The sequence below is a fragment of the Hyperolius riggenbachi genome, chromosome 10, assembly GCF_040937935.1.
Source record: "Hyperolius riggenbachi isolate aHypRig1 chromosome 10, aHypRig1.pri, whole genome shotgun sequence".
NCBI classification, from domain to species: domain Eukaryota; kingdom Metazoa; phylum Chordata; class Amphibia; order Anura; family Hyperoliidae; genus Hyperolius; species Hyperolius riggenbachi.
Genome location: NC_090655.1, coordinates 77,521,086 through 77,763,805, shown reverse-complemented (window position 1 = coordinate 77,763,805; position 242,720 = coordinate 77,521,086). Strand labels below are relative to the sequence as shown.

The 242,720-nt window shown below is 44.8% G+C and overlaps 2 protein-coding genes across 7 annotated transcripts; one reads left to right on the top strand and one right to left on the bottom strand.

Moving 5' to 3' along the window:
* Nucleotides 1-31,425: 31,425 nt before the first annotated feature.
* ATE1 (arginyltransferase 1) lies at nt 31,426-201,957 on the bottom strand. Of its 5 annotated transcripts, none has more exons than XM_068257584.1 (12): nt 201,189-201,957; nt 185,713-185,776; nt 179,105-179,167; nt 175,631-175,734; nt 175,130-175,366; nt 155,172-155,389; nt 144,239-144,367; nt 86,745-86,777; nt 67,703-67,884; nt 66,221-66,320; nt 40,092-40,212; nt 31,426-35,244 (listed from the first exon to the last, which is right to left on the bottom strand). In XM_068257584.1, exons 2-12 carry the CDS (start codon nt 185,772-185,774, stop codon nt 35,066-35,068), a joined length of 1,428 nt encoding a protein of 475 aa, XP_068113685.1. In that variant the 5' UTR covers nt 185,775-185,776; nt 201,189-201,957; the 3' UTR covers nt 31,426-35,065. The 5 variants fall into 5 exon arrangements, with proteins under 5 accessions (XP_068113685.1, XP_068113684.1, XP_068113682.1 ...); XM_068257583.1 differs by lacking the exon at nt 201,189-201,957 and adding an exon at nt 196,506-196,687; XM_068257581.1 differs by lacking the exon at nt 201,189-201,957 and adding an exon at nt 196,097-196,224.
* Nucleotides 201,958-203,267: 1,310 nt separating this feature from the next.
* Nucleotides 203,268-238,261, top strand: SHCBP1 (SHC binding and spindle associated 1). Of its 2 annotated transcripts, none has more exons than XM_068257579.1 (13): nt 203,268-203,496; nt 207,704-207,868; nt 211,130-211,245; nt 213,089-213,297; nt 214,385-214,477; nt 215,795-216,028; nt 219,927-220,104; nt 223,497-223,617; nt 226,805-226,936; nt 229,462-229,580; nt 234,943-235,029; nt 236,134-236,266; nt 237,776-238,261. In XM_068257579.1, the coding sequence occupies exons 1-13, from the start codon at nt 203,412-203,414 to the stop codon at nt 238,207-238,209; spliced, it is 2,106 nt and encodes a 701-aa protein (XP_068113680.1). In that variant the 5' UTR covers nt 203,268-203,411; the 3' UTR covers nt 238,210-238,261. The 2 variants fall into 2 exon arrangements, with proteins under 2 accessions (XP_068113680.1, XP_068113681.1); XM_068257580.1 differs by lacking the exon at nt 203,268-203,496 and adding an exon at nt 203,762-203,896.
* The last annotated feature ends 4,459 nt before the right edge of the window (nt 238,262-242,720 follow it).

Below are 242,720 nucleotides of genomic sequence, written 5' to 3'. Positions count from 1 at the left end.
CATAGAAGTAGGTCTTCCTAAAATATTCCTGCAAAAAATAAAGGGTGAGAGGGGCCAGGACCTTAGTCAGAACACCAAGTACCAGGGTGATAACCGGTTTAGCGCCGCAGTGCCGAAAATCTCATGCATCCGAGCAACGTTCACCTCCCATTCATTCGCCTATAACTTTATTGCTACTTATCACAATGAATTGATCTATATCTTGTTTTTTCCGCCACCAATTGGGCTTTCTTTGGGGGGTACATTTTGCTAAGAGCCACTTTACTGTAAATGCATTTTAACAGGAAGAATAAGAAAAAAACGGGAAAAAATCATTATTTCTCAGTTTTTGGCCATTATAGTTTGAAATTAATATACGCTACCGTAATTAAAACGCATGTATTTTATTTGCCCATATGTCCCGGTTCTTACACCGTTTAAACGATGTCCCTATCACAATTTATGGTGCCGATATTTCATTTAGAAATAAAGGTGCATTTTTTTTCAATTTGCGTCCATCCCTATTTATAAGCTTATAATTTTAAATAATATTATAACATATTCTCTTGACATGCATAATTAACCACTTTACCCCCGCGCGTACGTATTTCTCCGCCCCTTTTTCCATCCTTTAAAAACCAGGGACGGAGAAACACGTACTTTCCGCGTTCCCGACGCTGCCCGCGCTCCCGCTCGTAAACACGCCGCCCGCCGCTAGTAAACACGCCGCCGCCCGCTCGCCCAGAGATCAATGAACGGGAAAATCCATTCCCGTTCGTTGATCTAAGCCCCGCAATGATCAGCTGCTCTCCTATGGGCAGCGCGATCATTGTGAGAAAAAACTCACGTGTCCAGCCTCCTTATTCTTCCTCCAAGCTTCCGGAAGGAAGCTTGGAGGTCGCATTAAAACAAAAAGTTACTGTGGCCATCTTGTGGCCAAATAGTAAACTACACCCTACACATTTTTCACATACAAATAAATGACTTTTACACATAAAATTAACTCATTACCTCCCACACTCCCCATTTTTTTTTTTTTTGTAATTAAAAAAAAATTAAAAAATTTACAATTAAAAAAAATACATAAATAGTTACCTTAGGGACTGAACTTTTTAAATATTTATGTCAAGAGGGTATAACACTGTTACTTTATAAACTATGGGCTTGTAATTAGGGATGGACGCAAAACTGAAAAAAATGCACCTTTATTTCCAAATAAAATATTGGCGCCAAACATTGTGATAGGGACATAATTTAAATGGTTTTATAACCCGGGACAAAAGGGCAAATACGTTTCATGGGTTTTAATTACAGTAGCATGCATTATTTAAAAACTATAATGGCCGAAAACTGAAAAATAATTATTTTTTTCCCCACATTTTTCCTATTTTCCCATTAAAACACATTTAGAAAAAAATAATTCTTGGCATAATGTCCCACCTAAAGAAAGCCTAATTGGTGGCGAAAAAAACAAGATATAGTTCATTTCATTGCGATAAGTAATAATAAAGTTATAGACGAATGAATGGAAGGAGCGCTGAAAGGTGAAAATTGCTCTGGTGCTCAGGGGGTAAAACCCCTCAGTGGTGAAGTGGTTAAAAAGTTCAGACCCTTGGGTAACTATTTATGTTTGTTTTTTTTTTTTTTTATTGTATTTTTTTTTTTTAATAAAAAAAAGTGTATGTGGGTAATTTTTGGTGTGGGAGGGAAACTGCTAATTTTAAATGTAAAATTATATTTTTTTTAATCAAAAATGTATGTGGGTGCAGTTTACTATTTGGCCACAAGATGGCCACAGTGAAAAAAGTCCTGGATGCGAACGATCTCGCATCCAGGAACTAAAATGCTGGGGAAAAGTTTCCTGGGGGCAGAAATACCGCGCTCTCTGGAGAGAAAGCGTCGGTATTTCTGCGGGGAAGTTAGATCGGTGAATGGGAATTATATTCCCATTCACTAATCGGGGGGCTAGTGGCGGGTGCGCGCGTGATCGCGCGCACCACGCAGGTAAAACAGCAGTGCCTATTTAGACGAGGAAACTCGTCCAGATAGGCCGAACTGGTTAAAGGACTTAAATTCCCTGCTTCCATCTTCTGACTCTCAGTGGAACTGTCAAATAGAGATGGCTTGCACCTCCGATTTTCAGTTCGCGAACCTCGAACGCAAACTTCCGCAAAAAGTTTGGTTCGCGCAAACTTTTCGACCCGCAATAGACTTCAATGGGGAGGCGAACTTTGAAAACTAGAAGCATTTATGCTGGCCACAAAAGTGATGGAAAAGATGTTTCAAGGGGTCTAACATCTGAGTTTTTGCATGGGTGAGTGGGATACATGCCAAAAGTCCCGGGGGAAAATCTGGATTTGACGCACAGCAGCGTTTTAAGGGCAGAAATCACATTGCATGCTAAATTGCAGGCCTAAAGTGCTTTAAAACATCTTGCATATTTATACATCAATCAGGGAGTGTAATTAGTGTACTGGTTCACACTGACAGACCAAACTCACTGTGTAACACACCGCAAATAGCTGTTTGTGTAGTGACGGCCGTGCTGGACTGGTGCGCACCATGGCGAGATTGCTCTTCCTCTGTGATATCAGGTAATGTCTGACTGCCTTATCAACGTTTGATGGTTCTTTCTCTACCGTTGTTAAAGCTTACATCTATTTTTTAAAATTATTTTTTCTGCTGGCTGTTCAGTACCTTTAACGAGAATCTGTTATGGAGGGTAAGTCTGCCATTCATTCACCTGTGTGAAACTTTCGATTGTACTTTCTCAGTAACATGGTAACCACAGGTAATGGCCGGGGAATCCGGGTTCGATTCCGGTCCGGAGTGGGAGCCTGAGAGAACAGCTACCACCACACATGCAAGGAAGGACCCATTGTGCTGTATATGTAATGTACCTGCCCTGACCGTGCTTCGCAGACCAGGCATCTGTGGTCAGATGGACCCTTGACCCAACGCTGTGTGCCAGAGATGACACCACTTGCCTTTAACGAGAATCGGTTATGGAGGGCAAGTCTGCCATTTATTCAACTGTGTGACTGATAAACAAGTTCCCATATTACTTTCTCAGTACCATGGTAACCACGGGTAATGGCCGGGGAATCAGGGTTCGATTCCGGTCCGGAGTGGGAGCCTGAGAAACAGCTACCACCACACATCTAAGGAAGGCAGCAGGCACGCTGTGGGCAAAGGAGCAGGAACTGCTACCACCACACATCCAAGGAAGGCAGCAGGCATGGCATGCAAGTCCCGACTCAGGGAGGTAGTGACGAAAAAATAACAATACAGGAGGACTTTCAAGGCCCTGCTCTATATGAGACGAATCAACTTTAAATCCTTTAACGAGAATCTGTTATGGAGGGCAAGTCTGCCATTTATTCAAGTGAAAGGTATGCACTGACTGCCAGGTATAATACAATGTGCAGTCACAGATGCAGTAAAAGGTATGCAGTGATTAGTATAACAAATGTGCAGTTGTCACACACACAGGTACCGTGAACAGGTGCAGTGACTGGTGGTATATAACACTGCGTGCGCTCACGTAGGTAAGTGCACTGAACAGGTAGGTATGCAGTGATTGGTATTACAAATGTGCAGCTGTCACACACACAGGTAGTCACTTAATGTGATGTGCCTGGCAGTGGCACAGTAGGAATTACCAAGGGGCCAAGGTCCAGCAACTGCGACTGACTGACAAGGCTGTATATGCAACATAAGTGTCTGTGGGACACACACACACACACACACACACACACAAAAAAAAAATAGATCACAAGAACAACATTAGCTCTCAAAAGAGCTGTTGAGGAGGAGGAGTGCTATTTAGCAATAAGTATCAGCAAGGAGCAAGCTAACAAGCCTAACACAAGAGCCTAACTAAGCTTTCCCTATGTCAGCAGGTTCTCTCTCTTCTCTAATTACTGCAGCCACACAAGTGAGTGAAAAGGCTGACGCTGCCTGCGTTTTATAAGGGGGGGCTCCAGGAGGGAGTGCAGCCTGATTGGCTACCCTGTGTCTGCTGACTGTGATGTAGAGGGTCAAAGTTGACCCTAATGATGTAGTATAGGGGGCGGGTCGAACTCGCATATAGTTTGCGGTTCATCGCGAACCACCGAAGTTTGCGCGAATAAGTTTGCATGCGAACCATTCGGGCCATCTCTACTGTCAAAATGACCACAATGAATTTGTACTTAAAGAGGAACGGTCACGAAAATCTTCAAATTTAAAACACATACAAATAAGAAGTACATTTCTTCCAGAGTAAAATGAGCCATAAATTACTTTTCTCCCATGTTGCTGTCACTTACCATAGGTAGTAGAAATCTGACATTACCGACAGGTTTTGGGTTAGTCCATCTGTTCATGGGGGATTCTCAGCATGACCTTTATTCTTTATAAAGACATTCCCTGAAAAAGATTTATACCAAGATGCTGGCCAGCCTCCGCGCTCGCTGCACACTTATTTGGCAGTTGGGCGAAGCAACTGCCATTCACAAAGTGCTTTTAAAAATAAAGAAACCCCAGAGAACACCCTATGAGAAGATGGGCTAGTCCAAAATCTGTTGGTAATGTAAGATTTCTACTACTTACTGTGACAACAACATAGAAGAAAAGCAATTTATGGCTCATTTTACTCTGGAAGAAACATACTTTTTATTTGTATGTTTTTACATGTATTTTACATTTTAGGATTTTCGTGACAAAGGTCCTTTAAAGAGAAACTCCTACCAAGAATTTAACTTTATCCCAATAAGTAGCTGATACTCCCTTTTACATGAGAAATCTATTCTTTTTCACAAACCAACCATCAGGGGGCGCTGTATGACTGATATTGTGGTGAAACCCCTCCCACAAGAAGCTCTGAATACCGAGGTACTTCTGGCAGTTTCCTGTCTGTGAACCTTGTTACATTGTGGGAAATAGCCGTTTACAGCTGTTTCCAACTGCCAAAACAGCAAGCAGCAGCTACATCACTTGCCAGCAGTAACAATGTCACCGTGTAATAAATGTCAGAATATAAATCATGGATTTAAAATATTTTACAATGGACAAACACAAACTAAATCATCTATACATAATTATTTTAAAAATGAAGCACTTTTTTTATTACATTATTTTCACTGAAGTTCCTCTTTAGCCACTTCACCACATAACTTTATCATTACTTATCACAATGAAATGAACTATATCTTGTTTTTTCCGCCACCAATTAGGCTTTCTTTAGGTGGGACATTATGCCAAGAATTATTTTATTCTAAATGTGTTTTAATGGGAAAATAGGAAAAATGTGGGAAAAAAATTAAATTTTTTTTTCAGTTTTCGGCCATTATAGTTTTTAAATAATGCATGCTACTGTAATTAAAACCCATGAAATGTATTTGCCCTTTTGTCTCGGTTATAAAACCGTTTAAATTATGTCCCTATCACAATGTTTGGCGCCAATATTTTATTTGGCAATAAAGGTGCATTTTTTTCAGTTTTACAATACAATACAATACAATACAATAACATTTCTATAGCGCTTTTCTCCCATAGGACTCAAAGCGCTTAGACTCTCTCAGATTCAGTAATTAGTAGGATGAAGTATTCACACAACAAAAGTTATATTTCTGCAAATGCCAAACTGAACAGGTGGGTTTTCAGTCTGGATTTAAACACGTCCAGGGATGGAGCTGTCCTGATCTGTTGAGGTAAGGAGTTCCAAAACGTAGGGGCAGCATGACAGAAGGCTCTGGGACCAAAAGTTTCCAAGTGGACTCTGGGTATGACTAGATTATTAGAACCTGTTGATCTGAGAATGCGGGGATTGCTACGCAGCTGCAACATATCTTTCATGTATCCAGGGTCTAAATTATTCAGGGATTTAAATGTCAGTAGGCCGATCTTGAATAGGACCCTCCATTCTATAGGTAGCTAGTGAAGGGAGTGCAGGACTGGCGTTATGTGGCAGTGACGGGGTTGGTTGGTTAGCAGTCTGGCAGCAGTATTCTGTATCAGCTGTAGTCGGTACAAGACCTTTTTTGGAAGGCCAGTGTAGAGAGCATTGCAGTAGTCCAGTCGGGATGTGATGAAGGCGTGGACTAAGGTTGGCAGATCTTCTGGGGGTATGCGGTGCTTGATTTTTGCAATGTTCTTCAGGTGAAAATAGGATGATTTCACCACAGCAGAGATTTGAGTTCTGAACTTTAAATCCCAATCAATTAGAACTCCCAGGCTACGCACATGATCAGAGCTGCGCAGATCCGTGCCTCCTATTCCCAGTGGTGAAGACTGCAAGTTAAGTTGTTTTGTTATCATGCTCTGCCCTCCTACCAGGAGGACTTCAGTTTTGTCTGCATTTAGTTTCAGCCAGTTGTCATTCATCCATTGCTGTAGTTCACGTAAGCAGGCGTTTATAGTTAGAGTTGGGTCTGTCACACCAGGCTTGAAGGAAAGATATAGTTGAGTGTCGTCTGCATAGCAGTGGTATGTCAGGCCATGTTTTTGGATTAGTTTTCCCAGCGGTAACATGTAAATCGTGAAAAGCAGGGGAGAGAGGATTGAGCCCTGGGGCACCCCATACCTAAGTGATACAGGGGTGGACAGGAAGGGCCCCATAGACACTTTTTGGGTTCTGCCACTCAAGAAGGATTGGAACCACTGAAGAACTATGCCATCAATGCCGCAGTATTCCTGTAGCCTGTTTATCAAGATGTCATGGTCAACTGTATCAAAGGCTGCAGAAAGGTCTAGCAGTATGAGGATGGAGCACTCTCCTCTGTCTCTTGCCATGAGCAGGTGGTTGCATATTTGGATGAGGGCCGTTTCAGTGCTGTGGTGTTTCCTGAAGCCAGACTGGAATGGGTCATAACTGTTGTTTTGTAGGATTTTGGCTTCTAGCTGGATGTAAACAGCTTTTTCAATTAGCTTGCCCAGAAAGGGAAGGTTAGAGACAGGTCTGTAGCTGGTCATTGCATCTGGGTCCAGGGAGGGTTTTTTGAGGAGAGGCCTGATGATTGCTTCCTTCAGTAAAGCAGGAAATATCCCTGATTTTAAGGAACAGTTAACAATTTTTAGGAATACCGGTACGAACAGGTCGGGGCAGTTCAACATGAACTGTGTTGGGCCAGGATCTAGGTCACAGGTAGTTAGGCGGACGTGAAGGAGGATGCTTGATGTGACTTCTTCATCAATTTCTTTGAAGTTTGACCAAGGTGTTACATTGTCTCTGCTAATGGTCTTCGGCGCTATATTAGGCTCAGATGCTGTAAGTTGGATGTCGGACCTTATAGTGGAGACTTTGTCTGTGAAGAAATGGGCAAATTGGTCACAGAGGTCCTTTGAAGAATCGATGTTAAGTTTTTGACATGCCGGGTTGCAGAGTTTTTCCACTGTGCGGAACAGTTGGGCTGGTTTGTTAACTGCATTTGCAATCTCTTGTGATAGAAAGGATGATTTTTTTCCCGTGATTACCTTTTGGTAGCTCTTCAAGTGGAGGATTAAGGCATGTTTGTCTTCCGGGGACTGAGATTTGCGCCACAGTCTCTCAAGTTTTCGGCCTTGTCTTTTCAGCTCTTTTATAGCGTTATCAAACCACTGTGCATGATGGTGTGGAGTAAGATATTTGGTGCGCAGAGGAGCAATGGTCTCAAAGGTGGAGGACACACATTTGTTGTATTTAAACACCAGAGTATCAGGGTCCAAGCTGGAGTCAATTCATCAAAGCTAAGGTTATCTCGGATATGTTGAGGTGTTAGCCCTTTTAAGCGGCGATATTTTATTTGATTCTTGACCTGATTCTTGATTCTTTGCGTCCATCCCTAATTACAAGCCCATAGTTTATAAAGTAACAGTGTTGTACCCTCCTGACATAAATATTTAAAACATTCAGTCCCTAAGGTAACTATGTATTTTTTTTAATTGTACATTTTTTAATTTTTTTTTTAATTACAAAAAAAAAAAAAAATGGGGAGTGTGGGAAGTAATTAGTTAATTTTTTGTGTATAAGTAATTCATTTGTATGTGAAAAATGTTTAGGGTGTAGTTTTGCTATTTGGCCACAAGATGGCAACAGTAACTTTTTGTTTAATACGACCTCCAAGTGTCCTTCCGGAGGCTTGGAGGAAGTACAAGGAGGCTGGTAATGTGTTTTTTTTTTTCACAATGATCGCGCTGCTCATCGGAGAGCAGCGGATCATTTCGGGGCTTAGATCAACGAACGGGAATGGATTTTCCAATGTTGTACAAATTAGCTGCGCTCATAAAAGTCCCAACAGAAATTTCTTGTGTGCAGCTAGTATTCAGGTTTTGCTCTCCGCTTCCACTCAGGAATGGTAGCCGTGCCCACTTCGGTAAGAAACCACCACCACACCCCACGCAGTGGCCACTCACCGCTATGTTATGACCCTCAATCAAGTGGGTCTTCAGCGCCTATGGGGTCATCTGGCCGCCCCCTGCCTTTCACCGGAAACCTTCTCCCGAATTCCAAACTGCTGTCTGTTGGTCTTTTAATCACCTCAAAAGAAACATACCAGAGCTCCCATAGCGTAAAATTGTAAAAAACTTTTAATTATATAAAAAAAAATTGCACACTCACAAGCTAGGCTGAGGTTGTTCACATAGAGTTTTTTTGGGCTCCACCCCAAACGTTGGCCGCCGGGTTGGCTTGTTGCGCTATGTTGCCTCCCACCGCTTGCCACGTCCGTCCCCACGCCTGCTAGTTTGTAGGCCGCGTGCGCTTGACCGGTTTCGTCGCTAAATGAGACTCCTCAGAAGCATGCGCGGCCCTATATTAAAAATCTATTTTATACCCAATGCGGAAAATAATCCCTCCTCCCTAACCCGGAAGTGACTTTACCCATTATCCAATGCCTGCGCCGTCCCAGGGCGGAAATGACCTCTCCGTTCCCCCGGCAACCACCAGACACTCTTCAGAGCAGAGTCCACCCCTACCCGACGTCAGAGCGGCCTGCCCGCAGCCATCTCAGCTCCGCCCCCTGAAATCAGCGCGTGTACGGCGCTCGGTTTCCATGGGAACTTAGAGCATCGCGTCCCGAGCAATCCCCGCTTTCTCCTCCTACGTCCATACTAATCACCCCACACCAATTCAGCTCCGCCTCCAGTAACCAATCCGCTCAGCGCATTTGGTTGCCCTAGAAACTGGAGCGAAATTATGCGTGGAACCTTTTGGCAAACAGGAGTTTTTATCATATTTACTATGGGCTATTTGAAGTTAACTCAATTTGCAGAAAACATTGCGCATTTCATAAGCAGCCTCCCCGGATGCCAACCTGGGTGCAGCTCTCACATTACCAACCACTATGTTGTTACTACACATACATATATCATATCTTTACAATGTCATTCTTTTTATCACAGATACCAATTGTTATTCCCTTATCAAAGTGACAACCAGGTCCAAATTTAAACTCGTGAATTAACGAAGCCAACATTGGCTATATATAACATACCCTCTCAGACCCCCCCCACGCTCCCCACGCCCCTCCCTATAACTCTTAAAGTAACACACCCCAATAAACAACCACTACTAAAGTGCCTTAAACCATCTGGACCTACTTGTCTCTTATCTTTAGCCTCAATCATTAGTCAAAAAACACACAAGATCTATGTCTGCATTAAGTCCCCTTGGTTTCAATGTATTCAATAGATATATCCATTTGGTTTCTCTTTGTGATACTTCCTTGACCATATCCCCTCCCCTCCATGGTCTGCTCACCTTCTCCACTCCACAAAATGTAAGCAACGAGGGGTTTCTATTGTGTACCTCTTTGAAGTGGGCTGACAGCGTATGGCTCATCAGTCCCTTCTTTATATTTCTAAGGTGTTCTCCTATCCTTTCTTTCAGGGGTCTAGTAGTCCTTCCTACATATTGCAACCCACAGGGGCACCACGCCACATACACCACGTTTATCATTACAAGTAATAAAGTCCCTAATTTTGATATCTACCATTAGAGTGGTCCCTAATCTGTGTAACCCTCCCAGACCTTGCCTCCCGGCATCCTTTGCAATCCCTGCAGGGGTGGAAGCCCGGGCGTTGCCACCCTTGGAATCTAGAAGATTCCCTCTTTGGTTCCACACAACTGGGGGCCAAAATATTCCTCAGGTTTGGAGCCTTCCTATATATAAATCGGGGCCTAGATGGTAAGATTTTACTTAGTTCTGGATCCGATAACAATAGCTCCCAATGCTTATGTACAATATACTCCACTTCTTTATATTGACTATTGAATTCCGTTATGAATGCATAATTATATAATTGATTATCTCCTTCCCTTTTCCTTTCCCTTTTTAACAATTCCCTTCTATCCATCCTTCCAACCCTCTCAATTTCTTGGTCCAAGAATCCTCCTTCATATCCTTTTTCTATAAACCTCTCCCTAAGTATTCTCGATTGGGTTTCAAAATCCTCCATATTGCTACAGTTTCTTCTCATCCTTGTGAATTGTCCCCTAGGTACATTATTGGTCCACCTGGGATGGTGCCCACTGCCCACTGTGAGTTGCAATATATCCATTTCTATCCGTTAACTTGAAGTGTGTTTTCACCCTTAAAGTTTGTTCCACCACCATCATTTGAAGATCCAAGTAATTTATTTGTTGCTTATCGTGCTCAAATGTTAGCCTAATATTTAGTGAATTTACATTAAGGTGTTCCATAAAACTCCTCAGTTCCCCTTCAGCGACCCCCCACAAAATTATCAAATCATCGATATACCTTTTCCAGGTTATCACCCCTTTAGGTGCTTGTGCCAGTATCCCCTCCTCCCATCTACCCATGTAGAGGTTCGCTAGACTAGGTGCGAATCCCGCCCCATAGCGCATCCTCTATGCTGTCTGTAAAATGTATCCCCGTGCCAAAAATAATTCTTATTCAGTGCAAATTCCAACACCTCCACAAGGAATTCTATCTGTTCAGGAGGTAGTTCTCCTTCTTTCTCCATATAGTATTTGACTGCCTCAATCCCCTTATCCTGAGGAATGCTAGTATAAAGAGACGCTACGTCTGCTGTTACTAGCCATGTACCCTCATTAATTTTCATTCCTTCCATCTATTGAATTGCATGTTTTGTGTCCTTTATGACACAAGGAAACTTTTGGACCAAGGGCTGCAAGAATTGGTCAAGGTATTGCCCCAATCGATGGGTTACTGACCCTATCCCACTCAATATTGGTCTTCCCGGAGGATTGGTTGCATTCTTATGTACTTTAGGGACCTGGTAGATGACCGGGATTTTTGGGGCATTAGGGATCAAGAATCTAAACTCCGCATCTGTTAGGCATCCCATCTCCACTCCTCTTTTCAAGAGCTCTCTTAGTTGTCTCAAATAGTCCTGTGTGGGATCTCTCCTCAACTGCTCGTAGGTGTCTCGATCCTGGACTAATCTATCTAATTCCTTCCTATATTGCTCTTTGTTTAGAACCACCACTCCCCCCCCCTTTGTCTGCCGGCCTAATCACCAGACCTTTAGTTTCCAGCAAATTTCTGGCCACCTGTTTAACCCCAGGGTATTTTTTCTCTATGAGGTCCCTAATCTCATTACTTACCATTTTCTTAAATGCTCCGATCACCTAAAAACCCGTCTCCTGCGGATTGAATGTGGAATTGTTTTTGAGATTGGTATGTCTATACCTATTAGCTGTATTCTGAGTGGGTATACTATTAGCTCTTGTGGTGGGCCCCTTCCTCTTCAGAAAATATTTTTTAAGGTTAAGTTTTCTGGTGAATTTTTCTAGATCAATAAATGTAGCAAATTTGTTAATCCCCTTTTTTGGGGCGAACTTCAACCCTTGGTCCAATGTTACCAATTCTCTATTACTTAGGTGTACACCACTGAGATTAAATATTCCTTTTCCTTCTACTTTCTCCTTATTTTTTTGACACTCCCTTCTTCCTCCCCTTGTCCCCCTTCTGCTCCTCTTTTTCCGGGGAGGTAATTGCCATCCTCTTCCCAATCTGTTTGTTGGTACTTCCTCTTCTCCCCCAAAAAAGGCTCATAATGGCTTTCCTGGTTTAAAGGGTCATACCGATTACTTAAAGGTATATTGTACGTGGATCCTTGGTTCCCATTTGGATATTGATTGGGTACATTTGGATATTGATTTGGTACAGAATATGGTCTATTTGGTCCTCCCATGGGTCTTCCCCCCCGACCCCTACCATAAGCTCCTCCATGTGGTCTTCTGTTGGGACTTTTATGAACGCAGCTAATTTGTACAACATTGGACTTTTAGGAATTATATAGCAGCGCACCACCGAGTGTTTTACCACCCTGTAAATTTATAGCAGCGCAGTGTTTTGAGATGTTATACTTGTATTATTGTGAATGGATTTTCCAGTTCATTGATCTCCGGGCGAGCGGGCGGCGGCGTTTTTACGAGCGGGAGCGCTGGCAGCGGCGGGAGCGTGGAAAGTACGGATTTCTCCGCCCCTGGGGGTTAAAGGATGGAAAAAGGGACGGAGAAATTCGTACGGGCGGGGGTAAAGTGGTTAAAGGAATGTTGGATGTTGGATTATTGTGGCTCTGTACAATTAACAATTAAAGCTCACACATCATTGCATTCCAGCGGATCTGGAGGTGTGGCTGCCTTACAGGGACAACAACGGATAATTTGGATATTCAGCAGTGATGCATCGTGGGAGACAGCATATGCTTACTCCAACCTGAATTCTCGCAAGTACCTTCTGTTTTAAGAAGGCAAACTTTTGTACACAAGAAAATCCCGCTGCACCAATGAGTAAGGTGAAAAAATAGAAAATTCTTTATTCCAAATCCAGCATCTCAGAATACAGGTAAAAAGCTCACGCGTATCGGAGCAAGAACGGCTCCTTAATCATAGCTATGGTGCAGCGGGATTTTCTTGTGTACAATTTGATGCTGGTCTGGACTCCCTGTTCCCATTGCTGGGTGAGTGTATGTGTAGCAGCCCTTTTTCTACATTATTTTCCCAAGGCAAACTTTTGTTTTGCTTACATTTTAGTAAGAGGGCTTTTTGGTCCTTTGTAGCCCCCTACACTCTCCAATGAGTTCTGGTTCACCATGAGCTTGCTGGGTAGTCTAGGTCTGGGTAGTTGCCTTCAGCCCATTTCTGACATGTAATTTTAATTGCATGTTCTTTAATAAAGAGCTACTTTTCGCTTAAGCAGTGCTGCTGATACATGCTTTTTATTGCTGGTTAGTCTCTGACTCCAACAATCAGTAATCACTTGTTATAGGGAATATTCCACCTTTGCTGAGAAAAACTCAAAAATGTTCAGATTGCCTCTTCATATTGCAAGGATTAATGGCAAGCATACTTCTGCAATAGGTGCAAACAGGAGGGCGGTGACTGCTGGTGGTGGTGGCTAAAGGACACTTGCAATTGAGAGACTCAAGGAAAAGACTTAACAGCTTCATCGTTCCATTCTAGTAAGCAGTCTTCCAGTGAAGTGACGGTCAGAGCTCTGCCACCATAAGTGCTGACCGGGTCCAAAGGTGGCCGATTTGGAATCAACAGATGCTAAGAATGCCAGTACAACAATACAAGGAAATGTGATCATCATGCCACTCAGGGTCACCATAATGCTGTATGCCTGGCTAAGTCTGTCGGTGTTTCTTGCCTGCAGAATAGTACTCAATTTCTAGTGCTGCCATAATTTTCACAGCTGATTTCTGAAAACTGCAGGTCTCTGTTCTTCCTTCATGGAATGGAATCGATAGGCCACCACTAGGAACAGCGTAAGCCAACATCCTTCTGAATCTGATTGACCAATGACTGGACAATTTTACCACAGCCATGTGGTATGAGAGCTTACCTACATGATCTGTTGATAGTATTCAAAATCTGCTGGCCCTCATATTATATTAAAGTGGTAAAATCATTCAATATCAAAATTGGATGAGTGTACGAACCCTTAGTAGTTCAAATATAGTATAAAATTATTAGCAGTGTCCGAAGCTGGTGACCCCAATATCTTAATACTCTTATAGGTTTTCCTAATGGAGATTTTGTCAAATGCTGGATAAACCTGAGCTCACTGACCAGTTGTAGCATCAAAAGGGGTTTCTAACATTATCTACAAACTTGCTGTCACTGGCTAGTGGTGCTGGAGCCTTTCTATAGTTCTAGAGAAAACTTGAGATTAATGTCCAGCTATTGTGCTGGAGCCTTTCCAACATTATGAAAAAATCCAAGCTTTCCAATCAGGTGCACTTGACAAAGGTCTTTGTGACCGAAACACTGTGCTTCATACACTGATGAGATGAATTAACCTCCTTGGCGGTATGGACGAGCTCAGCTCGCCCATGACCGCCGGAGGGCGCCGCTCAGGCCCCGCTGGGCCGATTTTCATAATTTTTTTTTTTAAAACACTCAGTAAGCACTTTTCTTGCTGCGTATTACGGACGATTTCCGCCGCTCGCTGCGATGCGCCGCTACCCGCCACGTAACATGCCCATCCCCCCCCCCTGAGACCCCTGTGAAGCCTGGCCAATCAGTGCCACGCAGCGCTGAGGGGTGGATCAAAACTCCATCTGATGTCACGATGCCGATGACGTCATCGCGATCGTCATCATGGCGACGGGGGAAGCCTGAAGAAAATCCCGTTCAGAACGGGATTTCCGTACGAGGGTACGCGCCAGTGGCGATCGCAAGGTACGGGTGGACGTCGCAGGGAGGGGGGCATCATGTAGCTAGTGCTAGGCTAGCTACATGATTTAAAAATTAAATAAATAAATAAAAAACTGCTGCGCCGCCTCCCTGGCGTATGTAATAGAACGCCAGGGTGGTTAAAGCAGACTTGCTTCAAATGCAGGAGTTGTCCTTGGTCTTTTGTGCTTCATGTTGGACCCATTAAGAATCTGGGCTGATCTAGTTCGACTCTCTGGGACATGAATGAGAAAAATTGATTGGCCGAGTGAATGTTTGGTGAGTTTGCAGACACAATTCCATTAATAGTCATGGAAACCACAAACATCAAAAATGTTTTCATTTGCTTCGATTACCAACTTTATGTTAATTTCCTGGTGCCACCTCCCTCATGAGCAATATCCAGCTGAATAAAACAATTTATTCCTAACTTCTTGTAAATATATTTAAACAATAACTCTAATAACATGCTGTTGAAAACGCACATAAAAGTTTCATAGGACCACTGTGGGTCAGATTGTTTTTGTTAAGCCATAAACCATGCCAATTGAAATTCCTTGGATATTTCTAACAATCATGCTGATTCAGACATTAGAACTTGTTTAAATATTTGCAGAATATTTTTTTTTAAGAATAACCATCAGCTTCTTGGTAACTAAATGAATATCCCTAAAATTGGCCCTAGACAACAATGGACACATGATTATGGTGCAGATTAGATTGCGATCTCCTCTGATGGACAGTTCGTGACAAGACTATATATACTCTGTAAAGCATTGTAGAAGATGGCGCAAGAAAAATACTAAAACAATAATAATTGTTCAGATATATGATAATTTATATGCCCTTATACAGCTTATCTGCTGATCATTTGACAATGTTGTCTGTTAAAGAGGAACTCCAGTGAAAATAATGTAATAAAAAAGTGCTTCATTTTTACAATAATTATGTATAAATGATTTAGTCAGTGTTTGTCCATTGTAAAATATTTTAAATCCCTGATTTATAGTCTGACATTTATTACATGGTGACATTGTTACTGCTGGCAAGTGATGTAGCTGCTGCTTGCTGTTTTGGCAGTTGGAAACTGCTGTAGACAGCCATTTCCCACAATGTAACAGGGTTCACAGACAGGAAACTGCCAGAAGTACCTCGGTACTCAGAGCTTCTTGTGGGAGGGGTTTCACCCCAATATCAGTCATACAGCGCCCCCTGATGGTCTGTTTGTGAAAAGGAATAGATTTCTCATGTAAAAGGGGGTATCAGCTACTTATTGGGATAAAGTTCAATTCTTGGTCGGAGTTTCTCTTTAACTAGGAAGTGTTAAATAAAGTCAGAGGGTGGAGAAAAAAAAGAAGAGAGAACAGTGTGTGTGTTCCTGAGAGAAATTAAAGCATCGTAATTCACAAGATAAGAAAGCAGCATCAGGCCACCTGTGAGGAAACGCGGAAGAGCCGCCGTCTCTCACAATGAGGCAGCTGTTTCCGCGTTCAGCAGCGCGTCACAACGCGGAAAAACCGCCGCATGCCGCTTAGGCAGAGCGGCGGAATCCGCATTGGTAACGGCGGAATCCGCATCAGAGGCGGCCCCCGCACTAGATACATTGCATGACAGTACTGGTGTGGCTGGGACTGATAGTCCACCAAGATTCAGACTTACACGCGCGCGAGCACAGAGGCAGAGTTTAAATAGCAGTTAGAAGGGTGTCGGCTGACCAGCTGGGTCAGCTGACAAATTCCACTGCTCTCATTGGACCAGCAATTAGGGAGGTCCTGGAAAGGTCCTAGAGTATATATACTGCTGGTTGTTCACTTGCTCTTTGTCTGGCGTGCGATCACATATGTGGGAGCACCCAGATCCGTAGTCAGATCCGCAAGTGTGCCGGGACCAGCTGGAGCTGTAATCCTACACTTAGCTAGATTCTGTTGATAGCTAAAGTACTAGTTTGATTGTATTTATTTGTTATGACTTTTGCCTGCCTTGACTACCCTTTTGAACTCTGATCTTGTACCTCGATATTTCTAATACTCTGTTGCCGAACCCCGGCTCGTTCCTTGACTCTGCTTCTGCCTCCTGATTTTGTACCCCGATATTTCTGATACCCCGTTGCTGAACCCTGCCTGTACTTTGACTCCGCCTTTGCCTCCTGATCTTGTACTTTATCTGTCCGTGTGTGTACGACCTGGTTTGTCCGACCTCGAGAACCGACCTTACTGTTAGAGGCGGTTCCTCGTTCTGTTAAGTGACCCTTCCGCCAGAGGGTTCACTTTCAGTATATCCTTCCCGCTGGCAGCCTGACTCCTCCCGCCTTGGAGAGCTCAGGTTTGCGGAAGGAATCTGTACAGTACGCCTTACTGTACTGAGGCCCTGTCCTCTAAGTGTTACTGTTACACCAAAACACTACACTCTACTCAGGTGAACAGAGGTTAGCTAGTATATCGGATTATCAGTGATACTGCAGATCACGTATAATCTGGTATACATCTGTATTCCCAGTGGTTCTGCAGATCACTGGTAATCAGATCCTCTCTGTGCTTCACCGATCGTTACAGAACGCCAGACCAAAAAACAGATGGAATAACGCGCTGATCCTCTGACTGTGCTTGCCACTTCGGTGGACAGTATCCATCAAGCACTGGGCCAGCACAAAGCCTTAATCGATGCCCTATCAGGCTCAGTGCGAACCCTCCAGACGTCAGTTGATTCAGTGCGATCCCCTCCTAGTGACGACATTCGCATGCCTGTACCTGATAAATTTTCCGGCCACAAATCTGACTTTCGGAATTTCAGGAGTAGAGTGTTATCGTATTTCGAATTGAGACCCCGATCCTCGGGGACTGAGACCCAACGGGTCACCTTTATTAAAACTTTGCTGGCTGGTGACTCCCAGTCATGGGCGTACAGCCTGCCTTCTACCAATATTGCCCTGACCTCGGTGGAGGAATTCTTTAAGGCCATGGCCATAATTTATGATGACCCTGACCTTGCCGCGTCCTCTGAGCGGAAGCTCAAACTTTTGCGGCAAGGCAGAGGCTCGGTCGAGAATTATGCGGCAGAGTTCCGTAGGTGGTCAGTCACCGCTAGATTCGATAACTTTGCTCTGATAGATTACTTCCTGTCTGGGTTGTCGGAGGAAGTCTCTGATCTAATGTTAACTGTACCCGAGCCCAAGACAGTCGATGAGGCCATATCATCGGCCATTCGAGTTGATCGTAGGTTACGCCATCAGAAGCAGGTTAGGGGTAGTCACCGCGTCAGGGTGACATCTTACGCGGCACCATCCGCTACACCCCTAGTAACACCTTCTCCGCCTGTCTCACCCTCTCCGGCCTTGCCTCCGCCCGAACCAATGCAGATTGGTCGTTCGAAGTTGACCCAGGTGGAGCGACGGCGGAGAATGACGGAACAGCTGTGCCTGTATTGTGCAGCAGCAGGGCATAGGGTGCGAAACTGCCCTAACAAGTCGGGAAACGAGTTTGCCTAGGAATAGTGGGGGGTGACACCCTAGGCACACAATTTTCACCCCTTAAAGAGAAAAAATTGCTTCTCCCCTGTACTATCACATGGGAGAATAAGTCCGTAGCCACTGAAGCGTTTGTTGATTCTGGCTCAGCGGCTAATTTTATGGATCTTGAATTTGCTCAGGAGTTGGGTATTCCCCTCACTCCAGTGAGTCCCCCCATTCAGGTCACGGCAGTAGACGATTCCCCTCTGCAACGGGATCGCCCACTGTCACAGACCCCGGAGGTGAAGGTCGCCATAGGGGTACTGCATGGGGAACAGTTACGATTTTTTGTGTTACGCATGTCTACCTCCACTATTATCTTAGGCATGCCGTGGCTGCAAATCCATTCTCCGCACATAGACTGGGCTACGGGTCAGGTAACCAGATGGTCCGATCATTGTCACCAACGGTGTTTAGGGAAGGTGACATTGGGTCGGACCAAGATTCTTGTGGAGGGGGTTCCCGAAGAGTATGCAGAGTTCTCTGATGTATTTTGTCCTAAGTCTGCTGATCAGTTACCCCCTCATCGCCCGTTCGATTGCCCCATTGATCTCCGTGCTGGTTGTATGCCTCCTAGGGGTCACCTGTATAACTTGTCCGGTCCAGAGAAGATGGCTATGCAGGAATACATTCGTGATAACTTAGCCAAGGGGTTCATCCGGCCCTCCCGGTCGCCTGCTGGGGCCGGTTTCTTTTTCGTTAAAAAGAAAGACGGGGGTCTCCGACCTTGTATTGATTATCGGGGCCTCAATAAGATCACGATAAAAAAATCGCTATCCGTTACCCTTGATAGACGATTTATTTACGCAAGTCACAGCCGCAAAGATCTTCTCTAAATTGGATCTGAGGGGGGCATACAATCTAATCCGCATCAGAGAGGGTGATGAGTGGAAGACGGCCTTCAACACACCCGACGGGCATTACGAGTACCTAGTGATGCCCTTCGGGTTGTGCAATGCGCCAGCCGTCTTCCAAGAATTAATCAATGAGGTATTCCGGGAGGTTTTGGGTAGATTCGTGTTGGTATACCTCGATGACATACTAATTTATTCCAATAACCTCTCCGAACACAGGGTTCACGTAAAATTTGTCCTAAACAAATTAAGACAGAATAGGCTCTACGCGAAGGTGGAAAAGTGTATATTTGAAGTGACCACGGTCACGTTTCTGGGATATGTAATTTCCACCTCGGGCCTCTCAATGGTTCCTGCCAAGGTCACAGCCGTGTTGGAGTGGCCACAGCCAGTGGGGTTGAAGGCCCTGCAGAGATTTTTGGGGTTCGCGAACTATTACAGGAGGTTCATTAAGGGATACTCCACTTTAGTTGCCCCCCTTACCAGTCTCACGAAAAAAGGGGCGGATACCAACCACTGGTCTCCTGAAGCCGTGGCGGCATTTGCTTTATTGAAAAAATTATTTTGCTCAGCACCAATTTTGAGGCATGTTGACACGTCCTTTCCCTTCATTGTGGAGGTTGATGCCTCAGAAGTTGGGGTGGGGGCGGTGCTGTCGCAACGGTCTGGGTTGCAGGGCAGATTACACCCATGTGCTTATTTTTCCCGCAGGTTTTCACCTGCAGAAAAAAATTATGATATAGGCAACCGGGAACTTCTGGCTATAAAGATGGTATTTGAGGAGTGGCGCCACTGGTTAGAGGGGGCAGAACACACGATCACAGTTTACACCGACCATAAGAACTTGGAATACATCGAGGGGGCGAAGAGATTGAGTCCCCGTCAGGCCCGATGGTCTTTGTTTTTTACAAGGTTTAGGTTTATAATCACGTACACCCCAGGCAGCAAAAACGTCAAGGCAGATGCCCTCTCCAGGTGTTTTGAACCAGAAACGGCACAGCCACCCGCTCCTGAGTCTATCATCCCGCGGGAACTAGTGTTAGCCGCAACAGAGACTTGGGAAGATTGGACGGAGGTTTTGGGTCCATTTCAGCAGGACGTTCCTGAGGGAAAACCCGAAGGGGTTATGTTTATCCCTTTGCCCTTTCGTTTACAAATCCTGCACCTCTTTCACGCCCATAAGAATGCTGGTCATCCTGGAGCTGCTAGAACGCAGGATCTGATTGCCAGGTGTGCTTGGTGGCCTTCTTTGGCAACAGATTGCAAAGAGTATGTCAGGGAGTGTGCGGTCTGTGCCAAGAGTAAACCCTCCCGGCTGGCATCTGTAGGTAAGCTGCAGCCTTTGCCCACCCCGAGTGAGCCATGGACCCACTTGTCCATGGATTTTGTGGGAGAATTGCCCAGGTCTGAAGGAATGTCGGTCATTTGGGTGGTAGTCGACCGTTTTAGCAAGATGGCCCATTTTGTGCCCCTGAAAGGACTCCCCTCGGCTCAGGAACTGGCCGAGTTGTTCATCATTCACGTCTTCCGGCTGCATGGCATTCCGGAAGACATTGTGTCGGATAGGGGAGTCCAATTTGTCTCTGGTTTCTGGAGGGCATTTTGCCGCCAAATGGGCATGAAGTTGTCTTTTTCGTCAGGCTACCACCCACAGACTAATGGGCAGACGGAACGTATCAACCAGTCTTTGGAACAATTCCTAAGATGTTACGTTGCGGAAGCACAGACTGACTGGGTAAAATTTTTGCCCTTCGCGGAATTTGCACAAAATAATTTGAAGAATTCCTCATCTGGGTTCTCTCCATTCCAGATTGTGACAGGGAGATCACCCAAATTTTCCCCTTTTCCAGTCGTGTCATCCCCATTTCCAGCACTGGAGGATTGGCAGAGATCACTTAGGGACAATTGGGGAATTGTTAAGGGGAATTTGCAGAAGGCGTTTCAGAGTCAGAAGGGTCAAGCAGACAAAAGACGATCCGTGGAATGGAAGTTTCAGCCAGGGGAGTTAGTCTGGGTGTCCACACGTCACTTGACCCTGAAGCAGCCTTCTACCAAACTGGGTCCCAGGTTTGTGGGTCCATTCCCAGTGACTAAAAGAATCAATAACGTGACTTACGCCATTGATCTTCCTGCCAGCATGCGGGGCGTAAGGTCGTTTCATGTGTCCCTACTCAAACCTGCGGTCCAGGTGGGTTCCGCTCCTACTCCCCCTGTGTTGGTAGATGACCAACCTGAATATGAGGTGGAAAAGATTTTAGATTCACGTGTTGTGCAAAACTCAGTACAATATCTCGTACACTGGAAAGGGTACGGCATTGAGGAGAGGCAATGGGTACCGGGGACGCGCATGCATGCAGACGAATTAAGGAGAGAATTTCATGCCTCACATCCAGAGAAACCTGGTGGGAGTTGTCCGGAGTCCACTCCTCGGGGGGGGTTACTGTGAGGAAACGCAGAAGAGCCGCCGTCTCTCACAATGAGGCGGCTGTTTCCGCGTTCAGCAGCGCGTCACAACGCGGAAAAACCGCCGCATGCCGCTTAGGCAGAGCGGCGGAATCCGCATTGGTAATGGCGGAATCCGCATCAGAGGCGGCCCCCGCACTAGATACATTGCATGACAGTACTGGTGTGGCTGGGACTGATAGTCCACCAAGATTCAGACTTGCACGCGCGCGAGCACAGAGGCAGAGTTTAAATAGCAGTTAGAAGGGTGTCGGCTGACCAGCTGGGTCAGCTGACAAATTCCACTGCTCTCATTGGACCAGCAATTAGGGAGGTCCTGGAAAGGTCCTAGAGTATATATACTGCTGGTTGTTCACTTGCTCTTTGTCTGGCGTGCGATCACATATGTGGGAGCACCCAGATCCGTAGTCAGATCCGCAAGTGTGCCGGGACCAGCTGGAGCTGTAATCCTACACTTAGCTAGATTCTGTTGATAGCTAAAGTACTAGTTTGATTGTGATTATCTGTTATGACTTTTGCCTGCCTTGACTACCCTTTTGAACTCTGATCTTGTACCTCGATATTTCTAATACTCTGTTGCCGAACCCCGGCTCGTTCCTTGACTCTGCTTCTGCCTCCTGATTTTGTACCCCGATATTTCTGATACCCCGTTGCTGAACCCTGCCTGTACTTTGACTCCGCCTTTGCCTCCTGATCTTGTACTTTATCTGTCCGTGTGTGTACGACCTGGTTTGTCCGACCTCGAGAACCGACCTTACTGTTAGAGGCGGTTCCTCGTTCTGTTAAGTGACCCTTCCGCCAGAGGGTTACTTTCAGTATATCCTTCCCGCTGGCAGCCTGACTCCTCCCGCCTTGGAGAGCTCAGGTTTGCGGAAGGAATCTGTACAGTACGCCTTACTGTACTGAGGCCCTGTCCTCTAAGTGTTACTGTTACACCAAAACACTACACTCTACTCAGGTGAACAGAGGTTAGCTAGTATATCGGATTATCAGTGATACTGCAGATCACGTATAATCTGGTATACATCTGTATTCCCAGTGGTTCTGCAGATCACTGGTAATCAGATCCTCTCTGTGCTTCACCGATCGTTACACCACCTATCCCATTTCTTAAATCAAAATGGCAACAGGTTATGAGCCTGAAGAGAGGGAACAAACCGATGGGACAGGCTGCTTTTCGACTGAAATGAAAAGAATTATGAGCAGTGTGAGAAAAAACTCCTTGGCTATCTGCGCTTGATGAATCTTATATAGACCATCCTACATAAACCTAAAACACAGACACAGTTAAATACAGAAATAAGAAGCAGGGGCCTAACTAGAGGGGGGCCCAGAGCTACTTACTTTCCCTTCCTCGGATACAGGGAACTATACTTCAGATCAGGTGTTTTTGTGGCTACACTTGTTATGGGTGTGACGATCATGATGTCCACACTTGTTTTATGACGCTTGTGATATGGATCCCAAGGCCCTGAAGGGCACCACGGGGAGGCAAAAGAAGGGTGTGAACACTGTGGGACCCCATGAATTGTAGTTATGCCACTGCTTGGTTTATTCATCCAGCGAGCCTTCGGACATTGCTGTTTGGAATGTACTGGATTTGAACCTTGGCCTCTGGCATCAAAGGTGTTGCCCTTAACCAGTTCAAGATTCCATATTCCTCTCCATTCAAGTTTCCTTTAATTCTGTGAGAAGTGGAAACAAATGCGAGGAATCACGTCAGAAGAAACGGAGAAGGGTTTAAAAACAAAACAACGACCGTAGCTGGCTCCGCTGGCAGAGACGGCACGCACCAATGGCCCAGTCAGTAGCATGCCACACATTAGACACTGCAAATGTTCACTACGTATTAATAAGGCAATTATTTCTTTCTGGACTGAAAGAAACGGATAAAACAAAAAAAAGGCTAAATGGCTGAATGTGTCACGCCTGGCAAAAACTTAATAATCAAATCTGAATTCATGGAAACTTTTTGTAAGCCTTCAGGAGAATTTTCTTTTTTTTCTCGTAGGCCTTGTATATCAGCCTGTGTTTTAACAGTGACACCGCCATGGGGAGGACTACTCTGGTTCCTGAAGATTATACAAATACCACTGCACCCCGCCACTCCCCCGGGCAATCTGTCATCCGCATTTGATTGAAGTCAGACGCGGCCAACATTACATTTCGGTGGAATTAATGGCGAACCTGGGCTCTGCAGTCAGCGAGCATGACTGAAAACAAAGAATTACTGCTTCTTATGAGCTAACGTTTTTTTTTGTAAATGACATTCATACAAAATGGAGTGAAAAGTTGCTTTAGAGGAAAGGGGAAAACACATGCTGAACATTTGTTCTTGCTGCTAAGTATGTAAGAATAATGGTCTTCCATCATTCAAGCTGAACTTAAAGTGAACCTCCAGACTAAAAATTTACTCAGCAGCACTGAAAAGGCTTGGTGTTTCTTTAACAGTTTCACAGCATCAGAACTTTGATCGTCTTACCCAAGCCTCGTTTTTAGCTGCACCGAAGCTAAGATCCGTCCCATCAAAGAAATCTGCCCGGGCATTTTTTCTCATATGCTGTGCAAAGCATGATGGGATTTCTGATGTTCTTGTTTTGCTGTTTTGGCACAAATTTGTTTTTTTCAATTTTGAATTTGAGATTTGAAGCCTAGTACGCGCAGCTGGGAGGGGTGATCAGGACACAGGACAGTTGAAACTGCGTCTCATGCTCCCTGTCACCTTTCAACCAAAAAGATGGCTGCCCCCATAAAATCACAAACATTTGCCTGTTCTTTTAAAACAGGGTGGGTAAGAGATTATATTACCTATTTAATTTAATTACCATAACTAATGTAACTCAATGACAGTAGGTTTGTTTCGGCTGAAGTTCCCCTTTAAAGAGAACCAGAGACGAAGCACCCTCATGTATTTTATTACATTTATCAGTGGGAACATGAAAGTAAACACCTACCCTGCTTTTAGTTTTATTCTTCTCAGTCTAATCTATCTGTTATCAACTGTGATAAGAATCCACCGACTATTCAGTCGAGGTTTGACCTGGAATCATTATAGCTGAGTCACTCTTCTGTGGAGTCTTTTCAAGCCCAAGCCTTCCCCCTCCTGGCTCAAATTTCATGCTTTACATACTGAGAGCTGTGATGACATGGGAGGGGCTGCTGCTGCAGGAAAAATCTCTGTCTAACAGACAAGTGTGGCTGTGTGATCTGTGTGCTCTGTCTGTGCAGCCAGTCATCATTATTATCTACTGTATGCAGTTTCATTACTATGAGAGACACTTCCTACAGGCAGCCACAAAGCATACCAGAATATGAAGTTGAAAGCACACAGATGAAAGCCTACAGCAGCCCTGCTTGTCTTTAGTCTCGTATAGCCTAGACAGCACATCCAGAACACCTCATAACCTGGAAGCAGAAGGAATATGAGCCGGCGGCCATATTGGATATTTCCTGGAGCAATAATGGATAAAAAGCACTCAAAAAGGCACACCAGAGTGGCGAAATTATCGGGTAGAGCATTTATTCTTTACAAGCTATCAACTGATATGTTTATTTTGTGTGAATCGTTCATCTCTGGTTCCCTTTAAGGTTTGCAAATTAAAACAATGATGCTGTACCTCAACCCGTTTAGTTGCAAAAAAAAAAAAAAAAAAAAGGTACTCTCTCTGCTCTAAAGTACACCCGAAACAAACCCTGGGTACAATAAGAAATGCTAACCTTGGAAGAGGGAAGCCTCTGGATCCTATAGAGGCTTCCCACGCCATCCTGCAGTCCCCAGTTGCTGAGCGCAAACCCACAGAGATCACTGCCAGTTGCTTGTCTGTAGGAGCTTTGGGGTCGTGCTCCTCATTAGGCACAAGTACGGTCATGCCTGCGCAGTAAGCCAGGACCACTTGGATGGCTCCGTGCTACTATGCAGGCGCAGCTGGGTTTGTGCCAGAAGAGGAGCATGCCTTCATGTTAAAAGGAGGGTCCTTGGAATAATAGGGAACAGAGGACAGTGTGGGAAGCCTATGGAGGATCCAGAAGCTTCCCTCTCAAGTATTTACTCTGTCACAGGTTTGATGCATCGGGTTCTCTTTAAAGCGGTATTGTCACCATAAAAATCAAATTTCAACAGCAACTGGTCTGAGTGTATTAAGTGATAAAGATGCTAATCCTGCATTCAAAACTTTCAAAACTTTTTCTGCTGTTATGATTTGGAGTTCTCACATACTTAAGGAACACTGGCCCTTTAGTAGTCGTGCCAAAGAATTGCATGCTGGGGGTTCTTTTTATCTATAATCTACTCCTCCTCTTCCCTTTATTTCCCTGCCAGCTTCTTATCTGAAACCTAATCCCCTACTCACTTGTGTTTACAAGTAAGGCTGAGGCGATTTAGCGATTGGAGGAGACAAGAAAAAAAGTAAAGGGCAGAAATGACATCACGAGTTAGCCTTAACTGTGGGCAAAAGACATGGCCCCCACCAGGAACAGAATTCTCGTCATTTACTATATAACATTCACTGAAATCAAAACGTGGACAGTATAATACATTTGTTATGTAAGTAGATCAAGTATTTATCTACTTATATATGTGTTTTTTTCCCTGGCATAGTATGGCTGATCCTACTGCTTTAAAGATGTGAAGATTATTATTATTATTATTATTTTTTACGGTAGGTTGTGAGGCAGCAGCCTTAACTCTGGTACACACATCCAATCTTACCACTTGTATGTAATATGAGGGACTTCTTAAAGTATCTATTTCAAATTATATTCACTCAGTTTACACTTCTAATACAAAAGTATGGTAAGGTTGTACAATCAACATAAAGGGAAAGGGGAGAATGGGAGGCACATTCTTGTGTATGGGGCAGTGACATAAGAAGCCTTCACTTAATAAATTAAAAAGCCATATGTACCTTTCATCACCCTTTATTGTCTGCAATTGGTCATTTTATTTATTTATTTTAGCTTATAAAGACACTGGGGAGGATGTGGTAGCTGTATATACAGTACTTAATAAGAAATAAGAGGCGTTCAACAAGAATTGATAAGTCTCTGCAAAGCTATAGTTTTGCAGTGCTGGCCACAAAGAGTTAAAGGACCACTACCATGAAAAATTCCAAAATATAAATACATTATACACATACTTACAACTAGTAAATTTCTCCCAGATTTCAATGTACTATAAATTGTTTTCTCCTTTGTCTCTTACAGTAAGCAGTAAATATCTGATAGATTTTGGACTAGTCCATCTCCTCATGGGGATTCTAATTTATTCTTTACAAAACCACTGCCGTGAAAGGAACTATAAGGGCTTGCTCACACCTAGGGCGTTTTTTTTGAGCGCCGCCGATTTTTAACAACGCCCTGAAATCGCTAGTGCAATGAATCCTTATGGGACGGTTTATATTAGCATGTTTCGTCCGGTTTCCGCTCAGCAAAGCGCTGTATGTACCATTTTCAGGGCGATTTTGCTACAATGGAAAGTTTAGGAAAAATGCAAAGCGCTCACTTTATCTGGCGATTACGTTTGCGCTTTTAAGAATAAATACATTGTATGTATTCTTTTCCCGGGTCAAAGAGTTCACTTCCTGACTTGCGTCAGGAATTGAAAAAACAAATGCACTGCAAAAGCGCTTTGAAATAGAGGAGGAAAAAAAATTGCGCAAAAAAATAAATCAAAAATCGCTGGTGTTGAACAAAGCCTAAAAGGATGTTGGGCCAGCCTGGCCACTCACTCACACACTGAGTGATCGTTGGACTGAGTAATCACCATTCAGTATGATGGCTTTAAAAAAAGAAAAGTAAGAACGAAAGACCTGAGAATCTCCATGAGGAAATTACAGATTTTTACAATCTACTGTAAGTTACATAAACATAGGAAAAAAGTAATTTATAGTGCATTTTACTCTGGAATAAAGTAACATTTTATACATATGCATACACATAGGATCAGCTCTGAATCTACAGCAAAAAAAATGTCTGATGCCCCTTCACGTCTCTTGCCACACTACCTCATGAGGGTGGGATTGGGGCGGGGGCTGGGCCGGAAAGACAGGTCATAGACTTCTATTCCATCTAACCAAGTTACATATTACATACCACTGACTACTCCAGGAGGTGAAACTGATCAGGTTGAGATCGGGCAACTTCGGGCAACTACTTACCACGTACTTAGCTTTCAGTGGCATGCTTGAGTGGGAAGCGAGTGTACCATACATACGGGTCCTAGTTGGTTTTTACGAGGAACTTCAGCAAAAAGAGGGAAATATAAATAAATACTCTGCAAAGCGAGAATTTAAAAAATAGAAATTAGATTAAGAAATTATTGATATTCGCTATGTTCACATGGTTTGTGACACAATCAGCCTGCACATAATCATCTTTACTACTGGCAGACAGAAAAAAAACAGACAGCACCAACTGTCATTATCTATAACCACACCCCCTAACAACGGAATAGGCTTATAAGGTTTTTTTTTACATACATATGCACAGAGGGAGGTATTGGTTGCTTGGCAGTTTGAAACAGTCGTTATCTCTCACAAAGCAACAAGGCTCACAGATAGGAAACTTCCATGACCAAGGTCCTGACATCACACTGTGGGAGGGATTTCACCATAACGTGCCATACAGATCCCCGATGATCTATTTGAGAAAAGGTAAAGATTTCTCATGAGAAAAGGGGTATCGGCTACTGTTTACAGTTGCTTTTTAAAACCCCAGATGTGAGTAATACAACTGTATTTTGCTTGGAAGATTTTCTAAATAAATACAGTTTGCTTTTACTCCACTGAAGTGTCGTCCTCCCCTCAGGGTCTTCATGTGGCACCTTGAGCTCAAGAGCATATCTCATAGCAAGCTACTCTACTTCTCTCCCAGTTACTGACTAGCGATCGGAGGCAGGCATCTCAGCTGCCGCCAAAGCATGGACTCAATTACCTGAGAGGATTTAATATGGTTCCATACAGAGGCGCAACACATTAAGAGAATTTGAAGGATATGTGTGGCCTTACGCTGCTTTCAAGATGGAGAAACCTAAAGTGTGTCCTCTCTGAATAGTCTGCATGAGTTCATTTCTCTAATCTCAGTCTTAATAAAACCCATATGCCCAGAATTAGAGGGCTTAGCCTACATCTGAAACCTGTGGGCTCCTCTCTACTCCTTGTGTTCCTGTGCAGGCTCTAATCCTCTCTGGCGTTTGCTCTTGTTATTTCACCCTCTCCTTTGTGGTTCAGAAGGAAGGCTGAGCTTCCAAGCCAATCAGTGGTATGAAACGGGAAGCACGCAGAACTCTCCGTGACCCAGCCATGAGAATTACAACGGACCTCTGAAGATCTATGATATGTTAGTTCTAATTTTACTGGTATCCATGCGGCTTGCCACCTGAGACCGGGCTCAGTAATGCAGAAGCTGCAGCGCTATTTAGTTAGCTTTACGTTTTAATTAAGTTCTCTCTATGCAATCAAAACTCAAGTGCTTTATAGATCTGCTGGGGTGTAGATACCCTTCTGTAGATCCTAAATATCATCTTCTCGTGTCTTTTTGTGTGTGCATCGAGAGAATTACCACAAGCAGTCAATGCTAGTTACTATTACTACTCTTCAGTCAATGGAATGGATTTACTAAAGCTGGGGCACAGTGGAAAATGTTAGCAATCCTGAAAACCTGGGCTGGTTTTAACCACATAAAAACAAAAAAAATTGCATACTCACCTAAGAAAGAGTCTTCCTGGTCTTGTTCCACCACCGGGCTCTCGTTGCAGTGATCTGACTTTAAAGGGACACCGAGCAGTGCAGAAACTATGGAAAGATGCATATCATTTTAAAGCTCTCTTTCTCCTCTTTCCAATGATATATAAACCGCTGCCCTACGCCTTTTAGTTTTCGCTATTTTCGCGATTGAAATTGCAGCGGCCGCGATTTCCATCTTTCCATAGTTACATTGTATTACACAGGGCGACTTTTTCTCAAAGTCAGCAGCTCCATTCAGCAGAAAAAGTCGCCCTGTGTAATACAATGTAACTATGGAAAGATGGATATCATTTTAAAGCTCTTTCTCCTCTTTCTGGCGACACCTAAACCGCTGCCCTACGCCTTTTAGTTTTCTCTATTTTCGCGATTGAAATTGCGGCCGCGGAAATTTCAATCGCGAAAATAGCGAAAACTAAAAGGCGTAGGGCGGCGGTTTATATATCATTGGAAAGAGGAGATATAGAGCTTTAAAATGATATGCATCTTTCCATAGTTTCTGCACTGCTCGGTGTCCCTTTAATGTCAAGAAAGCCTTCGGGGTCTCCTTGGTAGGCTGCGGAAGTACTTAAGCATGCGCAGTATGAAGCCACTTGTCCTTCGAAGTACTTTGAGACCCGAGTACCTCTGCAACTTCCTAGGAGACCCAAAGGCCTACTTGACATTATAGGAAGCCTAAACCCAACCCCCCCAAAAATGAGTTTCACTTACCTGGGGCTTCTACCAGCCCCCCTGCAGCCATCCTGTGCCCTCGTAGTCACTCACTGCTGCTCTGCCCCCTTTCCCGCCAACAGGCAAGTTTCGTTTTTGCTGACCAAGTTGGTTGGCCGGCACGCGTACGTGAACACATTTTTGTACACGTACGTCTTCACGTCCGTGTACAAAGATACGTGTTTATGTCTGTGATGGTCTCCTGCATCAGCTGTAACGCGGGCAAAGGTAGGCGTGCCGGTCCACCAACTCTGATTTGGGAAAAACGAATACTAGCTGACAGTGAGGGACCAGAGCAGCAGTGAGTGACTACGAGGGCACAGGATGCAGGGGGCTGGAAGACGCCCCAGGTAAAACTAGCTGACAGTGAGGGACCAGAGCAGCAGTGAGTGACTACGAGGGCACAGGATGCAGGGGGCTGGAAGACGCCCCAGGTAAGTAAAACAAATTTATTTTGTTTGGGTTTAGGTTTCCTTTAAAATCGTATTGCTGCAATGGGGACCCAGGGGTACAGAGAGGTCCAGGAAAGTTCTAAGGATTTAGAGCCTTCTCTCTTTTTGAACAAGTAGATCATTTTTTTTGGGTGGCTACAGGTTATCCTTTAGTTTAAAGAGACTCCGTAACAAAAATTGCATCCTGTTTTTTATCATCCTACAAGTTCCAAAAGCTATTCTAATGTGTTCTGGCTTACTGCAGCACTTTCTGCTATCACAGTCTCTGTAATAAATCAATGTATCTTTCCCCTGTCAGACTTGTCGGCCTGTGTCTGGAAGGCTACCAAGTTCTTCAGTGTTGTGGTTCTGCTATGAACTCCCCCTTCCAGGCCCCTCTATGCACACTGCCTGTGTATTATTTAGATTAGGGCAGCTTCTCTCATCTTTTACAAGCTGGATAAATCGTCCTCTGAGCTGGCTGGGCTTTCACATACTGAGGAAATTCAGACAAGGACAAAGCTGTTTGCAGGAAGAAACGAGCAGCCTGAAACTTCAGTGCATGAGTGATGCAGGGGGAAAGAAACACACAATGATCTCTTGAGATTCAAAAGGAAAGGTGTATACAGCCTGCTTGTGTATGGATGTATTTTCTATGTGTGGACATACTGTACATCAACCTACTTCCTGTTTTGGTGGCAATTTTGTTTGTTTATAAACAAACTTTTTAAAACTGTTTTTAACCACTTTTAATGCGGCGGGGAGCGGCGAAATTGTGACAGAGGGTAAGAGGAGATGTCCCCTAACGCACTGGTATGTTTACTTTTGAGCGATTTTAACAATACAGATTCTCTTTAAAGTAAACCTGTAATAAAGAAAACTTTCCCTGGGGGAACTTACCTCGGGAGGGGGAAGACTGATTCCTAATGAGGCTTCCCCCATCCTCCTAAGCCTCGGCGGTCCAGCGCTGACCCCATGTCAATATTTACCATCTGCGCTCCTGCGAAAATGCCATTGCATGTGTTATCACCCATGACAATACTTAGCTTAAAAATGAATAAATATAAACATAACCAGTGTGTGCCACAATAACAAATAGACCAAAAACAAAATGTTTGCCTTGAGTTTAACAAGTTTTATTATAATAAAAAGTAAATTTCCAATGTTTTTTAATCACATAAAGAAGAATACTGAACATAAATTAAACTGACAGGAACAGTAAGAGAGTATTTATAGCTCCCCCTTCAAATGGTGACCTAGGACATCGAATCGCTAGGTTTATTCAGTAAACAGCAATCAGTTAGTCGCTTCATGGGGACGTCGAGTGAGAGATGAAAAAATAAAACTTGTGGAAAGTAAGTACATCTCTCTTTACTGCATACATATAATAAAACTATGCACTGGCATTGTTTGCCATGACAAACAACAGCTGTATAGGCACGTGGGTGAAAAGGAATTCCGTCATATTCAAGTTAGCATTGTCAGCGGTTATGGCTACTGTAAGACGAGGTTGAAACAAAACTCCCTGTAGATGGAACATTATGACATGATGATGTAAGTGCAACCACAGGCATGGACATGGCCCTCTAATGACCAATCAGAACTCTAAATAGTCTGAAAAATCCATGGCTTCCTAATAGCGCTCAGCAACAGCACTGAAGATGTAATCACCCCTTTCCCCCATGGAGTCACATCTGAGTGCAGCACATCCGGGTCATGTTGCTCTTTTTACCGTCGAGTAACACCACCGGTAACATGCGTAGGAAGCAGCCATATGGGTGCATGTAACTTCATGGTCGGCTGTCTGACCTGCCATGGCAAGCATGTGTGCAAAAGGGGTCTTTCCCTAAAACTTGATGCTTTCCAAGAATATTGCAGAGTCACTGCAGAACTCCTGCTGATGTCATCTGATTTCACAAAGTGGGTGCTGAGTCTATATTCTAATGTAAAAAAAAAAAAAGGGTTGGCAAGCGCTGCAAACAGTCCCGTAAGCGTTATAATGGAGATTGGATTGAACATGCACGACTCCTGGCATGGAATCATTTTCCTTCTTTCCACAAGTGTGGAAAGCCTCTAAGATGTTACCTCTTAAAGTGGACCTGAACTCTTGCACAGGACAGAAGGAAAATGTAGAGAAATGCACCCTGTATGTATTTAGAGAGTTTAGCCTGTCCGATTCCCTCTCATCTATGACTAATTACAAGTTGTAATTTGATCCCTCAGCTGTGTCAGCTGGCTGCCTTGGCAGAGCAGCTAATTTGTAAATACAGGATGTTAACCCTATGTCTGCTTCCATGAAATCAGGAAGTAAACACACTGCAGATTTATTGCAGGATTTGTATCAGCTGTAACAAAGAAATGTTTTTCTTTAAAGGGGTTCTGTGGCATGTTTAAAAAAAACCCCCAAAACTGACACTTACCTGTCATATCCCATGCTGTCCTCCTACGATCCTCCGTTCCCAGTCTAATTATTCCTCTAACTAGAGTGCAGCCGTGGCAGCGCGCGTGCTCGCTCCCGCACGCATCATTGAGAGCTTACTGCGCAGACACAGTACAAGAAAACTTAGTACTGCGCAGTAAGCTCCCGATGACGTGCGGGGGAGGGAGCATTACTCGTCTAGGTAGACGGATAATTAGACTGGGACTGGCAGCGGGGAACAGAGGATCGTAGGAGGACAGCGCAGGACATGACAGCTGCAGGGGGCCGATAGAAGTCCCACGTAAGTGTCAGTGATTGCTTTTTTTAAACATGCCACAGAACCCATTTAAAGTTTATTATGCTGTTTCTAATCATTTAGAGTTGAGATGAAGTTCTGAGTTCAGGTCCGCCCTATCTGTATATCCTAAATGACTTAGAAAAGCTAGATATATATGCAGGGCTGGGCCGAGGCAGAGGCGAGAGAAGCTCCAGCATCAGGGCTCAGTGTAGGAGGGGGCGCACAACTCGCTCAGCTATCATTCCCTTAATTTGTTTGAAGCAGAGAGAAATAAGAAAAGGGGATACATGACAGTGACTGCAAGCCGGATAACTAGAGATTAAGTAGTTGGGGGGGGGGGGGGGGAGGGGGGAGTTGGGGGCCCTGGGGCGCCTCTTACTCTATTAGCAATCAGTGTGTGACGGCTGGGGTGGGAGGAATTGGGGGGCGCACTTTGGTGTCTCAGCCTTGGGTGCTGGAGGACCTTATTCCGGCTCTGTATATATGCAGATATAGCTATCAGAGTATGCAGAGATAGTTTTGCGGATCGCTGTCTCTTCTCTTGGCACAAGTAATGTCAAATACAAGGGCTGCGCAGAATGATGGGCAATTAAAGGACCACTGTCGCAAAAATCTTAACATTTTAAATATATGTAAACGCATTCAAATAAGAAGTATGTTTCTACCAGAGTAAAATGAGCCATAAATTACTTTTCTCCTATGTTGCTGTCACAGTAAGTAGTAGAAATCTGACAGAACCAACAGGTTTTGGACTAGCCCATCTTCTCATGGGGGCTCTCAGGGTTTTCTTTATTTTCAAATGCACTTAGTAAATAGCAGTTGATCTGTTCAACTGCCCAAAAAATGTATGGTGAACAGGGTGGCTGGCCAGCATCTTTCTATAAGTCTTTTTCACGGAGTGTCTTTATATGTTGGCGTTTTATAAATACAATAAATAAATATATAAAGAAAGACAGAATAAAGGCCATGCTGAGAATCCCCTATGGAGAGATGGCCTAGCCCAAAAGCTGTCAGTAATGTCAGATTTCTGCTACCTACTGTAAGTGACAGCAACATAGGAGAAAAGTAATTTATAGCTCATTTTAATGTACTTCTTATTTGTATGCGTTTACACGTATTTTAAATTTTAAGATTTTCACGACAGTGGTCCTTTAAACTATGGAGACCACAAGCAAATTAAACATCAGCTGTTCCTAGCTGAGAGCATCTAAAAACTGGCTCAGATTCTAACATTAGAAAAAAAACCACAACACAAAGACTTAAATAATAAATATTCTGCATGCCTACCTATATACCCGTGTAGGATTCTTGATTTTGGGTGCAATTTTTGGTTTAAAATAACATTTAAAAAAAAATCCACGCTGGTTTTGACATGAAAGATGTGCCAAGCCATTTGCTGGCCCCTGCTTTTTCTGAGTATAGCTCGCCCTTACTGACTGGACCTCATGGATGAAAAGTGTTCTTATTGGGTGGGCTGACCGTGCAGCTCCTGTCATAACAGTACTGAATAGTGACATTATAACAGTGATGACCCTTTGTGGTGTCATCTTTGAAAAGTGGCAGCCATATAAGTCATGGTAGAACCAGATAGCGGAGGTATAACCAGGTCTTCCTGTGAGGTCATCCTCCAGGCTCTGATCCAATGCAGATACATAGTGATTTGGGGGTTATGGGGGGTCACAAAAACTCCCAAATCCCTCATCAGTGTGGGACACGTCAAGGTTCAGAGGAGGGCAGGTACTGAAAGGTGACACCACAGAGGGGTAGGTAAAACTGCTCTAAATGCAGCCTTCCATTTCAGATCTTTGAACTAGACATCTTTGAAAATAAGGGAGCACAGAAATGATGATCATTGCATATTTCTCCCATAAGCTACACTGAGAAGGGGACAAGACGGAGTGTTATGGAGAACTGACCAATCCTGCTCTCACCCAAGCCAAAGCTCTGGTCATATTATTTCCACGTTGCTCATAATATTGACATGCAGTCATCCTACAAGGTCACTGCCTAGAGAATCTTACTAAGTGCTCTGGGCTCTCAGCTGCGATACAGCAACATGCGTTCGGCGCAGGTCTGGCCCACTAAGCCTGCGTATTGTTTAACAGTGGTTTCATCGCTGGGTCCTTTGCGTTTCCTCTTATATATGCTGTAAGGCATCACTGTACGTTTGTGAAGGACTCGTACGCGGCCCAGATCGGTCAAGCGCTCTGGGTCCCCTGTGAAGCAGAAAAACAAAAAATTACAATTAATTCCAGATCCAGACCAATGATAATCAACCAATATGTCACATGCGCTCCTAAGCATTCTCTTATGTTGCTGCCAGTAACCACTCTGAAATACTCATTTTGTTTGAAAACTAATTAAACTACACGGCTCTTCGAGCCAGAGGAATGAATGCATTTTCTGCAGTAACTAGTAAACAATCTATGGAGTAGGCCAACAAGCAAGACCATTAGGATGACCATTGTTGAATGTTATGCTTTCAATTATTTCAAGTGGATGCAAATGTTATGCAAACTAATACAGCCTGGAAGCAGCTTCTTCTCTTCCTCCACTCAGGGCAGCGCTGCATGCTCTGGGCCCTGATCACATATCATATCATGTGATCGGAAGCCAGAAGACATGTCAGAAGTGCAGTGCTGCCCAGGGTGGAGGAAGAGAAGAAGCCAATCCAGCCATCTGGACAGATAATTATATCTGCTCCCTGCCGCTTGATCTTCATGGCTGCATCAGGCAGCCAAAAAGCAGGTTGCGATCAGGTTGCAGGTCTGGTTGGGTGCTGTAACAGATAACCCAGAGAGCAGGTCGCGTCTGAAGAAGTAGACCCGCACAAGCCTCTATTAGTAAGTCACTGGATTGGCGGTTCATGTGTGACAAGGCAGTGCAATGATTGAAAAGCAGATCACATTATCTTGAATTTGATTCTGAGGTGGAATGAAAGTCAGTGTAGAGATTTGCAGATACAAGAAGCAGGTGAGGAGCAATAAGGAGGATAGATACGTCTAGCTGCAGCATTCAGGGTGGACTGTGAAGGCAACACTGAACTCGGTGGGATGCCAGTTAAAGGGAACCTGAAGTGAAAGGAATACAGAGGCTACCATAGCCAACCTCTAGTAACAATGCCAGTTGCCTGATCTGTGTGCCGACACTTTTAGTCACTAGCCCAGAATAAGATCATGCAGATCAGATGCTATGACTCTGGTTTGACCCCACTGCATGCAGGTGTGTGGCTCAAAAACAATTAAAGCCAAAACTTCAGCATGACAACTGGCATGGATAACGAGTGAAAGAAGATAGCAGCCTTCCCATTCTTCTCACTTCAAGTTCCCTTTAAGAGTGTATTGCAGCAGAGGCAAGATATAGTGTGCATCAGGACTTTGGTGGACTTTAGGAGGTGTTATTTGGAAATGTTGTGCATGATGAAATGGCAGGACCCCAAAGCAGCCAGACATCCCTTCATTGTCAAAGTTAATGTTCTTGGGAAAAAAAGAGACTACAAAGAAAACCAAACTTGCAGTGCATAATTAAAATTAAACCACTAAGAGTCACAAATCAAGACTACACATCAAGACTTCAAGGTTTTGCAGGAATGCAGTTTAAGAACAATCAAGGGAAAGACCAGAAGAGATGAGATCAGGAATCAGAGGCTGCTGTGGCTGAATAGTGTACTGGTTAAAGAGAACCCAAGGTGGGTATTTTGAATAAAGAGCGCCAAGCTAGCAACAATCTGCTTGTCGTTAGCCTTGTATTTACCTGCAGCCTGTCAATTAGTCAGCGCTCTCCCGCCTCTGTCCCCGCCTCCATGAGCATCCTCCAAACGGAAGCTAAGCCGCGACCCAGGAAGTATCTCCCAGGTCGCAGCTTCCGACTGGAGGAAGCTCACGGAGGCGGGCAGAGGCAGGGGAGCACCTACTAATTGACAGGCTGCAGGTAAATACAAGGCTAACGACAAGGAGTTGTCAGCCTGGCGCTTTTTACAAGTGGGCACAGCAGACCCCAGGGGGGGGGGGGGGGGGGGACTAGAGGCGGCAATACAGAGACACAGAGGCATGTGATTATGCACAGAACATGCCTCTGTGTTCTCTTAAGATTCAAAATATCCGCCTCGGGTTCTCTTTAAGGGCACTGCTACTATATATAGAACGCATTCTAGTGGCTGTAGCTCTGGCACTTTGAGTCCCCAGGAGAAACGTGCGATATAAAAATGATTTGTCTTGTGTGGTATTAAATTGAACATATGCTCAGAGGCGTAGCTATGGGTGAGCATGGGGGCACACATGTCCCCGGTCACATCACTGTAAGGAGGCTCAGCACAGCCGCTGCACCCCCACATGTGTGAAAGGTGGCTCGCTGGCTGCCCGAAGTGCCCCTGCTTCTCCCCCTGCCACTGCAGAGGAGTGCAGAAGCATTAACAGCAGTAGAAAAAGGGGGCACATTGGGCTATCTATAGGGGGATGGGGGCACATCTGGCTACCTAAAAGGGGGACATTTGGCTATTTAAAAGGGGGCATATCTGGCTATCTGAACAAGTGAAGGGGGCACATTTGGCTATCTAAATGGTGGAAAGGGGGGCATGTATCTCTATTTTTAGGGGGGGGAAGGGGACACAGCTGGCTATCTAAACACAATTTGCATATCTGACTCCACCCATGGCCACGTCCACATTCTGATGTGTGGCCACCCACATTTTGTCACTGGTCATCCCACTCCTATGGCGTGAATCCACTAAGTGGCCAAAAAATTAGAAACACCCTCTAATAACGAGTTGGTCCACCTTTAGCTCTGATCGCAGCCAATACTCCTCTTGGCATGGACTAAACAAGATGCGGATACCGTTGCTGAGGAATGTTGGCCTATGTTGACATAATGGCCGCTCTAAGTTGGGTCAGATTGGATGGTAGGATATCCAAGCTTTGAAGTGATCTTTAGGCTTTGTCCCACAAATGCTCAATAGAAATGAGATTAGCGGACTGAGCTGGCTATGGAAGCGGGTTAAACTCTGACCGATGTTCCTCAAACCAATTTGAGATCGATCGGGCAAGGTGGCAAGCGCCCACAACAGGCGTCTTTTCCTATGGTTCTGTAATACCAAAGGCACGCTTGATGGTCTCCTGCTGCTAAAGTCCATCCTTAGCAAAGTCCGTCTTGTTGTGCATTGGGATATGCATAGTGATGTACTTGCATTGAATTCAACTGTAATCTGTCGTGTTTTTGGCTCAACTGCCCGAGATACTGCTGGGTGAGAAAGTCCTAAAAGAGTCGTAGTTTCAGAGATTCTAGCACCAGCTCTTCTTGCACCGATCATCCCTCAACTCACACTGAAATACTTTGTCTTAGCCATTTTGACATTAACTTCTGTGAGAACTACGCCGTCCAAAGTTGAGCGTTCTTTATATAACCAACTCTGTATTGTTTAGTCACTGGACTGGCTTACTTTCAAATAAGGGGTGTGTCTAATTTTTTTTTCTTCAGTTCTTACCTCTACCTCCCCCCCCCCAAATATCACTGCATGCGACCGTTTCCAACCACAGGTGAAAAACTTCTGAATGATGAGAGGCACCTGTGTGGCAAAAAGAGCAGCTGCTTTACTTGGTGTTTCAACCTTTCATGTGCATTAGTCCTAAAAGAAAGACATTTTTATATGATACAAATGCCATTTTGTGTATATTGCTAGCTGGCATTGTTATAGAGATATCCAGCATACAAGCAGAGAACACCTGCTGTAGTTCCAATCCTAATCATTCCCCTCTCTATAGAAAGCCATTAATGTGTCTACTCGCCAGTCCTCATATAGGAACGTGGCTCTTGAGATGAAACATGTTGGGAATCACAAGATGGTTACTGAGCAGTCACTGTTCTGGAACATCTGTGTAGAACAGGGACATAAATACAGGAGAGTTCTGTTAAGTCTCCGATGGACAGTGAAGAATTTGATTCTGATCTGTTTTGATCAAATGTGTATGCAAAAAACACATCTGGGGCGCAGCTGGCTTCTAGAGACCACCTCACTCTGAGCAGCGCTGACGGCCTCTGTGTGGAAAAAACAACATGGAGTCGTCTCACTGCTACCATGTGTGACATCGCTGGGAGTGTGAGATCCTACAGATGCACAACAATGACCTCAAAGGAGAAATACAAACGTAAAGCACGTTTCTTATGAGGATTCTAAGAAAACCTGATGCCAAAAAAAACAACTTATGATATAGTGAATTGTGTGTTTAGTATAGATAAGGATACAAAATAATAGTATAGATAAGGAATTGAACATTAGTAGAAAAGAAAAGTCTATATACACACACACACACACACACTATATATATATATATATATATATATATATATATATATATATATATATATATATATATACACATATATACATACATATATATATATATACATACATATATATATATATATATATATATATATATATATTTATATATATGCTCCTCCGCCAGTAACAAAACCTGCACCACTATCCGTTCTGATATACAGTGTATGTGTATATACATTATTATATATATATATATATATATATACATATACACACATATATATATATATATATATATATATATATATATATATATATATATATATATATATATATATATACACATATACACACATGTACATACATACATACATACACACACACACACAAACACACACACTGCATCATTCTGTCCCAGTTGCAGTTTTAAAACCACACGGTCTTAAACTATAAGAAAAAGCAGAAATAAGGACCCTTTGAAATTTCCCACTGTATAACCTTATCTCAAGCTGTATCTCACTGTTTTGTGGCTTTTTAAGTGCTTCAGAAAACTGGACTGTATCCCACCCAAGTTGGGTCGGAGAGCTCAGAGAAGCTCTTTTGCATAGATAACATCTGAAGTTTTTTTAACTCTTCCTGTACTGGAAAACAATATGAGACTTTGTTACAAATGTTCTATTTCTTAGCTGTACTACACATGAAATTAATGATCTCATAAGTTTATTTTCGCTTCAGGTTTGCTTTAAGTATGGGTGAAAAAAAAACAACAGGTTAAAATGTACTTACTTTCTTCAGGGTTGCTGTTGAAACGAGCATATTTATTGCACTCCAGTAAAGGTACACATGTCTCGATGGGCACCCACACATAACTCTCAGGGCAAAGGAGCTGCGATGGCCTATACTGACCCTAAAAAAAGAAGAGGAAAAAATAATACATTGTTGTAACAGGTTTCACATGCAGCTTGCTTACAGTTACCCATCTGAAATATCCACAGGCTCTAGACCGCAGCAAAAGAAAAGTGTGTACCGTATATACTCGCAAGCAAGCCGACCCGCATATAAGCCGACCCCCCAACTTTTAACTGAAAAAACAGGAAAAAATGATTGACCCTCATGTAAGCCGGGGGTAGGAAATGCTGGCCGTGTGATTCCCTCCAGTGTGTCCCAGTATAGCTAGTATAGTGTCCAGTATGGGTAGGTAGTGCCTCAGTATAGCTAGTATAGTGCCCTGTATAGCTAGTATAGTGCTCAGTATAGCTAGTAAAGTGCCCCAGTATAGCTAGTAAAGTGCCCCAGTATAGCTAGTAAAGTGCCCCAGTAAAGCTAGTAAAGTTCCCCAGTAAAGCTAGTAAAGTACCCCAGTAAAGCTAGTATAGTGCCCCAGTATAGCTAGTATAGTGCCCCAGTATAGCTAGTATAGTATCCCAGTATAGCTAGCATAGTGCCCCAGTATGGCTAGCATAGTGCTCAGTATAGCTAGCATAGTGCGCAGTATAGCTAGTATAGTGTTCAGTATAGCTAGTATAGTGCCCAGTATAGCTAATAAAGTGCCCAGTATAGCTAGAATAGTGCCCCAGTATGGCTATTATAGTGCCCCAGTATAGCTAGTATAGTGCCCCAGTATAATTAGATAGTGCCCAGTATAGCTAGTATAGTGCTCAGTATAGGTAGATCGTGCTCAGTATAGCTAGCATAGTGCTCAGTATAGCTAGTATAGTGCTCAGTATAGCTAGTATAGTGCTCAGTATAGCTAGTATAGTGCTCAGTATAGCTAGTATATTGCCCAGTATAGCTAATAAAGTGCCCAATATAGCTAGAATAGTGCCCCAGTATAGCTAGTATAGTGCCCCAGTATAAGTAGATAGTGCCTAGTATAGTGCTCAGTATAGGTAGATAGTGTGTGTGTGTGTGTGTGTGTCCACTCCCCCGCAGCCGCCGCTATTAGCTTACCCGGCGACTTCCCATATTCCTCCCTCCGTCTCCTGCACGGGCTTGTAAATAATTCACAGCAGCTCGCCCCACGGCGGCTGCTGTGTGATGACGGAGGAAGCTGTAGGCAGAGCGGTTCCCATAGCAACGGCGATACACATCGCCCGTACAGGAAGCTGCTCTGCCTACAGCTTCCTCCGTCATCACACAGCAGCCGCCGTGGGGCGAGCTGCTGTGAATTATTTACAAGCCCGTGCAGGAGACGGAGGGAGGAATATGGGAAGCTGCCAGGTAAGCGAATAGCAGCGGCAACCGCGGAGGGGGGGGGGGGGGGGGGGGATGGGGAAGGAGCCAACGGACCAACATGACTCGCATGCAAGCCGACCCCCCAACTTTTGGCCCACTTTTGGGGGGTCAAAAATTCGGCTTGCTTGCGAGTATATACGGTAGTTCTATTATGTTTGGTCAATAACATGTACAGTACTGTATAGCCAAGCATGTAAAAGACTGTGCCTCCTAATCTGACATCACACAAGGAAGGACAGTTTAGCTTTAAAGTGGATCCGAGATAAACGTTTCCTCATTGCATAATTGTGTTCCTTTCATATAGTTTATAGGGCATTCCTCAAGCCAAATACTTTTTTTGTTTTGTTTTAATAATCTAATTCCCTATAAATAAAACAAGCCTCGCCCACAGCTTCTCCAGAGAGCATTGGCACTCTCAGCCTTAGTAGCAAGGGCTTATGGGAGCTCAGTCTGGGCAGGAGGAGGTTACTAGCCAGACATTTCAAAGGCAGAGGGGAGGAGGGAGTAGGAGAGGGGAGTGAAGTTTTCACAGGTTGAGGGCTGGAGATACAGATCAGCTTGCCTGTGTGTAAAGTGACAAACAGAACATGGCTGCCCTCGTATCACAGGAATTATAATTGATTCATAAAGCGCCAACATATTCCGTGGCGCTGTACAAAGTAAGAAACAAACATGGGGTACATAATACAGACAATTGTGTACACCAATATAAAAGATACATAATTAGTGACAAAATACAAACAATGATACAAACTATAGAATTGGTAATGACAGTGATAAAAGTAACATGATGAATAAAATGTATGATTTCCAAGACACAAAAGGGGGAGAGAGCCCTGCCCTTGGGAGCTTACAATCTAAAGGGAATGGGTGGAAACAAGAGGAGGGGTAGTATACAACAAATATATAGAGGCAGTGTGTTTTAGGATACCTAGTAGGAGTGCAATTTGGTCTTAGGACAAAGGGAAGTGGCCTAGGGTAGCACATATGCTTGTCGGAACAATTGTGTTTTTAGAGAGCGTTTAAAGGTAAAGGTTGGCGAGTGACGGATGTGTTGTGGGAGGGCATTCCAGAGGAGGGGTGAAGCGCGTGCGAAATCTTGTAAACATGAGGAGGTGATTCTAGAGGAGGACAAGAGAAGATCATGTGCCGATCTGAGATTGCAATTGGGTTTGTATCTGGAAATTAGTGAGGATATGTACCGGGGAGAGAGATTGTGGAAAGCTTTGTAGGTTAGGGTTAGGAGTTTGAACTGGATCCTCTGGTTAATTGGCAGCCAGTGAAGAGCTTGACAAAGAGGGTCAGCAGAGGAAGATCAAGAAGAAAGATGAATGAGATGAGCAGCTGAGTTCAGTACAGACTGGAGTGAGGCCAGTCTGTTAGAAGGTAGTCCACAAAGTAGTATGTTGCAGTAGTCCAGACGAGAAATTATAAGAGCATGTATTAACATTTTAGTTGCGTCTTGAGTGAGAAAAGGACGGATGCGAGATATGTTTTTGAGTTGGAGATGGCAGGAGCTGGTTATGGAGTGAACATAAGGAATAAAAGAGATGAGTCGAATATTACCCCCAAGCACCATGCTTTGGGAACTGAAGTTACGGGAGTGTTATTAACATTTATTGTTACTTCAGGCAGAGAGGTGGACAGAGACAGTGGAAAAATTATTAGTTCTGTTTTACTCATATTAAGTTTTAGGAAGTGAGAGGACATGAAGGAGGATATAGCAGACAAGCAGTCAGGAACACGGTTGAGGAGGGAGTTAAGGTCTGGGGCAGAGAGGTACAGTTGTGTATCGTCTGCATACAGGTGGTATTGAAACCCGAATGAGTTGATTAAGTCACCAAGACCGTGCATGTAGATGGAAGAGAGGAGCGGACCAAGGACAGAGCCTTGGGGAGCCCCAACAGACAAAGCATGAGGAGAAGAGATCTGATCTGAGTAGGAGACTGTGAAGGACCTTCCAGAAAGGTAGGAAGATAACCATGTGAGAGCAAGGCCCTTTATTCCTACATTTGAAAGTATTTGTAAGAGTAAGGTGTGGTCGACAGTATCAAATGCTGATGACAGGTCAAGAAGGAGGAGTATGGAAAAATGACCTTTGGATTTGGTTATAAGAAGGTAATTGGCCACTTTGGTAAGGGCTGTTTCCGTTGGAGTGGTTAGAGCGAATAAATAATCATAAACCGTTGAAGCGGTTTGCAGATAGATATGCTGAGTAAACTATCTAAACTTTAGATAAGATATATAGACAAGTTATTTGTTATAGTTAGTTTTTCATTTTGGATCCGCTTTAAAGATTTCAAAGAATAAAGATAAGCCTTGGCTTGTTTACATTTTTTGTTGCGTATATGTTACGGCCAGAAGCCAAAATCCGGCCACCTCAGGTTCTGAACGGTCAATACGGGAAATGGCCGACTGCTGTGGCCAATTCATTTAATGCAGACCTTTTTGCAGACTTTGGCCGCCCAGAATGCAACAAGTCTAAATGTGACATGTCAACCCCTTTAGTGTCTTTCCTGCTGTCTTCTGCTCCCTGGACTCTGACTGATGAAGCTGCAGGCTCTGCAGGATAAAGGGAAGGCTTCAGCAGGCAGCTGTGAAAGCAGCTTCATGGGTCCTGTATGCAGAATGGAGAGGCAGCACAGGGAGCTGCAACCGACAGCTGTGAACTTAGGACCTGCTGTGTGTACAGAACGCAGGCAGAGATGGCGGCAGGTCCTCCGTGTGTATGAGGCGCGTGCCACGAACTGTCGCTACTCAGAGCTGTTGCCAGGCGATTGACTTGGCCAATCGCCTGCAACATCTGTCGCAGCAACCGTCGCTAGTCCGCCACGCGTACTGCGTGTTTATGTACGGACTAGCGACAGCTACCCACAGCTAGAAGGAAGCTTCCGGCAGGGGCCAAACCTTCAGCGACAGCTTCCGCCGCTTCGCTGCCTGTCGTGTAGACAGCTGTTGCTCAGGTGGAGATGTCGCTGAGCTGTCACGCACACGTCTCCTGTGTTCTAGCAACAGCTACAACGGTGCCTCCTGTGTATGAGGCTTAAGCAGCAGCGGGAAGTCACTTTGGGGCTTGGCTGGCCTCATGTAGTCAAGTGTTCTGGCAGGCCGAAATCCGAAAAAAACGTATTTTGTGTTCTCCCCGTGTGTGTGGGTTTCCTCCTGGCATTCCGGTTTTCTCCTACATCCCAAAAACATACAGATAAGTTAATTGCCTTTCCCCTAAATTGGCCCTAGACTATGATACAAACACTACACAATATATACATAGACATACGACTATGGTGGGGATTAGAATGTGAGGGACAGTTAAAGGGGCACTATGGCGAAAAATTTAAAAATGTAAAATATGTGCAAACAAACAAATAAGAAGTATGTTTTTCCAGATTAAAATGAGCCATAAATTACTTTTCTCCTATGCTGCTGTCACTTACAGTAGGTAGTAGAAATCTGACAGAAGCAACAGGTTTTGGACTAGTCCATCTCTTCATAGGGGATTCTCAGCAAGGCTTTTATTCTTATAAAGACATTACCTAAAAAGGATTTAAACAATGATGCTGGCCAGCTTCCCTGCTCTCTACACAGTATTTTGGCAGTTGGACAGAGCAACTGCCAGGGGCGTAGCTAGAAATGATTGGGCCCCATAGCAAAAAAAAGTATGGGCCCCCCCACGACCTTCCAACCCCACAGACCTCCCACCCAAACATTTTGTGGAGAAATCTGATTTCCCCGCAAAATGCACCCAGATTGTCGGCAGATTTCCCCACAAAATGCATCCAGATTGTCGGCAAATTTCCCCACAAAATGCATCCAGATTGTCGGCAGATTTCACCACAAAATGCACCCAGATTGTCGGCAGATTTCCCTAAAATATGCAACCAGATTGTCGGCAGATTTCCCTACAATATGCAACCAGATTGTCGGCAGATTTCTCTACAATATGCAACCCGATTGTCAGCAGATTTCCCCACAAAATGCACCCAGATTGTCAGCAGATTTCCCCACAATATGCAACCAGATTGTAGGCAGATTTCCCCACAATATGCAACCAGATTGTTGGCAGATTTCCCCACAAATTGCAACCAGATTGTGGGCAGATTTCCCAATAAAATGTAACCAGATTGTCAGCAGATTTCCCCACAGGGTAGGCAGATAGGTAGACGGGTGGGCAGGGTAGGCAGATAGGTAGACGGGTGGGAGGGAAGGCATATAGGTAGCCAGGTGGGCAGTTAGGTAGCCGGGTGGGCAGGTAGGCAGTTAGGTAGCTGGGTGGGCCGGTAGGTAGCCGGGTGGTCACTTAGGTAGCCGGGTGGGAGGGTAGGCAGTTAGGTAGCCGGGTAGGCAGTTAGGTAGCCAGGTGGGCAGTTAGGTAGCTGGGTGGGTGGGCAGTTAGGTAGCCGGGTGGGTGGGTGGACAGTTAGGTAGCCGGGTGGGTGGGTGGACAGTTAGGCAGCCGGGTGGGTGGGTGGGTGGACAGTTAGGCAGCCGGGTGGGTGGGTGGGTGGACAGTTAGGCAGCCGGGTGGGTGGGTGGGTGGACAGTTAGGCAGCCGGGTGGGTAGACAGTTAGGTAGCCGGGTGGGTGGGTGGACAGTTAAGTAGCCGGGTGGGTTGGTGGGCGGACAGTTAGGCAGCCAGGTGGGCGGGTAGGTAGCCGGGTGGGTGGGTGGACAGTTAGGCAGCCGGGTGGGTGGACAGTTAGGTAGCCGGGTGGGTGGACAGTTAGGTAGCCGGGTGGGTGGACAGTTAGGTAGCCGGGTGGGTGGACAGTTAGGTAGCCGGGTGGGTGGGCGGACAGTTAGGTAGCCGGGTGGGTTGGTGGGTGGACAGTTAGGCAGCCGGGTGGGTGGGTGGACAGTTAGGCAGCCGGGTGGGTAGACAGTTAGGTAGCCGGGTGGGTGGGTGGACAGTTAGGCAGCCAGGTATGTGGACAGTTAGGTAGCCGGGGTGTGTGGGTGGACAGTTAGGTAGCCGGGTGGGTGGACAGTTAGGTAGCCAGGTAGCCGGGTGGGCGGACAGTTAGGTAGCCGGGTGGGTTAGTGGGTGGACAGTTAGGCAGCCGGGTGGGTGGGTGGACAGTTAGGTAGCCGGGTGGGTGGACAGTTAGGTAGCCAGGTAGCTGGGTGGGTGGACAGTTAGGTAGCCGGGTGGGTTGGTGGGTAGACAGTTAGGTAGCCGGGTGGGTGGGTGGACAGTTAAGTAGCCGGGTGGGTTGGTGGGCGGACAGTTAGGTAGCCAGGTGGGTGGGTGGACAGTTAGGCAGCCAGGTATGTGGACAGTTAGGTAGCCGGGGGGTGTGGGTGGACAGTTAGGTAGCCGGGTGGGTGGACAGTTAGGTAGCCAGGTAGCCGGGTGGGCGGACAGTTAGGTAGCCGGGTGGGTTAGTGGGTGGACAGTTAGGCAGCCGGGTGGGTGGACAGTTAGGCAGCCGGGTGGGTGGACAGTTAGGCAGCCGGGTGGGTGGACAGTTAAGTAGCCGGGTAGCCGGGTGGGCGGACAGTTAGGTAACCAGGTGGGTGGGTGGACAGTTAGGCAGCCGGGTGGGTGTACAGTTAGGTAGCCAGGTAGCTGGGTGGACAGTTAGGTAGTCGGGTAGCCGGGTGGGTGGACAGTTAGGTAGCCAGGTAGGTGGACAGTTAGGCAGCCAGGTATGTGGACAGTTAGGTAGCCAGGGGGGGTGGACAGTTAGGTAGCCAGGTAGGCGGGTGGGTGGACAGTTAGGTAGCCGGGTGGGTGGACAGTTAGGTAGCCGGGTGGGTAAACAGTTAGGTAGCCGGGTGGACAGTTATGTAGCCAGGTAGCCGGGTGGTCAGGTGGGTGGACAGTTAGGTAGCCGGGTGGGTGGGTGGAGAGTTAGGTAGCCAGGTAGCCGGGTGGACAGTTAGGTAGCCAGGTATGTGGACAGTTAGGTAGCCGGGGCGGGTGGGTGGACAGTTAGGTGTCCGGGGTGGGTGGGTGAGTGGGCAGACGGGTGGCTTAGTGGGTCAGGGCCCCCCTCCCTCCCTGACTCACCTCGGGGACCCCCCTCCTCCTATTATGAGCGGTGCGGCATATAGAGCAGGCTCCGGCGGGGTAATCAGGCGCTAGAGGTCCAGCTGCCTCCGGGCTACGGTGTCTCATCTCTCTGTATGCTGCTCGAATGCGAGCAGCATACAGAGAGAGGAGACACCGTAGCCCGGGGGCAGCTGGACCTCTAGCGTCTGAGCCTGCTGGACCTCCCGCCGGAGCCTGCTCTATATGCCGCTCTCCCGCGCCGCTCATAATAGGAGGAGGGGGGCCCCCGAGGGGAGGCAGGGAGAGGGGGGGGGGCGGGCCGGAGTGCCGGCATTATTATAATTAAAAAAAAATCTCTCTTAGCTGATGGCGGCGGGCTCCCTGTGACGTAGGGCTGCCGCGGGCCCTATAGCAACGCTATGGTTGCTATAGCGATTTCTACGCCGCTGGCAACTGCCATTCAAGTGCTTTTGACAATAAATAAATCCCTGAGAATCCCCCCATGAAGAGATAGACTATTCCAAAACCTGTCGCTTCTGTCAGATTTCTACTACATACTGTAAGTGACAGCAACATAGGAGAAAAGTAATTTATGGCTCATTTTACTCTGGAAGAAAAACACACTTCTTATTTATGTTTGCACATATTTTAAATTTTTCGCCATAGTGCCCCTTTAAGTGACAAGACAATACACTCTGTACAGTGCTGAGTAAGATGTCAGCGCTATAAAAATACTAAATAATAATAAAATACATTTCCTGTCCTATCATTGGCCTTTCATAGAATCACTAAACTAAACGTTCTGTACTACTTTGATGTTAAGATTTCTCAAGCACTATCCTTTGGTGCAGCCGAAATCTAAACAAGCAAGTCTGTTTTTAGATAAAAAATTCCATCTAATTACTGCATGTAAACTGCCTTTTTTATTATAAAGCTGTGCCAGGTCCAGGAATAAATATATTCAGGGACAGCATTCGTTTATGGTTAATAACACTACAAAGGTACTCTTATCCTTCAAGTAAGTAAATGAGCAAAGACAGAAAGAGCTGTTGTACTCCCAACCCGAGCTTGGCTGTCCATTTTCTGTAAAGTTTGTTTAAGATGGTGAGAGGGATATGTGTTGTCAAGAATGGATGTAATAAAACTGAAAGCGCAGGTTTCTTTCCAACTGGCACATCTCTCCTGACATTCTGAGCTTAAAAAAAGAAATGAGAAAAATAAAACCTGGTACATTTCTCAGTGCCATCCAGTTCTATGTACTCACATCAAATTCACCACTCCTAATTTTCAGTTATCTACGAAACTTTCTTCCCCTAACAGGAAGTGGCTGTTTTTTGTCTGGCTCGCCAATATTTATCTGTAGGAGCCAATGCAGATAACACTTGCATGACACCTACCAACCTTCTGGCATTTGGAGGTTAAGGATTTTTGCCGGAAAATGCTAATTGTGATGCTGATAAAAAAAACAACACATCACATACCGAACGCTTGCTTTCTCACTTACAAATATAGCTCACCCTGAAGAACCCCGGCGATCAAACAGAACAAAAAAAAAAGTGATACACAGGAAGACGTGGCTAGATAAGGGATGTTCCTTAACAATGTTTACATGTGTTCTAAATATGGCAGATGAACTCAAGACATTAAAGTAAATGACTGTGAGGACACCCAAATGATGTTCCGAGCTAGAGTAAACAAAACTTAAAGCCAAGCATTAGAACATGCTTCACACTTAATGAATGTGGTCCTGTTTTTAGTCTAATATTAAGGAACAAGTGTTCTTAGTAAATATCGAATAAAACACTTCAGCGCAGGCTCACTTATGTCCACCACCGAGAACACCATAAAAACAGATGCGCTTACCAGATCCTTACAGACCTTAACTACAGGGTCTGTAATAAAGCTTTATGAGGTCAGCAGCAGGTGTCTTCACAGCCGGCCTCCTCTCCAGTTTGGACAGAATAACTCAAATCCTCATATGCAGTGTTTCACCAAAATTAGAGGCATGCAAAAAAACAATGCACATCTAAGCGTATCTGTAGCAATTTTTAATGTAGCGCAGTAAAAAACAGCATAAAAAGTTTTAAAAGGGGTCACTCACATCAGGGTCCTTGTTACAGGGACCCACAGAGAAGACAGCACATAAATCATGGGACGTCGTCCAGCCACACGTCCACCTCACTCGACCGGTTTCACTATTAAAGTTTCCTCAGGAGCTAAAAGACATGGTGGCTGGATATACCTATATATAGTTTTTTACCTTAATTAGGCAGAGTTGTGCAGAGATGGCCGCACGGGAGAACGCCGTCAGTGCTTCCGGGAAGATGGTGGTGCGCTCCACGCAACATCACTTCCCCTTCCGCCCTCATAGGGAGTCAGTTCAGGCATGTTTCCGGATATTATTCCGTATCAATATGTGGCAAAGCGTCTCCCTTACATTTATAATTATTTATTGAGACCCAATATAGTTAAATTGAATTAAAAAGTTATCAGATTATTGTGCAAAAAGAAAAGAAAATTACCTGCAGGCATAACGTGGGGATGAACGGCGTCCCATTTACAGAGATCACATCATTTTCTATCAAACACTACCATCTACATGCCTCTAATTTTGGTGAAACACTGCATATGAGGATTTGAGTTATTCTGTCCAAACTGGAGAGGAGGCCGGCTGTGAAGACACCTGCTGCTGACCTCATAAAGCTTTATTACAGACCCTGTAGTTAAGGTCTGTAAGGATCTGGTAAGCGCATCTGTTTTTATGGTGTTCTCGGTGGTGGACATAAGTGAGCCTGCGCTGAAGTGTTTTATTCGATATTGACTCAAACGCTGTACTGAAGTGTTGGACTTTGGCTGCGACACACACATATTGTTCCACAGATTCATGATTGTTTGGTTGCGCTGATAATGTGGTTTTGATTTTAGTGTTCTTAGTAAATAATTTGGACATCCCGTCTAGGATGTCGTGATACCAATACCTGACCACTGTTGCTTCGTGCCCCTCCAAGCCACCTTGGAATTTGTAAACTATCGTCACAATATCTTCTGACATTACCGGTGAAGCAGGAAAAGGGTGCAGGAGCCCTTACAGAAAAACCGGTGTCGCCATAGGTGCCTATGATAAAAGCTGCATTTAGCAGCAGTAGGGGGACATTTTGGCGCATGTCAGCAACCGTTAGCAGGAGCGTCAGGGCGCCCAAATTTAAATATTTTTTACTGCAAATCGTGGCTATATGCAGCTATAAAAGTAAATCTGGGTGCCCGATTAGCGGCAAAAGGGTAAGTTTTTACCACACAGGCTAGAGGAGAAAATGTCTTCTCTTGCTTCTAATTGGACACCTCCGGGTGCAAAAATTTACCTTCATAGCTGCATATCGTGGCTTTGTGGATAAGGGGGAGGGTTAAATTAAGGAGGGAGGGTACTGTGTGAGAGTAGGGTTAGGTTTAGCAATAGTAAAATATCGGTAAATAATACCAATATTATACTATGAAAATATAGTAGTAGAATATTGCTAATTTTAACGAGATACTACTACTGGCAAACCTGGTGCCCTCTTTTCATGTACGCCATTATCGGCCCATTTTATTTACTTCCCATGCTGCTGCTTCCAGACCACCCTGGTTCCTAAACGGTGTCTCTCTCGCCAATGAAATGTAGAGTTAGAGATTACCCAGCAAGCTCATGGTGAACCAGAACTCCTAGGAGTGTGTAAGGTACAAAGGTCAAAAAAGCCCTCTTACTAAAATGTCATGCAAAACATGAGTTTTCCTTCTTAAAAAAAAGAAGGTTTTTGCGGTTATTCAGGTTGGAGTGGGCATATGAGGTGTCCCACAATGCATCACTGCTGAATATGCAAATCATCCTTTGGTGTCCCTGCAACAGCGCATTGTCGGCTACACACAAGCGTGTCAGCTGTATAGCGGACAACGCACTGAGTTCTGTGTGTGTGTGTGTGTGTAAGGAAGGGGGGGGGGCGATGGAAGAACGACGAGCGGGGCATGTGTGACGTCACGTCACGCAGGGGAGCGGCGAGAACAATGGGATTGGCTTCACTGGGGTTTAGCAGATCTGCTCGGCGGATTGCTCGCAGGTCAGGGGTTGCCGTTCACACACCTGATTGTTAGCTAAGTCGGTCGTTAGCGGCTGCCTTAATTCAGGCGTGTGTACGAAGCTTAAAGAGAATCTGTATTGTTAAAATCGCACAAAAGTAAACATACCAGTGCGTTAGGGGACATCTCCTATTCCCCTCTGTCACAATTTCGCCGCTCCCCGCCGCATTAAAAGTGGTTAAAAACAGTTTTAAAAAGTTTGTTTATAAACAAACAAAATGGCCACCAAAACAGGAAGTAGGTTGATGTACAGTATGTCCACACATAGAAAATACATCCATACACAAGCAGGCTGTATACACCCTTCCTTTTGAATCTCAAGAGATCATTTGTGTGTTTCTTTCCCCCCTGAGGGGGGAGTGCATAGCAGAACCACAACACTGAAGAACTTGGCAGCCTTCCAGACACAGGCTGACAAGTCTGACAAGGGAAAGATACATTGATTTATTACAGAGACTGTGATAGTAGAAAGTGCTGCAGTAAGCCAGAACACATTAGAATAGCTTTTGGAACTTGTAGGATGATAAAAAACAGGATGCAATTTTTGTTACGGAGTCTCTTTAAGATAATATTAAAATCTATGTGTACCACAGTGTGCCAATCAGAGGCCAATAAATGAATGTCTAGGAACACTTTCACGATCTGTTATTGCAGACTATGTGTATGTTCACTGCATGACTTGCACTAGGCCATGTATTCGCCTTCTGGGAGCAGATCTCTGCAGTACTGAGAGGTGCCAGATTTCAACCACAGATGTTACAAATGATTCTGGGGACTCTAATACAAAGAGGAACATGAGTTCCAGGCCCGGGCAGCTACGTTGACACAGGAAACCACTGTCAACTAATTTCATTTGGTAACCGAAAAGCCTTTTTAAGTATTGCCATGTAGCCCAAATATTGGCACATATACAACAAGTCCCGGCACGACAACATCAGAGGCAGACAGCGCCTCTGACCCTCGCCCCTTCCCCCCACCCTGCCTTCTGGAGACATTTCAAAGTGAACTCTGGATGGGATTTGTTGTAGGGTCTGAAAACCTTGTTTGTTCTGTCATATCCCATCTAGGAAAGGGCTGCTCTGAGATCAGCCGGTAACAAAGGGGAGATTTAACACAGTGCTGTCCAGGCAGCTCCGTGCAGGGGTTAAACACACAGTCTGCTCTTGCACTGACATCTGCAGCACAATAACCCCTGGTGAGATTTTATTAAAAGGGTATTAGGGCGGCTTTGCAGTTTGAGAGAAGTCTCCGCTGCATAAACAAGAGTTCAACCTTCAACTGTCATCGGCGGCATTATAAGAGGCAGCAACACCTCCGGAGGGAGTGTGTCTATGGGTCATAAGAGAGACAAACTACTTCAGATTGTCCACATTTGATGAACCATACAGAGTGTGGAATGTGTGCCAAATTCTTTTATTAACCAAGATGCACGTCCTATTGCAGGCTGTACAGCATAGCCCCTTACATACGGTATGCTTGCATGTATATACGCGGTGTTCTCTTGTCAGCATACAGGAACTGAGTCTGAAGGCGGCTGTTAGCTGAAATCTTACGCTTTTTCTTTTAAAGTGAGTCTGAAGCAGTTTTTTTTTTAAGAAAACAAAATCTGATACTTGCCTAAGGAGAGGGAAGGTTCTGGGTCATATAGAGCCTTCTGTCTCCTCTCTCGGTGCTCTCTATCCTGTGCTGGCTCCCCCCGTTTCAATCCCCCACCGAAAGGGTATCTGGAAGTCTTATAGAGCCTTCCCGTTCCTCTCCTGGTCGCGTCCTTCCACTGCTGGCTGCCCTGTTAGCAGTCTCCGACTGATTGGACAGAGACTGCTCTCTGCCACTGCGGGAGGCTTCAGAAGCGCATGCGCTTATGCACATGCGCGGTAAGGAGCTACCAGTCTTTGGGAGCACTCAGGCTCACGAACACTGACAAAGCCTCCTGCGGTGGAAGATTTGAACTGAGAAACCTGCGGTGGAATGAGGGAACCAGGGGAGAAATGGGAGGCTCTATAGGAACCAGACTCAATTTGAAGAGGAACCATAGCGAAAGTAGCAATGAATAAAATTGATTATGGTTTACAATATTAATTTATTAATTATTTAGACAGTGTTTGCCCATTTCAAAATCTTTCCTCTCCGATTTACATTGTGACATTTATCGCTGGTGGTGACACCTTTAGTTCCGACAGTGATCCGTACGGAATGTTCGTTACTGACAGTTCTATGCACCGTGGAGATACTGGTTGCTTGGCAGATGGAAAAAGCCATTATTTCCCACAATGCAACGAGGCTCACAGGCAAAAAACTGCATGGTCATGACCTCACACTGTGGGAGGGGTTTCACCACAAAACTTGAAAGAGTAACTGTTAGGCAGAAAATACACAATAAGTTCTCTACTGCATGCTAATAGAGCAGTAGAAAGGATGCTAACCAGGCAATGTAAAAGTTTCAAATCATTCTTACTTTTGTAGATTTCTCTCCTCATGCCCCAGGCTCTAAAAGTGTACGCAAGCCGCAGAGAGAAGTGACAGGCATGCTGAATCAGCCTGATTGGCTGATGCCTCTGTCACTCATCTCTCTGCACTGCGATTGGCCGCCTGGTCTCCCCTTGTCTGCCTGGTCGCCGCTGCTGTTAGAGCGCACGGAGGGTGGCCAGAGGCTATCTCCTGTCACTGTCCTCTGCCCCCCACCTCCAGTGGCATGTCCGCGCCCCCCCCCCCCCCGCCGTTCTGCCGCCTGCCGCTTTCTCCTTTTTCCCCGCACTGAGCTTTGGGGAAGGATAAAGGTGGTGCACACACACAGACTCCCGGAATAATGGTTCCAGGCGCTGCAGTATCCTACACTTTGCACTAGTACAGAGAATAGATGGGAACCACAGCGCTTGGATCCATTATTAGGTGAGTCTGTGTGTGGCTGCTGCATTTATTCCTCCCCGCTGTGCTCAGAGTCAGTGCGGGGAGGAGGGGGATGCGGGGGGGGGAAGAAGATCTAGCCGGACACAAGATGGCCCCTACCAGCAACAGGAGCCTTCTAATATATAAACATGAAAATAACAGAAATCAAAACGTGGACACTACGATACATCTGTCATGTAAGTAGAGCATGTATTTATCTACTTACATATGTGTTTTTTTGAGGGGGCATTTTAGAGCTAACAGTTGCTCTTTAAGGGTAAATAGGAGGAGGAGGACACTCCAATTAATCAATAAGATAAGTTTTCATATAAAAATATATAAACTATATTAATATTATTATCAACATTAAAAAGTGTTGACCCGTAAGGCAACCCACCAACCTCCCATAGCATACCACCCCAGCACTCATACCCACATCCATCCAGGGACAGAGCTCTTTCTTATGGGTGATCACCAAAAAATAAAATGTCCATGTATGTTTAAATGCGCTCCGAAGAATAATAGTATGATGCGAAATAAAGATGTTAGTAGGCAAGGGCACATAACGGACTCTTGGCTGGCAAAGCGTACAGTAGAGCAAAGCACAGTTCATCATCAGCAAACTTTTGCATATATAGCATGAAGCAGCATCAAGCACGTGACTTGTAGACAAAATAGCAAAAGGTAGTGTGAAGCATGTCACATATAAGCACGTTTGTGGCTATATACTCTACCGATTCCACAGCGTCACCATGTGTCCAGGTCCCGAGTGTCCCATGAGGCAGAGTCTATAGATATCACCGATAGCTTAAGGCCATGCGGACATTTGTAGTCCAAAGTGTGCAGCGAAAAACTGCATGGTCATGACCTCACACTGTGGGAGGGGTTTCACCACAATATCAGCCACACAGACTTTGCTTGCTGTGTGTTGGCAACGATCGCCGCCGCTCGCCGCCACCCGACACATAACGCCCCCCCCCCCCCCCCCCCCCGGTGAGACCCCTGCGCAGCCTGGCCAATCAGTGCCAGGCAGCGCTTAGGGGCGGATCGGGACTCCGTCTGACGTCACGACGTCGATGACGTCATCGCAATCGTCGTCGTGGCGATGGGGGATGCCATCAAGGAAATCCCGTTCAGAACGGCATTTCCTTAGGAGGGTACGCGCCGGCGGCGATCGAACGTTATGGGCGGACGCCGCAGGGAGGGGGGCATCATGTAGCTAGTGCCAGGCTAGCTACATGATTTTAAAAAAAATATTAAAAAAAACCTGCTGCGCCGCCACCCTGGCGCAGTTAATAGAATGCCAGGGTGGGTGTACTTTAAGGGCAAATAGAAGATATATAAAATGATCAGTGGCTCAGCAGCACTTTAGGAAAGTAATTTTACCTCACTATGGCTGCCCTTGCCTGTGGTAGAAAAGCACCATGCTGTGGGCAGGAAAGGGGAGCAAAAGGATTCAGAAGAAAAATACAAGGTGAAGGTTTGTTGATACTCCTAAGCAGTAATATTTTCAGAGGTTTGAAGATACCTGGACATGCATGGGCTCCAAGGTCCACCAGGCAACTAGGCGGTCTCCTGGGGTGCTGTTCGGGGGAAGGCCAGATCACTCCCAGCAGCCTATGTGAGTCATCCGGCAGGCAGAGCAGGGCTACGGGAAGATGGCATCCAAAGCCCTGCACTGGAGACTATTTGTTCCCGTTCTGCTCTGCTTGTGTCAGCGTGGGAGTTGTGAAAGTGATCGGGAAGCAGCGCGCCGGGAGAGGAGTCTTCAGCAGGTGAGTAAATGAGATTTTATTTTTTACAGGTGCACATTATTTTCTGGTGAAAGGCTTCCCAAATTACAATGATTTACTAGTGAAAGATTGCCACATTACGATTATTTTCTGGTTCAACATTGCTGCGTTACAATTATTTGCTGGCGAAACGCTGCCCACATTACGATTATTTTCTGGTAAAACATTGCTGCGTTACAATTATTTTCTGGCAAAACACTGCCCACATTACGATTATTTTCTGGTGGAACATTGCTGCGTTACAATTATTTTCTGGCAAAACACTCCCCACATTACGATTATTTTCTGGTGGAACGTTGCTGCGTTACAATTATTTTCTGGTGAAACACTGCCCACATTACGATTATTTTCTGGTGGAACGTTGCTGCAATACGATTATTTTATGATGAAACATTTCCAAATTACGATTATTTTCATGGGGGGCAGTGGCCCACAGGTTTTCTGGAGTGACAAAATGGCTAGAGGCGCCCCTGTGGACATGTGACCATCGCCTGATCCAATCACTAATGATCAGGTCACACAACAATCTATGTAGATGCACACTGCACATGTACATTAGATGCACATGCAGGTTAAAGGAGAACTCCATGAAATGTCACTGCATTGGACAAGAAAAGATGTTGCAATTTTTACATATTAAAATGCAGCACACAATCAAATGCCCTTTCTGCCAATTTTGACTGGCCCAATTTCAAGCTGCATACAACATAAATTAGCTCTGCATGGAAGTCAGGTCTGCATCTCATTAGCTATCCCTATTTATTACATTATTTCTGAAAGCATCCTCACTTTACGTCACTTTAACAAATGCGCCTAAAGGTCCTTTTACTTAATGTCAGTTATAACTAAAAAGACAACTGATGTGCAAGGTAATGTCCATGTTTCCTTATGGCCTCTTTCACACTAGAAGCTAAAAAACTGAAGCCTTTTCACAATGCACTGCTATGGAAAGTTAAAACACATTAAAAGGAACCTGAGATAGGCATATAAAGACAAAATATACATACCCGAGGCTTCCTCCAGCCTGATCGCTCCCATACTGTCCTCTGCAGACTCCTCGTTCTCCCACAATTGGCCCCGGAAAGTCCTCCAGCCCGGGGGCCAACTGCGTTGACGTCGCTGGGATCTGCACCTGGGTGGTACTACTGTGCAGGCACAGAACACTCCCGTCGACGGGAGCGAGAAGGAGGAGAGAGCCTGGCCAGACTGGCCCCAACTGGAGGATTTTTCTGAGCCAGTTGCAGGGAACGGAGGGCGACGAAGGAGCGATCACGCCGGATGGGGCTGGAGGAAGACCCAGGTATGTATACATTTTTAAAAGGGCTCCTTCTATTTCCTTATGTAGGCTGTATTGATGTTTCACAAACAAGTGTCCTGGACTGATATGCTCTTCTAAAGACTTGGTTCGTTGCTGTAGTTTCGCTGGAGCACTCTAGGCCCTTATGGGACCCTCGCACTGGACTTATCATTCATTAATGAGTACAGTCCCCAACCTTTTATCCTATTGGAAGTTTCCTTCGGCCATATTGATTTGTGTACGACCCTAACTCTTGTTATCTATGTTGGTTTTGACTTTGTCATTGTTTATCTTTAAAAACTCAAAAACTGATTTGGAAAAAAAAGGGCTCCTTCTCAGGTACGCTTTAAGTGTAAAAGGGCCCTAAACCTTTTGCACGCCACTGTGTATTCATACAACTATTGCACAGCCCCGTGTATTCAAAGATTTATTGTAATGACCGTCAGTTTTATTTAGCAGAATCTGGAGTTCCTTTTAACTGACACAAGAAAGAACATCAGTTTAAAACACAGCCGTCGGATTTGTTTGGAGGTAAAGCAGGAGTCTGGTTGATTATTAGCATGAGATGTGCTTAGTATGCACACTCTTCTTGTAGAGACCCGTTCCCTGTATGTAGATATCCAGGCTGCTGCTGTTTCTTGTCTTCATGGCCGCCACACGTCTCACAAGAGGGAGTGAGCAGAGCAGCTAACTGGATCTCCAGTTCCATCAGATCGCTACAACATCAGAGGCGCTCGTAACCATATCACGGCAAATATTTGGTCTGATATTGGACCTAATGAATCAGTGATAAGGCAAATTGAGCGCATTTGGATGATGGAAAAATTTGGTGCTGCTATAGACTTTCATTGAAAATATCGGCAAGACAGCGCCAAAGGGGAAATACAGGCATCAGGCATGGGTTAGGCGAAGGGAAGGGAGTTTAGGGGGTTCTTGCTGACCAGGATGGGTGGGGTATTAGGGATAGGCAGGGGGACAGTTAGGCTTCAGAGTGGGTGTATGTGAGGGGTTGGCAGTTAGGGTTAGGTGCCAGGGAAGGTTTCTGTGTCAGAGTAGGATTAGGTTTAGCTATAGTAAAATATCGGCAAGGATTACTAATATTTTACGAGCGAAAATCAACATATAGTATTGGTAAATGCACAGATATTCTACTATCGGCAGTTTTCCTGCACCCGGTTATACGCAAAATGCACTGCTTGCTGTGCTAATAAAATTGTAGCCTTATCCTGGTGTGCATCATTTGTGAGAGGTAAGCCAACTCTTACCTCCTTTCTAAACAGTATAATAAACTTTTGTGCTCTGCTGGGTTTCTCCTTACCCCAGGGTGGCCAAAGCATTGGTTTTGATGAATAGCTGATGGTGTATCTGCAAGTTCTGCTTCTGCCGATGCTTGTGCCCTGATATCAATGTCTTTGTACTGTTGTTTTTTTATACTTTGACCCTTTGCGCTTCTAAAGGAATGTGGTATATTGTATTGTATACAACTAACCACAAGTTGTAATTGGATCTCTTCTGCTTTATCAGCTCAGAAATCTCCTCTGCCATGACAGAGTAGCTAATTGGTAAACACAGGATGTTAACAATATGTCTGCTTTCATGAAAGCAGGAAGTAGATACACGGCAGATTTATTACAGGATTTATATCCGCTGTAACAAAGAAATGTTAAAAAGTTATTATGCTGATGCATATCTTTTAGAAGAGGGCAGCCCCCTCCAACATCTTCAAGAAGGCCCTCAAAACTCACCTTTTCACTCTGGCCTACTACCCCTAACAAGTGCTCTAAGCCCACAGCTGAACTCTGGTCCCCTACCTTTCGTGTCCCTACCTCTCCCTCTAGATTGTGAGCAGGGCAGGGTCCTCCTCCTTTTGTGTCCTACCTGATCATGCACCTCCATTAGTGTGAACCCATGCTATGCATCTGAGTGAACCTAACTTGCCTAATTTCCATGCTCCCCTCCAGTGACTAAGCATTACCTTGTACTCCTACTGTGCTGTGTGATCTGGTTTTTCTTGTTTTTCTGTATGGTCATATTGCTGTATGTCACCCCTAAATATTGTCTGTAACCTAAACTAATGTCCAGCGCTGCGTAATGTGTTGGTGCTTTATAAATACAATAAATAAATAAGAGAGAGGAAGTTCTGCGTTCAGGTCTTCTTTAACATCTGGATATTGTCCATATTCTCACTGAACAAAGAAAATGGCTGTAAGTAGCAGACCAGGGGCAGTGAATGCCTTCTAAAGGGTCAGAGTTCGTCAGCTGTTTAGCATTGTCTGCATGCAGTTCCAAAACCACCAGAAAATTTGCTGGACCAGATGTATAAAGTGGTTGCAATGTGGAAAGAGGCTATGGTGGAACGATGATGTGAGCATCCATTGTGGTGTTAGTAAGAATGAGCCCCAAAAGGCCAACTTCAAAAAATCTAATCTTAGGATAGTTTTACTCTTGTTTCTGTGCTCCAATACATAAGAATCTCCCACACTTCCTGTTCTGACGTGGCTTCCCCATCGTCACTCCTGTCCCTCATTGTTGGTCTACAGGACCACAGAGGTTTACATGAAGGTCATGGAAGTCTGCTAAGGTCCCAGAAGAAAATGAAGAAAATTCCAAAAGTGAATACACACCTCAGTGAAAACCCAAGAGAGGATAGGATCCCTTTCCCCGATATGAAAAATATTATTCTCTCCTTGAGTTGGGATTTTATAGCAAAGGACTGATCTAACTTGCAGGGTCTCAGAGATACCTAGAATGACATTCAACAGACCTTGATGGTTTCATAAGGTCAGGCCATGATGGTTTCAGAATATCCATTCTAATCCAGACACTCGGGAAAGGCATTATTCTGCAGACTTGCTGGATCACCATAAGCTTGTTGTAACTGTCCATCTTTTATTAAAGATCTATGAAGACTACCATATGGCCTCCTTTTATAAATGATCCTTTTCTGTCTGTAATGCTGAATCCTTGACTAGAATACTTTTTGAATCACTCTGCTAAAGCAAGTATACAGATTATGTGTTCTGGCTTTCCGATCTACAGGTTTTTTTTCCAGGTTGTGGCTAGGATATTAGCACTGCAGCCATGGAACTGGCATTTTTGAGAAGTCAAGATGGCAGCATCCACAGCTTGCTAATGGGAAGTGTACTTTAAAATATTGAAAAAAAAACCTCTACTTCAAAAATGATTTAAAGACCGTGCCTAGATGGGATTACTGTCCAGTATGAATATATTTAAAAGGATATAGATATGGCAGCTTCCATAGGTCTCACACCTCCGGTTCCTTTTGAGTTTTGGATACAGTAGAGAAAATTTACATCCTCTGTCTACTGCTGTCTGTGTCCATATTGGGGAGAAATCTTGTCCCAATGTCAACAAACACTTGAACTTGATAACATGGTGTCACTAGGGAAAAAAGTAGATGACAAGCAAAAATCTGTCCTAACTACTCTATAGAAATAAATCTTCTTCAATAACATATCTTGGTCTGTGGACAGGGACTAAACTGCATACATGTAAAAAAAGGCACCTGGGGAAAAAAAAAAAAAAAAAAAAAAAAAAAAAGAGCATGGGAGATTGTGGCTAGTAGAATACCAGTAAAATTGCAAATGCCGTACATACTCGAATACAAGTCGACGTCGTGTATAAGTCGACTCCAATATTCAACCCTCTTAAGATGGATTTTTTTATTGACTCAAGTATAAATCTACCCAGCAAAGTTAATGTGTGCATTTGGGGCTCAGGAGGGGTTAATGACTGCACTGCATACAGTATTGCAGCCATTAACCCCCTCCTGTCTCTTAAGTGCAGCCAATACCTCCTCCAAGCCCCCCCCCGAGGTGCTGAAATTATTCACTCCCTTTTATGCAGCCCAGTATTTCCCCCGCCCCTTTCCTTGTTAATTGTTGCTGCCAGGACTTTCAGACCTGTGTTTTTCTTGGCATTTCCCTTCCTCAAAGTATCACTTATCACTGGGTAAATTGCTGAAAATGGGATATGTCATTATTAGTACTCACATAATTTAGTGTGCGCAGTGTTGCCCTTGACTAGTGTATAAGTTGACCCTTATACTTTTATGAAGTGAGTGTATATACTGTATTCTACTACTGAATTTCAATAGTAAAAAATTGGTTGTAATAATTTTATACTCAATCCAAAACAAAAATATATATGTTCCAGGTGCAGCTAGGCACATTATACCAAAATGTAACAGGGCATACAGTATGCTCAAAAGCAGTCCTGTTGATTACTGTAAAGTATATTTGAATAGAACTTTTCAAGTTCAAAAACGTATTGCTCTGCACCGATCCAAAAAACTTGAGACCTCTACAGCCTAAGAAGTCTGCTGAGAGCAGATTTCTTACCGCCTACTTCCTGTGAACTACACATTTGCATCATCCCAAAGCACGTTTTCTATTGTACTGAAGAATGGGAGGGAAATGTAGTCTGGCATCCTTCCTATGTTTAGTATCCCATGGCAACACCTGACTGACCTGCCCATCAACTGCATGTAAAGGGAACAGGAGAAGAGCTGCACTGGAGTTTGGCATGAATACTTTGCCTCTGAAAAAGGTATTTTGCTGATTACTTTGATTGTATACATGGCTTATATTTGTATATCAACCTAATTGATAATCCAATTTTCCTTTGTCATTTTGTATTAAGTTGGCACTAGCGCAATAAAGAGGCGCTTGGCTGAGTCATAGACGAATGTTGCTGTATACTCCATTCCTTATTGCCTGATGAAGCAGAGTTACACCTGCGAAATCCGTTGCTTTGAACCCTTGGAGTGTATAAATATAAATCTGTTTGTTGATATATCATCAACCTTTTTCTGTGTCTGCTTGGAGGAGGTATGTCCACTACTACCTCCCCGATTTGAAAAGTTTTAGCTACTTTCATTCATTTGGCGCCTCTGTTCCAGAGCCACAAAAGCAAATACCCGATGTCCACGCAATACCATCCCACACCAACCAATCCTCGTTCACTGGGCTGTCTCCATTGGATTGAACTTTGGTTGCCACGGGCCACATCGCTTTACACTGTTACAACAAATAAACCCGGTAATCTGTTATTAAGGCTGGGGACGGAAAACTGATTATTTCCTCGTCTGTTCAAATTCTCATCTGAAAAATAAAAACACCCCATAACTTTTTATGGCTGGCACACAAGCCGTGTTTTCGTCTAATATTTTCATACTTACGCTGTACCGGTGCCATCAGAAGCTGTGTGAGGTTTGGAGCATCCAGCCAACACACGCAGGCAGTCAGGAATACCAGTCCTCATGGAAGGTTCAGAAATCACATTCTGTACGACGCGGATTACACAGTGGCTCCAGCTTCCATTTATTACAAAAGGGCAAGAGACTTAGCAGGTCATTTCCATTAGCAGTGGGCACGAGGTGTATATATAGCGCTCTTCATGATTGTCTAATACCCACAATCTGAAGCCCAGAACACAATCGTAAGTTCGCCACGGTTCAATAAAAAATCAATAAAAGTGGCCTCTGGGACATTCATACCGATCTGGGCAATGGCAGCAGTCATAAAAGGGGCGTGCTGTGGAACGGGAGCCTCTGGCTGGCTGCTAACCAAAGCCCTGCAGGGCACTCTGCGCCAACTCAGCTCTTGTTCAGAATTCTTGGTATGCAACAATACCTCACCCTCTGTAAAAACAAACGGAGCCTCTGGATTTCCAAGGTCCCAGCAGACTTCCACGCTGAAAACTGCTAAACCAGCATGCGAGCTACAAGAAGTTAGGAACTGAGATGTACCCAACCACAACTCACAATGGCCCAGACCTGTGAGCAGACTCACATGTTACACGAAGGCTTCACGTATGTGACCTGTGTGCAGACAGGCTCACATGTTACATAAGGGCTTCATGTGTGTGACCAGTGTGCAGACAGACTCACATGTTACATGAAGGCTTCACGTGTGTGACCTGTGTGCAGACAGACTAACGTTATAGGAAGGCTTCACATGTGTGACCTGTGTGCAGACAGACTCACATGTTACATGAAGGCTTCACGTGTGTGACCTGTGTGCAGACAGGCTCACATGTTACATGAAGGCATAACGTGTGTGTGACCTGTGTGCAGACAGGCTCTCCTTACACGAAGGCTTCACACGTAAGATCTGCAACCCTTTTCACAATGGCAAATTTAATTTAAAAAAAACAAATACTGAGTAAATGCATTGACAGTAAGACATTTGTACACAATGCCCAGCACAGTGAGGGGGCATGGTGGCGCAGTTGGTAGCATTCTTGCTTTGCAGCGCTGGGGTCCTGGTTCAAATCCTAGCCAGGGCATTATATGCATGGAGTTTGGCCTAGACGGAGACAGACAGGACTATGGTAGGGATTATACTGCAAGGTCCTCTGAGGGACAGGACCATATATTTATATATTAAAAACACTTGCTTTCATTTGTGAAAAGTTTCCTTAATTAGGTAATATAAGATAAAACATTTTTAAAACTTTTTTCTTTTTTTACATAACCACTTAAGTACCAGCGGTCTCTGCCACCTTGAGGACCAGAGACCACTGGTACAATACCGCCGCATTTACTCGCTGCAATCACTGCACACCGGGATCCTCCTGACATCCACTCTGCCGTCTCTATGACGGCAGAGTCATGTGAGCCATTCAGGAGCCGCTTTCATTGGCTCCTGACCGTGACCATCAATGTAAGCCATTGGGAGTTGCTTACATTGATAGACACAGCCAGGAGCCAATGAAATCGGCTCCTGACCGGCTCACAGAGACAGGCAGAGCAAGTGAGCTGTGACGGGACACGGTGGGGATTCAGCAGCCAGATCGGCGGGGAGCAACGAAAATAGCGGACACGCGCTGCGGCAGTGATTGAAATCTACGCCCTGCCAGCCAAGTAAGCACCAAAACAAGGCGTTAAGAAGTTTAACTTATTAGGGGCTTCTTGTGGCCCCCTGCAGTCATCCTGTGCCTGCGCAATCCTTCGGACACCCACCAGCCAGCGGCGGCCGCCCCTCAAAGCTGGCCGGCCACACACCTCATCTTGTCACCGTGTACGCCAGCGTTCTGCGCATGCACTTTATGGGCAAATCACTACGGCTCATGTGCAGAACGCTCCTGATAACAGGAACACGATAAGGGTGCGCGAAGCTTGGGGCTGCCGCATGCACAGTAGCCTCTGAATGGCCACGACCGGCCAGCTTTGAGGGGGTCGCTGGCGCTGCTGCTGGCTGAGGGGTTACAGAAGGACAGTACAGGAAGAAATTGACTGCAGGGGGCTGCTAGAAACCCCGGGTAAGTTAAATTAACCCTTTAAGGCTAGGTGGGAGGAGCCATACAAGTAATCACTTCCTAAGATAGAGATCTCCAGAGATGCAGGCTGTGATCTTCACAGATAATGGAGGAGAATTACTGATGTGAGCACTTTAGTTTCTTTTGCTAACCAACAATCTATATAGAAATGGCCTGCCTTTCTCCACTGAGAAGTGGTGGATACTCTTGGATGATCGCTGACCTTTACAATCGTATACACCAGTTGAGCTAAAGGCTGACATAAACTATGCAATGTCTTAGATGAGATGTGCGCATGTCAGGAGTATTTGCTGTATTTCCCAGCGGAACTGAGATGGCCATGGCTATGTCTGTAAGAGTCTATGTGCGAACTACTAGTGCAAAGCGGCCCCTTAGTGTAGATGCTGCCACTTCCCCTATGCTTCATTGTGAGCTGTGGAAGACATCAAAATGTTCCAATGTATTTTTATTAACGTCACTTCCGCAGCCTCACAGGGAGAACCATTGCTCACTGGAAAATGGCTGTTTTTTTAACCCACCCTATCAGGAAATGTCATACTCCAAAAAACCATTGGGAACAGTGTTTTGCAAAAGTAATACATGGTGATTGCTTATTTTTCCCCCTTACTTTAGTTATGCTTTTATATATGGATTACATGTCTCATTTTGGAGTTTTTTTTTTTCTTTTCATTTTTACACATTTTGCTTTAGTGCATTGTATTCGGTTATTGCATCCTCCGGCAGTTAGGTGGCACCACACTGCAACTTACGTCTCCATTCATTTCATTGTGCAGAAGAATGCAGCAGCTAGCGGGAACAGCAGCACAGGAAGTGAACAAAGACTGCACCAGACCCTGCAAGCAGCTAGAAACCTTCAGAAGAAATAGGAGGGCTGAGGTGGTTCTGTTAAAACGGACCTAAACTCTTGCACAGGAAACAAACAAAACACAGAGAAATCCACCCTGTGTGTTTGCAGAGAACAGCCGGTTTAATTCTCTCTTATGAAGGAATCAGCAAGTGTAATTTGAACTGTCTGCTAAGTTCTGTGCTAATAGGTAAGCAAAGGAGGTTAACACTTTCTGTGCTCCCATGAAGTAGGATCTCTGTAGAAACTCTGTAAGCTATAACAAAGAAATGCTTTTCTTTAAAGGTTATTATACTGTTGCTTATGTTTTAGAGCAGAGAGGAAGTTCTGAGTTTACTTCTGCTTTAAGTAAGAGCAAATTAAAAGCAAACATATCCTTTAAAGACAAGTAACTTATTAGTGACTTTTTCTAGGTTCAGTACAATGAAAAAACAAGAGAGTGAAAGCCTGCTCACCTTGTATCTCATCTTAGGACAAGAATGGATATAGAATCCCATGTAGTAGTATCGCAGGTCTGCTGCCTTCGTCTGCAATTCCCGGGTAAACGCTATTTCTCTGTTGGCAGAATAAAAAGACATGGATCAGACATTACCGCATATGTACGGTTTACACCTACCTTCCTGTGATTGGAGTGATGACTGGTTGGTGGCCACATGCCACAGTAAAAAAACAAAACAAAGAACCAAATCCTGAATTACGGTACTTCTCAACTTTGTAGATTAATTCTTGTTTTGTAACAGACACTCAAAACCTTCACATAAGCTCCCATTTCAAAGAGCATTCCTGCATACAACCTCTGCTAATCTCCTTGCCCGTTAAAGCTGACCTACGACCTCCACACAAAAATACAATAAAAGTACTTCGTAACAGGCACAATATAAAACTAAACCAGAATGATGCGGTGTGCTACAGCTGTAGAGTTTCTGCTATACATTTCTCCATAAAACGGCATGAAGCTGCCAGAAGAGGGCTGGCCGCTGGTGTCCTGTAGGGCGAGCACAGCTGAGCTACTTATCATGCAGGAATATCAACTGCATGCTGGCTAGAGCAGAGCTTTATAGGGAAGAGTGCAGTTAGCAGCTATCAAGTTTAGCAGCTTTATTGGGTGACGGTCATCACATGTCTACAGGTACTGCATGTCTAGAGATTTGTGCTTTATTTATTCCTTGGGTTTCATTAGTAAAGAACACCATCTTCCTAGATAGATAGATAGATAGATAGATAGATAGATAGATAGATAGATAGATAGATAGATAGATAGATAGATAGATAGATAGAAATACAAATGAAAATCAAAAACATTTCTTAAGAACTGTTCATTTGATTGGGTAACCAAGCAGCTTGGGGTAACCGAAAACCACTAGAAAAGTATAGGGGACTAAAAGACAGAAAAGTTGTCCAACTAAAAAGCAACACGTAGTGTGTTTTGCCTTTTTAAAACAGAAGTTATTTGCAATAATTTAGCTTTAAGTGAACACCTGTGGTTACCCACAATGCACGGTTACTGAATATGCAAATTATCTCTTTATGCCCCTGAAGCCAGGCTTACATCCAGAACCGCTGGTGCATAGCAGCACACCTATAGCTTATACATTTTACAGTCATATCAACCCCACATGTAGACAGCCTGTTTCGGACTTTTGGCCCTCTTCAGTACATGGCAAGGATTGATATGGCTCTATGGGATAGGGCTTGGACCAGTACAATAGAGTAACCAAGCAGCTCAGGGTGACCCAAAACATTTGATTAAATGTAAGTCTTTTCTTGGAAATGTAGATATAGAGCACCAAACCTGCTCATTTCTCAGCAGTGGCAGCTTAACTTTAAAAAGCAACAGTGATTTCTACAAAGTTATAACCAAATCTTGCTTCACATGAAAGATTTACTAAAGCTTAGCGACTGCAATAGGGGAAGCGAGGCATTTCCATGTCACTTACCGTACAGCAGAGTAGACCCCGAGGGAGAGGAAGGAGAAGTCAGGGTCATAGTAGAGGTACACAGAAGACACACAATCCGGGAGGATGTCAATGACTCCCACTGCAATTATCTTCCCATCTAACCAGTACTGCTGGTGGAAGGAGCCATAACCACAAGCAAGACCATCTGACCGGGTCTCTGGCTATCAAGAAAAAGCAAGCACACACATAAATATTTGGAATAGGCATCAAAGCATTCATCCCAAACCACAATTAAAGCCCAACTAAAACCAAAATTGAAGGAGGAAAATTCTTACAGCTGTCAGGGTGATAAGTCAATATAAACAGTGTACAGAAGCAAAGTGATGGACAGAATACCTGTTCCGTGGGCCAAATGTTCTTGGCATAGCTAACACCCTCTCTGGATACAGCTGGAGGGAGGGGGGCGCATGCAGTTGTGACCCTTTGGATCTTGGTGCAATTGTGCTTCTTGGTGGAGAACAGCCCTTAAGCTGGCCATACACTGGCCCGATTTGCCGCCGTTTCGACAGCAGATTAGATCACTGGGATCGAATCTGCTGCCAATCGTTCGCGCTACACGCCGAATTTCGATCCATTTCGTCCGATCCCCGCCGATCGTTCCGTGCGGAAAATAACCGTCGATCACCCGCGGGTAGGGAGCGTGTCGCTAGCGGCGTTCAAGTGCCCGACGACCGACGCAATAGAGCGGCAATACATTACCTGCTCCGCCGGCGCGACTGCCCCCGGTCACCGCTGCTCTGTCTCCGCTCTGGTCTCCGGCATGCTTCAGTTCCTCCTGCCCGGCAGGAAGTTTAAACAGTAGAGGGCGCTCTACTGTTTAAACTTCCTGCCGGGCAGGAAGAAGTAAAGCATGCCGGACCTGGAGACCAGAGTGGAGACGGACCAGCCGTGACCGGGGGCAGTATGGCCGGCGGAGCAGGTAATGTATGCGGGTATGCGGGCATGTGGGCGGGGGGATAGGCGGCAGCAGCACCACCACCACCACAACAGATTGTGAACGGTTTGAGGCTGAAATCGGTTCACAATCTGTTTGCAGTAAAGGTAGCCATACAATCCCTCTCTGATCAGATTCGATCAGAGAGGGATCTATCTGTTGGTCGAATCTGATGGCAAATCGACCAGTGTATGGCTACCTTAAGTCCTTAAAGGATACCAGAGCTTAATCAATAAGTAAAAAAAACAGGGGGAGCAGGCATGTGTATGAAGTAGTCCTCAAGCCTACTGGTCTCCCCGTTCCACTCCATTGTTGCAAAAAATGCTTCCTGCAGCCACTGCCTGTTCAGCCATTAGTGAGAAGGCGCTTGCCTGGCTGCACGCGTCCTTAATCGGGCGCCTGGTGCCATGAGCGATCTGCTCATGTGCACGACGTAGTCCTTGATCAAGTGCAGGAAGTGGCTGCGTGGAGCATTTTCGCAATAAAGGAGGGGGGCGGAGGAGAATGGGAGAAGTGGTGGGCATGAGGACTTCTTCATATACATGCCTGCTCAGTCTTAACTTTTTGATTCAACTCTGGTATTCTTTAAGAGTATTACTAGATAACTAGAGAGCTCTGAAAAGCTCTTTTGAATAGATAACTGAAGTTTTTTTTAACTCTTCCTGTACTGGAAAACAATAAGAGACTTTTCTTTGCTACTAATTTTCAATTTCATAGCTGGGTATGGGACACACTAGGTACAGGTTGCAGAATAGGTGCTTAGCAGAGCAAGCTATGGCATTGACATAGAGCATCAGTGAGCATCAGTCAAGATGTAAAGAAAGAAAGAAACAGGTCCCAAAATGAGATTCAAAGGGAAAAATGGAGATCTCTCAACCCCAATATTTCTCAGTGGCAGATCTGTCTATCCACAGCTTAATTTGTAGTTTTCAGGGAACAGAGTTGACACTTTGACTGAAAACAGTACATTACTGCATCGCATTGCTCAGGACATCCTCTAGCAGTGATTAAAGGATGCATGCCACCATAATATACCTACTAATGCCACACACACAGCAGCAACATCCTAAGGAATGTCAAATTTCATGAAAGCATTCTGTACTTGCTGAAGCACTCGCTGTAATAACAAGATGGGAGGGACTTCCAGCCTAAACTCTCTCTCATCAAAGCAAATGCTGAAAAAGCATGGACCAGTAGCCACATCTGAAATATCCAAAGTGATGTGTTATAATGGTTCATCTAATAGCCACTGCTATACTTCCACAGCTCTTTGCAGATTAACTGTTCCTCAGAGGAACTCACAATTTAACCCTCACCATAGTCATATGTCCATTATAGTCTAAGGTTACCCATAAACTTGTTCAGTTTTCCAGCAGATTTGATCACCTGACGCTGTAATGTGGCCGCCGGATCGTAATTTTGATCGATTTCCATATGGATCCATCTGAAATCCTTCATTCTCCATCTATTGACTTGAGGGAGTCAACTGATTGAAAGAACGCCATGAACTGGAAGATCACGTTAAGGCTGCACTCCACAGAAATCCAGTTTTTTTTAGTGTACAGTACCCTCTGTGTGCTGCTTGGCTTGCTAGTTTGAGTTTGGCAATAGAAGATTTAGCTCCCTGCTGACACTACGGGGCAGAGGAGGAAAGCCGACACCATAATAAGCTGTTGAGGAGAGCTCTGCTGAAGACAGCGGGAGGGGAGGCCTCGTAGAATTTTGCAGTTATACTCCGATGTGATTTACGGACACAGATTGTGAAGCAGCATGAAATGCACTATGGGGGAAATGAAAGGGACGCGCACGTGGAGAGGATTAGCAGAGAATTTGCCATTTCAAACTGTCACAAGAGCCCCACTGGCCGTGAACACGCAAAACCGTCCGATCCGATTCTAGCACACAGATTGAGAGCTATGGACGCAATCTGCGTAGAATTGGCGGAGTTTGAGCGTCACGACGCAGTAGGGAGCCTGTGAGGTTACGAAAATACACTTTTACTCCAACCCAGGGGTAGATTTGCCACCATCTCTGTTTTCTATCAGCCCAGAGAAAACTGCTAACTGGCTATAGACCTGTGAAACAAACAACCGGTTAAAACTGTGCAATTCCTATCTATCTATCAAAACAGTAGCGTCCCTTCGGAAGTTTAGGTCTCGTCTGTGTATACTGAATAGAAGGTTTTACTGAGAGGTAAAGACCTTTTAAAAAGCCTTTATTTGTTACAATATAAATAATTAATATATACAGACAATCGTGAACAATTAAACGATGAGAGACAGTGATAACACAGTACATAAAAGAAAAAAGGGATAAAAAGAACGAATACTTATGATTCTGTGGAAAGTCCGTTCGGGAAAAGACAAAGTTCCTTTGTTGCAGTTAGTTCGCAATATGGTCGAACCACATGGCCGTTGCTCCGCCTGCAAGATGGCCACTGCTATTTCCCCAAGCAGTGGCAGTCTTTTCGGTATGATGGAAAGTGGGGGAATTGGCTGGGGGTCCTCATGCAATCAGTTTTGAGCACTGACATTTCTGGGCGGAGTCTCAAGCTCAGCCCAGGGGCGTGTCAGGCAGTGAGTTCTCAGGGGAGGAACTTCCAGCCATCCACAAAATATGTCCAATTTCATACCCCGCCGGGGTTTTGTCGCACATGCAAACCGATTTCATATTCAGATTGGGCTGAGAATACACGTTCATAGGACATCAAACTTGCAATATTTGGGGCGCACGGGGACCCCATTATTCATATCTCAGCCCCTGCTCGGGTTACCTGGCTATGTCTAGTATCACCATATTCTACAGAATTAGGGAAACAAAATTATGTAATTTTCATATTCCTCCCATGGATGGTATTTGCAAAATGTGACAAAGTTATCAACACCATGCATTCCATACTCAGTTTAGTCGGTGCCGTCAAGACTGGGAGGAATGTAGGTGTCAATAGACCTCATGCTGTGCTAGCTTCCCCTGTTGAATAGACTCTGTTGGTATTTCAGCTCTGCCCAATTAGCACATTAGTGTCACCAGAGCTTTTCCGGGAGCCTTAACAGGATTTCTTGCTAAACCAGGTTGCTTTAGCCATATGCTAACGCAGGCCCATTCAGCCCTCATGGCAAAAGGGGGGGGAAGGCAGGAAGGAAAAACTTCTATTTTAAAAATAAAGAATGTCAGTTTTCCGATCACGGTTGCGATCGGACAATCGGCCGCGAATCCTCGGACGACTGGGCGTCGCCCGGCGTCACACCTCCCCCTTCCCGAGCTCTGCTCAGGGAGGTGTCAACAGGACGCCTTCCGTAGCAGCTATTGGCGCTGTTGGGTCGGGTTCCCCCTGACACCGCGACAGCCCATCAGCGTTTTGGTGTCGGCTGCCTGCTTTGTGTTGGATCGTAAAGTCGTACTGCTGCAACGACAGGCTCCACCGTAGGAGCTTGCCGTTGGTTCCAGCAGTACGGTTTAGCCAACTCAGGGGATTGTGATCAGTGACGATCGTGAAGGAGCGGCCGTACAGATACGACTGCAGTTTCTGTAGGGCCCACACGATCGCCAGGCACTCCTTTTCAGTTGTGGAGTAGGCTACCTCTCGGGGCAGGAGCTTCCGGCTCAGGTAGAGGATAGGGTGTTCATCCCCCTTTCCATCCACCTGGCTGAGGACTGCGCCGAGACCGTAGTCAGAGGCATCGGTTTGCACCACAAACCGACGACTGAAGTCTGGGGCCTGAAGCACAGGGGCGCTTGCGAGGGCCTGCTTCAAGGCCTGGAAGGCATTCTCGCAAGCGGGGGTCCAGCTAACAACCTTGGGGTGCTTCTTGCTAGTGGCATCGGTCAGGGGCTTCGCCAGTGTACTATAGGCGGGAACAAATTTCCTATAGTAGCCGGCGGTCCCCAGGAACGCCTGGACCTGCTTTTTCGTGATAGGTCGAGGCCATGCCAGGATGGCGTCCACCTTTCCCGTGTCAGGTTTCAGGGTGTTACCCCCCACCCGGTGACCTAAGTACTGCACCTCGGTCATGCCAATCTGACACTTACTCGGTTTAACCGTCAGATTGGCCATGGCCAGCCTCTCTAGTACCTGGGACAGGTGTTTGAGGTGTTCTTCCCAGGTGGGGCTGAACACCGCAATGTCATCCAGATACGCTACAGCGAACCCTTGCATTCCCTCTAGCAGGTCGTTCACGGCCCGCTGAAACGTGGCGGGGGCGTTCTTCATCCCAAAGGGCATCATCGTGAACTCGAAGAGGCCGAAAGGGGTGATGAAGGCCGACTTTTGCCTCGCGTCAGGTGCAAGTGGTATCTGCCAATACCCCCGGCTCAGATCCATGATTGATAGGTACCTGGCTGATGCCAGTGTATCTAGCAGCTCATCAATGCGAGGCATGGGGTAGGCGTCTGTAGTGGTGATGGCGTTCAGTTTCCTGTAGTCTACGCAGAACCGAGTTGTCTGGTCCTTCTTGGGGACCAGGACAACAGGGGCTGCCCAGGCACTACTGGACTTTTGAACCACCCCTAACTCCAGCATCTCCCTCACCTCCTTCTGCATGTCCGCCTGTACCTCGGGAGAGACACGGTAAGCGGATTGCCTGATGGGGGGATGGGTACCTGTATCTACCCCATGCACCGCCATACTGGTCCGCCCCGGGATACCGGAGAAGGTGTGCTGGTACTGGCCCAGCACCTTCTGTAACTGCTCTTGCTGGGCTGAGGCGAGCTGTGGATTGACGTTTAGGTCGCCGTCCACATCTCGTACGTCAGCCAGCAGGTCTAACAGGGGGTCTGCCTCTCCCTGCTCTAACCGGCTGCACACTGGCAGCGCATACTGGGTCCTGTCATGGTGGGCCTTCAGCATGTTTACATGAAAGCTCTTCTGCTTCCTGCCCCCCATGTTCACTAGATACGTCAGAGGGTTTAACCGCTGCACTACAGTAAAAGGCCCCTCCCAGGCTGCTTGCAGCTTGTTCTGCCTCACGGGAAGAAGGGCATATACCTTGTCACCCACATCAAATGACCGCTCTCCAGCAGTGCGGTCGTACCATGCTTTTTGTTTGGCCTGAGCCTGGGCCAGGTTGTTGGTCACTACTGCGGACAGGGACTCCATTTTGTCCCTGAACTTGAGGACGTAATCGACCACGGAGACATCAGTGGGGTCGCCCTTGCCCTCCCATGTCTCCCGCATCAATTGTAAGGGTCCTCGGACATTCCTCCCATACAGGAGTTCAAACGGGGAAAACCCGGTTGACTCCTGCGGCACCTCCCTGTACGCAAACAACAGATGAGGCAGGTATCGTTCCCAGTCCCCACCTTGCGACTCAACAAACGTGGTCAGCATTTGCTTCAGCGTCCCGTTGAACCGTTCACACAGTCCATTGGTCTGCGGGTGGTAGGGACTGGAGACAATGTGCGTCATGTGTATCTTTTTGCACAGGGCCTCCATGAGTTCGGACATAAACTGGGATCCCTGATCGGAGAGCATCTCCGCAGGGAACCCGACTCGGGAGAAAATGTTAAGTAGCGCGTCTGCTACCTTGTCCGCCCTCAGGGAGGAAAGCGCCATGGCCTCAGGATAGCGGGTGGCGTAATCCACCACCGTCAGGATGTACCTTTTGCCACTGCTGCTGGGAGTGGGCAATTGTCCAATTATGTCGACTGCCACTCTGTGAAAGGGCTCACCTATGATTGGCAGTGGACACAAGGGAGCCTTGCGGGGGTTCCCAGCCCGTTTTACCTTTTGGCAAACAGTACATGAGCGGCAATAGTTGGTCACATCGATCCGCATCCTGGGCCAGTAGAAATGACCCTGGATACGGTCAAGTGTCTTGTGGATTCCCAAGTGCCCTGCCAGGGGAATGTCATGTGCGGACTTCAGCACATGCCCCCGGAAGGCACTGGGTACCACAAGCAACTTGGTACCCACACTTGTTTCACCTTCGGTGGGCTGTACAGGCTCGCTGTACAGCTTACCACCTTCCCAATATACCTTGAAGGTATCTTCATTCGTGAGGGGCTCCGAAGCCTGTCTTCTGAGTGCCTCGAGGCTAGGGTCAGTCTGGAGTGCTTGCACAAATGCAGCACTCTCGCTCTCAGCCAGCTGGCCCGTGGCATATGCAGTTAGTGGCTGAAGGCTACCATCCCTGTGGTCAGAGGAGGGGGAGGAGGCCGGAACCTCTTCCACCTGCTCTGAGCCCAGGTTCTGAGCAGCGCGGCTGCGTGTTACTGCCAGTACAGGTACACCTTCAGACTGGCACATACTGGCATTACTCACATCCTGGCTGCATGCATGAATTACAGTGACAGGTACAACAACATTTTCATCACAAACAATCGGTATATCAAACACAGGTACCTGTGACACAGGTACTATTGGACTCGGTACCCCTGGACTGGGCACATTCAACCCACCTCCCCCCTGTTCTTGCCCCTTGGTGCAAAGTACCTTAGTGTGGGCGGAGAGTCCGTCTCCCTCCTGGCAGTCTGAGGGGCTTGGGGCAGGTTCATAATAGGACACAAGCTTGCCCAGGTCGGTCCCCAACAAAACTGGGACCGGCAGTTGGTCCAGGACCCCAACAACCTTCTCTTGAACCCCCACCCCCCAATCGATGGACACCCGAGCCTGGGGAATGCGAGAAAGAGTGCCCCCCACTCCAGTGAGGGTAAGGTATTTGTCAGGGAGGATATTTTCCGTCGGGACCAGGTGCGCACGCACCAGGGTGACATCCGCTCCAGTGTCGCGGAAACCGGTAACAAGCTGGTCGTTCACTGTAACCAGCTGGTGGTTGCTCGTAGCGGAGTGGATCCCTCTCCCACCTGCGAACATGACGTTGTTGGGTGCTCCCGGCTGGGGTGCGCTGGCTGGCGGCAGTTGCCGTGGGCGAGGTGTAGGTGGTGCAGGAGCTGGCGCTGTCTGCCTCCGCTCCGGGCAGTTAAACTTCATGTGTCCGGGCTTGCGGCAAAAGTGACAGGTGATGCCCTCTGTTACTGCAGGCCTGGACGCAGCAGCTGCGCTGGATGGCCTCTGGGGCGCACGGCTCACAGAGGTAGGAGAGTCTGCAAAATTGTGGGACTGACCTCCTCTCCAGCTAGATGGGGCAGTCCTGCGGGTCTCCGGCACCCTGGTCGTTGCAAAGGTCTCAGCGAGGTCTGCAGCGACCGTCGCTGACGCCGGTCGGCGCTCCAGCACAAACTGGCGTACGTCAGCCGGGCAAATGTTCAGAAACTGCTCCAGGACGATTAAGTCCTCCAGGACACCGTAAGACCCTTTAGTGAGGCCTAGCGTCCACTGGCGGAGTGTGGTGAGCAGACTGCTGACCACATCTTGATAAGAATCAGTAGATTTTTTCTGCCAGGACCTGAACCTTTTCCGGTAGGCTTCTGGCGTCAGCTGGTACTTAGTGATTATAGCCTCCTTTATAGCGGTATAATCATTGTCCTTTTCCACAGGCAACTCTGAGAAAGCATCAAGCGCTTTGTAGCGCAGCAAGGGTGTCAGATGTCTGGCCCACTGGTCTTGGGACAGACGATACTGACGGCAGGCCTTTTCAAAAGACCTCAAAAACAAGTCAATGTCAGTGTCTTTTTCGATAATAGCAAATTTAAATTTTGCACTTACTGGAGCGGCAGTCCCTTCAGCAGGGAGGCTGGGCGTTGAACTCCGGCTGGCTTGCTGCACTTTCGCCATGTTCAGCTCATGCTGTCGTCTCTCCCGCGCCTCTGCAGATTGGCGTTCCTCTCGCTTTTGCTCCGCCATGTACTGCAGGTACTTGTCCACATCAGTTTCCATCAGCTTTTGCAATGCCTGCTGCATTACTGGATCAACATAACTGGACAGTCCAGTACTGGCCGGTTCCAGGCGAGTACTTTCAGGGGTTCTGGGGTCGGGGATCACACTGACAGCCTCCTGCGTATCTGTTGCTGCATTGCCCGCGGGTTGCTCAACCTCGGTACGCACAGGATCTTCAGTCTCTGGTTCCCCTCGACTTGCGTTAGATGAGCCGGTGTCCTCCACAGTGGACACCTCCAGCGTCCGCAGATTCTGGCTATCCCATCGGTACAAGTCCGTTATCAGGTCCTGCTGTTTCTTGCCGCGGATGTCCATGCCTCTCGCCTCGCACAGACTCTGCAGGTCGGATAGGACCATGACCTTGTAATTCCCGGACATTTCCATGCCAAATAAAAGAAAACTTAGGGGAGGGGTACTGGTTACACAGTCTCTCTGTATATATGAAAAATATATTGCACTCAGTCACTACCAACGAATTAGTTCGTTTCTCGATAGGGCTAATTCGATAGCCCTACCTGAGATACTATCAGCACACACAGATCCCAAACGCTGCCGACCACTGTCACAAGAGCCCCACTGGCCGTGAACACGCAAAACCGTCCGATCCGATTCTAGCACACAGATTGAGAGCTATGGACGCAATCTGCGTAGAATTGGCGGAGTTTGAGCGTCACGACGCAGTAGGGAGCCTGTGAGGTTACGAAAATACACTTTTACTCCAACCCAGGGGTAGATTTGCCACCATCTCTGTTTTCTATCAGCCCAGAGAAAACTGCTAACTGGCTATAGACCTGTGAAACAAACAACCGGTTAAAACTGTGCAATTCCTATCTATCTATCAAAACAGTAGCGTCCCTTCGGAAGTTTAGGTCTCGTCTGTGTATACTGAATAGAAGGTTTTACTGAGAGGTAAAGACCTTTTAAAAAGCCTTTATTTGTTACAATATAAATAATTAATATATACAGACAATCGTGAACAATTAAACGATGAGAGACAGTGATAACACAGTACATAAAAGAAAAAAGGGATAAAAAGAACGAATACTTATGATTCTGTGGAAAGTCCGTTCGGGAAAAGACAAAGTTCCTTTGTTGCAGTTAGTTCGCAATATGGCCGAACCACATGGCCGTTGCTCCGCCTGCAAGATGGCCACTGCTATTTCCCCAAGCAGTGGCAGTCTTTTCGGTATGATGGAAAGTGGGGGAATTGGCTGGGGGTCCTCATGCAATCAGTTTTGAGCACTGACATTTCTGGGCGGAGTCTCAAGCTCAGCCCAGGGGCGTGTCAGGCAGTGAGTTCTCAGGGGAGGAACTTCCAGCCATCCACAAAATATGTCCAATTTCATACCCCGCCGGGGTTTTGTCGCACATGCAAACCGATTTCATATTCAGATTGGGCTGAGAATACACGTTCATAGGACATCAAACTTGCAATATTTGGGGCGCACGGGGACCCCATTATTCATATCTCAGCCCCTGCTCGGGTTACCTGGCTATGTCTAGTATCACCATATTCTACAGAATTAGGGAAACAAAATTATGTAATTTTCATATTCCTCCCATGGATGGTATTTGCAAAATGTGACAAAGTTATCAACACCATGCATTCCATACTCAGTTTAGTCGGTGCCGTCAAGACTGGGAGGAATGTAGGTGTCAATAGACCTCATGCTGTGCTAGCTTCCCCTGTTGAATAGACTCTGTTGGTATTTCAGCTCTGCCCAATTAGCACATTAGTGTCACCAGAGCTTTTCCGGGAGCCTTAACAGGATTTCTTGCTAAACCAGGTTGCTTTAGCCATATGCTAACGCAGGCCCATTCAGCCCTCATGGCAAAAGGGGGGGGGAAGGCAGGAAGGAAAAACTTCTATTTTAAAAATAAAGAATGTCAGTTTTCCGATCACGGTTGCGATCGGACAATCGGCCGCGAATCCTCGGACGACTGGGCGTCGCCCGGCGTCACACAAACGTATATTGACAGGCCATTTTTTCTGGAAATCCTTACAATTTGGCATTGTGAAACTGAAGCCAAGAGAGTACAATGAAATAAAAAAAGACTGGTCTAATTCCAGAAAGTCGTCAATATCGCTGATACTGTGGTGAAACCCCTCCCACAGTGTGATATCATGACCATGGTCCTGACAATTTGCTGTCTTGTGCAGCTCTTTGCATTGTGGTGAATAACGGCTTTTTCCAACTGCCCAGCGAGCAATATCTCCCTCTATGCGTGGAACTCTCTGTAACAAACTTTCTGTACAGTTCACCTGGCAGGACTAAAGAGGTCGTCACCAGTGTTAAATTTCAGAATGTAAATCAGAGAGCGGAAAAGGTTTTACAATGGGCAAACTGAGTAAATCTATAGATTAATATTGTAAAAAATAAGCAATTTATTTCATTGTTATTTTCCCTTCAGTTCCTCTTTAGAGTGAGCGAGTTTTTTTTTTTTTAAACAGATACTCACCTAAGGAGAGAGAGAAGACTCTGGGTCCTATAGAGCTTTCCTGGTCCTCTTGTTCCACCGCTAGCTCCTTCATTCAAATCTCCAGCCACGGGAGGCTTCAGAAGTCTTCGTGAGCCCGAGTGCTCCCGAAGACGGACAGCTCCATACTGCGATTGCATGGGAGAGTGTGGTTGCACATGCGCAGTACGGAGTGGCTTGTCTTTGGGAGCAGGAAGACTTCTGAAGCCTACCGCAGGTTATTTTTTACTGCAGTTCCTCTTTAAAGCCACAATGAGTTAAAGGGTACCTAAACTGAATGGTCGGTTTTTAAATAAACATATTTCTGTGAAGCCTACCTTCAGTTATCTTGAATGTACTTATTTTTGCCACTCCGCAGTGGCTGCATCGGCTGTACCGCATTGCTTTTAGTTCAGCGACGTCATACAAGATGGGACCTGAACCGCTGCCCCTTCCCTGTCAAAGTGCCCAATATCCTCTTCGTGCTCTGAGCGTCGTAATATCTTGCATCGCGTGGCCGTGAGGAGAAATGTGGGCTCATGTGCAGATTACTGCAAGGAAGGAATCTGGACGCACGGAAAAAAGCCACATGTATGCGTCATTAGAGTGACACAATCTGTGCTGAGACCAGGGAACTGGGCAAAATCCCTGAGTCCATCTCATCGACTGGGCCCGTCGATGGGGGATGAAAGGAGGCAATTACAGAGGACGGGGCAAATTAAAAAGTGCAGACACTGCGATAAGTGCCTGCTTAGCACCAGGAAGACTGACATTTAATTTAAATAATATATTTACAATGGTTTAGGTTCATTTTAAGTAATTACTTGTTTACATGCAAGAAGTTTTAAATCAGGATGATACCATTTATTGGCTAACTAAAAATGAATAAAAATAAGCAAGCTTTCGGCCTTGCAGCCTTCGTCGGGCTTATATCCTGTTAGTTTGCAAACTGGTGGTACAGACAGCTTTATACATGCAACATCAGAAGGGAAAACTGATATTTTTTTCAAGCATAAATACATGTCATTAAGATGCCTTAATTCAAACAGACCATCTAAATGGGGGTTAGAGGTTATTAGCTAAGATAAGGATCCTTGTTGTAGCTTGCTTATTTTTATTCATTTTTAGTTAGCCAATAAATGGTATCATCCTGATTTAAAACTTCTTGCTTTTACTGATGGCTAACACGGTACAATACCCTACTGCTACTACTATGCTTGTTTACATGCATGACATGTTGTGTATGACCGTCACTAAAAGGTAATACAGATATTGCTCAGGGTAGTTGGGCAGAACTAAAAAATCTAACTTCGATATCACGAGAACTACTAAGATAAATAGAGATATTCCTTTTGAAAGTAATCAATTCAGAAGCAAAGTCAGATTTAAGTAGGAAGAGAATTATGGAAAATGTTTCAAATCCAAACACCCTCCCGTACAGCATGGCCCTCTTATAAAACATTCAAATATTTTCTGCTGACCTGCCATGACTTATTGCACATGACTGCACTTTAATCCAGACAGAAGAGATCTATTTAAGGGTCCAGTAGTCATTCACAATGTCTTGCATGCTGCACATTCTTCCCATTTTCCTTCAGGATGTTGCTCCCTTAGTAATAAATGGCTGTGGGATGGACGACTTCTGGCTGTTATATACAGAAGTGTTTCCATGAACCATATCCAACTCCTCTGGGGTTCTGCTTAACTAAGTCACTAGATAAATAAAACACCAGTCCACAGAGGGCCGCTCTCCTCTGATATTGTGTGCACAGTTTGAGATCAATTATTGCCTGGAGTCAAATCATCTGTGTCCACAGCACAAATTTCTGTCCGCGGAGTCTATTCTTCCCTATGGCCAGGCATGCAGATAGGAGTAACTAGAGCTATAATGATACATGTACGGATGCCTAATTAGTGGCTTGCTTTTTTTTTTTTTCTTTTTAACAGACAGGCATAAAGAAGATATATCATATAAAAAAATGGAGGATTTAGTACACACACAGAAGAGGACGACTGGCCCAGATATCGGCAGCTACCATAGGAGAATGGTGCATGTGGGGAGGACTGTGAGGGAGCCCACACAGCTCATGGGGCTGGAGGAAGCCCCAGGTAAGTATACATATTGCAGTTTGAGCAGTCTAAGGTGGTCATACACTCAATGGGCCTGATGCAATTCACTTTTTCTCCTAAGTTTTCTCCTAGGTGATTTTTTTACATCTTATCAATAAAATGCCTTTTAAGCCACCAGCAAGCAAGAAAATACTCAGAATAATTTTATCAGTATTTCTTCCCTACATTTGGTAATTGTTTAATTGCAAAGACTGCTGAGAAGTTATTGAAATTGAAGATTTAAAATCATCTCCTAGGAGAAATCTTAGGAGATAAAGTGAATTGCATCAGGCCCAATCACTCTTATTGAATCTGCTAGAAATCTATGTTGCCGGCGGCCTGGTCGATTGTCCAAACAATGTTCTGCCGAAATTGCACTGGATGGAATATATTGAGCGGCAATTTAATAAAAATACAGTTTGAGAGCTCCTCATGAGGAGATGGATTAGTCCAAAACCTGTCAGCAAGAGGTTCACAACTATCAGATAATAGCTACAGTATGTGAAAGCTACAGAGGAAGTCAAAATTTACAGTGCATTTACTTAGGGATAAGTATGTATATACGTGTACTGTACATAGGTTTTCATTTTACAGGTTGTTTTTTTTACCTTCGTGCCCCTGGTTATCCTGGTTTTATGTCAGAAACACATACACTCACCTAAAGGATTATTAGGAACACCTGTTCAATTTCTCATTAATGCAGTTATCTAATCAACCAATCACATGGCAGTTGCTGCAATGCATTTAGGGGTGTGGTTCTGGTCAAGACAATCTCCTGAACTCCAAACTGAATGTCAGAATGGCAAAAAAAGAAAGGCGATTTTAGGCAATTTTGAGCGTGGTATGGTTGTTGGTGCCAGATGGGCTGGTCTGAGTATTCCACAATCTGCTCAGTTACTGGGATTTTCACGCACAACCATTTCTAGGGGTTACAAAGAATGGTGCAAAAAGGGAAAAATGTCCAGTATGCAGCAGTCCTGTGGGCAAAAAAATGCCTTGTTGATGCTAGAGGTCAGAGGAGAATGGGCCAACTGATTCAAGCTGATAGAAGAGCAACATTGACTGAAATAACCACCTACAACCAAGGTATGAGCAAAGCATTTGTGAAACCACAACACGCACAACCTTGAGGCTGATGGGCTACAACAGCAGAAGACCCCACCAGGTACCACTCATCTCCACTACAAATGGGAAAAAGAGGCAACAATTTGCACAAGCTCACCAAAATTGGACAGTTGAAGACTGGAAAAATGTTGCCTGGTCTGATGAGTCTCGATAGAGTCAAAATCTGGCGTAAACAGAATGAGAACATGGATCCATCATGCCTTGTTACCACTGTGCAGGCTGGTGGTGGGGGTGTAATGGCGTGGGGGATGTTTTCTTGGCACAATTTAGGCCCATTAGTGCCAATTGGGCATTGTTTAAATGTTACGGGCTACCTGAGCATTGTTTCTGACCATGCCCATCCCTTCATGACCACCATGTACCCATCCTCTGATGGCTATTTCCAGCAAGATAATGCACCATGTCACAGAGCTCGAATCATTTCAAATTGGTTTCTTGAACATGACAATGAGTTCACTGTACTAAAATGGCCCCCACAATCACCAGATCTCAACCCAATAGAGCATCTTTGGGATGTGATGGAACAGGAGCTTCGTGCATCCCACAAATCTCCATCAACTGCAAGATGCTATAATATCAATATGGGACAACATTTCAAAAAAATCCATTCAGCACCTTGTTGAATCAATGCCACGTAGAATTAATGCAGTTCTGAAGGCGAAAGGGGGTCAAACACCATATTAGTATGGCGTTCCTAATAATACTTTAGGTGAGTATTTATCTATATATTGGTATGCCACCCTGCCCTGTCTGTGATGTTTGGCCTAAGCTATGAGGTCTTGCAGCCTTCTCCCCCAGAGCACGCTGGGAAATCACGTGAGGTTCCTGCTTACTTCAGAGAGCGGTAAAAAGACATTCTGCAGTTATGCTCCTTGCCAGCATTAAAGATGGCAGCATCTCTGATAAACTTAAAATGGGTGAGGTAAGATTTTCAATAGGCAAACATTGACTAAATAATTTACAAAGTAGTACACTAAATTATGTTATATATGGTAAAGTTCTCCTTTAAGCAAATTATGAAAATTTTAGCTACAAGCGTGCTTAAAAACTTTGAGTAACTTAAATATTAGGTAACATTTAGTTTCCTTTACTTAGGGGAGTACAAAACAGCTAGAAAGTGCATTGTATTAGCATAGAAGGACATCTCATCATATAAGGGAAACTAGGCTGAAAGTAGAAGCCCAAGACGTGGTCTCTTGGAGGGAACTATGGGATGCCTCTGCAGACCCCATACAGAGAGAGACGGGAAAGGCACGCCAGGCATTGACGAGGTGATAAAAAGTATTTCCTTTCTTTCTGTGAACACTAATGAGTTATGTAAGGCCGCTGCAGCCAGGAATGTGAGGACGGCTTAGCAGAGGGCGCATCTCAAGTGGGTCTCCTGGAGCCAGCTATCAGCAATCATTACTGCAAAGGTTTCTACTGCTGAATGCATTATGGAATACCTTCACACTGCACAGGAATAGGAAAGTCTCTAAAGCACCAACACCACAGTATATGCTTACCCAAGACATTCACAGGCTGGAAAAATAAAGCTAATACTCTTAAGAACTAGAGAATATGTACACAACTGGTGAGACTTTTTAATATTTTCATCCAAAATATTAAATATTTTCATGGAAAATAGGATCTCCTTCATTCACATCCTCACTATTCATAGCAGTATATGCAGAAGGCACCTAAAGGAAAAGCTCTCATTTCAAATAGATATGAACTACAACTCATCTTGAATCACCACAGGAAGATTTTGATTTCACCTCCTGTGTTTCAAAATTGTTACTTTTTTATTTTTACAGTATATGTTTTTTACTTGCTAGGTGACCTTTTCAGACTATCCAGTCAGCACACACTATGTAAGGCTCTATTTTAGGGTATGATTATAGCTAATAGCTTCTCCACTGATTGGCTGTAGTATTCTTTTGCAACGTATCACATCCTGACAAATCTTAAAGGATAAGGGTGGAGTCTACATACTCACCTAAGAAAAGGGTAGGCTCTGGATCCTTAGATCCAAATCCAAATCCAAATCCAAAAAAGCTTTATTGGCAGGACCAAATACCTTTAGCATTGCCAAAGCAAAACAAAACAAAACATTAACATGGGGGGGGGGGGGAATCGTGGGAATAAGGGAAGGATAAAGGGGGTTGGGGAATATAGTCCATAGGTGTGTGGAGGATGTAAGGGACAGCATGGGGGACTGGGATATACAGTCCATAGGGGGGTATTGGGGGGGAATACAGTCCATGTGGTATCATGTTCCTCTCAGTTGGTGGCAGGCTGTGACATATCGGGCAGCTATTTGCACGGTTGTTTCCTCCTCCCCCAGTAGGATGTAGAGTTTCCTCTCTTCATCTGTGGAGGTAAAATCCTGGATGTGGGCGGAGAGTCTCTGGAAGTGGGCGGTCCTCACAGGTGCATATTTGCTGCAGTGTAGCAGGAAGTGGGCCTCATCCTCCAAGACCTCCTGGTCGCATTGTCTGCATTGTTTCCAGGTCCTCTCTGCGTTCCCTTGTTCCACCACCAGGACCCCCATTCCAGCATCCTAATTTAATGTCAAACAAGACTTCGGGTCTCTTCGGAAGGTTATGGAAATACTCCGTTCTCTGTGTACTTCTAAACACGAGCAGCTTACGGAAAAACACATCTTCGGAAGTACTCTGAGTACTTCCATAGCCTTCCGGAGAGACCAGAAGATGCTGCTGGCGGGACATTTGAACGGCGGCCCGGCACCGTAAGGAGGGGATGCACAGAGGCCTGAGAAGTCTTTAAAGAGAAACTCCGACCAAGAATTGAATTTTATCCCAATCAGTAGCTGATACCCCCTTTTACAAGAGAAATCTATACCTTTTCACAAACAGACCATCAGGGGGCGATGCTGTATGACTGATATAGTGGTGAAACCCCTCCCACAAGAAACCCTGAGGATCGTGGTACTCCTGGCAGTTTCCTGTCTGTGAACCTTGTTGCATTGTGGGAAATAGCTGGTTACAGATCAGTGGCTGAATAGAATATCAGTGGCTGAATAGAATACTGGTTAAGGGTTCTGCCTTTGACATGGGAGACCAGGGTTCGAATCCTGGCTAGGTCAAGTACCTATTCAGTAAGGAGTTCAAGGCAATACTCCCTAACACTGCAGGGTGGCCTCCTGAGCGCGTCCCAGTGGCTGCAGCTCTTGAGCGCTTTGAGTCCGACAGGAGAAAAGCGCTATATAAATGTTCGGATTATTATTATTATTATTATTATTACAGCTGTTTCCAACTGCCAAAAAAGCAAGAAACCGCTGCATCACCTGCCAACAGTAAAAATGTCACCATGTAATAAATGTCAGAATGTAAATCAGGGATTTAAAAGATTTTACAATGGGTAAACACTGACTAAATCATTTATACATAATTATTGTAAAAATGAAGCACTTTTTTATTACATTATTCTCACTGGAGTTCCTCTTTAAAGGCCCATACCCACTTGGCAATTTTTGCAATCGTTTTTGCGCGACAAATGCTTTTTTTGCACAACATAGTTTAACAAAAATTCATCTAACAATGTTTAATGACGTACACCACCCACAGCGATCGTTCGTTTTTGAATGACCAACATGTCCAATTAAGCCGTAAAGGTTCTATCCAATCCTCATTGGCTTGCGAGGGTTCTACTGTGATCGTGTAAACGATCATTTTTTTAATGCCGCAAACGATACAGCCAGATGGATCGGGGAAATTATTATTCATGGGCGGAGTTCCCTGATCCATCTGGCCACATTTGCCGGCAGGTACGTAGCTTAAAAGAACACCATCAAACCACGTGTTCTAAAATTACAATGTACAAATAATGTCTAAGTAGCTGTGTAAACATTTTCCTACTTTTCATGTTAAATATCAGAGGCAAAAGCTGTAATTCATTGTGTGTAGATTTTAGTTCAGTTGGAATGTTTCATTTGCAAAGTTTTGCTTCAATATTACACTGTTCTTTGCATGTCAGACTGCATATGAAAAGGGGTGTCAGGTTTCACATACAATTACAAGCAGGTTACATTTCCTCTGCTCTCTGAGACAGGCAGCTGCTGAGAGCTTTCTCTCATGCACAGGATTAACAGATGCAGTGTGAGGGAACCCCCCTCCCTTCATGAATGAGCAGTCCTGTCAGATTTTGCCTCGGATGCCGTCAGTAAGTGTGAAAGGAATTTGATAACAGTAAACAGAGATAAGCATTGAAATGTATATACCCGTACTGAACAGCACTTTTCAAACTATTCGTATCTCAAATAAAACAAACAAACATGTTAATCAATAGTGCTCCTTTAAGGGATCCAGTGCCTCCCCCTCCCTCCCTTCCCCTGTCCTTTAACATGGCAGGTAATTCGCTTTACTACTTTGACAGAAAAGTATAAGATGTGACCCTTTTTGCAACAACCACGGCAAGATCAGAAGTTCTATGGTTCAATGTAAAAATAGCTGAATTTTGGTCCAGCAATAAAATAAAAAAGGTGGGGGGGGGGGGGGGGGGGAGTTGGGAAAAACTTGTAAATAATTATATCATTCAAAACAACAAGTTAATCCAGTGGGCCAAAAGATCCAGCTGCATAATCTATACAACAGCTTTCATTGGTCTATTGTGTCACTTACCTCTAGCGGAGAATCACAGAGGAACCTTGTGAACTGCAAGTCCCAGAATAGGTACACAGGAGGTGATAGAGGTAAAGAAAGAAAGAGAAAAAAGGTCAGTGTTGGTATTATCAGTAAAAGGTAACTTATATAGAAAAATAAATATAGATGTTATTCAACATGAGTCTTCAATGACCACTATATACACATTAAGTATGTACCTGGTAGCCCTGCTTCAATCTCAGCTTTTTATTGCCCCTTGCCTTACTACCCCCTTCCCAGTAGTCTAATATAGAGCATAGATTTTCTATGTTCTCTCCGTGTCCGCTTAGGTTTCCCCTGGCTCTTCAGTTTCCTCCTTTCAGTTTAATTGGTTTTCCCCTAAACTGGCTGTAGGCTATGATAAACATATGACTATGGTAGGGATTAGATTGTGAGCCCCTCTGAGGGACAGTTAGTGACGATATTCTGTATAGTCTGTAAAGCGATGTTGAAGAGATCAGCGCTACATTAATACTAATTATAGTCAAATGGCCCAGCTGCTTATTAGGAAAACAAATGTATTTATGCTGGTTTTTAAACTTTTTAACCTAGCACAATCCTGGGAGGGATAGCTAGGCAAGGGAGAAGAAAAAGTGTGAGCCCAGAGATAAGGTGTAAGAACAGTGTTTGCCTTTAGCTACGCAGGAAATACAGTACACTATGGAAGTGTTTCTACTCAACTAGATGTGCAGTAAAGAGCACTTAAAGCACACCTGAAGTGGGATAGAAGATAGACATACAATATTCATTACCTTTTATACAATGTATATTGCCTGGCAGTCCTGACTATCCTTTGCCTCCGATACGACCGCGTCAGACAACAATCAAGCGTGTTTACGGCAGCCCCCAAACCGTGCGTGATCTGCCTGGCGGATCGACTCACCCAACGTGCGTCCAACTTCGAGGACGCCGCTACCCCGCCCACTGGGTGATGTCACACGCGCTGTTCTGTCGGCCCTCCGCATAGCAACAGTACGTGTGTGTACAGGCTGCCACTTTTGTCGCCCAAAGGATTGGCTCCTGATCCCCGACTGGCGACACATCACAGGTGTGTACCGTGCGTACATTGACCCTTTACAAGAATGCAGATCAGTGGCACTGACTGGAGTCTGACTGGATGAGCTACATGCTTGTTTCAGGTGTGTGATTCTGACACTGCAGCCAAACAGATCAGCAGGATGCCAGGCAACTGGTATTGTTTAAAAGGAAAAAAAAAATATCTTTATATCCCTCTCACTTCAGGTTCCCTTTAAAGTGAACCCGAGGGGAAAATAAACTGATGAGATAAACAATTATATTTATCCTCCTACTCCTAAAAAGGACTTTTTTAGTCATCCCAGGATTTTATTTTATATTTAAACCTTTATAAAGTAGATTAAATGGTTTGTTGTCTCTGCTCAGTTGCAGTCTATTAAGTGTCCCTAAATGAAAATACATGAACTATATTGACCCCTTCTCTCTCCCTCTGCTCTCAGAAACATGTAGAAAAATGTATTCTGCCAGGAAAACTTTTATGGCTGTGATTTGCTTATCAGTGATGTTGACAATATTCCTGACAAGCTACTGACAAGACAAAAACTGCCACTTCCATCCTTAAAAATTAACTCTTTCAGTAAGCAAAATAAAATAAGTAACACACCCTGGTTATTAATTTGTTTAGTACTGTACATACACATGTTTATCTCATCATGTCACATGTCACCTCGGGTACACTTTAAGTTACACTGTGTTTATGACCATCTTAAAGATGATAAATTGGTTAAGACTTTAAAAACCAGTAATGTATCTTAACATGATCAGATGTTTTAACAGACAATAAAACTTCACTGCCTTTCAGGGGCTACTTGAAAAATTAATTATTACCCATATTGTAATTGGTATATAACTTAAAATTCAACCTACAGGAGCATCTCACATGACCACTGTGGAAATATATACACCCCAATTTATCACAAAACAGTACTCAAGCCCAACTTTTTTTTTAACAGAGAGGAAGGTCAGAACCTTTGTCAGGATTCTACTATTGTCAGTATTCCAACTGAGAAGATTTACTCTCACTTCCTGTCCCAGTGGCAATACGGCAACAAAAGCTACATGAGGTATGAAGGAGACCACTGCACCGCTCACGCCAGTTGCATATGGATGCCCCTCTGAGTCGGATGAATGAGATACTGTACCCCAGTTACCTTTTTCAAACAGACCCTCTTGGGGAATGGGGATAAGATCCTACAATTTTTTTATGCAAATACCACTTGTATGCCAGCAAACCCCCTCATACAGTGTAATGGTTAAGGGCGCCGCCTCTGACAGAGGAAACCAGGGTTAAAATCTCGGCTCTTCCTGTTCAGTAAGCCAGCACCTATTCAGCAAGGAGCCCTTGGGCTAGACTCCTTACTGAGCCTACTGCGTGCACCCCTAGTGGCTGCATTTCAAGGACTGAGTTTGCCAGGAGAAATAGCACAATGTAAGTGTTATGTCTTCCTGTATATTGCTCTACATGGGCCATGTACAGTGACCATTGATTAAAAAAAATCTGAAAAGCGGAGGAACAGCTTGAGGCTAGATTCCCACTTAGGCCAGACCTCAAACAGCCAGTGGAAATGGACAGTGTAATGTTCACTACGATGGCCCGCTGTGGTCCGTTTAGATGCGTTTCAAACTTAAACTATATGGGAAACTCATCTGCTCGCCGGGACAAAAAAAAAATTAGCAAACTGCACAAAAGTGTGGTCTGCTTACCCCAACAGATCCCTTGCAGACTGACAAGTGTGAATGGATTTGGTTTATAAAATACTAGTAGACCCAAGCCAATTTAAAAACGGGCTCTTGGTCTGTTTTTTTAAACTTCGCATGCGCGCGCACCTGCCGTGCCCGTGTGCGCACCTGCCGCTCGTGCGCGCTCGCACGCACCCGTCTGCCCGCTCACACGCCCGCCCGGCTCACTGGCCCCGCCCTCTAGTCCCAACTGCTGTCCGGGTCCGTGCTGCACACATGCGCAGTAGCAAAAAGCACGGACCCAGCTACACAGTGACAGCGCGACGCAGGGGCACAGGGGTTTTATAATAGAGGATGATCTGTTGTTGATTATCAGTTTTCCAATGCGGTATAACTGACAAAACAAAATGTCCGTTTTCTGCTATAGTGGAAACACAGCCTGAGATAAAGTCCTCTCAGATCCATTCTCAATCATTTTTAAACAGAAGAAGGGTCTCCACTGGGAAATTTACACCCAACTCCTGTTCTAATTGTAATGACAGCTGTAAAACCTGCAGCTTTACTGCCTTCAGTCTCACATATGAAGCGTTTGAATGAAGGACAGTTTCTAATGCTCTCCTACCAACCAGTAAGGTTCCCCCTTACCTGTTACTAGTACGAGTTAGAACATGTAAGGAGGACACTGGCTAGTTAGTTGCCTGGTGAGCAGAAAATGTTCTGCGGTCAGACACAGGGCCGTTCTTAGACAAAGGTATTCCAGGCAGATGCCTGGGGTGACTCCAAAAGGAAGGGGCACCACAGAGCTATTCTTAGTGCAGAGTTTTTATGAGACTCTGACAGACAGCTGCTGCTGGTCCATTAAGAAAGAGATGCATGAAAATCTTAAAGGGGCAATATCGCAAAAAAAAAAAAATGTAAATTTTAAAGATGTGCAAACATATACAAATAAGAAGTACATTTTTCTCCTATGTTGCTGTCAGTTACAGTAGGTAGTAGAAATCTGATAGAAACGACAGGTTTTGGACTAGTCCATCTCTTCATAGTCCATCTCTTTATAGGGGATTCTCAGGAATTCCCTTATTTTCAAAAGCACTTAGTGAATGGCAGCTGCTCTGTCCAACTGCCAAAAAACGGTGTAGTGAGCAGGGAAGCCGGCCAGCATCATTGTTTAAATCCTTTTTAGGGAATATCTTTATAAAGCATAAAAGCCTTGCTGAGAATCCCCTATGGAGATATGGACTAGTCCAAAACCTGTCACTTCTGTCAGATTTCTACTACCTACTGTAAGTGACAGCAACATAGGAGAAAAGTAATTTATGGCTCATTTTACTCTGGAAAAAAACGTACTTCTTATTTGTTTAGGTTAGCACATATTTTAAAGTTTAACATTTTTTGCCATAGTGCCCCTTTAACACCTAAATGGACACCGCTAATTAGCATACCAAAAGAGGCCCGATTGGTGGTTGCCGAGCTGGGGGCGGGCCATGGCCATGCAGGTGCTTAGGTAGTCTCCAGAAACATAACCATAACTACTCCTCTGCCAAGGAGGGAGCATCTCCTGCTCCCAGAAGACATCAGGAAATGTATGTATTTACCGTATTTTTCGGACTATAAGACGCTCCTGATCATAAGAGGCACCTAGGTTTAGAGCAGTGGTCCTCAAACTAAGGCCCGTGGGCCGAATGCGGCCCACGGAGACTTTTTCACTGGCCCCCCCAAAGACAAAATGTATAACATAGATGTGGTCCACTGTACCTGTAAATATTGGCACCCTCCATATAGAACAGAAGTGCTGGCACCACCCATCCACATACTGTAGAAGCCAGCGAACAGTCATTTGCTGGCTCACAATCCAATTCTGCATCAGGTGACGATGCTGTCCAATTGGACGGCAGGTTGTCACCTCGGTATGCTTCACTGTCTGGTGCGCAAAGATGTTCTTTGAGCGCTGCATGACTGAATGGCTGCTGCTGGGAGTTCTCCTCCGGGCATGATTGGGGGGAATCAATACCTAGATTCAATGTAATGTATTCAACAACATTTTATGTATGTTCCGGCCCCCGAGCAGTCTGAAGTATGTCGACCCGGCCCTTGACTGAAGAAGTTTGGGGACCTCTGGTTTAGAGGACATAAACCAATGGAAACATATATACTAAACCTGGTGCATACATGGTGAAGGGGCATCTTGTAGATTATGCCCCCTTTATACCGCATGCCCCCTTGTACCTCTTGTGTCTCCCTGTGTCCTCCTCCGTCCCCCTTGTGTCGTCCTCTGTCCTCTTCTGTCCCCCTTGTGTCATCCTCTATGTCCCTTTGCGTCCCCCGTTTACTCCTCTTTGCCCCTTTGTGTCCCCCTGTGCTCTCAGTTTGTCCCCGTGTCCTACTCTGCCCCCCTTGTGTCTTCCTCTGTCCTCTTTGTGTCCTCCTCTATGCCTCTTTGTGTCTCTCGTGTCCTCTTCTATGCCCCTATGCGTCCTGCTCAGCATGGGCAAAGTACAGGGAGTCCCCGACATTGCGGTGGGTTGGAGTTTTGTAATATCAGGCGTTAAAGTCAGGAACGCCTGCATTTAGACTATAAGACGCAGTGAATTTTTTTACCCCCACTTTTGGGGGAGAAAAAAATGAGCCTTATTGTCCAAAAAAGTAATCAGTAATCCCATGGCTCCCTCCATCCATCCTCATATAGGCAGATATAATTTTCACCTCAAGCAAATGGAAAAAAAATTGCCAACAGGCAAAACACGACAAAGCATAAAGTCTTGCCATTTCTGCATATGAAACACTAGCCAGAAGTTTCAGGACAGACAAATCAGCAACTCCCAAACAATTATAAGCCATTGTTCATCTTTCAGCAAAGGAGGAGTGTAGTCAGGAAACGGCTGATATTTTTCTGTGCTTCTGTCAAATAGCTCCAAATCTTTTGTCTGTCTGTGGTTTATCTAATTAGCAATTAATGCTGTAAGTTTTCTCGCTCGTGAGGGAATGACCTATGTGGCTGATTATGTGCAGGAAGCCAGCGCAAACGCTTCAAGAACTCCAGTAACAAGAAGAGATTAGTCATGTTCTGATAGAGGCTGTTCACACACAGCACTGCCTATATGTGGTAAAGGTTTGGTTAATTCTAAGTGTCACATCCCTCAGTGCGCTTCTGCTTTGTGTCTGTGTATGTTTATTTCTAGACAGCTCTCATGTAAATTCAGCCACTATGAGAGCTGGACTTGTACTTCTCAGATTAGAATGTCAGCCTTTTGGAAATTCCATTGAAAGTTCAATGAAGACCCTTGAGGTTGGAATATTAGCCTCCGCTTCCCAATCTGAATTCAGAGATGCAAATGCTTGGGGGTTCAAGTGAAATCATATCTAACCCCCCCACGCTTTTTGAAACTCGCTCAAACTTGTACATAATTAATTGGAGCCCAAAAACATGAAAAGACTGGGCTAGAGAATCCCGCAACAATCATTAGGCATAGCAAACACAGAAGAAAGGGAGCACCAATCCAAAAAAAGGTGTATGCAGCGTGCCAAAGTCGCACCCCAGTGCCTCCTGGGAAGCACAGCAAAGTCCACACACAGAGACTGGCACCGCTGTCTGGGAATTATAGCTCTTTTTTCCATAGGAAGGCAGCACTGCTGCTTCTGTGTGGACATCATTAGGCATATACATAAAATGATGTAAGGGCAGCACGCTGGCATAGTGGAAAGCACTCAACTTGCAAGCGCTGGGTCCCCGGTTCGAATCCCAGCCAGGTCAACATCTGGGCACTCCGGTTTCCTCCCACATCCCAAAAAACATACAGATAAGGTAATTGGCTACCCCCTAAATTGGCCCTAGACTATGATACATGCACTACACGATACATACATAGACATATGACTATAGCAGGGATTAGATTGTGAGCCCCTCTAAGGGACAGTTAGTGGCAAGACATTATACACTGTACAGCGCTGCGTAATATGTCAGCACTATACAAATACTTAAATAAATAAATGTAGTTAGACACCACGTCTATGGGCGTTTACAGCATACCTTCCAACTTTATGAGATAAAAATGAGGGTCAATTTCAGACATGCCCCCTGCCACACCTCTAACCACACCCCTAGTCATGCATATCACAAATAATTCAGAAAGATAAATATGTAGTTTTATCATTCAGACCACGCTGTTCCTTTCTTTAGTTTTTCTTAATTTTAACATCTGAAGTGTATGGAGGGGATGGCGGGCGAATGCAGCTGTGCGAGAATTTGCAGCATGCTGCAGATTCTCAGATCGATTCACATGCAATGCACGCAGTGGAAACTGTTCCATTGCCGTGCATTGTGATCAGGACATAGCGGTGCTATGCGGCTATATATGTGTATAATGGAAACGAGCCCTTAGGCTTTCCTGGGACAAAACAATTATTCAATATTGTCTCAGTTGAAAATGTAGAGTGTGTTGTCTTCTGAGTAAACTATAGAACCTGTTGTGCATGAGAATCCCAGAAAAAAATAACATCAAATCAGTTGATATGACACCCACAATCATGCCATAGTCAAAATCACACTATAGTAGAAGGCACTCCACAGACTCAAACGTGCATCTGTAAGTTTATTGAGCAAACATATTCACAACATGCTACAGATGCATAGACCTTTCCTCAGGAGTGCAGAAGGGGCAGTGCAACCGTTAAAAAGTAGTGTGCCTGGTTGCTCACTACACCTACAAACACACCTTTCAGCCTGTGGAGTGCCTTCTTCTACTATAGGGTGATATTGGCGGTTTGCAGGAGTGGTGTACCTTCAGGAGAAGTGCACCAGCCTGTGCTGACAGCTTAGGTCCAGCACTGAGGTTCAAGGGCATTTTTCTTGTTGGCATGTTCAAAATCACAGAGATCATATTTTTTCCCCCATTCTGTTTTTGATATGAACAATTGAGTCCAACTAAACCCAAACCCTAGCAAGGCAAATTAATCAGAGGGTGCTAAGTTAAAACCTACTCCAAGTATCTACTATTTATAGCAGTTGGTACCCCCCTCTCTCCACCCATCCAACCCAACCTGCAGTATGGATTGCGACCAGAGGAACACAAAGACCCGTGTGGAGATGGGTGTTCTTCCACAAGCGATTTAATGCAGTGGCAACTGGGCAACCACCCAACGTGAGTCATTTTCATTCTATGTACTCAAAGGAAATAAAAGATCTAATACTACACCGAGGGCTCCTGCTTCCCTGGCTCTTTCTTACCCTTCTCTTCTCTTTTTGAAGTTATCCGATTCCAATAACAATCAGGCTGATAAGTGAATATAAAAAGTGAGTAGAAGCTAAGTGGTAAAAGGTTTTCCTATGTTCTTTAGCTGAAAGAAGACCTACCTTATCCATATTCCATTCTCTGCACAAGAAATGGGTCATTCACCATGCTTGCACAGCCTTAACCTGTAGTTTACCGGAAGTATCATTTCAGACCTTTTTGAACAGGATGGACATATGTGCAGCTGCAGTTTAGCATGACTTTAAAACAGATTTCTAAATTTGAAAATGTAGAGCCAAAAGAAATATTTGTAGTAAACTGCACCCCTCAACCACTGTTTTTTTTTCTAAAATCTTCTGAAGCTCTGTAGTCACCCCTCTGTGTGTCGCCTTGGTCCGCCCCAGCTCGACAGCCACGGCTTGGCACCCCCACTGGGAGTGGACTGCAGCAACACAGGTGGTTTTGGCCACAGGGCTTCGGGAAACTTTGGATAAAAATGGATGTGGTGGGCGGTATTGGCGATTTGGGGGGCTAGGCAGAGTTTTAAAAGCAGAGTGAGTTACGGGGCGAGTGGGTGAGTATCTGCCGATTGTAGCAGAGATGTAAAAGAGGTTTATAAGAAAGGTTTCTTGTTTTAGTCTTGGTAGGTGTGATTGGTAGCTGTTGACGACATACCTACTTTTCCTCTCCCATAGAATGGCCATATTAAGACCCGTAGCCACTACACAATTACTATGATGAGACCAGCGATTTTTTTTGAGCGATAAGCAATCGTTCCCGTGATCTCGCGACATGGGTACAGACGCTCAATTACACAGACGTTTGGTGACTTGCGATGATAACGGTCGGACTGGATCTTTAAGATCCCCATAAACTATGTGCAAAGTACTGTGATGACTTCACTTCCCGATTGTGCCAGTCGTGTGCCATTGCATGTACCTTCCCGCAGGAAGATGGATCGGGGAACGCTAATGTCAGGGGACATCACTGGGATCCATCCGCCTGTGTCATCAGGTAACTATTCAAGCTTTATAGAAGAAGTGAGCACAGTTTAGGCAGCTGTATGATGAACTAAGCTCCTCGGTCTGGCAGCTCTAGAAAAAACAGCATCCTCTTTATCAGCAGAGCTGCTCAGGTTGTTGCAGTTCAGACATTCCATCGCACACCAGCAAGCAAATGAACTCCATGTGTTCTTCAACACTTTCATCACATATGATCAATGACCTTTTGATCACTTCAAAAGATCACTTGCAATGGCATCTGATTTATACAGCACCCTGTATAAGTGCTCTTATACACAAGCCCTTCATTTATAGCACTGCAATATCTCCACATACCGCAGCAATTACTTTCAATGTAAGCCAAGACTTCAAAAAACAAAAAATAAAGACAAGAAACTGGCTGCAACATAGCAAAATATTACTGCACTTAATACAGATAAATGGTTAAAAAAAATATATTAAGTGGCTCACAATGTGTTATGCACACCCTCAAGGCAACTTCTGACAAGTTCAAGGGGCAGCTCTGTTTGTTATGCTATATGCAGCCGGCTAGTATAAAATTTTAGTGAATACTATGCATTATGATAAAGAGGCAATACATTATTTTAACCAGTTCACCCCCAAGGGTTTTTACCCTAACGGACCAAAGCAATTTTCACCTCTCAGTGCTCTTCCCTTTTATTCCCTAATAACTTTATTACTACTTATCACAACAAAATTATCTATACCTCGTTTTTTTCTACACCAATTAGGATTTCTGTGGGTAGTACATTTTGCTAAGAATTTTTTTATTCTAAATGCGTTTTAATGGGAAAAATAAGAAAATAATGGAAACAATTTATTATTTCTCAGATTTCGGCCATTATAACTTTAAAATTAAACGTTCTCCTGTAAATAAAACCAAAACACTTTATTTGCCCAGTTGTCCCGATTAGTAAACCGTTTAAATTATTTCCCTATCACAATGTATGGTGACAATATATTATTTTGAAATATAGGTGTTATTTTTCTTTTTTTTCTGTCCGGTCCATAATTACAAGCACCTATGTAGTAAAGTATAAGTAATTTTCCTACATAAAATATAGATTAAAAAAAGCTGAGTCCTAAGGCAACAATGTATGTATTTTTTTTTACAAGTGTTTTTTTTTTTTTTGGGGGGGGGGGGGGGGGCTTTGGAAGTGTAAGTTATTACTTTTATTAATATTGTGAATGTATGTATGTGCCTGTATGCGTTATTTTACTTTTTGGCCAGATGGCGCTAGTGAACACACTCCCGTTATAGGAAGTGTTCACTTTTTTTTTTTTACATTTTATTATTATTATTTAGTATTTACATAGCGCTGACATCTTACGCAGAGCTGTACAGAGAATATAGTCAGGGCGTAGCAATAGGGGTTGCAGAGGTTGCGACCGTATTGGGCCCCGAAGGGCCCTCCCTCAACTACAGTATTAGCTCTCTATTGGTCCTGTGCTCATTATAATCATTTCTATAGATACCTTGAATAGTGGTAATCATTAAACTGCTCCCCATTCCCTTCTTTCACCTCTGACACTGTAGTTGCCATTGGCAATTGTTATGTATAGAGTGCTTGGGGGGCCCCATTGTAAAACTTGCATCGGGGCCTGCTTAGCTACGCCACTGAATATAGTCTTGTCACTAATTGTCCCTCAGATGAGCTTACACTCTAATCCCTACCATAGTCATATGTCTATATGTATGTGTCATGTAGTGCATGTATCATAGTCTAGGACCAACTTAGGGGGAAGCCAATTAACTTATCTGTATGTTTTTGGGATGTGGGAGGAAACCGGAGTGCCTGGAGGAAACCCACGCTGACATGGGGAGAACATAGAAACTCCTTGCAGATGTTGACTTGGCTGGGATAGGAACCGGGGACCCAGCGATGCAAGGCGAGAGCGCTGCCCACTACGCCACCGTGCTGCCCACTGTGACTGTTTCCTGTATTACGCGGAGCGGCGTCAGGAATGAGCAACGTATTAAAACGTCCTGTTGCCATTAAAAGGCTTAAACATGATGTTTTAATACGATCCATTGTCAAGCATTATACGATGCCGAAAGACATAGCATATTCCTACTTTAAGTTTTTGGATTGTGGAAGAAACAAGAGTAAATACGGTAGAGGCAGGGCCGGATTTCCTCCTTGTCCTGTGTACTCCCCCGTCCTGTGCTCTCCTGGTCTTATGCTCCCCAGTCCTGAGCGCCACTGCTCACCCGTGTTAAAGTGAACCTCCGGACTAAAAATCAACTCAGCAGCACTGAAAAGGCTTGGTGTTTCTTTAACAGTTTCACATCATCAGAACTTTGTTTCTCTTATACAAGACTCATTTTTAGCTGCACAGAAAAAAACTGCCCGGGCTTTTTTCCCCTGATGCTGTGCAAAGCATGATGGGATTTCTGATGTTGTTGTTGTTCTCTTCCTGCTGTTTTGGTGCAATTTTTTTTTTTTACATTTTGAATTTGACATGTGAAGCCTAGCGTGTGCAGCTGGGAGGGGTGATCAGGACACAGGACAGTTGGAACTGTGTCTCCTGCTCCTTGTCACCTCCTTTCAACCAAAAAGATGGCTGCCCCCATGACAAAAGCCCCCATGAATCACAAACATTTGCCTGTTCTTTTAAAACAGGGTGGGTAAGAGATTATATTACCTATCTTTCCTAATTAACATAACTAATGTAACTTGATGACAGTATGTTTGTTTAGGCTGAAGTTCCCCTTTAAGCAGGGTGGCCACAGAGCAGGTCTGCAGCTTACATGTTTGGTAGTGGCAGTCTGCTTCCCCACCCCTTGCTTCCTGGTGTCCTAGGCCAGGGCCTTTGTGGCCTTGCCTCAAAGCTGGCCATGGGTGGAGGGTACAGACACTTTATTGGTAGGTACCCATCACTACCTCAGGACTGCTAAGTGTGCAACTTTAAACAAACTTAATGCCTGCAGCAAGATTAAGAAGTGTCACATAACTAGCTGTGCAGACATTTAAAACATTCAGGGGGTAAAAGCTGGACCTTTACATCAGAGAGAAGAATTTGACTGGAAAGTAATTTGCATAATGGCATAATGCAGATTACTAATCCACAAGTATCTGGGCATGTACTGCTGATTATATATATATATATATATATATATATATATATATATATATATATATATATATATATATATATATATATATATATATGTGTTACGGTCAGAACCCGAAGTCTGGCCACTTCAGGTTCCGGCCGGTCAGAATGTGAAGTGGCCGGCTGATCCGGCCAGTGTGCAAAATGGGCACGCATTTCGGACTTTGGCCGGCTGGAACGCATTGTGACTTAATGTGGCCAGCCAAGTCCCGAAGTTTTGCTCACCGCTCCATGCCGCCAGGAAGCCACGCTCATCGCTCCTCCCCCGCTGACGCTACTCAGACCTCCGATCAGGGCGACCAGAGAGGCGGAGTGAGGCAGCTCACACGCGACCCGCAGGACGCAAACACTTCAATGCAGAAGAGACATTATTGAACACTTCCGCATATGAAACGTACAAGTCCGGGCAGGTAGCGTGCGCGCTGCCTCCCTCCGCCTCTCTGGTTGCCCTGATGAGAAGTCTGAGTAGCACAGGCAGCCTCTAGAAAAGCCCCCCAGCCCAGCAAAGCACCCCTAGCCTAAAAAGCACCCAGCAAAGCCCTTCCCCAACTATGCAAATCCCCCCCCCCTCCAGCCATGCAAAGCACCCATCAAAGACCCCCCCCCCCCCTCCAGCCATGCACAGCAAAGCATTTCCAGTCATGCAAAGCACCCAGCAAAGACCCCCCCCCCCTCCAGCCATGCAAAGCCCCCCAGCAAAGCACCCAGCAAAGACCCCCCCCCCTCCAGCCATGCAAAGCCCCCGCAAAGCACCCAGCAAAGACCCCCCAGCCACGCAAAGCCGCCCCCCTAGCCATGCAAAGTGCCCAGCAAAGCACACCCAGCTATGCAAAGCGCCCAGCAAAGACCCCCCCCCCAGCCAGGCATGTGCACAGGGGGTGTGCTCTGGGTACCCAGGCGCCCCCCTTTTTAAAATCTTCAAAAAAGGCCCCTCTCGCCGCGCAAAATAAGCTCCGCCCCGACCGTGATACGCCCCGCCAACCCGCCGGAAGCTCCGCCTCCGCCTGGGACACTCAAGTGAAGAGGCCCAGACAGGAATCCTAGTGTGGCATACTGACCTCTCCCTCCACCTGGGACCCATAGTGACCTCTCCCACCCCAGCACCCACAGTGACCTCTCCCTCCACCTAGCACCCACAGCACGCTGTATTGATTGCCGCTGTACCGGATTATAAAAAAAAAAAAAAAAAAAAAAAGCCCTTCTCCCTTCACTGCATGCCACATTGCAGTGCCAGCACTCTTGCCCTCTCCTGGTACTTATAATTCCTACTGTGAAACATGGTGGTTGGGGATGTGTGAGCTACAAAGGCACAGGAAATTTGGTCAGCATTGATGCCAATATGAATGCAGTAAGTTATCAAAAAATACTGGAGGAAAATTTGCACTCATCAGCCAGGAAGCTGGGCATGGGACGTACTTGGACATTCCAACAGGACAATGATCCAAGGTACAAGGCCATCGACCTGTCAATGGCCACTGCAACATAAAGTGAAGGTTCTGGAGTGGTCATCTCAGTCTCCTGACCTCAATATCATTGAGCCATTCTGGGGTGAACTCAAACGTGCAGTTCATGCAATACAGCCCAAAAATATATGGAAACTGGAGGCTTTATGCCAGGAAGAATGGGCAGCGTTACCATCTGAAAAGATAAAGAGCCTCATCCACATCTATCACAAAAGGCTTCAAGCTGTCATTGATGTTAAAGGGGGCAATACACGGTATTAAGAACTGGAGTTTATAAATTTTTGATCACGGTCATTTGGGTAATTAGTGTAGTGATAGGTCACTAGGAGACCCAGGGGTCATGGTCGGTGGCGCACACTATCAGTACTGCACCTGCTGCACAGAAATGTGGACAGAGGGAATAATTTCTGCTATAGTAAACTACTTTTCCCGATCCCTTGGAGTTTACTCTATAAGTTGTTCTCTATAAAAAATGTGATGTCTCCTGTGGTGGTTTTATGTAATAAACACAACTACAACAACTACATGCTCAGTAAAAAAAAAAGATATTAAAGAAGATGCAAATGATATGCTCAAAGATGCACTGAAAATAAAAAATTAGCCTTAGATGTGACCTTTCACAACTATGAGGGAAAAACAAGATCACATATTAGTGAAGTGCTGCCATGTGCTGGTACAAATGGCTTGGAGCCTGTAAGCTGTCATCTGTAGACAGTGCTGTGACTGGCGTGCCAGCTTTTCAAAGCCTGGCACTGTGTGTTCCTCCCAGAGCTGGCACTGCACAGATACAGCTTGGTCATTTACAGTTCCAGGAATAGACATCTTTAATTCCACAGCTGCATGAGCTGCCCCCAAGCAGGAGGGATAGGCCTTGCCCAACTCAGGCTTATTATTATGCTGCCCTACATTTTCCAGGTCTGTGGGGGGGACCAGAGGGCACAGCCTGCTTCACACCAGCACAGGAGAGCTTGTGCTTTGATGTCTGCAAAACCTTTCAGCGTGGGGCAAGATGTTCACAGCAAAGGATCCCCAAGAGGGCTGCATAACCTTATTCACTGCAACCCAGCAGAATACAAACATCTTACTATGATCACTGCCAAATGTACAACTGAACAAAGAGAAACATGCCTTGCTTAGAAGAAAGCAGCACCATCCAGCATAAAGCAGGACTCCTCAGTCCCCGGGTTAAGACTAAACATATCTATTTTTCTCAGTAAGATGTGAATCCTGAAAGTAAAGTAACAGACATAAAAAAATGCTCTGAAAAAAGAGCATCATGAAGAGCACCTGCTAAACTGCCCGATGGAAACAGAGGGCAATAATGTGCTTTAGTGGTACATTAGTTCACATCTAGAGTCCAGAAAACAGTTAATGGATGTCTGTTGACAATGGTCCAAGACTTGAGCCTTCAGCATGGATGGCAATGCCTAGGAGAACTCATGGAGAAGCATGTGATCAGTTTGATCAGCTGATAGATTTGTAAGATTCTGATTGGCTGGGCACCCGGAGACGGAGTCGTTGATTTCATAAATTGAGGAGTTGAAGTCGGATGATTTTTGTACAAAATCCACAGCCCTGTTAAGTATTAGACTAAGAAGTCGGAGTTGAGGAGTCTGAGCTATTTTGGGTACCCGGAGTCGGAGTTTCATAAACTGAGGAGTCGGAGTTGGAAGATTTTTGTACCGACTCCACAGCCCTGCATTTAAGCAATACCAGTTACCTGGCTATCCTGCTGATCCTCTGCCTCTAATACTTTCAGCCATAGACCCAGAACAAGCATGCAGCAGAACAGGTTTTTCTGACAATTTTGACAGATATGACAAGATTAGCTGCATGCTTGTTTTTGGTGAGATTCAGACACTTCTTCAGCCAAATAGACCAGCAGGACTGCCAGGCAACTGGTATTGCTTAAAAGGAAATATGTAAGCCTCCATATTCTTCTCACTACAGTTCTCCTTTAACACGTGATCATTACCAGCAAATCAGAGCCTTACAAATTTATCAGCTGATCAAACTTCTCCATGCCCTGAGCAGGCACAATACAATTGCCTATACTGTCTTATGGGTGATCTGGGCACCAAAGACAAAGTATCTATCTGGGCAATTGAATAAATATCATCAAATGTTGCAAAAATATCAAATGTTTATTAGGGAACGTATCCCAGAACCACCATAAAGACAATTAAAATCCATCAATTCACAAAAAGGCAGGTGATTCACACACTAATATATTGACAAACGTACACAAAAATAGTCTGCGACCAGGATATGGGATGACATCCAAAACGCATTGGCCAACAATGATAAATGATAACCTTCCAATGTAGCAATTGCCCTGCAATCAGATGAAGCGGTCACAGATAAAACGGCTGCTAAGCCAAAATAAATAGTCTCTTACCCAATCCTGCAAACTCCTAGTGTGAACCACAATCCCCTACGCGTTATGTAGGAGAAGTGTTTCTGCAGGCTTTCTAGAGTAGCCATTGGACAGCTCTCCCCCTCGCCGCTCCACCGCCTCCCTGCACACTGGGAGAGATCCCAGAAAGTGAAAGTGGGCCGTAGCAGGCCAAAGGAGTGGTGAGGATGGCGGCTACCTGATCCGCCCAGCCCCCTGGATCAGGTAGCCTAGGCTTTTTTAAATTATATGAGCCCATCTCAGGGGGAAACAATTAATATCCTGCTGTATTTGACACTGTTGGTATGCATCTTATTTGATATTCTTTACTTTTCTGTTAGTACTACTCAGGTTTTCTATTTACCCTGCCCCCCCCCCCCCCCCCCCCCCCCCTGTAAGCAGCATTTTTTGCAGTATTATTATCTTGACAACCTGTGATTATTAGATGTCCTGTTCGCTTTTACTTTGATTAAACTGGCATTTGAAGCCCCCGAAAAACCTAATATTTGTATCTTGAGTTCACCATTTTCTGTAAAAGCACAACGTAAATATAATGAAGGAATAGCGCTGTCACATTGCAGTATGGTTAAGCTACGTAAACTATAACATGAAATCTGCTCCAGCTACAATATCATTTCCTACTTGTACCTGAAACAAGTTACAAGCTGTTCCAATATAGCTAGAAAGTACTCATCAGGGAACGCGTACCTGCATCGCCCTGATCTCATTACAGCCCTTCTGTCAAGCGAGTTCTTCCAACAATGCCTTCACGCCCTCACACAATTGCCGGTGGTGTAACTACAGTGTTACAGTGCTGACAATTTCCAGCACGCCAAGAATAGGAGGTTATTTGAGTAGCCATTCTCTTTAAGTGGCTGTGAAATCTGGCGATTATAATTAGGAAATCACATGCAACTGGATACCCTTGTTAACCCCTCTATATGCAGTTCAGCACAGCCCCCAGTCATTCCCACTAGGCTGCTAATCCTCCTCCAGCTAGATAATCTCCAAAGTATTAGATGCATAAACGCGGCACGTAATGGGTTCAGTATGAGCTCAGAGATGGGGTCCCTATTAAGTGTTAAGATGGCATAACAAACACGATAACGGCTGGAAAGGAGTCTACTGGAGACTTGTGTGCCATTCATTGTTTCATCTGCCACTCGATGGTTTAAGGTAATCGTAAATAATGAGCAATAATGGATTAATGCTCAATATGACTCCCAAAAAGATAATTTTTCAGATCACCATTGCAAAAAAAATAATCGACTCCCAGTAGACACTATAAGAAACAACTCAAAATAAGTCACACAATATAGCAATGAATACTATATATCCTAAAGTATATAAACGGAAATGTCTCCAAAAGGATATTTAAAAGTAGACCTTGGATTATGCTTGGGTGCCACACTAAAAATCATAAGAGGCTGAGAGAGAGGCGGATGAGGTGGCGTTAGGCTGTCATTCAGAGGCTGTGTCCTCAGCGGATTCTGCCCAGACACAGAAATAGGAAGCAGCGCTGAAGTGTGTCTAAAACCTTGGCTGGCCCAAGCCTGTCGAGCACGTGAATTATAGCGCAGGAGGCACCACCATAGGCCATAATAGGAATTACAGCTGTAGCGGCGCACAGTGAGTAACTTCGCGCCATTAGAAGACAGAGCTGAAGTTACTTTTAAAACACTGTAATTCGGTCGCCAGCAATAGCTGGAAGCCAAATTATATCATTCCCCACTATCCTGTGGACCTGGAGGGGGGAATAGTAATTAACGCCACCAGGACTTGTGTAGTAGTAGGGTAAGCCATATAACGGCTGTATCCTGCGCCGAAGTCTCCCAGCTGCGATTTATCTCGTATGCAAGCCTGTCACTAGATTTGTGTGTACTATTCTGGAGTTGTGGTGGAATAGGGGAAGGGTCATACCAGATGCCTGGGTGTTGGAATTTTGTATTTATTTTGTGGTGGTACTTCGTATTTATTTTGAGATGGAATTTTGTATTTATAAATCACTCACTGCAGCATTTTATTGAATTTACAGTCATGTTTCCAACCAGGCTATGGAGTCAAGGAATCGGAACAATTTTTGTGGTTCCTGGGGTCGGAGATTTCATAAACTGAGGATTCTGTTGATTTTTGTACCGATTTCATAGCCCTGATAGGGCTGTGGAGTCGGAGTCGAGGACCAATTTTTGGGCACCTAGAGTCGGTCGTTTCATAAACTGTGGAGTCGGATGATTTTTGTACCGACTCCACAGCCCTGGTTTCTAATTGTCCCTTTGAGGAGCTTACAGTATAATACCTACTGTAGTCATAGTCAAATGTTACCATCTTAATGTATGGCCAATTTGGGCGGAACCAGCTTATCTGTATGTTTTGAGATGTGCAAGGAAACCAGTGCACTGAGAGGAGGCCTATGCAAACCCAAACTCTATGCAGATAATGTCCTGGTCCAGATCTGAACTTAGGATCATAGCTATCCACTACGTCACTGCGACACCCTATTTCTCTCACTCATTTCTTTCTTTTGGTCTCACGATGGTCTTCTACTATGACACACTGCAATGGTCCCCCACACACCACCTTATCCTTATCCACCTATGCAACCTACCCAGCTTTACACTATTATCCTAATCACTAACAAAACCTTGTGAGCTTCAAACACAGAGAACTGCACAATCTATATCTGCAGTCACTAACAGGTTCAAGGTCAACCTCCAATGACTTATCTCTCCACCAACCCAGATTTGGACACAACTCATGCCATAACACTTATATTGATCACCCACGGTACCAGCACCATTGTGCTAGCCAGCAACCCTAACCAGACTGCTGAAATGTCAGTATCAGGTATCAGTATCAGGTGGTTTAATGGAGTTGGTAAAGAAGCAAAGCAAGTGCTGATCTCCATAAGAGCAAACTTACTCTACATCTGCTCAGGAATTCTTCATCGATGGCCAATCATGCTTCTACTCTTATCTTCACAGTCCAATAAACCAATAATAAATAATGATGGCAGTGTGAGAGGTGTCCATATCCTATTCACCTTGCTGCAAGGCACTGTGTATTGAACTGAGGAAGCGGGCTAGTACCCGTGAAACGCGTTGTCTATTTTCGGTTTTGAATAAACACTTTTTCAGCACAACTGGGGTTTTTGCCATCAGGAGAACTAAGAGATTACCTTGCATTCTTATTTTAACCATTAGAGGTTTATATTTCACACTTGGGCACCTCCATCCCTAAGAGCATAATGATGATAATGTGGTGAAATGCCCTGACCCTGAGCAGAGATGGCTGTGCAGGATAAAACACTCCTATATATAGACGTCACTCTGTCATCCAGTCTGATGATACGTCTAATGTCTGCATGAAGCATTAGAGATTAGGTTTAGTTTATATCCATAAACAGATGACAAAGCAAAAAAAATGCTTACTGGCAAACCATCTGCGATATCCAATCCTTGCATGAGATCCCAACCATTTCTTTTAGAACAATTTAATCTGTTATTAACATTTGTGGCACAAAGTGAACTAACAGTATATTTTTCTTTCTTACTATGGGTGGGTGTGCAGAATGTATAAATGATTTTGTTTTCAAGGTGGTGGTTTGTCCACCTTTACCATGGGTGCTACAGAAAGGTCCTCTCAAGGCCGATCTGTTGTGTGTTGGAATTAGGCTGTGTCCGTTATAATGCCACCCTATTACTTTCAGTTGGGGCTGAGTAAGATGCTTTTATGAAGAGCCTGAGTGTAGAAGTATACATCTTACTAAAATTAGCTTACATAAACCACTGGCCAATACAAAGGCTGGCCTCTCCTCAGCAGTCATTGTGGAGCTGAACATCAAAAGGCTGCAGCAGCGAGGAAATCTAGTAACAGGTTTTTGGCAGATTATGGAACAAGGGGCTCAGCATGAGGCTGACACAGCATTTCACAGCTCCCTGCTTCTATCCGCCGCTCTCGCTGCCAAATCACTAACTTCATCAAAAAGGGGTTTGATGTGGTTTATAAACCGCATGTGCAACAACTTCTTCTAAACCAATCTACTGGTTCACCCAGAGGTAAAGTTGGGCACCTATCGCTATGTAATTGCTGTAGAGAAACATTTACAGAATTCATCATTCATTTTAATGGAATTAATGCTTTTTAAACGACAAACTCGGAGACAGAGTTAATGTTCCTTACATGATGCATATCTATCACCAGTTAAATATAGAGGTGACCATGGCCATTACAAAAAACAAAAAACACACTAATTGGCCAGGGTGCTCTGATTGGTCTGCATCTATACAGCCCATATACAAGCAGGATCATCCACCAGGCAACCTAAACAGGTGCCTGGAGCCTTGTGGTTGTCAAGGGAGTCCATGAGCCTCCTTCTGACCTTTCTCTGCCTCAGCTTGCCAAAAAGACCTGGGCCCTACTTTGCCTAGAGCCCCATTACATCTTAATCCATCTCTGGACCAGCTGCAATGCTCCTTATGTTCAGACACCTGTTTCTCATGGCCAAGTCTTTCATCAATTTCAGCTACTGTGACTCTTCTGTGGGATCGTACCGATAGCCTTCATCACTCATGCCTTTTAGTTTACCTTAGGTACCCATTGGCATGTCACTAGTTTACTGGTTGACTTTCTTTGGACCACTTTTGATAAGTAATAACCCCTGTCTATTGAGAACAACCCAGAAAACCTGGCATTTTGGATATGTCCTGAATCAAGCATCAAACCACCACAATTTGGCCCTTGGCAGAGCTTCTCAGATCCTTCTTGATCCTGACCCAAGCACACCACCCTAAAGAACAGACTGTTTATTTGCTGCCTAATACAATGGCATGGATGGGAGAAGAGTGTATTGTAGTCAGTCAGCCTAGTGGAGGCCACGTCACGTGCAACCTCTGGGTCCTGCACTTCTGTGCAGACTGGGTGTGCACCCCCACCTCTGACGTGCTAATTTCCTGGCAGTGCAATTAGTCAACTGACTGAAGATTCCCATTCAAGTCTATGGGTGAAAAACTAAAAGGACAAAAGCAAAATAATTAAAGTGTACCCAAGGCCAATGTAATTGCTTGGTTTATAATTACCCGTGGTTTTCTCCAACCCCAATGAGGACCATGGGTTCCATCGCCGTCTTCCCAAGCTGCTCCTTTCTCCCATTCTGAGCACTGTACTTTGGCCAGTTGAGCTCTTCTGTGCATATGAGGCCTGACCTTGTGGGCCCCCGTGGCTGGGAGGGCCTGGTGCTGAACACTCCTGGCCATGGGAGCGCGACAGGGGATGCGCGGATAGAACAGCACTACAGCACTGGGAAAACTTAAAGACCTCAGAATGGAAGAGCCAATCGGTTGGGGAGGACAGTGATGGAGCCCAGGTCCTCATGGGGCTGGAGGAAACCCCAGGTAAGTATAAAATAATGCAAATGCACTGGTCTCAGGTTTCCTTTAAAAGGGTAAAAATTTCAATATCTCTGCAAATGAAACCTCCAGATCATCCATCCTCTCCATGTGCATTTCCTGCTGATCCACTTGGTCTAACGACTTAAGATTAAGTAAAGGGTGTTGTCAAGGAACTACAAGGGCAAGCGGGAACCATGCAGCTTAGAAATGTGGGCGCACATCTAGAACACCAGGATGCTGAGACATCAGTAGCAGGGATTTTGAGATCCCCTGTACTAGGGTGAGTATGTTAAACACACACAGACACACCTCTACCCATGCCATAATTTTTTGCTGGGTAGAGATGTTCCCCAAAAATGTTTTCAAAAATACTTTACATGAATTTGGGTGGTAGCTCTTCCAGTAACAAATCATGGAGATCCTAAAATGCATCTACCAACATATTCATACTGGATAGTCATTTAGCTTTGTTGGCAATACTTAAAGAGACACTGAAGCGAAAAAAAATTATGATATTATGATTTGTATGTGTAGTACAGCTAAGAAATAAAACATTAAGATCAGATACATCAGTCTAATTGTTTCCAGTACAGGAAGAGTTGAGAAACTCCAGTTGTTATCTCTATGCAAACAAGCCATTAAGCTCTCCGACTAAAGGTAGCCATACACTGGTCGATTTGCCATCAGATTCGACCAACAGATAGATCCCTCTCTGATCGAATCTGATCAGAGAGGGATCGTATGGCTACCTTTACTGCAAACAGATTGTGAATCGATTTCAGCCTGAAACTGTTCACAATCTGTTGTGGTGGTGCTGGTGCTGCCGCCGCCGCTCCCCCCCCCGCATATATTACCTGCTCCGCCGGCGCGACTGCCCCCGGTCACCGCTGCTCTGTCTGCGCTCTGGTCTCCAGGTCCGGCATGCCTCACTTCTTCTAGCCCGGCAGGAAGTTTAAACAGTAGAGGGCGCTCTACTGTTTAAACTTCCTGGCGGGCTAGAAGAAGTGAGGCATGCCGGACCTGGAGACCAGAGCGCAGACAGAGCAGTGGTGACCGGGGGACTGGAGTCGCGCCGGCGGAGCAGGTAATGTATGCGGGCTCTATTGCGTCGGTCGTCGGGCACTCGACTACCGACGCGCTCCCTACCCACGGGCGAACGACGGTAATTTTCTGCACGGAGCGATCGACTGGATCGGACGAAATGGATCGAAATTCGGCGTGTAGCGCGAACGATTGGCAGCAGATTCGATCCCAGTGATCGAATCTGCTGTCGAAACGGCGGCAAATCGGGCCAGTGTATGGCCAGCTTAAGTTAGTCGTGGAGAGGGCTGTTATCGGACTTTTATTATCTCAACTGTAAGTGAACTGTTTACTTTTTCTCTGCTAGAGGAGAGGTCATTACTTCAAAGACTGCTCTGAAAGAATCATTTTGAATGCTGAGTGTTGTGTAATCTGCACATATTATAGAATAATGCAATGTTAGAAAAAACACTATATACCTGAAAATAAAAGTATGAGAATATTTTCTTTGCTGCTAATCTTCTAGAAATTATTCATAGTACACAACCAATTCATTACATCATATTTTTCTTTTCGCTTCAGTGTCTCTTTAACAGACTGTTGTGCTGTGTTGCAACACTACATTTCAATGACAGGTGGTAATCAAGCAAAACATGCAAGAAAAAAAAAAAAACCATTTTCCCAAAAATTGCCCTACCTATAAAAATATGTATATCTTACCAATATAGGTATATTTATTACTGAAACACACTACATGAAATATATACTTTCTAAAGACTCGTACCCACGTCCAACAAAATCGCATGACTAACCTGACAACATAACTGCCGACAAGGCCAAGCAATTGCATGACTTGTATTTTCCATGCACCAACCAACTGAACGACCAAATCATTTGCATACTGCGCACGCAAGCGGAATGACGGACTGCACGATATGGCTGCATTTAAAACAAGTACAAGTCGTTCAAACGACTTGTACACACATAGCCAAGTGCACTATGTCAGCCCAACAGTCATGTGAGTTGATCTGCCTGGTTGGATCAGGTAAACCGCCTGTCATCAGTCGCTTATCTAGTTGTTTATCACACATACACAAGCCCAACTATAATCCAACAGACGAAGTTTGGATGATAGTTGGGTGGAAAAGTTGCATGTGTGTAGGAGCCTTAAAGGACAGCTGTAGTGAATGCTTCATGGAGGCTGCCATATTTATTTCCTTTTAAACAGTACCAGTTGCCTGGCAGCCCTGCTGATCTACTTGCCTGTAGCATGGTTTGAATCACACCAGAAACAAGCATGCAGCTAATCTTGTTAGATCTGCCAATAAGGTCTATGGTAATAATTCAAGGTCTATGGCTAAAAATATTAGAGGCAGAGGATCATCAGGACACAGCCAGGCAACTGGTATTGCGTTTTCTTTTAGCAAAGGCAACTGGTATTGTTTAAAATAAATATGGCAGCCTCTGTACACCTCTCACTACAGTTGTCCTTTAAAGTGTACCGGAGATGAAAGGGGGGGGGGGGGGGGGTTGGGCGAGGTTATGCATACCTGAAGCTTTCTCCAGGCTTATCGCTTCCTCACTCTCCTCCTCCTCCTTCTGCAATTGGTCCCGAAGAGTCCTCCAGTCGTTCAAGTGGCCAAGAATGTTCGGTCCCCGAAGAACACTCCCGGCATGCGGCCGGGCATATGCAGTACGGCCCGGAAAGTTTCATAGCATAACAACCAGGAGGCGAGGAAACAATAAGCCTGGAAGGGCTGCAGGAAGCTCCAGGCTTGTACAAGTTTGCCCCCCCCTCCCCCCCCTTCATCTCAAGCTTACTTTAAAAGACTTTACAACTCTTTCTAGTCCAAGTCATGATCAGAGGTGATTAAACATTTTCCCAACATCCAAATTAGCTTCAACAGAGAGGTGTAAATTGGGGCCAGCAAATCACAAATTAAAAATGGTACTGGTTAACTGCCTGAGCTGCTAGAAGTGATGATTTGCCAATTCCTGTACTTCCCTGTAGGTGGGGCAAATATAATTTGATCAACACAGTGACTGACTGAGGCACCTCAGCCAGCGCACACAGCCACCCCTACTTGGGCGCTGCAGTGTTGTCTCACCTGTCTGTTGAACAGAAAAACAGTACTGTCAAATACTCATTGCCAGTGAGCAGGAAGGCATAAGGTTCAGTAGAGATTAAAAACACTCACAGCAGTGTTACCTGACTAGCCATAGACTGCAGTAATGGCAGCATCACAGCGCTGCTTGGACAGTTACATACTCTTTTGGCAGGTCAAAAAGTTCACACATACATAATTCAACTTTAAGTTTAGAGCGTATTTGAAGATGGTCATAAATTGGGTAGATATTTTCTATGACAACATAAGAAATGGTTATAAGCAGCTTGGATATTTTACTGGAAATGAGATGTACAACATTCTGACTTTTGGCCTGAAAAACTGAAAAGACTTTGGATAAGGCAGAATGCATCTTAGAAGGAGGTTTATGCAAGCATTTTCTCTAATCTGTGAGGCCGGTGCAATTATTATTTTGTACACTACCAACAAACCGGGACACACTTGATCCGTTAGGGTCCAATTTTTTTTCATGCCTATGCATCTGACCAGTGGCGGAGCTAAGGAGCTTTGTGTCCCAGTGTAAGATTTACATTAGGTCCCGCGTAGCACCATTGAGGAGCTAATACTGTGCTTGAGAGAGGGCCCTTAGTGGTCCCTGGTGTGATCACAGCCTTGGCATCCCCTTTCGCTATACCACTGCCTCTGACTTTTTAATTCATCATGTGACTATAGGGAGGTATTTCTAAAAAGTGCAAATCTACGGAGTCAGCCATCGGTTTTCAACTCCAGTGACAACTGATAGAGCACAGCACTGATCACAATAGAACAACATCTAACTGGCCTCTTACAAATTTTGCATCGTTAAGGTGGTGATCAAATGTGGGAACTGATAGCACAATACAAGTGTCAATGGCTGCACTTAATTTTTGTCTTATAAGCTTAAATCAATTGGTCTAAAAGGAGACCCGGGGTGAAGATGAGATGATGAGATAAACAAATTATTTATTCTCCAACTCCTAAAAATGACTTTTTTTATATAGAATCCCGCAGTTATATATTTTGTGTATCAGTTAAGAAAAGAATGTTTAATGTTGTATTGTCTTATATATTGACACAGTCTTTCAGTGTCCCAGAAGCTAAAATATATGAATGACTGACTATTTTTTTTTTTAACTTTACCCTGTATTTAGAAGCTGTTCTCATCAAGGAGTTTTATGGCTGTAATTCCTTATCGGTGATGGTTTCACTATAGTCCAAAAAAGCCCTAACTTGAGAAAAACTGCTACTTGCATATCGAAATGTTAACGCTTTCAGGCAGAAAAAAGGAACACAGCCTAGTTATTTGTATGTTATTGTACATACACACCTTGGGTATCCTTTAAAAAAATAAATAAATAAATCACTGGAAATGTACAGTAAATTATCCGGTCAAGAGCCAAGCCATTTTTAAAAGGAAAACATGCTACCTGTTTATTGCAGCTGTCAATTTTCCAAGGTGGGCACAGAATAAATAGAATACTGGGGTAGATTCGGGTGAGAAAAAAAAAAAAAAAAAACTGGACCAAATATGGAGCAGTTGCTGAGAGCAACCAATCCGGTTTCACCCATTAATAGATACAGGGATTCTGACTGGTAGCTTATGGGTAACCTCCACCTTTGCTTGAGTTTTCATTGAGCTGGTCTTGATCAATCAGGCCCAACCTCTGCTAGGAACATCAACACGTCATCTGTCTCTTTTAATTCTCTTTCACACATAAAGCTCTGAGTTTGCAGCAGGAAATGTTCTGCAGACCCCTTTTGCTTCCTCCGCTTCGAAAGGACCACCTTGCGCAATGGCCAATAACGCCATAAAGAGACTTCACAACCTGTCCGAGAGCCAAGGCAAACACTCACCAAACCAGCACTTTGCAGCCTGCGATTTACAGCAGCCAAAGAAAATGGAGGATTCTCACATTACAGAAAGTTCTGCTCATGGGTAGCTCTTCAAAAGACGTCGTAGTGAGAGGTGTATTAAAATACTCCATAGAAACTATAAGTGAGGTCTTATACAAACTTTAATTCTGTGTAGATTCCGAGTGAGAGAATTAAAAAGTTTTCATGGAACAAGGAGGTAATAATCTTAGCCGAGCAAAGTCATAAAAGGCTTGCCCAAAGAGCCAACCATAAAGCTTATTCACAGCTTGGTATGTTTACAGTCCTCAGTTACGAGGCTGGAGATAAGACCTGCCTCAGTGCATAAAAACAAAGGCTCAATTCCAGGAAAGAACAAGTTTATATTATAAAATGAATGAATAATGGTGTATGTGAAATTGTGCTTTCTAACCAGCTTGAAGTACATCTAACCAGAGATCTAAGCTGCAATCTTTAATCCCTTTTGAAAATGCCATCTGCCCGTTTGTAATTTTGTTCTCTTGGCTTCAGTAGTGTGGGCCTCTCTCCTACAGCAAGCATGCAGTGAGGTCTGAGCACCAGTCTGCATACTAATTCTAGCTCAGGGATTCGCAACGTATTAAATGCTGAGGAATGATATGACAGCTTGGTAAACTGAAGTGTTGGGAAGAAAGCTTTACAAATGGGGGTGGCAATGAAACCAGGAACTCAAAGAGCTACAAAGTCATAGAGCTCTTCCTTGAGCCAATTTGACATCTAATAAGCGTTTATGTAAAAAAGGCACATGTAAAAAAAAAAGGATATGGAGATTGCCGCTAGTAAAATATAGGTAAAATTACAGATATTCTCCTACTTAATTCTAATAGTAAAACATCGGTAATCTTTGCAGATGTTGTACTTTGTGTTAACCTAACTGTACTCTCACACAGAACCCTCCCTCTACTGATGCCTAACCCCAAGACCTTCCTCTACCGATGCCTAACCCCAAGACCTTCCTCTACCGATGCCTAACCCCAAGACCTCCCTCTACCGATGCCTAACCCCAAGACCTTCCTTTACTGATGCCTAACCCCAAGACCTCCCTCTACCGATGCCTACCACAGAACCCTCCCTCTACCGATGCCTAACCCCAAGACCTCCCTCTACCGATGCCTAACCCCAATACCTCCCTCTACCAATGTCTTACCCCAATACCTCCCTTTAACGATGCGTAACCCTAATACCTCCCTCTACTGATGCCCAACGCCAAGACCTCCCTCTACCAATGCCTAACCCCAATACCTCCCTCTACCGATGTCTAACCCTAATACCTCCCTCTACCGATGCCTAACCCCAATACCTCCCTCCACCAATGTCTTACCCTAATACCTCCCTCTACCGAGGCCTAACCCTAATACCTCCCCTCTACTGATGCCTAACCCCAAGACCTCTCTCTACCGATGTCTAACCCCAATACCTCCCTCTACCTATGTCTAACCCTAATACCTCCCTCTACCGATGTCTAACCCTAATACCTCCCTCTACCGATGTCTAACCCTAATACCTCCTTCTACCGATGCCAAACCCCAAGACCTCTCTCTCTACCGATGTCTAACCCCAATACCTCCCTCTACCGATGTCTAACCCTAAGACCTCCCTCTACCGATGACTAACCCTAATACCTCCCTCTAACGATGTGCAACCCTAATACCTCCCTCTAACGATGTGTAACCCTAATACCTCCCTCTACCGATTCCTAATGCCAAGACCTCCCTCTACCAATGCCTAACCCTAATACCTCCCTCTACCGATGCCTGACCCTAAGACCTCCCACTAATGACGCCTAACCCCAAGACCTCCAAAATGGATATAAAGTTTGGTATGACACAAGAACATTATTTATATATTTATATCTGTACATTAGAATTATAAATAAGAGGGGCAATTGTGCAGTAAACAAGGATTTGGTTCTAAATGAGGGAATATTGTGAGCGTAGCTATTGCAGCCCCAGCTGTTATTCCTAACAACATTTATCCATGATGTCTGTGTGGCTGACAGTAGCACTGGCTATACTGCAACTATCCTCTGCCGATAATTTATGCTTTAATTCTACAAAGGCGTTCGAAAGTCTTCAACAAGCCTCGGAATGGAATGAAATGTTGAGACACCGAAAATCTAGATGTGTTTTCCATTTAACAAATGCATACTTCTTCCTATAAAGGCCGGTGCCACTTGGCAGTACGAGCTGCAGCTGCAATAAAGTCAGAAAGGCTCAGTCGCACCTACTCTGCCATTTTTACTGTTTTAAAAGTTAATAAACTTGTTACCTTATGAAACAAAGCGAGCTTTGCTTGAAATAGAGCGCAACGACTATTACAGAACCTGCAGTTCTTGCGCTGCAGGAATGAGACTATAAAGGAGCTCAGTAGGAAACGTACGGAAATTGTTTAAAAATCAGCTTTACACAGAACGCTGTGCAGTCCAAACTGGAAAGCACATTAATACGTAGATAAATATTTACAAAGCACACACCAGGCGTTCCAAAATAATGTGAAACTGCCTTATATATATGAGATTCAGGAGGTTCGCTGCGAAGGGGGCTAGCAAAATCATGGAATACTAGAGGAATAACACGATCAATGCTCTTTGTGTAGCTTGGACGTCGTTCTGGTAGAAAATATTCTAAACTGTGAAAAGTTATTTCTACACTGACTGTAGGTGTGGCGAGCTGGAGAAACAAGTGAATGGTAATAAGGGAGGTTTCCAGAAGACGCCAATCAAGAACAGCTGCGGTACACAGGTCGCAAGTTCAATTGCCGAAAACCATAGGCGGGCACATGCTATAGTATTAAATGGGTAAATATGCTTTCCTAACAGAAGCTACAGAATATTACACAGGGATCCTCTACTGGATGTCTGTAATCTTCATAGTTGTTGAGGCAGAATAAGGCGCAAACTAATCACCCCAGCAGTGCTGCCTGTTGTCACCAGCAGGTCCCTTAAGTCGTATGAAAGTCCAGAGGTCCAACAACCTACCCAAGTGATCACTGTCTAGCTTCTACATTGGTGCAGTCTATAACCCCACTGAGGGAGTGAGTAGTAGTGACCACAGAGAGAGAATAGGTGGCTGGACTTATATATATGTTGGGAGGAGAGAGTCGTATGCCCCATACTCACGGGCAACATTTCTGGCCTGTCGCTAGCACATGGGAGCGTGTGCGCGACAGGCCGGCGACATCTCGCAGCCAGGTCCCTCCGCATACACACGGCGGAGGGACCTGGCAACTGACCCGATGGAAGCTGTCGCTGAAGTTCCTCCCCCCGCAGGAAGCTCAGGGTATTCCCTGCTGGTTGCTGTCGCTAGTCCGCATACTCATGCGGACTAGCGACAGTTGCGGCGGAAACTGTCGCCGGGCAATTGACCGCGCCAATCACCTGGCAACAGCAGCGACGAGCGACGGTTCGGGGTGCGCGCCCGTGCAACGCCTCATACTCACGGGCGACCTGTCGCCGCAACATGTGCGCGCCGCGTGTTGCGGCGACAATTGTAGCCAGTGAGTATGGGCCACCCCACGTGTGTTGATAAGATCATGAGAAACCACAGAAAATACACCAATATCAAACTTTATTATATAAAAAAATGCAAAAGTATGCAGATACAAAGATTTCTATATCCAAAAAGTTTCAGGCCTGAATTGCTATGCAAACAAAGCTTATAATTTACTCCTTGTATAAAATTGTCAAGATTGTTCGATTCCCTTCAGCAGGAGCAATCAAATATCTTGGAAACTTTTTGGATATAGCAATTTTTTATCTGAATACTTTTACATTTTTGATATAATAAAGTTAGACATTAGCATATTTTCTGTGGTTTCTCATAATCCTTATCCTCTTATTTATTATTTATTGTATTTATAAAGCGCCAACATATTACGCAGCGCTGGACATTAGTTTAGGTTACAGACAATATTTAGGGGTGACATACAGCAAAACGACAATACAGGAATACAAGAAAGACCAGATCATGCAGCACAGTATGAGTACAAGGTAATGCTTAGGCACTGGAGGGGAGCATGGAGATTAGGCAAGTTAGGTTCACTCAGATGCATAGCATGGGTTCACAGTAATGGAGGTGCATGATCAGGTAGGACACAAAAGGAGGAGGACCCTGCCCAAAGGCTTACAATCTAGAGGGAGAGGTAAGGACACGAAAGGTAGGGGACCAAAGTTCAGCTGTGGGTTTAGAGCACTTGTGAGGGGTAGTAGGCCAGAGTGAAAAGGTGAGTTTTGAGGGCCTTCTTGAAGATGTTGAAGGAGGGGGCTCCTATCAACACACATGAAATTCTATCAGCAAGAAGAGTCATAGCTACTGAGATTAGATGTTCCACAATCCAAGAGGATGGCGTTAAAACTGTCCCCTGGTCGATAGAGCAATATGTAAATTGATGCTTTAAAGAATCTTGAAACTATTATCAACATGGAAGGCACATGATCACTTTATGACAATTTGTCAGTCGAGCTACAAGTTAGTCAAGATACATATAATTTTGTACTGCGCAGAACGTGTTGTGCTTGCGACAGGACGACTGTTCCGTCAACTAGCAAATTTCAGCAAAAATCTGATCAAGGTCAAATGCTGACATGTGGTGAATCAATTACTTCTCAGCTTCTTTAATAGGGCAGAACTGATCTGTTGTATCACTGGGCTACAATGAACCTGTGCAAAGGTGGCCATAAAAGCATAGGATTTCTTCCCAATGCAGCAAACAGATCGATCCCTCTCTGATCTGAATCTGATCAGAGACGGAATGAATTCCCGCCCCCTCCCCAATACATTGCAAACAGATTTTCAATAGATTTCACCTTGGAATCTATAGAAAATCTATTAGACTGCAGCATTTATGGCCCACCAATCTACCGTTGCATCGATCAATGGAAATTTACAGTCCAGCCATCATTTCATTTTGCTGCAAATTGTTCAAAATGACAATCGATGCAGTTTGTTGCATTACAGATACCTGGCAAATTTGATCATAGTGGTTGAAACTGCTGGTAAAAACCGATGTGTATCTGGCCAGCTGAAGGCTACCTTCATAAGAGCCCTCAACATACTAGCGAGGGGGATCGAGCAGCCATGGATGACACAGAGAAACCTTGTCAACAATTTAACAGAAAACCCAACAACTGAGAAGAAGAAATAACCTATATCGATATAGGTTGAAAAAGATGCAAAAGGGCTGAAAAAGATGCCAATATGCACAAAGGAAGATGCTCCAAAAATGGGAAAAAAAATTCACACTCTATATACCCGGTAAATGTGCAATAATGTGCAATAATGAATGTCAGCTTTATTTAAACAAGTGGTTCTGTTTAAATAAAGTTGACATTCAGTATTGCACATTATATAGAGTAAGCAATTTTTTCCCCATTTTTTGGGTATCCTTCTTTGTGCAAATAAACGATTTAACAGAAGCTAAACTATGACAAACTCCCGAAAGTAAACCAACTATTTTACTACCAAAAATGGCAGCGCACTTAACTTACAAGATAAAAACATACGGCACTGTTACACTTCAAGCAAAAGTGATTGTACTGCGAGAGTAAACACAGCTTTGGTAAAAGGCTGTCTGTTCAGAAGACTTTAATAGCGAAGGGTGTTCAGTGAAGGGTTAAGTGTGTGTGTATATCAGGGCGGGGGAAGGGATGGAGAGAAGGCATTCCATCACTATGCTGGCCTGCTTCCTTGCACATGCTGTTACTGCACAATGTCAAAGCTGTGATTGTCCCTTGGAGCTGGAACTAGCCGAGCCCAGTGCGCTTGCCTCCTGCATTTCCGTTCCACTGGCGGGTGGCTGTGGTTTATAAGGCACGCAGAGTGTACCCCCTCCTTGTTCTGGAGGAGAAGGGGGGGGGGAGCTGAGCTAATGCAGTGCAGGAGAACAGAGGAGGGCTTGTTCACCTTCTCCCCAGCAAGATGCATACTACACTAAATCAAAGTAGAGGAACCAGTCTATATTTACCAGCCTCTCCTGTCCACAGATCTACTATGGAAGGCAAGAACGGGATTTAAGTGTGTCCTGGAATGGCTTGGGTGAGGCACATGACAAATAACGCTTGGTCTACAAGGTAAAAAAAAAAAAAAAAGATTCATAAATTTAACAGAAGCAAGGAGTTTTAGATCAAAATGATACCATTCACTGGCTAACTTAGAGGTAACCAAAAAGTGAGCTTTCGGCCAATAAGCCGCCTACAGACTCCTGTATATTAACAATATGTTCTAACACACAAATTATATACACTGGACATTCGGAGAAACACTCTTTGCAAATATAAATTAATTACTGTGTGTTTTAACATCTTGTTAATATACAGAAACAAAGTCTATAGAAGGCATATTAGCCGAAAGCTTACTTTTTATTTAACTCGGAGGCAGGGGTCACACTTGTCTTTCAGTTTCTACACTTTTCAGAAAACTGAAAGACAAATGTGACCTCTACCTTACAACAGCTAATGTAATTTATAGAGAAAACTGACAAATTGCGCAAGATGTCAGTTTTTTTTCTGCATGCGAAATCTGCATTGAAGTGTGACCTAGCTCATTGATTAACATGAGTTCTCAGTTGAAGTCAGTTTTTCTGTGCAGAAAACCCGTACGAAAGCCGGTAAGTGTGACCCCTGCCTAAAGCTGAATACTCACCACCTGATGGTCCCTTGACTACGAGCGTTCCACAATCCAACTTCCTGCCAGTGGGCACACGTGACATTACACAACGGGGGCGCAAATGGGAAGTCAAGCAATCGTGGTACTTTGTGAGGAGTCATAGATCCGAACCGCTGTGATGGTGGTTGTCGTTGCGCGATACTAAACATTCACGTAATCTCGCACTTGACCCCACGTTGCGAGATTGCTGATAAAAAAAAAAAAAATCGATCGTCGCTCAAAAAAAAAAACGTCAGTCCTCCGAAAAATTGCGTATGGGTACGGGCCCTAAAGAGAACCTGAATTGAAAATAAAAGTCAAAATAACCATATATAGGTCATACTTGCATGTTGTGTAGTCTACTCCTCAATCTTTCTCCTCTCCTGCTTCCCATTTGAAAGCCTTGCTGAAAATCCCCTATGAAGAGATGGACTAGTCCAAAACCTGTCGCTTCTGTCAGATTTCTACTACTTACTGTAAGTGACAGCAACATAGGAGAAAAGTAATTTATGGCTCATTTTACTCTGGAAAAACACACACTTCTTATTTGTCTTTGTACATTTTTTAAATTTTGCAATTTTTCACCATAGTGCCCCTGAGAATTTCAGTATATAGATGTATACATTACACTGGACTCCAAATCCAGATTCATCAATCCCTGCTACTGATGGCCATGTCTAGGAGAACTCATGTAGAAGCATGTGATTTGTTAGGCTGACAGATTTGCAAAGCTCTGATTCGCTGTGATGCCATCCTGCTTAGCACATAATTATGACTAGCAAATCAGAGACTTGCACATCACCTGACCAAACTGATCACATGCTTCTCCATGAGTTCTCTCAGAGGTGACCATCACTAATCCCTGCATCAAGGACTGGATGTGCTTAGAAAATACTGAATTCATAGAGGATGGATTCATTCATAGCCTTTAGCACAGGCTGCAGAGGTGTTGCTGCGTTTTTCCATGATGAATTATGATGATCAGGGTGGCGATGTGGTAATGTAAGTGACAAATAGCCATCTAGTAACTACTGACAGACAACTTGCATACGCCTGGAAAACCGGTACAGTAAATATCTGGTAGTTTGGAGAACCACCTGCATAAATGAGGCCCTAAAATCCACAATAATAATGTCCAAGATGAATGTAAGGTTCTTCCTCAGGGCACTTTCCAATGATTGTTTAGAACACAAAAGCAGCTTTCCCGTTACATGCACACTAGGTCAGTAGTACCTGCCTCCTGATATCTAATGTCATTGATGTTAAGTTGTCACAAGAGATCTCTGCAGCAAAGCAAAATCACAAGCATGGTGGGTGGCGGACAGTGATGCAGTATTGCACACATATGGGGGCGGGGCTATTTATTTAATGTGTTAAAAATAACTCAGAAATCCCACCGCTGGAGCGCTGCAGCTGGCAGTAAACCTACCACAATCACCTGTGTGACCCTGCCCTTAACTACGCTCGCTGCTGCCAGCAGGAAACATCCCACAATCGCCTGTGTGAACCTGCCCTTAACAAGTGAAGCAGCCAGCAGTAAGCGGCCCACAATCCCCTGTGTGAACCTGCCCTTAACTACGAGCGCTGCAGCCAGTAGGAAACGTCCCACAATTGCCCGTGTGAAACTGCCTTTAACGAAGAGCGCTGCGACAGGCAGTAAACCTTCCACAATCGCTTGTGTGAACCTGCCCTTACTTTTGCAATGTTATAAAGCATTTTTGCTAATTTCTTTAATGCACTTTTTTTTATTACATTTCAAAGAAAACAAAGATTAGGAGAGCTTTAAAATGTGTTATTACAGTGACTCTGCTGTATTAGGGACTGCTGTCTTTGTTCTGATGCAAGGGTCAGTCCACCACTCTCTTCTAATCACTTTCTCTGTGTACAGTGGAAGCTCCCCCTGACACTGATTGTAGGGAGGTGATAAGCTGTTCCTCTTGAAAAAACACAGTGTCATGACAAAGGACTTCAGCACTCTGCTATAATTACACGCCCACCAAGACTAAGCAAAGTCTGAAGACTGCAGGCCTGCATGCTGCAGAAAGTCACAAAGCTCCAGTGCTGGCCATACTAAGTACACAAACAGCATTCGCATCAACTAAATCATGAGACGATTCTTCCAGAAAAATAATCAAAGCTCCAGACACGTCAGATTTTCTTTCAAAGATTCATCCAGACTGACAGCATCACGGTGGCTATAATCCAGACTAAGCCTAGCAATCACCATCAGAATATAGACACATTATTAAAACACAACAAAGTACAATAATTCCTATATAAAAGAATACCTACCTGTACTTTCAAAGTAAATTAGTTATTGTATGCCGCCAGCTTGTTGCAAACCTTAAAGTGGTCTGAAACTTAGCATTCTTTTTTCTTTTAAAAGTAGATTTATTGTTTTGGCTCAGCTCAATAATAGTCTATCACACGAGAGCTACCGTATTTTTCGGACTATAAGACACACCTAGGTTTAGAGGGCAAAAACCAGGGGAAAAAACAAATATACTAAACCTGGTGCTGTAGGAAGAAATCAACGGCAGCCGCCATCACTCACCTCAGCCACAGAGTGCCTGCGGCGATCAGCTGCTGTTTCCTCCTTGTCACTGGTCTTCTCCGGGCCCCGAGGTCTTCATCACCACCACACGGTAATTAGAAATCCACGGCGGCAGCCGCAGGTATACTCACCTCATCCAGTGAGCCTGTGGCGATTGGCTGCTTCTGCCTTACTTACTCTAGCGTCAGCACTTCCTGGTCAGACGCGACTAGCCGCTAGGGAGAAGGAGTGAGTGAGGCAGAAGCAGCTACCGCCGCTGATTTCTAATTGCAGTGCGGTGGTGATGAAGACATCGGGGACCCGGAGAAGACCAGCGACAAGGAGGAAACAGCAGCTGATCGCCGCAGGCACTCTTTGGATGATGTGAGTGATGGCGGCTGCCGCTGATTCCTTCCAACAGGCTGACTGCAGGACACAGTGAATACAGGGAATCTCCGACGTTGCGGCGGTTCCAATCAGCGGGCGATGGTAGGTCGGGGATTCCCTGTATTTGGACTATAAGAAAAAGTGTGTCTTATAGTTCGGAAAATACGGTATATTATACAGTATGTGTTTTTTATCTATTCCCTGCTCTCAGAAGCCCAGTCCTCATCAGTGATACTATAGTCTGACTGGGTCCCGACTGGAGAAAAAAAACCTGTCCAATGCATAGCTTAGGAATACAGAAGCTACCATCTTCTCTCTGCTGATGCTCTACCTTACGCGGGGCCAGATTTACAACTGGGAGGCCTGTACACACAGGCCTTCTGGTGCCCTAAAATCCACCCCTGAACACAGGCCACACCCCCAAGTAAAATATTCTGTACTCTAATCCCTGCCTTATGTCACTAACTGTCCTTAGAATCTTACACTCTAAGCACGGTTTGATATCATCCTTACTGACATGAAACAAGGATTAGAGTGTAAGTGCTTGAGGACAGTGATATGAGGCATGGATTAGACTAAGCCCCTGAGGTCAGTGATCTGGGGAGGAGGGGCCGCCTCTCACATAAGGCGCATATAGGCACGTACCTACAGTGCCTTATGGTAAATCCGTCCTTGACCTTACGGCCGCTTTTCCACGGACAGTTAAACTGTGTGCTCAGCAAGCAGTTACCAGGCAGCAGTAAGCAGTCACCAGGCAGCAGTGAGCAGTTATGAGAGTTTGAGAGGCATTTCACTGCTTATCAACTGTCCGTGGAAGAGAGGCCTTATAGAAGCCCTGTAGTGACATATAGCAGAATGCAGTAGATTATGCAGGAAAATATTATCAATTTAGAAAGCACCAATATATAACACACTTTAATGGTAATTATCTTGGTTTCAGCACCAACAATACTTTCTATATCTATATAATGGAATGTAGCCCAGGCCCCTAAAAAAAAAAAGCACATTCTATTTTTAAAAAAAGAGAACACTAATATTAATTAAAAAAAAAAAATACAAATCGCAGCAGCAATCAGTCGCCACCAACAGAAAGCTGACGGCAAGAAAAGGAGCCAAAATTGATTTGTGTTGAAAGTTGTATGGCTATTCAGCGAACTGTTAAAGCTGCAGTGTGCTAAATTGTAAAAAATGGCCTGGTCACTGGGGGGGGGGGGGGGGGGGGGTGTAAGCCTATGGTCCTCAAGCAGTTAAGCAATACCAGTTGCAGGACTGCTCTGCTGGTCTATTTGGCTGCCATAGTGTGTGAATCACACCAGAAACAAGCATGCAGCTAATCTGGTCAGATTTGACAAAAATGTCAGAAATCCCTGATCTGCCGCATGCTTGATCAGGGTCTATGGCTTAAAGTACTAGAGGCAAAGGATCTGCAGGATAGCCAGACAACTGGTATTGCTTAAAGCGAAATATAACCCAGCATTTCAACTTTTCTCTAAAACATTATTTACAGCATATTATATGCAACCAGCATTTTTTTTTTTTTACTAGACCAGCATTGGAAGGGTTACACACAGAGCTTTAAAGTTTCGTGGATAGAAATGCAGACGTCTCCGAAGTTTAGATAGATACATTTAAGTAAACACAATGTAACAAGTAAGGAATGTGACTCACACTCTCTGACTGTGCAGGAGCTGGAGGATAGCCAGAGAGTGTGTAACATTCACCACTTGTTACATTGTGTTTACTTAAATGTATCTATCTAAACTTCGGATGCGTTTGCATTTCTATCCACGGAACTTTAAAGCTCTGTGTGTAACCCTTCCAATGCTGGTCTAGTACAAAAAAATTGCTGGTTGCATATAATATGCTGTAAATAATGCAGGGTTATATTCCGCTTTAAATGGAAATAAATATGCCAGCCTCCGTAGACCTCTCTCACTTCAGTTGTCCTTTAAGCCTCACACACAAGCCAGATGATTCTCAGACCTTCTGGGTTGTTTTGGCCAAGATTCTAGTGTGCAGACAGCCTCTCCAGTGTGTTGCAGAAAGTGTGTTGCATTATTCCCCTCCTTACATCCTGCTATATGTTGGCGCCATTCCATCATTCCTCCTCCCCTTGCAAAGCAACAAACCAGATTCTGAGGCTGTAGCCGCTCAACGAACCTCTCGAAAATCTTAGGAGTTTTCTACATCTTAGCCTGGAGATGAGCTGTACCACTCTGAGAAGATCGCAACTAATAACCATGAACGGATGTGCTTCAGGTAGGTGATCCAAGAGGCTACTACACTAAAACAACTCAACAAATTATGCCATGGACTGCTGTATCTAAAGAGGACTAGGAAAACATTTTACATGGAGTGGGCTTTATTTTGTCTACCCAGCTGCAATCTTTTTTGCCCCCAGCCATATTGTTCTAATTGAAAAGGTGTTATTGGCTGCTTTATAACCACCTGGGAAGTAAAGCTGTTAAAATTCCTGTCCTTTGTCCTCTAGTGATGAGTTACTGAATCACCTGTCAAAATACAGCGCAAACAATTCCATGTTATATCAGTACCATGAACACTGACCCTACTAGACCATCTGCTTCTGTTTCAAGAGCCAGCTTACCAATAAACAAGATTTATTAAACGGCAGGTCAGAGAAGCCCTTTAACATAGGTTTTGTGACGTACACATTGACAAAAGGCTACAATTATTTTCAAAATACAAGCATCTATACAGTATTTCTTGAAATTTTAAAGAGGAACTGAAAATTATGTAAGGAATAAAATGGCTTACGATTAGAGAGTCTGTCACTATGAGCCTAGAATATTGAACTTTACACAATATTCTAACTTTCTCAGATTTTGAGGTTTTCATAAGCTGTAAGCTTAAAGGACCACTGTCGCAAAAATCTTAAAACCTAAAATATATGTAAACATATACAGAAAAGTAGTACCGTAGGTTTCTTCCAGAGTAAAATGAGATAATTACTTTTCGCCTAGGTTGCTGTCACTTACAGTAAGTAGTAGTAGTAATCTGACAATTGACACATTTTTGACTAGCCCATCTCCTCATGGGGGATTCTGAGGGTTCTCTTTATTTTCAAAAGCACTTAGTGAATGGAAGTAACTTTGTCCAACTTCCAAAAAAGTTGCTCCATCCAACTGAGAAAAATTGTGCAGCGAGCAGGGAGGCTGGCCAGCATCCTTGTATAAATCTTTTTCAGGGAATATCTTTATAAAGAATAAAGGCCATGCTGAGAATCCCCTATAGAGAGATGGACTAGCCCAAAACCTGTCGGTTCTGTCAGATTTCTACTACCTACTGTAAGTGACAGCAACATAGGAGAAACGTAATTTATGGCTCATTTTACTCTAGAAGAAACGAGCTTCTTATTTGTGTTTGTTTACAGATACTTTAAATTATAAGATTTTCGCAATAGTGGTCCTTTAACATCTTGCTTTGCATGTAATGAGTATTTCATATATTAGTTTCACCATTAAAGGTAATGTCCGAGTAAATAATTTAAAAAAAATAAAATAAAAAAATCTACTTGCCCAGGGCTTCCTCCAGCGCCTTGCAGCAGTCACGTCCCACGCCATAGCTCCGCTCTCAGCCGCCGGCCCGGGATCAGCGCCGCTGCAGAGGCTGACCTCACAAAGTCGTTCTCTACTGCACCTGCATGAGTGCAGCTGTCAATCAAGTCCACGTTGTCCATAAAAAAAACCAAAAAAACACTGCGCCTGTAGTCCTACACTAGGGACAACGTGGACTTGATTGACAGCAGCGCAGACGAAGTAGAGGACGACCTCGAGGTTGGCCTCTGCAACAGCTGGGACCCCGGGGCAACGGCTGAGAGTGGAGCTGCAGCGTGGGACGCGACGGCTGCAAGGGGCTGGAGGAAGCCCCGGGTAAGTAGATTTTTTTTTTTTTTTATTTGCTCAGATGTTCCCTTTAACGGTGAATAAATTAAATTAAGCCACTTCACTTTGTCTTAATTGTTTTTAACATAGTTGTATTATACCCTCGGGTGCCTTTATTCCTCATGTGCTTTTCACCCTCCTATCGGAGGGGTGTACCTCTGGCCCTCTGTGGCTCCGCCATACCCAGGACCACTTGGTGATCCATACCCAGCTGGACACCCTAGTGGAGTCAGGTTTATGCATCCTCACCTGCTTCTAGTGGTTGGTTGCCCCTGTTGCAACTTCCTTTTGTGAGTATCATTTTTTCTTTGTATACCAATGGCTTACTATTGTGACATACTGCACCATCAGGGCTCCCATATAGTGTGTCTGATCACCCTCCACACTTGCAATGTCACTACGGTGCCTCTATGCACAAAGCAAGGGTGAACAATCTAGGAGTCAGAGGAACATTTGTGAAGACAAGTGGGGTTGTGAATCCATTTATACATAGAGAACCTGCTAATAAAAGTTTACCTGCAGTACGTTTTTAGACACCACCAGGATTAGGACTCACACACCAACAAGCAATGCTCTGTGCCAGCTAGCAGCTGTTGGCACTTGCTGTCCTGGCCGCAAGCACTTCGGTACAGGCAGAGTGTTTTCTTCCCGGGCCTGCACAGTCAGGCTCTATACTCATGTGGTTAAAGAGATCAGACAGGGCTGAAGCCATTAGATACTGTCTGATACTCCTGGGTTTAGGGATAAGGCATGCCTATATTCTAGGAAAGACAGAGACACTACAACAACTCACTGGTGGTTCTTGGGAAATAAAGATAGATCGATAAACATTGCTTCAAAACAAGTAAGTATAGTCTAGTTCTCATAATATTTTTGCTTCTGCCCACAGCCCATTAGATAGTTATAAAAAGGTACTGATGCATGTCACACTCCTCTTGGTATTACAGATCAGTCCACAATTCTCATATACACACTTTGCCACGTCTCTCTGTGTATAGGAACTTATGCAGTTTGCTCATTATAATGGTTAGCACCAATGCATGCAGATGGCAGATTTGCAGCGAAGTATCTGCCCTCTTACTGCAGTGTTTGCACTGCACCTGCTTAGTGATGTACTGCTTTATTCTAGTCTTTGCAAGAGGCTTCACTTAGTCTGTGTTCATTACATAATGAATGAACCAAATGCATACTTGCGTCAAACTGCAAGCCTTAACCACCCTGGCATTCAATTTCCCCAGGACTTCAGTGCAAAAAGTGTTTCAATTAATTTCCAATAATTTTCAACCATTTTTTATTTTTTGCAATCAATTTTTTTTTATATTGAATGCAATACAGGTTATTGTATTGAATTAAAAAAGAAATGTGTTTGCTGCAAGATGTTGACGCTGTGTGACCCTGGTGTCAGCAATGCCGATCGGTGGGGGACATGTCATTGCCGAGGGACATGTCATCGCCGAGAGAGAAGCAAAATCCGCCAAGGGACATGGAAGGCACTGGGTAAGCAATCAGAGGTACGTGACGAGGGATCAGCACGCCAATGGCGAGTATAAGACCCACATGTGTAGCCAGATGTGTAGCCAGGTATATAGGTAGCCAGATGTGTAAGTAGCCAGGTGTATAGCCAGATGTATAGGGAGCCAGATGTAAGGGTAGTCCGGTGTGTAGCCAGTTATAGGTAGCCAGATGTGTCCCCCCCCCCCTCCCAATTCCCTGCTCCCCCATCTGAAGCACCTCTATGGGGGGCTCCCCCCTCTATGCGTTGGGTGGGGGGGTCCCTTTCTGTATGGGAATTGTCCCACTGCTGTGCGGGCTGGTGGCCGGGCGGGGGAGTCCCCTTCTATGCAGACGGGCTGTGGGTGGCCTCTCTCCCTCCCTCGTACCATCTCCTCTCCCTCCCTCCACATCCCCCACCTCAAACCCCCCCCGATCTGAAGCCCTTTGAGGTCTACCCACCCGAGGGCTCTCTCCAGCGGCAGCAGCACTTCCTCCTCCATCGCCAAAGTCTCGTTCTCTGTGTAGTCACAGTACGAGGCTTGGTGACGTCATCAAGCCTCGTACTGTAACTACACAGACCGGGACTTCGGCGATGGAGGAGGAAGTGCTGCTGCCGCCGCTGGAGAGAGCCCTCGGGTGAGTAGACCTCAAAGGGCTTCAGATCGGGGGGGGGGGGGGGGGTTTAAAGAAGAGGGGATCGGGAGGGAGGGAGATGGTACGAGGGAGGGAGAGAGGCCACCCACAGCCCGCCCGCATAGAAGGGGACTCCCCCCATAGAGGGGGGAGTCCCCGCCTGGCCACCAGCCCGTACAGAAGGGACCCCCTGCCCAACACATAGAGAGGGAGCCCGCTTTCAGCATGTTTCTGCTGGACGAGCCAAGCTCGTCAATACCGCCAGGAAGGTTAATCACCTATGCTTGGGGTGTCCAAACTTTTTAGGCCAAGGGCCATATCGCTGTATGGTGCTAGGGGGCCAACCTAGATAAATTAAACACAATTACCATTAGGGTACACTATGCCTGTGACATTTTGTCAAATAAAATAGTTCCACGGGAAATAACCCATATACTGTGCGCAGGTAGCACAGTGGCAGCTGCTGATCAGTGGCTGTTACTGCTGTGCAGAGCTTTGGGGGCCCCCATAAATGACTTTGCGGGGGCCGCATTTGGCCCCCGTGCTAGACTTTAAAACCTGCCTGGACCTAGGTGGATGCTCTCACTCTGTTATGTTGTCAATATAGCCACAGTTGATCAGCACTTGTGTGTTGAAAGAACCACTTGTTAATCACATGGTTCAATCACGCATGTAAGGCAGCCCTAAAAAAAAGACAAAAAGGACAAAATAATTTTCACATGAGGTAGAAGTTCGGCAATTTACCGAACAAACACGCCTCAATTCACTATAGTGTCACTTACCATCCATGTAGCAGATCAACGATGAGGCAGGGAGCTGTGTGCATGAGGCAGGGTTTTACGTCCAGTGCATCTCGGACATCCCTTTAGATGTGCTCCAGCCACCAGGGGAGCTCTTTTGTATAACAGTATACAGATTTTCACATCTATAGAGAAGCAGAAAAGCCTCAAAAATGTCACTTTCCTTTGCTCTGTGAGAGTGAAGACCCACCTGATACCGTCACATCAAATGAATGTGAGAAACAGGGCTGTGTGGCTCTCCCTAAAGGCTGTCTGTCAAATCTACCGCACAGAGACAGCATGGAAGTGAGTTATCGGCTATGAGCTGAAGAACAGTGCCGAACAATTTTGCCCGATGTACCGACTGTTATAGCCTTTGTGAACTACAATTTCTTGACATTTCTTGAGGCAATTACCGCATAAGTTGGTAGTTCACCTCACTAGTCTGTAATTCTAATTTTCTGTGTGGTAATAGGTTTAGTGAATTAGAATTTGGGAAGATGATTGTTAAAATCAGCTGTTTTCAGCATTACCAAATGTGGTAATGCTTAGTGAATGCTGCCTATAGGAGGGATACTTGATGTTTAATTTACTATATTTTTGGGGAATAAAAGACACTTTTCCTTTCCTAAAAATGGGGGGAAAAGTGTGTGCATCTTATATTGTGAAGATACGGTAAAATGTGATACAGAGTGCGCAGGGAAGCCTTTACCGCATCCTGCCACCACAATTCTCCTCGATCTGGTCCTGCTTCTCCGCGTGTTCCTCTCATCTGCCATCTACATCATCTAATATCATGGTACACTGCAGCCGCCTCCCGCAATACAGCTCTAGACCTTCTTCCTGGTAAGCTCAGAACTTCTGCATAAGTGGTTACCCCCAGTAGCACACATGCGCCAGCATGATGTATGCAGATGCGGCACTGGAGTTATGCGCTATGGGGGACCCACTAATCCGGAAGTACAGAGCCGACCAGGAAGAACCGAAGCTGTATAGCAGCAGGCGGCAGTGTACCGAGATATCAGGAGATGCAGGAAGAGAAGAGGAATGCATGGAGAAGCAGGACCGGAGCGAGGGTGAGAGGAGCGTGGCGACAAGATCAGGTGAGAGATGAAGATAGGGTAGTGTAGCTCAGTTGGGAGGGCAGCAGTGAGTTAGTGCAGTGTAGTGTACAGTGTAACTGGTGGGGGCATCAAGGGTTAGTGTAGCTTAGTTAAGCAGTGTAGCCTAAAGGACATTGGGGGGGGGGGTCCATAAGATGCCCCTGCACCTTAGTCGCACCAGGTTTAATATTTTTTCTTTACCTCTAAACCTAGGTGCGTCTTATAGTCCAGAGTGTGTTATATTCCGAAAAATATGAAGTACCATTTGTGGATATCAACAAAAAACTTTTCTGGTGGAAGTTGAGAGCAGGATTAATTAATAACAAAGCTATGCATTAAAGTGCACCTAAACATACAGTAATATGGAAGCTGCCATCTTTTTTTTCCGCTTCAGCCACTTGAGGACTGCAGTGCTAAACCCCCCTAATGACCAGGCCATTTTTTTTTTTACAATACAGGGCTGTGCAGTCTGGTCAGGGTGCTGCACAGCCCTGTAACTCGGCACACAAATCATTTTTTCCTCCTTTTAGTGTCCTTAATAGGAAACTCTGCTGGAGGTATCTGATTTTTTTATTTTTTTTTGTGAGGAAAGGTAAGATTTTTCCTCCCTCCGTCCTCCTTCTCCCTCCCCTCTCATAGGCATCAGCTAGAGAGGCCACACAGATCAAGCCTCTCTGAGGGACACCCCAGTGTCCCTTGTACAGCGCTGCATGAGAATGCAGCGCTGTACAATTGTAAACAAAGGGGAGTTCCATGCCAAACTGCAGCTCCAGGACTTGACGCCAACTGCCGATAGGCGGTCCTGGAGCTGCCGCCGCGGTCACGCCCGTTGGCGTGACGCGATTGTTATGTAGTTGAAAAAAGCCTTCTGTCGTTGCACACCTGGAACAAACACAGCCAGCGAAGTCAGAAGAAGTTAGGACACCTGACCGGTATAACTTTTCTAAGTTGATAATACAGAGCATAATAAAGGCAGATACTTAGCAGAACCACCAGAAAGGAGATCCTGCAATTCTTCCTGACATTACGTTCTCAGTTCAGGTGTCCTCGAAGGTGTAAACGGTAAAGTTAAAGTGCGAAGGTAGATTGGACACTGTGCTTCAAAGAGTTTACAGAGGTCACAGATGCTATCGTCACACAAATTTTTTTTTTAATTTTTTTTTTTTTTTTTTACAAAATTTGAATTGTGCATGGCCACCTTTAGGGCATCTAAAATTCTCAGCGCTCCACTAGTACTTCCCCTTCCAAGTTGTAAAGCCGCCTCCCTAGATGTAAAGCCTTGTACACACTGATAACAACCGCCTCAGCCGACATTCAGGCATGTGCATGGCACTTGGTGAGCGATCCGCCAGACGTATATACTCAACCCAGTGATGCCAAACACCCCCACCCCCCCATCCCACTGCTCCCCCACCCACCACGTGACATCACGGATACCCTGCTCATGGTCCTCCCCCCACCCCCACAATGCAACACAGTGCGTTGCCAGCTACACAGCTGACACACGTGTGCAACCCAGGCCAGCGATGTCACCCAAGGGGATCAGCTCCTGATCTCTGACTGAGCCCTAAGATAAAGGAGTGATAAGGAATGGAGAGGGACATATGTTTTCAACACTTCTGCAAACACGAGGTGGGGCTGATTTATGTAATAAGTGAAATGCTTTTATTTATTTATTTTGTTAAACAGATCTACAATAAACTAATACACTGTATTATTGTTCAGCCTCATTTGAAGTCATATTAAGCATACATACATATGTATATGCTAAAACTAGAAATGTTTTTCTCATCTAAGACATTTGCCATGACCAGCAGCTTGCACAAAGGAGGACACCACAGACCAATGGAATTATGGGGCTTCGGTTCTCTTTAACAACCATATATGAGTCAGAAACAGGAGTGTGTAAAAACTGGTCTGGACATTTTCAGGAAAAAAAAAAAAGTGACTATAAAATGTACTGGAAAGGCAAGGCCACTGAGTCTTGTAAAACACACCGTACATGGAAAACTGTGACTCATCAGCTGTGCTACACAGGAGGCAAAGTGACGACTGCCACAATGTGTGAGGGAAGGTCGGTCATTTCACCATAAAGCCTGGTGACAATTCAGAGAGAGTGTGAAGAGGGAAATACGAGATAGGACACAGAACACAGGAGAGGAACAACAGGTGGTACCTCATCTGGGCCACATTCGTGAGGGAGGTCCTTGTGCACGCTCATCTGGTACTTGGCATAGAGAGCTGCAGAAGATTCGAAGGACGACACGAATTCTGGGTCTTCCATGGAGGCTGGAACTAACTTGACCTTCAGGGGTAAGGGAAAGCCAAGCAGACAAGGAATAAGCTATAGAACTAATAAACGCCAACATGACTAGGCCTGGCAAAAATACGACACTTCAGGTTTTTAGGATATCCATTATAAAAGGGAGGAGAAATATAAGCCAATCTCAAAACGCATTGGAATTACACACGGCCCAAACAATTGCATTGTGAGGTGAAGTCACAGAACATAAACAGAAGAATAACCTCTATTGTCAGGGGTGGACAAATTACTAAGGAGTGTTAGGAGCCAGTCAGTCCAATCCAGGAGCCTTGGGGCAACTGTAAGGATGCCATTAACTTGTACCTTACATAATACAACCAAGAGTACCAGTATTTGGTTTTACCTATTTAGGCACATCGAATTCTCAAACCTTAGTAAAGAGGTCACAGGATTCCAGGAGTTCCTCTCAATTCAATTTCCCTACTGTAGAATGGTTTCATATACATTGCATCCAATTGAGGGTGAAGACAATTAACTAGCTGGTATATTTTTAGACTGTGGAACAATGAAAAGAACTACATCACAAAGAAAACTAATAAAAGGAGCATTCCAACTTCAAGCACATTGTGTACTTGGTGGGAATAAAACCAAAGAGCTGCAGGAAGTCTACCCACTTGTGTGTATGACATTTTTAGGCAGATTCCTTTATTTTGATGTAGTTGTCATTGGTGCCAGGTCGCTGGGGTGCAGAATCGTTGGCATATTTTTAAGTTAAGTTATTCACTGTTTTAATTACAGTGCATACGAGTTCAAAGGTTTTGAAGAACAGAGGAGGTTAGAGAGGCTAAGTGAGGGGTATCTATCTCCTAAAGGTCGGTAAAGCTACATACTCACCAGAAGATGGATCGGGGAACCAACGATGAAGCAACCCAACGGACGAGTGTTCCCCTATCCATCTTCCTACCATGTGAACATGCAACGGCACACAACAGGCGCAAATGAGAGTTTAAACGAACGCGGCACTCAGGTGACAGCATATAGCTAATGCTGTAAAGATGCAATGCTAGCCTCCAGGCTACCAACCTGTCTGTTACTATGGAGAAAGTCGGAGGGACAATGAGCAACGCACGACAAAGCAGTTTACTGTGGGTGGGGTGACTGTGGAGAACAATGCAGCCACTGTACACACAAGATTCTTGGCCAAGGCAGTCTGTCATCCATCACGGCCAAGTTCAAGCCAGTATGTGTATGTAGCTTTAGGCTATGTTTATTGGTGAAAGTATCAGGTAATGATAGATCAAAAGATAGTTTAGGGATATACATTATTTAAAGGGAGGTTAGGACTAGGTGTAAGGAGAAGGGTTGCAGTTAGGATCCAGGCAAGGAAGGGTAAGGTTACACATTATTAAAAGTTAGCTTTATTAAGAAGGGGCAGTGGCCAAAAAAGGGAGGGTGTCAGTTAGAGTTGGGCACAAAGGATGCGAGGTGGTTAGGGAGAGACAGATGGGCTGGAGGTCCCAGATGCCAATGCTTATGCCAATGGTACACAGTGTAATATCGGCTTTGCTCATTTCAAAGCAGGATTCATGGAGTGGAATCTCTTTCAGATTCATTCTTGGACCTCACCAGGAGAGTGTATTCTGGTTCTGCTAGGCTTTGCAGGACTGGGAGTTGTGTTTGGCTAGATTTGGGGGACAGTATTTAGCACATGGAGTTATGGGTTATATTTTGGATAAGTGGTGGGGATGAGTTTTAGCACTGAAAAGAATGAATGGTCAGCTTTTATGGATAATTTTGCTGTAGAGACATTTGCTGATAACTTGCACTGAAGGAAAATATATGGTGTAGAGCTGTTAAAGTGGAATGCAAAATCTATAGTCTACTAAAACTTGCACTTATATTAGTTAATGTTTACTCTTAAAGTGGTATGAAACTCCATATCAATAGAACAAAAAAAAAAAAAATCAATAAGAAATTGCCTATTCAGCGTTCCCATCCAGTTTTTATTGTTCATTGCCAGATATAGGAGAAAACAATATTTCTGCTGGTCTCCATCTTTTACTGTTGTCTCTGTGATGTTAAAGTGCAACTGTCGGACATAAAATCAAAAATCAATTATTTATTTTTATCTGGTAAACAAGTAATAAGGATGCTAAACAGGTAATCCAAAAGTTAAAATCACTATTACTTTTCTTGTTGATAAATGATTGTTCCTCAGTTTACCTGACTTATTTGGTACACAGAAAAGGAAGTTGCAGGGCATGCTGGGTTGTCCTTCTTTGCTTCTCTACTTTCCCCTCATACTTAACTAATGCTGCCTGATTGGCTGAAGCCTCTTTCCCTCCCGTTTTCCCCTCCCACATCTCCGTTGCTCTCTGATTGGCCAATATTTCTCATGCTGAGACAATGCACTTTCTATAGTGGAGGGCAGGCAATGCATACACAATCAGGCAGAGGAGGAAAGGACATCAGAATTGGCTTCAAAATGGCCACAGTTAAAATGGGAAATGCTAAGATGGAATTTCTCTTTTTTTACTGTAGAAAATCACTAAAAATTAAACCGTGAACAGTGCAAAACATATGTTATGTAAGTAGAGCAAGTATTTATCTACTTTTTTTTCTGAGATAGAATGGCTGACAGCGCCTCTTTAAAGTAATTTCTGCCCTTTTTTTTTTTTCAACCCAGCTCAGTTAATTTCCCCTTCCTTTTGTCACAGCTTACTGCCCCCCCCCCCCCCCCCAGCAAACAACACCTAGACAACAGTATTACATCACTGTATTAATACTTCCAAAAGGAAGAGGGGGGTTTAAATTAACTTCTGATCATAGTATCCTTATCTTATCTGAAACAGGAAGCTGTTATTTGCTTATCTGAGAGAAGCTTGTTACTGTAAATAAAACAACAAAACAAACAAATAAAATTGGGGGACATATAAGGAACTATTTCAGAAAAAAGGGGGTTAAGATTTTTTTTTCAGCCGCCATTTAGCAATTTTTAATTTTTGGAAGTTACAACCCCATTAATCACCGTAGTTAAAATCTATGCCCTATTTTGATGGTCGTCTGGCTGCCAGGACGTAGATTCCGCCAGTTCGCGCATCCACCGTTTTCCTGCCTCCCGCAGATCCTGCAGTTAAATCCCTGCTGTCTCTCGTCGCAGCTCACTCGCACGGTCTGTCTCTATGACTGAATTTCCTGTGAGCGGGTCTGGATCCGATTTCATTGGCTCCTGATCCTGTCCTTTGATGTAAGCAACTCCCATTGGCTTACATTAAAAGACATGGCGAGTAGCCAATGAAAGCGGCTCCTGACCGGCTCACGGTAACTCTGCCGTCATTGAGGCGGCAGAGTGGGTGGCCCAAGTTTCTGACGTGTGGCTGAGACTGTGGTTGCAGCGGGTATGTGCGGTGATTTGTCGGGATTCCGCCGTTTCTGTACCAGATGTCTCTGGTCCTTAACCTCCTGAGCGTTCTGGATGAGGCCCTGCTGGGCCGATTTTCACGAAATAAAAAAGGAGCACACGCAGCCAGCACTTTGCCAGCCGCGTGTGGTACCTGATCGCCGCCGCAACGTGGCGATGCGCCGCGTGCGGCGTCAAAAGAGGGTCCCCCCAGCCGCCCAAGCCAAGCGCAGCCGGACCAAACAGTTCCGGCCAGCGCTAAGGGCTGGATCGGAGGCGGCTGACGTCAGGACGTATGCGGACGTCCATGACGTCACTCCGCTCGTCGCCATGGCGACGAGGAAAGCAAAACAAAGCTCATCGCGGCCCTTCTTGTTACTTCTGATCGCCGGATTAGGAGCGCGCTCTAGTGGGCTTTCATGCAGCCAACTTTCAGTTGGCTGCATGAAATAGTTTTTTTTTTATAAAAAAAAAAAACCGTCTGGTCGCCAGCCTGGCGATCTTAATAGAAAGCCAGGCAGGTTAATGGAGCAGAGACCGCTGGTATTTAAGTGGTTAAACAGACTTTATTTTTACTTTAGAAAGTAATTACTGAATATGCTACTAAAGCTATTTTCTCCAAAAGAAAGCGACTTAAATATAAATATAAGTTATAAAAGTCCATTCTCGGCTACTTAAAAGTTACACATGAGCAGCAAAAGGCGGGTGAAGGAACAGGAGTCAGGTGAGAGGTTATTTGTTATTAAAGGCATCTCTAGTGCAGTTGTGAGGTGGAACAGGAGTTGGATGACACAGAGAAAACAATGGTGACAGCGCAATCCAGCCTGACTCATTCATTCTTCTTCCAAAACAGATCAGCCAAGGATAACCGATGGAAGCCAGACAGCACTTGCAGACGTGAACTGTCTCCCGACTCAGTGAGACCAAGAGCCAATTGTGTTTATATTCAGCGCACTACACTGAGGAGATCTAGATTATTATATATCATAGCTGAGGCAGTCTGGGAAAATTAACATGTCCATATAAGGTACTGTACTTCATATCCAATTTAGTAGAAAAAGTGGGATCAGCGCATCACCAGGCCGCCTCTGGATGGCCTCAGCTCAGAGATGCGCTGAGCCCCCCCAGGAACTACAAAACGCACCTTGAACCCAAACAGAGGCTCTGCATATACACCAAAGAAAACTATCAAGTGGGAGCAGCTGACCAGAATTAAATCAAACATAGCAAAGAAATGAACAGCGCTACTTAAAAACAGATGAGTGCTTACCTGCAAAAAAAGTGCACACCCCACTCATGGGATTCAAATACACAATGAGCACACACATGACCTGTCTACCACTTGGAGGATGTTAGTTTCACTTACAATTTGCAATTTGCTAGGTACTTGTCCCTCCCACTGTCGAAGAAGTCTTTCCTCCATTTGCAGGTAAGCACTCATCTGTTTTTAAGTAGCGCTGTTCATTTCTTTGCTATATCCAATTTAGTATAACTGCAGGTATCATGCTTTATACATGTTTAACTGTCTGATACCATAATTTTCCCCTACTGATAGAAGAAAAGTTTCCATTTCTATACCTACAGACCTGTCAAGTAAAGTAAACCTGTGGAAACTTTATACGTGTTGCTATCAAATGGCTGTTCCATGTCTGGCTTCATCATTGTTATTCTATGCTCTGAAATTGTCTTTTTTTTTGTAAATATGTGTGTATAGATTGATACTTTGGCCTGAATTGCCTCATTAAAGAACAAGCGACACCCATGCTAAACTAGAAATAAAAAACACATATATAAGTAGATAAATACTACTTCTACTTACATAACAGATGTATTGTGCTATCCACATAATGAGTCCTGTGATATTTATAAAGTAAAAGTAGAAAATCCTATTCTAGGCAGTGGCCATTTTGCCAAGCTAATGCCGACATCATATCCTCCCTGACTCTTCTTTTCCCCGCTCCCATCTCTTACTCATTGTGTAGTCATTAGCTGCCCTCCTCCCAGAGTCTTCAGACACTCCCACTGAGGTGTATACTAGGAACTGCACTGTCTTTTTTTCCTTTTCTCCTCCAATCGCTGAGTCACCTGCGCCTTGCTTGTAAACACAAGTAAGCAGAGGTGTTTCAGATAAGCAGCTAGGCAGGGAAATAAATGGAAGGGGAGGAATATATTATAGATAAAAAGAACTCCCAGCATTCAACTGTTTGGCACTGACTACTAAAGGGCCAGTGCTCCTAAAGTATGTGATAACTCCAAACCATAACAGCAGAAAAAGTTTCGCAAGTTTTGAATGCAGGATTAGCATCTTTATCACTTAATACACTCAGACCAGTTGCTGTTGAAATTTGATTTTTATGGTGACAATACCGCTTTCAAGCAAACCTGCAGAAAAAATACACTTATGATATAATGGTTTGTATGAGTAGTACTGCTAATAGAACATTAGCAGCAAAGAAAAGAGTTTCAGTGTTTTCCAGTACGGGAAGAGTTAAAAAAAAAAATCTGTATACACGCCGCTGGCGTGGCATGTGTGTGATGTCACACACGGCGGCGTGTATAAGGCTAATGTTAGAGAGGCGGATGGGCACGGCGACTCACTTGTCAAAGGCGTGGTACGCCGAAACGCACCGTGAGGTCACTGGCACACGGATAGCGACAGGAGGCACCTTGTCCATATACCACCTGGGCCCCATAAGTGGCTCTCCCTACATGGGATATGGCAATAACTCACATTATTCCTAGCACGACTCTCCAATACGCAAACAAGACTTGATGCTTTACTCTGTATGCACAGATGCTGCAGTTCAACAAACAGGACTGCTTCTGCGGCGAGCACACAAGCAGCAGAGCAGGTGCATAAGTAATACTCAGCTGGCTCACGTATACATGCCAGAAAACTGAGCACAAAATCCCTGGGTCATTGGTGATTATTGTGAGTTATCAGCACATCCACAGAAGAACATGACAAGCCCGGTTTTATTGCATGTTTAGGGGGCACAGGGTAACAGATTTACAGTAGTGCAGCTATCCCTTTATTAAAATACATCTTACACTAAAATAAGTGTCTCCCCCACAGAAGATTTACTACATAATATGGACGTGCTTATTTTATTAGCAACAGCGAGAAGAAGTATTGTGGTATTCACAAAGAAAGGTTGCATGACGGGCAACCAACCACTAAGGGCAGGTGGGTGGAGAGCTATAAACCCGACTCCACTCGGGTCAACAACATGAGCTGGATGCAGTCACACTCTTGGAAAAACAACAAAGGTCCTACTGGTAGCACTCCACTAGGTACCAAGGTACACCCCTCCAAAAAAGAGGGGGAGGAGCACAATGGTAGATAAAATGGAGCTAAAGCGAACCCGGGGTGGTTTTTTGGGGGGCAGATTGGACACAGAGACATGTTCTCTGCCTCAGGACATGCCCCTGTGTGTCCACACCGCCGCAGTCTGCCCCCCACCGCCACACTAGACAAAGACAAGACAAATAACATTTATATCACGCTTTTCTCCTGGCGGACTCAAAGCACCAGAGCTGCAGCCAATAGGACGCGCTCTATAGGCAGTAGCAGTGTTAGAGAGACTTGCCTAAGGTCTCCTACTGAATAGGTGCTGGCTTACTGAACAGGCAGAGCCCTGGTCTCCTGTGTCAGAGGCAGAGCCCTTAACCATTAGACCTTCCAGCCACTATACCCCCCTCCCCCCCCCCCGAGATTAGCGACGATAGTTGTCGCTATCTCGGGGGTAAACATGGGGAGATGTGACAGTGGGCCATTGCGGGCCACAGGAGCGGCAGTTGTGGAGGTTACCTGATCTGCGCTCAGCCCACTGGATCAGGTAGCCTAGTTTTTTTCATTTTTTTCATTTCATGAGCCCACCTCGAGTTCTCTTTAAAAACCACTAAAACAGAAAAAAAAAGAAAAAAAAAAAAAAAAGAGAGAGAGAGAGAGAGAGAGAGAGAGAGAGAGGTGGCTTACCTCAATAATGACAAGTTTATATAAATGTATTTTTTTAATAAGCAAAGGCAATGTGTTTCGTAGGTCTGCGTCCCCTTTCTTCAGGCAATGAAAGGTAAAGGTCCGCAGCAGTGCTCCAAAAAACACGCTCTTTATTGTACAAAATAAATGTGAAAGCAAATGCTGTGAGGCAGCTACAGCCCACTGTTTTGGGTCTATCAGGCCTTTTACGAGCCTCCCAACAATTGGTTTATGAGTGCTGTTCCAAACCCCCTTTTTCCCACTTCTTCAGGCCAAATACAGTGCTAGCAGTGTGTATTGAGACAAGAATGGACAGCCTCTTTTTTTCTATTTTCAGGTTATCAACTCTGTTTTATTTACCACTGGGCGCTTCTTAAACCCTTTGTGTATTCAATCATCTAATACTTTCTAATGTAAATTTCCTATTTCCCCAATGGCTGCTCAGCTAGTCATGTGATCACTCAGAACTGCAGCAGCTATCAATCTTTCCTCATGGTACAATCTGCTGCCTGGCTATATTTCCGTCAGTCCCAGTTATTATCCAATATTTCTACCTATAAAAAACACAAGACAATACAACCATACTGTGAAAAAACTGCCCCAAACTGATAAAAAGCAAGACACGGGAAGTTTATGTCATCTACTGTACCTGCTTACAATGTGCAGGCGCCTTCTATTATCACACAAAACCGGTATTAGTGCACTGATAAAAGCAGAAGGCACTGGAACTAGACACACATTCTCTTTTTGCAGGTAAGCAGCTACTAATGCTGCTGGGTCGGTGCCCAGAGTAAAGAAACAGAACAGCGAAGGCCTTTTAGTTGGAATACAGAGATCCTGTTTAGATTCCTCGACGTTTTATCGTGAACACAGCCAATTCCTGCTGACACACAGCAAAAGCAAGCTTGTGTACTGCCCAGGATTTGTCAGATACACAATACAGTGATCTGAATGGCTGCGGATCACATGATGTCCCTGCAGTAGGTCAGAACACCTTAGCATCTCCAGCAGTGAATGTCTAGTGAATTTTAAACGCAAGAGTCGGAGCCAGAAAGCAGCCCAGCTTATAGCAAAATCTCTAATTTTTAAGTAAGAGCAGAGAAATCGTAGAGGTGGCACACCTTACCCAAGGGGTGGGTGCATAGCCTGTAGGTGCTAAGCCCAGGCACCAATTACGTAGGTTCAGGCTAGCACACCAGTTTCAGGGTGCAAACCATTCTGTTTATTGCTTCATCAGCGCATAAACGTTATACATGTGCTGATGAAGCAATAAACAGAATTGTTTGCATCCTGAAGATGGTATTTTAGCCTAAACCTACACTTGACTAGCTACAATTTACCATACACCAGGAGTTTCTAAAGCTCCTCCCATGCTAGTTGAAACTCGGCCAAGGCAGCCAATAACAACGCCTCTGCTGACAATCCAGTGTGTGTACAGCAGCCCCCAAACTCTCTTGGCCTGCGATCCGCCCACCACATGACACCACTCCTGCGCTGCTCTGCCCTCCTCGCATAGGAACAGAACATGAAACTAGCCTGCATGTTAGGGACACATCTGTACAGCCTCTGCCCTGCTATGTCGCCTGAGGGATCAGGTGCCAGTCTCCGTCTGGTGCCATGCCTGGTACAGGTGTACAAAGCTCGAGGGTGCATACACACATCCAATTTTGATTGGCGAGTCACTGGCCAGTTTTACCCCTCCATGTAGAATGTAGTATATTCGCCCATATACTACATGAAAGTGGTAAAATTGGCCAATCAAAATTGGATGTGTGTACTAGGCTTTAGGAAGTAATTGAGCACTGAGCTATTCCAGCAACAGGGCACTTTTCAGACACTTAGAGAGAACCCGAAGTGGGTTCTAGGAATCCTAATAGCACACAGAGGCTGGATCTGCATATAATGCCCAGCCTCTGTTGCTATACAGCGTCCCCCCCCCTCCCAGGTCCCACCTGCGCTCTGCTGTCCCCATATCAAACGCCCTGCTAGCGACATTGCTGGCAGGCTGTTTACCTCTTGATGCGTCAGTCTCGCCGCTCCAACGCCTCCTCTATGTTGCCGCTCCCCGCCTGTGTCCCCTCCCTCCCTGCTGATTTGAGGGAAGGGATGCAGGCAGGGAGCGGAAATATAGAGGCGGCGGTGGAGCGGCGAGACTGACACATCCAGAGGTAAACTGCCGGCTATCGACACGCTGTGTGTCGCTAGCACGGTGTTTGATTTATGGGAACAGCAGAGCGCAGGGGGGGGGGGGGGGCCTGGGGGAGACGCTGTATAGCAACAGAGGCTGGGCATTATATGAAGGCCCAGCCTCTGTGTGCTATTAGGATTCTTAGAACCCACCTCAGGTTCTCTTTAAGATGTGATGGATGTGATTTACTAAAATCTCCAAGCACCTCCTTTGCTGATCTACCAGACCTAGACTAAACTTAAAAGTATCTGCTGTTAAATAGCTGGAATGTTCCACCCTTGAGCTATGAACACAATCTGGACTATTGTTTAATTAAAATGAACAGGGAGCAATGGATTGGCAATGCATGATGACCTCTACAAATGATGGATGTATATCGAGACCAAAAGACAGCAACCAACATTTCCAGACAGGATAGTTAACAATGGATAACGTGAAATAGTGGGCAAACGATCCTAAGCAGAAATTAAGCAGTATAGCGGTTTGTCTACTGGATTGAGCACTCCATAGAGAGCATGCATGATTCAAAGCATAGTTTGCACATATCTAGTATACGGTACCCCTTTGCTACCCTTCCAATATAGGTGCACATGTTCCTCTCCATACGGACTATTGGTCATAGCAGACTCATAGTCCAGATGTATCGTTCATCATTATATATCTCTACAGCATAGATACCTGTACATTAGGGAACCTTGGCCACAATGCTGCAGGTGAGGCAAAGGTAGGCTTCTCCCCCACCCCTCTCAGTCTTCCTTCACTGAGAGGGGCGGGGAGAGGCAGAGATACGTGCTGATTGACGCGCATAGAGGCGGCAGCAAAATCCACGACCAAGAAAGTCGTGCATTTTGTCTGCCGTGTACCCAGTGAGTTTGGGGTGATCGAGGGGGTTTTCAGCCGTGGTTCTGTGGTGTTTTAAGAGAGACAATCATGTTAATGAGGTTTTTAAAATAAAAACCTCATTTTAGGGAGACTTCAGAGTCTCTGTAAGTGGTGCAAGAGCCCTCGACTTCCTAGGTTATCAACAAGTGGTGCAAGAGCCCTGTACTTCCTAGGTTATCAACCAGTGGTGCAAGAGCCCTGCACTTCCTAGGTTCTCAACAACTGGTGCAAGAGCCCTCTACTCCCTAAAGTTCTCAACAAGTGGTGCAAGAGCCTTCGACTACCTAGGTTATTTAAGGGTGCAAGAGCTCTCTATTTCCTAGGTTCTCAATAAGTGGTGCAAAAGCTCTCTACTCTCTAGGTTCTCAACAAGTGGTAAAACGCCCTCTACTTACTAGGTTCTCATCAAGTTGTACAAGTATCCCAAGGTACAGGAAATAATTAAACTTTTTAACCAAAACATGATTATATTAAGTTCTGGGGTGACAAAATGTTTAGATCAAATATTAAAGCCGAATAAAATCTAGTTAAACACAAAAGCTAATAAAAACATTTATACACAATTATGGAGTACTCCTAATTTATGTATCAAAGGATACTTGAGATGCTGTTACGAAAGAGGTTGCTCGGCAAACACTGTCCTTCGTAATGGAGTACATGAGATAGTAATGTTGGGGAATACCACTGAACTGGTCTAAACTACAGCTGGTCAATGAGATGCAAATTTCATGCAGGAAGTAACTCCGATTGGCTCAGTTCCAAGCTGGAAATTATTTGCATGAAATTTGTGAGTAAGAGTCTTTTGTATCTCACTGACCAGCTGTAGACTAAATCCTGTTCACCTTTACAAGATCTTGATTCGGTTAGCTGCTATGAGCCTGTACAGGAGCTCTGATGTCGGAAGAAGTTTGTGCAAGATTTGGCAAGACCTCCTCTTGCAGTCTGACCTGGCTTATGGATGGCTTGTCTGGTGGATCCTTGTGAATGATCGTCTGATAGCGCTTATACACCTGGTAGGACTCCTGAAAGGAAGCTTTGAACTGGGGGCTCGGAGGAGAAGACCTCACAAGTCTCACCTTCAAAAAGGAGTGAAAAAAGAAGGTTGGGGTTACAGCACCCATAACATCCCAACACCCAAACAGAACAGATTGCTAAAAAAAAAAAACAATGTTAAACTTCAAATTCATGCAGTTCAGCTATATTGCTTTTAGTTCAACTAGATTTTTTTTATTTTAATAAGAAAATGAATGAAGTATAGAATGCAATAAAAAAAAAAATCCAATTAAGGAGCCACAAAGCAATTTTACATTAAAAGGGAATGTATAGTGTTTAATGTTTTTTATTTACTATATTCAGTAGAAAAAGAAAAAAAAAAGTACCGGAAATATACATGTATGTGAAAAATAATAAAAAAATTACAACAGACCAACGATGCTCACATGTATGAGAATTCACAAATAAGGATGTGATTTATTTGATCAGCTGACAGATTAGAAAGGCTCTGATTTGCTGTGATCACTTCCTGCTTTGGCCTATAATACAGAACAGCAAATCTGTGTCTCAAGTGGAACCTTAACTAAAGGGGAAAAAAAGAGTTTCACTTACCTGGGGCTTCTACGAACACCCTGAAGCCGCCATGTGCCCAAGTTGCCCTTGAATGACTTCAGGGGGCTGGTAGAAGCCGCATGTAAGTGAAACTTTTTTTTCCCCTTTAGTTAAACGACAACTATCAAAAGTTAGCTTAAAGGGAACCAGAGACGAAGCACCCTTGTGTATTTTACCATGTATATCAGTAAGAACATTAGAGAAAACACTTACCATGCTCTCTGTTTCACCCTCACTGCTAAAAGTGTCTGTTAACAGCAGTCACAAGAATCCCAGACTGAGCAATTAAATCTGGCTTTGCTGGGAATGATTATTGCTGAGTCATTATAGCAAAGCCACAAGGGGGCAGGCTTGGGCTTGAAATAACACCACAGAAGACAAACTTGGCTATAATCTTTCTGTAGCAAAACTAGACAGAGCAGCCTGACTTCTCAGTCGGGGGTTCTTATCAGAGGTGATTACAGTCAGATTACACAGAGAACAATGAAACAAAGGGCAGATTAGGTGTTTACTGTCATGTTCCCACTGATTTATAAGGTAAAATACAAGAGGGTGCTTCATCTCTGGTTCTCTTTAAATTCGAAATGCCACATATATTTCCAGTAATTACTAGCAAATAACACTACAAAAACCTTTTTTCATTTGTGTGAAGAAAAAAAAAATGAGTTCTCACTGTGGGCATTACTATGGAGTGCCGTGTCCAGTACATCCAGCATACAGAAACAATCTTCACTGGCTGTAATACTGTGAGTAAAATGTGTTCAGAATGATAGAAAGCAGAAACATAGCTTCAAATAGTGTGTAAATAATCATCAGCTGCAGCTGTGTGCCAGATACTGGGATACACTCTCTCTCTGCCTTTCAGTGTAAACAGTGTACAGCCAGGGAGAAGTGCAACCTAGCTACACAGTACAGCTGTGCCTGCCCCCCCCCCCCCCATCATGCCAACACAGAATTGTTACAAACAGCTGGGTAAACAAGCCATTTTATTTCCCACAGGCTGTGCTGAGAGACCCCTGAAAAGGTTTCTAGTGTTGCTGGCTAAAATTTCTATAGGAATGTGGGATTTACAGAAAAACTGTTTCTTTGATAGTTCTTTAAAATCTATCACCTGAACAAACTAATCACATGCTACACCATGAGTTCTCATATACAGAAGCACACATTCAGAGAGGATAGCTTTGGTACTTCTCTGACAAAACATGGTGAGGTCTGGTTGATTAAAGGCTGGTTAACATGAGCTTCTGCTGGCTGAGTTAGTCGTTTACCGCAGGGATCAACTGATGCTTATATTGAAATGAATGGCAGAATTCATCTCAATGCATTTACCATCGGTTGTGCTTACTTCTCAGTTGATCTAAATTTCTGCAAGTTACATATAGTGTCCCTCGGCGGTTGCACAAGCAACTCACCAACTCTCTCATCTGCCATCTCAACACTGTTCTGTAAGGAGAATCAGGCAGACATGCAAGAAAAGGGCACAAGAAGCAGCAGAGAGTTGTGAGATTTGTCAATCAAGCTGTCCTGCTATAGTAAATCTGCACCACACTGATCTCATCTCCTGATGTGTGACAGAGGGGATGCATCATGAGGCATCTGGGGTACAGTGTGGTGCTCTCTGATGTCAGAGTGACAGCTGGGAAGAAAACCTTTAAAAAAAAAAATGGCGCTCCACCTGCTGTCTACAAATGGAACTGGTAAGTATTCACATGCAAAATTTCCTATTACATTAAACTGAGTGAAGTATCTTTAGTACTGAACATAATAAATAAAAGGTAATTAAAAACAAACACTATACTTTTTCCTTATAGAGCAACTCTAAAAGTATGGTGGTTTTTTTCTACTGCGCTAAAGTAAAAAAAACAAAAACACTACAGCCAAATAACCATTTTAGCTCCCACCATTTAAAATGTGACATCATCTAGTAAACACCAATAACAAAATGTGGTAACCTCCATCCATCACTATGCAAACTGACAACAGCTTATGAATAGGGATGGTTAAAAGGGTTTCTGCAAATGTATGCAGCTTGAAAATGGACCGGGTCTTCATTTATGTTATTTCGGATGTGCTTGTTATGTAGACATGGAATCCCCAAAGAGAGCATTTTATTTTTCTGACAGTGTATTGAGGTCACATCATACGGTTTGTTGAGACACAAGAACTCGTAAGCGGAGTCTCTCAAATAAAACAAGAGAGAATATGCCTCCATTGACAATTAGAGAACAGGCTCAGCTGTACCTTTAAGGAGTCAGGTAGGCTGGTGTGCGCAGGCTCTTCTGAGTTCCACCTCAAACAGACTCTGTGGGGCAGCTTTATCAACAAGTTCAAAGAAAACTGGAGCAAGAAGTAAAGCAGCTGCCCAGAGAACCTATCAAAGCCCTTGTTTCATTTAAAGCAGGATTGTCAGCCATAAAATCAAATTCCATTTACCCACTGCTCTGTGTTTACAATATAGACAACATGCAGTCTGCATTGCAAGCATTCCAACAAAATGATGTGTCTGCTGTAATGAATCTTATCTCAGTCAGCCTGGCTTTATTCTGGTACATTGGTGAGGAGAGGGAAGCTTGTTATCTCACCACCCACATTCCTGCTCCTCTCTGATTGGCTGGGGGCAGTTCAGTGTGACACAAGGCTGAGAAGGAAAATACACCTCACCCCTCTGTGGAAACTTCTGAAATACAATCTATGCTGTGCTCACGTGTTTACAAAGCAAGCTAGATAAAATAGTACAGTCTCTACAGAGTTCAGTGGGGAGAAGGGCTGGCAAAGAATACACAATTTCAGGCAGGAGAAAAAAAATGAGTTGGGGAGGAAATTACATCAGGATTGGCTTCAGTCACAGGCAGCAAAGATGGAAAATGCCTGGAACAGTTTTCTCTTTATTTACTATATAAAATTCTCTGAAATCTAAACGTGGACAGTACATTACATAAGTTATGAAAGTAGAAAATGTATTTATCTATTTACATGTGTTTTTTTTTTTTTTTTTTTTTTTTGCTGTCCCTGCTGTTTTAACAGACGAAACCAGGCAGTTTCCTTGATTCTCTACACAAATAATTGAATGTGTGCATTAAACACCAAGTAAACACCTGACATATCTTGCTAAGCAAATTTGGCCTAATTGGCTATTCATGAGGCAATGCTCCTGCAAATATGCATTCGCTTTCGCATGCCAACTTATGCAGGGTTAAAAACCAATGCCGCAAAGCGGTCGCCCTGCGGGAATTAGTTCATGCTGCAATAGCACTATCCAGGAGCGCCACGGGGACGCTTCCCAATGCCCCCATACAACCGGGGGACCGCGGGGTCCCAGGCACTCTAACTGCCTGGGAACCACAGCAGTACCCCGGAGGGGGAGGCTGGGTGGCGCAGGCGCTCCCCCCCCCCCCCCCCCCAAGCGTGGCCAGCGCCGGGGAGAGCCGCCCGCACCCACCTCCCAATATTTAAAAACAGGCACTTACCTTAACGTCCATTGCGTTCTGCTAATGAGCATAGCCGGGGTGCTGCTGTGGTTCCCAGGCAGTGAGAGCGCCTGGGACCCCGCGGTCCCCCGGTTGTATGGGGGCATTGGGAAGCCTCCCCATGGCGCTCCTGGATAGTGCTATTGCAGCATGAACTAATTCCTGCAGGGCGACCGCTTTGCGGCATTGGTTTTTGACCCTGCATGGGTTGGCATGCGAGGCCGGGTGCATATTTGCATGGGCATTGCCTCATGGATAGCCAATTGGGCCAAATTTGCCTGGCCAGATATGTCAGGTGTTCACTTGGTGTTTAATGCACACATTCAATTCTTTGTGTAGAGTTTCCTCGATTCCACTTCAGTTTTCTCTACGTCTGTCTTGATGAATTAGCTCCACTGTGAAGCGAGTAGAGTGGAAGATTCTGACTGGTGGGCAGCATAACAAACACGTATAAAACACCCAATAGAAAATGCCTGTGTATTTAACTTCATCAGGATCTTTAGGGCTGCATCACCAAGACAGCATAAAGCTGCAGCAGGTACTCAAGAGTAGCCACTACAGATTTGGCTGTTAAATAAAGGCCTCTGACTGGTTGTTGCAGACATCTGCTTTAGTGTTGCTTCAATTTTCTTTATGCTTGTACTGATTAATATGAATGCTGCAATTGACAGTAACAGAGTCCTGCTTTGGTGCATAGAAGGAGGAAGCAAGAACCTGCTGCCTACAGGAGATCTTAAAGTGGATTGGCTTCTTCTGGCTCCAGAGATTTGTCCAGCCCTTTTACCTTTTATTCAACAGTATCAAAATATGTTAGTCAAAACTGGTCCTCTATTGGCAACAGGGACGGATTTACTTATAGACACTTTTTTTTTTTTTATTGACGTGATCCTTAAACATAAATTTTACAATTGTATTGTACAGAAAACTGCACAGTGAGTGGCGAACATCAATTAAAACAATTCTATGGTTGATTGGATCAGAAAATTTCATCGATCCCAATGTTGGATTTTATGATTATATTGAAAGAGAGAAAATGCTTTAATTGACTTGCTTATGGGAACAAATCGATAATTACCTTCCGATTACTTTCGATCGTAAAAAATTGCGTTAATGGGCACCTCCACAAGGAAGTGTGCTAAATTTGTGGCTGAGCCAGCAATGGCCTTTGTGACACACGGTTACCTCTTCTTAAAGTTCATTTACTTCATCATAAATTTTCTGTGTTCATAAACATAAATTAGGTTTCACCAGGGTGTGGCACCTGCTGAAGAGCGGAGTCTAAGGCATCATGCTATTTTGCTCCAAAAGGCTCTTAAGATATAAATCCGACCCCAATTGACAATATCGGCCAACTCATAAAAATAACTTTAAATGAATTTTAAATGGACGATTGTGTTCTTGATGACATTTTGCTGCTACTGCAGGGTACCGCTTTAATTCAGCCGAACACCTTCTAGAACACAGAAAAAGTCCAGGATAACCAACTGCAACTTCCATTAGTATTATTGTTACCTTTGTGACATTTTTAGCATCAATAAAACAAATATTTTTCAAAGCACCATCTGCACAATATCATTCTATGATGAAAGGCAAAAAAAACATCAAAATGAAAGACAAAACATGAAATTTAAGTTATGAACAAAAATAATTAAACAGTTTGAGGGTCTGAGCCCACTAACGCAGTTGTGTCCACTTCTGTCTGCTTTTCAGCATCTGTAACATTGATGTGTAACTGAAAAGTAAACACAACGGCGTCAGTGGGCTCAGGCCCTTCAGGAAATCTAAAGTAAAAAAAAAAAAAAAAATTAAATAAAAAATAAAAAAGTTGAACTTACCTGGGGCTTGTTGCAGCCCCCACAATCATCCTATGCCCATGTTGTCCTTCCGACACCCTCCGGCCAGCAGCGGCTACCCCCCGCCCCCCAAAGCTGGCTGTCCACGCACCTCCTCGTCAAGTCCCAGTGCACAACAGCGTTCTGCACTCACACAGTACGGAAAAATCTCTCTACTGTGCATGTGCAGAACACTCCCAGCAATGAAAAAAAACATATTAAGGCACATCGCCTCTAGTTAGGACATTAAATAAGTTATTAAGGAAAGGGGGGTGCTGAAGGTGGTGTGGCCAGAAAATTAGCAAAAATTAGTAACCCTTCACACTCTCGCATGCAAATGTTCAAACAATTGCATTCACAGATTCACTCATCCAGGCACCACTGTTATCCCTACAGCTAAGTTAAAAGCCGGGGTCTTAGTTCACAGAAGAATGCATTCAAATGCTCACCTACACTGCGCAGAAGTACCCAGGTAAACATAGCTGTCCTAACTCTGGCCCTGTAACATGCATAGTGCAGACATGCAAATATTCATTGCATCAAACCTATCTAGGGATTAGGAGCACACATCCTGACGTCCTCTCCTGGGATAGCTAGTGTATCTTACCAATCGCACAAGGGAGCTAACGTAATGTATCCATGCGCACCATGCACATACACCAGCATAAGCTGTGTGCATGCTGACAAAAAAACATACAGGGGAAGGAGGGAGTGCACTGAATTAAAACCCTAGCCACAGAGTTAGGACACCTAGGTTTACCTGGGTACTTCTGCGCAGTGTAGGTGACTAAGCATAAGAATGCATTCTTCTGTGAACTAAGACCCCGGCTTTTAACTTAGCTGTAGGGATAACAGTGGTGCCTGGATGAGTGAATCTGTGAATGCAATTGTTTGAACATTTGCATGCGAGAGTGCAAAGGGTTACTGATTTTCACTCCCAGCAATGGGGGCACGATCAAGGTGCACACAGCTCAAAGCCGCGCATGGGCAGTAGCCTCTGACTGGCCACGACCAGCCAGCTTTCAGGGGGTCACCGCTGCTTGCTGGAGGGTCGTGGAAGGACAGCGTGGACACAGGATGACTGCAGGGGGCTGCAAGAAGCCCCAGGTAAGTTTTTTTTTCGGCTTTAGTAACCCTTTAGAGTAAACTTGAGACCTTGGGGGTGATTTACCTGGAACTGTTTCCAGCCCCAGGTATACTTACTTACTTACCGATGCCTTCGTTTCCTCCAAGTGCGCTCCGCCACTTCTCCGTAAGACCGTCCGTCACAGGATACGCCACAAGCATGGCCCGTGCTGCGCACCTTCTCGATTGCACACCTAGCCACAGTTGAAGGATTGAGGAGGCGCGCAGCCTGGGCCCAAGAATGGCCAGTCAGCGAGCTTTCAGAGGGGCACAGCGGGCAGCAATAGGAAGGGAGGGACCTGTAAGTTTATGGGGGCTGGAAGAAGCTCCAGGTAAGTCAAGTAGAGCTTGTTTCCGTCTCAGGCACACAGGTTTAGTAGCAAATTGTAAACAAAATACAGTGTAATATATAAAATGCCATAAATTGATGGAAATTGTTATGGCATTCTCAAAGTAAAATACACCTGCACCATCTGAATGAATTACCTGAACTTTATATTACAAAATGACATGTGTAGCACTAATATCCTGATCAGCCAAAGCATTCAAACTATCTACCCAACACTGTGAATGTCCCTCGTAGTGCCAGTCAAAACAGCTCTGACCTGTGCAGGCATGGACTTTACAAGAGCTGTTGAAGGTGTTCTGTGTTATCTGGCACCAAGAAGTTAGCAGCAGATCCTTTCATTCCTGTAAATTGTAAGGTGGGGACTCCATGGATCAGATCTGCTTCTCCTGCATGTCCCACAGATGCTGGATTTAACTGTGGAATTTGGAATTTTGTCCACCGTTTTATGGTCCAGTTCTGTTATGCTCAATTTCCCATTGTAAGTACTTTCTGCAACAGAGAGGTCAGCAGGCACACAGACTGGCCTGTAGCTACACAATTCCATATGGAGCAAGTTTGGCTGAGCTGTGAGCTCTGACCAATGACCAATGCTCATCTGTCCAACGTTAATTTTTTCTTCAATCTGGGTTATATGGCTCTTTAGCGGGATGAGACCTAATGGACTAGTATTAATTTTGTCCACATACCAATGAGTCTTGAATGCCCATGACCCTACACACCAGGGGTGTCCAAACTTTTTAGGCCAAGTGCCATATCGCCATTCTTGAGATCGGGGACCAATCTAGCAAAGTTAAACAATTTATTGCCGATTGCTGTTAGGTACACTATGCCTGCATCATTTGTCAAATAAAGCATTTCCATGGGAAATAACCCATATACCGTGAGCAGTTAGCACAGTGGCAGCTGCTAATCAGTGGCTGTTACTGCTGCTGGCATAGCGGCAGCTGCTAATCAGTGGCTGCTACTGCTACTGTGGTGGCTGATGACCTACAGGCGAGCAAAGGGGGAGGCAGAGGAGCAACTGTAGAGAGCTTTGGGAGCCACCAGAAAAGGTTCTGCGGGCCGCATCTGGCCGCAGGGCCGGACTTTGGTCATGCCTGCTATAAATGGTTTACCAATGTACTTCTTTGTGGCACTTCTTAGTAGAAATTAACCACTGCAAACTGAACAACCCATAGGGGCCGGTTTCCACTACGTACGGATACGCCGTGTTTCCCTCTATCCGAGCCCTAAAATGGCATGACGTCCAGATCACATACCAGAAAGATGCTGGACGGCATGCAGCAGTTTCCTGCAGTAGCACCTAAGTCCCTATAGCCATGCATGGCTCTGCTACAGGGACTCAAATGGTTACTCCCATCTCTGCTGGCTCCATAAAAGCCGGCCCAAAGATGTCACCACCAGTGATAGATTTCAGAGTGTAAATCAGGGAGAGGACAGATTTTACAGCGGCTAAAACTGACTAAATCTATAAATGAACATATAAAATAAGCAATTTTATAATTCTCTTGTGTAACACAGCCCTGAGTGCACACTGCAGATATTTCTACCAAAGTCGCATTAATGGAACAAGAGTTCAGACAGATTGTGGTTATGGATTACAGCAACCTGTTTATACTATATCCCTACAAACTCGTATGCATTTCCCAACAAAAGAGCTTTAAGGCTCTAACAACAACTCAAATAGCTGCCAAAAAGGATTGAATAAAATACAAAACTAAAGAAAATTGCTGTTTCTTTAGTCACTATATTAACTGCAGAATATCTTGAAACCTGACATGGGGAATACAAAAGCTCTTCAGTGATCCTATAGTGCCCCCCGGTGGCCAAAACAATGAAGCGGTTACTTCACATTTACCAATACCCCATAAAATGTACATTTTCGTACAAAATAAAAAATGCTGTTTTGCACAGAAAAAGGACTTTCTACAGGCAAAATTCATCTAATCCAGAAGGATCTGATACTTTGGTGGGATGTGACAGTTGAAGGGAAACTAAGAAAAACCAAGGCTTTCATACAAATTTCCCATTCCTGATCCTCCCATCACTAGGTTTACTTTAAAAATATATATATAATTAAATATATCTCAACATCATCATTCTACTCTCTTTGCACTATCCTTGCAGCAGTGCTGCTGGGAGGGACTTAGGTAGACTGTTGTATCAACTGTCTGTAGGACATGCACAGAGCTACACATGCCATGATAACTAATGGCAATGGTCAATTACTAATACCCAAATGACAACACAGCTATCAACCTCCCTGGCGTTATGATTATTTCCAGATTTAGGGTCTAAAAGCCGTGAACTTTTTTCACAAGCTTTTAAACCCTAAAAACAAGAAACACATCATACCACAGAGATCTGCAGCAGCACCTGCATTTAACTCACTCAGGCACGGGAATCTGAGCTGTGGATTTCCGTCCTGAGTCTGACTCGGATTCCCGATAAGGAGGTTAAGCCCGTAGTGCTGCTGCAATTAGGGAAGAAGTCAAATCACAGTAATGACTTGTCCACACTATATGCGTTGCTGTGCGCATTACGGCAAGGAGTATGGTGTGCAATATGCAAAAACATCAGAACTGCATAGACTGCATTGTCTGACACTCTCACTTTACGCTCTGCGCAGCAGTACAATGCAATATCACACTTCTGAGTGCAGATCTTGCAAAAAACGCAGCGTATGTTATCAGCAGTGCAATGTACGGCAACGCAGATGGCATGCGTTGTGTTCCGAGCGTTCGGTCATCTGCATTTGCTGAAGTCGAAGAGGCCTTCCCCAACACAGGAAGTGTGGCCTTCCTGATCTTTTCAGCAACTTCTGTAGCAAATTACAAATGATAAAATAACAGCATCTTTGTTTAACGTCTACAGTTGCACTTTTAATTTTGTCTGATGTTCATCTTTAACCATCAGTCACAAAACTAATGTATCCAAAAAAGCGATTATCTATTTTTTAGTGACCAAACAAACTTAGATTTTAACTTGTCAAGATTCATTAGTGCTACACAGGCCATTTTGCATTCTAATATTAAGTTACCTCTCTATTTTAATATGCAGTCAGCCGTGACCAAAATATCCTATTCTGGAAAGTTCACACATCAGTCCTTGTGACCACGGCTGCAGCACATTTTTTAGTGCACAGAATGTCACCGAACTTCCTACTGTCTTGCATGGGTAATTTTGCTGCAAAGAGTAGAAAGTAAAATGTGGGCATACCCAGGTATGTTTTCTTGCTGCATTACAGAGAATCTGCAGGACTTCTCTTTAGCAGTGTAGCCAGGAGAATATGGCTATACACATATGCATGAATCCTACCCCTTTCTCTCAATGGCGGACCGTAGTGAGCCAAAGTGCCGCTGGATGCTAGAGGTTGCTTTGTGTGGTACAACACTGTTGCTGTTTGCTCCATCTTATGCTGTCTACAACTCTCAGTTAAACAGAATAAACCACTGTGTTACATAAAAACGTAGAACTAAATCTACAGAAGAGAACGTCATACCACAAGTCTGTGTGCAGCATTCTCCGGGTCAGCCACCACCAGGAAGTCCTCTATGGATTTGCTCCCGTTTGCTTTTGGCTTGGAGTTTGTCATGGCGAGTGCTTCCCCTGAGGATGCTGTCTGGTCAGCATTCTGAAGCTCGAGTTTCTTCAAGCGACGTTCTTTACGAAGGTCTTTGGCTTTCCGACATGGCGGCTTAGTGGAGTCAGCGCCTTTACCTGCGATGGGTCAAAGCAGAGCCTTATAACAAACATACCTAATACTCACATACGCTTCTCGTTATCAGACTTATAGCCCCAGTTCAGATACATTTTAAAAGCTTTATTAGATTTAGATATTTAACCCATTAGCAACTTCCAGTAGAGTTATCTCGTTTTGAGATAAGCGCACTGCTTTTTACCTCAGTCGTCAGAACTCCTTGCGCTGTAAAATCTTGGAATGCATTGATCTCTCTCTACTATCAGAAAATATAGAAACTGAAAACAGAAGTTGTTTCACACTGCCCCCTAGTGACAAGTTGCCATAAATACACATTACAGCAGTACTAAATGGAAGGAAATGTAACTAATAAGAAGTAAAATATAATGCTAAAATATTTTAAATTATCCATTAAAATGTAACTAAATCTAACTTTCCTGATCACTCCTCCCCTTTAGTCATATTTGTTATATTCATTATATTTTTAGAGTATATTCAGCCTATCAAAGCTACCTGTATTTAAGACATTTTCTCATTCAGAATTAAGGGCACCATCTTTGTGAAGTGTGAAGGGGAGGGGTTCAACCTCTGCATATCCAGTTGCAGAGCTTCAGAGAAGCAGAGATTGGGTATAGCCATCCACAGTTGAGTCACATGATCACTGATGCTCAGTACCTCCATAAGAGAGTATGCAGATTCATTATTAGGTTTTTATTATTATTAAGTATTTATTTTGCGACAAAATCTTCCACAGCACTGTACAGAGTATATATGGTCTGATCACTAACCGTTCCTCAGAGGGGTTCACATTCTAATCTCTACCATAGTCATATGTCTATGTAATGTATGTATGTATGTATGTATGTATGTATGTATGTATGTATGTATGTATGTATGTATGTATGTATGTTTGGTAGTAGTAAGCACTCTTGCCTTGCAGCACAGGGTCCCCAGCTCGAATCTAAGCCATGGCACTATCTGCATGGAGTTTGTATGCTTTCCCTATGTTTGTATGGGTTTCCTCCGGGCACTCCAGTTTCCTCCCACATCCCAACATACAGATAAGCTAATTGGCTTCCCCATAAAATTGGACCTAGACTATAACACATACATGATACATACATAGACATACGATTATGGTAGGGATTAGATTGTGAGCCCCTCTGAGAGACAGGTAAGTGACAAGACAATATACTCTGTACAGTGCTGTGAAATACGTCACTATATAAATACTAAATAATAATATGTCCTGTTATGTGTTTGTATATATCATTTAGTGTATGTATCGTAGTCTAGGGCCAATTTTAGGTAGAAGCCAATCAACTCATCTGTATGTTTTGGGATGTGTGAGGAAACCGGAGTTCCTGAGGGTAACCCACAGACATGAGGAGAACATGCAGACTTCATGCAGATCGTGCCCTGGCTGGGATACAAACCGGGGACCCAGCGCTGCAAGGCATGTGCTAATCACTACGCCACAGTATTATGTCATTCATTATTCTGTGGGATTCATAGTTCGGTTGGTTAGTGGGAGAGTAGGATAAATGAGGAAAAAAAAAAAAAAAAGTAGCACAAAATTTCAAGTCCCAACAAAAGACCACTCTTTCTAGCTCACCACAAGGATCACTGAAACACACCAGTCAGATGATATATGCATGTATGTTTGCATGTGTGCTGTTACCTACACCGCATGTACTGCTGCTAGGGACAGAGGACAAACACTGACTATGGGCTTGATTCACAAAGCGGTGCTAACCTACTTAGCACGTCTAAAGTCTTTACACGCGCTAACCAGGGTGCTAAGTAGGTTAGCACCGGATTTCTCAATCAGATCGCGCGCTAACTTTGCGCGCATAAACTTTTACGCGCGCAAAGTTTTACGCGCGGTAAGTCCCATAGGCTTTAATGGGCACTTCGCGCGGAGCGCCCTGCGCTCTGTGCAGTATGCGCGTAAAGTTTTACGCGCATAAAGTTTTGCGCGCGAAAAGCGTGTTTAGACGTGCCAAGGGGGTTTTCACAGGCGTGCTAACAGTTAGCACCGCTTTGTGAATCAAGCCCCATATCTGGTAGATGGTAAGATGGGGGTACTTTCACCACATCAGTTCCATCCAGGGTAATGAATAATACATTTAATTTTAAGCCCGTTTTTTTTCACGAATGAGGAAAAAAAATAAAAAGTGGTTTATGCATAAACTATTAAACATCCTTCTAAAATAGTGTAAAAAGGAGATTCACATTTCAGAGCTAGTTTTTCAGCCCTTAAAATGACAATAAAACTCAAAGACTCTAAAGGGGCCCATACACCTAACGATTTTCCCGCCGATATACGGCCGATTCCATCACAGAGATCAAATCGGCTGTGAAATCGCAGCGCACACCGTTGACAGAACGATCGATTTCTGTCCGAAATCGATCGTTCCAGTCGATCCGTCCATGCGGAAGATTTTTCTCGATCGCCGGCGGGTCGGGAGTGCGTCGATAGCGGCGTTGGACGCAATACAGCGGGTATACATTGCCTGTTCCGGCCGGCGCGAGTCCCCACAGTCACGGCTGTCTTCTTTTCGCGTTGGGTTCCGGACCGGCTGCAGCTACACAGAACTTCCTGTCCCGGCAGGAAGTTTAAACAGTAGAGTGCCCTCTACTGTTTAAAGAGGAACTGTAACATAAAAAGATCCCCTGGGGGGTACTCACCTCGGGTGGGGGAAGCCTCCGGATCCTAATGAGGCTTCCCACGCCGTCCTCCATCCGTCAGGGGTCTCGCTGCAGCCCTCCGTGGAGTCCGGGCAGCGGTGACGTCATTATTTACCTTCCTGGCTCCTGCGCAGGCGCTCTGACGGCTGTCGGCTCCGAACTACACGGAAATACCCGATCGCCGTCGGGTCCGCTCTACTGCGCAGGCGCAAGTTTCCTGCGCCTGCGCAGTAGAGCGGACCCGAATGAGATCGGGTATTTCCGTGTAGTTCGGAATGGAAAGCCGCCACAGCGCCCCCGCTGGAGCCAGCAAAGGTAAATATTGAAATGACAGTCGGCACAGTCGCCGGCTGTTCGGAGGGCTGCGGAGAGACCCCCGTGGGACAGAGGACGGCGTGGGAAGCCTCATTAGGATCCGGAGGCTTCCCCCACCCGAGGTGAGTACCCCCCAGGGGATCTTTTGAATGTTACAGAGTCTCTTTAAACTTCCCCTGGACAGGAAGTTCAGTAGCTGCAGGAACGGTCTGGACCCCGGAGTGGAGAAGAAGACCATAGTGACCAGGGGACTCGCGCCTGCTGGAACAGGTAATGTATGCAGGGGGGTGGGGGGGGCGTTAGCAGCGGCAGCTCCACAGATTGTGATCGGTTTTATGCTGAAATCAATTCACAATCTGTTTGCAGTAAAGGCAGCCATACGATCCCTCTCTTGGTCGAATCTGATGGCAAATCGACCAGTGTATGGCCACCTTAAAAAAGTTCTACAGATAAAATGTTTTACCTCATAAGGTGATTTTCATTTCAGGAGCTAACTTGTGAGTGAAACATAAGGAGGTGGACATATTTATTGCCTTTTAAAAAAATACTAGTTGCCTGGTACACACTTTCAATTATGATTGGCCCATCTCTGACCAATCTTACCACCTCCCTGTAGTATGAGGGTTTACCTACACAATCTGCTCATAGTAGTAGAAGAACAGAGGCGCCAGCAGGATAAAAATAGATAAAACCTTTAAAATTTGCTTGGAGGAAATGGTGGACTTACCTCCATAAAGCAGACACGAAAGACTGTCTGAATAGTAGCAATCACATTTATTATATAGTACCCCAAAAAGTGCAGTGCAACGCGTTTCGCAGGCCAAGCCCGCTTCATCAGACAATAAACGTGGGGACAAAACAGAATTTCAGCAATAGCAGGTGTAGCGCCTCCGGTACAGGGGAACTATACTTAAGATCCGGTTGCTATGGGTGTGAAAATCATGATGGCTTCACTTGTTTTATGGCAGGCAAGGGAACGGGTGTGAACATTGGGGGGAGGGCATCAAAGTTTTGCTGGAGGGCCCCATGATGTACAGAGATGCCCCTGCGGCCCATAGACTTTCATCATGTGTGATTTAGTATGCATTTCCTGCACATGCAAACAAGTCTGCTGCCAGCCTAATGGCCCATACTTACGGGCTACAATTGTCGCCGCAACCACGTGGCGTGTGTGTGTTGCGCCAACAGGTCGCCCATGAGTATGAGGCGCGCACCCCGAACCGCCGCTCGTCGCTGCTGTCGCCAGGCGATTGGCGGCGGTCAATCGCATGGCGACAGTTGCCGCCGCAACTGTCGCTAGTCCGCGTGTGTATGCGGACTAGCGACAGTAACCAATAGCCAGAGCACGACGCTTCCGGCGGGGTGAGGGGGGGGGGGGGGGGGGGTGAGGAACGTCGGCGACAGCTTCCGTCGCTGCACTAATACCTCTTCCGCATGTGTATGCGGAGGGACCTGGCGACGAGCTGTCGCCGAACAGTCGCGCACACGCTTCCATGTCCTAGCGACAAGCAACGAAAGTAGCCCGTGACTATGGGCATTAAAAGTGTTAGAGGCGATGGATTAGCAAGACAGTCAGGCAATAAATATGTCAGCCTCCATATGTCTCACACCTCAGGCTACCTTTAAAAAGGGACTCAGATGAGTCTTCCTTCTTTTATTTACTTACCCCGGGGCTTCCTCCAGCCCCATAAGCATGGATGTGTCCCTTGCCATAGTCCTGTGATCTCCAGTTCAGCCGCGGTGAGCTCCGGGAAGCGGCTCAGTGACGTCAGCGGCGGACCTCCTGCACATACACAAGCGCAGAAGGCCCCGGCTGACGTCACTCAGTCAGACTGAGCCGCGTACCGAGAGTTGACGGCGGCTGAACGGGAGATTGCAGAACGGTGAAGGACACATCCATGGTCACGAGGCTGGAGGAAGCCCCGGGTAAGTAAAACAAGGCAAGAAGACTCATCTCTGAGTCTCTTTAAGGCTAGGGGCACACTAGAAATCGTGAAGAGCTATCGAAAACGCCAGCGTTTTGAGTCAGTGTTTTGTTGGGGATTTGTGCTGCATTTTCTGGTGATTAAGGTAACTCAGACTATGTATTGGAGCCCAACGGTTACAAAATGCTGCATGTCCTGCCTTTGCAAAAATCGCAATTGCTCTAGTGGGCTCACCTCTATACACCTTTATTAGCAAAGCGTTTTTAAAAGCACTCAAAAAAGCACTCTAGTGTGTCCGAGGCACAACTATGAATGTATTCTGAGCAGATGGATGCTCCTATTGTACCGTGTATGAAATATGCATTTGTGGTCTCCACTTGCGCCTGAACTGAACGGAACAGGACCAGCGACTCCAAATTACAACGTTACACTTGCCATAGATGGGAAGCGACGGACCTCAATGTATTTTGGGGGTGCAAAACCTGCACTTTAACTATAAATCTCCACATGCCTAGTTCTAATTCTACATGACAAAAAAGCAAAAAAAAAACTTCAAGCCTTGGGAAATAAACCGGTAATAGTTCCGGCCAGCCGGTGCACAGCGTCCTCAGGCACCCCACACCTGTAGTACATGTAGCAATATGAAAGAAAGGACACGGCACTCTGTGGCTGAAAGCAGCAACAAGCTGTATTGGAGCAAATGCTCCAATACAGCTTGTTGCTGCTTTCAGCCACAGAATGCCGTGTCCTTTCTTTCATATTTCTAATTCTACATCGAGGATATTTCTTATGCAGACAGTGATGGATGCATGAGAAAAGATAACCCCGCCTCACACCACACACATAGATAAATAATGTGCGCACCAGCCTGCACTCCTACTCATCAGGACTTCTAGCACAAACAACCAAACAAGAAAAAGCCACATGTGCGTGGGAAAACCAAGCTGGAAGAGTTTCCAACAGACAACAGGAAAGACATCTTTCCTCATCATGCTGATTACTCTCCTGCCAGTTAAGCCTGAACACGGTAGACATATGTGGTGCACTCAGTTCACTTATGCACTCAAACACGGCAGGCATGTGTGGTGCACACAATTCACTCATGCACAGTCACCGCATATTACACTACAGAAAGAAAAAGAATTCAGTCCTGGACTCACTGAAAACATTTGTCAGTCTCAGGAATTGACGAAGATATCCATATCAAAAAGCAGTGATGAGCGAAACTGTTGATATTTTTTGTACACGGGCTGCGCGGTGGCGTAGTGGTTAGCACTATTACCTTGCAGCAATGGGTCCCCGGTTTGCATTCCAGCCAGGGCACTATTTGTATGGCGTTTGCATGTTCGCCCCGTGTCGGTGTGGGTTTCCTCTGGGCACTCCGGTTTTCTCCCACATTTCCAAAAACATACAGATAAGTTAATTGGCTCCCCCATCAAATTGGCCCTAGCCTAGACTACAATACATACACTATGATATATACATAGACATAGGTAGGCATTAGATTGTGAGCTCCTTTGGTGGACAATAAGTGACAATACAATACATACGGTATATTGTACAGCACTGCATAAGATGTCGGTGCTACATACAAATATTAATAATAATAATTTTCACAAAAATAATGTTAAATTCAACTTTCGAGCGAAAATGTCATCAAAAATCATTTTGCAATACGTTTGTAATTGTTCACTTTTTTTATGCATTTTTGCGCTAATAATTACAGATTTCCACACTTAAAGAGACTCTGAAGTCTCTTTTTTTACATGTTTTTGTCATAAATTCCTGTTAAGCCTGAATGCCCCTGTTGAATCGCCGCATCCCCGCGGCAGATGGGTTATTTATTACAGTTTAATAGCCCTGCAGAGCTCCGAAGCTTGCAGGGCTTCACTTCCTCAATGAGGCAGAGCTTCAGGCTGTAGCTCTGCCTCCTCCGCAGTCAATCGTTGCAGATCAACGCATCTCCCCGCCCCTTTCAGTCTTCCTTTCCCTGAGAGGGGCGGGGAGGAGACGGAGATTGATTACGGAGAGGCAGAGCTACAGCTTAAAGCTCAGCCTCTCCAGGAAGAAAAGCCCTGCGTGTCAGGGCAGCATGATCTGCGACCTGCAAAGTCGTAGAACTTTGCAGGTCACTTTCTCTCTATTAAATCACTCATAAATAAACATTTCTCAAATTTTCAAAGTAAAAATGTTGGTGATTTGCGAAAATACAAACATTTTCTCAAACTCGAAAATACCACTTTTGGTGCAAAAATTACTGGTAAATAAATTTGCGAACAACATTGTCAAAAAGTAAAACAAATTTTACTCAAGGAGCGCTGCAACATGGCTAAAAGTGACCTTGCATTTTTTATTTATTTATTTTAATACTCCTGCTAAAAATCTGCTATAAAATGTAATTAAAGGAAACTTTAAGGACAACTGACCTAAAAGGGATATGGAGGCTGCCATATTTATTTCCTTTTAATCAATACCAGTTGACTGGCAGTTCTACTGATCTTCCATGCATCAGTAGTATCTGAATCACACACCTGAAACAAGCATACAGTCAAAGTTAAACATTTTATCTGTATGCTTGTTCAGGGTCTATGGCTTAAAGTATATTAGAGGCAGATGATCAGCAGGACAGACAGGCAATGTGCCTTGTTTAAAAGGAAATCAATATGGCAGCCTGCATATCCCTCTGAGTTGTCGTATAACCTCCCAGGCAGTATGATTACTTCCAGATTTTATTGTCTAAAAGCAGTGCAATTTTTTCACAAGCTTTTAGACCCTAAAAGTCATACTGCTAGATAGATCTGCACCAGCTCCTGCACATTACACATTTCCCACTGATTCAGCTCGGGGTTACCGCTCTGAGCTGCAGATTTCTGGCCCGAGCATGACTTTGGGTTACCACTAAGAAGGTTAAGTGAATAAAAGGTGTTCAGCTTAGCTTATCCTGGACTTCTCCCAGCCCCCTGTAGATCCCACACAGTCCCCTGGTCCACTGCATTCCTCTGCTAAGCCCTCCAAAAGCTGGATGACGGGGCTACTGTGCATGTGCAGTCCTGGTGAGCAGTCGCAGCTGTAAGTTTTATGAACTGCACAAGTGCAGCATGCTCCCGACTATGGGAGCACAATCGAGGCCAGGCACGTGCTGAGCCAGCAAGAGGGCTCAGTCGGCCAGCTTTTGAAAGGGCACAGTAGTGGAACGGGAGGACAGCAAAGGATCTGATGGGATTACAAGGGGCTGAAAGAAGCCCCAGATAGATTAAACGGAACGCCTTTCGTTCGCTTAATGTTCCCTTTAAAAATGAACTTTATGCTTCAGCTATCAATTTCCAAAACTTACTCTAAGTCATCACTTTTCTGGTCTGGAGTCTGTACTCTGTCTTTAAAAGCTGCACAGAGCAGGGACAATTATTCTTCACACCTGCATTAACTGAGTGACTGGCAGGCAGCTCTGACACCCAGTGTTGATAGAGTCTGTGCTCAGAGTGGAGTAGTTTAGCATGTGGATTAAATTATACAAAGAAACCAATTTCAAATAATGGGCCTGATGCACAAAGTTGTGTTCCGATCGCACAGCCATCTGCACTACATAGATGTGAACGAGGCTTAAAGAGACACTGAAGCGAAAAAAAAAATATCATATAATGAATTGGTTGTGTACTATGAATAATTACTAGAAGATTAGCAGCAAAGAAAATATTCTCATACTTTTATTTTCAGGTATATAGTGTTTTTCAAACATTGCATCATTCTCTAATATGTGCAGATTACACAACACTAAAGGTGGCCATACACTGGTCGATTTGTCATCAGATTCGACTAACAGATAGATCCCTTTCGGATCGAATCTGATCAGAGAGGGATCGTATGGCTACCTTTACTGCAAACAGATTGTGAACCGATTTCAGCCTGAAACCGTTCACAATCTGTTGTGGTGGTACTGCTGCTGCTGCCCCCGCCCGCATACATTACCTGCTCCGCTGGCGCGACTCCAGTCTCCCGGTCACCGCTGCTCTGTCTGCGCTCTGGTCTCCAGGTCCGGCATGCCTCACTTCTTCTAGCCCGGCAGGAAGTTTAAACAGTAGAGGGCGCTCTACTGTTTAAACTTCCTGCCGGGCTAGAAGAAGTGAGGCATGCCGGGCCTGGAGACCAGAGCGCAGACAGAGCAGCGGTGACCGGGAGACTGGAGTCGCGCCGGCGGAGCAGGTAATGTATGCGGGCTCTATTGCGTCGGTCGTCGGGCACTCGAACGCCGCTAGCGATGCGCTCTTTACCCGCGGGCGATCGACGGTTATTTTCCGCACGGCACGATCGACGGGATCGGACGAAATGGATCGAAATTCGGCGTGTAGCGTGAACGATTGGCAGCAGATTCGATCCCAGTGATCGAATCTGCTGTCGAAACGGGCGCAAATCGGGCCAGTGTATGGCCAGCTTAAGCTTTCAAAATGAGTCTTTCAGAGCAGTCTGAAGTAATGAACTCTCCTCTAGCAGAGGAAAAGTAAACAGTTCAATTACAGTTGAGATAATAAAAGTCAGATAACAGCCCTCTCCACGACTAAAGCTGGCCATACACTGGCCCGATTTACCGCCGTTTCGACAGCAGATTCGATCACTGGGATCGAATCTGCTGCCAATCGTTCGCGTTACACGCCGAATTTCGATTCATTTCGTCCGATCCCGTCGATCGCGCCGTGCGGAAAATTACCGTCGATCGCCCGCGGGAAAAGAGCGCATCGCTAGCGGCGTTCGAGTGCCCGACGACCGACGCAATAGAGCCCGCATACATTACCTGCTCCGCCGGCGCGACTGCTCCCGCTCGTCTCCGCTCTGGTCTCTGGCATGCCTTCACTTATTCCTGCCCGGCAGGAAGAAGTGAAGCATGCTGGAGCCGGAGACCAGAGCGGAGACGGAGAAGAGCGGAGAGAGACCCGGGAGTCGCGCCGGCGGAGCAGGTAATGTATGCGGTGGGGGGGAGCGGCGGCAGCAGCAGCAGCACCACCACCACAACAGATGGTGATCGGTTTCAGGCTGAAATCGGTTCACAATCTGTTTGCAGTAAAGGTAGCCATACGATCCCTCTCTGATGGCAAATCGACCAGTGTATGGCCACCTTTACTTAGTCGTAGAGCTTAATGGCTTGTTTGCATAGAGATAACAACTGGAGTTTCTTAGCTCTTCCTGTACTGGAAACAATTAGACTGATGTATCTGATCTTAATGTTTTATTTTTTAAGCTGGCCATACACTGGCCCATTTCGACAGCAGATTCGATCACTGGGATCGAATCTGCTGCCAATCGTTCACGCTACACGCCGAATTTCGATCCATTCCGTCCGATCCCGTCGATCGCGCCGTGCGGAAAATAACCGTCGATCGCCCGCGGGTAAAGAGCGGCGTTCGAGTGCCCGACGACCGACGCAATAGAGCTGCAATACATTACCTGCTCCGCCGGCACGACTCCCGGGTCTCCGCTCTTCTTCTCCGTCTCCGCTCTGGTCTCCGGCATGCTTCCCTTCTTCCTGTCCCGGCAGGAAGTTTAAACAGTAGAGGGCGCTCTACTGTTTAAACTTCCCCCAGACAGGAAGAAGTAAAGCATGCTGGACCTGGAGACCAGAGCGGAGACGGAGAAGAAGAGCGGAGACACGGGAGTCGCGCCGGCGGAGCAGGTAATGTATGCGGGCGGGGGAAGCGGCGGCAGCACCACCACAGATTGTGATCGGTTTCAGGCTGAAATCGGTTCACAATCTGTTTGCAGTAAAGGTAGCCATATGATCCCTCTCTGATCAGATTCGATCAGAGAGGGATCTATCTGTTGGTCGAATCTGATGGCAAATCGACCAGTGTATGGCCACCTTTAGCTGTACTACACACACAAATCATAATATCATAATTTTTTTTTCGCTTCAGTGTCTCTTTAAAGCAATTTTACTGGTATTAAGGCCAGGGGAGCAGCACACGTCATGCTACTAGCTCAATGCACGGCGTTGCACGCATTACCCAGGTAATACAGTATAATCTTGTTATAATAAACTAATATAGTAAACTACATCTCTAGACCCCAGACAATCTCCATTATAAGTCTATGGGAGTAACACCTGGTATAGGAAACTCTGATATAACTTCTGTTATAGTAAGTATATTTTTTGGCCCCTACGTGACACTGACTGGATACAGTAAACAGTGGGCGGTGCATGTGTCATATGTCAGTGTGAAACCCATGGCCAGCTGCTGTCTTTAGGCTGGTAGCAATTGAGTTGTTGCCCGATAACATTAGTAAGACAATGGCACCAGCACTAGATATACCGTACTGTATAAATAAGCAGCATGGGGAAAATGAGGAATAATGTGGACATAAACAAAAGAAGATGCAGCGTTATCACTTCCACATTGCTATCACTTATAGAAGTATTTTTACAATCCTCCCACAGGATTGTACGCATTCCAGGGTATCTCTTACATTGTTAGCAATGACGCTTCTGGTAGCGTGAGGAGCGCAGTACAGGCTACTTTCACTTGTAGTGCAGATCAGAACAGGCCATCCTGCTGCAAAACGAAGGAGAGTGGAGAGCAGAGTGCCAAGTCCCACCCACGGTAGTATCAGAGCCACTCGCATTACAGTTGCGAGTGGCTTATCACGATTGGCTGCATTTTGATGAGAGGCGTCATGATTGGCTCAAGTGTGAGCAGAAAGTTTTGCAGGACACGTGCTGCAAGTCTCGCCCACAGAGGTATCGCAGCCACTCACAGGAAGTGAGTAGCTGCCTCTATTCAGTGACAGCAATTTTTGAGAGCCCTGGATACTGTACCTGTGATTTGCCCAGGCTGGCTATGCAGCCCTAAGGTATAATTTAACCTTGTAGTCCGCAAAATGTGCAAGTGCTTGTACTATACCTCCAATGGGAGGACAAAGTTGGTCCTTTGCAGCAGATAATGTACCAGGGCATGCTGGGCCATTTCTATGACTATTTATGATATAGTAAACCAGTTTTCCTGGTCCTTTGAAGTTTACTGTAACGAGATTACAGTGTACTGTATGTGCTATTCAACCTAAAGCCTCATCTACACGGGTAGATGAGGCTGCGATCTGGCGGCTCGATTAGCCGCCGGATCGCCTCTTCCGCGTGCCCACCGCGTCCCCGCTTGCCGCATTCGATTCCCCGCTCGTCCCTGCCGGCGACGCTTATCTTCCGCTCGATTCTCTGCCATTGTCCCCTCACGGGGAGCGAGCAGGGAATCGGCGGTGGGGAGATCCGTCCTGTCGGATCTTATCTATCGAGCCGCATCAGCGGCTCGATTGATAAGGAACATCGTGGCCGCATCTACACGTGTAGATGCGGCTTAACAGTACGTAGAGATTTAAACTGAACTGCTTGTATCTTTGGACTTTCAAACTAACCGGCTCAGGACTGCAGAAGTGAGAATCTATGCCGCACTTGCGGTTATCCATTTCTGATGCGGTGTAGATTCTACACCCCGGCTTTCCACGGTCCTGGAGCCGATTGCAGCAGCTGCATATTTGACAGCCAAGCTTCTGCCCATCGGTAAGGTGCCAGTTTCATTGGCTCCTCACCAGGTGATCACTATGAGCCAACCACAGTAATCACAGATAGCAGAAAAAAAAAAGGCTCTGGTCCTTAACCCATTAACAGCTTCAATAGTTATCTTGTTTGAGATAAGTGCACTGCAAACTCATTGTGCTGTAATTTTTTGGGAATCCTTTAAACTCTTTCTACTAGCAGAAAATATAGAAACTGAAAGCAGAAGTCCTCTGTTATTGTCTCACACCGCCCCCTAGTGACAAGCAGCCATACATACACATTACAGAAGTACTAAATAGAAGCAGGGAGATGTAACAAATAAGAAATAACATTTTTTTTGCTAAAATAAATTGGCTTGGGGCACTTGCAAGTCTCTAAATAAAATGGTTGCTAGTAGATTAAGGGGCCAGAGCCATGCCGTAGCAAATGTGTTAAGGTGAAAAACTCTGTAAGTCTTTTTTTTTTTCTTGCAATAAAAGCTATCTCTGAGCTTTTTTTCTGCACCAAGATAATGCACCTATTTTTAGTTTTTATCTGTGATGCCTCATTCTTTAGACATCCTAAATTCACTAGTTTGGTATCAGTATAGTAGCTGTTCCCTTCAATGCCTCCAGTGTAAAGTGTTACCTCAGAGACATTGATCTCAGTGTACACATGGTGCAAATGTTACTCCTTCTCAACAAACAATCACTCCCCTCCCTGCTTTAGCCCCATTACCGGGTCGCCCTGAGCTACTCCACTCTGTGTGCAAACAAGGGGACTTGCAGAGAAAATCTATCCCAACAACTGAGCTCCTGAAATACTGCCTACAGGTCCCCACATGTACACAGCCTGACAGGCAGAAACAGAGTGTGGGACACGGGAATCGTCATTTTCAGACTGCACAGAGCAAGATAGTAGCCCCATTGACATAGAACTCTAGCCTTTGCAACAGGCCACAATTTTCTCAGAAAGATTCAGTCTGTACAATTCACCCTTTGCGGTTTGAACAGTAGGATGATTCAATTCAAGCAGCAGCCTAAACCACAAACCTGAAGCGAGAGGTATATGGAGGCTTCCATATATATATTTCGTCTTAAAGAGACTCTGCAACAAAATTTTAAACCTTATTTTTTCTATCCTATAAGTTCCTATAACTGTTCTAATGTGGTCTGTCTTACTGCAGCCGTTTCTAGTTGCACTGTCTCTGTAATAAATCTTATCTTCTTTCCTATGTCGGCTCTGTCGGGCTGAGGCTGGAATGTGTGGAATGTGCAGCACTGCTTGCCATTGGCAGAAGCTTTACACACCCTCTCCAAGCACTGCATGAGTCCCACAGTAAGCTGTTCTCAGCCTATCATACTCTGGTTAGAAGCCATGTCTTTTGTTTGTAAACACTGCCTAAAACTGTTAATTACACGCCAGGATTGCAGCAGGGAGTGGCAGAAACAGCACAGAGGGGCCCAGGAGAACATAATGAATAGCATGGTATGCTTTTTATTGTAAGAATTTTAGAGTACAGATTCTCTTTAAGCAATACCAGTTACCTGGCTATTCTGTTGATCCTCTGCCTTTAATACTTTTAGCCATAGACCCTGATCAAGCATGCAGAAGATCAGGCGTTTCTGACACTATTGTCAGATCTGACAAGATTAGCTGCATGCTTGTTTCTGGTGTGATTCAGACACTACTGCAGCCAAATAGACCAGCAGGGCTGCCAGGCAACTAGCATTGTTTAATGTTATAAGGAGGCTGATTTATTTATTTCATTTTAATAATGCAGATTGCCTGGCTTTCCTGCTGAGCCTCCATGTCTTTTAGCCATAGACCCAAAACAAGCATGCAGATCAGCTGCTTTGACTGAAGTCTGACAAGATAAGCTGCAAGTTTGTTGAAAGGATACAGGAGATGAAAAAAGTACTTCAGCTTTACTTATCTGGGGCTTACTCCAGCCCCTAGAAGTCTCTGTGGCCCTCGCTGCAGTTCCAGGCCACTGGCTGCTATGGAGGGGACACCAGAAGACTGTGTGACATCGGAACTGCAGCTAGGACCTGGAGGAAGCGCCAGGTAAGTAAAGCAGCATGACTTTTTTTCATCCCATGTATCCTTTAAAACAGAGTTCCCCAACCCTGTCCTCAAGGCCCACCAACAGTACGTTTTGCAGGAAACCACAAACATGAACAGGTGAGGTAATTAGTGTCTCAGCAGAGCTGATGAACTACCTCTGCGGATTTCCACAAAACATGCACTGTTGGTGGGCCCTGAGGACAGGGTTGGGGAACACTGCTTTAAAGGTATACGTCCGAGGAAATTGAAAAAACAAGATCTACTTACCTGGGGCTTCCTCCAGCTCCTGGCAGCCCATCTGTCCCTCGCCGCAGCTCCGGTGTACAAGGATCAGCTCTGTTGGAAATGCTGACCTTGCCAGGTCGGGATCTTCTGCACCTGCGAAAGCGCACAGCCGCGTCACTTGCGAACGCGCTTATGTGGCCTGGAGTCTTCTGCGCAGAAGTACTGCACCCGAGCAGAACACTCCAGTCCACATTAACGCGAGTGGCACTGCCGCACAGGCGCAGAAGATCCTGACCTGGCGAGGTTGGCATCTCCAACAGAAACAATCCCAGGACACCGGAGCTGCGGCGAGGCACAGATCAGCTGCCAGGGGCTGGAGGAAGAACCAGGTAGGTAGATTTTTTTTTTCCTCGAACGTATCCTTTAAGGTCTGTGAGGCAAAAACTACTGCAACCAAAAAGATCAGCAGGGCTGCTAGGCAAATGGTATGGTTTAAAAAGAAATGAATATGGCAGCCCCCCATACACCTTTCCGTTCAGGTGTCCTTTAAGCTGTTATATAGTATTTTTAGATACTTGGACCAAGGCTTTAAATTGGAGCAGCAATAAGTACCATAGGTGTCCTTCAGGGTATACAGTACCTGCCACTCACCCATGTGATGCCCCTTAGGAGAAGTACTTGGAGGGTTTATAAAATCTCACTGTGGAAGCTGTTAAGCGGCGGGTAGCGGCGCATCGGCGGCGAGCGGTATAAACATGCAGCTAGCAATGTGCTAGCTGCGTGTTTAAAAAAAAACAAAAACATTATGAAAATCGGCCCACTAGGGCCAGAGCAATCCAGCGTGGCGGTTATGGATGAGCTGAGCTCGTCCATACCGCTAAGCTGGTTAATTACAATTAGAACAGAACATGTTCTCTTGCTGGCTTGTAGCAAGTGAGAGATGCAGCACTCGGTAAATAAACACATTCCTTGAGCTCTTTTTCAACAATTTATGAACTGACTAAGCACTTACTTATACATGTTACGGCCAGAACCCGTAGTGTGGCCACTTCTAGTTCTGGCCGGCCAATGTGCGAAGTGGCCGCAGCGCAGCGGCCAATGTTAGAAATGGAATGTTACGCCGTCTCGCTGCGGCCAAATTGATGACAACTTGCATAATTTAATGAAATATAGCCAGCGGCAATGTAATAGATGAAGCCGCCGGCTTTCGCACTGCCTCTCTCCTCCCCCGCCTCCCATACAATATACGTAGCAGCCGGCGGGGACATGCAGCCGGAGAGTCGTTCGTCGCAGCAGTGGCAGCAGAGCAGGGAGGCTGCAGACATTGCTTCTGCCAGCACCCGCTCTGCAGGAACGGCAGGATTCCCCTACCGCGACGAACGACTCTCGGGACACGCGTGTCCCCGCCGGCTGCTACTTATTGTATGGGAGGCGGGGGGCGATCAGGGAGAGGAGAGAGGCAGTGCGAAAGCCGGCGGCTTCATCTATTGCATTGCCACCGGCTATATTTCATTAAATTAAGCAACTTGTCATCAATTTGGCCGCAGCGAGACGGCGTAACATTCCATTTCTAACATTGCCCGCTGCACTGCGGCCACTTCGCACATTGGCCGGCCAGAACCCGAAGTGGCCGGCCAGAACTAGAAGTGGCCACACTTCGGGTTCTGGCCGTAACATACACATCAATAGCACTGGGTTGATGCTGATTAAAAAAGTCTTCTATATAACCCCTTGAATGACTCTTGGTTAAAATGTACCAAGCCGAAGCTCAGGCACAAAATAAGATACTTACCTAAAGAGAGGGACGGCTCAGGATCCTATTGAGTCTTCCCTCCCTGTCCCTAGTCGCTGAGCGCAGCCCCTTTAGAAGATTAGCGATCATATCAGGGCCTCGCAGCTCTATTTCCTGATTCAGGCACACGCAGCAGATGTGCGAGTCCCCCGCGCATGCGCAGTAAGCCTAAGCCGCTGGCTTACGTGTCTACGGAGCTGCCATGACTCAGGAAAAGGAGCCGGGGGACCACAATCAGTAACAGGGGGACTGCAGACCACCAAGTGATGCATCAATAGGATCCTGAGGCTTCCCTCTCTTCATGGTAATAATGCCTATTTTGAACTCGAGTTTTGGCTGGGCTTTACTTTACAGCAAATCTGAAACAAACAAAAAAAAAACCTTGTGATATAATTAATTGTGTGTGTAGTACGGATATGGAATAGAACATTAGTAGCAAAGAAAAAGTCTCATTTTTGTTATGTAGCTTTTTTTTTTTTTTTTATAAAAATTGCATCAGTCTGTCATATTGGCAGTTTACAAACCGCACTCTGCATTTAAAACTATAAAACAGAGCAGAGTTAATGACCCATTGAACCTTCCTGCAGTAAAACCTTATCTCAACCTCGGGAACACGAAACAGAGACACCGAGAGCCCAATATAGTGTAGTATGTAGATATGACATGTAAGTATCTATTTATACTCACAAACATGGGTTACCGTCCAGGTAACCACTATATCAGCAGGTGAGGAGATTAGACCTGTCCCCACTCAGGATTAAGAAGTCGCTCTCTGTAGATAGGAAATAAGGGGCAACACCCCTCCACCAAGGGTGGACTCAGGAACTGTATAAGCAGACAGAGACGCCAAAAGGATAAAATATTCTAAAATATGTTTCAAATGAGAGGAGGCAGAGGTGGACTTACCTCCCCCAAGCAGACACACAAGTGTGTTGTGTATATGTTACGGCCAGAACCCGAAGTTTGGCCACTTCTAGTTCTGGCCGGCCACTTCGGGTTCTAGCCGGCCAATGTACGAAGTGGCCGCTGCGCTGTGGCCAATGTTAGAAATGGATTTATTCCTGTGACATTAATGTATCTTCTGGCCGCAGCGCAGCGGCCAAACGTATAACCACTTAGTTAATTTATTGCAATTAAGCCGGCGGCAATCTAACAATTCAAGCCGCCGGCTTTTTATCTGCCTCTCTCTCTCTCCTCTTATGTGCAGCCGGCGGGGGACACGCGTGTCCCCGGGAGTCGTTCGTCGCACCAGGAAAGCAGAGCGGGGAGGCTGCAGACATTGCTTCTGCCAGCACCCGCTCTGCAAGAACGGCAGGATTCCCTGCCGCGACGAACGACTCCGGGGGGGGGACACTCGTGTCCCCGCCGGCTGCCCATAGGAGAGCGAGAGAGGCGGGGGGAGAAGTAGAGAGAGGCAGAGAAAACGCCGGCAGCTTGAATTGTTACATTGCCGCCGGTTTAATTGCATTAAATTAACTAAGTGGTTATACGTTTGGCCGCTGCGCTGCGGCCAGAAGATACATTAATGTCACAGGAATAAATCCATTTCTAACATTGGCCGCAGCGCAGCGGCCACTTCGCACATTGGCCGGCCAGAACCCGAAGTGGCCGGCCAGAACTAGAAGTGGCCAAACTTCGGGTTCTGGTCGTAACATATATTCAAAACAACAAAAATGTATTTATATACTCCAGAAAGTGCAAGTGCAATGCGTTTCGCGGGCATCTCCACCTTCATCAGGCAATCGAAACGGAGCATAAAACTCAAATAAGTCAGAGGCACTGAGCTTTGCACCAGACTTAGAGTTTTATGCTCCATTTCTATTGCCTGATGAAGCGGGAGATGCCCGCGAAAAGCGTTGCACTTTCTGGAGTATATAAATAATTTTTTGTTGTGTTGAATATACACAACACTCGTGTGTCTGCTTGGAGGAGGTAAGTCCACCTCTAACTCCTCTTATTTTAAACATTTTAGAATATTTTATCCTTTAGGCGCCTCTGTCTGCTTATACACTTATCTCAACCTGTCTCTCACTGCTTTTTCGTTAAGTGCTTCAGAAAACAGTACTGTCTTGTCAAGTTGGGTGGAATTTCTCCGTCCCTTTTTCCATCCTTTAACCCCCAGGGACGGAGAAATCCGTACTTTCCGCGTTCCCGCCGCTGTCCGCGCTCCCGCTCGTAAACACGCCGCCCGCCGCTAGTAAACACGTCGCCGCCCACCCGGAGATCAAAGAACGGGAAAATCCATTCCCGTTCGTTGATCTAAGCCTCACAATGATCCGCTGCTCTCCGATGGGCAGCGCGATCATTGTGAGAAAAAACAAACACTCACAGCCTCCTACTACTTCCTGCGAGCGTCCGGAAGGAAAAAGTTACTGTAGCCATCTTGTGGCCAAATAGTAAAACTACACCCTAAGCATTTTTCACATAGAAATAAATGAATGTTACACAAAAAATTAACTCATTACCTCCCACACTCCCCATTTTTTATTTTTTTTTTGTAATTAAAAAAAAATTCAAACATTTACAATTAAAAAAAATACATAAATAGTTACCTTAGGGACTGAACTTTTTAAATATTTATGTCAAGAGGGTATAACACTGTTACTTTATAAACTATGGACTTGTAATTAGGGATGGACGCAAAACTGAAAAAAATGCACCTTTATTTCCAAATAAAATATTGGCGCCAAACATTGTGATAGGGACATAATTTAAACGGTTTTATAACCGGGACAAAAGGGCAAATAAATTTCATGGGTTTTAATTACAGTAGCATGCATTATTTAAAAACTATAATGGCCGAAAACTGAAAAATAATTATTTTTTTTCCCACATTTTTCCTATTTTCCCATTAAAACACATTTAGAATAAAATAATTCTTGGCATAATGTCCCACCTAAAGAAAGCCTAATTGGTGGCGGAAAAAACAAGATATAGTTCATTTCATTGCGATAAGTAATGATAAAGTTATAGACGAATGAATGGAAGGAGCGCTGAATGGTGAAAATTGCTCTGGTGCTCAGGGGGTAAAACCCCTCAGTGGTGAAGTGGTTAATTCTTCCTCTACTGGAAAACAATATGAGACTTTTCTTTGCTACTAATGTTCTATTTCCTAGGTGTACTAAACACACAATTCATTATCTCATAAGTTTATTTTCACTTCAGGTTTTTAAGGGATATGACTGTCATGAACACTGAAGTTTTACAAAGACTGGCTCACCACAGAACATACCAGGTTTAGGCGTGGATTGAACGGTTGCCTTATTTTCAGCAGCTTGTTCTGATTCCACCGGCTTTTTATCAACTTCATCAGGGCTTAAGTGCAATTCCTTGTCCTTCTCTTCCGTTACCTCCAGCTCTGCATGTAGAGGTTTCAAGTCTTCCACAGCAATCTCAGTCTTATCTTGAATGCACATGTTGTAGGAAACAGGACTGCTAGCTTGTGAATCCATGGGTTCTCCTGAAGGACCTAAAAAGAAATTAAATAAACCAGCATGAAGTTTAGAAGGCACACCTCACCTTCAAAAGGAACCAGAGGCCTGAAAATGTTTCTCCAAAGTTCAACACCGACACGGCCTTGGAAACACAATGAAATGCACAAGCTGATTTCCTGGCTACAGCAGTAATGGACCATGATAGCAATGCATTGTGGGATTCAATTATCTACTCTGCATTGTGTGAGTCAGGAAGCTCCCAAGAGGCATTGCCTTTATGACAATCTACTGTTCCTCACCATCATTCATGGAGTGTGACACTTCTCCTGCCTGGAGAAACTTCTGCATCTTTTTAAGGACTTTTTTGTGCGATTTATTGGGTTGAAAATTCAGTGCAGTTAACCTATAAAGAAAGCAAAACATGTTAAAACTTACATATTCTACAACAGTGTAAATATAAGCTATATAAAAAAAACTGAACATATTATAAATGATGTAAACAATTAAAGATCACCTTCAGTAGAAAAAAAGCTGCTTAACAAAACAATGTTCAAGGGGTATGCCATAGATGATAAGAAAATACGGTACTTATCCGTTAGCCGGGCGCATCCGGCAGGTGGCGCTGTTGATGTTAATTCCAATCATAATTACTTCACGTCAACCTGTGAATGTAAACCGCCGGATGCGCCCGGCTTAAACAGATCAAGCCGCCGGCTTGCTTAGTGTCTCGCTCTTCTCCCCCTCTTGCCCTCTCTCCTATAGAACACTGGGGAGGGGACATGCGTGTCCCCCCAGAGTCGTTCGTCGCAATGCCGCGACGAACGACTCTGGGGGGAACACACACGTCCCCTCCCCAAGGCTCATACGAGAGAGGGCAAGAGGGGGAGGAGAGCGAGACACTCATGAAGCAAGCCGGCGGCTTGATCTGTTTAAGCCGGGCGCATCCGGCGGTTTACATTCACAGGTTGACGTGAAGTAATTATGATTGGAATTAACATCAACAGCGCCACCTGCCGGATGCGCCCGGCTAACGGATAAGTACCGAAAATACTGTAGCTGACTACTGAAAGGACACCTGCACTGAAAGGGCTATGGAGGGTGCCATATTTATTTCCTTTTAAACAATACCAGTTACCTGGTAGTCCCACTGATCTCTTTGGCTGATGCCTGTGGATTTGTGGAACTAATAATCTAATTTTTTTGGGCTGGTGTACACCAGAGCGGTTCTGGAGCCTTTTTAAAAACTGATTGGATAATGTTTTTCAATCGGCTTGTGCAAACCAGTGCGGTTCGTATTTTCTACAAACGCAAACTCGGGGGCTGCAGCACTTTTTAGATTTCTGAGGCGTTTCTGCCTCAATGTTAAAGTACAGGAAAGTGGAAAACTGCTCTGAAAAACGCTAGATCAGAGCGGTTTTGCAGGCGTTTTTGTTACAGAAGCTGTTCAGTAACAGCTTTACTGTAACGATATATGAAATCTGCTGCACAAAAACGCTCTAAAAACCGCTAGGCATGTTTAAACCTCTCTAAACATGCCTAGAATCGCAATGAAAATCTGCATCAAAAACCTCTAGTGTTTTGCGGATCTACTGGAGGTTTTGGTGTGCACTGGCCCTTCGAGGTGTTGTGCTAATCCGCTGGTTATTGCTTAAAGTGTACCAGAGCTGGATAATACAAAACGTTTTATACATATCTGGGGCTTCCTCCAGCCCCATAATCTCTGATCACTCCCACGCCGCCGTCCTCAGTCTTCCCGCAGCTCCAATACCGGGTCCCCGCACATCGTCAGTCGGGCCAGTCTACGCAGGAGAAGTGCGCCCTCTACGTATCTCTCCCTGTTGCTGAGTGCGCAAAGAGCGCACTTCTCTTTTGTCAGCCTGGCGCCAACTGACGGAAGTGCGGGGACCCGGCACCAGCACGGCAGAAGACTAAGGACGGCGGCGTGGGAGCGATTGGAGGAAGCCCCAGGTATGTATAAAACGTTTTGTATTATACAGCTCTGAGTCCCTTTAAGTTTTCTCTTAGAAGATAATTTTCATATTTTGTTTAAAATAAGTTTTCAGCACTCTGAAATTGAAAAAGTACTGTGAAAAAGTACTGCTAAAATAAGTAGGTGAAAAAGTACTGCCAAAATAATTCTGAGTATTTTCTTGCTTGCTGGTGGCTTATTTTATAGATAAGATGTGAAATATCACGTAGGAGAAAAAGTGAATTAGATCAGGCTCAGAGGCTCTTTAAGGGCCCGTTTCCACTATCGCGAATCCGCATGCGGATTCGCACAGTCAGTACAAGTGGATGGGACTGTTTCCACTTGTGCGTTTCCCCGCACGTTTTTCTGTGCAGAAAAAATCTGCAGGGTAGGGCCCTCAGAATTCGCCTGCGTGTGGAATGCAGGCGAATCGCACGCAATGTATTTAATAGGGAAATCGCATGCGTTTTCCCCATGCGTTTTTTGCCGCGATTTCGCATAGGTACCCATGTTAATTCACACAGGCAGTGACATGGTTAAAATCGCATACAGCCTTACCTATGCGAAATCGCATGCGAAATCGCGGCAAAAAACGCTTGCGGAATCGCACCCGCATGCGATTTGCCTGCGGTGATTCGCCGGCGATTTCGCAACGCTATAGTGGAAACGGGCCCTAAAATGTTGCTGTGCCTCTGCCCAGGATCTTCAGCTCCTCATGTGTTACTTATCAGCCTGATTGAGCGACTACCATTCTTTGCTTTGTTCAAGTCAACCCAATGTGAAAATAAACTCATGAGCCAGACACTTCAATCTGTCCTTCTACTCTTAAAAATGACCTTTTTTAGACATCTCATGCTTTTATTTTAGGTATAAACATTCACAAAGTAGACTATTTTATTGTCTCTGCTCAACTGCAGTGTTTCAAGCGTCCCAGAGGGAAAAAACATGAACTACTGGAACTACTGAACTTTTTATATATCCCTTGCAGTCAGAAGCCCAGTTATCTGCTTAGGAAAGGGTTTTATAGCTGTAATGTTACCAGTGAGGGACACTATAGTGACTTGGTCCAGACTGGAGAAAATCTGACAGATGCATTGCTGGTTATTAACTGTTTCAGGCAAGGGAAAAAAGAAAAAAGCAGCACAGTATAGATGTTAGTCTCCTTGCCACTGTATATACACGTCTATCTCATCACTTCACGTCATCTCACATACACTTTAAGGCCCATACATAAGCTCACAAGTCGCCCAATGGGGATCGGGAACAGTTGCATTGGGCAAGATTTCAGGGCTGAGGTTGCGCATATGTGCCAATTGCATGTGGGTAATATTTTCTGTTGTATGCCTTGGATAGGTACGGGAGTGACATCGAGCAGTAAGTGGCTTGGCCAAAGTGTTGCGCCAGGAATAATGCTTGCCAAGTGGTCGAGAGGGTTCGTGACTGCCGTACACACTGGATTCTCGCGAAAAGCGGTCAGTATTGGCTGCCTTGGAGGAATTTCATCTGGTGTGTGTACGGAGCTGGAGTCTCACACCTGGAACAAGCATGTCGTGAGTAGAGTAGACCAATGTCATCAGGATTCTATGCTGCATCTGGGTCAGTGATTAGAAAAGTATTAAAGCAAAAGATGAGCACAGCAGCCAGGTAATCAGTATTTTTAAAAGAAAAGCGCAGGGAGTGCAAAATACAGAAAGGCCAAATAAAAAAAATAAAAAAAAACCATAACAAACATCTACTGACCCATTCACCTTTTTTGCTGCATTGAAAATGATTTTTTTGTTACACAAGAGAAAATGAGATGTACCTGATGGTGTACTGGGGGCAGCAGGTCTCGCTCATCAGAGGCTTGTACACATACTTTCCACTCCTAAAAATAAAGAAGTTATACAAAGCTTCGTGATCACGTCCAAAACAATGTTACTAAACAAATGCATTTCCTTTATTTGTTAACAAAAGCATTCCATAAACAGCCGAGGTAAACAAAGCTAAATGGCTGCAGGCGGGAGATAAGATTGTCAAACAACTATTTTTAGCCAGAGGAACGCAACACTCATTTGGAACCTATTAAAGACCAACTCCAGCCAAAACTATTATTCGCACGCACTGCCAGCAAGAACACTTTACATAAATACATGGCATGAGATGGATTTAAAGGACACCCGAGGCGAAAATAAACGAATGAAACAAACAATTGCATCTATCTTCCTTCTCCTAAAAATGGCTTTTTAAGATATTCCACAGTTTTTTTTTTATGTTTAAATCTACTTTTTAAGTTTTTACTGTATTATTGTTTTTGCTCAATGACATTCATTGAAGTATGCCAGAGCTAAAATCTATGAACTATTGACCGTTTTATTTTCCCTCTTTTCTGCTCTCAGAAGCCATTTTCTGCTAGGAAAGTGTTTTAGTTGAAATTTCTAATCAGTGAGGGTCACACTGTAGTCACTTCCTGTCTGAGTCAGGACTGAGTCAGCCACTTACATACCTGATATTTAACTCTTTCAGGCAGAAAAACAGCAACACAGCATAGTTATTTGTGTGCTAGGCAATGCACATACCCATGTCTATCTCATTATGTCACCTCGGGTATCCTTTAAAGCAGGGGTGTCAAACTCAAATATAAAAGTGGGCTGAAATTGTACAATGGGACCTAGGCCAACCTCAATGTCTACTGACCAACTTTCTCCCTTATAAAGTTACCAAGGGTCTAATGGCCCCCCTTCAGCTCCAATACAGTTCCCTGATGCCTAATGGTCCTCCCTACCCTATACAGTTCCCTGGTGTCCAGAGGCCCCACCCTCCCCTATACAGTTCTATAGTGTTTAATAATCTTCCCCATATACCCCATATGGCTTCCCTGGTGGCCTAGAGTGGGCCAAACATAATGTAAAGTGGGGAAATCACTAGAGGGCCACATTTAATGGCTCCGAAGGCCAGATTTGGCCCGCGGGCCAGAGTTTAACATGTATGCTTTAAAGGATACCAGAGGTGAAAATAAAAATTGTTCTTTTACTTACCTGGGGCTTCTTCCATCCCCTGAAAGCTTGTATGTCCCTCGCAGTCCTCCTCCTCGTGCAGCTGTTTGTCCCAACCCTGCCGAGTTGCTCAGTACTGGCTGGCGGCACAGGTCCTTGATCGCTCTCCTGTCGCCGGGTGTGCTCTGCTTATGCAAACTATGTTAAAGTGTACCAGAGACCAGTAAAAAAAAAAAAAAAGACCCATACCTGGGGCTTCCCCCAGTTCCCTTCAGGCTGGTTGGTCCCTCACAGTCTTCCCAGGCAGCCTGGATTCTCCACTAGGCGCACCGGTAATTCTGAAAGTCAGCGCAGGTGCAGTCCGGACGCTCGCCCAACGTGCTCGCATTGCTGAAAGCGTTCTGTGCTTGAACAATAGTACTGTTTAGACGCAGAACGCTTCCGCCACAGGAGCGCAATGGGGCACGTGGGTGTGGCCAGGCATGTGCAGTACGCCCTGACTGGTGGTAGTACCGAGGATCCAGACTCCCTGGGAAGATGGTGAAGGACCAATCAGTCTAAGAGGGGACGGGGGAAGCCTCAGGTATGTAAAATTTTTTATTTTACTGGTCTAAGGTTTCCTTTAAAGCATACATGTCAAACTCCGGCCCGCGGACCAAATCTGGCCCTCGGAGCCATTAAAATTTGGCCTTCAAGTGGTTTCCTCACTTTTCATTATGTTTGGCTCATTCTAGACCACCAGGGAAGCTACATTGGAGGTGCAGCCCTAGAACACCAGAAAATCCATATGAGGGAGGGAGGGAGGGAGGGGATAGCACTAAACACCAGGGAACTGTATAGGGGAGAGATTGGGGACCACCTGGGAACTTCATAAGGGAGGAAGGTGACCAGTAGACATTGAGGTTGGCCCACGATTAGGTCCCAGTGTACAATTTTGGCCCATTTTGTATTTGAGTTTGACAGCCCTGCTTTAAAGGGAATCTTTTAAGGAAAAAAAAAAGTGTTTAACTTACCTGGGGCTTCTACCAGCACCCTGCAGCCACCCTGTGCCATCAGAGAGGGAACCTCCAGTCCCCCGCAGCGTCCCTCTTTCTTCTGGATGCTTGGCCCCAGTCCACGCACCTCCTGATCACGCTCCCGTGGATGGGAGCACTCTGAGCGTGCGCAGTACGGGGAAATCTCTACTGCAGAGTGGCCGTCTATAGTCGCCAGGCCAAAAGAGGGGCACTATGGGGGACTGGAGGATCCCTCAGTGATGAGGCGGGCACAGGGCGGCTGCAGGGGGCTGGTAGACACAGGTAAGTTATTTTTTCCTATTAAGGTTCCCTTTAAGCCTCTTGCAGTGACTAAATGACTTTGAATATAATTGCCGGCAGCTGGCTATCAGATTTCCAATAAGATACTAATAATTTCAGACTGCTGCAAATTTTGTTAAAGCTGTATTCTATGTAAATTTATATAGCAGTGTTCTCCCCAGGCTCTTTTAGCCGGGTGCTCCACCCGGCTAGATTTGGTGACCACCCGGCTGTCATCGGCTCACCTTCTCACCTCCTCCTATGCTGTAAGCACAGTTGCCCTGCATTTTCAACTCGCCCCACCCGGCTACTTTTTCATGCCACCCGGCTACTATTTCATGCCACCCGGCTGGAAAAAAATTCTGGGGAGAACACTGTATAGTGTAGAATTAGACCAATCCACTGCAGTAGCTGATGAGTGCAACTGGTCCAATTTCCTAGCAGCATAAAATGAATATACAGTTTTTATGAACTCAAAATAATCATCATTTCAGTGAGCAACAATAAGTTAACTGGCATCCCCCTAAATTGTCCCTAGACTACGATTCATACAGTACACGAAATATACATAAACACATGAAAATAGCAGGGATTAGATTGTGAGCCCCTCTCAGGGACAAGTAAGTGACAAGACAATATATACTCTGTACAGCGCTGCAGTAGATGTCAGCATTATAGAAATACTAATTAATAATAAAAAAATAAAAAAAATGAAGAACCATATAGGCCAGCATCACTCAGGGGGCAAAACAGTGCTATTTCCAGCTCTGTCACTGAAATATCCCAGCCTGAATGGAAACAAAAAGTGTGCAAATAATGAAGTCAAACTTTTTTCAGCTCTGACTTTTGTACATACAAAAATAAAACTCATGGGGCAGGCATCATCACTGCACAGCCGTTTCTCATTTATCTGATAAATTATGCAAGCAGCCAGCCCTTCAGGCAATGCAATGTCTGTCAAAGAATGGGCAAACATTTCTACTTGTGTACAGTTTGCCTATTCATTGTAATGAAGTCAGGCACAACTGTTGATGTACTACAAGCTGCAGGAGACTGAAGTTCCTGCCCATGACGACAGATCGCCTGGTTGTCAGGATACACAGCATCCTGCTGTTGTGATGCAGCCGTACTAGTAAATCAAAAGGGGGGGGAAAAAACTAAACCAATACAATACTAAGTGAGAAGTCAAAAGATAGAAAAGAGATCAAGAATGATTGATATTCATTGTATAATTTGTTCATATTGTTTGATCCACAATCAGCCTGCACGTTATCTTTACTACTGATAGACATGAAAAAAAAAAAATAGACCGCACCAACTGCCATTATTTATAACCACACCGCCTAACAATGCAGTAGGCTAAAAGGTTGTGTTTACAGAATATATAAGATATACATATGCACAGAGGGAGGTACTGGTAGCTTTGCAGTTGGAAACAGCTGTTATTTCCCACAATGCAGCGAGGCATAAACAAACTGTCAGGACCTAGGTGCTGACATCACACTGTGGGAGGGGCTTTACCACAATATTGGCCATACAGACCCACATGATGATCTATTCAAGAAAAGGTAAAGATTTCTTGTAGGAAAGGGGGCATCAGCTACTGATTATTGTTGCCGCGGTATACCGGTATGATGGTATACCACGGTTTTAATGTGCATGGTAATCATACCATGCACATTTTCAAAATATCGGTTTTCCGCTTCCCCCCGGCTCTCTGTCCCCCTCTATTACAGATGCAAGCCGCGGCGGCTTGCCGACAGTGTGAGCAGGCGCCAGATGGTGACGCACGTCCTGAGAAGATGCATACGCAGAGCGCATACGCAGTGCTCCTGGCCGCGCATACGCAGATCGCTCCTGGCGCAAACGTAGTGGCGTGTGATGTTATCAGGGACGCTGGTTCCCGGCGGCAAGTGCGAGTCAGACCAAGAAGAAGCATGGGCGCTGCTGCAATGTTAACAATAACGGACGCGGAGGGGGACAGAAAGAAGTATAAGGGAAAAGCAGGGATGCCAAAATATGCTGCGGATTAGGAGGCAGAAAGCAAGCACCATTGCCATGTCATAAGGTTAGTATATGCAGCACCCACTCATCTCATCCCACACAGCCAGTCACTCCAGCAGCCTTTAAATTCCCCCACTGAGGACAGGACAGTGACAATTAAACTGAGGGCCTGCCTGCCTGAGGCACAGCTGAGGGGGCCACACCACTGCACCAGCCACCAGCAATTTTAAAGTGCACCACCTCAACTGCCACCACACGCCCAGTCACTCCAGCTGCCTCCAAGTTCCCCCACTGAGGAGTCTGTCACAGTTACACTGAGGGCCACCAGCAATTTTAAATCGGACCACCTGAACTCGCACAGGACAGATTGAAAGAAAACAGAGAACTTCACCCTACCTGTATGTATAGAGAGAGTTTATCCTATCTAATATTCTCCCTCACACAGCTGGCACAGCAGCTCATGTTGAAATTTGATCTCCTCCCTGTGTCACCACCTGTGACCTGACTAAGGCCTCGTTCACATCTAGCTAGCGCAGATGGCTGTGCGATCCGAACACAGCGCATACGATCGCACACCATCTGCACCGCTGATCCCATTCATTGACAGTGATGGGATCAGCTCTGCGCATCCGGGCAAAATGCAGGCAGCAGTACGCAAGCGCTTCCTAGCGCATCGTACTGCTGCACAGCGCAGTAGATGTGAACGGTAGAAGGGATGTCTATGCCCTTCTGCTGTTCCTGCGTTTCAGCACATCACACGTGCTTCCAAATGTGCACGGATGATGTGAATGAGGCCTAAGTGAGGACAGAATGAAAAAACAGAGAAATGCTCCCTGCTGCCCTGCATGTATTTAGAGGCAATGGCCTCAATTCACTAAGATCATGCTGGAGATAATAAGGCAAGAGAAAACTTACCTCCACATAAGAGAGTTATCTTATCTCTTCATTCCTTAAGTTACCTCCTCTGTAGTTAAGTTACCTCCTCTGTAGTTATTTTCACATGCAGCTAATAAACAGCCTGTCTTTAACTCTGGAGTTATTTTAAGGATTGAAGAGTTAACTTAAAGACAGAAGAGTTAACTTTAGGTTTGCCTGAGGTAAAATGTTTCCTGAATACTACATGCCTTATCACCATGGTAACAACTCTAGAAGAGTTATTAAAGACAGGAGATAAGCTTAGTGAATTGAGGCCATTGTCTGTCTAATGCCCTCTCTGTGACTGAGCAGCACAGATTTTGGACTAGCCTATCTTCTCATAGGGGGGTTCTCAGGGTTTTCTTTATTTTTAAAAGCACTTAGTGAATGGCAGTTGCTCCGTCCAACTGCCAAAATAGTGTGCAGCTAGAAGGGAGGCTGACCAGCATCTTTGTATTACTCATTTTCAGGGAATGTCTTTGTAAAGAATAAAGGCCATGCTGAGAATCCCCCATGAAGAGATGGACTAGCCCAAAACCTGTCAGTAATGTCAGATTTCTACTACCTACTGTAAGTGACAGCAACATAGAAGAAAAGTAATTTATGGGTCATTTTACTGTGGGAGAAATGTACTTAATTGTATGTATTTAAAATTTTAAGATTTCCGCGACAGTTCCTCTTTAACATCTCCATAAAATCGTTCTTGAACAGAAGGGTTTACGATGATCTAATAGAATATTACGTTTGTGGATACAGCCCTAAAGCGGTTAGCACGCATCAGAATGTCAGTTACTGGAAAGCACACTGAATTTCGCAGTAGTTTTCCTCAGTTAGGCTTATTTCACGGTCACTTTCTAGAAATGATCGCACACATCCTCCATGACCTCAGTGGGAACAGAAACTTGTCAATGTTTGTGTAATATGCTCACCACATGGCCAGAAAATGAGCAAGGCAGGCCTGCTTTAATGATCCCCTGATAGAAATGAAGCCATGAGGCAGTCACGTATCAGCGCATAGAAGAGGCCAAGTATATCCCTGTCATAAACAGAAGATTAGGGAGTGCGCTCACACAGGAAGTGGGAGGGTGTAGGAAACGCAGACTGATGGTGATGTACAGATACCTACATAAAGGCAGCAGGAACACTGCAAAATCTAATTATGGAGGAATAAATAAATAAGCTTTCAAAGGCAATTAACAGAAGGAGTCGCTTCCTCAACCTACCGTCTCCATCCTCTGTCTATGAGGTCCTGGTAGTCCTGAACTGTGAGGGAGTGTGCCCACATGCCTGCAACAACACAAGGGGAGACACTGCTTTACAGGATGTACAATCTGTGCTGCAATAACAGGTCTCACTGCAGAAAATCTCAAAATGGAAAAGTAAAGATTTAATAGTGTATGTAGAGCAACCATTAAAGAGACACTGAAGCGAAAAATAAATGATGATATTATGATTTGTATGTGTAGTACAGCTAAGAAATAAAACATTAAGATCAGATACATCAGTCTAATTGTTTCCAGTACAGGAAGAGTTAAGAAACTCTAGTTGTTATCTCTATGCAAAAAAGCCATAAGCTCTACGACTTTCAAAGTCGTGGAGAGGGCTGTCTTCTGATTTTTATTATCTCAACTGTAAGTGAACTATTTACTTTTTCTCTGCCAGAGGAGAGGTCATTAGTTCACAAACTGTTCTGAAAGACTCATTTTGAATGCTGAGTGTTGTGTAATCGGCACATATTATAGAATGATGCAATGCTAGAAAAAACACTGTATACCTGAAAATAAAAATATGAGAATATTTTCTTTGCTGCTAATCTTCTAGTAATTATTCATAGTACACAACCAATTCCCAATATCATATTTTTTTTTTCGCTTCAGTGTCTCTTTAAGTAATTACACCACTGCTCTTCCCCCAAATCAATAATGCTTATGAGAAAAATGATACAATACAAAGTAACCATTAAAGGGCCACTATCACAAATATTTGTAACATTTAAAATAAACGTGTGTTAGCATTACATTTGTCTCAGAGTAAATTGAAGTGTTATTTTTTTCCCTATGCTTTTGACACACAGGCCTAATGCACACCAGAGCGGTTCGGCTGCGTTTTGCGATCCACTTGCGGCTGCGGATTCGCTTGGGTAATGGATTTCAATGGGCTGGTGCACACCAGAGCGGGAGGCGTTTTGCAGAAACGCATACTCCCGGGGTGAGGCATTTTTTGGATTGCGGAGGCGTTTCTGCCTCAATGTTAAGTATAGGAAAAACGCAAACCGCTCTGAAAAACGGCAGTTCAGAGCGGTTTTGCAGGCGTTTTTGTTACAGCTTTACTGTAACAATATCTGAAATCTACTACACCAAAAACGCTTCACAAAAACACAAAATGCTAGCTGAAACACTACAGAAAAATAAAAAGCGTTTCAAAATCTGCTAGCATTTTTCGGATCTGCTAGCGGGTTTTGGTGTGCACCAGGCCTTCGGGCCGGGGCCAAAATAAGCAATGAATCTTGGTCGTTGAGTGCTTTAGTGGCAGTTTTTTCAGCATTTTTGAAGCCCGGAGTCCACTAATGCAGGTGTCCGGTCCTGTCCGCTTTTCAGCATCTGTAACATTAAAGAGACTCTGTAACAAAATGTTCAGCCTTATTTCTTCTATCCTATAAGTTCCTATACCTGTTCTAATGTGCTCTGGATTACTGCAGCCTTTCCTATTTGAACAGTGGCTGTGTTATCTCTGGTATATAATCTAATCTTTCCTCTGACGGCTTTGTCAGGCTCAGGCAGGAATGTGCTGTCTGCTGTTATAGGCAGAAGCTATATACACCCTCTCCACGCTGTGTGAGTCACAGACTGAGCTTCTTGGAGCCTATCACAAGCTGGTTAGTGTGTTTGTAAACACTGCCTAAAACTACTGGCAATTACAAGCCAGGATTGCAGCAAGGCGTGGCAGAAACCACACAGAGGGGCCCAGGAGAACATAATGAATAGAATGGTATGCTTTTTGTTGTAAGAATTTTAGAGTACAGATTCTCTTTAATGTGTAACTGAAAAGCGGACACAACTGTGTCAGTGGGCTCAGGCCCTGTGATTTCTGGTGGTTTTTAAAGCAAATTTTTAATTTAATGCTAGCAATTGTGATGTGTGGTTTCTTTCTCTTTTCCCCTATTTTTGTAGTTCACTGCAAATTTGGCATGTACAGCTATTTTGTAGTGATCATTTACTGTACATTGCATTGAAAAGCAAATGCTTAAAAAAAAATTCTAGAGGACCTGCCATTGCAATCTGGGGAAATCGTTCCTGCGGAATTAACCCCAATGCCAGCGATTCAAATGCGCGGCTGATACAGCTCCTGTGGGATTTTTCATTCTAAAGCTGAACAGGATATAAGGTGCAATGGATGTTCCCAGCAACAGCTGTACTGTAACCTTTCAGGGGCTTGAGATTTTTTTTTTTTTACATAGATGGCAATGCTCTGGAACACATTTGTCGAACTCCAGGCCTGGAGGGCCAGATCCATGCCAGTGCTTAGGATGGACTGAGAAAGAAAGGAATGTGTTCTACCTGATGGATCACACCTTTCCTGATTCAGACCCATCAATTAATTTGAGCTGTGTCAAAAATGTGTGAGGACCTCGGCCCTCGTAGGACCGGTTTGACATCCCTGCTCTGAAATAAAGGCAGACAGGATAACTATATTAGTTAAGAAGACGGAGACAGGTTTTTATGGTCTGTCATGCAAGACACTGATTCTCCTTTGAAAAAAATTATGTTACAAATGTTACATCGGATCAATGCCCAGTCCCTAAAAACATCACGGCAAGATATACCCCTAAACACTAATCATGTGATCTACAGTATGTAATCAATTCTGAAGCAACTGAGCAACTAGTGGGGAATTCCACCACTGTGTGTGCTGTGGTAAAATGCAGCTTGCAGTCCGAATTGCGCTGACATGCAATGTGGATGGCAGGGCTATTGGTGGAATAGGCTGCATTTTCCCGCTCTAATCGTTTGCGGGGAAAACTCTGCAAATTCTGCAGCAGTGGAAATGGGTCCTTAACGTGAACCCAAGTGTGAAAATAAACTAATGAGATAAATTATTGTACTTATCCTCCTACTCCTAAAAATGACTTTTTCAGCTACTCCATGGTTTTATTTTAAAAATTTAAACATTTACAAAGTAGATTGAATGTTTTTTCGTCTCTGCTCAGTGGCAGCCTATTAAGTGTCCCTGAGTGAAAACACAAACTATTGAGCTTTTTCCTTTTCCCTCCCTACACGAAGTTGAATTCTGGCTGGAAAACTTTTATGGCTGTAAATCTCTTATCAGTGAGGTTTACTATATTCCCCATAAGGTACCTTTCAGACAGCAAAATAAAACAACCTGGTTATGAATACGCTTTGCCCTTTAAATACACCCGTTTATCTCATGTCACATATCGCCTCGGGTACACTTTAAACACAGCACTTTTCTCTTCAGTGGGAAGCTTGAAGGTTAGGAAGCGATTACATTATCTTGTTTATGCTTCCTTATCAGCCACAATTAGTCAACATTCCTAGGAGTGCTTCAGATCAATACAAGAGGCAAATTCTCACTAGATACATTATAATACTGTATACATATAAAAAAATGCAATGGCAGCTTTCAGAGCAGATAAACTGTACTTTGAGAACTTGTAATCTGTAAATGGATGATCATACTTGTGCACAAAAGCAAATATAACTGTATGGGTAATAAAAAGTAGGAAAACACCTTTTATTGAATATTATGTCAGAGTCTAATAAACACTTACAAACAGATGTAACCAACGGTAACCTTCTCAGGTTAGGTTATCCTGAGTCGCCGGTGCTCGAGCCTCCAGTGGGTCACCAATTCACTTCAAATAATCCAATAAACCAGGGAGAAGGCACACAACAGGCTTTTCAACTTGCGTTTATCTAAACTTTAGCAAATACATGACATGTTTCGGGGTGACACCTGATGAAGGGGGTAAACCCGAAACTTGTTGTGTATTTGCTAAAGTTTAGATAAACAAGTTGCAAAGCCTGTTGTGTGCCTTCTTAATTGTTTATCTAATAAACACTTACTACATTGCATGTTTATCCAATTTATCATTGTCATGTTGTAAGTAAACTACTGCTGGGGAAATAAAAGTGGCAGAAGCAAGTAGTGTCAAGTAAGGGGTCACATCACGCTCTTGTGATGCCGCTGGGAAGAGAGAGTCTGAAAGGGAAGGTGTCCTAGCCTTGTTCCATTTGATAGCCCAATTTTAAGTCAAAATTTGATATATTCAAAAAAAAAATCTGTACTCGTAAGACAGCTCAGTCTTTAGTTAAGCTGAGGGACTCCAGATTTCTATTCTGGAATAGCAATTATAGGTGTACAGTTTCTTTCTATATTATCTTGGCATTTTGGCTGAAAAAGGCCTGTCCATCAGTTCTGCAGTAGGTTGGATTCAGACTGAGGGAAGGTAAAACCGTAGAGAATCATGACCAGTTTTAACACTATAAATAGAACAAACAATCCCTTTCAGAATCTACAGTGTAGACCAGTGGTCCTCAAACTAAGGCCCGCGGGCCAAATGTGGCCCCCTGAAGCTATTTTTACCGCCCCCCCCCCCTCACAAAATGTATTAGATGCGGTCAGCTACATCTTTAAATATTGGTGGTCTGCATATAGAATGAAGCCAGAAAGCAGTAATTCGCTGGTTTCCAATCAAATTCCAAATCAGGTGACACAGTTGTCCAATTGGACTGCAGGTTGTCTCCTGGGTATGTTTCACTGTCTGGCCCGCAAAGACTTCTACATTATTTTATGTATACTCCGGCCCCCCAGCAGTCTGAATTATGTTGACCTGGTCCTCGACCCAAAACGTTTGAGGACCTCTGGTGTAGACCAATCAGGAACGTGAACTCAACCAAACGCTACCATCTGCTGCCCTTAAAAACTGACAATGTTCATATCGGATATGTGACAGTTACAAGGTATGATTGCTGTGGCCCTCGTTCCGTTGTACAGTACCTAGTAGGGATGGCCAATGAGATGCAAACTTCAAGTTGATGCATGATTATGCAAATGTATGCAGCTTGAAAATGGACCAATCGAATTTTACCTCAGCAGGATTTGATTGGCTCATGTTCAAGCTGCATAAATTTGCACAATGCTGCATCAACTCTAAATTATTTGCATCTCATTGACCATCCCTAGTATCTACACGGGAAACAAAGCGAGTGACCATTTATGTAGGCGACAACTCTGTGGCAAGAGCATCTCCACAAAGCTCTAGCTTGGAAGTACGACAGCTCAGGGCTGCTCCTAAAGGTCCGCACACACAGCAGATTCAACTCAGCCGAGGCAGCTGCCGAGGCCTCTGTGGAGATTCTAGTGTGGTCTAGTGGGTCGGTGAGAGATTCGGAATGCTGGATCATCTCACCTGAATATTGCCCAACTGCGTGTTTTTCTCCCCCGCTCTGCACATTGGCAGTACACCATAGTAATCTGTATAGCCTCATCCAATATGTTAGCAATATGTCTGCTTCCATGAAAAAAGGAAGTAGACACACAACAGATTTATTGTAGCATTTGTATCAGCTGTAACACAGAAATGTGTTTTTTTTTCTTTAAAGGTTATTATGCTGTTGCTTATCTTTTAGAGCAGAGAGGAGGTTCTGAGTTCAGGCCCGCTTTAAAGCTTCATTTCAAACAGAAAAGGCTATTATTGGAACACTGATCACTAAGCTGTTAAATGCTATATGAAGATCTCTGCCTGGAGATGGCCTTTAAGGAATGCATGTTGTCTGTAACAATCATCTCCATCCATGACCTCATTCAAAAACAACTTAACTTATGCAGAAATTTCCAAAATATAAATCATGGTCTTCTCAGACTCCCCATCCCCGGCACACTCCTCACACCTCAGCCTTGCAATGAGAAGAATGATCGCAAACACAGAAAACCTCATCTCATGTTTTCTTGGACACAAGTCAGAACTATTTCACTTGAACAGTACCTCAAACATGGCCAATCAGGGCTTGATCACACTAAGGGTGTTTGTGGGTGTTTTTTGAGCACAGGCGATTTCAGAAATCACCCTAAAAGCACTTGTGCAAGGATTCCCTATGAGAGTGTTCACATATAAGCAGATCGATTCCAATCAGCTCACCATAGCGCTGCCTGTACCATTTTCAGGTCGATTTGCCTGTATTGGAAGGTATAGGGAAATCGCAAAGTGCTTTGTATAGCGATTTCACAAGTGCTTTGATGAATAAATACATTGCATTTATTAATTTCCGGGTACACGAGTTCAGTCAGGAAGCGGAAAAAAAAAAAAAAAAAAAAGGGTTTCCAAGCACTTATAAAAGCGCTTAGAAAGCGAAGGGAAAGGCGATAAAAAAAAAAAAAAAAAATTGCTCAGCACTTGAAAAAGCGCTGGCCGATTCATAATGTGAACAAGGCCTCAGAGCTACTCAGAACTATTTCACTTGAACAGTACCTCAAACATGGCCAATCAGAGCTACTTTTCCTCCAAAGCCTCCAACCCACACCGAATCTTTCTGACCACAGACATTAGACAGTCAATTTATCCCCTCAATCCTGAGGCCGATTTCAAACAGAGGATTGACGGTAGGGCTGCACCGCCAAGACCATGCCTTCTGGTATTATCGCATTAGTAAGCGGAAATCCCCATCTGACAGTGATGCCCACGTCCTATGGCTGATGCGATCACGTGCACAGAAGCGTATTGCTGAAATTACGCTTCCACGCATGCACAACGAGAATACTTGTGGCAGGCATTTTAAAATAAATGCGTTGCCATAGACTTACATGACTTTTTTTCCGTTGCAGGTCGACACAGAACCACATGGTAACATAGGTTTGCCCTCGCGTCGGGGATGCGGCAAAAAGTCACTTCCGTCCCATCGTGCCGCTTCAGTATGAAAGTCCCTGTAGACTTTCATTGCCCTGTGGTGTGGTGCGTTAAAAATACCACAGCGTCCTAGTGTTAAAGGCCTCTAAAAGGTGGCCATACACTGGTCAATATGGCCAACAGATTGCTTTGCTTTGATTTTTATCTGATCAGAGGGGGATCTATCTACTCCAATCCCTCCACACATTACATACAGATTATCAAATGATTCCAACATGAAATCTTTGAAAATCGGTGCGTGTCTGCCAGTTCTCCCAATGCCGCCCCCCCCAGCGCCGTGCAGTGATTAATATCACCAGTATGGTAGGCGCAATCCCACTCTCTGCTCTCCCCGCCGGCTGCTGTAACCACTAGGTGTCTCTACTATTTGGTCTCTAGCATTTGGGATGTCATACCAGCCAGTAAGGAGAAAAGAGACCAGAAGCGCGCTGTGGACAGGCAAGGGTAGCTTTGTTGGTCATCTAATAGAATGCTGCTATCAAGGCACTCCCGATCCGTGGCTGATTGACCAACATTTTCCTTCCTGTGCGATCCACCAAATCAGTCGATCTGGAATCTTTTTTCGGCCCTGATTTCTAGCCAATTCGATCAAATTAGCCAGATATCGATGAAAACAATCGTAACGTGTGTCCAACTTTACACGGTTTAAATGATGCAGCCAATTATCTACTGCAACCTTTCTCAAACTTTTTATTCTGGAGGAACCCCTTCAAATAATTTTTGGATCTCAGGGAACCCCTACATTAACGGAGGGAGAAATGATTTAGTTTATATTAGGATTGGTCATTAATAAACACTTTATAATTGTAACAGTCCCCATTCCATGTTTCTAATGAGTACATTGAGACACTAGGGACATCATTTTGAAACTTTTTCACAGGGCTGTACAAGTCAGTACAAAAATCATCCGACTCAGACTCCTCAGTTTATGAAACCCCTGACTCCAACTCCGACTCCAGATACCAAAAATGGCTTCAACTCTGACTCAGACTCCTTAGTTTAATACTTACCAGGGATTTGGTACAAAAATCATCCAACTCATTTTATGAAAGCACCGACTCCAACTCCAGGCCCTGCTTTTTCAACCTGCCAGCTGAGGCAATTCTCCTTGAAAAGGAAAAAAGCCAGGGAACCTCTGCAAAATCCTCAAGGAACCCTCGGGTTCCAGGGAACCCTGGTTGAGAAAGGCTATATTCTACCGTAAGAAAAAAAAAATAAAAATTACATCATCATGCAGAGAACAGTTCTCCAATTGCGGCACTCTCTACAGCATAAAGCGCTGTGATTGGCTGAATAGTGTGGGCGTAGTTTACTACAACCTATCTGAAACCTAGCATTCTCCACCCAATCACATCAGCAGAATTTCCCTATGAGGTTTCCTGCTGGGTCCACTAAAGGCCTATTTTCATCCATTAGTCGTCCCAAACAATCTTTTCTGATAAATTATATGAATGACTGTAAACGAACAATTGTTCAGCGAATTGAGAGAGTGCTGTCCACCCAATCACATTAGGGAATTTCTCCATGAGGTTTCTAGCTGGGACCCCTAAACTAGACTATATAGTCACTAGTAAAGACCTCACAGTTTATCTCATAAGGATGAATGGAAAAATATCTGTAGTGGGAACACAGATTAAGATTAGGTGTTGCCCTAATGTGTAGGTCTAATTCCGACACTATACAGAAGTAAAATAAAATCACAAGTAAAATAAAATATATACCTAGAGACAAAATATTTTAAATGTAATGTCAGGCTGATGTAACAGCACAATCAGGGCTGTGGAGTCGGTACAAAAATCTTCCGACTCCAACTCCTCAGTTTATGAAACCAACTCCTACTCTGACTCCGGGTACCCAACCTGGCTACAACTCCTTAGGGCCTGTACACACTGCTGCGCTTTTCAAATCGCATGCGTTTTTTAAATCGCAAGGTCTTTTGAAAAATCATGAAAATCGCGAAGACCTGTACACACTGGTGCGATGTGCTTTTTCTATTCTCATGAAGGCTTGCGATTTAAAAATCGCATGTGATTTTAAAAACGCAGCACAAGCACAGCTGTGTGTACAGGCCCTTAGGGCCCTTTTCCACTAGCAATCGCAATCACAAACGCCAGTGATTGCGATTGCGATTTTTCATTAATTCTGTTATGCGATTGCGATTTTCATTGCATTGCGATTTTCATTGCATTGCAATTGCATTGCATTATCATTGTAAAAATCGCTCCAGCAAGCGATTGCGATTTGCGATTTCCAAATCGAATCACTGTAGTGGAAAATACTTCTCGTGATTTCTATGATAAAGTAACAACCCTAGCGATTTAAAAATCACTAGCGATTTGCGATTTTGCGATTCAGCAATCGCAATCGCTCTAGTGGAAAAGGGCCCTAAGTCTAATACTTACCAGGGCTGTGAATTTTGTACAGAAATCATCCGACTCCGCCTCCTCAGTTTATAAAATCACTGATTCCGACCCTGGGTACCCAAAATTGCTCTGACTCCGACTCCACAGCCCTGAGCACAATACAAAGTATAACAACTTCAACAACTCAGTGAAAGATTTTGATTAAGGTGCCCATTAACAGTCCAATTTTTTCATCAGATGCAATCTTTCTACACGATTTTGACAATGAAATAGTACAGAAAACTTTGCAGTGTGTGGCAAAAAAATATATGTAAAACGATCCTATGGTTAACTGAAACAAAAAATTTTAATCAATCCGAATGTTGGATTTTACAGTCGCATTGGAACAGAGATAATGCCCTAATCAATGAGTTTATGGAAACAATCAATAATTACCTTCCAAATACTTTCAATCATAAAAATTACATCAAAAGATCAAATCTGTTGAAAAAAAATTGTAACATTAACCCTCTGGGGGATAATCCCGAGTTGAGCTCGGGGTAAGCCGCCACAGAGGATTTCTCAGGCCCTGGTGGGCCGATTTGCATAATTTTTTTTTGTTGCACGCAGCTAGCACTTTGCTAGCTGCGTGTAAATACCGATCGCCAGCGCTCCGCACTGATTTGCCGCTACCCCCCGTGCCGCGCCGCTCCCCCCCCCCCAAGAACCCGTGCGCAGCCTGGCCAATCAGTGCCAGGCAGCGCTGAAGGGTGGATCGGGACTCCCTCTGACGTCACGACGTCGATGACGTCATCCCGATCGTCGCCATCGCGACGGGGGAAGCCAAACAGGAAATCCCGTTCTGAACGGGATTTCCTGTTTGCTTTGATTGCCGGAGGCGATCGGAGGGGGTGGGGGGATGCCGCTGCACAGCGGCTATCATGTAGCTAGTGCTAGGCTAGCTACATGATTAAAAAAAATAATAATAATTTAAAAAAAAATAATTTAAAAAAAAAATGTGCTGCGCCGCCCCCTGGCGATATTATTGTATCCCCCAGGAGGTTAATGGGCATCTTTAAAGTGTCACAGGATTGTGACTCTCTATTGAATGTGAAAGGAAAATACACACAACAAATACAGCACTAAGGTAAGTCTGGACTTTCAGCCAGATATACATTTAAATGATTTAAAGGAAACATTTCACCCACTTAATAGTTTTCTGTCATGGGTGACAGCTATGCCCCCAACAACCTGCCAGGCACTACCTCCAATAGGACTGCAAGTCCCAGCATGCCCCGCTGCAAGGCATGCTGGGAGTTCTGACAAGGCTCGGCTCCTCACCATGGGAAACATTGCCATCCTCGCTCTTACAGTAGCCGCAGCGGTTCCCGTGCTCCCCACCAAAGTACTCCAGAATACTCAGGGCTCCCCCACCGGCAGACGCCATCTTCCTCCCTGCCCTGGCCGTCAGCGGAGCGCGCATGCGCTTTCCCAATACACTCTGAATGCCAAACCGCCATCTTTACTGCTGGAAAACAGCTTCCCTGTGTACAGCTAGCCTAGTGCACAGGTCCTAACCGGAACGGTGCAATTCATTTACATAGGTTAGTAGACAGAAACCCGTCCACGTTCTCATGCTGCTCTATAAGGCTACATTCAGCTGTGTATTCCGTCCCCGTTCTCATGCTGCTCTATAAGGCTACATTCCGCTGTGTATTCCTCTATCTATGGAAGCACTCTGTAGACGTACCGTGAGAGGTTTTGCCGTACGGTGAGCGGCAGTAGCCACATCTCCCCTCCTCCCTGAGTCCTCTGTACTCCAGTATAGAATACATACTTGTTGCAAAGAGTTTGGGATTATCTCTAGTCTAGAAACACCTGATGATGGGTAGCAATTTCCTACATATGCTGGTAGCAGCTCTCCTCCTCAGGTCTTGCTGCTGGCTCTCTGCTGCCCCCTGCGGCGCTTGCTGGTACTGCAAATATATTTTATATTTATAGTTTGCTGTATTTTTATCTAAAAAATAATCGCAATTTCTTCTGTTATTTTCATCGCTGTTGTTGCTGTTCATGTTTAGGTAAAGCCTGCTATACACTGGCAGACTGTCAGCTGACCTGCCCCAGAGCAGGATCATTTATAAGGCAAACCTAGGGAAGTGCCTGGGGCCTAATGGGTTCCAAGTGGCCCAAACAGGGCCGGGCCGAGGCATAGGCAGTGTAGGAGAGGGCGCTGAATTCATTGAGCTGTCATTCCTAATTGTGTTTGTAGCAGAAAGAAATAAGAAAAGGGGATACATGGCAGTTACTGCAAGCCAGATAACTAGATATTAAGGTGTTGGGGAAGTTGTGGGCCCTGTGGCCCTCTTAGTCTAATAGCAATCAGTGTGTGATGGCTGGGGTGGCAGGGATGGAGGGGCGCACTTTGGTGTCTCAGCCTTGGGTGCTGGAGGATTTTGTCCCGGCTCTGGGCCCAAATGCCAGCTTCTATGGTCCATTTTCTACCTTAGCTTACCAAAACGATTATAAAGGGCAGCCAAATTTACTTCCTAGCCTAGGGCCCCATTTAATTTTAAACCGTCTCTGATATGCCCACAAGATATATCCCTCTGTGATCAACACGTGATCGGAGTGGGAATTATTAAGGTACCCATAAATCTAGCGATGTATGGGCAATTCAACCAAGAGACTCATTCTCATCAAATCTAATCAGAGAGAGATCTGTTGGCTGCTCACATACAGTGCTGTGATGCTGCTATCCCCCACCGGTGCCCATGTATTAAAATCCCAGCTGTTCAGGCTGTGGCTAGCATCCAGCTGCTCTTTCTTCCCCATCTGTGTCCCACATGGCTGCCGTGCATAGTATGTGGCACATGTGACATGCTATGTGCAGCAGCCACATGGGAAGCAAATGTGGAAGAAGGGGCAGCTGGACACTTTAGGCAGCCAGAACAGCTGAGATATAAATGCACGGGCACTGGGGGGGGGGGGGGGGGGGCACTGGAACATTTCATGGGGACAGCATCCGGGGGGAATATCACGTTTGCTCACCCTAATATCACACACCATAACCGTTACACACCCAATCGACCACGTCAGCCCGAGATTCTACTGATTGCTCGATCAATATATTTGCCCGATCGGCTATACAACCGATTTCAGGGTAAAATCGGTTGAATTGTCAATTGGGCAAGCTTATTGTGGCACCGATTTTCATCCGATTTGATAAAGTTATCAAATCGGATGGTCGATCATGCCACAAAACTGCTAGATGTATGGCCGCCTTTACTGCCACACACACTACACCCCATTTTTTTAAATAGATTTCAGCATGAAATCTGCAAACAATCCAAAGCACGCCTTTCCCAAAGAGCCTGTGACGAGTCTCCCCCAGCTATATTGATCCCCAAGGGGCCCTGCGGAGTATTAGCGCAGTAAAGAAAATTGGATTTTAAAGGGTTGAATGCAATGCAACCAAACAATTGCAGTCTACCTGGGAAAATGTGCTGTTGTACAATGGCCTGCATACCAAATAAGTTAAAGGACCACGATCGCGAAAACATTTAAAATACATGTAAACATAGACAAATAAAAAGTATGTTTCTTCCAGAGTAAAATGAGCTATAAATTGCTTTTCTCCTATGTTGCTGCCACTTACAGTATGTAGTAGAAATCTGACAGAACTGACAGGTTTTGGACCAGGGGAGGACTGGGACCTTTAGGCCTGGGGGGAAAACACAACCTAGAGGCCCTTTCACGGCAGCCCCAGCCCAAATCCATATCTAACTTGTGAGCAAATGTATATAGTGCAAAGCAGCATTACATGCAATTACATAAATTAACCTCCCAGAGAGCCAGGCTTGGGATGAAAAAAAAAGTTGCTGTTAGCTGTAAACAAAAGTTACGGACTGGGTGACAGTGCACACGTGTTATGGCAGAAAGCACAGCGAAGCTGGATTTATAACTCTTCTGAAGGATACTTCCATTAAGATAATGCACCAAAGCTCACACTATTTCAAACTGATGCGACCTCAGTGCCGTGGTGAAACGTGGGCATGGCCATGACATGGACATGATGCGGGGGGGGGGGGGGGGGGGAGCTAACAAATGTAACAGTGTAACTCTGAGGCAGAGGGCCAGAGTTTCCTCCCAAAACACAACACAGTCAGGCAGAGTAACCCTAATGGCTCTTTCACATTAGACAACGCATGCAGGAGCCGTTCTCCTGCACGCGTTGAATAGGCTGCGGCGTGTCATCGGGATGCTGCGGTGCAACGCTGATTAGCGGCGGTAGTAATTAATTAACTTGACGGGAAACCGTCGGCTCCTGATGATAAAAAGCTCCTGGGTGTGCCGTACCGCAACGCATCGAAATGCAGCGTTAGGTGTAAAAGGTAAAATGAAAGTCTATAGACTTTCATTTTACCTTGGTTAACGCAAAGTTTCGACTTTGGGTTGAAACACAGAAAAAGGGCTCTAGTGTGATTATTTACAGAAGCGCACACGCATCAGACAATTATCTGCAGAACTGAAGATCCAACTGGTGGATCTCATCTGCAGATAACTGTCCGTTAAACAAGGTGTGTATGAGATCTGCAGACATCATAGACTATGAATGCATTTTGCAGGAACGGATCTTTTGCAGGAACTGATCTTTTGCAGATTTTATCTGATGGGAAGTTCAGCTCAATAGAATAGACTGTGTAGAGTATGTCTCTCATACTACATGGAAGGGGGTAAAATTGGTCTGTAATCTTGCCTTTTCCATCAGACTTTTATCTGATGTGCGTACCCACCTGAAGAAATGCATTTTTGCAGTTTCTATTGACTTAAACAGTATGTGAATCACACGTTAGCCCCCCCCCCCCCCCCCCCCCAAAAAAGCATACAAAAAGGACTTTTTTGTTGCAGAAGTATTGCAGTCGCAAAAACGCACACCAACGCAAATATGATACCATTGACTTGTATTACGTGTCAGTGGTTTTCAAACTTTATAGTCTGATATTTCGGAAGTGAAACGGAGGCAGGGCTGGAGCATCGGTGAGTGGCTGCGCGCAGGGTCGGACTGGGACACCAAGGGCCCACCAAGGAAGTTTCAGCCTGGGGCCCACCCCCCTCTCCTCCTCCTCCTCCCCCCCCCCCCCCCCCCCCCATTTTGGGCTTACATACACATGTACTTTAGAAATTCTGCATGACTTTATGGTAGGGAATAGATTGTGAGCAATTCTGAGGACAGTCTCCAATAGGGATATGTCTAAATGCGAAACTAAATGGGTGTCACCACGCACTGGAACATCGGCGTGGTCATGATGAGTCATGGGCAGACTTAAAAAAAAAAATACAAAACACAAAATAAGTAGCGGCGTTATTCACAGAGATTAGGTCCGACCAGATACATTGTATATTCAAGTAGTTACATGCCTCATGATAATTCATCAAGTAGTCAAATTGCAGCAGATACCCCCACAAAATGCAATCAGGTTGACGGCAGATACCCCCACACAATGCAATCAGGTTGGTGGCAGAGATACCCCCACACAATGCAAGTCCCCCCCAGCTTGGAAGGGGGGGCAGAGGGCACAGATCAGAGGGGAAGCCTCCCCCCCTCCCTCACCTAGGGCCCCCCCTTCCGCGCAGCCCCCTCCTCGAGAAGTGCAGCCAGCAGCGAGCGGAGTATAGCTTACCAGCTTCAGATGATGCTATCTCCGCTCCGCATGCCGCTGCTGCCCTGCTGGTCTCTGTCTCCTGTAGTGACGCTGTCCAATCACGCTCTAGCAGGAAGTACTGCGAGAACGTGATTGGTCAGCGTCACACACTACAGTCAGAGACCAGCAGGGCAGCGGCATGCGGACTCGGAGCGGAGATAGCATCATCTCTGTAGCTATTCTCCGCTCGCTGCTGGCTGCACTTCTGGAGGAGGGGGGTGCGCGGAAGGGGGGGGCCCCTAGGTGAGGGAGGGGGGGACGCTTCCCCGCCTCCCCGCCGCTCTGTGCCCAATTCCCCCCCCTTCCAAGCTGTGCCCCTCTCCAGTGGCGTAGCTAGGGTGTTTGACACCCGGTGCGGATAATTTACCAACACCCCCCCCCCCCCAAAAAAAGCAAAGCGCGCAGCGACAAAAAAAATGGGTGTGGACATGACATCACATGGGTGGGGGGTAATTGTAATGTAACTGTAACAGTAAGGCAGTGGGCTAATATAGGTAGCCAGAATAGTTTCCCTCAGCATAGGTTAGATATGACAAATATGACAACATGACAAATTCAGCAATCTTGAGGCCCCCAACAAGACAAATTCAGCAATCATGAGGCCCCCAACAAGACATTCAGTAACCATGAGGCCCCCAACAAGACAAATTCAGCAGTCATGAGGCACATAAATAAACAGCATTTCACATAAATAGGCAGAATGCCCACTTAATATGGTAGACACCTCTCACCTGGCTTCTGAATTCTCCTCTACTGGCTGCTGTGCCAGGCAATACTGTTTTTGGCTGGATTGGGGATGATGTGTGGGCTGAAAGGCCTGGCGGTGATGCTGTGGCCGGCCTGGCGGTGATGCTGGGCTGTACTTGGCTGGTTGAAGTAAATGTTGGCCTGACTGTTGGTGGTGATGCTGTGGCCTTTTTGACAGTGATTCTGGGCTGGTTGGCTGGTGGTGATGCTGGGCTGGCCTGGATAGTTTAGGTAGTGACAGGTGCACCCTAGTTTAGGTAGCACCAGGAGCCTCCCAGCTTAGGTAGTGACAGGAGCCCCCCAGTTTAGTTAGTGACAGATACCCCCCAGTTTAGGTAGTGACAGGAGCCCCCAGTGTTTGTAGTGACAGGTGCCCCCCAGTTAAGGTAGTAACAGGTGCCCCCCAGGGTATGTAGTGACAGGAGCCCCCAGTGTTTGTAGTGACAGGTGCCCCCCAGGGTATGTAGTGACAGGAGCCCCCAGTTCAGGTATTGACAGGCGCCCCCCCAGTTCAGTTAGTGACAGGTACCCCCAGTTTAGGTATGACAGGAGCCCCCCAGTGTATGCAGTGACAGGGACCCCCCCCAGTGTATATAGTGACAGGAGTCCCTAGTTTAGGTAGTGACAGGGCCCCCCAGTATAGATAGACAGGTCTATAGGTGTCCCCAGTTTAAATAGCCAGATCTATAGGTGTCCTCAGTGGCAGCGGAGAGAGAAGAGAAGCGGTGGGGAAGGGAGGACGTTTCCCCCTCCCCCTTCCCTCACCTTGGGGCTCCCCCTCTCTCGCTCCCCCCTTTAGAATTAAGTGATGCGGCAGGCAGCGCCGCTGTGCCTGCCGCTTCTTTTCTCTCTCCGCTGCCACCCCAGGGCGGGCGGGCCAGCCACGTCCGGGTAGCTAGGGGGGGGCAGCAGCTAGCCAGGGGAGTGCGCATGCCCCATTTTGCCCTATGTAGGGACGCCCATGGCATGGTAGGCAGATAGGTAGCCGGGTAGGCAGTTATGTAGCCGGGTGGGAGGGTAGGCAGATAGGTAGCTGGGTGGGCAGTTAGGTAGCCGGGTGGGAGGGTAGGCAGTTAGGTAGCCAGGTGGGCAGATAGGTAGCTGGGTGGGCAGTTAGGTAGCCGGGTGGGCAGTTAGGTAGCCAGGTGGGAGGGTAGGCAGATAGGTAGCTGGGTGGGTAGATAGGTAGCCGGGTGGGCAGATAGGTAGCCGGGTGGGAGGGTAGGCAGATAGGTAGCTGGGTGGGTAGATAGGTATCCAGGTGGGCAGATAGGTAGCCGGGTGGGCAGATAGGTAGCCGGGTGGGAGGGTAGGCAGTTAGGTAGCCGGGTGGGCAGTTAGGTAGCCGGGTGGGAGGGTAGGCAGAAGGGTAGCCGGGTGGGAGGGTAGGCAGTTAGGTAGCCGGGTGGGCAGTTAGGTAGCCGGGTGGGAGGGTAGGCAGATAGGTAGCTGGGTGGGTAGATAGGTAGCCGGGTGGGCAGCCAGTTAGGTAGCCGGGTGGGTAGATAGGTAGCCGGGTGGGAGGGTAGGCAGTTAGGTAGCCGGGTGGGCAGTTAGGCAGAAGGGTGGGAGGGTAGGCAGAAGGGTGGGAGGGTAGGCAGAAGGGTGGGTAGCCAGTGGGGGCCCCGACTCCTATGCTCCCCCTCACCTGGGTGTCCCCCCTCCTTACAAGCCGCGGGGAGGGCAGCCCGACTGTTTTTTTTTTTGTTTTTTTTCCCTTAAAAAAAACTATTTTCCCCGGGGGCCCCCTCCTATCCTCCCCCTCCCTCACCTCGGACTCTCGGAGGGCCCCCTCCTGTTACGAGCGGCGGCCGGCGGGTACAGCAAACTTCCGGGGAGGTATAGCAGAAGATAGAGGTCCAGCTGCCTCCCAGTCGCTGTCTCCTCTATGCCGCTCGCACTAAACCAGGAAGCAGTGCGAGCGGCATAGAGGAGACAGCGTAGCCCGGGAGGCAGCTGGACCTCTATCTTCTGCTATACCTCGCAGGAACTTTGCTGTAACCGCCGCCGCTCGTAACAGGAGGGGGGCCCTCCGAGGTGAGGGAGGGGGAGGATAGGAGGGGGCCCCCCCGGGGAAAATAGTTTTTTTTAAGGGACATAAAAAAAAAAAAAAACAGTCGGGCTGCCCTCCCCGGCTCTCCCATGCAGCGCACGCCTTCTAGGGGCCCCCAGGTCAGGAGGAGGGGCAGTCGGGTCGGGGCCCACCGATGGGACCGTCGGTGGTTCGGCGGCTCTGTCCGAGCCTGGCTGCGCGGGCACAGGATGTCTGCAGGGGACCATTAGAAGCCCCGGGTAAGTTCAACTCATTTTCCCCCAACCCACCCTACAGTATTCCTTTAAGGCCCCCTCTATACAATCCTGATGGAAAAAAGTAACCATAGTGGGGATAAATGTTTCAGATTTGCTGGTGTACAGAAAGACTTCGTTATGTGACACTATAGCTTGCATAGCCTGCAAGGCCGCCTCCGACCAGCAGATGGCGGTAGACTGCTCGTCTTGCTGTCCAGCAATTCTCACTGATATGGAACGCATTTTGGCCAATCAGCTGGTAATGCGGCGGTGACGTTGGAAGGCGGGTGAAGCGGGCAGATTTGAACGCAGAGGCTGCAGGCTACCTGGGGAGTGGTGATGTCGGAGATGAGGTTACCCGATGAGGACGATGCCGGGGTTTTCCCCCAGGACATCAGGCAGGGTGAGGAGCAGTGATATGTCCAGCGTGCAGTGTACCTCCACTGTGCTGTGATCGGCCAGCAAACCAGCCATTGATAAGATCGCTCCCAGCTGGAGAGTGGCTGCTTTCGGCCATCACATAGGTTTCACTATGTATTGGAGGTATTTACCGGTTAGTGGGGAGAAAGGATTAGACACAAGGCAGAAAAATATTAAAGGGGACCTAAACTCAAAACTTCCTTTCTGGTCTAAAAGATATGCAACAGCATAATATCTTTTAAAGAAAAACATTTGTTACGGCTGCTACAAATCCTAAAATAAATATCCAGTGTTTCTGCTTCCATGGAAGCAGACATATTTGTAACATCCTGTGCTTTCAAATGGGGTTATTTGCTGTGGCAGTCAGCTGAGCGATTAAATTACAGTTGTGATTTAGAGATCTAAGATGGCGCCATGCGAGGACGCCACGGCCACAGGGCTCTGGTCCTTTTCTCTTCTTTCCCCCTAATTCCCCTGCTGGCAACCTCCTGACCACCTCCACCCACCTGGGGATCATGCAGGGGCCTCGGAGGTGCTCGTGGTGGGGATCGCTGAAGCCAGGGGAACCTGGACGCCGCTCGTTGTAGCCAGGGCAGCCGGGATCGCTGCAGCCAGGGGAATCTGGACGCCGCTCGTAGTAGCCAGGGGAGCTGGGACGCCACTCGCTGCAGCCAGGGGAGCCGGGACGCCGCTCGCCTCCACGCTGTCTGCGGTCTATCTCTCCTGCCGGGGACCACAGTGAGAAGGGCAGCAGCGACACTGCCCTCAGCCGTCTGGGGCTGCCGCCTAGGAAGAGGCCGCCATGCGGGCTGAGCACGTGCGCCGCCGCTCCGACATTTTCAGGGGCCGGTGGCTGCTCCAGCCGCCATCAGCAGCCGTCCAGGGCCGCCGCCAGAGACCACCCCATCGCCGGGCAGGTTACCCCTTGTCCGCAGCCAGGATTGCTGGGGCTGTCTCACCCCCTCCACCACGGGTCGCCCTGAGACCAGGACACCAGCACGGGCATGTGGGACACTCCCCACGTGCAGAGGAGGCCTATACTGCAGTGGCTTCCCCAGTCACCAAGGGAACGGCCATCGCAGCCCCTGCCCCTGCTGGACCCCCTCCACCACAGGTCACCCTGAGATCAGGTCACCAGCACGGCCACGCCACCGTCAATGGAGGGCCCGATGCTGCCCCATCGCAGCCACAGAGGAGGTGATGCTGCATCTGGCATCAGCGTCCTGCCACCACCAAAGGTAAACCCCCCTGGCCTGTCCACCACTGCTGCTGCCCAGCCGGGGTGGCCCCTGGCCCCACGTCCACCATTGCCCCTGGCCCCACGTCCACCATTGCTGCCCAGAAAAGGTGCCCCCTGGCCCCACAGGGCCCCCACTGTGTCTGCACCCTCATTACCCAGCCGTGCGGACTTGAAATCAGGAACGCTACTCCTTGGGCAACCTGACCCGAGTGAACTCTGCTGTCCGCCTCCATCATGATGCCCCTCAGCTTTCTCTCTACTTCCGTGGACTATCGGTAGCACCTGTCTTGTTGGGAGCGTGTCGCTGTGTAGCGTCCAGTGCCAAAAATGGCAGCGCTCATATCAGCTCTCAGGCTGCTGCTCCAGTCCCACTCTTTTCTGTTCCTGCTATCAGTGTATGTCCTGCTATGGTTGTATTACGTTAACTGTACGTGTATGCTGCAATGCTCTCTGTCTTGTTTTTTATTTTTGCTTTAATTGTTTTTATTGTTTATATGTATGTACCATGCTTAACTGTATGCAATGCTGCACTCTGCTTAATTGTACGCACAAGCTGTAATGTTGTCCTATGTATGCTTTTCCTATGTATGTGCCATGCTTAACTGTATGCTATTTCTTGTTTCTTCATCAACGACCCTGTATGCGCCAAAACCAATTCCGGGTACAATCCACCGTTGTACTTGGTGATAATAAATTCTGATTCTGATTAGTCACAGATAAGGAGGAATTGGGCTAAACTCTCTAAATACATATAGGGTATATTTCTCTGTTTTCATTCTGTCTTGTGCAAGAGTTCAGATATCGTTGACATCTTCTGCAGCGCTGTACAGAAAATATATATATATATATATATATATATATATATATATATATATATATATATATATATATATATATATATATATATATATATATATATATATATATATATATATATATATATATATATATATATATATATATATATATATATTTTTAATTTTTTTTTTCTTAATTTTTTTTACTTAACTGTCCCTCAGAGGAGCTCACAATCTTATCCCTAGCATAGTCCTATGCCTATGCTGCTTTGTGCTGGGGCACCCTGACAAGAGCTTGGGGATTAGACAAGTCACAGGATACTGCACGTGGGGGTGTGATCGAGGAGGCATGTGGCCCGCGTCATGAATGCCCAGTAGTAGCCTGCTACGGGTGATTTTTCAAAAGGGCACAACAGAGTGCATTGGGGAGATACTGACTGAGAGGTCTGTAGGAAGCCACGGGCAAGTAAATTGGAACCCCCTCAAGTTTATTTTAGTATGCTGGGACCTTTCTGCTACACTAGAGATGTAGATTTAAGTGCATAATAATTCACTAAAACACCATTATTTTAAGGACAACAGCAGAATTTATGTATGTTGCTGTTTCCATGTAGTTTTTATTCCCAAGCGCCATCCACCTGTGGTGCCTCTTGGGAGGGTAGGCTAATGTAAATGGGCCCTTTAGGACAGCTTGTCTGGTGCTGGGGGGACTACAAAGAGCAGGGGTGTTCATAATGCTGCTTTGCTCAAAGCGGAGGCATTTTTATACCTTCAGACTTGAGCCTCATATAAATGCTAGCTGAAACTCGTCTGATAATGACTGCCTCTATCAAGAATCTGGCATCTGTACAGCGGTCCCCGATGCTTTAGCCAGCGCTCATCCTAGCAGATTGCTTAAGCCAATTGCTGTCCAAGAGCATTGCTGCTGTGTAACGCCATTGCTGCGCTGCTTCATCAGGACTCCTGCAGGCTAGTGACATCCATACAGTGTCTACCCTGCAATGTCTCCCAAAGGATCGGGTTCCTATTCTTCCTGGACTATTTGCCTTGCACATGTGTATTAGGCCTTACACTGCTGCTACAGTGAAGGGCAGGGAGAAATTGTTGCAGTAAAGGCCCATTTCCACTGGCCGCATACACCCACACATACTTCTGGTTGCAATGCAGCTCTATACAATCCCTATGGGACCTGCATGCAGACTGCGGGAAACTGCAGCATGCTATCCATAAATTTAGCCGCAGTGCACCGCATCTTATCACGAGTGGAAATTTGCGTTATTGGAAACGGTCCCATTAACAAGCATTGACTGCAGTTTCAATGCGATTGCACCGTCTGTAGTGGAAACGGGCCCTAAAACAAAAAAAAGTTCTGAACAAGGGTGTAATGCATGTCAGAATGTGACTGTATCTGGCTGAATAGTGCAGAGCTTAGGCAAGACTCCCTGATATTGCTACTGCCTCTGACTCCGCAGACCTGGGTTTGAATCTCTGCTCTTCCTGTTCAGTAAGCCAACACCTATTTAGTGAGGAGACCTTGGGCAACACTGCTACTGCCTATAGAGCGATATAATAGTGAGGCTTATGCTATTACTAGATTGAGATTGACTTTGCAATACTAACCCTCAGATCAATCGTCTATCTTCATGGATGGTTCGTGTAATTTGCTGTTGATGTGCGACTTGCAATGCCTGCAGCCACAGATGGCAATTACGGTACTTTTATTTTATGGCTGATTCTTGTTTTATATTTCTAGTGTTGTTCCCGGAGGATGAAGACAGTGACTATGGTAGTCACAAGAAACTCGGGAGAGTATCTCCATGCCACATTTTGTCTGGCAATGTCCAGTTCCCTGACCTATTCCAGACCAGCAATCTCCTCTTCTATGAGAGGTTTGAAGCCTACAAAGACTATCTGTTAGGTATGTTATGGGACACAGTGTTACAATTACTGAGCATCGCACACTGTTTTGTTTGTAATGATGAGGGATGATCAATGAGATGCAAATTCTTCTGTATTGATGCAAATTTATGCAAATATATGCAGTTTGAAAATGGACCCTGATTTAAATTGGTCCTTCTTCAAGATGCACATATTTGCATAAAAATTTGCATAATCTCTAAAATCTCGTTGCTCATCCCTAGTAATGACGTAAATCTTTGTTTTGAACCTGAGAGAAAAGTGTGAACAGGCTGTAACTGCTTGTAGACCCGTGATTCCCTCCAAGACTGCAGTTTGCTTTTCAGCGATCATTCTTACCTGGCTCACTGATTTACTGAAGGAAGCTGTAGCTGTGTGTGATTCCACATGGGATGTGAGCAGACATTTTGCATATTGAATACCCTGCAGCTGTGATCAGTCTGGTCTGTGCGAATGAAACCCACTGAGGACCCCTTTTGAATTTTGTAGGGGTTTCCAAGGCAAAACTCAGTGGATACATATACTAAACAGTAGATTGTCGCTATGCAAAGAAAAAGTTCATGTATGGTCAACCCCCTTTCTTTGTATCATACCAGTGGGTGCAGGATCTGGTGAGCCAGGCCAATCCACTTATGCTAGGTACACACCATACAATTTTGTGTTAGATGGTTCGATAGATCATTTCCGACATGGCCGCTCTTATATTCGATCATTTTTCTGATCGATTTCTCATAGAAGTGAATGGAAATATATAAGAAAAGATAACAGAATTGGAAATTGATTGGAAAATAGAATCAAAAATCGATCGGATGGAAAATCGACTGAAAAAATGCATCGTGTGTACAGGGCATTAGACGAACAAGGAAGGATCCGCAAGCCAGACAATGGATGATGAAAAAAATCTGTTTGTTTTTTTTTATTGGAAACTCCACATGACAAAGTGCAATAAAACCACAGGTTCAACTCACGTGTGATTGTAGCCCTGACACGTCAGTTGAACCTGATTGCACTTTGCAAAGGAAACAGAGGCGCCAGCAGAGTAAAAATTGATCATAGGTAAAAACAGATAAGGGTGGACTTACCTCCCCAACACCACACAACCACTATGTATGGGTTAAACAAGATTTAATTCGTACTCCAGAACAAATGCAACGCGTTTCGTGGGTCTTTAGCCCACTTCCTCCGGCAATAATACAGACCGGAGTAACTCAGTTGTGTAGCAAAGTACTGTGCCTCTGTGGTCCCCAACTTTTGTTTGTTTTTACCTATGATCATATTTTTACTCTGCTGGAGCCCCTGTTTCCATTGTAATTATTGTTATATACCTAGAGAGTGCGACTTTTTAGCCTGAGTGGGGACAGGCCTAATATCCCCATAAGTGCTTTAAAGGAGTCATCAGGGAAATAGTGTTGGATGAAACATGCATGTATGTGTTGCTGACCTTTTCCTGTGGATCGCTGCCTCTGTTGCATGAAAAAACAGCTAGTTTCCCTGTTATTTGATCCGGTCGGAGACCTGACCTCTGGGTCTGGCTCCTCCGCAACCCGGAAGTAATTGTCCCCATGCAGACGCAGTAGAAATTTATTGTATGTGGAACGCTGGCGCAGTTTGATCGCATAGCGTGCTTACGCAGCCTGCGCACGCATACAGTATCCGCCGGGGGGGACTGGCTGCAGACTAAACTTGAAAGGTTATCTTAATAGTATTAAAATACAAAGGTTTGTGTACAGTTATGGCTAGTTCACACTACAAATTGTAAGCTGTCGGATTGTTTTTTTTTTTTTTGTTTACATTTTCAGCAGGCAAATATACAATAGTTTTGTGTTATACTTCTGATGCAATCAGCCAAAAAAATGCTATGCGCACCGCATTTGCGCTCCAGGGAAAATAGATGTCACTACAATGAACACCTCTGTTGCATTACGTTGTTTAATTGCTTCACTGATCGCTGGTGATCAGCAAAGAGCTATAATGTGAACTAGCTCAGTGTGGTGAAAAGGGGGGTCTCGCCCACCCTGTAGAACAGCAGTGGTGGCAGCTGTGGGCCCTTTTCCCCTAGCGATCGGCTTAAAAATGCGGACCCCAGCCTTTTTACATTCGCAATGAGCACTGTGTTAACATGTAAATCGAGGTGCTTTTTTTCTTTTTTTTTTGCGTGATTAATTTTTTTCCTGGATTGCAATTGCCAATTCTTGGCACAATTGAGCTCTGGTATGACGGCCTCTGCGCAATTGTGGTGAGTGGAAATTGCAGGTTGCGCAATCGCAATGCAGCGCGATTGTGCTTGTGATTGCGCTTGCTGATGGAAAAGGGTCATGTATGGCAATTTAAACTATAGTCTGTGCTTTGGGCTGCAGAGTGCACAGCATACAGGAATACAGAGCTATTGGAGCTGGTGCACCGTGGATACAGGGTGCTGAGAAGTGTTTGTAAGCAACTGAACTGAGAGGGATCTGGAGGCTGCCATATTTATTTCCTTTTAAACCATACCAGTTGCCTGGCATCCTGCTGATCATTACTACATTAGTAGTGTCTGAATCACACTTCTGAAACAAGCATGCAGCTAATGCAGTCAAACTTAAAGTGAACCCAAGGTAAAAATAACTGATGAAATAAACAATTGTATTCATCCTCCTACTCCTAAAAATACTTTTTTTTTAATTTGGATAACCTATGGTTTAGTTTAGTTTTATAATTAAACCTCTACAAAGTAGATTGAATGTTGTGGTTTTTTTTTTTTGTTTTGTTTTGTTTATTTTGTGTCTCTGCTCAATGGCAGTCTGTTTAACGTCCAGAGTTAGAATACATGAACTATTGACCTTTTTCTATCTCTCCCCTGCCCTCAGAAGTTGTATTCTGCCGGGGAAACATTTATGGCTGTAATTTTGCTTATCAGTAATGTTTACTATATTCCTGAGGTACAGAAAAAGACAGAAGCTGTCACTTGCATGCCAGAAAATTAACTTTCAGGCAGCAAAATAAAAGAAATACAGCATGGTTATTAATGTTTTGCACTGTTCATACACGTTTTATCTTATCATGTCACATGTCGTATCGGGTACACTTTATAAGAAAATAAATATGGCAGCCTTCAAGTTCCTCTCACTTCAGCTGACTGGGACATTATTAGAAGCAAAGGATTAGAACAACAACCTTGTAACATAATTTTAAAAAAGGATATTGATAGCAGCCTCCACACATTTATTTCAATACATTTTGTTAGTGTATACTTCAATAACCAGTGTATTATATATTACTACAGGAGACTGCAAGCCCTCTGAAGTGACAGAGTTTATATCGGAGTACCTGGAAAGGGCCTTGGAACCCTCTGGTTGGAAGGCAGTGTGGCGCACTGACCTCTTTGAAGCTCTTGTTGAGGTATATAGTCTAGTCACAACCTTTTAGGCCTGGTGCACACCAAAACCCGCTAGCAGATCCGCAAAATGCTAGCAGATTTTGAAACGCTTTTTCTTTTTTTTCTGTAGCGTTTCACCTAGCACTTTGCTGTTTTGTGAAGCGTTTTTGGTGAAGTAGATTTCATATATTGTTACAGTAAAGCTGTTACTGAACAGCTTCTGTAACAAAAACGCCTGCAAAACCGCTCTGAACTGCCGTTTTTTCCTATACTTTACACTGGAGGCAGAAACGCCTCCGCAATCCAAAAAATGCCTCACCCCAGGAGTATGCGTTTCAGCAAAACGCCTCCCGCTCTGGTGTGAACCACCCCATTGAGATAAATTGACCAAGCGTATCCACGCCGAAAAACCCCGCTCGGTGTGCACCAGCCCTTAATTTGTGATTATATTGCTGTTTTGTGTAAGTTGACGTGCTGAAATATGCATAGACTAGTGCTTAAAGGGAGAGGGGATATTGTTTCCTTTTGTACAATACCAGTTGCTTGGCAATCCTGCTGATCTCTTTGGCTGCAGTAGTGGCTGAATCGCACACCTGAAACAAGCATGCAGCTAATCCAGTCTGACTTCAGTCAGAGCACCTGATCTGCATGCTGGTTGAGGGGCTGTGGCTAAAAGTATTAGAAACACAGGATCAGCAGGAGAGTCAGGCAACTGGTATTACTATAAAAGGAAAAATCCATATCCTTCTCAGTTTAGGTTCCCTTTAAGCACTCTGCGTGTGACTTTACGCAGTGCAGCAGTAACTGGAATTGACTGCACCATAATTCACACCCCACATGCTGAAGGCCATTGAGCACCTGTAGAGTGCTATTAATGGCTTGTTGAGCATAGAGAGGGTGCTCTGTACAATATAGGTACTATTGTTTCCTTTTGCGTTCTCTGGAGAAATCTGGGGACTTAATTATGTGTTGCAGTGTATCTCTTGTCACTGAAATGGGACTGTAGTGCTATCTATGTAACCAAGATTAAGGAGAAACTCCGACCAAGAATTGAACTTTATCCCAATCAGTAGCTGATACCCCCTTTTACATGAGAAATCTATTTCTTTTCACAAACAGACCATCAGGGGGTGCTGTATGACTGATATTGTGGTGAAACCCCTCCCACAAGAAACTCTGAGGACCGTGGTACTCCTGGCAGTTTCCTGTGTGTGACACTTGTTGTATTGTGGGAAATAGCTGTTTCCAACTGCCAAAAAAGCATGCAGCAGCTACATCACCTGTCAACAGTAAAAATGTCACCATGTAATGTCAGAATGTGAATCAGGGATTTAAAAGATTTTACAATGGGCAAACACTGACTAAATCATTTATACATAAATATTGTAAAAATGAAGCACTTTTTTATTACATTATTTTCACTGGCATTCCTCTTTAAACCCAACAGTATCTTTCATTCTGCCTGGATTGAGTACCACATTGCCGCTGCTCCTAGCTCCCATAGACTGTGAGGTGGTGCATGTGTACCAACCTGTGTCCCTCATTAGTATATGAAAGCTAGAGTCACTGGAACTACACGGCAGAAATGAAGTCATAGCTTCTGGTAAATTGACAGGAAGGGAGGAGGAAGCCACTCGCTACTAAACAATAGATTTCCCTTCTGGGAGTCAAGACTAGCAGGGAAATTCTACACTAGCTCCACTGGATAGTTTAGTCAGGTGTTATTTTTTTTTAATTATTTTTTTCGTTGTCTGGGTTTTTTAGATGGACTCTATGTACCTGATGTGGAAAAGGAAGGGGGGGGGGGAGACTTGGTATACTTTCCGTACACTATGACATGGCAAATTCCTGTGCTTTACATCACAGGTGGTAGATATGTCCTATTCCAGTCTAAAAGCCGTGGTCCAACCATGTGAGCCGTTCTTGTGTGATCTCCGTATGGATTGTGTCACTGAACAGAACATCCGTGACCTGCTGGAAGTGAAGGAGCATAAAGTTCCTCTGCAGGAGCTGTATGTCGTCTTTGATGATTCCGGAGATTATGATCAGACCGCCATGTCCGTTGAGCACGTCAGGTTAGTAAAAAATTCTACAGTTCACTTCATTCAACAATGTTGTATGGTGAGCCATCCAAATAGGCGGGTTGGCAGATGGAGCAGAGCCACCACAACACTTCAGCTCAGTGATATGAGCTCACAAGACGTATCTGGGTTATATACAGGGATATGGAGTCGGAGCAATTTTGGGTACCTGGCGTTTGGAGTCGGAAATTTCAATAAACTGAGGAGTCTGAGTTGGATGATTTTTGAACCAAATGAATAGTCTTTGTAAAAATTACACTAAGGAGTCGAGGAGTCAGAGCAATTTTGGGTACCTGGAGTCGGATGACTTTTGTACCTACTCCACAGCCCTTGTTATATAGCTCCTATGGAAAACTCCTGCTTCCAGATAAAATCAAATAGTTACATGCCAGCAGATAAAAGAATACAGTAGTCATATGCCCCCAAAAGTCACAAGCATCCAGATAAAATAATTTAGTCATCGCCAGATAACTAATCCTCAAGATAAACAAGTAGACCCCCCCCACCCCGCAGTATAGGTAATGAGGGGTGTCCATCAGTATAAGTATCCCCCAGTATAGGTGATGAGTCCCCTTATTATATAGGTAGTGAGTGGTGTCCCCAGTATAGGTGGTGAGCCTCCATAAAGGTTGAGAGATGGTCCCCCAGTATAGGTAGAGAGGCTTCCCCCAGTATGATGGCGCAGGATGAGGGAGCAGGCATATGGCGCCCATGGAACAAGCCAAGACAAGTGAGCAGGATTAGGTTGGTAACGCCATTAAGCAAACTAGAGGCAGCACAAAAAAAAGTTACTCACCTAAGCAGAAGAAGGCCTCTGGATTTTCCACCCTACTGCTGCTGACCAGGGCCCTCCTTTCCTCTTTTTAGTCCGTGGCTGCGCTCCCCTTTGTGCACGTGTGCAGGTACAGTACAGCTGCTCTCATATACATTGGGGAGCATTGCCACGAGAACATGTCCGAAAAAGGTTCTTTCCAGTATGAAATTTATTTATTTTATTTTTTTTTTTTCTGCTGCCTCTGGTTCAATTTTAAGTGGTGATTTCAGGATGCACCTGTGACCTGTTGGAACTCTACCATTTCAGGTTCTTTTACCAGCACATTTGGCGACCCTGGGATGAAGAGGAGGAAGATTACTTTGATTACTTCACAAGATGCGCTGAACCACGTCTTCGCCTGTAAGATCGGTTGGGGGGGGGTTCTTATATTTCAATGCTAGAAAGCCCTCTTTGATTAGTTTGCAGCCATTTGTTAATTGGGAAAATTGATAGTAGGGCAATATAGCTCTTTGCAAGCGTGGAATCTGTGTGAACCAGCCTTTATAGATAGTTCATACTCAGATTGCAATCGGCTAGTGATTACGTTTCTCGTTTGGGGGAGTGAGTACCCCACTGTGATCGCAGCCAAAATGCTGCATGCAGCACGTTAGTGAGTTATACTAATCACAAATGCTGCAGGAATTTGTTTCAGTGCTTTGCTGATTGCCACTGATCATCAAAGTGCTGAAATGCTACAGAAAAGTGCCACATTGTGAGCTGGCCCTAAACGTCACTCTTCCTCTGCAAGTGATTTGCTGTACAGAGTGAGAGCTCTTATTAGATTTTATTTCCCCGATGTGTCTGCTATTATCTGGTCCAGACCATCTCACACCAGAAATGACTGATTGCTGAATTTACTGCAGTGACATCTTGCGTCATTACGTTTTTGACTTGACTTTTTGCTGATGTTGTGTTGCAAAGCATGATGGGAATAGGGTGTCTTGGGGGGCAGTTCTTGTAAGCCAGAGAGTAGCAATGCCACACAGAGACCAGTACTGTGACTAACAGCATGTAGCATCCAAACTCGCTTTCCCCAGAAGCAGATGCGGCACCTGCCTATTGTCTGCATACACAGTGCCTCCTCCTAGATTGCAATATTAGAATATCATGTAATCAATAAGTAAAGGTATAGGACTGTTTTATTACAACTTGCTTTAGTTTTATGGGCATGTCAAAGATCATAACTTACTCACCTGGACTTAGGCTGTAAAGAGGAACTGTAGTGAAAAGAACATCATGAATAAAACAAATTTTTTTTATATACAATATTTATATATTAGTGTTTGCCCATTGTAAAATCTTCTCACTTCCTGGATTACTGTACATACTAAAATTTATCACTGGTGGTGACCTCTTTAGTTCTGCCAGGTGATCTGTATGGAATGTTCCTATGCACAGAGGGAGATACTGCTTGCTTGGCAGTTGGAAAAAGCTGTTATTTCCCACAATGCAATGAGGTTCAGACAGCAAACTGTCAGGACCATGGTCATGACATCACACTGTGGGGGAGGGGTTTCACCACAATATCAACCACACAGACCCACCTGATGATCTTTTCAATAAAAGGTAGAGATTTCTCATGGAAAAGGGGGAGTTGGCTACTGATTAGGATGAAGTTCAGTCCTTGGTTAAAGTTCCTCTTTAAATAAACTTCCTTGTGTTTTGTTTAAATTGCAGTCATTATGACATTCTGGAGGAGCGGATCCCATCAGAGTTGGTATCGGAGTATCACACCATTCTGACGCGCTGCTCTGAAGTCTTCTCAGAGTTCAACAATCTCCGTAACGCACTGTCCAACAGCGGCTGTGAATCTGATCTGGATGATAGGTCCATGATGGAGGGCATGAAGATGGACGGCGAGATGGAGAACCTAAAAAGAAAGCTGAAATTGATAGAGAACCCTCTGCTGAGGTACTTGCCTAGATCAATTTTTGTACCTGCGGGTGCTGAAGATCAGCGCTTTTCAACTCTGTTACAGCATGTAATAGAATGCCACTCATTAACATGTAATGGCATTAATGCCATTATCTCAGTATGCGCACTTCCCACTTATAGCTTGGAGGAAGTGCGCGTAGTGAGGCTTGCAACACGTCCAATAGGACACGTGCAAGCAGTTTGCAGTGCAGGCAGGATGGCAGAATTATGGGTAAATAACCCTTTATCATCCAGCTGCAGCAATTAAGGCTCATTTTAATTACGAATTCGAGCCCTTACAGACTCATGATTACTCATGAGCCCATCCCTGGTGGCCAGAAATTTCAGGCGCTTTCCACTAACGAAAAAAGTGCTATGGTTAATAGGCCTAAACGATATATCGTTTTGATATCGAAATCGCGATCACGGTAACGACGATTCCGTGATTGCCACAGTGACGATTTTTGCCGATATTCTGCGGACCTGTACCCTCCCGCTGTGCTCATCTGTGTGTAAAATAGCAGTGGCTTTCACTCCCCGCGGCAGCTTATTTTTCTCTCTGCCTAGTTCCCCCTCCTCCTCTTCCTCCTACGTCATCAGCCCTGCTGCGAGAGCGGCTCAGGCTCTCGCTCTCGCTCTCGCTAATGTGACACTTTCCTCAGCAGATTGTTTATAATTCTGCAGACCACGGGGAGAGACAAAGGCTATTTAGCTAATGTCTGCCTGAGTTTTTCTCCCCCCTTATTCAACCGTTCCCATGAAAGCAGGGAGCAGAGAAGGAATTCCCTCTCCCTTCATTGCCGAAGTACAGGAGAAGAGAGCATATGGATGGAGCTGCACAGCATGGGGGAGATTGAAGCAAAACTGAGTGCATGACTGTGTGTGTTTCAGTATGTGTGTATCAGTGAGTGCTGGAGAAGTTTGATTGTGTATGTGCGCATATTAGTGTGTGCTGCAGGATGTGTGTATCAGATATGCTTCAGGATCATCTGTGTATCAGTGAGTGCTGCAAGATGTAGTGTGTGTGTGAGTGCGAGATGGATGTGTATCAGCGCAACCCTCCACGGCTTACCTTTACGCTACTTATCCCACACCTGACATTAACCGTCCCCACCGCCTCTGTGACATGGCTTTTATCCCAAGCACACACCTCAAGCATAGTAATATGTACTGCATGGGGAATCAAGGGACAGTGGCATGATAACTTCCCACCCCCTCGACTTGGTCTAATTTTTTTAATTTTGACCTACTGTCTATTTGTTTGGGCTTAGGATTGATCACTGCTCTGCTCCGCCTCCTTTGCGCAGACGAATAGGCACATGCTTAAGCTCGATTTTGAAGAAAATCGTGAATCGAAATCGCAATTTCTGACAGAAATGGTGCGATTCAGTCTTTTCTCAAAATCGTTCAGGACTAATGGTTAACTGTTTGCTGTTATGCTACACTTTTTTTTTTTTTTTAGTAGAATTGCTGAGTTTGTTTTTTATACCATTTTAAGGCAAGGGTGCGCCCCCCAACCAAACCCCCCCCCCCCCCCCCTCCCTACCTATGCAAACATACTGGTGGCTGGAAGAAGCCCCAAGTAAGTGCTCGGATCTTCCCTTAAAGCAATTTCAGTTACCTGGCTATTCTGCTGATTCTCTGCCTCTAATACTTTTAGCAATAGACCCTGAACAGGCATGCAGATCAGATGTGTCTGACAAGATTAGCCACATGCTTGTCTCAGGCACTACTGATGTCAGAGCAACTGTTATTGTCTTAAAAGAATACGGGGGTGGGTTCAGGTATACTTGCCTAGGGCTTCTTCCAGCCCCCTGCAGTATATCAAGTCCTTATCTGTAGTTCCAATGCTCTCCAGGGTGCTGCTCTCCACTAGGAAATATCTCAGCCCAGGTCTCTGGTTGCGGGCTACTCTGCATCCTCGATCGTGCTCCCGTAGTTGGGAATGTTCTGCGTACGCACAGTGTAAGTCTGTGTGTAGTGCAGAATGCTCTTAGCTACTTGACCGTAATCAAGGAAGCCATTGGCCAGGGCCGTTCATGAGCAGTATCCTGTGACGAGAGTCCTGGCCAGGGATATTTCAGACTGGACAGCAGTAGCTTGGAAAGCATTGGAACTACAAGCAAGGAACCGGATATACTGCAGGGATCTGGAAGAAGCCCCAGTTAAAGGGGACCTAAACTGAGGATATATTTCCTTTTAAAATACCACCAGTTGCCTGACTCTCCTACTGATCCTGTGTCTCCAATACTTTTAGCCACAGCCCCTCAACAAGCATGCAGATCAGGTGCTCTGACTGAAATCGGACTGGATTAGCTGCATGCTTGTTCCAGGTGTGTGATTCAGCCACTACAGCAGCAAAAGATCATCAGGACTGATAAGAAACAAGTATTGTTTAAAAAGGAAACATCCATATCTCTTTCAGTTTAGATTCCCTTTAAGTCAGTCTGAGCTAGTGCTGAATGGTTTCTCGGTTTTAAACCGAAACCTCGATTCCTGTGAAACAATCTAGTGATCGTCAGTAGCTGCGGTTTTCCCCGGCACCCGCTGTGCTTCACTGTATGGTTCCACCTGCTGTCATACCCGAGGAAGATGAAGTGATTGGCAGAAGCTGTGCTATATGGCTCCGCCTACAGCTGCCGTCATACGCAATATGAGATCCAGTGATTGTGTGCTGCTCTATACGGATCCGTCCTAAGCGATGATACTCTATACAGATCCGTCATAAGCGATGATACTTGAGTCCAGACTCCACGCAGTGTTCACCCACCCCCCCACCGTCGCCATCATACACATGCTTTTCACACAGAGTGGCATAAAGAGAGGCACAGAGCGGACAGAGTCAGAGTGGGCACAGAGAGAGAGAGCGAGACAGGGGGTACAAAGACACTGGGACAGAGCGGCACAAAGTGGGAACAGTTCAATGTTTTCCTAAAATCGTTCAGGCCTAGTCTGAGCCTTCTTAAGCTGGCCACTAACGGTCCAATTTCTAGCGAAAAATCGTTCGAGCGATCAGAAATTCTGATCGGACGAAAAATCGTCACGACCACCAAGAAAATCCAAATTTTCGTTCAAAGAAAATTCATTCGGGCGACATTTTTTTCACTCATTCATAATCGATTGTGTCCACCAATGAAGATTTACAACGAGCGATCAGAAATTCTGATCGGATTGGTTGTAAATAATCTTCATTGGTGGACACAATCGATTATGAATGAGTGAAAAAAATGTCGCCCGAATGAATTTTCTTTGAACGAAAATTTGGATTTTCTTGGTGGTCGTGATAGGAAGCAATGATTGGTTAGTTGATGGTGTAGTGAACGATTTTTCGTCCGATCAGAATTTCTGATCGCTCGAACGATTTTTCACTAGAAATTGGACCGTTAGTGGCCAGCTTTAGACCTCTCACTTCAGGTTCCCTTTATCACAACATCAGTATGAATAGAGGTAATGAGGCTGCAAACATCGAGAAGATCACAGAACACTGACTTGTCCCCAGTATTGCCAGTTTATAAGCTGGTGTCGTCAGAACTGAACTCTGTCCAATCCTCACTCAAATCTTTTTATTTATAAGCAAGTCTGTTTTTCTTTGTTCCTCCCGACCGACCCCCCCCCCCCCCCCCCAATAACGTAACAGTTCTCCAGTACTAGAAATTGTGTTGCTTTTAAAAAAAATCTAGTGGAGGGGTTAAAAGGACAATACAGAACAAATCACGTGGGTTTCTGAATTTAAGAGGTTGGGAAACCCAGATATAAGTAACGAGCTCATGTTTGAGATGACAGAATTGGACACCATTGCTCGTTTCCTGTACAGTTGGTGGCAGCAGGCATTCTTGAGGCTGCTGCCCTCAGATTGTTGGACGCAGACACTTTTATTATTTGTATTTTCTTGCAGGTACCTGTTCTGTTGTCAGCGGAGTCCTGGAAGGTACAGCCTTAAAAGAAAAGGCCCTCGTCCTGAGGGAGGAAGAGTCATCCAAGTGGTGTCTACCAGTGTGACCATTGAGACCTTGATGTGTCTCACCAGAGACCGCCTGGAGCCTGAGTCCTCTAATCCAAAGCAGGAGATCCAGGTTAGATTTGAAAGCTGAACTCCATGGCTAAATTAAATGTGAAATATGAATTGTACATTTAAGGACCAGTCGAAGGAGGAATCAAGGTGAATCGGCACAATGTGAAACGCTGTTGTTTCACATTGCAGTAGCTTTGGCGTGTGGGGGGGGAGGGGAGGTTATATGGGTGGGGCACTGAGAGGCAGCACTCACTTAACCCATTCGCGTTCCGTCGTTTTCACTTGAGAAATGTTCACCTCCCATTCATTAGCCTATAACTTTATCACTACTTCTCACAATGAACTGATCTATATCTTTTTTTCCGCCACCAATTAGGCTTTCTTTGGGGGGTACATTTTGCTAAGAGCCACATTACTGTAAATGTATTTTAACAGGAAGAATAAGAAAAAAACGGAAAAAATTCATTATTTCTCAGTTTTCAGCCATTATAGTTTTAAAATAATACATGCCTCCATAATTAAAACTCACGTATTGTATTTGCCCATATGTCCCGGTTATTACACCGTTAAAATGATGTCCCTATCACAATGTATGGCGACAATATTTTATTTGGAAATAAAGGTGCATTTTTTCCGTTTCCATCTATCACTATTTACAAGTTTAAAATAAAAAAAAAAAATCAGAAGTATTTAATCTTTACATTGATATTTAAAAAGTTTAGACCCTTAGGTAAAGATTTAAATTTTTTTTATTTTTTATTGTGGTTTTTTTTTGTTTTTTTTTTATATTAAACACTTCCCAACTGAGGGGTTTTACCCCCTGACCACCAGAGCAATTTTCACCTTTCAGCGCTCCTTCCATTCATTCGTCTATAATTTTATCATTACTTATCGCAATGAAATGAACTATATCTTGTTTTTTTCGCCACCAATTAGGCTTTCTTTAGGTGGGACATTATGCCAAGAATTATTTTATTCTAAATGTGTTTTAATGGGAAAATAGGAAAAAATGTGGGAAAAAATGTATTATTTTTCAGTTTTCGGCCTTTATAGTTTTTAAATAATGCATGCTACTGTAATTAAAACCCATTAAATGTATATGCCTATTTATCCCGGTTATAAAACCGTTTAAATTATGTCCCTATCACAATGTTTGCCGCCAATATTTTAGTTGGAAATAAAGGTGCATTTTTTTCAGTTTTGCGTCCATCCCTAATTACAAGCCCATAGTTTATAAAGTAACAGTGTTATACCCTCTTGAATATTTAAAAAGTTCAGTCCCTAAGGTAACTATTTATGTATTTTTTTTAAATTGTAAATTTTTTATTTTTTTTTTAATTACAAAAAAAAAATGGGGAGTGTGGGAGGTAAGGAGTTAATTTTTTTGTGTAAAACAAGTTTATTTGTGTGTAAAAAATGGTTAGGGTGTAGTTTTACTATTTGGCCACAAGATGGCAACATTACCAATTTGTTTCATGCGACCTGCAAGCGTCCTTCCGGACACTTGCAGGAAGTAGAAAGAGGCTGGGACTTTGTTATTTTTTCACAATGATCGCGCTGCTCAGCCGAGCGGCAGCAGATCATTGCGGGGCTTAGATCAACGAACGGGAATGGATTTTCCCGTTCGTTGATCTCTGGGCGAACGGGCGGCGGCGTGTTTACTAGCGGCGGGTGGCGTGTTTACGAGCGGGAGCGCGGACAGCGGCGGGAGTGCGCAAAGTACGGATTTCTCCGTCCCTGGGGGTGAAAGGATGGTAAAAGGGGCGGAGAAATCCGTACGCGCGGGGGTAAAGTGGTTAAACATTTTATTTGGGTAGTTTTGGGAGGGTGGGATGTAAACAAGTGATTTATAATGTAAATGTGTGTTTGAATTTTTATTTTTTTTTACTTTTAGTTGTAGTTTTACTTTTTGGCCACAAGATGGCGGCCATGAGTTTGTTTACATGACATCACTCTAAGCGTAACACACGCTTATAGCGACGCATGGGGTACGTTACAGCCAGAAAAAGCGAAGCTTCCGAGAGAAGCTATTGCTTTTTCAGCGGGGGAGAGGAATCAGTGATCGGGCACCATAGCCCGATTCACTGATTGCCTGGCTAACGAACCGCGGGCCGGGAGCACGCATGGTTCCTGGACGTAGTTTCTACGTCCTGGAACCAAAATAGGTTAAGTGGGGGGATCAGGGAAGGTGACCACTCTGGCACTGCGAGGAGGGTGGTTTACAGGGTGGAGGGGGTTTCAAAGGGCAGAGGGACAATGCGAGGCTGCACCCCTTTAGGTAAAGGAGGGGTCAAAGCAGTAGAAGGGGGTTTATGGCTGCATGTGGGAACCTGGAGGAGCTTTTGGCTGCATTTGGGTACTAGGAGTGGTTAATAACTGCAATACTATGAAGTGCAGCCATTAACTGCTGGCTCGACTTACAGTATACAGTAATTCAAAAAAATTCTAGCTTAAAGGGATTTTTAAGCCTAGAAGAAAACATAATTTTTTACTCATCTGGGGCTGCTACCAACCTCATGCAGCCGTCCCGTGCCCTTGCAGCCTTTCGCGGATCGTCCTGTCTCCTGCCGCCAACTGCTTTCCGATCTCGACCAACAGGTGCTGTGTCCTTGCGCAGGCCTGGCCACACGTCTCCTTTACTTCCCCGTCTGCAATAGTGCAATTGTAGACGGGAATGCGAACAAGACTACGCAACGCCAGGCTTGTCGGCAAATCGACAGTAGCTGGAGGTGGGGGACAGGAGGATCCCAGAGACTGCGAGGGCACAGGATGGCTGCAGGGGGCTGGTAGAAGCCCCAGGCGAGTAAAAATTATTAATTTTTTTTTTTTTCTAGGCTTAAGTGTCCCTTTTTAAGGGAGTCAAATATTGGGATTCATTCATAGACTGTCGACTTCTCCGAGTATATACGTTATCAGACCAGACAATCTTCTTCCACTGCCTGGTGGTCCAGTTCTGATGCTCACTTGCCCATTGTAGGTGCTTTTAGCAGTGGACAGTGATCAGCATGGGTGCTCTGACTGATCTGCAACGTGCTGTGTTCTCATGTCTTTCACATGATGTCTAATATATTCCACCCTTTGGCAGGTGCCGTTATAAAGCGTAAATGTCATTCATGTCTATGTTGTGTATTATATACAGTTAAATCGTACTGACAGCTAAGGCTGTGGAGTCAGAGCAAGTTTTGGGTACCTGGAGTTGGAGTCAGATGATTTTTGTACCCACTCCATAGCCCTGCAAAGGTTGTGGAGTTGAAGTTGGAGCAATTTTGGGGTACCTGGGTTCAGTGGTTTCATAAACTTGGGAGTCTGATTCTTGTACTTACTCCACAGCCCCGCTGACAGCAGTATGGGAAACCTGTTGGGGTACATAAAGATCTTTTCCTACTTGTATATCTTGGGCTTTTGTTCATTATGGAGATTAGAGCTTTTTCTCTTCCCTTTTTTATTTTGCAGTTCCACAGAGATGTTCTAGAGGCAGTGAATGCGTGTTATGATGGGGACTTGGTCTTGATCTGCCCTGGCCATTATTTTGTATACAGCCAAATCTGTATTGCCGACTCTATACAAATAGAAGGTAATTATGGTATAGCTATAGTTCTGCATAGGCTTCAATGCAAAGAATAGACCTTGTACAGTGTTATATACAGCAGACACAAAATAGCAGAGGGCAAAGCAACGTCCCCTTGACTTAGCAAAAAATAAAATTATGGTGCTGAATAAATTCGTAACAATCTTTATTGACCAACATCCACTGGATTAAAACGATGAGGCATGGCCTCCCGGGCTCCAACTATCCCGAATACCAATTATATAAATGATAAGCACTGTAAATATAATATATGCCTCCTATTGGGCCAATCAAATATGGTGTCACACCATGAGTTTTTGTAGGCATGCAAACCAATGTGCAAGCTGTTGGTGTGGCAGTGGGCCAATAAAGCCAAATTAATTCAATTAATCAAATAGACCTGATCTCAAACTGATAATGATTCTCATTGACTCAAATAAATCTGGTATTGCACCTCAAGTATCGCAGACACACACATCTCTATGCATGTACGCTTTATACAGCAGAGTCAGGCAGTGGAATTGTGTATTGCAGTGGAGTTCTCAAAGTTCCTGGAGCTTGAGCTCCTCCCCTCTCCTTTTCCCATCTTGGGCAGTGGGGCAGCACGCAAACTGCTCATTTACTGTTTTCATATCTATGAACTAAGAAGGTGGCACTACACAACTGACAGCATGTCCTAAATCACACAGAGATGACAATCTTCACAATCCTTAAAAGGCAACTGAAGTGAGAATATGGAGGCTGCCATATTTTTTTCCTTTTAAACAATACCAGTTGCCTGGCGGCCCTGCTGGTCTATTTGGCTGCAGTAGTGTCTGACACCTGAAACAAGCATGCAGGTAATCTAGTCAGATCTGACAGTGTCAGAAACACCTGATCTGCTGCATACTTGTTCAGGGTCTATGGCTAAAAGTATTAGAGGCAGAGGATCAGCAGTATAGCCAGGCAACTGGTATTGCTTAAAAGGAGATAAATATGGCAGCTTTCATATCCCTCTTGCTTCAGTTGTCCTTTAATGTCAGTAGTGATCCTTCTCAAAAATAACACGATTGGTCCACCACACCCGATGTTTACAGACCAGATCACTAGATCCACAGACTTGTATGTAGGTCAGTATGCACATCGGAACACTAGGCTGTTTCCCACCACAATGGCAAAGCAGATAGCAGTACTCTTCTATAACGACATCCTCTTCCCTAAACCAATAATCTTGTTGAAATAACCTCAATGCAAACAAAACCTCCAGTAGTGTAAAACTGCATGGGTTCTTTAAGAAAAGGTGTACACTTTTAAAAACTGAGCGATCTTTTACATCAAGGAATTTTGAAACGGGATTGCCCCGCATGTAGGGCACTGGCTGCAGGGCCGGTTATCTCATGAAGCTAGGGGTGCAATGGTATGAAATTCCACGGTATAACCGTCAAAAAAAACCAAAACCTTACATTTAAATAATGTCCGTCCACCCCCCCCAGTAGTAGGTGGCCACAGCATAAGTAGCCAGGGATAGGTGTAGCCAGAACTAGGTGGCAGCAGCATAGCGGAGCAGTGCTTTTCAGCGCTGCTAGATTTGGGCGTTTGGGCGCAGCCAGCGCCGCCATAGACTGTAATGGGAATCAGTCTATAGCGGAGCTCAGTAACGTCGGCTCCGTCAGACAGAGTCGAAGTTGCTTAAAAACACAATAATTCGGCCTCCAGCAATCGCTGGAAGCCGAATTATTTCATTCCCCCACTATCCATGGCGGCCTGGAGGGGGAATAGTAATTAAATCGGCCCGGACTTGCGCAGAAGCAGGATCAGCCTTATAGCACTGTATCCTGCGCCCAAGTCTACCGGTGCCGATTTCAAATGTACTCGCAGCATAGGTAGCCAGGGACAGGTGTAGCTAGTGGTAGGTGGTGGCAGCATAGGTTGCAAGAGATAGGTGTAGCCAGTAGTAGGTGGCTGCAGCATAGGTAGCCAGGGTTAGGTGTAGCCAGAATTAGGTGGCCGCAGCATAGGTAGCCAGTAGTAGGTGGCCGCAACATAGGTAGCCAGGGATAGGTGTAGCCAGAATTAGGTGGCCGCAGCATAGGTAGCCAGGGATAGGTGTAGCCAGTAGTAGGTGGCCGCAGCATAGGTAGCCAGGGATAGGTGTAGCCAGAATTAGGTGGCCGCAGCATAGGTAGCCAGGGATAGGTGTAGCCAGAATTAGGTGGGTGCAGCATAGGTAGCCAGGGATAGGTGTAGCCAGTAGTAGGTGGCTGCAGCACAGGTAGCCAGGGATAGGTGTAGCCAGGATAGGTGCCGTGTTCCAACATTTCAGCGTACCTTGACATAATAGCATACATTTCAAGTGATATTCTCCTTTTTTGTAGAATCGGTGTCCCCTTGTCTGGGATACCGCGGCAACACTGCATGATGCAAGGTGAAAAATTTTGCATCAGGCGCAGAGATTTCAGAGGCAGCATTTTTGCACTGTATACCTTCTTGAGGAGGAATGAAGTGGCTAAGCGTGAGCAGTTTGTCACAGACTCACAGCCAGCTGGCGTGCTATTGTGCTGAGCTGCAGCATGTCATGTGAGAACATAAAATGAAGCAGAGTAATTTGTCGGTTGCTATGCATTCATTCCAAATCATGTCTGTATTTAAGACAAGAAGAGAAAGAGCACACTCAGTGGAGCAGTACAGCAGTAGATTGGGTGAATTCAGAATAATCTCACCTCTAGAAGTTGCTGGCGAACCTGTACAGGAGTAGCCAGCGTGTAGGCTTTTATCCCTCTAGCCAGGGATCAGGCACAAAGGCAGCTGGATTCCTCCTTCACTCGGATGGTTGTTGGCAGGCAGCAAGTGGCTCTGAGGTTGTACACCCTGTCTGTGTGCGAGTCTGCTATATGAGGTTGCACAAACAGATTGTGGTGGATTTCAAAGCATCAGCTCCAGGAGAGAGGAACCTAAAAGCAAAACTCCACGCTGCTCCATGAGTCTTGCACAGGCAGTTCACGGGCAGTTGGAGTGGTGGTCTAATTGTAATGCAGCAATGCGTATAGGAAAGAAGAAACGGCGGCTGCCGTATAGTGTTTGAAGTTTATTAAAATATATTGCAACACGTTTCAGGAGACCAAGTCCTCCTTTCATCAGGCAAACTGATGAAAGGAGGACTTGGTCTCAAACGCGTATCAGTGTTCCAGCTATGAATAATTTCTTTCCTTTTTAGGCTATGGAATGCCAGACGACATCATAATAGAGAAGAAAGGGAAAGGTGACAAGTTTGTGGAGTGCAGCGGCCCTGATGTTAAACTCTCCAACATTAAGTTGATCCAGCACAATGCGGTGGAGGGAATTGTCAGTAAGTGGTACATTTCCTCTGCTGCTACTTTTGTTTAGAAGTCTGGAAGAGTTTACTCTGGATGGATTGCTATTGAACCTGTTGGCTTTCAGTTTAAAGAAAAAACGTAACGAGGAATTGAACTTCATCCCAATCAGTAGCTGATACCCCCTTTCCCATGAGAAGTCTATTCCTTTTCTCAAACGGATCGGGGAGCTCTGTTCGGCTGATTTTGTGGTGAATCCCCTTCCACAGTGTGATGTCAGTGCCTCACAGCACTGAGGTACTGATATCACACTGTGGGAGCCTTGTTGCATTGTGGGAAATAACAGCTGTTTTCAACTGCCCAAAAAAGCAAGCAGCATCTCCTTCCAGTGACATCCCCCGCCAGCAGTAAAAAATGTCATCAATATTAGAATGTAAATCAGGGAGAGGAAAGATTTTACAATGAGGAAACATTGACTAAATTTATACATAATTATAGTAAAAAAAAAAAAAGTGCTTCATTTTTACAATATTTTCACTGGAGTTACTTTTTTCCCCGGCTTTAGATCCCCTTTAAAAGAGTAAGTTTCTTACCTGGGGCTTCTTGCAGCCCCCTGCAGTCATCCTGTGCCCACGCCGTCCTTCCAAGACCCTCCAGTCACCAGCAGGGCTGTGGAGTCGGTACAAAAATCTTCCAACTCGGACTCCTCAGTTTATGAAACCATGACTCTGGGTACCCAAAATGGCTCTGACTCCTCGACTCCTTAGTCTAATACTTAACAGGGCTGTGGATTTTTTACAAAAATCGCCAGACTCCTCAGTTTATGAAATCAACAACTCCGACTCCACAGCCCTGGTCAGCAGCAGTGATTGCCTCAAAAGTGGCTGGTCGCTGCCTATTGCACATCCTGTTTGCACTTCTGCAGCCGGGAGCACTCTGCACAGTAGCTATTTTTCTGTACTGCGCAGAACGCTGGCTTGCATGGAAGCGGGAGATGAGGAGGCGTGTGGCCCAGGACTGCGCATACAGTTGATTGAAGGCCGATGCAGCTGACAAGAGGATTGCAGAAGGAAGTAAGGAGCCCCAAGTATATTAAACTTTTTTGTATTTGTATTTTTTTTTCTTCCTTCCTGTCAGGCTTAAAGGACAGGTCTACTTACCTGTTGCTTCCTCCAGCCCCTGGCATCCTATCTGTCCTTCGCCGCAGCTCCAGTGTCCCAGGATCCCCTCCATTGCAGATGCTGACCTCGCCAGGTCGGCGTCTGTGTGAGCATGTGGCCACTTGCGGAATGTTCTGCGTGGTCGGTATCTGCAACAGTGGGGATCCCAGGACACCGAAGCTGTGGTGAGAGACAGGCTACCGGGGACTGGAAGAAGCAACGGGTAAGTAGATTTTGTGCGTGTTTTTTGTTTTGTTTTTTCCCAGCTGTCCGCACCTGTCCTTTAAGATTCATTTTAAACAAACTTTTCAGATGACAGTTGTCTTGTTACTAAGGGCAGTTGAAAAATGGCCACCAATCATTCCGTTTTGGCAGTCGAAACATACAAAGGGGTTATTGAAGCACCTTGACATTGGGAGCCTAATTTACTGAGATGGGTGCTGCGCAAGGCTTTGCAACTTAAAGTGGACCCAAACTAAAAATACAAGATTTCAGAAATAAAATCTATTTTCTAAATTATAATAGCAGCCTTTTTTCAGCTGCATGATGACAAATGTAAAATATTTTACATTTATTGGCGGAACCCCTCCCTTCCTTTCATATTGCCGGCAAATAATCCGGCAAACTGGTGGAGTAGATGGTGTCCAGCAAAGGAGGAATTGCTAATGGCTGCCCCCAGTATAACCCTAGTTATGAAAAGAGAAGGGTGAAAAGCATGCACTGAAATGCTCATAGGCTTGAAGGAGTGTTTATTTATCTTTGTATGTGTCAGAGTGGTGCAACTAAATATTTTGAGTTTAAAAAATGTTTGGTTTCGGTCCGCTTTAAAGGACAACTGAAGTGATAAGAACATGGAGGCTGCCATATTTACTTCCTTTTTAAACAATAACCGTTGCCTGGCAGCCCTGCTGATCTATTTGGCTGCAGTAGTGTCCGAAACCAACACTGTAGTGTAGTGTCTGATAATAACACCAGAAACAAGCATGCAGTTAATCTTGTCAGATATGACAATAATGTCAGAAAACCCTGATCTGCTGCATGCTTGTTCAGGGTCTATGGCTAAAAGTATTAGAGGCAGAGGGTCAGCAGGACAGATGGGCAACTGGTATTGCTTAAAAGGAAATAAATATGTCAGTCTCCATATCACTTTCGTTTCAGTTGTGCTTTAAGCCCAGGAAAAAAAAAACCTGTATACTGATGGCAGTTTTATAACAAAAGTGGAATACTGCTGATTTTTGTCGTGTACCTGAACTGCACACCTCCCTTTATTATTCCTTATTGATTTCTTGTAAGGTCAGCAGCCTTTGTCCTGTCCTACAGTTTGTAATCTACACATCTGTAAAGTATGGATAAGACTTGGCGGTCTGGAGTCTGTAGCAAGCTTCTATGTTTGATTCCAGGTATCCTTGGTGGCCGGACTCAGCTGGAGAACTGTGTGTTTCAATGTGACACAACCGGCATTACAGTGAAGAAGTCAGCAGAACTGGTGATGAAATACTGTGACCTGTATGGAGCCAAGGTATGGTATAGACAACCTTAAAGGGTACCTAAACTGAGAGGGATATGGATTTTTTGTTTTAAACAATACCAGTTGCCTGGCAGTCCTGCTGATCTCTGTTGCAGTAGTGTGTGAATCACACCTGAAACAAGCAGCTAATCCAGTGTGACTTCAGTCAGAGCACCTGATGTGCATGCTTGTTAAAGGGAAGGTCCAAGCAAAAAAAAAAGAGATTCACTTACCTGGGGCTTCTACCAGTCCCATGCAGCCATCCTATGTTCTCGTAGTCACTCACTGCTGCTCCAGTCCCCCGCTGGCAGCTTTCTGACCTCGGAGGTCAGGGCCAAATTGCGTACATTTTTACACATTCCCGCTAGTGCAGGAACATTAACACATACATTTTTACGCGTTAGTGGTGAAACGCGTAAATTTTTGTTCCTGCACTAGCTGGAATGCGTAAAAATGTATGCAATGTGGCCCTGACCTCCGAGGTCAGAAAGCTACCAGCGGGGGACTGGAGCAGCAGTGAGTGACTACGAGGGCAAAGGATGGCTACATGGGGCTGGTAGAAGCCCCAGGTAAGTGAATCTCATTTTTTTTTTTTTTTTTTTGCTTGAACCTTCCCTTTAACCTCCTTGGCGGTTAATTTTTTTTTTTAAAATTGGCAAAAAAATTATTTTTTTAAATTTTTTTTTTTTTTTTTGGTTTCATGTAAAGCTACCAGAGTGGTAGCTACATGAAACACCACTAGAGGGCGCATGTGGCCCTCTAGTGCGATCGTCGCCGGCATCAATGGCAAACAGGGGAGCGAGTATACAACGCGTTCCCCTGTTTGGCTTCTCCTGTTGCCATGGCGACGATCGGCATGACGTCATGGACGTCAGCAGACGTCCTGACGTCAGGCGCACTCGATCCAGCCCATAGCGCTGCCCGGAACTCATTGGTCCGGGCAGCGCAGGGCTCTGGCGGGGGGGGGGGGCCCTCTTCTGCCGCTGCGTGCGGGCGATCGCCGCAGAGCGGCGGCGATCGAGCTGTGCGCGCGGCTAGCAAAGTGCTAGCTGCGCGCACAGCACTTTACATGACGAAAATTGCCCCACCAGGGGCTGAGATAGCTCCCTGCGCGGCATAGCCCGAGCTCAGCTCGGGCTTACCGCCAGGGAGGTTAAGGGGCTGTGGCTAATAGTATTAGACACAGGATCAGCAGGAGAGTCAGGCAACTGGTATTTTAGAAGGAAAAATCCATAGCCTTCTCAGTTTAGGTTCCCTCAAACCCATATATGTCAAACTCCGGCCCTCTGGCCCTCAGAGCCTTAAAATTTGGCCCTCCAGTGGTTTCCCCACTTTGCATTATGCTTGGTCCACTCTAAACCACCAGAAAAGCTGTATTGGATAGGAACTGTATAGGGGTGGGAGGGTGCCACTAGACACCAGGGAACTGTATAATGGAGGGATTGGGGTCACTAGACACCAGGAAACTGTATAGTGGGAGGAGGGTCACGAGACACCAGAAAATCGTATAGGGAAGGTAGGACAACTAGACACCAAGGAACTGTATAGGGGTTGGAGGGAACTTTATAAGGGAAGGTGGTCAGTAGACATTGAGCTTGGCCCGCGACTTGGTCCCTTTGTTCCATTTTGGCCCACTTTTGTATTTGAGTTTGACACCCCTGCTCTAACCACTTCACAACTGAGGGGTTTTACCCCTTGAGCACCAGAGCAATTTTCACCTTTCAGCGCTCCTTCCATTCATTTGCCTATTATTTTATCAATACTTATCGCAATGAAATGAACTACGGTATATCGTTTTTTTTCGCCACCAATTAGGCTTTCTTTGGGTAGGACATTATGCCAAGAATTATTTTATTCTAAATGTGTTTTAATGTGAAAATTAGAAAAGATTTGGGAAAAAATCACCAATTTTCTGATTTCGGCAGTTATAGGTTTTAAATATTGCATGCTACCGTAATTAAAATCCATGTAATTTATTTGTCCATTTCTACTGGTTATTACACCATTTAAATTATGTCCCTATCACAATGTCTGGCGCCAATATTTTATTTGGAAATAAAGGTGCATTCTTTCAGTGTTGCGTCCATCCCTAATTACAAGCCCATAATTTATAAAGTAAGTGTTATACCCTCTTGACATAAATATTTAAAGAGTTCAGTCCCTAAGGTAACTATTTATGTATTTTTTATTGTAATTTTTTTTTTATTTTAGCCGCCCCCCCCCGCCCAAAAACAGGGTAATAATTGGAGTGTGGGAGGTAATGAGTTAATTCAAAAATGTGTATTTGTATATTAACTACTTTGGCCTCCTGGACGTAGTAGCTATACCCAGGAGGCCATGTGCACGCTCCCGCGGCCTATCGCACGCGCGCTCCCGGCCGCGGTTCGTTAGCCTGGCAATCAGTGAATCGGGCTATGGTGCCCGATCACTGATTCCTCTCCCCCGCTGAAAAAGCGACAGCTTCTCTCGGAAGCTGTGCTTTTTCTGGCTGTAACGTCCCCTCATATGTCGCTCTGTATGTTACGTTTAGAGTCACGTCATGTAAACAAACTCATGGCCGACATCTTGTGGCCAAAAAGTAAAACTACAACTACAAGTGAGAAAAATAACTCAAGACACATTTACATTATAAAACTATGGCTTACATCCCACCCTCCCAAAAATACCCAAATAAAATGTTTAATAAAAAAATTACAATAAAAAAAATGTAAATATTTACCTAAGGGTCTAAACTTTTTAAATATCAATGTAAAGATGAAATTTTTTTTTTTTTTTTTTTTTTAACTTGTAAATAGTGATAAATGCAAAACGGAAAAAATGCACCTTATTTCCAAATAAAATATTGTCGCCATACATTGTGATAGGGACATAATTTTAACGGTGTAATAACCGGGACATATGGGCAAATACAATACATGAGTTTTAATTATGGAGGCATGTATTATTTTAAAACTATAATGGCTGAAAACTGAGAAATAATGAATTTTTTTCCAGTTTTTTTCTTATTCTTCCTGTTAAAATGCATTTACAGTAAAGTGGCTCTTAGCAAAATGTACCACCCAAAGAAAGCCTAATTGGTGGCGGAAAAAACAAGATATAGATCAGTTCATTGTGATAAGTAGTGATAAAGTTATAGGCTAATGAATGGGAGGTGAAAATTGCTCGGATGCATAAATTGAAAACGACTGAAGGCTGAAGTGGTAAAAAAAAATAAAAAAAATTTTAAATGTAGTTTTACTATTTGGCCACAAGATTTTTTTTTTTAGTACTGTGAGCGTATGTACGTTTACAGGAAGTGTGTGTTTTTTTTTTTTGTTTTTTTTTTTACAGAATGATCGTGCAGCTTCTCATAGTAGCAGCCAATCATTGCTTCGGGGACATAGATCAATGAACGGCGGCAAAGTGGTTAAAGGACAACTTTCAACCAAAATTCTAAAAGTCACAGATTTCTAGTAATTACTAGCAAATGGCAATACAAAGGCCTTTTTCACCTTTTCATAATTTGTGAAGAAAATTGGACAATCAAAGGGAACAGTTTTATATGTGGGTATTACTATGGAGGACTGCACCATGCAGAGATGGGGGGGTCATTCCCAGCGTACTGAAACAGACTTCACTGGCTGTCATTCTCTGCCAGAACTTTTTTCAGAATGGCAGGAGGTAGAGATACAGGATAAACATTCAGCTGAGCAGTGTGTAAACAACTCATCAGCTGCAGCTCTGAGTGCTTTGTAGTAATCTGTCAGAAGATGACAGCCAGGAAGAACTCATTCTGAATGGTGGGTGTAAGCATCCAAGAATAGGAAGAAAGTAAAGGGGCACATACACCTAACTATTTTCCCGCCGATATACAGCAGATTCGATCACTGTGATCGAATATGCTGTGAAATCGTTGCGCAAATGATTGATTTACGTCCGAAATCAATCATTCCTGTCGAGCCGTCTGTGCTGAAGCTTTTGCTCGATCACCGGCGGGTCGGGAGTGCGCTGATAGCGGCATTCAAATGCCCGACGACCGATGCAATACATTACCTGATTCGGCCGGCGCGACACCTCCCGGTCACCGCTGTCTCTTCTCCGCTGGGCTGCATCTTCACTGAACTTCCTGTCCCAGCAGGAAGTTTAAACAGTAAAGCGCTCTCTACTTTTTAAACTTCCCCGGACAGAAAAAAGTGAAGCCTGCCGGTCTGGAACCCAGCGGAGAAGAGACAGCGGTGACCGGGGAGAGTCGCGCTGGCCGGAGCAGGTAATGTATGCGGGGGGGGGAGGTACCTTAAGAATCCTCTCTAAAAGCTACACTGTAGTTAAATAATCTCTTGGCTATTCCCATATTATCTATGAGAAAGCAAAATGTAATGGCAGGGCAGAAATAAACCGTAAATCATTTCTCTGTAAATGAGAGAAGTGCCACCTGTCTACATCGGTACATTACTGCACTCTGACGCAACTGGGAAAAGCAGTGCTCTGATACATGAGGCATTTACTTCACACAGGCTGTGATTAAAGACACATGAAAAGCCTTGTGGTGTTACTAATAGCGCTATAGGTAAATGGGAGGTTTATAGAATTACATTCTTTGATAGTTGTCCTTTTACAATAAACCTATATATTAATTTTTACATCCTTCTTATATTGGTGGTTTTGCTGGCCTGTCTCACATCCCCTTCTGTAGTCTCCTTTGACCATGTCACCCCACTCTGTGTCCTCCATAGTACTTGCATCCTGGTGTCGTGACACAACATCCTCCCAGAACCCCCCATTGCAGTTGCTTGCTGCTGCTTTTTTCACAGTTATCCCAACACAGCCACACTCCCCACACTATTTGAGAGCTGTAGGTTAGATGTAACAGCATGCCACTCTCCCATTTCTAGGGTCTGTTTAAGCAGGCGACTGCTTGGATTCATAGGCATAGTTTACCAATGGTATCTATGGACTCCTGCATTGAGTTGAATGGGAGTGTTCATCTCAGTACATTTACTTGCGATTGTATGGTTGGTCTAAATTGTTTGGACGCTCTCTGCAGCGGTTGTTTGACAGTTCTATACCCCCATGGGAGCTCAGAATACGACAATGGAACAACGGAAACTGATGCCAAACTCTTTCCTGCTCTGTTGCAGAAAGTGTTAAGCGTAGGCTCAACGGGCTGCTCACCAAAACCTGTGTGAACCGCACCTCATTTAATTGGACAAACGCACTCCCCGCCCAGAGCAATGGTTTTGATGTGGTGGAGGGGTGGCAATGTGTCATCTGTCACACTTTTTTAACTGCCTACTTTTTCAGCGAAAGAACTTTAAGAAGTCGGCTTTTTCAAATGAGGAAAAATCTAGCAGCTTTGTGACTTTAACCTAACCTGTTTTCCTTTTGTTTGGTTCAGGGAGCTGGCTTGGAGATTTACCCCGGAAGCAACTGCAGTCTGACTGACAACGGCATCCACCACTGCAGAGATGGCATTCTTATCAAGGTACACAAGCCGAGATGTGTGCTGGATATTGTGCAGCTGTGTTCACCTCCTTGTCACATCTGTGTGGCTCCCAGCTGTCATGAGTTGTAACAGAAAAATAAAATACCTGGAGTGTCTAGAGTACAGATGTACAGTATATGTTTTGCACTGTCCACGTTTTGATTTTAATGGGGTTTTTTTTGTTTTTTTTTCCCTATAGTAAAAAAAAAAAAAAAATCCTTCTTGGGATTCTCCATTTTAACTGTCTATCTTGAAACCAATCCTGATGTCATTTCCTCCCTTACTCTCCTCTGCCTGATTGTGCATGCATTGCCCGCCCTCCTCCCAGTATTCAGGCACTCCCGCCCAGCTCTGCAATAGAAAGTGCATTGTCTCAGCATGATAAATATTGGCCAATCAGAGAGTAACAGAGGTGTGGCAGGAGAAAATGGGGTAAAGGGGCTTCAGTCAATCAGGCTGCATTAGTCTGAGAGGAATGTAAAGAAGCAAAAAAAACAACAACCCAGCATGCCCTGCAACTTCCTTTGTACGGCAATGTACCAAATAAGAGTCTAGTAAACTGGGGAATGATCATTTTTCAACAAGAAAAGTAATTGTGATATTTAACTTTTGGATTGCCTGGTTAGCATCCTTATTACTTGTTTACCAGATAAAAATAAATTGATTTTATGCCCGACAGATACAATTTAACACTCTTCTGTATCCTCCCAGATGGCTGTTTGTTATCTCACCAACAGCTCCAGGCTGGAGATAAAAATACTTGTTTTACTACATGGGGTATCCTTTGTGAACTTACATTTTTTTAGGTATTTGTCAGTCTACCTCACTAGTTGGTAAATTAAGTTTTCTATGCAGTATCAGCCTTAGTGAGTTCTACTAAATCCGTTTTCTGCTTTACCGCATGCGGCAATGTTTTGTGAATTAAACCTCAGAAACCAAAACAGAGGGAGTTGTCTGGAGCAAGGCAGGCATGTTTGAAGTGCTAGATAAAACATTCATTCTGATTGGTTGCTTTGGAAAATGCTCAGTTACTCCAGTTCTCTGGGCGGCTGTCTTCCCTGCATACTTACTCTCTCATATTCTGTTTGTGTCCTCTGTTCTCAGGACTTCATTGATGAGGTTCATGATCTTCCCAAAATAACCCTGGAGCATAATGTCATCCACAACAATGAGGGCTATGCTGTGGTTCTGGTGAGGCCGAGCGCTGCCATTGGCAAACTGAAGCCAGTACAAGAAGGTGATTGCTTATTCTTTGTATCTATAATCTGTTTTATAAAATAATCTGCTTGCCACGTAGAATACAAACCTGTAGTGGGGCGGAAGTTACATGCTGACCTCGGTAGTATGGATGCCTCTGGATGGATCTTTGTACAGCCCACTGCTCCAGCGCAGGGTCCCTGTTCATCTTCTGGCTCCCTCCTGTCCGTGCATCTGTTCTGGCATGGGCTAGTAAGGTCTGAACAAGCTCAGTAGAACAAAGCCACCTTCACATCCTCCTCCATTCACAAGCACTTTGTTCTACTGAGAATGTGCAGACCTGACTAGTGCATGCACAGTCTGGATGTGCTCATCTGTGACTGGGAGTGCAGCCAAGATAAACCCATTTGACAAGCCTTTTGTTAGATTAAAGCGATCTGAGCAGTGTTTGTTTAAAAAAAAAAAAAAAAAAAAAAAGTGTCAAACCAGCCTCCACCTAAGGGAGAATTATGCTGGGAGAGGTTACCATTAATGTAACCACATCAATGGGAACTACAGCTCATAAGTATACAAGCAGGAACCGCAATTTCTCCTGTGGGCTTCCGCCTTATCCACTTGCATTAGCCTAGCACTTTTGGAATTGTCAGAGATTACGGTACTTCCAAAGTGCGGCTAAAAGCACTTTAGTGGACCTTAGAACTTATAGGGAGGATTGACTGACTAAATACTGCTCAGATCGCAGAACCTACATTGGTGCAGTGGGCTGTAGGAGGATCTGGGAAGCCTCTGGACCATCCAGAGCAGGAAGTGGAATACCTGATAACAGCACTGGAGCTTTGCCCTGAGCTAGTCCAGTTTTGGAATTAAAAGGTGTACATGCGTGCTATCGTCCGAAGGGATCTGTACTAGATCAGGTGACCTTTTGGGTCAAATGCTGTAAAGAATCATTGTAGCCTATAATCATTCTGTTGCCATGGAGGGGAAAGATGGGGCACAACAGATAGGGTTTGGGGTGGTGGTGCACATTTCTCAGTCAAGGCTGCCCCAGCTGAGAACCCTCTTGCGTGTGTATGAGGCTTAACGGATACTAAAGTTGTGAATAGTGTGCTTTTACTTTTGGTTGCTTCCAGCACCCGTAGTCTTGTACGTCCTTCAAGAATTATTGCCCATGCGCTGACCTGCCTCCTTGACCACGCTCCCATGGCTGAGATCGTTCTGTCTTAACAAACTGCGCATGTGCAGAATTCTCCTGCCCACAGGAGTGCAATCAAGGTGTAACACCAGGTCAGTGTACACAATCGTGTGCGACTCAACTATTTACAATTTGGGTATCCTTAAAGAAAGCTGATGGATGTAACTCATTAGCCTTCTAAATCAGATTAGTCCTGTCATTGTTCATTGGTCATTGTTCAGCCCAGGGGAGATTACATAGTTTGTGGAGAAAAAGGAATTGTCTTATAAAATTTCATAGCATCGTTGTTGTTTCTTGATGTGGGTTTTATTGGTTATTCATATATAGCTATAACTGGTTCAACTTCTGTTTCTCCAGATCAAGATATTGAAACTACCATAACCGAGAGTAAAGAAAATTCAGATGAGATGCAGTTGGAAAGGGGAGATGATATAAAGGCAGAAGGCCCTGTTGACCAGGACAACCCCATTGAGAATTGTGAGAAGTTGCCCACCTCTGAGATTAAAGTAGAAAGCAACACTGACCCCTCTGGCGAAGTTGAAGAATGCAACGTTGGTTTAGAGAATGATTACTGCTTTGCCAGTGAGGAAGTGGATGGTAACGAGACTATAGCCATTGAGCTGACTGCTAATTCCCAGAGAAAGACCTTGGTGCAGAAGAAGAGACTGAGTGCCATGGGAATCACCGCTGCCAATGATGAACAACTGTTATCCCAAGAGCTGTTTGTCTCCATCGTCAATAACCAGTTTAAGTGGAACGGGAATGGCGCTTTTGGAACTTTCCTGTTTTAGATCTCACAGGATTCTAAGCTTGAAACACCGGCCCCCTCTCCACACCCGTTTCCATACCTCTTATTTAATTGCCTCATATTGCACGTGTACAGAAGATGGGTTTTCTACAGCTTGTTTTTACTTTATCCTAATTGCTCACTAATGTGGAACTTAAGGCTGCACTTTTTTTCTTGTATACATTGGGGAAGGTATTAATACTATCAGGTTTTTAATGGTATGTCCTATTTGAAAAGAGGGCCTGTCACTTGTTACAACATAGGAAGTTAAGGGCTGCCTCTACAGGATATGTGTCGGCAGAGAAAAAAAAATCTGCGCTCTAACACGTTTTTCTGTAGCTTGAAGAAAGTGTTTTATTGCTATTACTATTGGACACTATCACTTTCCGGTCAGGTGATCTGCTGCAGTGTGTTTTTTAGCTTGGCGTTGTTGCATTTTCTTTGTATGTACATATATATTGTATCAGTCCCATGTTGCATGAACATATATGTAGCAATTGAATCGCAGAGTATTTTATAAAAAAAGGCAGTTATTGGGAGTGTATAGTTCTTTATCAGCACTGAGTAATTGGCTGTAAAATCTGCAGTTTTCTGCATGAACTGGTTTTTGGCTTCTTTAGAACTTTTTTTTTTTTTCCTCCCCAAATACCTTAAAGGACAACTGAAGTGAGAAGACTATGGAGGCTGCCATATTTATTTCCTTTTAAACAATACCGGTTGCCTGGCATTCCTGCTGATCTATTTTTTGTTGCAGGTGTGTCTGAATAACACCAGAAACAAGCATGCAGCTAATCTTGTCAGATCTGACAATGTCAGAAACTTCTGATCTACTGCACGCTTGTTCAGGGTCTATAGCTAAAAGTATTAGAGGCAGAGGATCAGCAGGATAGCCAGGCAACCGGTATTGTTTAAAAGGAAACAAGGCAGCCTCCATATACCTGTTACTGTTGTCCTTTAACATTTTGTTTCTTTTAACTTTGCCCCTACTTTGCTACTACCCCTAATGTGCCAAACATTAAATGTGACAATAATTCTATCATGAAATAAAAGAAATGCTATTTGTTGCTGCACTGCTAGCTCTTTCCCATAACTTGCTAGTGCTTACTTGTCAGTAATATAACTGATTAGCATATGCTGTGTGCCTGACACGTTTTGGTTGCACAATATTTTTGTTTCTGGAGACAATGAAATTCTAATTTAAATCTTTGTGTTTGTTTTTCTCTTTTGTGCTCCACACAGATTAAGCCACATACAGTATAGTGAACAAATCTAGGCAGGATGTATTATTACTCCCTATTCTGTTACTTGTTTAGAGTTTAATGGTTAAAGTAGTAAAACTGGTGGAAAGGTCTGAGCTGTAATGTAAATGTGCTTGCAATGGCCTAAAAGAGAAGAAAACACTGGTGGTTAACCAATACACTGACTCACTTGCAATGAGCATGGTAGTTCTGATGTTCTAATACCCATACAGTTCAGGGCAAAGAAGTTCTGTTCTCTGGTTTGGTAAAGTCTTCACTGTGTGAAATCCTCTAACGTTATCTCAATTCGTTGTAAGGATACAGCACCTCAAAGGACAACTGAAGTGAGAGGGAAATGGAGGCTGCCATATTTCTTTTAAGCAATGTCAGTTGCATGGCTAGCTTGCTGAACCTCTGCCTCTAATACTTTTAGCAACAGACCCTGAACAGGCATACTACTGCAGTCAAATAGATCAGCAGGGCTGCCAGGCAACTGGTATTGCTTGAAAGGGAAGAAATATGGCAGCCTTCATATACCTCTCACTACAGTTGTCCGTTAAATCAGTGTTCCCTAACCCTGTCCTCCATGCCCACCAACAGTGCATGTTTTGTAGAAAACCACAGAGGTAGTTAATCAGCTCTGCTGAGGCACTAATTACCTCACCTGTGAATATTTGTGGGGGGTTTTAGCAAAACATGTACTGTTGGTGGGCCTTGAGGACAAGGTTGGGGGAACTCTGCTAAAGGACACCTGCAGTAAAGAAGAAATATGGAGGTTGACATGTTTCCTTCTAAACAATACCAGTTGCCTGGCAGCCCTGCTGATCTATTTGACTGCAGTTGTGTCAGAATAACAAAAACCAGCATGCAGCTAAACTTGCCAGAATTGACAATTATGTCATACATATGATCTGCTGCATGCCTGTTCAGGGTCTATGGCTAAAAGTATTAGAGCCAGGGTATCAGCAGGATAGCCAGGAAACTGGTATCTCTTAAAAGGAAATAAATATGGCAGCCTCCATGTACCTTTTGTTGCAGTTGTCCTTTTAAGCTCAGTACTCATCTGAAGATGGATCAGGGGTCTACATCGGAGATGTATGGATCCCTGATCTATCTTCTGCAATCCTGTACCGCAAGAACAAACGACGGGTGTGAATGAGACTTCAAACAATCCCAGTAATTGGCGCAGGATTGGGGCTCGAAAGAATAGTGCATAACTGGATCCGCTGCTATAATCGTGATCGCTGCACATAGCTAAACATTGTTTAGCTATGGAACCAACTCTCCCATCACTCAGTAGAGAATTACAAGTCTTCTCCCACCCCAAGATGATAGAGCAGTATGTTACTAAAGGGAAGATGGGATTTAATGCAAGAACATCCTTTATTTTATTAAAGCAAAACATAAAAAAAAATCACTGCAGTCATACAAGTTTTTTTTTTTTTTTCCCCTTCATTTACAGCTATCACCACTGACTAATATTGACTAGAGATGGTTAATGAGAAGTCCATTGTGAGTTGATGCAGAACTATGCAAATGTATGCAACTTATATGGTTGATTTGAAACCTGCGGTATTTGACTGGTCAATTTTCAAGCTGCGTGTGCAGAATTCTGCATCAACTTTGAACAATTTGAATCTCATTGATAAGCCCTAATGTTAACCCAGGTAAGGTGTCCAATCTTTTGCTGACTAAAGGTGCGTACACACATGCGACTATAGTCGTTTGTAATGATCGTTCCCCGATCTTTACTAACGACGATCGTTACAAAAAACGAACCACCGACTATTAAGGCAAACGACGAACGAGCCAAATCGCTACAAAAGAAAGTTCTGTCTCGGCGGATTTTAACCAACGATGATCGTTTGCAAAAGTAGTACATCGTTGCAAACGGTCCTTCGTACTAGGCTTGACATGCGCATTTCACTATTTCTCCCTGAAACTTCTCATTTTTATGCGCAGGCGCAATAGTTGCTTTACGTGATGTAACGTTCGTTCTAACGCTCAGATCGTTACACACATTTAAAAACGAACTTTACTCAGGTCGTTCTTTCATCAATTAAAAGCTCGTTCGTCGTTCTCAACGAACGATCGTTGTCGCATGTGTGTACGTAGCATAATGCTGGGAATACACCATGCAATTTCCCATCAGCTAGGTCAATTTCTGACAGATATGATTTTTCTGATCACTTCTTTACAAATCGATAAATCAGATCAGACCTAATGGAAATTATCGACCCATCTATCAGATGGGAAAATTACATGGTGTATTTACAGCATTACAGCAATCGATTCAGCCCAGGTTTGCTGTCCTATTATGTTCTGTAATTTCACTAGATAGTTAATGAGATGTAAATTATTCTGCTTTGCATGCTGCTTGGAAATGCCCAATCAGATTCAGCAGGAAGTAAATGTGATTGGTTCAATTCCAATATGCATCCAATTCAGAATTATTTACATTTGAAATATCCATAGGACTACTATCCTTGGACTACAGAAATGCAAAAGCTATGAAAAATGAGTGCAAGGCTTAATTTACATTATGTTCAATCCAGCTAAGCTCTGAGTGACTGAGGTCAAACACAATTCTAGGATGATAGCAGCACTTTGCCTCCAGCTGTCCAAGTAAAATATAAGTCACCAAACTATCTATAAACCCTGAGCAAGCATGCAGATCGGGTGCTTTGACTGGTTAAGCTGCAGGCTTGTTTCCAGTGTGTGATTCGCAAACTTCTGAGGCTAGAAAGATGAGCAGGGCAGCCAGGCAACTGGTGGTGTTAAAAAGGTAATAAATATGGCAGCCTCTTTTTTTTTTTTTTTTTTTTTCCCCCCCACAAGTGAGCTTGAGACTTGTATAAAGGGACAAAATCAAGTACAAATATTTGATTGGCACTAGAAGCAAGGCACTGTTGGGAGAAGCAGGTGCCGTGATTGTGCCTTGATGTCATGGAAGTAGATACTGAGTGGAAAAGCAAAAGATCCTGGGCATCAACCACAAGGATGACTTCAAAGTCACCTTTACTCCATTCCCAACAATCTTGACAAATTGTAGTGTATATGGCCTGACAGCCGGTTTGCAGGTGAAAATCCATTTTGTCAGAAGCAAAAATAGATATGCCTATGATTAAGTGGGTTTTCACTTGCAAAACAGTTATCAGGCCTTATACACTGCAATTAGTTAGGATTGTTGGTAATGGAGTAAAGGTCACGTTGAACTTATCCTTGCGATTGCTGCCTGAAATCTTTTGCTTTTCCACTCTCATTTGGATAGGGGGTA

Coding starts and splice junctions, on each gene's coding strand:
- SHCBP1 (XM_068257579.1), top strand. CDS start 203,412: ATGGGACCGTCGGTGGTTCGGCGGCTCTGTCCGAGCCTGGCTGCGCGG. Junction 226,937..229,461: donor TGCGGTGGAGGGAATTGTCA/GTAAGTGGTACA, acceptor GTTTGATTCCAG/GTATCCTTGGTGGCCGGACT. Junction 236,267..237,775: donor ACTGAAGCCAGTACAAGAAG/GTGATTGCTTAT, acceptor CTGTTTCTCCAG/ATCAAGATATTGAAACTACC.
- ATE1 (XM_068257581.1), bottom strand. CDS start 196,202: ATGGCGTCTGCCGGTGGGGGAGCCCTGAGTATTCTGGAGTACTTTGGT. Junction 175,367..175,630: donor GTCACACTCCATGAATGATG/GTGAGGAACAGT, acceptor ATTTCTTTTTAG/GTCCTTCAGGAGAACCCATG. Junction 86,778..144,238: donor ACAAGCCATCCATAAGCCAG/GTCAGACTGCAA, acceptor TGGGACTTGCAG/TTCACAAGGTTCCTCTGTGA.